The following is a 210,528-nucleotide window of genomic DNA, read 5'->3' as shown; positions in this document are numbered from 1 at the left end:
GAAATAATTATTATTATCTTTTTCTGAATGGAATTACTTTCATACAATGTAATACAATGGAAATACCATGGAAATGCAATAGAAATAGAGACAGAAGCACAAAACTTGCCAGACTGGCTCATAGAATCATAGAATGATCTACCTGTATCATAAATGAAACTAGAAGTGCAGCTTACTTCAAAGCTACCTAATGACCAGAAATCATTGCTATTGCTCAATGGTGTATGATTATCTTATTTTTTAAAGGAGTCAGTTACCTTGTGTAATATTGAAACAGGGGTAAAAATTAACAGCTGTTGAAATCACTGCTTTCAGGTTAGAATCTCAAAAACAGAGATTCAAGTTATGCTTTGGAGATTCAAGTTAAAATCTCAAAATCATAAATAATCTTACTAACTTTTTACTTTTTCTAACAAAATGGGGGAATTTTTTCAGTGTAAAAGAAGCATTTACCTGATGCTATTGACATTTAAACCACAGTTGAGTACATTTGGACATCTCAGTCTTTCTACTTGGGTACATTCTGGAAAATCCCTGGCTGATGACCCTCTGTCCATCTGTAATTGAAGGTTCACTCCCTATCACAGGGGAGCAGTGATGGAATCAGAACCTAGCTAATAACTAATGATGAAGGCCTCTCTGTATAAGGCAGCTGAGAGCTAAAGGATTTGATTCGTGATTAGTTAATATTAAAAAGGACACACTATTGGCTGAAAATTACTTTATTGTAAAGGGACTACTATTGAGAAAGTCATTTACAGTTGTGTAAATGTTGAAAATGTGGAAAGAGAAGCAGCACTGCAGGGATTTTGAAGAAGGCAGAGAGAAGAGAATGGGAATTAATGGCTGAAATAATGTGGCATAGCTTGTGAGAGAGGCTGGTAGGGATGGTGGGATGGTGGTAGGGAAAAGAGCTGAGCCTGCATTGGCAAATAGTCCGGAGTTCACTTGACAATTTACACTCACAGGACCTAAGTTTTCCTCTCTTATATATAATGTTTTGTCTCAATAAGGCAGAAAATTCATACTGTATTTCTTCTCTGAGATTCATTCTTGATCTTCACATGGTTTCATGTCTGATGGGTCCTTCTTCACAAGACTTGAAAAAAAGCCACGTTCTGTTGAAAACAAGTTCAGAACTTGGGTTATATTCCTGAAATGTGATAGCTGAAAACAACAGGTCTCATGGAACCTACTAGGTGAGCAATCAACCTCTGCATCCGAGCAAAACCACTAGGAGTATGCTATTTTAGTGAAAGCTAAGCTACCTCCAGCAGAAGCCATGCCAAATGTGAGATGTTTTCATCATGCATAGGCTGTGCTTCTCCTGCACTTGAAAATGAAAATAAAACTCACAAGGGCTATTCTATGCCAGGAATATTGATAAAAGAAATGCCAAACATTTCTCTTGTTAACAAACAAGAGAATATTTAATCTGTTTATTTATTCTAAACACCTGCATGCCCCTGAATCAGTTCAACCAGCAGCAATTCCTCACTGTAGCTCTTAGCCACTTCGTAACACACTTGGTTCAGAGTCAGGCCAGTGTGTTACCAATCAGCATAATGTGGGGATTATGCACATAATCATATGTCACCAGAACAGGAGTGAATTTGGCAGGTTCTCAAGGTGGCAGCAGTGTTCAGGCTCTTTACCCCTAGAGAAGCTGTTGATCCAAGGCTTCATGAAAACCCATAATACTTTACATATGGCCTTTTCTTTGGACTAGACCTAAAATACAGGTCCTAAAATATAGACCTCCAAATATAGCACCTTCTGAGAACAGAACAGGAATTAAAGACGGGCTCTGATGTATCCAAAAGTAGTCTTGCTGTGCATTCTCTCCTTCACTCAGGCCACTTCTTCCAAAATACCCAATAGCTCTAGTACAAGGCAGATGAATTAGCCAAACAGGGCTTGAGGATGAATTATGACACTGCCCCCCATACTGAAGTGCTTGTTATTCCACCAGCAGAAGTTGTTCTGTGACCAGCCTAGCTCATACCTTTGAAACAGGCAGGGAGAGTAAGGTTGCCATCCACACATGGGACTGGTACCGTATAGGCACAGGATTTTTCTTTATTCTTGCAGAAGAAGGATACAGTTTCACCATGCTGAACACCATCCTTAAGGTCATTCTGAACTCTTTTCTTCTCACCATTGTATAATACTACAGCTTTCTTCACTGGTATTTTACATGGTCCTGTAAAACAATCCGGATATAAGCAGCATGTAAGGATAATTAGAACTCTATTTTGAAAAGTGGGTGGATTAGATCCCATCAGAAATCTGTACAAGTGATATTTGGGAACAGAAAATTATGTGTTTCACACATCAACAGTACTTCTGCTGGTATTACAATTCTAAAGGAATTCAGACACTTAAATATAGTCAAAAGTTTCCACAGAAAATCCAGCCTGGGTAAAGTTTCTAATTATACTATGTATGAAAAGGAGAGGAAACACTCAGTAAAACAAAGGTTCATGGCTGGTTGTTGAAGTTAATTCAGATTCATCAAGTCATACAACATTCAATGTTAGCAGTGGTCTTAGATCGTCAGGGCCTTGAAATTACTATTTTGGTTTTCTTTTGAGGGCAGCTCTCGCACAAAGGAGTAGTAGCTCACTAACCATCAGTGTGGTGGTCTTTTAGTGGTCGTTATAGGTATGTGAGTTGTTTGATAGTGGTTTCTAACAGGTAGTATATGTTTACCTTTACAGGTTGGCTTTGTGGACCAGTTTCCAGTTTTTTCACACCGGGAATGCTTAGGTCCTTCCAGCACATAGTTGGGCTGGCAGGCGAAGCTGACACTTTCATTGTAGTGATATGTTCTACGAACAACAAACTCAAAGAATCCATTTTCTATTCCTGTTGGAGTGGGGCATGTGACAACTGGGGCACAAAAACAAAGCTTTATCAGTGTTGCGGTTCCAAAAGACACACTATACACTTCCAAAACTACATACAACTGTCATGGTGGTTCATTTCAGCCTCTTGCACAGGAAAACACAGCCAGAGGAAGATAGTTTAAACCCCATCATAGATAAATACTTATTTTAAATACACATCTATTGCAATCTGTGGTTGTATCCAAAAACTATGTATGTCCAAAAACTTCAGCTTCACTGAGCAATGAAGTTGTTAGGACTAAGGGTAAGGTTTTTTGTTTCTTACATTGATTCCACTTCATAGAATAAAACATTCCCCACACTCTGTAGCCAGGTTCCTGTTCCCCTGTGGACTACATTTAGCAGGTTTTGTTTATATAACCTTTATACCTGCAGCAAACATTTTGTCAATCCCACATTGCATGTAATCTCACTAGCAATCACCTTGCATGCACGAGTCTGACTTCCAGAATAATTCCATGTTTTCAATCACAATCGTGAAACAAATATCCTACAGTTTTATACATATGATTTGAGGGAATATTGTTAGGTCTTGATAAAAGTACATCGCTTACCTCTGCACTCTGGAATGCTGCTCCAGTTCCCATTGGCCATGCAGGTGGCTGTCTCATTCCCAATAAGTGCAAGGGGAGGGACACATTCAAAAGTAATTGTGTCCAGGAAATGAGAAACGTTTCCAGGTTTTGAGCGACGGTAAGAAAGGACTGAAAATTCAGGCAGCGAGGGAGGTGCACAAGTCACCGCTGGAAAAGCACATGGGAATAAAAGTTTAAGGGTCAAATTATTGCTAGAGTAACAGGAGCAACGTGCTTACAACCAAATTAACACACACTGCCCATTGTGGAAGCTCAAGTAGCTATGAACAAAGATCAGATTAAAATCTCAAAGAATGCAATTCATTATTTTTGCTATATTTTTTCAGGCAATATTTTGCAGTATATTGCTTTTTCAGTGAAGTCTTTATGCAGGACAGCTTATAGCAAAACCACTTGTAACAGTTGGAAAGTCGTGACAATATCCTCTTTTTATACGTTGGGAGAATGAATTTGAGTGGATAAGCATCTTACCTTTTGCTGTACATAGCATCCCTGATCCTGCCTTTTGTACAGACCTTTAAACCCTAGTTCTCTAAAACTAGAATCCGCGCATCTGAAACCAGACACACAGAGTTCTTGATTTTTCCTAATCATTTTTTGCATGGCCCTGTAGGAGGCCTCTAAATAAGAGTATATGTAATTCTAAGCAACATAAAGGAATCTTTCTATAATAATGATAGGTAAGTTCTTTAGTGTTTAAACACGTACGTTGGCACTGTGGAAGACTTCCACTCCACTTTCCATCTGCCATGCATTGGCTCATTCTTGTCCCGACAAGGTTGTAACTGAAAACAAGAAGACCTGATTATCAGAAAGCTTAATGACCACAGAGAGGAATCAAGTTGTTCTTTGCAAGAAACGTTGTTTTTTCTCATAAACAGACCTAAGAGTCAGTTCTGAAATCCTTCTCTAGTTCTAGCACTTACTGACCTCAGAGAAAGTTTAGATTCAAAAACGTTAGTGTTCGAGTATCCAGACAAAAGGCTTGATACAAGATGTTTTGCTGTTTCAACGATATATTCCATCTTGTATATTAATTTCTACAATGGATTAATACTGTGGATATACGTAAATAGTGAACATTGATCTGTGATTGCTAGTGTATGGTTTTGTATAGTTTCTTGGGAGGAATTCCTAGCTAATTATGGCAATTCAGACCAAGCTATGGCAAAGACCTAAGCATTCTTAAGAGCTAAAGTCACTGAGGTGCATTATTGAATTTTAATGCCAGATGGCCACATTTAATTTCCATATGCACTCTGAATGCATCTCTCCCATCCTCTGTACTTACATTAGTCGCACTCATTCTGAGTTTTAAATGTGCATTGTGAATCTACCATTTCAGTATCACACAGCAGAAAACCAGTGAATTACAATTAGCAAACTGAATCAAGTCCCATTGCTATATTTGGTGTCATACTTGAGTTTATTTATTCCTTACCTTGCTCATCTTTTGCAGGAGAAGGAGGCAGTTGAGGCTGTTGATACTGTTCAGTGAACTCTATGCTATGTCTCAGCCATGGCCTTCGCAGGTAAGCACTGTTTATTCATCCATTACCCAAGTAAAGTGCACTGTGTGCTACTATCAAATATTTCCCTGCATTTACCAGAACTGTTTTTCTTTAAATGCATCCCCATTTCTAAAGCTGACAAGTAGCCTTGAGTACAAGTGCAATTGCTCCAGGGGCTGAAGTAGGATTAACCTCATGTTTTCGTGTATTGAGCTCAGAAGGGCACAGAAATAAAACTCTCAGTCTCCAGAGCCTAACAGCGTAACAATTTAGATGGAGATTATCTTCTCTCTGCTGTAGGATTTCATCTTATGATGTAAGAGGATTTCAAAAGCAGGGAAAGCAGTCCAGAATAAATCTTTGCCTAAAAACCCTGCTATTTTAGTGTTTTCCATATCTGTAAGACATTGCTTTGGAGTAGCAAAGCTTCAGGGTATTACAGCCAAGACCAAACAGAGGAGTATCACCAGATATGCTCCATATCTGAAGTGGAGGTGGGGTTTTACGTGTGATTCTCCAAGTTCCCTGGTTTGCAGTACTGCAGCAGGTGATACTAGAATGTAATCCTGTGATTTAGGTTATTTATTCAACAGCATGAGGAAGGGAACTCTTACCCTGGTTCACATGAAAAATTCAAGGAACTCTGATAGTGGAGGTCTACAAAATCAATTTTTCCATTCGGCAAGGGTCCAATAGTTGGGCATCTCTTTGCTGTTAATTAAAGATGAAAAGAAGGATAATATTATTTCATGAGGTGTGAGGATAATGAAAACAAGGTGATTAAAAAGGGGTCCTGGTGTATTTCACATCTCTCCACTTCTGTGTACGACGTTTCTTAAGTCCAGTTGTTCCACATTTCTGTCCAATACAGCAGGCTCCAAGTGTTTGTGATTAAATAGTTTTTAGCATTTGAGGAAAATAAATTCTGTGCAATGAAATGATAAAAATGAGCAGTGAGGGATACTGTAAATGCAGGTGTTATCAACTGGTGTATGTCATTAGAGTATAAAAACTGCTGGGCTGAGTCAGACCAAGGTTCACCTTGTCCAGGTCCAGCCTTCATCATCAGGGAGCAGAGGCGTAAGGGACAGCGTGGGACATGCATGGGAAGAGCCTTCCCCTCTTACTTGTAGGGTTGATTTGGTTTTACTTACGTAGGCACAGCAGTGTGTTGAGAGGCCACTTGCCAGTCGGGAGGCAGGTGTACTTCCTCTGGCCATTGTTGGGGATGAACCCAGGCCTACAGGTATATTCTACTTCCTCACCCACTTCATACACGCTCTTATCTACATCAATGGTGGCAAATAGCACTTGTGGTGGTCTGGAACAGACTGGAGGAAAGGAAACACTTTACAAGAAATTGGCAGAAAATTGGAGTTGGTTTTGTTTCTCAACTGGAAGCACAGGTTTCTGTGCTATAATATGTTCTTGCACTGAGCTATACTGTCCTTCTGTAATCTATGGGTATATAATATTTCAACGTGGCTCATGGCTGCTGTAGGCATTTAGCCAGAAAGAAATGTGTTCTTCTTCTTCTCCTCAGTAGCTCTGTCAATGCCCCCAGTGAGATTTTGTGTCACCTTTTTTGTACTGAATTTGACTTTTGCTACATAATGGATTTCTGAAGGTATTCTGCAAAGTGAGTCTGTTATGATAAATTATAATGGGTAAAAGAAGGTGAGAGGGGCTTAGAGCAAACTAATACATTTCATTTCTCATCTAACTTAGTTTGCTGGGGTCAGCCTAAAATGAGATTTTTTGTCTTAATTAAATTTCTTTTTCTCTGGTTCCCCTGATTTTTCTGTTCTTGGGGCACTCGGTTACATGAGACAGTTCTGATTCCAAAACAGCTTTCACATGTTGACAGCATGAACAACTCATCACCCAGAGAGTGCGAATCAGAGGGGAGCCACAAGGGAGGAATGGAGGGTGCAGACTGTGCTTCTGCAGAGGACATGGAGGGATGTTCCTGCTGAGATTGTGGGAAGAGAACAGAGGGACACAAAGCTTGTGCTGTAGAAATGAATGGCAAAGAGAGGGAGAGAGAACATGAAACAGTGCCCAGAGCCTTTGGTGTGGGGGAAGAAGGAGAAAAGCAAGGCAGGAGCTGTGTGAGGCCAGCCCTGTAGTGAAGGGGAAAACAAGGTGAGTTGGGCATAGGAACAGGGCAAGGATTGACTCCTGGCACACACAGTGCCCCTCAGCCTGCAGGCAGTTTCCACAATTTGTGCCAATACTTCGTTTTCCTCCATTTTATTCTTTTGTATACAGCATCTCACATCATCATAGGAAGGGATGGAGGAAGGAATGGAAGGGAGGGGAAAAAACCTTAGAGGTTACAGCTTTCAGAGAAAATTCCTATTCAAACCCGTTGACCAGAATTGTCTAAAGTTAGCTTTTAAATCCAGTTGCTTTCTCCAGCTTCCATCATTACACTTGAGAATAGCATTGCCATTAGAAAGTGGAAGACTCTTACCTTTCACTGCAAGAGAGCAGTGGCTCAGAGCCACGGCGCACACAACCAGTGCCAGGGAGTACATTGCTGCCGGCCCACAAGCGTCCAAATGACCCTCGGGCCAGTGTTTCTTCCCTTAAAAATAAAGGCACCCACAAAAGGATGGTTACATATTAACTCTTTGTATTTATTCCCATCCTGGTAAACAGAAGATAAGAGGTTCTTTGTATTGCTTGTAATTAAGGATGAAACAACCATCACATGTTGCATTGGTACATAATGCAGGGATTCAAAAAGCCATCTCTGCTGAAAACGTCTCCTCTCCGGTTGTTTCTACAGAGCATCTCCTGTTTTCAAAACCTGATGGTTTTGAAAAAACCAGTGTTATCTTCCCAATATCTTTAGAGAATGAGGATATTTGGAATACGACATTGGATCAGATAGAACTGTTACCAAGAAACTCTTGTTTTATCATTTAAGCATGTATTTTTATGATTCCTGAGAGTTTTAACAAAACCTGTTTAAGGCAAAATGATAATTGTTGGAGTGACACTCGTATTGTCATATGCCTCACCATAACCGATGATACCAACTTCATGCCAGTTTACATTACATTAGATCTGGCCTGAAATTTCAGGCTTCAGGGGCATGTTTGAACAGACATCAACAATGAGCATGTTTCATCTAACAGATAGCTAAAACCAGCAGAGACAGTGCTCACAACACCAGCACTGCAGGAAAAGTGAAGTAAGGATTCTGGACGGTGCTTATGTGTGACAAGGGAGTCAGACTTCCATCATATTTTTGGGTATTAGGTCTGGCGCTGCAATTTGGGATCATGGAGTCAAAACGCCACAGGTACCAGCTGAGGTTCTGATCACTGCAGTTCTCCTAATGTAGCAGATTTTAACTGCAGGAGCATCTGAAGTGCAACCAAAATAACATTTGTGTAATCATTGTTCCACAGTTTGGTGTTTCTAATCTCAGTATCCTCCTCCCCTGCTGACTCACAGCCTGTGAGGGGGAGTGAGGGACATTTGAAGCTCTAACGAGCAGCTAGGTTATGTCAAACTCTTACTGCTGTGATCTGAAATAGTTTGTTTATTTTTGTTTTAGAAAGTTTCTCTCTTTCCACTTAAAATACACTTTTTAGGATCATTATTAAGCGGTCAGGAACACGCTATTCTTCACTGAAAGTAAATGCTGCAAGTGTCCTGCTCAGACCAAGTACAGGGTGCCAAAGGGCAGAGTACCACTGCTAAATCAGCAGAAAAGAGACCTGATTTCATTTTCTGTATCTACATCTAATTATTTTCCCATTTGTCCCAGCCTGCTTCTTCCTCTGCTCTTTCTCTGCAAGACTTCACACCTATCTTTTCCCTTCCCAACAGACTGCAGTTCTGTAATGAACTTTCTTGCCTCTGGTTTAAACCCTTCCTCAGACCCGCCTGCTACTTTGATTACATTCTTTTCTGTGTTTAAAATAGCCCAGGAATAAATAAATGGGCACAGTTTTATCCATTTCAACTTTGACCACACGAGCATTTCTCACTGTGCTCAGCAGATGGCAGAACGTACTCTACCATGTACCATACAGGTGTAAACGTGAACTGAAAAGTTTTCTACTTTAAGAAGAAGAGGAAAAAAAGGGTTAAATTGCATACACATGTATTTTTCCATAGCTTTTGTGTATGATAACTTCACTGCTGTTAAAATTGGAAGTAAAACTGAGTAATTGCATGTGGATTTGAAAGGAATTAATATTTAAGTATGCACTTCACATAACTGCATAACTGCCAATATTGTGATTCTTTCTACAAATATATTTCTCTGCAATGCAAACAGGAAAGTGTATATTACAAATAGCTGTGTCTTTTCCATTAACTCGAGAAGACATAATTATTATTGTATGTAATCACCCTGGCAAAGCATGAGCAAACCAACCCAGTTCTTTCTGTATTTGGTGATAATATGCAATTATATATATCATCTAATTTTCCATCAAATCCAACCCACTCCTTTAGCACATGTGCTATTTAGTATTATAGCTCCTATGAAACCAAATCATGAAGCAAATTTTGTTTCATTAGTGAACACATAAATACTATCATGAGAAATGGTAGCTACAAGCAGAGCACATAGTGTGAGAACACCCTGAGATGATGTCAGCTAGGGCGATACGCAGAGTATCAGTATCACAGCAGTCTAGTTGTTACCTGGGTTTGTGTTAGCATCATCTGAAAGGAGAATATGCAGGAGGGATGTGAATAAACTGGCTTTGCAGAAGTGGTTCTGCCCAGACAAAAATACAAAGGGCAGCATAGCAGAGATCAGGAGAGTGTGTTTGCAAGATAGCAATTAAATGATGAAGACCAGCATCAGTGGCCAATCAGCATGGTTTCACTGAGGAATAAGAGAGAGGAAGAGGATAAGGCAGCAAAGGCCTTATAAGTGATGTGGAAGTGTCATGTGGAGGAGAAGGAAAAGGGATGCTAAAAGAAAAGTTATGATGAAAACCAGTCTATGCAGCAGCAGCATTCATTGACACTGGGGTCAACTGAAGCTGTCATGGCAATAGGAAAAGACACTGAATAATCAGGACACAGAATAATAAGGTAGACAAAGACTTTCAGACAGGAATTGGTCTTTCCAGGAGATATGCAAAAAGTGTGCAAGAACTAGACAGCCTGAAGGTCAGTGCGAGGTAGCAGTTCCTCAGCTAATGAGCCAGACCTTATGTCCTTCCTCTAATCTGTTCCTCTGCTCCTCCAGTTGATGCTGTAATTTTCCTGATAGCATTGGGTATGTCACACCTCCCATCCTGCCACAGGCTTCCTGCAGCCTGTCCTTCCAAAAACAAGTGTCAGGGCTGCATTACTCCCCATTCTCAAGATTTTGTGGCTGTTTTCCAACCAGAAAATGCAGGACACAGGCAGTTTAAGGTGCAGGTGTTTCTCAAATCCACAGGAATGTATTAATGAGGGACACTGAGGGACAATATTGAAGTGAGGCCTGAATGCATTTCTCCCTTATGTGCCAGCACCTGCTTGCTGAGGCACTCTTTCTGACATGAAAGCTGGCCTTGGGACTGTACTTGGACCAACAATCATGTTTTTTTTACTGCAAAGATAAGATATTCAGATTCCTTTTGTTCCTTTTGTTTCACATGTCAGCTGCTGGGTTTTCATGTGTACACCCATTTCTCTTCAGGAGCATGAAGAGGTGATGGCCAGATGGCGAACGGACGTATCCGTGTTCCTCTGCAGGAGCAGGTGTTAAGTCATGGGTCCAATCATTACCCTTCATGTTGCCAAGATAGTTCTATTAATATTTGCTCAAAGTTCATTTATGCACTGCACAAACATTTTTATCACCTCTACTCAACACATCCAATATTGAAGTGAGTGCTCCATTGCACCAAAGAGATAACAGAAAGTAAGCAGGTAAACTGTGTCATTTTTAGCCTCCAATAAAAACAATTGCTTTGGGTTCTGGACAAGTTGAGACCATTCTGACTTGTTTTATACCACTTGCATTTCATGTTTAATGCATAGATAGTTTGCAGGTATATTATTATTAGCAAAATAATAATAGCCAACCAGAAGCTGAGATCCATTTGCAGTGTATTATTTTCCAATGAAGGTTTCTATTTCATGTGTTTGGAGATGTTGGAAGTAAACACACAGTAACAGGCAGTGACCTGAAAGAACCTTATGTCTTGGTGACATAAGTAAAGCTTATCTTCAGTTAGGAACATATTTTAGGGGCAAACTGCAGTGCTTGTTGGCACTGATGTTTCAGGATGTCTTATGTGAAGTTAGTGAAATAATTCCCATTTTAGTCCTAGACTTTAAATCACTTTTAAGCACCCACCAGTTTACAGGAAGCATAGTTTGAAAATACCCAATCCTGCATTAATCTGAGATATCAGAGGGCTGGCATTAGCAAACTCTCTGGGTGACAGCAGGCCTATATTCTCTCACAGAGAGAGGCAAGAAGGTGTTCTGGTTTCCACACACATTAAACTCACAGTGTACAAAACCAGAGAGCACTTGAAAGCTACTTCCCCCTCTCCGCCTTCTCATTTCCTGCACAGAAAATCCGGAGAATCTCTCTCGCAGTCCTACTGCGACCTAAATATTGTGAAACAGTCTGTTCCTCGGGTAAATTTATCAAAACCCTGCCTAAAAAACCCTCTGTTACATTTCTTCCTGGGGAATGTTAGAATATGAAGCCTTGGGGGCAAATTATTCTCTCTGAGAGTTTGAATCCACAGTGAACAGATCTGCAAGGGACAACTTTTGAGATGCTGACATAAAGACACAGACCTTCTCACCCTTCTTTGCCTTGTCCCACATTTTTGCCTCTTTCCTCAGCAGAGATGTAGAGATAACCAACTGCACTCAAGGAAGCAGCCAGCCAGCATAATGGCAAGGTCAGAAAAGACATGGTGCTCTCCAAGCTCAAGCCAAACTGTTCCTTTCCTCATCAAGCTTGAAACAAACTTTTCAGGATTATCTTCATTATTATTCTCCTGCTTTCTGTTAAACCAAATGCCACATGCTGTGAAAGCAGCATCTGGCCTTGGGGTTTTTAATTTCTATGTATGTATATGTATTGCCTCAGGTTGTCACCTTGTTTACAAGCTGGGGAGAGTTCAGAGCTGGTCAGGAGCTGATGCAGGCTCTCCAAGGAAAGCGTGTGCTGCAGGAATGCACTTTACACTTTCAGCACATCAGAGCTGTCATTGGCATTTTACCACTGTGTGATCCAGCCGAGCAATCCTTGCTAGCTGTCATCCTAGAATGACTCCATCCTTCAAAATAAAGGATTTCTCAGGGAAAATGAGAACACTCTTCACTTGCCTGTGCCTCCCTTGGCATGTGCCCATGATGCTGTCAGAAAGCCCAGCTACCACCAGATTTATTTGCTGCCTTCTTCGGTTTTCCCAAATGATGGATAAGAGGATTAACAATCAAGAAAGTGTTTGGTATATTCATCCACGTTAAAAACTTCATTGAAAAGTGTTTGTGTCTAAAATCAGCTTGGAATTGATGTATTTGGCTGTGTCAGAGGCATCCATTGGGATCATCTAACAAATCGACAGCGTCGATTTAGATAGGTCCTATGATCTCCATTAACCCGTGGATATCATCTGTTAAATTCTTTCTGGGCAGAAGTCCAGAGTGTTCCAGATGAATAAATTTACCTTCTTTGTGATTCAGCTCCTGTACAGTGTAATCAAGCAGTAGATACTGATCTCCCTTTACGGTCTAACCCAAACCCTTCCCAAGCCAGCGCAAGTACTGTCACTGGCTTCATGTGGGGCTTTCTTAAATGGGATTTTATCAATGTTTTTATACATGATTTGAATCCATTTACATGCAATTAGCAAAATTAGAGGATTGGGATTTTTTTCCCAAATCTTTATTACTCAACACAAATAGTTAATTCTAACTTTTCCTCATGTATTTTTAATCTGCTGTTCTTAGCAAGTGTACTCCAACCAGCGGGATCCCTCACTTCACTGTTGATTGACAAGTCTGAAAAAGCTAAAACTGTAGCCTCAGAACTAAAAATGTCACCAAATGTGGGATCCAGCAGAAAGGCCATTGACTTTTACAGGCTGATTTTTAGGAGTGTTCTTGAATAGTTAAACAGAAATGGATGAATTTAGGACTAATGCAATAGGGAAGATCGGTTTGTCTTGAGTGATCTTGCTAGAAAAGTCACACTGCTGCTGAAGCTCCTCATACTGAGGTGGCCTGTGGCTGATGCTCGTGACATAGCATTATTCTGCAGCTGGATCCTGTTAATAGACTCCTGCTGTACCACAGAATATGGTACTTTTATAGTGGGGACCATTAGAGAGGAGGAAGGTCTCAGTAAACTGATTTCCCTTTGTGACAGCCTCTAATCTCCAGCAATAAATCCAGGGCGAAGCCTTTCTAAGAGGAAGCAGATTTTGAAGGGGCCACTATCAATAACTGGAATCAGACTTTCAGAAGGGCTCAAATTCTATTTAGAGCACTAAATGAAGGCCATGCTTTTCAAAGTGCTCACTTTAGTAAACTACTTTTTTGGTGGATTGGGTTCTTTGGAAGATGCAACTTGTTCTTTCAGTTTCCAGAAGGCCACTCAGCTGCTTTGACCATCTCCAGGTGTGTGTGTACCTCTGAAAGTTCCAATTCTAGCATTGTGATGTGCATCATGATCCAGGCAGGGTTTTGTTGGAGTTCTGCATATGTAAAAGTAACAAAAATAAATATCACAGGTCCCTTTACTCATGGCACATGGAGGTTTTTCACTGCACAGGGAGACACAAAGATGCTGTCAGCATTTTGGCAACAGAATGAAATAGGATTGCGATCATTCAAGCATTGCCAGAACTGATATCGGTGACATTCTCATAAATGTAAGTTTTGAAAAGAGAAGCCCAGATGTTTTGGAAACACATCCCAAGTACTCTACAAAGTGCAAAATATTTATGATACAAGTTGAAAATGTGCAGAAAGCAAGCTGCCTGGCTCTTGTCTCACAGATGTGACAGTCAAGGAATCCCAGACTGGTTTCAGTCGGAAGGGGCCTTAAAGCTCATCCAGTTCCAACCCCTGCCACAGGCAGGGACCCCTTCCACTGGAGCAGCTGCTCCAAGCCCCTGTGTCCAACCTGGCCTTGAACACTGCCAGGGATGGGGCAGCCACAGCTTCTCTGGGCACCCTGTGCCAGCGCCTCAGCACCCTCACAAGGAAGAGGCATATATCTTATATCTAATTTAAATCTCTTTTGGTTTCAGACACAACACATCTGGAGCAAATCCCATTGGCACTTGCAGATGCCAAATGTTGCCCCAGGTTTCTTTCCTTAGCAGCATTGTAGGGGAGATGTCTCATTGTTAAAAATGTGTTTTCTGGAGCAAAAGCATTTTAAGCATCTGTAGCATTTTATTCACATATAAACAGCAGTTTGGGCTATTAAGGTCATCATGCCTTGTGAAACGGAATGGGAACATGAGACTTCTTAGTGCAATCTAAGGAGATGTTCCCTTGTTATGATATGTATTAGTCTGCTAATCTTTCCAGTCTTTAATCCACAATACTGGATTAAAGGACCAAAAATAGTCACTACTGTCATTAAAGGACAGATTCTTGGCATTTTTGGGAAATGAAAATTCCAGTGGGGAGTCGAATGACTTAAATGCTAAGAAACAGAATCCTTCCTCGTGTTACGTCTCTGTGGCAGAGAGGTTTTCCAAGCTTCATCTTTCAGCTAACTGCCACTTTGGGGTTTTGAAATGGAGTTTGTGAATTAATGTCAGCTTGGTTTGTGCGTCAGTGTTTTCTCAGTTCTAAAGCAAACAAACATTTTAAAGCTGTGTTTGTCCAGCCAAACTCTTGTCATTTCAGTTATTAGTGCTTCCATAAGTGTAAACACTTGTGTAGAGCACAGACAGACGTGGTGTAATTGGAAATCAGACCATTGAAACTGGTGCTCTGCTTTCTCTGCGTCAACATGTCATAATATAATGGTGGCACAGAAGGAGTGAATATCCTATATATTCCAGCTGATATGATTTTGTTTGCCTCTCTCATCTCTTCTCTAGAATAACTCAAATGCAACATGAAAGTTACTGTTTCTTGTATCTGTGGTAAATGGTATTCAGCTGTCAAAAGTAATTTCAAGTACAATATATATAATGCCTATTTACACTTCAGCTTCACACGACAAAATTCTGCTCAGCTTACTCTTGCAAAATTATCATCCCTTTCAATAGAAGATATGTGGGAATATGGTAAATAAAATATACCACTTTCTGTTCATACTGCAGTGGTGGGAAATTCCACTTTGATTTCAGTGCCAATGGGATGACATGGCCCATGACTAGCATAAGGAAACTGTATGTGTTGTCCTGCTCTGCCATCCAGGCATAGCAGATAGCTCCATAGATAGATAGCAGATAGATATGGAGCTATCTAGTGCTAGACATGCTGATATTCCAAATGGATGTTTTCCAGCAAACAAGCAGTAAAAAGTAATTTACTCTTTGTCAGTTTAGTGTCAGAGAAGCACACTGGAAAATCCATCAGGCTATCAGGAAAAGGCTTCAGAATGGCATAGTGACTCTGCTATCGCAAACGGGTTTTGGTGGACATATCGCCTATAGATGTGCGTATGCAGTTCCTTTTACCTGCAGAATTAAACCCTCCATGTTTAGCTTATGCTTTTAATGCAAAAAGACTGGGAAAATAGTGTTTGGAGGGGAACTTTTCATCAACTAGCAGTGATACATCACATATATGTGTTAATTCAAGAAAACAAGGAAGGCCACAGAAGTGGTGGTGCTGGTTCAGGCAGGGCCCGTCTAACCCATCTCGAGCTGTTTGTCTGTAAGGGACACAGGCACTGACCTAAGAAGAAGTGAGAAGAGGGCAAGCAGATGTGGTCCATCCTGCTAAGAATCTCCCACTTTCTGAGCATTGGTCTGTGCTCTGTGGTTAGTACCACCTAGTGTTGGTCTCTCTCAGGCCTCCTCACTGTGCTGAGCCAGTGGAACTGTCCTGCACCAGCACTGGTTTCCTGTGTTTGGTCCTCCTGGGATTCAATTGTCCCTGGCAAAACCCACCTACTTCGTTCCTTACAAATCTGTGTGCCATGTTTCTCTACACGAATAATAAAGGCTCCGTTGTTCAGTTGGTACAAGAGGGGTTTGTTCTTTCTTCTGCGTCCTTTGAGTGCTTTGTTTGTATTTCAAACTTTGAGTCTGCTTTTTTTGTCCATATACAGTGAAAGACCAAAAATTTGCCTACACAGACAATTGTTCTGATGCACTCAAAAGAATGTGAATTGCTTTTTGGGAGAGATGTTCGAAAGTTTCCAGAGTGATTGCTGGTGGGAAGGACAAAAGCAGCAAAACAACTAGGGTAGCAAATCCTCCAGCTGAGGCAGAGATGTTTATTTACACAATCTAGAATGAGAGAAAGCCTCATGAAACATCCCAAAGGACCTCCATCGCATTTCAGTGCAGAACAGTATTCAAGCTCTGATTCAGCTCTATAAGTAGGAGATATTTTACTGTGCTCCTAATACACCTGAAATATGAGACAAGAAAGCAATAGGTTGTCACTCACTATTCTGATGAGAACACTGATACTGAAAAGATGTATTTATATGCAATGTTCTGTATATCATCAGCCATTTCTTTCCAGTTCTATGGGTTGCTGCTGTGAGGATAATTCACAGGCAGCTCCAAGCTGTCTGCAGGAGGATTGGGGTTGGCACCACTTTCCAGGAAACTCGAGCTGGAAGAATGGCATCATTTACATGTTGCAAAGGGAGACGGGATTTCTCATTAGGGCGTCTCTATGATCTGCAATTTCATCCCTGGCAAATGATTAGTTATTATGAGATGATTAGTTATTATGGTATTAGTTATTAGTTATTATAAGATAACAGCTTTTCCAGCAGGTTTTCTCAGAAATACCTTTTTCTGTGATATTTCATTTCTCATAGGGCTTTTCTTCTGCACTTAGTCTTCTTTTTGACCATAGTTTAATACATACATTCAGGCTTTTACATTAGCACTAGTGTGTGTAAGCAAGCTGTCTGCGGGATAATATACTAATCAAATCTAACGACCCAGTATTTCCCAGCCTGCAATCTGGATAACTTTGAGGGGGAGAGGGCATAGAATCAGTGTGAATACAGAAACACAGGTAGACTTATGCAGACTGTAAGTGCACAGATGCAGAAGGACACAAAAAGATGCAGAAACCGGTGTTGATACACAGAGGCAAAATATTTCTACCTCCTTCTCACCACTGGGATAACAGACATGCAAATACTCACACAAGTGTATTTATTTATAATATATATATTATAATATATATATATATATTTAGGACATCCTACATTTTTCTGAGGGAAACCTTTAGGAAACATTATTGCCAAAGTGTCTGGGTAAAAACAATAAGCAGTGTGGTTCATAAACTGTGATAGGACCAGGAAAACCCATAGGAGCAGTGGACATTATCCCATAATTGCTGGTCAAAACAGGACAAACTTAGGAATGTGAGCTTCAATGCTGAACTCTATAGGTGATTTCAAACAAAGTACATGCTGCGTGAACAAAGACATCAGGAAAACCTGGCTTCTGCATTCTTACTCTGAAATCCATCTGTTAGTGGAAGCTGATAACTGCTTTTGACTCCATTAGGGCAAGTCATTATTGCACAGTAGTTCCTGGTAGAAATGCCTCATAACCTGACTGCATGGAAATTCCTTTGGAAAATGAAACTGAGTGAAGCCAATAGTTTTTAGGCAGTAGGTTTGCCATGATCACGTTATCCTTCCTAAAGGGGACTTGGAAAATAGCTATTTGCTCTTATAACTCTCTAGAAAAGGAAGCGGTTGTAATTCACTTTGAAATGTGAGGAGAAATGAGGTTGTGGACTTCCTTATAGGTCTCAAGCAGGAAATGACTCCTGTTTGTTGAGTATTTCTCACAAGCAGGAAATAATAAAAGAGGGCCACAACTGCCAAAGGACTTGATAAAGGTGTTCTCCTTGGCTTTGTCTTTGAGTTAATGCAATGCAGCACATGTGAATAGGGCCAGAACAATCCAGACACTTTTCCTTTAGGAAGGAGACACATTTTTATTGCTTTTTGATCCAAAAATGATTCAAGCAGTAACATGCTGATCCAGCAGATGAGTAAAAAGAGAAGGCATTTCACAGGCAGCAGAATGGCTGAGAAACTTCTTGCAGAATGAACACAGATGCTTTTGCACTTACAGACCTGGCATGGTATTGATGCAAATATAGAAATGGCTCGAGAAGTTATGCTTGTCACAGCAGTATTCAGATTCTTCAGAGAAAAAACCTCATTAGCTATCCAATGGGAATTTCTGTGGGGGAAGAGCTCTCTAGGAGATCATCCAAATATTCATACAGGAGTAAATTTCTCATCAGAAGACTCTGTAAATGGTAGTTTGGAGTCAGGAATACTGAAGCTGCTTGCAGGGAGACTGGGAACACAAACAACGATGATGCTGACTCCTTGTCCACATGGCCTGAATCAGAAACAAACTGCAAACACTACTGTAAGCTAAAGAACAAGTCATGGGCTGCTGGTGGGAATGTGTGTGCTCAGGAAGAGGTGGCAGACAGCTTTCCTCCAGTAATGTGCAGAGGAAGGATCAGCATCACCCACAGGACCTGAGTGCAGAGTAGGAAAAATGGGTGGCTAAGCAATTAAAAGCCTCCCAGCAAGAGGATGCTAATATTACAGTAGCATGTACCAGAAGGGCCTGGTGAATGGAACACAGTATCTCCTTGTAGTATCTTGATCATCGTGACAGTTCTTGACATTTGAATATAAGGATATAAGACAAGATTAATATATAGACACTTAACGAAAAGCATTGTGTAAGAGGTGTGCATTCAAAATACAGCAGTAAGAGGAGTTATATACTGTTGGGGATGATTGTGTGGTAGTGCTTTACATGCTCGTCAGAGCATTGATGCAGACATAACAGATTTTTTCTCTTGGCTGATGGGTATAATCACAATGCACAAATAATCATTAGGTTTGAGATAAAATGGTTGCTCTACAGAGGCAAAGCGATCCTAATGTGATTGTGTCATGTCACGACTGGTGTTGTCTGGCTCTTCCCCGGGGCCTAACAATTTACTGGTGCTGGAACTAAGCCTGGAACTGACAACTCCACCAGTTTCAGTGGGTGAATCTTGAGCAGGGTCACTCTCAGGAAAGAAATAGGAATCCAAGATGATTCAGCAGCTTTGTGAGATTTTAAGGAGCAACCAGATACACAGATTATCCCAAATATGATGTAATGCGAGTTGCGTGTGGTTCACAATCTCCAGTTTCAATAGCTGTTTGTAATACAGCACTAAAGGAATAGAGCTAAATACATTCCATATTTCTTGATAGAACACTTAATGAGAGAACAAAATGTTTCTTTAGTGCTCTTCATGCTTTGGCATAAGTTAATTAAGGCAAAAAAAATCCATTTCCTCAGAAGAGGAATAAGAGATTTGAAGCGTGTAGAATAGGTAGAAACCAAATCAGAAATGTTTCTATTTTGTTGAATTTCAGGTCAAATTTAAAAGCAGTTGCTTGTAAAATAATAGTCCATGAAGCACGAGCATATGGGAACAGTTTATAGGGCACCTGCTTTGATTCTATGGGTTAAGAATAAAGCTTAAAGGGGTTGACCCTCTCATCATTTGTCTGATGAAATGCCAATGGACATGTCTGTTCAGCCGGGCTGGCACCTCGGTTTTAAAAGCAAGAGTAAGATAACATGTAACAAGTTGTTTCTGTTCTGTGGTAAGTATCCATGTGCACTTCTCCCATCAGCAAAGAAAAAAAAGACTTAATTTGACTTAATTAGCTTTCATTCTTGTGAAATAAAACATACTCCATGTGCTTATACAGACAGGCTTGTGATATACAGGGGTAGAGAAGCTTTTAATGTGAATGTTTCCCATAGGTGAAAACTTGTAGCCATGGGAATAACACTTATTAAAACCATGATATAAATGTATGATTAGCCCTTGCTTTATTTAAGGCAAATATTGTGGTTTTCTGTTAATACAGTCATGTTTTATGTGGTGTTTTTCTGAACCTGTAGAGATTGCTGTATGAGGATGTAGGTGTGCTACAGGCAGATAATGTTTCTATCTCCAGGAACTTGTGACCATTTCATGTGTAATGTGAACAGACAAAGATGAATACTAGATCTCATGATCTTATAGAATACTTTATTACATTGTTGATGTGCTGCATAAAAACACAGTAAAGGCCTTTTGTGCTTGTGTTGGATGGGTGAATTGGTGAGAAAGTCTTGCTGTGTTTCCTACCCATTTAATTGAGGGTAAATTAAAGGTAAGAGGGGTGGGAGGGTGAGGCCCCTGTTTCCTGGACCACCTGGTGGTGGTGTGTGATGTGCGGCTGTTCCGAGCGGCCCCGTTCACCGCTTCCACGCGTGCTCTCGGGTTTGGAGGTGCAGGAAGTGGAGAGGTTTGAGGAGGAGCGCGCCTGGGCTGCCCCGCTCCGGTTGTGGTGCAGCAGCCGCCCCGACGGGCGGCGGCAGGCGGGGTGCTTGGGGCCCGGTGCAGCCGCTGCACGGAGGCGGTGCTGCAGCGGAGACGGGCACCGGGCTACGGCTGCCGAGGGCCGCGGGGTCGGTTTCCATGGCCGGAGCTCGGGAAGCTGTGTCCGTGCGGGGGGTGTGTGTGAAGGGAGGCGGCCGCTGCTTGCAAGCGAGTCGCGGAACGGAGCCGGGGCGGTGCGCGCAGCCCTGCGGAGCCCATGGAGCGGGGCGGGGGCTGCTGACGGCAAGCGGCAGGTGCTGACGGCCCCCCCGTCCTCTCCCCAGGCTCCGGGGGCGGGCCCGGAGCGGGGCTCGCTCACCCCGCGGGCGGAGCAGCGGGGCCGGGGCCGGGATCCTCCTCCCGTTCCGACGTCAGGCACGGGAGCCGGAGGCAGCGCCCAGCGCCGCCGCTTGCCAGAGCCTCGGCGGCCGCCGGACGGGGCGGACTGCTCGGGGCGGTGACTCCGGCTGCCGGCAGGAGCACGGGGGGGTGACGGTGGAGGAGGAGGAGAGGAGGGCGCTATGGCCGACGTGTACCCGGGCCCCGAGCCCGGCGCGGCTCCGGACGCGGCGCGGCGCTTCGCTCGCAAGGGAGCCCTGAGGCAGAAGAACGTGCACGAGGTGAAGGAGCACAAATTCATCGCTCGCTTCTTCAAGCAGCCCACGTTCTGCAGCCACTGCACCGACTTCATCTGGTGAGCGACCCCGGCCGAGCCTGCCCCTCCCCGCTCCTCCGCCCCGGCTCTGGGGGATCCCCGCTCCGGAGACAGCCGCTGTGTCCCGGTCCGGTGACCGCCGGTCCCTCCGCTCTCCCCCCAGCGAGGCACGGCCGCGTCGCCTCCATGCCCCCGGCTCTATCGCATCCTTAGAGGGGCCACCCCGGGTTCGGGGAGCCCCTGACCCCAGCGGGGGCGGCGCCGGTGCCGCAGGGATCAGCGGGGTGTGAGGACATCGCTCCCTAAGCAGCCCATGCGGGTACTGCTGTGCCTGTTGTGTCCCACCCTCCGGACCCGGGTTCTGTTCGGCTTCCTCCGCGGAGCCCCGTCCCGGTGCCCTCCTCCCGGTAGCGGAGGGAGCCCCGGCAGCGCTGCAGCTGCCGCGGTGGGGACCGAGGGTTTTCTGTTTCAGGCTGTGGGTGTTGCTGTGTGGCACAACTTCTGCAGCCCTGCCTTTAACTTTGTACCGGCTTTATTTCCTCCTGCTGCAGAGGGGAGGGCAGGGAGATCGGGAATGCACAGGGACACTGTTGCTACATTACATGTTTAGTAAAGGGAGGGGTTTTTGTTTTACAAGAGACGGGAGGAAGGGAGGAAAACTTCCTACCAACACCCTTATTACTAAGCTGTTAGGGAACAACTGCACCTCTCGGTTGGTGCCGTGCCCTCCTGGGCAGGACTGCGGCCCCGGAGCAGGCCGAGCCGCCCTCCTCGGCCGTGGGGCAGACGGAGCGGGCGTGTGCCCTTGTGTTTAGGTGGGTGTTGGTACATTCAGCGGGTGTGCAACACAAACAGCCCGGGCTTCCTCACCTTTACCCGAGCTGTGTCTCAGCCCTAGCCCTGCTCTGCCGCTGAAGCTCTCGCTGCAGGTTTCTGAGCTGAAAACGAGCTGTGATTTATGTCAGACCAAAGTTATGAAGGCTCTCGAGGGGTTTGCGCTCGGCTGGCTCTGTGCCTGTCGCAGGTGTCTTGCCCTTCTCACATGTGTTAATGTGTCTGAGCACAGACCTTTGCCTTCCTTATTGAGTGTCCCTGGGTTCGCATGCTGAAGGAAAGACTCTGATTACTCCAGAAGTGGTTGAAATCTGTTTGCAGAGTCAGGGAGGAGAATGAGATGGTAGGGAACAAGAAGAAACAGGATAACTTCTTGGTTTCTCTTTGTTATTTTTTCCTGTTTTAAAAAGAAAAACAAAGCACCAAAGTTTGGTAGTGTAAAAGTGAGAGACCTTTCAAAACTGCATCAAAGTTAATCTAAACCAGGATGAACAGAGCTGTGAACCAGCTGCAGGCTCATTGTCAGGCTGCGTTTGTGCACAGAAGTAACACAATCAAAAATGAAGTGAAATCATGAGGTGTCAGTATGGATTTGGAGGTGAGAGGGTGTCCTGTCACTGGTGGTCGGCAGAGTGGCTCTGCTCTTCTGTCCTGCCTTGCTGGTGAGCCTAAGAAAGCTCTCGGCATTCGTCAGATCAGCATCTGACAACTCAAACTTCTGTTGCGTTTCCGCATTTGGAAATGCGCAACTCCTGAATAAGCATCATCCACCATAAAAAGTGCTTCATCTATTTCCAGCATGACATGTGGCAATTAACATATGCTTTAAGGTATAAAGAATAGTAAATACAGCCTTTCAGTGAACTGTGCAAATAGAGTCTCTTTCTTAGATTACATTAGACTGGGTGAGATTTGCCAAAATAGTTCAGTTCCTCCTTATCTCCTTAAACACCTTTTCTCTTTGTTCCTGAAATGCTGATATTTTAAAGACCTTTTCCTTAAAATACACTGTAAGTGATCAGGGGGTGGACTGCAGCTGGTTCTCGTATGAATTCAGCTCAAAGCCTGAAGGATGGCTCAGCTTGCAGAGCAGATAATACAGGAATGTTCTTTATGAACAAGTCTGTTGAAAAGGATGAACATTTACCTAAAGTCTGTTTCATGTTCTTGGTCCTGCTGTCAGCTTCCCTGCAGTTACGTTTGCACACTTCCAGTGCGTGCTGCTTCACTTTTGTGAAGACAAGAGATAACAGCAGCAGAGCAGCACTATGGTACAGTCATGGGTGCTGCCAAGTAAACAAACTGAATCTACATTTCTTCTGGTTTTGTTCGATTAGGACTTTTCTAGGAAGGGTTTTTTACAAGGGTGTGCAGGGATAGAACAAGGGGGAATGGATTTAAGCTGAAAGAGAGTAGATTTACGTTAGATCTAAGGCAGAAGCTCTTCCCTGTGAGGGTGCTGAGGCGCTGGCACAGGGTGCCCAGAGAAGCTGTGGCTGCCCCATCCCTGGCAGTGCTCAAGGCCAGGCTGGACACAGGGGCTTGGAGCAGCTGCTCCAGTGGAAGGGGTCCCTGCCCGTGGCAGGGGTTGGAACTGGGTGATCTTCCATGTCCTTTCCAACCCAGATCATTCAATGATTAGGCCTACTTCTAGCACATGCAGACTTCTGTGTAGAAACTGATGGAGATGCTCAAACCTGTGTCATTTCAGCTTTTGCCTTAAGTAAATAAACAAGAAGTGAGAAAATCATTGAGATAATTTTTAAAGCAATTTCCACAGCTGATAATCAAACTTCATGCTGTTAGTTGCATAGAGCCTACTGACTGGCTCTTCCAGTCCATGCCTCTTGTTCATTTGCCTTGGAGTTTAAGCCATTCCAGCTCTCCAGATGAAAAGCATCCTACAAAGAAGGGAGAATGCAGAGAAATGTTGAATAGGGAGGTTACTCAAAATATTTATTCTTGTGGAAAGAGAATGCTGAATGGTTAAAGATAAATAAATACACCCAACAACAGTGCAACTTGCCAGAGGTATAGTACGTGTTGGAGCTCTGGATACCGCATACAAGGCTTGTGTGTCACTGTCTTCATTGGTATAATATCACATGCACGTTTGTATTTTGTTATGGAAATGATGCAAGGAAGATGGAACAATCAGTGTGAAACCACTGGCCTCTCCTCATTTATAGTGAAACAAGGGAAACCTTGCACACAACAAACAGCTGGTATCTCACTGAGGCATATAACACCGTTGGCGTGCAGTCCCCAAATCTGGCTGAAAAACTAAGTCTGCTGTGTTGTATGTGCCTTTCATAGAACTTGGAGTGTTTTACATTGCTGTTAAGTGTACATGTGGCATGAAACGAGTTGAAATATTATGCAGCAATCGCAGATGATTATAATTGTAGATCCAAAATAGCTTGTAAAATAATAATAATAAAAACCAGAGTTGCCAGCAGCTGAAATTGCAGAGCTGGTGACAGCTATTGTTCTGTGCTCCGAAATGGGTGGGCTGCTCTGTGTTTGAGGTTTTCAAATCTGTTGCTGTCTTAGCAAAATGTGAAGTAATTGAATATGAAGCTATTTTCATGTTGTTACAGATCATTGAGAAGAAACTGTGACTAAACATACTAAGACTTTTCTGTTTTCCTTGTTTTATACAGGGGATTTGGGAAGCAAGGATTTCAGTGCCAAGGTAAGCCACAAACTCGTTGCTGTCTACCACACATTGTCTTACCTTGTATTGAAGGTAGCCAAAACTAGCCTGGAAAAATCAGGCCAGCATCTCTGTTGTGTAAATGTGGAAGGAAGATGATTACTGAGTTAAACAACGATTGGTATTTATCAGGTCATTGTTCATACTGTAATAACGCAGAATAACGTGGGGTCTTTAAACCTCATCACAGTAAATGTCGTATAATCTGCATGTGGTGCAGATTCTGTCTCCTCCTGAAAATAATCTGTGCAATTGAGCTTTTGCAGAGACCATTTTTCACATCAGAAGCTCTTGTCTGTGTGGGCGTCTTGGAAAATGGATTCACTTTTTAGTCATATGGCTTCTTTTCATAACCCAGACTCCCTGTTTTTAATGCTCATACGCGGTCTGTTTAGGAGGACCTTTGCTTTGAGCTCCCACTTTAGGACAAGCAGCGTTTTTCTGCCTTATGTAATACTCAATTACCAAAACAAAAAGAAATCCACTTGTACAGAATCACCAGTTTAATAAATCCTGCTAACCCTGGGGAATTGAAAGCTGCTGTAGTGGAGGATAACGGTGTGCATGGAAGCCAGAGCGCAACGTGCTGCATTCTCACATACCCTCTATTCAGTATATTCTTACTGTTATTCAGCATTTAATCACCACACCCAACTACTGTTAGTTTCCTATGTTATGTGCTTACTAAAGGATGAGGCTTGTTGTTGTTCTCTTCCCCCACTTTCTTCACTCTCATTTCCCCTGCAGGTGTATCTTGTGCACTCATTAGCAAGCCTGTTGGTTGTTTAGTTCATTACATTCTTAATGGTTATTTGCTAATGCTTCAGAGCATATTTGACTATCCTGAATGTTGTTTTTACTTGGAGAAATGATGGATTCTGTGGTATTCTTGTGAAAATTGATGTTCTTTGGTTCTTCTTGCAATTAAACCACTGAGAAACTGAATGTAAAAGAATGTTGCCTTTTAAAGGTGTTGCAATAAATGTTTTACTTTCTGCAAGTAGAAACTTGCAGGCATACACATGTAGTGAAAACACTGCACACCCTATGAAGGTAAGCATGCAACTAGTTTTAGTCCTTGGTTGCTAATGAAACGACATTTCCTAAATCCCATTCAGGCTAGCTCAGTGGTTCTGACTTCAGGAATCATTTAAGTGTTTATTGCAGATTTCCATTGGTATAAAGAAACTAATTGGAGCTGCTTTTAAATTATACAGTATCTCTCTCAAGTCTTGTAGTTTGCACAATGTTGGCTTTCTACTGTCTTCCAGCCAGGCAGCTAGAGCCTCAGATTGGATGGGATCCAAATTGGGTATGGCAATTCATTTCCAGTGTTTTGGATTCTGTGGCCCATTGTTATTCTAGTTAGGCACAGATAGTTTTGTCTGGAAAGGACTAGCCTGTATGAAGGTAGCTGAAAATTGGAGTTCAGTCTCATTTTCTCTCCAAAAGCCACACATGAACATAACCGAGAGTAAAAGCAGTAGAGCAGCTTGATTTATTTCTAAGTGCTTCAGAAGTGACAACTTTCTAGGAATCTAAATGTGTTCAAGCCTGACTTTTGTCTGCATCAGGCCAAGATTCTGCTGTTCCTCTTTGATGGAGACTTGTTCTTGCCTGTTTTCTTACACAGACAAAAATCTCTTAAGCAATACTGGACTTTTAGGTAGTTTGTAGCGAGTTAGTGTTGGTGCACTGGTAAGTTGAAGTAGTGGGATTGTTGCCATTGTTCATTAGATCCGACTGTGATCAAAATCAGAGTTCATTCTCTAGGGACAGTTGATTTGAAAAATGAAACTTCTGTGTTAGAGTTAAGCAGCTGAATCACATTTCTTGCAGTTCAGCTTCTTGAAGCTTCCATCTAAAAGCCACCAGCTGAAGCTGGAAAGACAAATTAGTGATCAGAGTTAGTGAGAACAAGAAGAATTAAAGTGTGAAACGAGGAGGTAGGTTGCAAAACCTCTAGTTTCTGTAATTAAGTAACTATCTTTACAGAGAAGAATGACAACTGAAGATTTCAGTATGACCTGAAGGGAAGGGAAGACTATTACAGTGTCAGCTCTTACTATAGCTCTTGGTCTGTCAGAATTTCCATTATAAGAAGCTGTTTCAGCCCTGTTTTCAAGGTGTTGTGAAATCTCCTGCTAGTCAGAAACTTGATGCCAGGCAGGTTTCAGTGTGGGGTGGGTTTATTATATCCAAAGTTGTTTTAAATTCCTCTGGCCTTTGTTACCAATGGGAAGAGGAAGCGTCCATCACAGTAATGCATCAAACTCAAATGATGCTTCTGCTCTAAGAGACTGCAATTATTGCATGGATGTTTGTGTTAGTAATTCTTCAGTTAAACAGGAGTCCTGAGTGTTTCTGCACTATCCAACACTGCAGCCTGCACAGTATTCTCTGTATTTTTAAAGCTTCCTTTAAAAGTGTCACACAAAACACAGTTCTAGTTTTATTTTTAAGAGGTGCCCTCAAAAGGAAGGCATTGATTTATGTTTAAATGCTTGTAAAATTAAAGCTTAATGCTCTATTGTAATGATCTTCTTTTGACCATTAATACCTTTTCTCATTGGACTTGCTTTGAGCTTTGGAACATGTTTTCAGTCGCTTGTCATCATTTTTGTTTGCTGATTTTGATGCCTGTGTTTCTGCTGTAATGTTCAGCTTCACCATTGCATAAACCCATTTAAATGAGTTATTTCTTGCTGAAATAACTCATTTCAGTGAGGTCAGAAATCATCCCATTCATAATTGAATTTTGTTCTGTTTTGTCTATTTTGTTAAAAAAGCTCTGCCAAATTACCTCCCCTTATTTTTATGGGATCCCTATGAATTTGTGGAAGACAAATTCACTTTTGGTATGACTTTAAATGCCCTTGATGCAGCAGGGGTTCAGGGTGCAATTGCATTATGCCTGTGCAAATGCTTAGCAAGAGACAGTCCACATCCTAAGTAGTCTGTCACTCAATGCATGTATTGTAAAGTGGCTACCTACTGTATATACTACCAAATAATTACTCAGAATGGCAACTGAGCTTTCCAAGTGTGAGTTGTGATGCATTATTTGATGGAGAGGCTGTGGAATTCTGCTGCATTATCAGAAATGAGGTTTCCAGAGAGAGGACCTGGGGTTAAAATCTAGGAGAGGGAGAAGTCTGGGCCTGTCTGTAGTAATACATGAATTTGGATTAACTTTCTCCTAAGGGATATGTTTTTTACTGCCTCCTGTGTGTAGCTGTTGGATATTTGTGCTTTACTGTTGAGTTACGCTGACTTGAACCATTCTCAAACCCAGTGCTTTTGAAGCAGGAGTTCTGGTTTTGCTGTTTTCTGTTGACTCGCTTTGTAGTAGTGAAAACACGATGGTAAAATGAGTTAAGGGAGCTACAGCTTTGTCTTGTTGTCTTAGGTTGTCGGCTGGCTGCAGTGCTGAAAGCTTTGCTCTGATGCACACCTGAAATACTGCAACAGGAATGTGCACAATGGAATAACTTAAAACATTTCAGTCTGCCACAGTATGAAAGCTCCTCTTTTAAGAAAGCAGACTTTAAATGAAGGAAGGTTTTCAGCTCAATTTTGGCTTCATCAGTCTTTTGATAACATTTCTTAATACCCTTTCTCTGATTTGTGAGCAAAGCTTTTCTGGTGACCAGAGCACAACCAATAGTGGTTCACCAAGACATGAAGCATGTACGTTGAAGAATGTGTATTTACGTATGTTTAGGGGTTGTTTTAAGTTCACCACTGCAGGCTCAGTGAGTTCCTTGAGGTGGACATATTTTTAGGTACAGTAGCATAAACGTGATCAGCTCCAGGCCCTTAAGCTGGAGCATTTGTTCTCTCCCAAATGGTCAAAGTCTGTAGTTAACTGCAAGCTTTCCCTCTTTCCCATGGTTCCTGCAGGGTCTGCTGAAGTGGATAAAGGAGATACTTGGCTTCAAGATAAGAACTAGCTAGGGAAGTGTTTAATCTTTGTTTTCTACTTAACATCAATAAAGCCAAGAAATCAATTAAAGCAGATTATCATGTTAGTTAACCTGTGCAGCTGTTGCTCTTTCCACTTTTCCCCTGTCTCTCTTAATTTCTTTTCAGGCTATTTTTTGCTGTATGTTGAATTTTATCTGAGGTCAATGCTTTTTGGAATAGCTTGTGTCACTCCAGTGGCACTTCCTAACGCTGCTGGTTCTATGCTAGCTGGGAATCTCTAGTAACCCCTTCACTAAAACTGGAAATGGTTGGATTTCATTGTTTTATACCATCATTGCAGATATCATAACAATGGCACAATAAACCGGCACTCCATCACTTCATTTCCTCAGTGTTATCTTTTATCTGCTTGTTCTTAACCTGTGTTCTGCAGTGGAAAGACCAAAGAACCCAATGATGCTGCTGCCTTTTAAAATCACATATTTTCATTTAAAATGCTGTATTGAAGCTCTCTGTAGGGAGGTGGACAAAAAACTTGGTTTGTTTTGCTATATCTGTGATCTGAAGATTCGAACCAGTGACCCCTCTGAACACTTGTGGCCTGCTTGAGACGTGCAGCTTTTATTAACCCCCAGTTCTAACGTGTTTATAGAAGCAGCAGCACAATTAATTCTTTCTTGTGTATGGATCGAGGCTTAATTCTTGGTTTTCCATCCTGAGAGTTGCTTCCCCTACCGACAGCTTCTTGTTCATTTTCCTGCCTTCATCCTCCTTGTACTAAAAACTAATAAAGAAAAACGCATTACATTGCTGTGTTGCTTCTCATAAAAAGCTTTTCTGTCTCCCTTTGTTGGCAATGTTATTGCCAAAGGGTGGATAAGATAGAAAGTGAGATCCCCTCTTTGTGCCAGAGCTGCCTCTCTTGTATCCTTATAACTTTTGTGGCGAGATCGGATATTACAGACCACAGTTTGAACAATGTATGCATTTTTCTTTGTGCTTTTTATGTTACTTCTTAGTCGTGGGCTACAGTTTACATTAATGTTTCTAAAAGCCTGAGAAATTAATTCCTTGGAAGTCACCAAGCCTGTGACTCTTGATGCTTCCTATGTAACTGAACCATCAGCTTTTGAAATGGAAACTTTGCATGGATATACTTAAAGCAGCTGACTCATTAATAGATCATCTTGCATAGGAGTTGGAGGTATCTACTAGAAACAAACCAAACAACCCATCCAGGATCATATATTCTACCTGTACGCAGTTTCCATGGTTCCTCTAGCCAGCTTTGTCCTCTCCGTCAGCCTTTCGCCCTCAGCTTAATCTGTGGACTCTGTGTCTGTGGACTTCTCAAAGGAATGTGTAATGATCTGCAGATACTGTGACATGCAGATTAAACCCATGCAGATAAGATGCTTGTTGTGTGTTTGTCTTGTCAGCTTTTGTTTATTTGTCCCTCCCCTCCTTCAGCTGTCCCTTCCCTTTGCAGCATACCTCCCATGGTATGAGGAAATATGCTCCTGTTAACTGACTGATAACAAGTTGAGTTTCTGTTCCTATCCCTGCAGTTGAACTCGGAGATCTTGGAAAACTTACCAGGTTTGTACAGAGAACAGCACTGATACAGATGAAACTCCTGAGTCTTAATGAGTGCAAATTTAGTTCTTAGTTCAGACCAGGAAAGCCCTTTGGAATGTGTGTCCCGGTCACCCCTGCTTTCATAGTGCTTTGGTTTGCATTGCTGGGTGGTTGTGGAACATGCAGAGTGGATTCCTTTGGCTTGTAGCAGACAGAGCTGAGTTGGATCAGCACAGTGATCTTTGGTTCACGGATCACGCTGCAGCTCATCAAACAGAAAGCACCTGAAATGTGGGCTTATGTGGGTTCTTAACACTGTCTTTCTTTACACAACTGTTCTGTTGGAGCATTCCTTGATTGTCAATAATTGTCTTCTGTGCAGGGGAGGGGATATGTTGTTTCTGAGCATCATTGCATATAGAGAGGACAAAAGGACGTCCTTGTCAGAAGAGGGAAGGATGTTGGTGAGGATTTTCTGTTACTATGATGATGTGCATCACAAAAAAAATCTATCCATCAGACAGGGATGGGTCAGCACCCCTGGAGGTACTTAAGACTTATTAGATGTGGTGCTTAGGGACACGGTTTAGTGGTGGGCTCAGCAGTGCTGGGTTCAGTTGTGCTCAGTGATCTTAAAGGTCTTTTCCAACCTAAATGATTCTGTGATTCTAGATGCACAATACCCAGTTCACTCAACATAGAAGGTGACAGTACAATAGGGGAATATGCCATTGCGCTTCTGTTTCTCTAGAAGATTTGCTGGTTGATATTGTGCTTATCAAAGCTGGAATATAAATAAATCTTATCTTGCAGCAGAAGTTTGTTGGCTTTTTCTTGTATTCAGTTTCAAGGACAAAACCATCTTCACCCTTCCCACACTTAGAACATGTTAAGTTTTGTTTTGTTTACTGGAAGTCACTCAGGCATCCCAGCAGTGTGTTCCAGTTAAAAGAAACTGCCTGTTCCAGTGCCCTGGATGTAGTTCTGTGAAGCTTTTCAGCTTCTAATTAAACATGTGGGAGTGCCAGCACATTCCGAGTTGACAGATAAACCAATTTGAGTCCTGGGCAAGAGAAAGTTTGGCATATTCTTTATTTCCCCCTCTGTTTTGGTGTGATGCTGCTGATCCGCAGGCACATATGGTGTTAATTTTATACAAGATTTTAATGGATGCGATTTATGCCATGAGTGGAATTTAATGAAATGTTGGAGAGAAAGTTGCAGAAAGATAAAGGGCACAGATTTTCCTGCTGGGATGCACTGATAATTATTTCTTTCCTGCTTGTCTCTGTGGCTTGTTTCTCTTTACAGTGAAAGGTAAAAAAAATAAGTTGCTTAAATATTTTGGGTTCATTTCCTCAGTTTTTACATCTGCGGTAGAAAACATGAAAGTCGAAGAGCGAAGGAGTCTCTTGTGTATAATTAATAACAGGAATTACCCTTTAAGTGTTTTTAAGTTCTTGTAGATGCTGAACATTATAATTCGAACTGATTTCAGCAGTGCTCCTTGAAGGCTGGAGGTTGGGAGTGCTGGGGAGTTGGTTTTCCACTGTTTATTTTCCAGTTGCAGCTATATATGAGCACTGCCTTCCATAAACGTGTTCCTGAATAGTTACCTTGTAAGTCAGGCTACCAAACCCATGTGTATGTATCCTTCTGTGGGTTTCATCGTCACCCTGATCTCATGGTTATAATTTGACTTACATGAAGTTTTTGGGTTCCTTTCTCTGATTTATAGAAGTTGGACTGTAAGATGCTGCAGACACACAGGCCTTTTTTTCAGGTGACTTCCTGCAGGTTTTGAAAGGGCATTGCTGTCTTGAGGAATAAAAATCTTTCCATCAAAGGAGCTGTATTAGGAGGCTGGGATGTGTCCCTGGAAATGTAAGAGCTCGCTGGAATTATTATTGTTGTCTGTCTGCTCTTGCTTAGACAAGTTTTTATTTGAAATTTCCATTGGCTGATACAGAAACAACACTTTTTCAACTAAAAATACAATTTTGGGCATTATTACTCTCAATTTGTTAGTTTTTAAAAGGAAACTATGAAATTCTGATTAATGCTTGTCTTTATATGGTGGCCAATCAAGATTTAGAAGAATATTTGATTTTCATTTGCAGCCACATAGGTAGCTTTTGCCACTATGAGGAGTGTCTATGACTGGACAGTGGTCTATACAAATAGCTCAGATGACACATTCAAGGCTTTATTACCTTGTGTAATAATTGTCAAGTTGTTTTCTTTTTACTCTTTGCTAAGGAAATGGCCCATATTTGGAAACCACAATTGTAATTTTTAACTAGAATTGCAGCAATTGCCCCTTTTGTTTCTTTCGCTTCAATCAAAAGAATTGAATATAAAGCTAACAATATTGTGTACGTTCAAGCATTTGCATATAGATAAATGAAGCTTATAATTGTTAAAAAAGAAAAGATTAGTGACTCAAAAGTGGAGTAGGTTCTGTCCTTCTGTATTTTACCATTAAATGTAGGAAACATACATGTTACAAGGCACAGACTGAAGACAGATGCTCTCATTTTGAAGAGTGTTAAGGTTTATTCCCAATGTAACTCTCCTTTCAAAGCACAGGTATTTCACTCATTTAAAGTGAATAGCATTTCTAACTGGACCTCTGTGCTAGATGTGCTATTTTAATTCCTCAGTAAACAAAACATTACTCATGTATGAGGATGACTTGGAAGAATAGTTAATCTTCTTCTTTCAACTCCTATTCTGTTTTAATTTGTTGGTTTACTCACCAGGACATCAACCAGAATCTGCTTCAAAGTAGTTTTGTTCTCAAGTAATTGATCATTAAGAGAAAGGTGAATCTTTCTGCTCTGGCACAGAGTACTGAAATACGCCTTTCTTTATGGAACGCTGTTGTGTATGTGAGTGTTTTAGTGGGTTGATGTTAAAGGCTTCTTTGTTTCCCAGAGCACTGTTGTTAGTAATCACGATCTGCATTCTTATCAGTCCCCTCTGCAGAGAAGCTGAAACAAACTTTTGGGAAGTGCAGGATGATTCCCCTTGTAATTGCTTGTGTGATGTCTGCAGTGTCATTCTTTCTGCTTGTGCATCCTGCTGTGCATATTTCCATGGCATCCCCAGTTCTCTGGAGCAGACCCAGTGTCTGCTCTCCCAGTTCTTACCTGAACTAGGTTTCCATTGTCTATATACAAGCTTTGGTCCAGGCAGACTTTCTGTGTGTCTGGAGGTGACATCCTGCCAGATGTCACCAAGGTGCTGACAGGTTCTGGGCATCTCGAGCTTCTCCTGTTCCGATTTCCATAATATGAATAGATGGAGCCTGACAATTCCCTGAGCTTGGTTGGAAGTGTTAAAAACCAATCATGTTCCAATAAATATGGAAATAGACTAATGCAGCAGAAGTGATTTTTTAAGGGCATATATAATTTTTTCCCAAGTTTTTCCATAATGGCAGGTTAGCTGATGTGTGATGTGCCCTAAAATGAGTCAGAGTTTGGATTGCTCTTACCTTGTTTGCCGACTTTTACTTGAAATGAATTAAATTTGAAGGCATTCCAAATATGTCAGTTTTGTCTTTCTTCCTTGTCATAGGCTTTTATAAATTGCATCTGTTGGATGTGTTTGTGCAAAATGGAACTTCTCTTTAATACCAGTGGATGTGAACACAGCAGAAGGCAATAGGTGCCCTCCTGGGGGTGCGTGTTTTCCTGTTATTCTGTATGTGTATGGGTCAGTTGAGACAAATGTTGCAAGATTACAGAAAAAAGGGAGAAAAATGGATTTTTTGGGGTATTTTTCAAATATTGTGATGCTTGGGTATCGCTCAGAATTCCTTTTGCTGTTATTGAGGGATCCTCAGGTGTGAGCCTTTACAACTCTAAAGGCTCAATAAATCTAATTGTGCAGCTTGGTTAAGCTATTTCTTGCGGTGTCTCCATTGCATTGTACATCCATGACAAATACAACTGTTGCAACTTTCTGAAGATCCTGGGGAATAAAAGTGCATTTAGATAAATATGAAGGCTTAATAAAATCCCATTGTTATCCCAGTATATCAGTGGGCAGAAAGGTGGTGGTTTTTTCATGGTAATTTGCTTCTTTGTGTTGCTCTTTGCTTGTCAAAACCTGACCTATATGTCAAAACCCTACCCTATATGGGTACAAATAACCCAGGTTCTTCAGTGTTAGCTTCTGAGTTGCCTTTGCAGTAATATCCCTGATTTACCTCCTAAAAGGAGCATTGAAAACCCGCGTGGATGCCGAGGAGGGTTGTAAAGTGCAAGTGGTGGATATGTTTTATACATACTCACAGAAGCGGTATTGTTTCCTAATAGATCATTCAGTCATTATGCCAACTGCACAGCGTGCCATCGCATTAGGTGATTTTACGCTCTGGTGTGCTGTATGCTATTGCCAGTTGTTTCACTGAGGAGTACTTTCAAGTGTTCTGCTCTGCCTTAGATATGCAGGTGTGCCTGAGAGGCATCAGTTTCACAGCCTACAAGGTTTGCCTCTGCTGACATGTAAGTCAGCAAAGCTTATTTCTATGATTTCTGCAAAACTGAAGCCTGGTGTCAGCTTCCTGATGCTGTATAATGAGGAGCAGTTTAGTTGTCAGGTTGTTCAGTTAATTGAGCTTGAGCTTGGGGTTCTTCAAACACTTTGCAAAACCAGAGTCATGTTGTATCTTATTAAAGCTGGTACAAGGCCAGGTGTCACTTTCATTTTAGGCTATAAATACATCATATTGCAAGTGTTTTAGGCTTGTATTTTATTCATAATTTGGTATATGCTGCATCACCATTTCCTGGCAGCAAATGCTTTATGTAGCTTCTATGGGTCTGAATATTTGACAAGTATCCTGAAGGCAAGGTCCACGAGCTTCAGGACTACTGCTGAATGTCCATCAAACAGGAGATCCCTGGCAGCCTGCGACTGCTTTAGTATCTGGGACAGATATAATGGAGCAGAAATGCCTGACTTTGACTTTTTAATATGCCTTGTCCTTGTCCAGGTTTCTTTTTTTTTATAAATAGAAAATGTAATGAGAACACTGTAAAATACTTGATAATAGAGCGGTTTCTATAGTGGGAAGAGGGAGGACAAACCTTCGTCACCATTGCATCCCTTTCCTTGTTTCAGAGGGAGGACAAACCTTCGTCACCATTGCATCCCTTTCCTTGTTTCTGTAGGTCTTTGACTTTAGATTCATTTCCTGCCTTAAACTTCTCTCTGGGTCTGAGTTCTTGTGTGTATTTATGATGTGCTGCACCTCCAGCTCCAGTTTTTAAGTGGCATAATGGGCATATAAGCCCTCAAGGCTCTTTAGTGCTGGTGTCATCATTCTGAATCCTGGTACCCCATCATCCGCATTTTATTGTTCTGTTAATGTGACTGATAGTGACTGAGGTTTCATGTTAGAAGATACTGAGTGAACAAATTCATTGACGCAGGGGCACAGATTTATGGACATGTAATTGGAGTATTGATTATCTAAGTAAATATGTAGCTGAAGATTGAGGAGAATAAAAGACTCCATCATTTATCATTAATGTATTAGGCAGGTCTGATTGGGTTTGTGCAGGTATTTATAACAAGCTTTGTGCAAGAAGTATTGATAAATATGCTCAGTTATTATTAATGAGGCCCTAAATACTATTCTGTAATTTAAGTCTATACCCCAAAAAGGAGATTGATTGTAGAACTTCTGTAGAATTAAATTTTTAATAAATCTTGCTTTTTCTTGACTTTCATTCAACTCATGCAAATATTGACCTTTGAATTCTTACCACCGCCCGCGTTTCATTGAGCCTTGCTCTGAAGGAGGGGGATGGATGTGGTATCAACCTTAAGGTGTTGTGATAATTAAAAGGGCAGTGTCAGACATGGATCATCTGACATTTAACATGGCAAAACGAAAAAGGAAATGGGTGGTAAAATCAGTAGGGTTAATTTCAGAGCCATCAAATGTGACATGTAGAGAGGAGAAACTAGGCTGGCCAGCAGGTAGCACGACTGATGTATTTCCAGACCTTCTAAACCACGGCTGTGCAGCCAGGGGTCCTCTGTGAGAGCATGGGATTGCATTCATGTTGAGCCAATAAATGTTCTTAATATTTTAAAGCTTGGATCTTGCAAGCTGCTTTGTACGAATGGATCGGCATCGCGGGCAGTGCGTGTCTATCTGTTGTGTTGTTCTGTATGGAACAACTGTTGGGGTCTGACCTTAATCTGTAGTTAATAGTATAGACTTTAATACTTGGGTTTATTTGCAGTACAGAGATCCTCTGAATAACTGTAACCTCATATTATACAGAATTCTGCATTAATATTTAGTGAAGTGAGATGCCCTTGATACAGAAGGTTTAGTAATCTAGAGAGACACCAGGCATGCTGATACATGCACGTCCTATCCTATCACTTTCCAAATGGTTATTGCAGTGGAAATTATTTGCTTGAGCTTGATATTGAAACTTCAATAGTAGCATGATAATATCTCTTGAAATTTACATCAAACCACCCTGTCTTATAAACAGTTGATGTAATTTATGTTATATTCATTATGGCTGTAAAGGACAGAGCTGTAAACACCACCTGAAACATTCATTGCATGTAAATATATACCTCATCAGGAGAGAGTGGCCAACTTATGGACCATGCAAAAAAGATTTCACATTATATACACATCTCCCATAGCAGTAGTTAAGATGCAGTAGTGAGAAGATGCAACCCTTACTTCATAGGAAACTCGGAGAATATCTTCATCCCCTGTGCATGTGTAATACATAAGCACACTGGGTGAGATGAATTGGATGATTTTACCATGCTACACAGTGTTGATCCTTTGAGGAGAAGCTTCCAACTCTCTTCATTTCTTAACAAATAGAGTTCTGCCAGGCTTAGTGATACAGAGATGATTCTTTGCTTTCACCCCTGATATTAAAATACAGTTATCAATGGAGCAGAATGTGACACACTTAAAACTTATTCTCAGCAGATAAATCCTCAGTACCCAACTTCCCTGTTGTGCTGCTGTGTGTAAGGACAGCTCCGGTGATGGGTTTGCATACGAGTGATGTGGTAGGAGAAACTTGCTCCTTGAGCCAAGTTTTGTCTGCAGTTACTATGGAGCTTTAGGGTGACGGGGTCTTCCATCCTGGTTATTTTGCTATATACCATTGATTAAATTGACAGAAATTGGATGGGTGATGAGGAAGAGAATGGGCTTGCTTGAGAAAAGGATCAAGAGGTGTTTTCTGTTGTGCTCTCTATAATATTGATAAGAAAATGCTTAAGATTACCTCTCCCTTCCCCCCCCCCCCCCCTCATGTTACAGCATATTTGCAAAACCAGAACCCTTAATTCTATCCCTCATTGCATGGCCAAATTATTTATCCCTGGCTTGAGGCTTAAAACCAGAGTAATTTATTCTTCCGTGGTATCTCTCTCTGCAGTGAGAAATCCATCCTGACCTGATGGTGGGATGCAGGGTAACAGATGCAGTCTTTGGATCAACCAGCTACAGCTTTTGTATTAAGCAGTCATCAGGAAATATCACTAAATTACTGGAGTACAAAACGCATCTGTTGGAAATATCTTTGTGCCTTTTGTGAAATGGGATGGGAAAAACAGTGCTGGGCTGGGGAGTGGCCTTAGGAACAGCTGTGCTGAACAGCACAGCACGGACCATGTGAATGAGCCCTTTTGAGACGCGCGGGCTGACCCCATTGGGGTTGAGCTCGTGTGGCTTCTCTCCAGCTGTTCTGTTTCTCTGACTGTTGCATAAGTGACCCCTGTGGTTTGTTGGGGTTTTCTGTCCGTCTGAAGTCTGCCTGTGTGCAGGTTGGTGGGCAGTGGCCTAAATGTGGCTTCCTAACAGGTAAAGCTTGCAGGGTTTAGGTGCTTATAATCATAGAGTCACAGAGTGGCTTGTGTTGGAAGGGACCCTAAAGCTCGTCCAGTTCCAAACCCCTGCCATAGGCAGGGACACCTTCCACTAGCGCAGGTTGCTCCAAGCCCTGTCCAACCTGGCTTGGATAATAATTCCAGAGTTAGTTTCAACTCCACTGGTTATATTGCCTGCTTATTTGGGAAGAATGCTTTGTTTCTTCATTCAAAAGGAAAGCATTAAGACTTTGAATCAACCCTTTACCATTTGTCAGCCCTTAACTTTGATATTTTATTCATTTGTTTTAATGGCATAATCCATGTTGCCATGAGGATGCTTTTCAAGGCCACATGTCTGCTCTTAGAAACTGACGTCCTGCTGTGTTTGTAACAGCATGTCCTCATTCTGAAGTTGTCTACCACGTAGCCCTGATGGAAGTGCTCCCAGCCTTCTCCCTCCTCACTATTTCACATCCTCTCTGCACAAGTGCCACAAGCCCCTCTTTACCTGTTGTTGAAAGTGTAGTGCAATTACAGCACAGGACTTTGCAGAGCATTGATGTGGCGCTTGAAGTGGGAGCCCTGAAGGAAGATAATGAGTTCTGTATTAAGAAGGAGCACAGGATGAAATGTCAGTTGCTTTCAGTAATGAAACCCTCACAAATTTGAGACTGAAAATAGAAGAAAATCCTTTTGCTCGTGTGTACTTTGGACTTAGGGTTTAGGAGAGATAGAAACCGGTTATTATTTAACACACATAGTATGTGCATAATAGTTCTAAAATTAGTCAGTGCTGGTTTTAAATGTGAATTGCTTTCAAGTCAGTTTGGGTGTGGAAACCTCTCTTCGTATGTCATATTTGATAAGTTATCTTGCGTAACCAGTTTACACAGAGACTCTGGTGAACAATGTGAAATGTCAGAGCTTGAACAGTGTCCAGAATGATCTTTGAGCTGAAGGGAAACTCCAAGCTGTCTCTAGAGGAATGCACTGAACCAGTGTGGCTTTGAAAACTGTGTCTCCAGATTAGCTTTAGAAAGAGCCATTTGTGAAGGTGCTGTTTGGTTGTAGGGTTAAAAAGCCCTGGATGCTGTCTCCTGAGAAAATACTGAGATTTCTGGTAACACAACTTTTTACCTATAGATTCCTGATATGTTTATAAGGCAGAAATTCATCAGACCCAGATGTTCTAGTTTTGCTTATTAACCTCTCTATACATACCCTTAGGCTTTCCCTTCATACGAGGACTTGCAGATCATAACACACTTATGGTGCTCTGAACTAAAAAGGTCTCTGGTTTTTCTAAGTCTTGTCTTTAGACAGGAACACTGCATTTCTGTCAGTGATTTAAGGCTCTCCAAGACATTACTAATGTAATTGCATAGTCTCGTTTGTATGTTAGACTGATCTTGTCTCCACCTGTAAACCGGTGATACTTAGCAGTGCTTAGGTTACACAGGTTGTATCAGAACCAAGGACACGAGGTGAACCTGTAAGACAGGGCTTTTATGTGTGTGTTTTCACCACTGTGGTACAAAGTCTTGTGCAAAGATGTATTTATGTTGTACAAGAATCCTTGTCCTAGGGAGTTTGAATATTAAAGGTATGAGTCAGAACAGAGCAGTGCAGTTCAGAGCAGTGACACAGTGGTCTGTAGTGTTGCCTGATCAGAGCATCTCCAGTGTTCCCTCTTTATTCTGCAGAATAAGGTGGGGTTTTTTGGCTGGTGAGAAGCTGTGGGGTGGTTTAAGCAAAACGTTAGCGAGGAGGTTGTTGTCTAGAAGCAAATTCAGTTAATTTTGTCTTTCACTGAGGACTCACGTTTATAACTTGTTATACCTGAAGAGTGAGATGTGTTATCTTACCCTTCCATTTAGTTTTCTGCTGGGGATGTGTATTCTCTTCTAAACCTCTTGTCTTCTTTCTGTAGGATGCTACATGACTCTCAAGGGTTGTTTAAATAAGAACAAATGTATAATGGATAACTTTCTCAATGGCTGCTTGCTCCCGAGTAACCTGTTCCTAAGGTCATCCATTTAGCTGGCTTTAACTCAGTTCTGTGATGAGTTTAAACTGCAGCAGCCCTGTCCATGCCAGACCCGAGCTTGTCCCTGCTCCGGTATTGTCATTTTATCACTTGCTTGACAGGTGTAAATTCTGGTTTCATAGTTAACAGTTTTTATGTATTTAGATTGGGAAGGCAATTTGCTGCGTCTGGTTTAGTCCAGGAGATCCATATGGGTCCGAGATCTGTCCCATGTTATTATGTGTCTACTTATGTGTCTCCTTACGTGTCTACTACTGTGGCTTTGTTAAACCAGTTTCTGCAGCTGAAGGTTAGGTGCAAGGGCTGAAGAGGTGAACATACGTTAAGGTTAGAGAGTGATTTCTACTGTACTTCTGAAATTCAGGATCCTTCTAGACCATGACATTGATGTTGGGTCATGATTAACACAGTAAGATTTTACCCAGTCAGACTAAGGGAATCTTGTTATCATCACTGGGTTCTGGTTCTTGAGAAGGAATGTTTTAAACGCTTGTTGCAGATGGTGTTCTTTAAAGATAATAAGATTAAATGTGTGATGAGGGTGTCTTCAGCATAAACTGGGATGGTGGTGGGATAATGTCACCACCTTTGGGGAAGAGACGATGCAGTAAATCGATGTCTTAGCGATTTTGATTCTGGTGGAAACTCAGTACAGCTGCATCTTAAAAAGCCTGGAAAAAACTATTTATAGTAACTGATTTCTGCAGATAGCAACAAATTCAGCATGTTATCACCATCTTTGGGATGTTTCCTTATTTGAAGCTGGTGGAATAAAGCAGATGTATTAAAAATACAGCTATAAACCCTCTTGGTGCTGGAAGTGCACTCAGTGACCTCGCTGCTTTTATCCTGGAACACCTTTTATTTTTCAGCTCTGTCTTTGAGTACAATTTGAGTCTGTTTCTTTCTAGTTTAGCAGCTGGAGGGAGAGTGTGTAACTTATGTTGGAGATGGCAAATGTTTGCACACCAGTCTGATTCCCTTAGTATGACTGGATAAAATTCCACTGTGTTAATCGCAACCCAAAATCAGTGCCGTGGTCTAGAAGGAGGATTCTGTATTTCAGAAACAGAGTTGAAATCACACTCTAACCTTAGCACAGCAGGGCTGTGCTGGAGCCTGGAGCAGTGGGGTGGAAGGGTTCAATCTTGGCTTGCCCTAAGCTGCCTCTGGAGCTCAAATAGCTCCAGTTTCTGAGTAGAGCTTGTGTGAGCTCATTCTCTCCCAGCCGTGAAGGGATTTGTGCCTGGCGAGAGTTTACCTGCCCTGAATTTGTGCCATTGAGGTCGGTTTTCATGTGAAAATGTAGAAGGAAATGAGGAACAGGGAGTGGAAAAGAAAGAGCAGGAAGAGCCTTGCAGGAGGCAAATGCCTCCATCAGGAGAGCTGGGGACCTGGGGTGCACACACAGCTGGTGTACGCTTTGGTACAGGGCTCCTATGGTTTTAGAGCACTTTGAATGTCAAACTCAGAGAAGGAGCACTCTCAGAAACTAAAACTTCCATAGGAAGTTTTGCATGGATTTGAAAACAATCAGGTTTATATTTCACCACTTTTTCATTATTCAGGTTTTATTTGAAGTATTCCCTTCTAGTTCTTATTAAGCCTTTAGGAAGACCTTTTTTTTACTCTTGTTTTATTATTAGCAATAAGTGAAGTGCAGTTTGTGCTTTTAAGTCTCCTTAATGCTCTGTGATAGCACTTCCATCAAAAATGCAATTAGTAAGTGGCAGGATCTTACTGGTTTCTATTATCTTGCTTTGCCACTGGCATCCATTCTTGCAGAAATAAAAGTAGTTTGGAAATGTATTCTGAAACAAATTTCTTATTCTTTAAATGTTGTGTAGTCATTTAATATTATAATTAGAAATCAATTTATAATGAAATTCTGTGGCCTCAGTCCTTTTCTTTACTATCAGCTTCCTTTTATTACTCTCAACAAATCGCACTAAACTACAACAGTCCAGCTGGCCTGGGCTGAAAATAATCGGAACCCCTACCCTGTATATTGTGACATTGCAGTCTTTTATTTAGGGATATCTTATGAGGGAGAGTGACTTTTATGATGTGTGGTGTAGGAAGAATCTGGTACTCTTATGGCACATTTTAATGTATTGGAATGTGGTCTGAGTTTAACGTTTATGTTTATCAGAGTAAGGGATTCTACAAGTATCCTAGTGCTATATAACGGTGCTGCAGGTCCTAGGTGTAACTGAGATCCTGAATAGATTAATGTCATATAAAAGAACCCCCAAAGTTATGGATTCCTTCAAGCCCTACTGATGAAATGCTGTTCTATTATTTCCTGGTTTGCAGTGCAGAGCTGGGGCAGGGAGAAGCATCCATGTGTAAGCACTGTGTTTCCTACGGGGATTGCAGCTGGTACAGTCGCAGTTTGACCTTATGAGGTAGTGCAGGTATCAGTATCAGCATAGCTTTGGCATCACAGTGCTCAACACAAGCTGCAGAACCTGCCTGGGAAGCTGAGGAACTGCCCTGCATTCAGTCCTTGCTGGGTTGCTCTGGTTGAGCGTTGCTGGGGTCTGTCAGACCTGTATCAGAGAGCATCCATTCTTAGCACTGCTTTGAGCACCGCTGCCCCCAGCCCTCAGTTGCTTTGGTTTTATTCATTCAAGAATGGATAAAACCCTGGAAAATTGGCATTATACTTAAAATTTCTTTTTTCTTCCTTTTATTTAAATAAAATTATTAAAAGCTTTAAAAACTGACACTTTAGTTTCATGCTGTTTGTGGCTCATAAGGAGAATTTCTCACTTCTCCCTGTAAAGCACCTCTGCCAATGGAAGCATACTTCATGTTTGAAGTGGCGAGACTTGAAGCATCTTGCATAGCAAGATCTAGAGCAAACCACTCCACTTCCCCCAGACATTAATTGTTAGTCTTTAGAAATAATTAACTATGAAGTATTGATACTGTCAGCCTCATCTTGGTACCAGATAAGCTCTCCTTGGGACATGGAATGTTTGTTGCTGTGGAGATGGTTCTGAATGAGCATTAACAGTGTGTGTCATCTTGCACTTCCTCCTTGTTAAAGGTTTCAGTGGGTTGTTTTACAGGGTTATGTGTTCCATTTATGGAACTGGAAAAGGAATTAAAAAGGTGATTTAAAGCACATTGTTTCCCTCCTGTTAAGACTCTTGGAGGTGTTGGTTGTTGGAAATCATTCAGTATTTTACTGGACTATATGTTCTCTATGAGGTATTGTTTGAATGCTGCTGCTTGGGGTTTTTTCTCATGGAGATGTTTTCCTTTTGTTCCTTTTTGTCAGTTATCCTCTATGTAGGTTACTTTGATTGTTACAACATTCCTGAAGATTTCTTATCCTGAGCTTAATAGTGGTGGTAGCAGAAACCATGCACTGAAGCTCCCTTTGTCTTGAATGCTTGGGGAAACAGATTTTACTTACCAAGAGAATCATTTTAAGTAATGCAAGGAAATTCAGTGCTTGCACACTGCTGTGAATGAAGCAAACTGGGGTTTATTTCTGTCCTGGTATCACTGTGGAAAAGTTCTCAAGGTCTGTTCCTGCTGGGATTTATTTTCCTCTTCTCTTAGTCATTTACATAAGTTTAAGTGTGAGATAGTTAAACTCAGAACTAAGTATTGCCAAAGCCCACTTTGTCCTCAAAATGTGTCAGAAATTTGCTATGGAACAGTCATTTATACTGGATACCCGTCTATATTTAGGAAGAAGAGTCAGCAGTTGAAGTTTTCATTCTGTGCTCAAATTTAGGGGACAAACTCACCAGTTGTCTTTTAAAGTTAAACTGGTTGGCCCAAGAGCTGTCCTCTCTTGTCTTTTGTAACCTTTTGGAGCTTATTTATATTTCAGTTGTGTAATTATAGCATTTAAGGCTGAAATAATACGAATTTGAAATCATGATGTAGTCAAACTTGAGTCACATTACAAAAAAATCTGCATTTCTCCCCAAATATTGTAGGTTTTAATAGTTTGGAATTAAATCAATTTATTTCTTGATTCTTTGTTTTAAATAACACCAAAACCTTTTAAATGTGTCTAAGTGAAGATTTCCTTTGTATTTGATTTTGGTGGTTTGACCCTCTGGAACACTGATACATGTATCTGTAGAATGTTTGAATGTAGCTAGATTAATGTTTAGATATAAATGTATTTTTAATTGTAACTGTATCTTCTCTCCCTTTTCCATGCTTTTGCTGGATGGCCTGGAAGGGACACACTTCACACTTTAAATGCATGAGGGTTTTGAAACGAGTGATGCCAAAAATAGCGTTGTCTGCCCTGGATGCTGTGTGCTGGGGAGGTGAGGTGTTAACCCCAGACCCAGCCAGCTCTAACATGGTCCGTGTACTTTGATTTCAGCCTTCCCATTTCCCCACAAAATGAATTAGTCTTTTAACTCCTATGTAAAAAGAAAACTTCATTCTTGCTAAAAATAGCTGTGGTGCTCATCCCCTTGACTGCATTTTGTTGAGTATTAGGTATCTCTCCTGGCTGTTCTGGATGATGCTTATTTTTAGGGCCTCTATTAATATCTTTAATATATGATGTAAGAAGTCTTAAGGCAGTGTTAGATTGGGAAAGTTAATTATTGTCTGTAGTTTTCACTGTTAACTGTGAACAGAAATCAGTACCTGTGTTTGATACAGGAAGTTTTAACCAGGGGAAGCTGAAGTGTGGGAAACTGAAGTATTGACAGTGGGTTTGGTGTTTGAAAACATGAATTTAAATGAGGGGAAGGTGTTTGTGTGGATCACTTACATTGTGTGTCTGTTTTGCTGTATTTGGTAATTTATGTAGGAACCACATGGTCAAAGTAATAGTTACTTCCTTCAGCCAGCAAATGGCAATTAACTAAACACTGTAAATGGGGAGGTTTCCAACCAAATACCCTCTATAGTGCTCTCTGTATATGCAGCGTGAAAGTTCCTGTAACTATGGTTATTCTGAGCTCTGTGTCTCCTTGACAGTATTGCAAAACCTTAAGTCTTAGATGATGTGCTCTAGATTTTCACCAGATTCTGCAATGCTAAGAAAGGAAACAAAACCCCTTTGTTAATGATGAGCTTCTTGGCCTCTGGTTATTTTAAATGAAAGACCTGAAAGTTCTGGTCTCCAACAGCAATTTTAGAGTTACAAATTACTTTTGTGATGGAAACACCACTTTTATCCTGTACTGCTTGTTTACTGCTTCTGTTGTGGTTGGACTCTGCAACTGCTGGAATTGGTTGACAGATACTGAAGATGTTTCTTCATTGAGTACGTGAAGGCTGCTGCTGTACATGTAAAGGAGGCTGTTTCAGCACTGATAGGCTTTTAATTTCTATCATTCACATTTTGCTTTTCACCCACAGTGCTGCCAGTGACGTTTTCATCTCAGATGTATTTGTATCAGTTGTCACAGTGACTGTGTTAATCCCAGGACAGATAAGCATATATTTCTTGTTAGGATGAGGTTCAGGATGAGAATCGCTGGTCTCCTGACTGCTGGAAGACAGTTGTCCTGAAATGGCTTTCCAAAGACATTAACAGACCAGTAAACCAAGTGATTTTAATATGACCTTCTGAAAAGAATTGTGTCATGGTTGTTGGTAGGAGCAAGGAGCTGGGTTCAGTTACCCTTGGAGGTTCTGTTCAGTCCTCTGTTTCTAATTAAGTAGGATTTTGCTGTATTCAGCCAATATGTTTTTATTGAGCTGGTAAGTGCTGATGAGATAGGAAAAAAGAATTGAAATGAAAATCCTATTATTGTAATGTATAGAAGCTGCTGTATTAGTGAAAATAGAAAACTATGATGAGATGGAAGGTCAAGCATGAGTAAAAGGGCTCAGAAGTTTTTACCAGATTTCATGTATTTTTCCTCCTTGCAGGCTGTTGCTGTGTTAGAATCTGTTTTGGAGGGGTTTTTTATATGATGCATTTCAGTAATCTTCTTGTAATCCTATGATAAACTGCTTAGTTTGATGGAGAATGTTAGACATTGTTGGTAAAATGGTTGACCCCTTCAAAATCGGTCTCATTTTACAGCATGCTTTCAAAGGATATACCCTTCACAGCTCTGTGGCTATCCTTGCATTAACCTAATCAACCTCTCTTTGAGAAAGGGAGGATTAAATGCTTAAAATCAGGCCATTAGGAACCGTAGCAGACAATCTGCATGATTTTAGAATGTTCACTCTTTATGCAGGTTGTGTCTTGTTGCAAACCTGTCTTGTTCGTGTCATTTATCTTTCGATGCTGTCTTGCTGTGTAGACCTTTTCTGGAACAATTACATTGGGTTTTAAGAGAACGAAAGTCTTGTAGACAAGTAAAAGCTGCATATCCATCTCCTTACTGATTCCTTTCAGATCTTGTAAGCAATATAAATACCTTCCTTAATTTGTAGAAGGAAAAGGTTAGGCCTAAATGCGTGTCATGAGCTTGTAAAAGCCATGGACAGGTGGTGTTGAAAGTCTCTAGTCGAAGGTATTTTATATTCATTGGAGTACAGCATGCTCCTTAATTTGGCTTTGATGTTGTCTTGCTGAATTGTTTTCAGTCCTTTCTTATGCCAAACAGCAGTAAGATGGGTATGTCCTCTAGGTATAAAGAAGGGAGTGTTCTCCTAATCGTTCCTAAATGATGAACTGGGGGGGGGGGGGGGGGAAGAGAGTGATTGTCTGAAGAGTTTTTTTCCTGTTAACAAGACACAGATAGGATTTAAACAGTTTGCTAGAGCCTTTTCCCTGCAATCTTACTTCCTCTGTAACTTGTTTCAAGGAATATATATATATATTGTTTTAAAGAGGTCTGCATTTAGAAAGATGCCTTCGCTCCCATCCATTGGATACATTAGAGATGCAATAGCAAAACTCAGTGCTGGTGTTAAAATGCTCAGGTTATGCAGTATTTGAAATAGAATTACCCTGTATCTTCTCCCAGACTGACAGCTTGGTCTCGGGAAGTGGCAGCTGCACCTCTCCTGGTATGGACTGTTTTCCCTAGACTGAATTGTGTAGCTGGCTTCAGGCAAGCTATTGTATTTTACTTACCTGTGCTAAAGGTGTCTGAAAATAACACAGAACTTGGCAGTGATTTGTAGTGGAAATACCCTTGTGTTATGGTAAAGATGCTCAGGTTCTCTGTTGTGGGTGGGTTTGAGTGCTTAAGGTATTTTAAAGAAACTCAAGGTATATGAGGATTTAACCCTTGTTAGTGTTAAGCCATTGCTTTCAGTGGCTGAGGTAGTTTGATGCCAAAGCTGGCCTCATTTAAACCTGGTAAGTGAAGTCCTAGAGAATCTCAAACTTTACGTAACCTTGGTGTTTGATTCCATTTGTGGGAGTCCTGGGAATAGGCTTTCTGTAAGCTGCTTGCCTCTGTGTAATGGGTAGCCAAGATAAATCTTGTTCCTAGAGTGAGGCTGGTATTGATGATGGCACCAATGTATGAGCAGGGACTCAACTGAAAATCCATTTTAATTTCAGGCTCCATTAGTGATACAGAAAGAAATCATTATTTGTTAAACAGAAAATCAGAACTGATGCTTTTTGAACCATTTGTGTTTCCGAGCTCCACGTCAGGGTAACAGAATACAAACGTGTTGATCGATCTGCCTTTTTGTCTGTTATTTCCTTAGCTGCTTGAAAAATAGACTGGGGAAAAAACAAGTAGGCTGCCTTTACAATAAGGAACTGTGGAGAGTGCAGTGTGAGATGCGGAGGTCAGAGGTGTGGATTCAGTTCATTGTACAACCTATGCACGTAGCTGTGTAATCATAGTTGCATTTGGAGCCTAAAATATTTGCTAGTCGAGTCAGAAAAGTTTGGAGTGAGCAAAAGCAGTTCAAAGCTTTTAGTGTTCTGCAGTTATTTATTCATTAATAAAGTGGAATATTCTCTAATAGTTGAAGGTAACGTTGCCTATTTAAACCCAGTATTATATACAACCTTGGTGGAGAGTTCGCTTCTGCTGTTCGCCTTTCCTTAGGAACATTAGCATATCTTTGGGCTCAGCAGGTTTTTTTTATTGCTGCCATAACTTGTTTAATTGGAAAAGCACAGGACTGGCTTGTCAAGCTATTGAGATAAAATGGAAGCATTTTGTTTTCTGAAGGAATTGTTTCTTCAATGTTTGGATCCACAATACTTCAATCCAAACGCTTTTGGCTTAGCAAAAGTACTTAAAAAGGGAGCAGTTTTGCTGTCGTAAGAACATTTAAGTAAGGCAGGTAACCATTCAGGTGCATTGGAGCTGAAGTTTTCCATTCTATATCACCTTTTTCTCTTGAGAGAAATCTTCCAGGGGACACTGTCCTGTCTCTCTTTACATTCAGTTCTTGTTGACTTCCAGAACCTCTGGGTTTTGTTGCATTCAACTTGCACAGCTTTTTGTGAGTTGCCGAATTCCTGGTTCTGAACTCAGACCTGTAAGATGCTGAACATCGTGCCTGGGGTCTAGTAAATTGATTTAGTATGTACCTAACAGCAGGATTATGAAAAGTCCCAGTCTTGCTTGGAATTCCTCATATGTTGAGAATTGGGAGCATGTGGAAGTAATTACATGCAGTGTTCATTGACCTTTAGATGTTGCAGTGACTCCAAATAGTAGAAGTACCCAGGGATTAAACTACCTGTACCAATAAAGTTGTGGTGACATAGAGTGAGTCAGCCAAGTACTTATTCAGCCTCTCAAGTAGGTTTTACAGCTTAAACTGCATTACCCTCTTCAGCAGAAACAAATATGCTACTACTCGAGCATGCCAGTTTAAAGGTGAATTTGGTATTGCTGAGTGAGCTGCAGTCACTTCAGTATGTGCCAAGGTGTATTTTGCTCAGGTTCCTTTGTAGCAGGGTTCTCACAGTTGTGGTAGCATCTACACTCCTTACATGTATTAATTATCCCTGGTACAGTTTTTATAGCACAATTAGTTCTTTACTGTTAGGGTGCTGAGGCACTGGAATGGGTTGCCCAGGGAGGTTGTGAATGCTCCATCCCTGGTAGTGTTCAAGGCCAGGCTGGATGAAGCCTTGGGTGATATGGTTTAGTGTGAGATGTCCCTGGCCATGGCAGGGGGTTGGAACTGGATGATCTTGAGGTCCTTTCCAATCCTAACTATTTTATGATTCTATGATTAAGACCTTTCTTTGCAGACATAGGCACAGGAAAATGAACCAGGAGGATGCCCTCGCATGTACTTTTAATTGCAAGCAGGTTTTACATTTGCTTTAAAATGCTGTTGTTTCTAGCGTAGTTCTGTTGTCAGGAACATGGTGCTCTTCCCCTCCTGGCTCTATCAGCAGCTTTACTGCCTTACAGCTGTTTTTACAGTTTGTTATGCTTGAGTTACAACTGTGTATATATTTGCATCTGGTAATATCTCTTCAATGTAAATGTTGTGGTGAAGGTAATGGGAAGCAAGGACAAAAACAAACAAAGCAATTACATTGCTTGCAGCCTTTGCAAATGGCATCAGACCATGCCCTGCTGGGCTGGAATGCCAGTAATACATGAAGGAATGCGTAAAGGCACTTTTTGTATATGGAATTTGTAGCATATAGACATCTATGTGCAACAGGAATAAACCCTTTAGTTCACTGTTACCATACAGCTGATGTAGAAGCATTATTGCTTTATCCTATAGTTAACCTTTTGTCAGTGTTCACAAAAGAATTCACTTTTTGGGTTGATCCGGACTGATGGTGCTATGAGGGTATTTTTACCTTTATGCTTTGGCGGTTCTTGTGAGTGCTGAATGTGTGACTGTTTTATAGCAGCTTATGGGTTTATAGCAGCTTAAGCCTGTGGTTTATGGGTGACATGCTGCCCTACTTTCAACTAATGACAGAAATTAGAAAGTTAAAACTGAGGCCAACAATGAGGACAAAATACAGCGTTCTCCTGCTAGTTGGTAAATGTTGCTGCCCCAAAGCCAGGCAGGCTTCCAGGCCTTGCTGCATGGAGGTCTTAGTGCAGTTATCCTCTAAGATAATGTACCACAGCATTCCTGTGATCCCGCATTAAAACCAGCAGCAACAATAAGAACTCTTCCCTGTACCCTGTCACTAATTTTGTCTGGCATTTTGACACTAACATTGGCAACACTGATGCACACTGGTAATGTGTTTAATAGTGAGTACATAAGGGAGATGGTGAATGATCTAAGGTTGTTATTGTGCTATTACCATCTTCTCTAGTTAATAGATGAGCTTCTGCTGACAATGTTGCCTTTACTACTTGCTTCAGGTTAAGCTTTAATCTAAGTCTTCATGTTTGTGAATATCGCTCAACTGTAAAGTTACAGTGGGCGGTAATGAAAGTAGAACATGACATTTCTTTCCTTTCCCCAACTAATAATCTGACCTTTTGAATCACCCTTTAAAGCTGCAGAGTATTTTGAGACTGAACTGTTTCCCCTCACCCCCACCTCTCACTTTCCATGAAGCTGTGATACGGAATAGGAATGCAGAATAAACGGAGGTGGAAGGCATCTCCTGAAGTCATTTGGTCTGTTCAAAGCAGCACCAACCTCAAACTTAGATCACCTTTGAAGTCTTGCTGGTTTGGTCAAGGTTGTGTCTGGCTGGAGCTGGGATATTCACAAGGACAGAGTTTTCTCAGCCTCTCTGGGTAGCAGAGCATCACTGTTCCAGTGTTCAACCACTGTCATCATGAACATGGTTTTCCTATCATCCAGTTGGAATTTCTCTGGATGCAAGGTGTGCACACCTGAGCCTAGTTGACTTGCTTGGCTCACAGACCCTGGCCCGATCTCATCTACTGCTTCCCATTAAGTGAACCTGGGCTGATGGTGTGGGTTAGTGGTGATGCCACTTGCTGGGTTCTGGGGTGATGCAGTGCTTCTGTTCCATACCATGGATCAAGTTGATGTTTTTCAGTGTAATGCATTGCACGGGTCCTTGGGTGATATGCAAAAATACAGGGCCTGGTGTTGCGGAAATCGTTTGCATGAGGAGGTCTCCAGTGTGCATGATTAGAATCTTTATTGCTTCTACAGACCTGAGTATATGGTCAGGCAAATAACCAATATTACTTCCTCAATGTGTCTGGGGAACAGAAAACAACCAGTTGAGAACTATATATTAGTCCCAGTTGTGCTTTATCTACACTAACAGATTTAAAAGTTCATTTGGGTTCCTAATGTCCTGTTTTCTTTACCTTTAACATTTAGTACTTTTATTTTTCTCTACTTCTAATGCTTTTTTTCTTATTAAAGTATTATTTTATTTTCTCGCTCTGTTGCACTAAATGATGAGCTTCTTGTAGCTTTCTGTGACTTTGTAATTGCAGAAATCAGGAATGGTCTTGATAAACCAGAGTTGTATTTGCTTCTATACTCTTCTGGCTGCACCTTGTGTGTCCTACAAGCTGTGACTTTCCTTGTAGCTGAAATAGGGATGTGACTCGATATTCTGGGTTACGCGTCTCATGTGCTCCTCCCCACCACTGCCACCCCAGCTTGTGTTGCATTATGAATCTCAAGGCACATTCAGATTTGGTGGGGGTTGATGCTGGTTTGGTGGTTTCATTTTGCTGGGCTGTTGAGAACAACATGACATCTTTTGGTCACTTGTTTCTAATAGAAATTAAGAGTGGGGTGTTACTAGAAATGTATTTATTACATAAAAGAATTTTCTGGGAGAGTGTCAGCAAAGTTGGGAAATGTCAGGACTGGTATAAATGTGTCAAACTTCTGGTTTATCCTGAATCTCAGTATCTGGAAACTTTAATATAGCGTAAATCTGTGCTCTTTACATATGAAGTGTGGTGGTAGTGTTCCTTTTTGTGTTCACTGTCACTGTGTTCTGTGAAGTTGAACAAATATGCTGTCCCGGGTGGATGGAGCTGGGCTGGAGGCTGCTGCTTCATTATAAATCCTGTGTAAGCTCTGTAAGCCGCTTCTGCAGCGGCACCCGTATCCCTTGCCACTGCCTTTACATGCAGCATTTCTCATAGTGCTCTGTGGGAATACTCCCTCCTCACTGTTTACTCATGTGCTGAATATCAAAGTGCAGGAGTCCTTGCATGCAGCATCGTGATTTCTCTCTTACAATGCACGAGCTGCTGAAGACAAAGGAGCTGGCTGCTTGGAAGGCAGATGACTCATGGCTCGGTATTTGGGTTCAAAACACACTGTAGAGGCTCTTTCTTTGGCACATCCATTAAAAATACAGTATTAATACAATTAAAACTTTATTCAGGTTTTTTGTTTCTCTCAAATAATTTTTAGATGCAACTTGATCAGATTTTTTTGCTTGTGTTTTTCTTGGAAATGCATTGAGTTTTCAATAAATTCATTTGTTCTGCCTTATCTCCTGTCTCTCTCTAAATAGTTTCCTTGCTACAGCTCAGCTCTGACTTTCCCATTGCACAGTGTCAGTTGGGGTTTTTGATGTCATAGAATCATAGAATAGTTAGGGTTGAAAAGGACCTGAAGATCATGCAGTTCCAACCCCCCCACCATGTGCAGGGACACCTCACAGTAAAGCATTCCACGCAAGGCTTTGTTCAACCTGGCCTTGAAAATGTCCAAAAGTGTCCAAAATAATCAATACAGACTGCATTTGCAAAATCATTTCTTTAATGGAATTAGATGGACATTCCTCCCATCTCTTAAACACAAACTTGAAGCGGTACTGAAATGAGTAGAAGTTAGAAGTAGTGAAACCGTTGTTCATGTTTTCCAGGTAGGAGGTACTTCAATTTGTTTTGATGGTTAAAATCTATGATTCAAAGTTCATTTCTATTTATTAAATAAATCTAGTACAGAATCTTTCCTTAAAGGAAAGAAACTCTTTTTCTCCTGTTGTCCCCAGCTCTTTAAAGTTCACTTGGACAGGAATGCTTCCATGTTATGACTCTGAAGTGCCCAAATTACCCTTAGCTATTGAGCTGCCTTAAAATCAAGGCAGCATGAAATTTCCATCCTTCTTGTCTTCCATGGTATGCAATGCTTATATGTCGGTATCTGCAGCTAAAGTACTGGTGTTATTTTTAGTGCAGAGACATGGTCTTTCTCATTCACAGCTATTTTTCTTTCTTTTTCAATGTGTTATATGTGAGCAGCAATTGTTTTGCTTCCCTGGGCAGGAATAATTCCATTTAGTGTCCTGCAGGAGCATGTATAGTACAGTTCAGGAAATTTTGGCTTATTAATCCACTTACATATTAAATATTCATAAGGATGTAATTAGAGATCTTTATTAATTTATTACTATAAATATTTAATTGAATTTCATAATAATTAAACTAGCAATAATGTATTAGCTATCCTGTGATCAATCTGCCAACACTAAAGCTTGCTGCCCCTTGATCTCTTTTAGTCCATTCAAACTAAGCTTTGCAGGCTTAATTGGTAGTGAAGAAGTGGCTATCCCCTTGCTTAGCAGATGGCTTTGCATATGTACATGTCTCCTTCTGGTTCCACCCTTTCCATTTTAGTGCATATAAGCAACTGTAGATACAAGTTTTGGGGGTTGTGTTTAAGAATACATGGTACTGGGCTGCTGCTCTTTTCTGCACTGATAACCTGTGAGTCCACTATTGGATTAATACTTATCTTGGTTTCATTTTTGAATATATAAAGCAGAGAGAAAAGTCTTCAGAAGCAGAGTAGATCCGGTCGTGATTTACATTGCAGAAGTAACGATGACTGGAAATATGACTGCTGGAAATGTAGTTACAGTTAATATTGGAATTAGGCATACAAGGAGGATAATGTTCTTTGGCATCAAACATGTCAGTCAAATTTTGGCCAAGTAAATTGCTGCATGTTTGTCTGCACATTTTACTGTGTGTGACCAATGTGCATAAATGATAAAAAGGTTATTGTGCAGTACAAATACTTCTCAGCATTAAAAATAAGAATATTCTGAAACTATATCCTCTTGGTTCTTGTTATACTGAGCTAAAAGCCTTGGCAGAACTATTTCTAAGGTACTCACATCACTGATTTTCAGATACGGACATGCTAGCTGTTCACTTACAGCTCTCTTTAATGACAAACACTACTTGGAAATGGCTTAATTGGATTGTCTGCTTAATAGCATTAGGATTGTTGTGCTGGTTTAGCTGAGCTCTAATGGTCCTTTGCTGGTTAAGAGATCAGTAAAGCAGCAAAATGGAAACTTCAGGTTTTAGAGTCTTTGCTCCTCAGAATAGCTGCTCTTAAAAGGAAGGGGGGCTGTTGAAGAAATTACTATTACCTATATTGTTTGACTAAATGTAGTCAGAATGCCTTATTATTCCTTTCTGACTGGTTTAACAGCTCTGTGTGTTTCCATTTCTGGTCAGCCCCCTGGCTCAGCATAGAGGTTAGTGCCAGCACAGAAAAGAGCTTTAGGTTCTGTTTGCAGTCTTGGTCCTGCAGCTGTAAAAAGGGATCTCAGATATTTAGAGCCCCCCAGAAAATGGGCAAATTAACTTCTTTTTGCTCTTTGACACTTTTAACAAGTAAATTCTGGAATTACAAAGGTTGTGTAATTTGGTGTTCAAGTCCTCATGCCTTGGGAGAAGAATTGAAAGAACTAAAGAACTAGCTAAGTGTCATTGTGCTGTGAAGACCATGGTGTATGGGCTTTCTTCTTAATGAGGAAATAAGCTGTGAATGGTTGAGTTTGGGTTTAATTTGGGTTTATTTGATATTTCTTCTTGGCTTTCCAGAAGCTGTTACAGATTGAGATGTCTGGTTTCCTATTAGCTCAGAGAAGACTTCATTGTTATGTGCTTTAATATGCTTCGAGAAGACTACATGGGTTGGTAAAATACTCTTTTGTTAGAGGTATATAATACATATTTAACAATTTCAAGAAGCAGATGGCTAATGAGGTAGTTTGGTGATGCTGAGCTGATCATATGTTCTAGCTCTAAATACAAATCTAACAAAACTTCATTTGAATATTTCAAACAGCCTTACATAATGTTTTGTGGTTGGTATTGTTGGGATTGTCCATGTTAATGTGGAAAGACAAAATCAGTATTCTGCTCCCAACTGAATTGCTTTATCCAGGCGTTGACTGCAGTTCTGTTTCTTGAGGCAACACAAGCTAAATGGGGACTGTGGCTCTCATTTCAGCCTGTGCAATCTTCTCGAAACCACATCCAAAATGAAATTAGGTAAATACTAAACATATGTGGAAAACTTTATATTTTAATAACATTTCCATTTGCTGAAGTTTGGAGGAGTTGCATCATTAGAATGACTTAATTTTGTGTGGTGTTTTTCTAGGTGTATGTCAAGTTGTTTTCCCTGTTAAATACAGGAAAAGAAAATACCAAAGGAAAACGATGGAAAAAAAAAGTACTTACTTATAAAATTATTTAGGGAAGGGAGATGGAAAAAGTGTTTGAAATTCTGCTTTGAAAGTAGGATGAACATGGGACAGTTTACTATGGAAATTGAAGAGGCACAGTTGTTTCTCAACAGTGAGAGTGTTGGAGAGATGGAGTCATAGAAGAGAAGTGTGTAAATGGGAAGAAAACCCAGTTGGATAAATAGGGAAAAGGGGTTTTGAAAGTAATGAAGGGCAGCTTCCTAATTGCATCTGGGAATGGAGAAGACATTCACCTGCTCATAAACTTGCTGTTGTGAGAGTTCTGTTTCCAGAAACTCATCACGTATTGTACTAGATATGACTGTTTGGATTAAATACTATTGTATTTGTTAAACAAGTGAAACTGAGCACACTTCCCACACGGTATCATGTACCACATACCTAGTTCCATATGGAGGCCAGAACTGGGTAACGCTTTTCTCATCTCTGTAGTGTGCAGCAGTCAACACGTGTTTCCCCTCCCTTTCCCTTCCCCTTTTCCTGATCTTGCCCTTTTCTTTTTAGTCTCTTGATACACTAAATGGAAGCAGTGATTTGCTTTGTTTCCAGTCTGTGCAAAGGCAAACACCCCAAATACTTGGTGCTGTCTTTGTGTTCTTCACCTTCTGCAGAGGTTTTAAAGGCTTTTTATGAGATTAACTAAAACTTAAACTTCTAAAATGACCTCAGAGCAAACCCGAGTTCCTGTTCACTTGCAGCCCAGTTGCTTGACTGCTTCTCTACAGAAGATTTCCTAAGTTCAGCCTCAAAGGAACTGAGCACTGTTGGCAGGCAAATTAGTGCTGTGCTAACGTTTTGGTTTTATTTCAAGTAATCTATCTAGGCAGGGTCAGGAGTGCTATTTGCAATAACCTTTCAGCCTTGCTTTTTGGTGCCAGATGACTGAATGGGGCTGTTGCCATGATGCTCAGTGTAGCATGGCTCTTCTCAATGATGGAGGGGGAAGAAGAGAAGATATTTGCCTATCCCTTGTGATTGATTTCCTCTATCCTTCTCCAGCAAGCTGTCAGATTGAATGTTTGCCCCAGTTTTCTTTGTCATATGTAGAGATGGTGGGTTGATTGTTCAAAGCTGGCAGGAATCAATAGATATTCTGCCAGTGAGGAGGATTCAGATGCGATAGATGCCTTAGAATATTGGGGGAATTGGTGGGATTCAGGCAGTGAATTGCATTCATAGGGCTGTTGCCACTGAAGTACCTGAAGAATGTGTTTTCCCATATTTCACAGTATTGTTCTTGGTAACTTCGGAGCCTGTAGCTCTGTCAGCTTCAGTTCTAGTTGTCTAATTCATTGACTTTGATGTTTAGCTATCATCTAGGAATGATAGAAATAATTTCCCTTACCATTCAAAGAGACTCTTGTATCCTAATTTTATATGAAAGGAACACCAGTATTTTGGCACAAAAGAACAGACTGGAGTTAGAGGAATAACATGAGTCCATAGAGAACACACAGGATTGGCTCAGTACTCATTCCTGTTTGCTCCTGCTACCTTGGAAACAAAGAATGGCATGACAACAACAGCAGTTCAGGAAGAAAGGTTAAAACTCACAAACATTTGACATGTATTCTTGTGGGGAAACTACCTATTACTATTTCAGGATGGAGTTTCAAGTTCTAGCATTCGAGCATCTGGAGCTGTCTGAACCTCATTTTTGGTTGAAATCAAGATTGGTAACTGAGCAATATAAAAGTGACATTTGGATGTTCAAAGCTTTAGAAATGTTCAGTTTTTAAGAACCAAAAATGTCTGAGGTCTTCCTGCAGCTCAAAGTAATTTTTAGTGTGAGACATCCAAGTTCTCTTAGGAACTTTTGGTTAAAAGCATTCTACAAAGAGCATGTGATGTGGCTTGTGCTTCACCTCATAAATGGTTCTTAATCCTTTTGGTCCTTCTTCTGTGTCCTGATGAGTCCTCTAACAGAAGTTGAGGACAGCAGCACAGAGTGTACAGCCCTGCCCATGAGCAACAACGTGAATATTCTTCAAGTGGGATTCTTTCTTAGATTAGTGCTTTCATGTATTGCTCCCTATTTTGCTGTTCATGTTTCTATTCTACAACTCTGTCTTGATTTCCCTAATAACCCTGTTTAGCCTGAATAAGGATATCCAAGGCAAATGTCCAAACATGTCAAAAATAGTATGCTTGAGCTCACATTCAGAACAGTTTATCTGCAGAAGGGTAACAGCAACATAACAGCTTTCCTGACTAAAGTAAGTTTAGACATTTCTTTTTATAAGAAGCAAATGTACATAGGTGTAAGTTCTCATATTCATTAATGCCGTGGTTTGCTGTTCAGTGAGGTTGTTCGAGGGCTGTGCCAAAGAAAGAAAGAAAGAAGGTATTTATTTATTGAAGAAACACTTTGGTTTAGTTTGAAGGTCTCTTTATTTGGGCTGAGGCAGCAGTGAGGTGAACAAAGAGCGTATGCTTCCCTTTTCAGTTCATCTTCAAGAAGGGCTTTTCTTATTTGGTTAGACTTTTCAGCTCAGTCACCTAGCAACTTCTAAGGGCCTTTGAGTCAAACATTGATCTCTAAATGCAAAACCACTAAGAAAACAAGGGCCCACAGAGAGGCTAAACTGAAAGACTGTGAGACTTGACGTGTGCTGCTCTAACTCAGTAACAAGCCATTGGAATTATACGTTGGCTCTTAAATATACATTTCCAGTAGGGACCAACGATTTGAAGATTCATTTTTTAAAGCCATTTGCAAGTTCCTGTACTACAAACTGTAGTTTGGGAAACTTGCAGATGTTATAATACTATGGTTTTTTACATGTCCTGATTTTCCCCAGATTAAGCTAATCTGATCCCCAAATACATGTTTAACTTCTTAAGACCAAGCTAGAGGAGTTTGCAGCAAGAATTTAAATATTTGTCCCATGTTGCATACTTCAGAAACAGCTGCATTCGTTTGATTCCAATTTTAACTGCATCTTCAGGCTCACACAGGCTTTTCCGCAACTGTCAGAAAGAAATTGGCCTTCTTCGTGCCACACAGCACTGAAGTCCTATAATTCAACAGATAACGGAATGTATTAGAAGCTGGTTATGGCAGACATCAGCCTGCATTTAGTAAAATAAGTGAAGAGTAAAGAAAGGGCAAAGGATGTCAAAAGGTAAAGAGAAAATGTAGAGAACTATTATGGTGCATAGGCTCTATCCTGGAACTGTCACAAGCTGTGTTCTACCAATACTAGTTCATTTTAAAACCGAGACATGATCATCACTTGGGCATTATTGTCAGTAGTTATTTTTAAAAGCATAGTGAATGTGACTGTTCTGTCCATTTGTCCATATTTCAGTACATTTGAATGTTACTTCTCTAAAGTATTATAATATGCGTAATAGAAAAGGGCATTTGTTGTGGTCTTAGTATAAATTTGAAACTCTGAATTGCTAAAGAAAATGAGACAGAATTTCACTGAGTTCCTCCAGTTTGCATCAAGGCAATTCTCATGTAGGGATTTTCCAGTGCAAGAAGCTTTGGTTTGTCTTCTCTGGTTGTAGTTGTCTCAGCAAATTGGGATATTGCACTGAACTAATAATGAAAATGGCATCCCGCTGGAGTCTGTCTGCTCGACTCAGCAGACGCTTCTGTTGCTTCAAGTTCATTGCTTCAAATGCTTCTTTGTTGTTTTAAAATGAAACCTTCCTGCATGGTCTTCTGCACTGGAATAAATGTTAAGCTATATGGGGTTTTTTCCCCTACTGCCAATGCTACAGACCGTCACAACGTGGAGAGATGGCAGTGGTTTCATCCCCTGAGCTAACAAAATTCACTCAGGGTTTAGAAATACTTTATTAACTGCCTCTGCAAAGCTGTGACTGTGACCAGCAGTAAGAAAATGCTTTAAAACGTCCTTCAGTAGAACTTGTAATGATTGTTCCCTATGAATCACTGAAGCGTTTTATGTATTAGTGAAAGGGGAGAGCTCTCCAGTTATTTCAGCCTGTTCTCCCCACTGCTGGAGGACATCACACCATAAAAAATCCTGAAGTTATTTTCATCTCCTTTTAGGTCCTTTTCTTGTTGAACTATTGAAACTTAAACATTTCGTGTTTGTGATGCAGCTTCTTTAGAATGATGTTTAGAGCGAGTTTGTCACTGGGACAAATACAGAACCATGCTTGTGATCAATGTGCACTTAGCAATCTATAGTGGAAACTGGAGACCAGTTAAAAGGGGACAAAATTAATCATTCATTATAGCTTTATTTTACAAAAATACAGGGCTTTTTGTTTGTTTTTCATACATTTCTTCACAACACCTACCATTAGAATTGTTCCGTTAAAGTGCTTTAAAAGAAGTATTTTAGGATTTAGGTTGTTAGACCCAAACCAAGAATCCCTCAAACTCCTTTACTATCTAGCACCTAGAATCTGGCTGTAACAGTTGCTGCCTACAAACTTCTGCTGCCTGGCATTCAACTAAAGTGGATGAAAACTGCATCCAGAGAGCTCCATGGCAGGGCACAGCTGTTAGCAGAAGCCATTCTTGTATTGCGTGACAAGATTCAGACTGGCACGTTAAAATGATCCATACCAACTCCTTCAGAGACCACAAGGAAGTCATTTTGTGTTTCAGTTACAGCCTTTTAGCTCGTGTATATTTCCCCTGGAACATTCTTGAGACTAAATTATTAAGGCAGAAGATGAAGTTCGAGTTTATCCCTAACCCATTTCAGTATCCAGTTTAGGGAGCTGGCTGCTCTTCAGCAGATAAGCAAATTACCTGAACAATATAGAACTAATCTTAGATATAGAACTTGCTCTGGTATAATCCCTTTGGACACACTAATATGAAAGGAGTGTGATCAGGCACACCAAGAAAGGATTTGCTGCCTTAGCATTGAATACATTTTTTGAGCACATGGTAAGGGAAAAAACACAAACATGAAGAGCCAAAGGATTGCAGTCATCATATTTTTCCAGGAAATCACTTAAACTAGTGTGAAAGAGTGTTATTCATGATGGGAGTCGGGTGGAGGAAAATACACAATTATATATCCTGCAGTCAAATTCTTTTTTGGGGCTGTCAGAGGCCATGAATGAAACATTCATACTTTCAATGAGCATGTTGTCCCTGAAGACAGTCATGTTTTGAGCAGAATAAAAATAGGAGTTGAAGAATGGAAAAGGGTGTTAATGTATTAAGTAAAGGAAGAAAAAAAATCACTTTACAAAGCAGGCTTATTTCAAGTTTTATTATAACACAGCTTTGGGATATTGTTTTATTGCATCTTCTGTGTGCATGTATATGCTAGAATGGGCCCATAAAGTCCTAAAATGACATCGCTGGATCAAAGTTCCAAAGAATGTTTTGGCAGTGAAGGTATTCTGCTCCCACAAAGGAAGCACGGAGGGAGAGAACTTATCCCTGTGGATTCCTATGCCTTAAACTGAGGTGAGGTGTCTGTCCATCCTGGATGACACAGGGTACTTCTTCCCATTGTTGCCCAGACTTTGCAATGGTAAAGTCCTCATGCTTTGAGTTTGGAAACCTGGGAGACTATTTAAAAGCAGTTTCCAGTTACTATTCCTGTTGGGTATTACACAGAGAAAGGGTTGGGGTAAAAGAGGTTAACATCAGAAACTGATTGCTTTTGTACAAAAACCTGTTCTTCAAACTGGAAATTCCATAGAGGTAAAAGCATCCTGTAAGTAGCACCTGATCCACAGGGCAGACTATAGCTCTTTATTACGTTCTTGGTACAAATGGTACATTAATAGTTTAAATGATTAAAACAAAATTTCATTAGCAGGAAGTAATCAGTGAAATGCATCCTCACTTAAGTCTGCTAAATCTACTAATACTTTTTGGCTTTTAGTGCTCACTGACGCAGCAGAGTCAATTTGGTGCAGCCTCCAGTCCAAAAGCTTCTTAGGTTCTTCTAATCTTAAAATCATGAAATAATGCATCTACATAATGCGTGGCTTCATCTGAGGGACAGGTTCCTTGCTGCAAACAAAGACCTGTTACATGCATGTGGATTTGCACCTAGAGATTCCAGTTATTTACCAGTTAATCTAAAAATGGCATTGGGAATCTATGTAGTGGCTGCACTCGGGCATTTGCTGAGCTGTGCAGAGAGAAGGTATGTTAATTCTCCACTTGAGAAACGATAGCAGAAGTTACACCACAGCCTCTGGCTTTATTTTGTTCTCGCTCTGCATAGCAATGACAAGACATGGTGTGAGGGTACGGCCTGGTTTGTAAACCTGTAAGCTGTGAGCAGGTTGTAAAGTTGAATGCATCTGGAAATGGGTTTTTCCATAACATGAAAATGTGCTGATAAAAGCATACATGTAAATACAGCTTTTTGTCTTATTCAGTCTAACCTTGTCTATTGTAAAAGGTGGTAAGATCAGAGGTAACACCACTGCCTTGTCTACTAGCCAAAAGCCAAAAACTCTGAAGTCCTGAAAGCAGACATGTAAATGGACAGAGGTTTCCTGTGGATCATATTAAGTGTTCCACATAACTCAGTTTCAGAGAACATGGAGTATAACTGCTTTTCATTAAATTCGGTGATTTCAGTTAGAAAACTTAATGACAAAGGTTGCAGTCAGGAAAAGTTAGAGTATATTTTCCCCATCAGATAGAAGAGATGCAATTAAGGCATCATCTAGGTCAATGAATGAGTCTAGACACACTAATAGCCACCAGGGAATTAGCATCTATTCTTCCAGCTTGCATAATATGTCCAGAAATTGGTCCAAAAAGGGAAGGAATGAACTGAAAATTGTGGAAGTCAATGTGCTCTATTTATAGGGGACTGGTTTGACTGTCCTTACACAAGTGCTGCTTGGGCCTAAATGAGCTTTCTGATGCACTTTCTGTGTATGGAATGAGATAGTTGACATGAGCAAATGACTAGGCAGGAGGAGGGTAGCACTTAGACACCAGAATGATGATAAAACAGTTTTTAACCTGAAATCCCTAGGAAAGAAATCATCAGTAAGTGTCCTACTAATGGAAACCAGAAGGCACTAGGCAGTGCTTTAGTTCTCTTTTGGTCCCACTAGCACAGGGAATTCTCATTATATAAGGCAGTGTGCCTACCCAAACGAGGCGGATGCATCAGCTTCTGCAGGAGTTGGCTCTAAGCACGATGCACACACAGATTATCCAATTAATTTAAACCTTATTTTGCTTTAGCCAACATATAGGATGAGTTTAATCCATTCATATTTAAATGCCAACGTAAATTTTTAACACGTTGTCTTGAATCCTTTCATAGCCTATGGAGAGAAATGGACTCTGCTCAGACGTGATTAATCTCATCCTAAAGCATTTTTTAAGACTGGAATCCATTGTTTCTTATAGGGGACCTTTCCACATGATGCAGACAATTTACATCAGGGTGTGATAAAGCACTTCTTTTAAGAGAAAGAAATGCCTTCTTCACTCGATTGATTATAAAGCAGTGATCTCAAACAGATCTGATCCCTGTAAATGTCTGAACATGTGGATGAGATAAATCCCACTGTAGTTCATTTATAAATCAGTAATCATCGGGAAACCCAACACAACCCCCTGCTACTGTAACTGGATGAATCATCCTGTTTCAGTCAGGAAGGAGGATAACAGTTTTATTGACAACGAAAAGTCAGTTGGAAAGGAGAGAAACCAAGTCAAGTGTCACTGAGCAAAAGTGAAGACCTGGATTTCTGTCTTAACAACAGTGGCCCTTAGCTTAACAGGTAGCAGAGCTCTGCTGACTGTGGGATTGGAGGAAGCCAAGGGGGGCATTAACATGAATATATTAACATGAATGTAAGCACTAGGTGCAAGAAGCCATCACGTGTACATAAATGTGTTTTCCTCTTAAAGTGAAAGAGACTTTAGTGTAAATTCCTCTCTAACAGAATAAATGTGTAGAGCATTACTGGAAGTAGAATTTAAATGGACAAAGTATGCCTGAAAGGAGAGTCATTCACGGAAAAGGCTGAAAGCCTTTTGAGTATCCTGAGGTTTCAGTAATTCGTGTATGAAATCAAATAGCTACCCTGAAGTAGGAATAATTTTCCACATTAAAAAAGACATGGGGGTTCATTTCTTTCTTCTTTTACCATAGGCCATTTTTAAACCCATTTAACAAAGCCTCACATGTAACATCTTGAAATGAAGAGGCCAACGTAAAGCATGGCAGAGCCATTTCTGTTGTACAGAAGCTAAGATGTGCATCCCTGTAAATCAGAACAGCGTGTGCCAGCTGCTGTCACAACACCACCAGTATAATGGAAGTTTGTCAGGTTTTGGTTGCTTCTTACTCCAAATAAAATGAGCTGGTTGATGTAAAACACAGACTGTTAGAAAGTTACTTTGCAGCAGTCTATGTTTGTTTGGGTTAGTTTCAATTTACATTGAATGACTCAATACTGTTACATGTAAAGAGCTGGTATTTTGATCCACGTAGAGGGTTTTTTGGAAGGTGTAGGTCTAGCCCTTTTCATGAACAGCATTTTTGCTTTATCAACCATTCTAGTGAATTCACAGTGCCTTATTTGTCACTTCTCAGTAGAGCCCAGCCTCCTGTTTTGCTTGTCTATGGGGTTCAGTGATGCACTGTCTCTTCCCAGGGGAGCAAAACCATGGCAGGCAATGTCTTCCTTCAGCAGGCTGTTGGTCTGATCAATACTTTTCCATATTCCTCATGTTCAACATGTTTTATATTTATCAAATCTATTAATAACATCACTGAATGAACTTCATGATGCAGCTGTGTTTAACAGTATGGCTGAAAGGCAATCCAGTTTTCCTGTTAGGATTTGGGGAACGGTCTCTTACTATGGCAGCCGTCTGATTTAGGGACACCTCAGGTCCTTGCAGTGGTGGTTTTTCTGTTGTTGGCCATGTTCTCATCTGCATTGGAGTATCAATTGAGCATGTGCCTTGTCCTGTGGAAAGGCTTTCCTTACCCTGTTAAACATTCTGAATGCTGAAGTACTTGAAGTTGTTCTAAACATCTTGCCAGGAAAATAGCTTAGTTTTGTCTTATTCATGACAGCGCAAGTGGAATTACGAAAGAACTAAAAAAGGGCTGAATAACAGATTTAGCCAGAATTTCTTAGTAGTGTAGTATGTTCTTATTAGATTAAAGTATTAGGGAGAAAAAGGAATAAAAGCTCAGAGATTTGCATATTCCTTTAATGGGTTATTTTGAGCTTCCATTGAAGCAGATACACTTTTAGCAGATTGACTTAAATGCCAGTTGGGTAATAGAGCAAGAAGCAAAGCCCTAATCTTTTTCTTTCAAGCAGAGAGTAATTTCAATCTGAAATATGACTAATTAGCACAGTTGAACTTGTGAAACCCCTTGTGTTTGTTCATAGACGCACTGTGTTAATGTGTCCGTGAATGGATGTAAGATCCAAACTAAAAACCCCAACCTTTGTGTACATAGACACCATCTTCATTCTATCTCACAAATAAAAATGAATGGGATACCAGTGTAGAAGTAGTGTAACAGAAAAGTGTACAATTTTTGTGGCTTTCCCATAAAAGCTTAGAGCAGTTGCAGTTGTATTTTGTAAAACAAGATGTTTTATGGGAGTATGGAAGTTCTGTGATAAGAATGAGGTTCCATTATGCAGCAGGGAAATTAACTATGACTTCCTGATTATAGTAATACCTGGTATTACTATTTTCAGTAGTAATAGTGTTAGCTGTTGCTTAGCAGAAGTATGTCCAAGAAAACCTTAAAGCCCCCTTTCAGTTCTGCAGTTGCACTCTTGAGGCAGCACAGGGAAGGGAACAAATACAAAGGCACTGAAATACAGAACCCAGGGCTCTGTCCTCAGCAGCCTCCATGCACATTGTCAGCCCTGCACAGTTTTGAGATAATAGAACACATCTTTTTCTCTTCCCCTTTTTTTGTTCCTCATCCTCAGTTTGTTCCAAATCCTGAGTCACTTTCATAAAGCTGTTTATAACTCAGTGAGTTTCAGAACAAATACATCCATTGGCTTTCCAGCTGCAGAGATTCTCACCAGTCACATCTAATGTAACTGTAGCCTCTGTACTATTTTTCCTAGGATTTAACAATTAGTATTTTGAAGGACAATCTTTGGCTTTAGAGGTGTGTAATGTTAAAATAAAGGAGTTGTGGATGGCTGGGGATAGGGAGCACAACCCGAGAGAGGAGTTTTCCTGCCTGATCTCTGTTGTGAAGATGCTAAGCCTTTCTCAGTGATGACTGTGATGCCATTCCACAACCCAGGTACACTGCTCCAAGTTGAAAGCGGTCTGTTCCTGCCCTAGACATGCGGTTCATGCAGTTGCCTAATTGTCTGTGCATCAGCCCATCCAAGGGCTTTTCACTGCATCAACATATAAGCATCAGTAATGTGCCAAGGAGGGAATCCTTGACTGAATCCCTATGTGCCCACAAGCACTAGTAAAAAGAAGGGTCTGGTCCAGGTCAGGGATAGTCAGCTGGGGAGAGAGGCAGATAATAGAAGTGTTTCTTTAAGAGTGATGCTGGTTTAAGCTTATGTGAAGCAGATAGGAAACTACAGACTAATGTTCCTTTCTCTAGTGAAGTGTTTGACAGGTTGAGGTTGTTTAGCTTGTTTCCTTCCCATCAAGCACAGCCAGCCTGTGTCACAAGAGGATTCCTGCTGCACTGAAGCTGTAGTCTGTAGTTGTTGTAGGTTTGCCCTTCAATTTGGAGGGATGTTTTTAGCCAGCCTAGTGAAAAAACTCATTTCCCAAAGAAACAGTCTATGGCGTGACGCTAGCTGGGGTGTTCTGTGACCAACCCTGGCCATTTGCCTAAGACACAATTTAATCCCATTTTAACTGATGGTTGACCTATTTGTAGATTAATCATGACAGCTTTAAAGCAAAGTTCCTGCCACACTGAAAGTTCTTGTTACATCCAGGCACTAATGGAAGTTTGATTCCTTATGTAAGAGTTTGTTGATGTATGATACTATTCTGTACGTGGGATGCACTTTTTCAGCCTTTGGAGCCTGAAATTACTTCTACACGTATTACAACGCTTCAATGTACCTCATGTAGAACTCATCTCTTTGCATGCCAATTGAAATCCACCGGGATGTGTTATTTTGCGTTCACGTCTGTAATAGTTTAACATTGTTTACACAGAGAACATGCGGTTTTATAGAAATCACTTGCTTTCATACAGTTTTACTGCATTATATTACTCAACTCGCGAAGGATTTAAGCACGCTGCAGTGTGCAGCATTACAAGGCATATAATGATTGAAAATAAAGACTATTTTTGGCTGAAATAATGGAATATTCACAGTCAGAAGTATTAAACAGCATTTAAGGAGTGTGGGTGAGATGCAGTGAATGAGCTGCATTATATAAAAAGGGCATTATTCAGCCTATTGATTGTAAGGACTCAAATCCAAATCTTGCCAGGGAAAAAGTGGCTTTTTTCTTGCTTCAAACTAGCTATGGATTAACTTCTGTTACTAAACGGAGGCCTAAGGAGAAACATTGCGAAGTGCAGACATTGATCCATTAGAACTTGCAGGCAACATTGAATGTTTGAATTAGGTGACTTGGGAAGCAAGAGATGCATAAACATAGATTGTAGCACTGGGGAAACTACTTAAGTGAGGTGGCTTGCCACAAGCTTTCTAGATCAGGTACTCTGCTCAATAAACCTCGTGGTGTTATCACCAGTTCTCAGCTGTTACCGTTTCCATCATCATTGTATGGGCATCATAGCACACAAAGAAATCTTGTCCTGTTGAAGTCCTTTGGTTTTGGTATCTGTCTTATCTCTATATGGGCTTATGGAAACCACTCTGGCATGCCTTGCTCTGATTGTGTTTTGCATGGATGCATGGGCTTCCATTCTTATGCCAGTGTGGTCTGGAAATGGGGACCTGACTGTCAACCGACTGCCGTGCTGCCCAGTGAGTGCAGATCTCTGCTTCATCCATTATGTATCCAGTGACAACCTGCTCCCAGATGTCCCTTTGGGGCTGGATGCCACACCGAGTGTCTGGTTTTTGTTGGTTGGGGTTTCTACCTCTTCCCCCTACACCTCTGACTCCCTGGAGTGCTGGGAGTGTTACAGTTCTGCAGATTAATATCAAATTTATTTAATATATTAATAATATAAATTCTGTTCCTGGCCTATACTTAATTCTTCCTGGGGATAAAAAAAGTCTGTTTTAACTCATCCATATCACTGGTGGGGTGATCTCTGCTACGCCTCTAGCAGCAAATTGTCTTTTAGAATGGATAGATCCACCAGTACTTCTACTCGGTTTGGAATAACACAGCATCCCAGGTAGCCATAAGCACATTGCACACCCTTTGTAAAAGCCTGGTTTCTAGTGATGTTAAATGCTTATTATAAAAATGATGAATTGCTTTGTTGTGCTGTATATAGGAAGGGGGACAGTTAGGGAGGGAAAATAGTTATTATTTATGTCAGAAAAACTTTAAAGCTCAAAATAAAGTGGTTTCAATGGTTTCTTCTCAAGAACCATTCATAAAGGCTGTATTATTTTTTAACACACATGAAAAAGAGCATTCTTATTTTACCTATTAATCTGTGCTTTGAAAATCTGACAACTGAAAGCTCAAATCTTGCTGGTTGTTTTCCTTAACAAGTTATAGATTTGATGTGCAATTACAGAATGCTTTAATTCCAGTGGCCTTTATGGTCTCTTCTGAAGTGCTAACATGTCCTACAGTAAAGCCTTGAATAAAAACAGGCTGAAAAGACAGCAATGACAGAAATGAATTTGCTCCAGTTCTGGACTGCAGACCCTTTGTGCATGTTCCATGGCGAGCAGGAATGAGTTGCAATCTCTGAGGGTTTGCTGGGGGTTTGAGTCATGGGTTACTGAATTCCAGTCCCTTATTGCTGCTTGAAAATTCTCGGCCTGTTGTAAGCAATATTCTGGGATGGATCTTAGCTAACACATCACTGACAGCCCTGCCTCATTTTTTCACTTGAGCTAATGTATTGCTTTTAGTAAATATATGGGATAGGAAATAGTGTTTATCTTTCCACATCATGAGAATACGACTCATTCTGTCTGACAGAAAGTAAGAAATACTGCTTCTATTGCTGCTTCAGGGAGCCAGGAAAAACCACACAAATCTGTCATGACCGTACAGTGGAAAATGCTTGTATGGTACTTTCAGAGTCAAGGTTCTATATGACTTAATAACAAGTATAGCAGTTAATCTAAGAACTTAGAACTCAAACATAGGTTACATTTTGGGGAGCATTTTGAGATAAAGATTAAAGCCTAGGAATGTTGTCTATACTTGAAAAGTGACTTAAAATCTTTGGCAGTCACTTAGATAAACCAAAGAAATCTCAGTTCTTTGACTTAACTATGCACAATGGATTGCATTTTAACATTCATACAGGTTGTTATCCCGTCTGCTTTATCTAGTATAAATCCAGAATGAATCTAGGCTACTGTGGTGGTCTTGTAGTTGTTCTATTTTTGTGCTTCATGAACTTTCATGCTCTGTGCATTGAGCTAGCTCGGGGAATTGGTCCAGCTAAAACCCAGCCTTGCCAAAAAAAATTGACTGCATAAATGCTAAGACATAGAAACAAGTGGATGGGGCCAATGGTTTTGACAGCAATGTGCCATATGTCAAATTAAAGTGGTCACTTAACCATGACTTAGGAAATCATCACTATGTCAGCTCTGCATGCTGATGCGGTGCTTCCCTGAGAGTGAAAATGTTTGAGCTGGCAAAGCACTAGGAACCAAGATGGGTAAGCTAAGAAGGGCTGTATGTGAAAGCCTAGTGCTGAATTAATAGACTGATGGGGGTACAATTAGTTAAATCTCCCTGAATTCATGCTCAGAATGTACCTTTGAAAGTTGTAGTGACTGTATGGTGACACATTGCACTGCCTCTTGCCATGCTGTTTTCCTTGCTGCACATCTCCCGTCTCAACTGCTTCTTTGTTTGTTATTTTCCTCTTTAAATGTCTTACTGCAAATGTAAATAATTGGTTCATAATTAAATGACATGTTTCCATGGTTTCATATTTAGCTAGGTATATACTGCCTACTTCTGAGTGCGCAGGTATTTCCTCTAAATGCCACTTCTGCTATTTGGAATGAATTACTATAACTTGTGTTATTCACTCAGCCATGTAATTTTGATATCTGCCAAACCTTAGGAATTAATCTGCCTGTTATGAGTAAGCAATGTACCCTTCTAACATACTGCAGATAAAAACCCTCTTCTGCCCATTGGCTTCTCTGTGTATATGTTGCCTTACATGGGCAATAAATTTCTAACTCATTAGGGATGTAGTGCAGAGCTTTGGTATTTTGTTTGTTGTTTTTCTTCCTGAGCATTTGCAGTTACTTTGGGAAGAAACTGTGTTTGCAGTGATTGATGAGCTCAGGAAAGTGATACCCAAGTTTCTGGCAGATGTCCCTTTAATAAGATGTATGTAATCAGATACGAGTTGCAAAAAACATTGGGAATCATGATTGTGTGAAAGTTCATATCAAAGACTTCTCTCATCTTTTTAGTGACTTTTGTATAGGTAAGTAAAATGCAGAATTATGTGATTGTCCCTTTTGTATTGGCAACTGTGAAACAATTCTCCTACCAGGGTTGTACCCAAACAGGTATCATAGGAGGCATATTTCTTGCACTTTAGTACTTGGGATATGGCTCTGTTCATATTTCAAACAGCTTGTTCAGTGTCATCCCGGCCTCACTTCTTCCCATCATGAAGAAAACAAATACTGTCTTTTGGCAACAGTGGAATTAGTGCGTGGATTGAGTTTACTAGCAAATAAGGCTCATTAGTTTCATTAGTATGTGTAAGGTTTCTCAAACACAACAGAAAGCCTGGACTTAAATCCAAAATATACTAAAATACCTAATGTGCAGCTCTTGGCATTCAGATCTGGCATTTCACTTGTTGTAGTTATTGTGTCCATACAAATCGCACTGAAGGAAGGAAATGTTTTGGTTTACAGCCACCACTAGCTTGGTATCATTAAATTATGAAGTAAAGTGTGGAGCAAAACAAGATATTAGTACCAAAATATTCTAAACTATTTCTGTATCGGTAAACCTTGCATGTGTGTGAGCATGCCTTCTGTATTCCATCTATTTTCCATGCTTACTGTGGGGCATGGCGCAGGCTGTGTTAAATTGGCCATGGGGGTGATTTAATGTGAGATGAAAGATTAAGAAATCACATAAATCTCCCAGGCATTAGGCACCTCGTGACTGAACAATCAACAGCAGCTTCCAAGCCAGCCCTGGCTTGGTGGTTAAGAGGCAGAATGGGAAGAATGTGGCTTGGGATGGCGGCTGGGCTTGTAAAGCAAAGGCATTGTGATTGCTCTTAATGTTGGAGGAGGTTTACTCATTGAGGACAGACCTCATAGCAGCCTTCCAGTATCTGAAGGGGGTCTAGGGGGATGCTGGAGAGGGACTATTCATTAGGGACTGGAGTGATAGGACAAGGGGTAACGGGTTGAAACTTAAACAGCAGAGGTTTAGATTGGATATAAGGAAGAAATTCTTTACTGTTAGGGTGCTGAGGTACTGGAATGGGTTGCCCAGGGAGGTGGTGAATGCTCCATCCCTGGCAGTGTTCAAGACCACGTTGGATGAAGCCTTGGGTGATATGGTTTAGTGTGAGGTGTCGCTGTCGATGGCAGGGGGGTTGGAACTGGATGATCTTAAGGTCCTTTCCAACCCTAACTATCTATGATTCTATGATTCTATGACCTCGTTCTTTTTTCATGGTAGGTGTGATGCTAATGTCTTGTAGCATCGGTAGAGGCAGTCACCCTGATTTTCCAAAAGCTCTGTTTTCTGCTGGCTTCCAGGGTTCCAGCTGTATTAGAAAACAAAATCCAACAGCTGCATTCCCAAGATCGATTTAGTCTTGTATCCCGTTGTTTCCTGGTCTTAAATGTGTGCAGCCTGTGCTGCTCTGCAGTGCTGCCTCTCTCGGCCCTTTATTTTTGCAGTAGGTAATGCATCAAACTGGAGGCAGCAGCTTCGTTTCAGGCATCCCAGTTCTGCAATTAGGGTCACTGCGGAGTTAGCTGGAAAATCAAGAGCTAATGTTCAGTGTTCACAAGAACCATTCGTGGGCTTTCATATTGTGTCAGGTCTTTAATTGAAAGAGCTGTGCTGTTCCTTGCTGATATGCTTGTACACAGCTGCAAAGCAGGTTACAGCAGACACCCAGAGTGTCTTTGTTGCTGGCATACAACATGTTCAGATCAGCAGATTTTTAAACTAAAGAGAAATAACTAAAGCAGCAATGTGAAAGGCTGATTGTGGGTCATCCCTTTTGCTGTTACACGTTCTTGAAATAGCTGTTCCAGCACTGGTTTGACAGATGACTTCTGGGTTATTATTCATTTATAAAATGGGACACCTCAAAGCAGAGAGATTAATGGCTTGTGGAACTTTAGCAAGGACTTTACATGGAAATGGTGATTTCTGTCTTTTAAAAAGTGTGTAATTAACAAGTAGATGGTGTTGAATGCTTCATATGTCATTAAATACTTTGATACTTTGAAGCTCTTCCTCAGTTTTGCAAACATAGCGCCACAGTTCTAGGGGAAAAACCAGTACTATGAACCTTCTTTTCCCTGTAATGGAAGACAGAAATGGCAAATGAGGTATGTACCTGAATATAGTATTGAGACAAACCCGAATGTGTTGGTTATTTTACTAAATGTGGCCTGTTTGACAATGTGTGACATGTCACTGCAGGTACAGTTACAATTTTAGCCCATAGAACTACAGGGTCTGCCAAAGTTGTTGGGTAGATGCAAATATCCGTGTGTTCTCTGCCAGGCATACAGGCTGTATTTGCACGCTGTTGTAGTTGTGGCAAAGCCAGCTTACCGGCAGCATCCATCTGCTTTATGCTTAGTGTAAACGAGTTAATGACCTGAGTAGTTAAGACTGTCCAGACGATCTGTGTAATCCTTTCACACAAATAAGATGATGTTGCAGTTAACCATTACTTTCTCTTTGAAAAATACGTAGTAGAGATCTTACTTGTGTCCTCCCCCAGCCTATTTAGCCTGATTGAACTAGTCAGAATTGACAACCTGTGCAGCAAGGTCAGATGGATGAGGATGCGCAAACCAATTATTGAGTGCTAGACTTAGTGCTTAGAAGGAGGAATTGGCCCTAATTTATCAGTATTGATTTCATGTAGTCTCTGTACTTTGACTTCAGGGTAGGTGTTTGATGCTGCTTTGAGCAGGTAGTTTGAGTTTTGCAGAAACGGGAAGGGAAATAAAGATAACCCATGAAGCAAGCAGTGTCTTAACACTGTGCAGATTAGTGCCATGTAGGTGCTGTGTGACCTCATGCTGTTACAAAAGAGCTTTAAGCAGCTTAGTAACAGGTTAAGGTGATGGGGAGAGACAGTTTCTTATTAACTATGTTATCCTGGAGCAGGCTGCATCTCACTGTGCTGCAGGTTGTTTTAGTGAGAAGAGCTGTAAATGCCAAGTGGAAAGACAGCATATAGCAGTTGTAAGTGTTAGCCTGGGCACTCTCTTGAGATAGCACTCTCTTCTAGATGGGGTGAAACACTGGCACAAAAACTAGCTGATGTGTTATAAATTATATATGTTGAAAAAGTTAGAGAAATGGGATTCTAACAGAATTCCTTGTGGGTTCAGTATGCTCATAACAGTCAAAGGTAGTGCTCCTTCTGACTTGTGTTTGGTTTAGAATCTACAGCCTTGAAAGGGATTTCCATTGTTTCCTTGTGGATTGTAATCCTATTCAGAAAAGGAGAAAGACAAGTTTTACTAAACCCTGTTTCTTAATTGCTGCTCTTCTTGCTCTGGAAATATTTCCTGTTCCTGAGTTTAATCTGTTCCTAGTAAATTTATTTAAGCAGTAATGCTTATTTAAATAACAAATGTAGTTGGTATTTAAGTGCTTTGTCTATTTTGAAGTAGTACCCTATTTCCGTTTAATGTAATTGCTGTATTTAATCTTAGAATGAACTAATGCGTGCCATGTGCCAAATTCATTCATTGCTTGGTGTCGTGCAGAAGGCACAAGGCAAGCAGTAATATAGGCCCCTTGGGGAAATTCTGTGGCCTCACTGGAAATGCAAAGTATGTGAAACAGCAACAGAAAATTACGCAGTGCTCCAAGCTACTGTAGAGGCCCTTGAAGTTCTCCAGTTTACTGTGAGGGTAATGGCAGAGAGTGATTTTCATCCCTGTTATACTTACATTGCAACTCCTTAGTCCAGTTCAGAATCAATTCTTATTCAAAACCCAACGACAAATACTGAGTGTGCACAGAGTTATTTCCCTGTTGTGGCCAACCAGGCCGCTTCTACTGCTTCCTTGGGAAGAAACACCATTAGAAACAAATGATGTAGGCAAGAATATGTATAGCTGTTGCTGTTGGGAATTAATAATGTCATAACAGTGGAGCCACAGCTTTAAGGTTTGTTTAAATAGGAAGCTAATATGTTATTTTTACAGTAGTTAAAGTTTTATAAGTTCATCATTAAAATTGGGAGAATACTCTTGACTATTAACAAACAAGTCAACGATGACTTGGAAATAAAACCTCACTAATTTCTCTATAGCAAATAACTGGCAGTTCAGTTTGTCTCTTAGAAATGAATTCCCTTTGCCCTTTAGGTTTGCAGCTTAATTCGTTTTACTTGAATAAATAGAGAGTGTGGTGCAATATCCATGTCTGTTTGGTAGAGCTCATCAGACCTGCTGTTCCCCTCCCAGCAGTGGGAGTAGAATAATGATATGGGGATTTTAAGTATCTGTTGGACTTTCCTAATAACTCCAAATTAGAAAGTCTGTGACTTTTGACGTGATGGTTTTGCCACTGCACTTTGGAAGGTTTGTGGTAGTGGAGCTCTTCAGACGTATGCCTAAAGGATGTGGGGGGGGACGGGACTGGGGCTCCACAATGGCTTTTCTCCTTTATAGATCATCTAATAGAGAAGATTGCTTCTGTTATTTATGATTGTAATATTTCATTTCTCTCATCAGTCTCACGTCCTATCTGAAAGCTACAACTAACAGTGTTTTTCAACAAATAACTCTCACCCAACAATATATATCATGATAACCTTCGCACATCACAGTTGAGAAGACAGTTGGAAATTTACAGCCGTGCCCTGTAACTCTGACTGATGATAGTATATATATTATCAACATGTTTTTCTCAGTATTTTTGCATGCACAGAGAAGTGTTGGATAGAATGAATTGTCCTCCCATTACATATCATAAATCCCAGATACCATGTAGTGCATCTCCTGTTTGTTTGTTTTGAGAATGCACCAAGTGCTCTGTAGCACATTCTTCCTTGTTTTCATGTTACTCCTTCAGCATTCTCTGCTCTCTGCAGCACTGCTGGGAGGATGGAGGGCAAGGGATCAGCATGCTGGTGGAGAACTAGCAGCTACTCTGGTTTTGCAACACAAGGCCTGTTTTGTTCTTTCCCTTCCTCCCCATGCCCCCTCCCTTGGCGGCTGAGTGATCATTTGTCTCTAGCAAGCCCGGAGCTGGAAGGGATGGATGTCTGCAACCACATTCTATATACCACAGATGCAAATCACACTGTCAAAACATGAAAATACCTCAATAATTTTCGTTTTCATCATAACTGTCAGCCTCAAGATACCACTTGCTCTCAAGCTACTATGCATAATGTGCGCCAGCTCACTTACACCCTTGTTAAAATGTAAACCAACAAATTCCCTGGCAGTCTCTGCAAAGCAGAGTAATAACTTTCATTACAAGAAGGTGGTGAGCATAATGTGACTCCTTAACAGCTGCAGTAAGTGATGTGAAGCTATTAACATCTTTTCAAAACAAGTAACAAATGAGGGCTTATTTTTCATCTCTATCCTGGAAAAAAATGGCATGCTATTTTTAAGCAGATAACGTTTTATTTGCACTTCTATGGATTAAGAATTCTTTATGTGAGTTCTCTAGCTTCGTATTGCCTTGTGAAAGTGATAAAAGTTTAAGACTAATGCTGAAATACACTCTAATGGCTGAATTTCAAAATGAGAATTTGGGTGTTAAATTTGATGTATGGAAATGATGTAAGGAGGGATTCTAGTTCACCCTTACTCTTTTCCCTTTAGATTTATGGTTCCAGGAGGGGTGCTCATTTCATTGTTTGTTTTTGTGTCAATCTATTTGGGTATTCTCAAAAGGTGAGATAGGTCTGATGCTTTTGAATTGTTCCCTAAGGAAAGAAGTTCTTTGGAGAGAGCCAACCCATTACAAATAGAAGTAGGAAAACAAGGCAAAAGAATTGAGACTGCCCATGTCGGTGTGCACACAACAGTCAGCCTATTGACTGAACAGTCAGCCTATTGACTGAACAGAAAGGTTTTTAGAAGTTCAGTAGCCAGTACCAGTAACTGAAACCTTAATGACTTTTTTGAGGTGTAGCTACAAGTCCCAAAGGACATATGCTGTCTGGTCTATGTGGTTTGGCAGCTGAACTGGAGTTCCCATTGTAGTGTGATTAGCATTGTTTTCATGAAGCCTAAAGTTCATACCCATGGTCTGAGGCTGTAGCAAAGAGTGGCGCTGGTTTTCCTATGTACCTATCCTGACACTTAGAATATATCAGATTAAAAACAAGGTTGACATTTTCTCTAGCTAAATGCATTTTTTAACACACTGTGTGAGGCTGTCAGCTCAGAGGTGGGATGTGACTATGCTATTTCATAAATACTGCCCAAAATAGATGCCCAAAAATGCAGAGTTCTTCTAACACAGACTGTTGCTGAATAAAGGCAGAGCTGGAGTAGCCAGTCTAAGATCCTGATTTGAAAAGCAGGCATTGGTAAAGCAGCTCAGTCCTACAACCTCCCAGAAGTGTTTCCAAGATCTTTTCATATGTTGTCATTTGCAACTGTATGATCACTGCCTACAAAAGTAATGAGTTCACTTTTTTGTTTCCTGAAGGATGTAATGAGGATATTAGTTTTTTGCGTGTGATTTATTCGGGCTTTTGTCTTCAAGAGGGGAAGGTTTGGAACCAAAACTCCAATTTGGAAGTGAAACGTTTTTCAGCTACAAGTAGTATTAATAGTAATTGCCACTTAGTGATCTTCCAGTTGGTAGAAACAAACCATGGAAATGATAATTGTAGGATTCATTGGGGTTGAGATTGATGAACAAACTAGACAACCAAGTGGGCAGCCTACATTGCACCAGTGCTCTGGCTCATGTGAAGGCAACAGAGCTTATCTGGAATCAGTAGAGCAAAGCCCATTTTATTCCATTTGCCCAAAGATTTAACATATGCCGTGTCAGAAATAGAGCTGTTGGAAACAATTGCTGCTTGGGATGAGGATGAAAAATAGCTGGAGAAAGATATGAGGGTGATTAGACTTCTTTAAAGCCAGACGGCTGACTTAAGGATGTAAATGAGGCCAGTCTGGCGTTATGGAGGAGTCATCATTGTGTGCTGCAATGACATGAAGCTGCACTTGATAACATCTTTCTCAGCTCTCTTGATTAGGTGAAAGGAATTTGTATACATATTAAATGGGGGAAAAGAAGTGTTAAAGGTGCCTCAGGAGATGAGTTGTTTGGAAAAACAGAGATAATTTAATTTGGTTTCCACTGATGTTGAGGAAATTCAGTGTTTGCAAGTGTCATTCAAATGAAATCTATTTTATTCTTTAGAAGCATCCTTTGAAATAGTGTCTTTTTATGTATTGTAAATGCAAAATTTGAAGTCTTTAGGGAATGTGTTATATGTAAAGAAATAGTGAATTCCTTTTGAATCATTTCATTATCATCTCCTGACTCATTGCTTGCTGCTGTGTGTTTGTTTCAAGGTTTGCACAGTCTCAAATCTAAATTGTTCCATTTTGTTAAAATGTGGAGCAATTCTGGAGTAACTGAACTAAGCTTAATATCAAAAATAACCTGTAGTGAGGGTGAAAAGCAAAAATACCTCTTCTCAAAAGAAGCACACTCAAGAACAATCAACTTGTTCTTATGTGGTTTGGGGAGACATGCATGACCTGTGTTTTGTGACAGCCTGTAGCTTTGCTCACATGAGATGATAAAATCAAAAGAAGCTTTCCTTATCTGAGAAAGAAAAATTCCTTTCAGATCATGAATGTTAAATGGGAGTCATATTGTAATCAGATCATTTGCTTTACCCATTATCTCCTGCTGTTCTGTGATATGAGAACACTTTGTTCTCTACAAAAGTCTCCATACTTTGCTTTCTCACTGAAGCAATTAAGTAGTAAAGATATTGGATGTCTTAGACCTCTTCACCAAGGCATAGAGGTGAATGCATCCCATACCCAAGCACCGGTTTCATTCCTTATTTATGCCTCCTGCTCTTGCCTGCATGCACTTTGACAGTTCTTGTTACAGATACGGATTTAGATTCAGGAAACATGGCTTTATGGAATTGCTCATTCCACACTGTATTTTAACACTGAGGTCTCTCTTAAATATTCATTGTTGTGTAGAATCTTTTGATGTTTCTAATATCCATCTTTATTTATATTGTTTACTTGATGTCTGCCTTTCTTGTGTGTCTTTATTTAATATTAGGCTCTGCTTTCTTTCACTGACTTGCAGGTGAAATATTCAACTACAAGTTTTATTTCCACTGTTGTTATATTTGCTACAATAGGAAAAAAATTAATATATTTCATTCTAATTGTTGCTTTCCCTTTTCTTACTAGTTTGCTGCTTTGTGGTTCATAAGAGATGCCATGAGTTTGTTACCTTCTCTTGTCCTGGGGCTGACAAGGGACCTGATACTGATGTAAGTACAGTAACATTTAATATGTTGCTTTTACACGTAGTTTTATGTTGTTTATACCTAACTGTGAGAATTATTTGTAAGCACTATCAATAAGATCTTTATGATAAATATTCACTTCAGAACTTTTAAAACCATTTGGACTACAAATATCTATCAAAAAGAGCTTGTTGATACTTCTTGTATCCATGTTATCTCAAGGTACATCTTCAGAGTTGACTCTGGTCCTTATCATTTGTGCACAATGATCTCTAGCTTCAATGAGATGACAGTTTAATCATGATCCAAATGACTTACCTGAGACAGGTTTTTGAAGCAATTGCAGTGATGCTTGAGCTCGTATTCCCATCAGGATGCATTCATTCTATCTTGCTGTGTCAATGCTTCTACATACCCATAGCGTTTTGGTCAACAACCAGTTTTCACTTTGAGCACATCTGCTTACATGGGGAGACATATGTACTAGAATTGTGTGTCACCCTGCTGAAATAATAAACTAATCTTGTTTGTTCACATAAAAATAACATTCATTTGGGGTTTATAAAATCTGCTTTACAGTGAAGTAATTTAACATCTGCTTATGGGAACAATGCATTCCAAGAGTTCTTTGTCTGAATGGCTCTGTTTTGTTTCTTACAACATATTCATGCCCTAGATTGTAGGCTATTATCTCCTTTGACAAAATGCACCAGAAGACTTTTCTTGCTAGGTTTTAATGAGCTCCTCATGAATTGCTTTCATATGCCAGCCATAAGATCAATGAACAGTACATGGGCAGAAGCCAAAAGGGGGTTTGGAAAATTTGGGATGTTAAAAAGTTACCTTGTTTTTATATTTAAATGCAGTTGTTAGTGCTGATTGACACTGTTAGTGGTGACATGAGTGGGTCTTCTGGACCTGTTATGGATGGTTTGACTTTTGAAAGTGTTCTTGGTTATTTTTCATTTGAAAAGTGACTTTTTTAGGGTTTTTTTTTCCTAAAGTTCATAGATGAGAACAAACATTTATGAGTGGGACCATTGAGTTTTATCGAGTATCAATTCATGGCTATAGAATGAGTTGTGTGACAGGTTGTTAATAGTCCTTAATGTTGCTGACTGCATTTCGTGATTTATTCTGGGGGGCCTTGGGGATTAAATAAATCAGTTTAATGCCTTCTTTTGGTATTTGGGTTACCAAATAGTCATTTTCAATATTTACACAGAAACAGTATCTCAAAACCACTTTGAGGATTAAAAGCAAACAGAAAATAAATATGGTTTATTAAAATTTGCTACATTAGTGGGTCCTATTACACAAAGAGGATTTCAGAATGTTACACTTTAATTCACTGAAATGTTTGACTGTAATGTCTCCCCTTTTACAATTCAGTAACTTATCCCTATCTGAGTTCCTGAAGCTTTGTTCTGAAATGCAGTGTGTTAAAAAAGCTTATCATAATATTTAGCAGATTTTTAAATGTAAAAAAGTCCTTTTCTAAATGATTTCATGCAGGTGCACAATTAATTTGCATGCTCACATTCTCCAGTGCCTTTGCCTGATGTAACCTTTCCATTATTTTTAAGAGGAATACTGTCATGAATAAAATGAGAATTCCCAGAGTAATAATTATAAATTATATGTTATAATATTTATTACATGTTATAAAAATTCTAAATTAGCACACACTGCACATTTAGCATAAATGAGGCAATCCTTACAAATACACCTTCAGAACAGTTATCACTTGAATTTGTTGTATTTACTAAGGAGAATCCAAAGTCTGGCAGTCAGATAGATGCCCTACAATGGGTGATGGTCAAGGTTAGACTGCAGAACAATAGACAAAGCATTTCCCACTTGGAAGCCAAACTGCCTTTCACAGCCAAGGGAGATGTTTCCTGCAGGCAGCTCTTGCAGGTGAGTGTTCCCAGTCCTCCCTGCTGAGGTCGGAGGTATCTGGGACACGATGGCAAGGACTTATTTATAGATGCGTCTTGAGGAGCGATAGTCCAGCACTGACACTGCCTGCCCTGGGGCATGGCAGGTCTCTATGGGGGGGCTATTAGTCAGTTGGGAAGGGGAAAAAACCCTTCATGTTTAGACATTTCATTCTGGTTTCCATGAAAGCTAAACCTGCGATTGTGGCTAAAGGGCAAGGGCAAAGTACGTCCTTATAATGCTCCTTTGAACGAGAGAATTGAGCGACTTTAAATTGTGGACAGTGAGATTTGTATCACTGACTTTGAAAACTCTTGTTTTCTGGTTGCAGCAGCCTCCTGCAGAAAGGGGAGCTCTGTGGACAGCTTCAGTAGACTCTAAATATCTTTAACATCTGAAACAGAAGTGTTTTTTAACTTGTAGATATAGAAATACACAGGAATACACACTAGATATAAATACACTAGATATATAAATTCAGGAAACAAATCAAGTTTCGGGCTCTGCTAACCACAGACCTTTTCTTATTCTCTAGGCTTTCCTATATATCAAGTATTTAATAAACTGACTATTCAGTTGTATAGAAGTCCTGTGGTCTGTATCATGCTAAAAATAGTGATGTACATGTATTGTCTCCTCATGTAACATTTATATTTGCTGCAGTATTCTATTGCTGTAGAGAAGGGAATCTGTTCTTTTTATTCCTTCAAAATTAAATGCCTTCATAAAGGTGAGTGTAAAAGAGACAAAAACTTAAAATCACCTTGGTTTTGCTTTATTCAGATTAGCTGCAATGCGAGGTTGAAAGGTCTGTGTTTGTGCCAAAAGGAAAATAATAGTAGCAAATCAAGTGGTCGTCCTTGACTAGCACTGAAATGATGGTGTCTGGGGAACAATATCCTGTTTCAGATGAAATAAGGATTCACACAACCAGAAAACTTTATGTTTCCTTTATACATAGCAGGGTGTTATTTTGCTGCTATCTGATGTCTCTCTGTAGTTTGAGTAGAGATTTTTCATCTTCTCTTCATGGCCAACTCTTTTATGGTGATGCTATTGAGTACAATTTAACAGCTCCTGCTGCTATTTTATGTTACACAAAGCATCATCTCTAATTTAGCTGCTTGCTTTTGGGAGATTGCTTGGTGTTCATAAAAACTATTTTAAGTCATTGATTAAATGCTTTAAAACTTGAGGAAATCACTGTAAAAATCTGAGAGTAACCTCAGGAACTGACTGCTGCTTTGTTAAGATGTGTTTAATGGTAAGGAGTAACTCGTCAGGTTTCTTTCAGAAAGGATGCTTTAAAATTGAGAGTTGAATCTTTGCTCCCTTTGTTAATGGAATATAGTGACCAGAAAGTGTTTCAAACTGCATGTGATTTGTTAAATGTTGCCAATTCCATATCACATAGAATTAAAGAAAAAATCACTAGTGATTTAAAAAGTGAAATGAACCCAAATGAGAGGAAGTGACTGTACAGTCCAGGGAGGTTAAATCTGGCTTTGCTACTCAAAATTGCAGTGAGTTCTTAGTGCTTAAGCACCTAGAAGGGAATCAGTTGATAAGATACTGATGTATCTTATGTATACATCTTATAGAATCATTTAGGTTGGAAAGGAGCTTAAGATCAAGTTCAACTGTGAGCCACCAAGGGGGTGGAATATTATTGCTAATCTGAATTTTGGATAATAGGCAGTCTTGTCCTAGAAATATCTTCTTTTTAATTAAAACAAACCCCTTCTCACTTCCTCACAAAAGATACACAAAGGCAGGAAGATCTGGCAAGATGCAGTTTACTGCTTGCCAGATTAGCAATAAATGCTTGCTTGAATTCATACAGGCTCTATGGGCTCCCTGAAGAGATGCTTAAGCAGCTCTGATGCAATAAATGCATTAGTTTTTCATTGTCTACCCTAAACAAAGAAAATATAGAGCCCCCTCAATTTAAAAATGGAGATACCAACTCAATGTGTTTGTGTGTCTGTTTCCTAATTAAATCATTAATCACACTGGCTGTGTTTACAATGGGTATTATTACATGAGGACAGTGGATAATATTCTCAATATAAAACCATCACAATGCAAGCATACTTTTGTCAAAATATGCTATTCCTTCCTATATTACAGCTGCCCTTTCCCAAAAGCCTAGTCCTAGGTTCCCAAACTGTCGATGATGAAGTACTTTAAAACATGTATTTCAGAACAGCAAGGATATTTTTATTACCCAGCCTTTTGAATCTCTGCACAGTATCCAAAGTAGCTGATGGAGAAATAAAGGTTTCATGCTTATGGTTTTGACCTCAAAGCCCTAAAAATTAAATATGAGGGGAAAATAGCTTTTACAACTTTTATAATCTATTTAAATTGTTCTTAAATGGTGCTGTGCACAGCTGTAATGGCTCGGTAGGAAATGCAGGCAGTTGAGTATATTGACAATGAAATTTCACTTTGAACAGAATCAGTCCTGAGGTAAAGACTCTTTCTAATGGAAGAGAGAGAATTACAGAAGGAAATCTGCCACAAAGGGCTCTGTGTATACTGAGTAGATATTCTGCTCATATTCAGCTGGCATCTGAAGGAGGTTCATGTGTCTGCTAGGGAGGATGTGCCTCAGTTTCCCCCATCAATTGCTCTTAAACTGCAGCAGCATCTTATAGCCCTTGACATTCCTCTCCTGTTGCTGGATACTTCAGAATCCAAGTGCTGTTTTCCCCACCCATCTCAAACAATAAAATCCAGCCATATGTCACCCTCTCCACCTTATGTTCATCACCCGTTGGCAGGCACTGCCTGTGTCACAGCTTTGCTGCTCACCTGCCTGTGGGAGTTTTACCACCACTTGGTACCCAGGCACAGCTAATACACTGATCAACCGTTCAGTGCCCTCCAGAGACAGGTTTTAATTGCTCTTAGCTGGCTGTACAGAGGTGTTCATTGCACTGCTCACCTGAATGCCTTTATTTAAGTGGTTGGAAGCAGCTTCTGCTTGAAAGCTGTTCATGTACTGGAACTTATCATTTACCGAGATGTACCTTCTATTTCCTAAATTAAAGCTCAGGCTACTTTTGTGGCAAGGAAAATAGCTTTTGAGCTGGACTGAATGATCCTCAAGAAGCAGAATTAAATTGCAAAGGAACAGCTTCACAAACTTTTATCACTGCTTATAATTCCTACTCCTTCCCTCTGCCTAGGGCACAGTCCTGGAATTGACTCTCATAGTTTGTCCATCTGCAGAAGATGCATGGAATAATTTTACTGCAGTATTGCCAAGAGCTGTGTGAATCCTCTCTTATACACCCTCCACTTGTAGGAAATATGTGACGGGTGACTGCCTACACACAGCGTGTGACTCCAATGGCACATCTACCGGAGGTCTTCCATTGCAGCCCTTCTGTCTTTCAGCTCATGGAGCTTGGACCTGAGGCACACAGGGCATGTAATTTAACTGGTTTTTATTCTAGTCTGTGAGCTTTGAAAGTCCATAGCTTTTTATTTATAAAGAATATAGTTATTTTCCCAATCCAGAACAATGCAGAATAACTGTGTCATAAAAACCAGAATTTACAGTTTCATTTTCTATGCTTTTGCTGTGCAATATGCAGTATAGCACATATAGCCTTGTAAGAGTTAATAACTAAACAGAGGCAGTACTGCTGAGAGAGTTGGGAAATATATATAAATGATGGCTCTAAAAATAGCAGTGATTTTCACACGTTAGCACTGGAGAACAATTAGGCAGTGATATTATAAAAGGAGAACTCTCAGTAAAGTTATTCCCAATAGTAGAAAGAAATCTTGTTGATAGGATTGCATTTTAGTGGCTGTAACTACAACTGATGAAGCAATCTGCTGGTGATGGTTTCACAGTCAAAACTTTCTGTAGTTCCCCAAATGGAAGTTGACATTATTCCTTATTTTCCAATTGTTAGCTCTGCAGTTTGAGTTGAATTTGATTATTTCCTTGTCATCATATATTTGCTCTTTATAAATACAATGACAGATATTGGGGCTTAAGGGGGAAGAGTGCTTAAGACTTTCTTCTTGCATGAGATGTCACGTGTAAAATGCACCATGGAGATTTCTAGCAGGTACCATCCCCACAAGGGGGATGTGGGGGTTCTTTAGGAAAAAACCTAATTATGGCACACTGAGTTTATTAAAGCTCAAGGGAACATACACAGACCACTGAGGAAACCTTGCAGAATGCCAAGTGCTCTTAGCACGGGCTGTTTCTTGAGGTGGCAGCTCTTACACCAAAATTAGCTGAAATCTCAATTTGGAATAAAACGAGTGGGCTGCTTTTGAAAGCACTGTAGATCCCATATGCCACAAATAATTCTCATGTGTGTCACCAGAGAGCATACCCGTCTCTGTAAATTATTGGTAGCTGTTTCCTTGGGGTGCTGGCAGAACGGTGCTGATAGGGGCTGACTTCAAACTGCTACAGCCTCAGTTCCTTAATATAAAGCAACCAACTCCAGGAAACCACCCGTGGTGCTGGGGGGGAAAGAACAACTTGTGCTTTGCAGGAGAGAACAAGTTTCTTTTATCAAGGTGTTTTGACCCTGGAAAAGAGAGATGACAGAGGAAGAGCAGGGAGGGGAGGTTTGAAGCACATCGTGTCTGGCAGGAGAGCAGCCGTCATCCTTTTCCATTTGTGTTCCATTTATCTGGTCCTGGTAAAGCATCTGGGTAGCTTTAATTAAACAGGAGCAATTTGGGTTCATTCTTGGCCGTGGTTTTGTTAATGTCGTTTGTTTCCTCTTAATTTGTGCTGTTGTTGGGGTGATGCTGTTAAGAGATCCAAGTAGTTCATAGGCATTTCTTCAGCTTTTGGAAAAAGATTGGATTTATCATGAAATATCCAATGATCTCAGGGCACTCTTATTAGATGATAACAACCTGATGAAACTGGATGCACACAGATCTTAAACCAACTGCGTATTACCTGCCCTGAGAAAATAAATCATGATGCTTCTGTGGTGGTAACATCACAGCAGTCGGGATCCCTTTTGTAATTTGATTTCCACTGTTCCCTTGCAAATAAATAAGCCATAGCGTGGCCCATGGATTAATGAAACTTAATCCTTAAAGTGCCAGTGATCATAGGCTGAGCTCATAAACTAAAAGCAAAAGCATGTAATAAATTCTGTTAATGAGAACTTAATAGAGAGAAGAGTCACTGATTGATTTATTCTTTCTTCTTTCTGTCCCCCCGAGAAGGTACCTGCTGAACTAAGGTATGAAAGAAGCATCTCTGTGTTGGGGAAATCATTGTGATCTGTAACAAAGCTCCTTCAGGTCTGTTTCTATGGCAACAGGAGCATCAGACCAGCAAAGAATGGACCAGAAAGAAGATAAAACCCTCTATAAAAATAGTTATAAAATGCATAGAGCCCCAAACTTTGAGTTTTTTGAAATCTACTTATTATAGTAACTATTTAGGTTAGACCCTATTGCACTGGACAACTAGTAGAGTAATAGCAAATTGTTAACTTCACAGACATTAAATCTAAACTTACTAGAAGCAGTATAACTTATAAAGTGATTTTTATGTAAGCCCTCTTTAAAAAGCATCTTTTGAATTTGAGTCTTAATTCTCTTTAATGAACATTATCATGAGGTGGGAAATGATAGGTCTTTGGTGTGTAAACTGGGATTATCCCAAATTACAGTTTTCTTCCCGAGAAAGACAGTTTGAGCCCTATAATCCTGCATGCAACAGGAAGAAGACCTGGCTGTCTCTTCTTATAAATAGCTTTATGAAATCCTTCCTTAGTCAAAATCCACTTTTATTTCCCAAGGTCTGTATTAGTACCTACAGATTGACCTACTTACAAGTAAATGAGCCATGTTGTATTGAATCTGAAACCTAAAATCCTGTTCTTCAACACACATGAATAACATTCTTCTTTTTACAATATTAAAAAGCTTTTTATTTTATTTAATTAAATAAGAATTCTAATAACCAGAGCCGTTATGTAGTTGTTATCAAAGTTTATTCATTTTGTCATGTTGATCTTGTTCTATTTGTTCTATCTATTTGATTCTAAATCTTAATGGAGTCAGTACTCTGGATTACTAGTGGCAATTAGAATAATGGAATTAAACATTCTCTGTTGATAGCTCCCGAATGGTTCTGGGCTCTAAAGGGTACACGAATATGCTTTTGGAGAAGCAGAAGCAAAGAGACACGAGGATAGTGAAAAACCCAACAGTAGAATTGAAAGCAGTCCTGTAACTTTTATGGGAAATGTATAATCCCTCAGAGTCTTGTTTAACATCTGTTACTTGTATCTTCATGTGCCAAGAGTGTGATTGGACCATTCATGAGAAGAGAAAGAACTGTGCAATCAACAGACTTTGTTCCCTATTCCTGCAGAAAGGGGGTTTGCGATAAACAATATGAAAGACTTCAGTCAAACACAAATGGGGTTATATTTAACATGCTTGATTTAGAAACAGACTACACAGAGGTAGAATTAAGAGAAATAGAAATACACGTCCTTTTAAATCATCATTATTATTATTTGCTTGAAGCACATTGTATAATGAGAGGAGTAGAAAATGTTTTACCCTACCATCGTGGCCTCATCCTTTGCTCCTCTCTGAGGAGGTGCAGCTCTTTACTGATCTTGTAAGCTCAAATCAAATCAAAGTGTTTCCTAGTGCTTTATATTTGGTAACAATAAAGCCATTGGGTCAAATGAGGGGACTGCTGCTGCACCAGAGGATGCACCTGAACCTACTCCAGGCACCCTGGTGAGGAGATGCGGTGTATATCTGGGTTAAACCACTAACATAACAGTCCAGAAATGGCTATTATAATAAAAGTTTATTTCTTATTTTCAAGTAATTCTAAAATAAGTCATGAAAAAAGTGCCATTTTGGGGGCATTTCCCATTAGCTGTCACCACATTGCATTCTATTTTCTTTATCTGCTCCTGTTGCTGCAGTCCAGTCGCTCAGGTTCATTACTGCTTGTTTTGCCAATACTGTTGGGATAAACTCCAAGGATTTGGGTTATTAGTCACTGCAATAAAAGACCAATGCATCTTAATCGATACAGACTTCCAAAAATTAAACATTTCCTGAAGTTGTGGTTCAAAATGATCTTTTAAATATCAAAACGATAGTTAAAAATCAAGTTCCTCCTTAATAAGTAGAATGTTGTTTGTCATCTGAGAACACATTGTTGGAGATGTGTTTAACAGATTTTTAGGTTTTAATTTTAAGTAAGGCCTTTGGCAAAATGCGCCCTGCTTTAAAGAGGATATTAAATTCCTCATCCATGGGCACATGTCTGACATGTACACACAGATAGCATTTGTTCTACATGTTCATTACTGCCTATGTTCACCAGCAGAGTCAGCAGGAGCTGCAAGTAGGCACTTGATGCCTTGAAAATTAGACTAATAAATCATGACACCTAACCTGGGAGTGTGTGTGTTAAAATAGTCTGTTTAAAATAATCAGATAAAGGCTGTTTGCAGTGGTCTTTTGTAGGTGGTTGTGTGCCTGTTTGTGCATAAACATTATCACCATAGAAAGTATTGTGGTAGTTGCATGTTTAAAGAGCATCACAGTGATATCTGGATGGAAAGAAAACCCTCAGGACTGCAGGTAATACTGGCTCAGCATACTAGGTTTAAGAAACAGCTTAGTTTTCAAGGAAGAGCTCTACATAAACGGGAGCTTAAATGGATTGAATGGGCAAACAGTTGAGTTCTGTAAGATGTACTGAATGCAAAATGCCGCTTTGGAAAGTGTGATGGTGGAGACAAATTCAGGAAAAGGTCTCAGAACCAGTGGGTTTCTGGGCATTTCTAACATTAGTACAGAATCTGCATCCAAGTCAGTGGGAGTCTTTTCAATGCTTAATGAACTGTGCTTGATTTACAAACTTGGTATTTAAGCTGTTTTTCTAACACAAAAATAAAGACTGTGTGAGATTGCAACTATAATAAAAGCTAAAACGACACAAAATGTACTGCGTGGCCCCTGCTCCCTTCAGAGAGCTGAGGAAAATGTGGATTATGTAGAGGGGTTCAGTGCATCTACAAACTCTGAGGTAGAAATACCTTTGGCTTTAGTGGTGATGGAATAAACACACTCTGCTGCCATTATAATGATGTTGAACGATGCCTATAAAATCAGATAAAAATGTAGAATCTCTTCAGTAGGGAATGGAGTAAGGAATGATGCCAGATGTTTTATATGGTGTACTCCTGCAGTCCTCCTGTTGTAGGAGACTCAAATGTCAGGAAACCTTTCTCCTGCAGGTGGATGTCTCCGTCTCCCTGCACAGGGTCATGATGATGCAGCTTCTGCAGGGTTTGTGGAGGTAAATGCGCCCATAAGCACCATGTATTTTGCCTGAAATAGCATTTACAACGTCACCTCCATCTTTTTTTTGTAAGCCTTGCAGCTCTTGTATACATTTTATTCACTGTGATACAAAGAGGTGAGGTATAAATAAGGCCACGAGGAGGAAAACTTGGTTCCAAAATCTTGCTAGATTAATAATGTAAAAACAATAGACCAGGAAAAGTATTCTACTCCAATAGCCCCATCCTTGTGCAAAATCATCCAAGTACAGCCAGTCTGTTAATGCTACTTTGCCTTAAAAGATAACAACTTAAAAGTGAGGTCTGTCATTAAAGGGAGAAAACTAATAGGTAGTAATCAAAAAACAAAGAAAAAAATTGAATTAAGTCCTTGCTAATGATATTCCATAATTAGATCTGCTTAATGGATGGGTAGAATAATCTATTTAATTGTAACTATAGTTTATGGTAGAGCACTATGCCTTATTGTATTATGTCTCTATAATGAAAGAACTAGCATTAGTTTTGTAATAAATATGATTTTCTCAAAATGCTCTCTTTTCTTAATTTACTCGATATTTGTATATTGCCTTCTGTAGTTTTTCCTTATTATTTCTGATGGGATTTTCCATTTTCTTCCTGTTGATCCTTTGATGGAAAGGAATCCTGCACCAATGTCCTCAGTTATGCAGCAAGCTTTCTGGCCTTAAGTGTTTTCAAGTATACGCTGCTATTTAATGATTTATCCTTGACTGGCATGCCTTATGTGGAGATGTTCTTTATCTACAGCCTAATTAAATGAAATCATATACCATCTGTGTCTAGTTCAATTAAAATGAATTGGGCAGATTGACCTCCTTAATACTCTTCAAAGCACGTTATTAGTCTGTACAGTCCCTTTAAGACAACTTATTTCTTGAGACAACATTTGCTGCCTGCTTGAGAAGAGTTAGAAGAAGATGCCAGTCTGCTTTAGTACAATGAGATGAAAATGTGTCTCTTTCCACTTACAATAGAAACTTAAAGAGTAAACTCTTGGGAAGTTTGTCGTGGTTTTCCACTCAGATCCCATCCTCAGGTGTCATTATTGGAGCTGGAATTTTAGCATGGTTTGCACTAAGTTCATGATCATCTTCACTGCTGATGATGTTTTCTTGATGCTCAGAAGTTTGTCTGCAGAGCTCTTTGGGGAAGTGAGCATCTCTTGTACCAGGTGTGAAAGAACCAGTTGTCTATAGACAATATGCTGGGGTGCTCTTATTATGGATATAGTATTTTACTTAGCTAACAGGACCAGCTGCAGTGGTTCATGTATGATGACTTGGCGAATGTTCCATACTTACTGCTTACAATGAGGAGACATGAAAAATCTTTCAGCATTTGTGCATTTCCTATGTAACTTTTCTAATGATAATTAATAGCATTCAAATATTCCATTAAATCTGTTCTTCAGGTGGTATCTTAAGTTTCAGCCCTTTTCAAGAGCTTTTGGGGCATCTCTTCTTGAATACATGGCAAAAGATACAATCAGTAAAGAGTATGAACTTCTGATAGGTTTGTAAGTTAAGAGCTTACAAGTCATACAACAATGGCAGTCTCTATAGTAAGGTAAACTATGATTTTTTGGTTCTTCTATTATAAAAGGGATTTCTCTTGCCTGGTAGTGGTATCTTTCTTAAGTTCAGTGTTTGTTTGCTATCTTTAATTAATTAATCACATTTTTAACACAAAAATTGAGCCTTTTATTATGTTACCAAGCCCTGAGTCTCCTCTCATATTGGACAGCTGATCAGAAACTCATCTTTAATACAAAACCACTATTTTCCCCTTCTCTATGCATGCAGATGGTGTCTCATTTCTTGCTGGAAGTAGTCTCTGCAGAAGATGCTGCCAAAGTATCTTCATTAACTGGCTGGCAGAAGCATTGAGCAGTTGCCCACCTTTCCTTCAGATGATAAAATCATTTTGTCTTGCCATCCTTTATGATTTTCTTTGTGGCCTTTAGATTTCAATTGGAGCTGCCCTTGGAAGAGTGAGAACTGGTGAACACAGCAGCATGCCACAGGCCTTGTCAATGAGAATGAATTCTTAGGTTCTGCTCATTGCTGTTGTTCATAGCACATGCAGGAGAGTGAGATAAAAATGGAAAAGACAATGAAATATAGAACAAGTTCTTACTCTGCAGATTAATCTGTTGTAAATAACTGTCCAGCAGACTTGAAGCACTTTGTCTAAAGCAGTCCGCTCTTTAACAGCATGTTTGAAGCTAAAGTGCTTCGTAACTGTGCTTCTTTACTGTGTTGGGTTTTCCTTTGGGATATTTCACTGCCCTGACCTTGCATAAGCCTGCCGCATCCAGAATATCCTCTATGCATCCATCTTGAGATGCTGTGACTCTGCAATAGGATTCCACAATTTTCTTTAAAACTTATTTAATGACATTTTAAAAGAAATCATATTATTTTGCAGAAAAAGCAAAATGATTTTTTTTCTCCTCTGTTGTTCTGTATCACAAGCAAACTCATCTTGCTGCTGTTTGTGTCATTCAGGGAAGGCTGATGGAGTAGCTGTTAATACTTGGACTTGAAGGTCGAGATTTAGCCACAAAATGCATCATCCTGCACTAAAGAGGGAAATTTAATTTCATTGTCAATATGTAAGATGCAAATTTACTAAAGCTGGATGTTACTGGGAGTAAATTGAGTTTGAATTCATTAAGAACCTAGAAACAATCATCGAGTCAGTAATCAAACAGTAGCAAATGCAAAAGCAGGCTTGTAATATTAGCACAGATTCTGCTCAGTTTGCTACATGCTTCTTACTGCCACCAGATTCTTTCCCAGTTTTTAGGTTGATTTCATAAGGAAATTGTATATTGCTTGTCAGGACACTTCATCAATCCCACCACACTCTGTGGTCTTCATGACTTAACACACGTTCCATGGGTTAAGTCATCTGACAGCTTCTTCCTCCTGATGGTTGCCCCAGCAGTCGGGAATTCAGTTGTCTGATTTAGTGCTGAGGCATCTCTGATGCTCCTCACCGTGTGCCTGCTCTGCTGCAGCATAGCAAGGAGTGGGTGTCAGCCTGACACTGCGTTCTTACAGCACCTCTCACAAGCCTTCAGGCACTCCACAACCATCTCTGTGTCTCTGCAAGATAAGAGCCTCTTAACGCAGGGATCATTAGCTGCAGGGAAAATGAGTCCTGCCTGGATCATGGGGTGAACTGGACAGAATTCCCATTCTCCTGACCTCACATACGTCCTACACCCCCCATGTTGCGGAGGGTGCATGTCTGTAGGTCTCTGCCTTCCCAAAGCACTGTGAAAATACATGGTACATGCTTCTCAACTTCAGGTAATGTTCATGGGGATGGCATTTTTCCTTTTAGATGGGAGGGAATTGGAGATTGAGAGTTTTTAATCAAGAAACTGAATCCCTCCTTTAACAAGAGCTCCATTTAGGTTATTATAATGCCATATTTCAGGCATTTATTTTAAGGCCATGTGAGAAGATTGTATCTTCGAAAGATACTGAATATTTAAAACCACTGTTCTAAGATGTTCTGAATTCTCGAGGGACAGATTAATAACTTAAAGCTAAAATATTTCAAAATAAGAAAGTTAGATTCCAGCGAGGGGTTTTTGCCTACTTAAAATAACCCAGCTGTGAAACTGGAAGTATGTGGTACTAAGTGTTCTTTGTTCAGAGTTTAAAAATACTTCAAAACCCCAGAGATCGGGAAGCAGATGTCTGTGCTTCAGGATTCATGAGGCCCCAACAATGGGAATATCTCATTGTCAGCATACTGATTTCATGTTTGTGTGGCACCCATTTATTCTAGGAGAAGTTTCTTTTTCTCACTGGTTGAAGCACAGTTTTTAGAGATAGGGAGGTTGGTGGTGGGGGTGTTTTCTACCTTGTTCTTTGTGCTTGGCATAATCATTGCTTCGTTCTTAGATATATAACAGGCATCTCAACCTTTGTACGTTAAGGTTGTTTCCAAACATTAAAACCAGTGGAAATCATTGTAGATCTGCCCTGAATCACACAAGATCCATGGAACGTTCACTTGCAGGCTCAGTATGTGTTAGGCTCTGCTTTTGGCTCAGTGTGCACTAGAAATGGTAATTGCCTGATCTAAGGTTGATCTTTGCACACAGGAGCCTGATCCAAGCCCAGTGCGTTCCCTGGATGTGTTGCATATCCACCATCACACAGTATAAGGAGCTCAGGAAATGGCTCTTCCCAAACCACTCTTCACAGTGTTCCGTTAGTGTGACATCTCTGGTTTTTGTGCTTTAATTTTATTGCCTCTGATTTCTGTTCTTTATTCCTTTGCCACATATTTTCTCTAGCAGTTCGAATGTACCCAGTGACTCCATACAGATACCCCCTTTTTGAAGGAAGAGTTTTTAGTTGTATATTGCAGTTTTAACCTGCAGGGGATTGATTTATTTATTTATTACAAAATATCATCTATATTATAAATAATTACAGAACTATTACAGAATAATTTATTAATTACAAAATAAATTACCATTTTACAGGATTGACTTCTTATTCTAAGCTCTTAACTTCATGGTGCTGTGGGCATGATAACTGCACCGGTAATATCTGAATACAAACACATGTTTAATTAAGGAGAAGTGTAGAAAGCTTTAGGGTAAAGATTTAACATTTAACGTTTCTTTTTCATTAACACCAGCATAATTAATACTTTCCTGCAGTGTTTTTCATCCATGGCTTTTGTTATTGTTCATATTTTAGCATGCAGTTTGTGTAAAGAGAGTTATAATGGTATACATTACCCTCTGGAGAGGAGGTTTTTAAACATGCAATCTTAAGGGACATCCAGTATTAATATTTCAGGCATTACTTCAATCTGTGCATCCAACATTGCTTTATTTAACAGAGAAGGCTTTGATTTACAAAGTACCTGATTCACGGTGTCTTTGCTTAGACAGAAAGGAGAATGTTATCGTGTTGTTTTTAATAGTTACTTAGTACAGTTTTGGAGCAGGCTGAAAATAAACTATTATTTGAATTAAGACTTGAGTGAATCTCAAAGAAAAGCAAGTATTTGGGCATTAAGCAGTCTTCCTCATCTTCTGGTTCCAACCTCTTCCACATGTTGGATGATGGGGCTGATGGAGACCCCAGGGCAAAGCTGGTATCTCCTTCACTGAGGTCTAGTGGCTGGTGGGGTCACTGGTGGATGGGTACAGGTAGGGCACAGATGGGAGCTCCTGCTATAAACTGCAGGGTGGAAGTTGCAGCTTTATGCCAAGCACAGCTCAGATACCTTTGAATCCAAAGGGGACCTGAAGTTATGTCATTTTAACCTACTGTTTGTTTTGGGGAAAGAAGCTTTTTCTGGGAATCAGCACAACATATCCTAGAGGAGAAGGAGAGCACAAATATATGTCTCACTGAATACATGGTATATTGACTTTATGTGTTTGGCTCTGTGCTTCAGGGGGGTAATAATTTTACAGGAAGTGGGTTGCTTATTCTCTGTACTATGAAATCAGAGCTTTGCATGAGTTACTGGCTCAGTAGGTAACCTGCTTTCTAAATTCTTCCCTATTTCAGCTATCAAATAAATACTTTATATTGGGTCCTGATGTTGTTTAAAAACAAAAACCCAGTCCTGCAATGTTTCATGTTTTAGGAGACACAAGAACACATCTGTACTGATGGCACACAGTGGGTCTGAGACCTATTATTCATTGGCACACTAAAAAAGAAGTATAAATGTTCGGGCCAGCAAGAAGGTTGAGCTGCATCTAGAGCAGAAGTTAGACATGTGGTACGTATATTGACAGAGTAGCTGGCAGTAAAGGAAAAATGATGGGTAAATGGTGCGATAAAGTCACTCATGCAGTTTTAAATCCATACTTGATTAGCCTCTGTCACCATCCATAGGCCGGGAGTACAGATGAAGGTGAGACATCTGAAACACTGGCCAGAAGATGAAGTGCAGCAACGTAGCCAGGTCATATATAGTGGGAAAAAATAAGTGCAGAGCTGTTGGACTTCAAGTTCCTATCTCACAGTTGGGCATACTGCTTGAGTTTTACTGTTGGAGCACTTGGGAACTGCTGCTGTTGCAGTGATTTGTTGGGTGAGACTTCAGTTGTTCTGTTATATAAAATGCAGTATAATACAAAAAGTCATAATGAGAGAAAATCTAGTATCTGTATTTAGTCTATGAAATCAGTAGCTCAATAGGCTTAGTTGCACAGATCAATGTCCTACTCGATCAAACCTGTTGTGATTCTTTCTCTTCTCTTGCTCTTAGTTGTAGGTATTTAGTAGTGTGCTGATGGACAGGACTGCAATTGTATATTGTAAAATCTCTGGACAGTAGTTCAGTGCCTTTCAAATGAAATTATTTTGTAATTGATTAGGAAAAGAAAGTGGGGAACCAATTTTTTGCATTTGTTAAATTTATTTTGGGGGTTCTAAAACAGCAGTTACTTGAAAAACCCTAAAAACCCCTTCCTGGCACTGCTGGTAAAGCTTTTGCTCAGAGGATCAGATGTGGCATGTCAAAAACCAGGTTTATTGCAACCTCTGAAGCTGCCCAGATGACACTCTAAGAAAGGTTTGCACCATGTCTGGCATTAGCTAATGAGTTAACTGAATTGTGCGGAACTGAGGTGTGCTGCTTTCTGTAGGACAACAGATTTTGGAGCATCACGTGGTTGACAGGCTCAACATTTACTCAATCTCAAAAACCCCTATTTAGCAAAATATTATTACTCTGGTAATCAAAATCACTAAATACTTGCATATAACTTTACAAATAGATCATTTAATACAGCAATGAGAAGGGTCTGCTTGGTTTGGGTGCTGCTACATTGGAAGGAAGAACACGAATGCAGCATAGAGCTGTGTTTCTACTCCGGGCACTTAAATTTGTATTAAGCTGTGCTAAAAGCTTTCCTTTTAGCGCTGTGCCTCTCCTGCAGAGCAGCCTCATTTGTTGTGCCTGACATGAGCTATGGCAAAAACAAAAATAATACAACAAGACCTTGCTCTGTCATGCTTAAAGGAGCCGTGGGAGTTGAATGGAATGAGACTTGATAAATTAATGATGCTAAGTGCTGCAGGAAAATGGAGAAGTGATGAATGTAAGTAGAGAGGTGCCAATCTTTAATACTGGGATTGACGAGCCGGGCACACAGGTAATGGCAGAAACTCTGGGCAAGGATATAAGGCAGTGAATGAGTTTAAAGCTGTTGGGTGAATTTGGGAGTGACAGTAACAGTGGATAATAGACATTTTTTAAGAGCATTTTTACCTTAGGGAAGAGCATAGGATTTTGTAAATATTTAACACATTGATATTGCAGTTTTTTATCTTGTAACCATGTGTTTTATTTTACTTCAAATCTAATTTGATTTTATTTTTCTAACTGACACATTTCTGGGTTTTAGTTCATTTTTTTTTCTTAAATAATGCATTTTTATAGATTTCTGTGCTGGATTCAGTCAGTCATAATCAGCTCTGGGGGTTTTTGCAGAGGTTTTCACCTTGCTCATAGTAACCAGGAGCAAGTTGTTTCATGTTAAGTTGAAGCCTATTGCAGTGCTGCATGTTGATGGGGGGAGAGCGTTAAGGCATAGCTTTGTCATTGCCCATTGCAACACACTGTTACGAAGCAGTATAGCTGGGCATTGATCTCATAAAAGGGCAACTGTAAAGTGTTCTAACTAAAATATAAGTAGCATTAACACTCAGGCAGGGTCTTGACTTCACATTAACATCCAGAATATGGAGAAGAGGTTAAGATGTTGATTTTATCTGAGAAAGTGTAATACATTTTTGTGCTATGTGCTTTCTATTTGCACAGCTGCTCCATGAATTTGGTGGAAGTGCTGTAAATCAGATTAGGATTTTAGGAGCCATACAAGGCTTCTTTCTGTATCTTCCTATGTTCTGTCCCCTCCACTTGATGAAGTTTACAGATTTCCTGCAGATAAAGCAGTTAGTGTAAATCTGAATCGCTTTCTATCAAAATCAAAAGCCCAGTGAAGAGCAGAGTACCAAAGATGGTTTTTCCTGAGTATGAAATCCTCAGTGTAAAGTGTAGCAGAGGCATTTGTTTTTGTATTAAGCAACTTCATGCTAATTGCATGATATTGCCATCTAATAACATAGATTATGGACATTGTAAAAGCATTATCTGAAACCATTTGTTTTCTTTTAAATGTGAAAGTTCATCTGGAGGACATCAGTTATTGTCGTCTTGGCTTTGTTGCATCTCATGGTGAGGAGAGGTTTTCTGTGATTTCTTAAGGAGCCATAATGTAATTTCTGGCTGCTGATTTATAAATACATGGTTTGTGATTAAGTTGTTCCATGTTTTGCACTTGGTGTAGTCTATTATGGAAGGATTTTCCTTCCTAAATTTTATGTTTTGTTTTATCTTCAAGTAAAAAAACACTTTGAATTTCATTCATCTCCTTCTTGATGGGTGACAAATGCTTAAATCATTGCCAAGGTGGCCACAACTGAGGAAGGATGTGCATCTCACTGCCAGCATTCATTCTGGTGTGATTCTACAGGCCCATCACTTGACCAATGTCAGCAAAACTGGGTTTCCAAGATTTGTTTTTCCTTCCTTTCTTTGCTCCTCGTGTCAGTCCTCAGCATGTTTATCATATCAGATCTTTCAGCAGGATTAATATCGTGCAATTCCATTTGTTCCTGGGATTAATTTTAATGATTGCTTTTGTTGCAGCCTTACAAAGGCTTAGCTACCAGCCTGTGTTAGTAAAAGCCTATGTTAATATGTGTACTGGGATTACAGATGAAGAGTAGTTTCTTTTTCTTTAGGAACATTACATTACTTGCAGATGAGGAAAAATGCACTTATTCTGCTGCCATGCAAGCAGTTTTCATGGATGCCTGGTTCATAATCCCTGACTAAACATAGCACTGTAATACCTTTTGCAAATACATCTGAAGATCTCTCCAGTTGTTCCATTTCCCTCATAGCAGCCTCAGTCTGCAGAGCTCCTGGCTAAAGACCATGGCGAAGTGGTACATGATGCAGTGAGCAGACAAGGATCCAGCCTGACTTGCCTCATGTTGGCACATTAATTACAGTGTAATCATTGCAGGGAGTGCCAGTACGTGATTTTGACTGCATTTTGTAAGACCAGGATAGAGCCAAAATGGCACAAATTTTATTCCTTTGTTATGAAAAAACCTATTTATTTCTTTTTTGCTCTTTCTTTTTTGTCTGTTGCTCTCAGATACACGTTTTCTATATGAAATGGAACTAGTATTACTCAAGAGGTTGAACCTGCCTAGCAATATGTAGGATACCATTAATCTATACTGTCTGCGAGCTTTCATGCCAAAGGAAGGAGGAAAGAGGAATGTATGCAGAGGAGACCTGTAAATTCAAGAACTCTTACAATCAGTGCCATAGACTAGGCTTGTTTGGAAGTTTGGCCTTGGTTTGTTAGTTTATTTACCAGTTCCAAGGAGGACGGGCATTCTCATTGTCTATTACAGATATTGACTGCAATGCTTTCTATGGCTATGAAATCTTCATAGTTGGAGGCTTTACTAAGGAATGTTCTTGCCCACAAGTGATTTTGGAGAAATAAAAAGTAGGAGTCTAAACTCATCCTCCCTTCATTGGAAGTGCTCTGCCAGCAGAACACTTCTGTGTAGGCTTCCTTCCAAATGCAGAGCCTTCAGTGTAATCTGGGAAGCTCCTTTGCCATCAACAGCCTTGGGGAAAACACTCATTAAAGAAGGAGAAGGAAAAATGCTTGTTACTGAAACTTGTGTGCATGGAATGGTCTCAGGGTGCGCATTCTCTAAATACCTAGCAAGGAGATGGCGTTGCAATAGTACTGAATGGTTTGGTGAGGGCTTTCTGTGTTGTTTTCCTTGATTTGAACAATGCAGAGTTAATTGCCAGATATTAAATATTTATGGGTTTTATTATTATCCACTGTTAAATGTTGTAAGGACTTTTCCTGATGCTGCAAAGCCGCTGAGACTCATTCAGCCTTAGGACAAAGCGGAGGTGGCAGCCACAAGGAAATTCTCCTTTCAGGGCTTCAAGCGCTGGAGCTCACCCTTCTAATACAGTCCTTACTGCGTTCAGATTCTTTGATCAGCAAACCTCAAAAGGGTCAAATTCTCCCCAAGAGACAGAGAATTTGTGTCAGTTCTTATTTTTAACCTACACGTGCTCTCAGCTGTGGTCACAATGAAGCACCTTTCTCTCCAAGTAGTTCTCATTTTCAATCACACGAGTTCTCATTTCAAATCACAAATAGCACTGGCAAATGTTGGCGGATCAGGAGGCAGTGCTCAAAGCCTGGCATTCTTTCAGGGATTTATTGTGTGCCACTAACTTTTTCTTCGAGTTTCACTATTGTTTTCTGAATTTTTGATCAGCTAATAAATAACGACCATGGAAAAATGGGATGGATCAGACAGCTTGGCTGTGATCGCTGCCATTGTAAGGTCAGGATTGGAGCACAAAAGCTATTGTCAGAGCATATTGCACATTGAGTCTTAGCTGCCTATTTATAGTGTTTTTTCTTTTGCTTGGAGGAGTAGGATTGATGACTTTTCCAAAAGAGAAGATACTTCATTATAGAAAAGATACCAAATACCCTATAAATACTAATGAATCCAACGTCTCTATATTCCTTGGTCTGCAAAAATTGTGTTTTAATAACTTTATAGTTATTGTAGAAAGTTATTACTGTATAAAAGGGTTATATAGACATATGGAAAAACATCTGCTCAAGGCACAAATAGTGTTTCAGGGGTTATATGTAAATGTAAAAGACCATTCAATGACACTGTGAATTAGTATCTACTGTGATAAGATTCTGGCTGTGATTTCTTGACAGCAGCGTTTTTCACCTTGAGGTGTAGATTTTGAGATAAACATATTTAAGTCAAATCCTTCAGTTGTTAATAGAATTTATACCTACAGTCATCATGGAATTTTTGTCTCTGGAGAACAAAATCCTGCCCATGTTGTGCAATGCCAGCCTGGTTTATAGGTACGAGCTTCCATCCTTCTGGAAAGGCAGAGCTGAGATGGAGAACAAAAATGAAAGGGTATGTTTAAATTATACATATTTTGCCTTCCTGCCTGCCTTTCTTTTTCTGTGTGTGGTTAACCTCTGTATAAAATATCAAGCACAAAATGAATTATTCAGTGAGGAACTTTGAAGACAATTTGCTTGGGTGTTTCAGATTCGTGTCTGTCTCTAATAAGGTTGTCAGATGAGGAGCAGGAGGACACCCCGCAAGTTCTTGCACGAGGAAGCTGTTGAGTGATGAAAATCTGACTGAGTTTGAATCCAAACGTTCTCAGACCTTTCAAACCTCACCATTTCTGGTTTTGTGCACCAGCAGCACAGTTTTGTCATGGAATTCGTAGAATAGTTAGGGTTGGAAAAGGACCTTAAGATCATCTAGTTCCAACCCCCATTGTAGCAAAATAAGCAGATACCCGATTTTGTAATGGACAGCATAAAATATTAGTATATTTATTAGCATGGATGTGATTTTTTAAGACGTAGGTGTTAAGAAAAGGAACAAAATGTTGTTCTAAGCAAATTACAGAAATGCAAGTATACCGTTGGCCTGGCATTTAAGTGAGCTCTTGAGCTGTGCCATAAGGAACTGAATAAAGTGGTGAGAAATACACACTTCTTGCACTGTGGCTTTTGTCATGGCTGCAAGGCTTCTTTGCAACTCTGATTTTACTCCTGTATGTGTGTGCCTTTCCACAGCTGTTGAGCTTCATTGTGCCATCTTTCTTGGAGTGATATTCCATAGGTTTATAGATATACGTAGAATATTGCCCTGGATTGCAGTATTCTGTGTGTGAACTGGTTTTACGTTGGTGATTTTGGGGTCTGTGATGAGAGGGACACACAGATGTTAGCATTTCAGTTGAATCCCTTTTAAACTCTGTAGAGAATACAGAAAACTCTTCCAAAGGAGGACTGAGAACATACAAGAGGAATCTTTTACTGTGCCAGTATTTAACCTGAAGGTGAAGATAGAGATGTAGCTCTAGGGTGTGTAATAACCCGGGACAGACAAACTTCTCCTTGGATTTCTTTTTCACCATTCAGGAAACCCTCTCCTGCAGTGCTTGGTGTCAAACAAATCTGTACAGAAGTTAGTGGGGTTGGCCTTAGATTTTGAAGCATAGGTTGATGTATATGGATGTTACATTTTCCGTTTGGTAGTAGTACATCCAGACATACAAATGTCTTAGAAGTAGACTGAAGTATACAGATGCTGCAGTGGGAGGTGGGAAGGAGACAAGGTGCCATGTAAATAAGGGTAAGGGTTTGATGCCACCGTGCAAGGTGTGCATTCATAAATTAGTGGGTTCTTCTGGTAGCATTCACCATTTTAGAGGGGAAAGCAGAGTTCTGCAATGTGAGGAGGAGTGGGAAATGGAAACCAGTTATTATCCAGGGCCTTGCATATTGAAGAAGCTTAGAGGCAAGAATAGTAGCTTCCAAGCTGCAGTCATCACCTACGCTCACAGTGCCGCCGCTACTTTACTCTGAGACATTTGCAAATCAGCGTATCCTGTGCTCAGATCTATCACTTAATAGTTGCAAAGTTCTTCATTCAAACCATGTTAGCCAGAGCTAACTGTGGGCACAGTTGGCTTTACAGATAAAGTCTTGAGTTTGTTTTGGTTTTGCAGTTGTCAGCAGCCAAGAAGTTGGGGGTTATGAAGATGCTTCCTTAGTTCTTACCATGCTAACAGTGAACTTGACATATGGCTGCCATAGCTTCTGAAAGGGTGTTTGTCATTGCCATTTTTCTGTGTATTCTTAAATATGTATGTACCCCTCTCCTGCTTTTACAGCAAAGCCAGGGCATTTTAGGTGAGATTCATTTTCAGCCTTTATCTCATTTCATCTTCTCTCTTTAATGAGTGAAGCGATAGGGTAAGCTTCAGCTGAGGATAATGGGAAAGCACATTTAATTCTATCATCTTATTGTGCACAAATATATTAATGTAAAATAGTCATTGTGCAACCTGATGGCACACAGTGCAGTGACAATGACATTACCTAGTGGTGGTAAGTCCTGTCCTGCCTCACGTTCATGATGCACTACACTCAGCCACATTTCAGCTCCATTGGAAGGCACAGAAACTGCCATGTAACTTTAATATTAAACAATTCAGCGTATTGTACCTATCAGGAAGTAGCAAAAATCTCTTTATGCAACAGGAATTTGTTTAAATTACTTCCATTTGATCAATGTTAAGTTATATATTGTAAAATGTATTCTAGGTGTAAAGGATACTCTGCATTGAAAAGTGTCTGTCTTCCAGATCAATAAATGTCTAAATAATAAAACTAATAGGTGATACGGGGTTTTAAAGCTGTGCCTCTGTCTTTCTAGTACTCCTTTTGAATCCAGATCCCTGGATTCAGTCTTTATTGAAATGATTCATTCACTGTAACATTGAGTTGTATCTGAAACAGAATCTTGCTCCGTTTTTTCCTAGTCATGAATCAGTTTCCGACAGGATCTTTCCCATATGCACTTTCTGTAATTATACTGCAGTTTCTTCATTAAAAAACAATGAAGAAAAAAAATAGCCGGTAAACAGCGAGTCCCTTTGGAATTTAACTGTTCTTACAGTAATTAGGAAATGACAAATCCCTGTGAGTTCAGTCGTGCAGACCTTTCTCCATTTGCCGACTCAAATCGGTACTCTTCTATACAAGAAGAACATGAACAAAAGGCAGCAATCAGGGTCAGTTGATTCAATGACCACCTGTTCTGTTTAATTAAAACTAATAATTCAGTGGGAATTCCAGGAGGGGACTGAAAACTGCCTTGGAATCATTTCTGGTTGTGGTCAAGTTGTCCCCTTCAGTAGAAGCATAGAGAAGGAAACTGTTCATTGATAAGCATCAATATTAAATATGATTGTTTTCTGTCTGTGTACTTCCTTATTTCTCTTCAGAGTAATAAAGAATAAAAGTGGTCTTAGTACAAGTAATAGGAAAACAAATTATTGTTGTTCCTTTTGGCTGGGGTGTCGTTTATTATCATGAAAGACTTTTCTTTCACAGAACTTGAGAATCAGTCTGCATTTCAGAATGCAGTTCCAGCCCTGGAACCCAGAGATGAATTGGCTGTGTTTGGAACTTGCTGTTCTGCTGTTGCTTTCTGTTGTGCTTGCATGGGTCTGAAGCAGCACAGCAGGGTTTGCACAGCACTCTGTGGTGTCTGTGCAGGAGCTCAGGGCTCTCCTTACCACTGAAATCCATCACGAAAAGAGCCTGCCTCTTTTCTTCTCCATTGCATCCTTGTACAGTCTTAGAGACTAATTTACATACATTTTATTACCTGTATTTTTGCTTAGTCTTTGTTTCCTTATCTCACCACTTCTTTTGTTACTGTAGAATTGAATGCAACTCTGTGGCATTCTCTCAACTCTTCACAGCTACTAGTACGTTAAGATGTGCATGTGATTTCCCATCCTGCAGATGCTGATGGGATGAATGCTTTCTCTGAGTTGTCCTCAGACTATAGTCAGACTCCAAATCCTGCCTGGAGGGTGGGAATCCTGGAAAGAGTCAGTCTAATTTCTTACCAAGCGGGAAAGCCGGGTTGTGTCATTCCTCTGCTTAATTGCAAGGAAGGCACATTTAGCAGCTATATGGCAACATGTAGAAGGCTTTTGGAGTGCTTGGCAGGGAGATTTGGAGCTCAGCAGAGTCTTGGGATGGGGAGGAGTAACCCCATGAGTCGCTGCAGAATGCACCTCATCAGTGGCCCTGCTTTAAGCCAGGCATTGGGCTCGCTTGTCTCCAGAGGTCCTGCCAGCCTCAGCCCTTCTGAAAGTGTTTTTGGTTCCTCAGGCAGTAGAAGTTTTACCTTTTGTTGTACTTTACTGAAAGCAATAAACGTTCCCTACACTGGCAGCTGTGGGACAGGAAACATCAAACAAACTTTAAGCATTTGTACGTTTTGTAATAAAAAGTGATATGATCTTAGTCATTCCCAAGAGGCTCAGGTTCTCTTTGCTTTTCCTTTCCCATGTATGCAGCCTCATTCGGTCAGGGAATAATGAAGCTGGTGACCAGTTAAACAATGGCTTTTTTTGCTGTTTCTTACTTCTGGGCTCATAGAAGCCATATTTCAAGCCCTCAAAGTTATTTCCAGTAGAAACATCCAGTTCCTCGAGGTTCAAGCTGCTTTCTCAAATGAAGATGCACATTACCAACCAATTCTTGTTATCTCTGTAGGAAAATAAATAGCAAAGTAAAGAAAGTTGCTCAGACAGACATGGTATCTGAACGGGGTCTTAGATATTGGAGTTGCTATTTGGAAGGTGTTTAGAAAAGCGAAAGTCTGAAGTGGAGCCTCAAGATTTTGATAAATGAAATGGAAGTTTGCCTGAGGACAGCGTGGGTTGAATGTGGGGTTTGGCTTCATACAGAGAAAAACATGCAAGGTTCTTATCAGTGTTTTGTTAACTTGGTATTCACTTGGGGAAATCAAAGCTGTTTTAAGGAAAATACACGTGGTACAAATTTCAGTGCTTTCATTGTTCTGCTAGAGCACAATCCATACTTCAAAGGTATTTGGAAGGGGGCTAAGAAAGATGCAGGATTCAGTGTTTCCATCACAGTAGGAAATGTCTAAGTGTTGTTGTGTATTAATACGAGGCAAACAGACCTGCCATGGAGATAGGAAGTGGAAAACTGGATGTATTTGCATTTATTTACATAAGATTGTTCTTTGTTGTTGTAAGCCCTGGTGCAACCTTTGGACCTTCTGGGTCATTTGCTGCAGAACTCCTTGAAGTTATTTTTGTAATGGAAAATGGAGTTTTCTGTTTCTCCCAGCGTATTTTTACACTCTGCATTTTCTGCTTCTTAATGATCCCCAAAATAGCTCAGATATTAAAAAAACCCAAATGAACACCTTTCACCAACTATAGGCAGTTTAATAAGAAAAACAATCTTACATCCTGCCTAATGCCTTGTTAAGGTATGTGTGTTGTATTAATGACTGAAAACTGTCATTATTTCCCCTGCCTTTATCACCAGCACCAGCTCTGGCACTCACAGATCAGCTTTGCAATGTTGATTTAAATCCCTTCCAAAGACCCCACCAATTCTGGCTGTGTCATCCAGAAGATGATGAATTAAAGACAAGATCTGTACAGTTTCAGAGGATTTGGTCTTAGCTACATGGGTCTGGTGACAGTTATTGGTGCTATCAAGTTGCACACTATTGATGGGACTTTAACAAGTCATAATATGATGCTGCTTTGTGTATCAAATCTCCACTGATGCAACCTCACACAAAGTGGGGTTTTGGATATGTTATACTTCAAAGCAATGTGGTGATTTAATGCCTCCAAAATTATAGCCGGTTCAATGTTGCTATCAAGAGGAATATATTTATAACCAAAAGAGAGCTTTTAGAAGCAATTCAGCAGTATAACACTCATAAGCTGTTTTGTAGCGTGTTAAAGCACAGTTTGACGTGTGCTGATGGTTAACCATGCACTTTCAATTACTGAACACCCCCGTCTTTGAGCCAGAAAAATGATGGAATGATTCCTCACAGGGGGGTGCTTTGTGTTGCTGCTCAATAAAGGGAATGGATTCATTTTAGCTAAACAAAGAAAAAAAGCAGGGGTGGTGGCACTGCTGCTGCAGGGGAGCAAGATGGAGTTGGATGGCAGGACATGGAGTGACAAACGTGTGCATCTGGTGAGATGCCTCTGTGTTCTTCTGCTTCCCTCTGCTGGAGTGCTGCAGGATTCCTGCCCATCTCCTGGCCAGGCTCTGGAGCAAATCTGAACCTTTCAATAGGTGCAGAGGTGATGAACCGGGCCAGTCACTTCTGCAAACTCATTTATTTATGTTTTAAACCTTTCTGCTCCATTTTCAGTGTTCTTTCTATAGGTCCACATAGCACAAGTCTGTGCAGCACAGATCTGGTCTATGCGATGCTGTGGCCGCCTCTCTCTGTATGAGCATGTCCCAGCTTTGAGACTAATACTTTGATTTTCCCAGAGCTGATGGGGTTTAGAAGGCTATTTGCTATTCATCTTTATAGGGATGCTGCACCCATGCATGTCATTGCAGGCTTTGAAAACTCCTTTGTACTGCAGGCGAATTGCAGAGCACTGACTAGATTTCTGCCGATTTAAAGGTTTTCAAAGGCAAATAGTTAAATGTCTATGACACTGATTTACTCCTTTCCCATTTAATGGTATATTGCATTCAGTTGTACACACAAAAATGGGGAGTTGTCTTCATAACAGCAAAGAATTCACATTTTAGCATGAAAATAACATGCATTTTAGTAGAACATATCATTCATCCCTTAACAAGTGCTTCCCCACTGCTTTCCCATTGCCACTTCTCCCTTCATGATTTTGATGGATTTTGGAAACAGAAGTGGGTTTTCCCTTTAGAGTTTCACGATTAATCTATGCCAAGTTTAGTGCAAAGTTCAGTTCTCTTGCAAATAGCAGCCACTATTTGGCAGTTCATCTGTCATATCCTGGCTTGGCTCCCTGTGTTTACTATGAAATATGACTGCCAGCAATGCTGAGGGAACTATTGAAAGTTTACATTGATTAAAAGGGGATAGATGAAGAAAATTTACAGGAGCTTACCTCTAACTCAGGAGTTTACGTCTAGCTGGAAAATACTAATGTCAAAGTTATTTCCTCAATAATGTGTGTAAGTCACTTATTGCATATTTAACACTGGGAAGTATTAAAACTGCATTAGCAACTAATAACTTAATTGCTGCTAATAATACAAGTAATTAGTACTGGCAGTGGAGCAGTTATTAGTAATATAGTTATTAAAGTGTAACCTATAGGTTCAAGGGTGGTTCTGTGTGTGTGAATAGCCTGTGTTAATATAGTGAATGAGATGAAAAGGTTTTAACATCTCTGATGGATGTATAACAATCTTTCCCTGTGTGTTCTCAGACTTGCTTGCAAAATAACAATCGTTTTGCGTGCTTCAATTTACCAAAACTGAAAAAAATGCGGAAGATTGAAGCAGAAAATAGGATTGCTCCAACCTGATTTGTTTATTCACATGCCTGGTTTTGCTTCATTGCTTTAGAATAATGCTCTTCCTGGTGTTTTGTGCTTACATAGAGCTAAGTGCAGGAGTACATGGGCGCTTGCTCGCTGTTTTGGAGTGAGTGTGGTAGAGTTTTCCTTACATGTCACAACATTTTTAAGCCTCAGACACACCCCTGCTTAACTTCATTACCACGTGTACTCCATTGATTGAAATGGAATTATCTGGAAGTGCTTGATACAATTTCAGTATAATATACAGATTCCATGTATTTAGTAGGCACTCATTATAATAGTTTCCCATAGTTCTTTCCCCTCTATGTCATTACTTTATGCTTATAAATACCACTTATGTCAGACGTTAAACACAACTATAAAAATCTGTTTATTCAGTATCACTCTTAGAAGCTGGGGGTTTGTCCTTCTCAGCAACAGATGTACTCACCAAATAATGGTTAAGTGTCTGTATTTATAAGGCAACAAGTTCCCTTATGTCTTTTAAATAAAACAATTTAAGGCAGAATTGACTTTGAAAATGGGTTCTAATTTGTCTGGAAGCCATATAGTCCGAGGCAATCCATCAGATAATCCTTCAGCAAAGCAATGTTCCCATGACCTGCACCACAAGACCCATTAGCTATATCTTTAATAAATAACGAACCAGATGTTCTCCGGAGCATTGAATGTCATTCCATTTAGGTTAACAGTGTTTACAAAATAAATATGGTTGTTATTAGTTTGCATGTCATATCTCAAGCTGCATAACCAACAGAACGAGTGGAATAGTCTCAAATTGAATTCTTAATGTAAAGTCTACTTGCTCTCCTCGATGCTGTATGTCTAATTTCTGGCTATGCAGTGGAAACTGATGGGCATAGATTCGTCATAAAGCTTAGAATCATTACCAGAAAAAACTCACACAAAGAATACTTTCTGAAACAAGCAGAAAACCTTCACAAACCTAATATAGCAAAATAGTACATTCTGAAGGTAAGATTTTGCCTTCTTAGTCACATTTTTATGGTAATTACTGAGAGAAGTTCCTACATTTCTTGAGAAAGTTCTTATCCTAGAGAAATCTTTTCTGTGTGAAGAAAGAATTGGCAGATCTTCCATTTTGTGTGACAGTCCCAGTGCTTTGGATTGTTTGGAAAGCTTTTCTCAGCAGATGCAACTTGAAAAGTTAGCTCATTTTTTAAGGCAGTTTGATAATTCTGATATGAAAGGATATTAATATCAAATGTAAACAGAAGAAAACCATTTTGATGTCTCATTTTGAGGCTGTGGTTTTGTTCAAGATGTTTTAATGCAAGAAAGACCTGGTCTTTTATAATTTGCATGGCCTTTTGTGAAAAGAATGTGAGCAAGAATTGATTTTAGTCCCCAATGAATGTTTTCTAATGAAGAAAACTTGCTGCTCTTCCCAACTTCTGATCAAGATTGTGCAGTGAGAGATTGGACTAAAATAGAGTTGGGGCTGAAATCGGTCATAATGGATACCAAAGTACAGGTGATGTGCCCAGGAGGACAGAGCTGCCACACCATGTGTTTGTGCAGTGTGCATCTCCTAGTGCTGGGAACAGCCTGTGGGAATGTGGTGTATGTGGAGTTCTATGGCTGTGTATATGTGGAATGAGCCTGCCAGTGGGTGAAGATATTGAAGATGTGATTTCTTCCTTTTATATAAATGTTTTTAGCTTTCCAAAGGGGACCTCTATTGCTAGAGAAAAAACAGATGTGTTTGGACATGTACATGTAAGAGATTTGGGTGTATTCCCTTTCACTGGTCCTAAATTAGAAACCATTTCCAAGCTGCTGGTGGCCTTAAGATGTCCTCACTTTAAGTTGCTCTATTAAAAATCAGATGGGAATAGCAGTCTGTAAGATATTTACTACATGCCAAGTTAGAATTTGTTCACTTTCATTTACAATCATATAGATTATACATTGCAACATTTCAAATTGATCCCCTCTTCAGGGTCCTGATTTTACAGCCATTTCACTGTATTTCTGATTAGCCCCTTAGCAGTTACTTCCCTCCTCTCCCGGTACGATTGGTGGCATCATATCAGAATGGTGACAATGTCCAGTTGGGAAATGGGGGAGTTTTAGTGGAGATGAATGACAGGAACAAGCCTGTGCTCTCTGATATAGTTCTGACATAGTCTTTCTTACGACACCAAAGCAAATGAATCTATTTCTGTTTTTTTCCCTACAGGATCCCAGAAGCAAGCACAAATTTAAGATCCACACCTATGGAAGCCCGACCTTCTGTGACCATTGTGGGTCACTGCTTTATGGGCTTCTGCACCAAGGGATGAAATGTGACAGTAAGTGAAGACTTTCTGTGTTATCAAAAGGGTGCTTTAGAAAGTAAGTGGAAACACTGAGTAACAGCTTCTTAGCTCTTTTCTGTGGAAAATACCATTTGAAATGTCAGCTATTTATAGTAATGTTACATTTCAAGTGGGTATTTCAGTACTGTAATAATATATTGATGAAAATCACCTGTGTTACCGAGAACACGGTGTATTCAGTTTGATGGGGCTGAAGAGCCTTTGCTGTTCCAGTTTTGAGATAGCCTCTTTTTAGACTGGTCTGGGTGAATGTGCTGTTAAAGACTGAAGTTTGAGTTCACTTGGTAGCCAAGGTCCAATATTTTACTTGTATTTCATTCCTCTTGAAAGTCTCCTGCTAGGAAAATCAAATAATCAATTTAAACCTACCTCCCATTGTTGCTAATGCTGGCACAAGTGCTCTGTTGTCTCTGTCATATTCCCAGCAAATCTTTGTTCCATTTTCACTTGTTTCCCTTGCACTTCATTAATGATACCTTTAGTTTTCTAAGATAGATTATTTAATTCTCTGGTTCACTGTCTACAAAACCTAAGATGCAGACTAGCCATGTCCTTCAGTTGCAAATGTACAGCTGTAACCTGAAAGTCTTGCCAACAGTTAAGCACTGTAATCTTAACTTTCTCTGTGCTCAGTGTTTGCAATGTAGTTGTATTACTAGCTTCTCATGACCATCTGAACTGCTTTTATATCCACAGCCTGTGATATGAACGTTCATAAGCAATGTGTAATAAACGTCCCAAGCCTCTGTGGCATGGATCACACAGAGAAACGAGGAAGGATTTATCTGAAAGCTGAAGTCGATGGTGACAAACTGGAAGTAACAGGTACACAACTTACTTTGGCGTTTTGAGATATTTAAGTGTATAATACACAACGTGGGCTTATGCACCCTTGTCACACCTTTGTGTATTAAAGCCAGTGATGGAGTATTTCCCTTCACAAGTGTGAGGATTTCATTTGTCGTGTCCTTGAATCAAGAAGCTATGAACTGGTGTTCACAAAGATAAACAGACAAATGGAAGCTGTAGCAATAGCTTTAAAAACTTAGGAATATTCACTAGAAAATAACTGTGATGTTGGTTTTCATTAGAGAGCAGCCCAGTAGCTGCTGTAGCTGGTCAGGAAGTTAGCCATCATCTTCAGAAGTACTCTGGACTTTCATCAGCTGAGGAGTTGCTTCCTGCATTACAGAGTATTTTATAAACAAAAGCAACTTGGATTCAATCCCAAATATTACTGCCAGTAATGAAATGCAAAAGAAATCACCACATTCTGTAAGGTAAAGGTTACCCAGATGGGAAGGAGGGAGAGAGGGGAGGAAAGAGAGGGTGGCAGTTCGCTTATCCCAGGGTTGAGGAGTGAGCCTTGGTTGTGCACATCCCAGTGACCCATTCCAGCTCTGAAGTTCCAGAAGAAAGCTCTGGAAAATGTATTTTGTGAGATGAAGGATTGTTTTGTCCCCCTAAATAGACACGTGAAATGTTATTTAACTCCAGCAGGACTTCCTTGTTCTGTATCAGAAAACGGAGTTCTTTGCTCAGGGTCTGCATGAGAATTTGTATTTGCAGCATGTTATATTTGTTCTGTGTCTGCCTTTTGTTCAGCTGGGGTCAGCTTCTAATGAACGTCTGTGATACCTGAAATGTAAAGTTGGGAGTGAGCTTTCTTATTGATTTTGCCTTTCTGTTGGACACAAATAATGCAAACGATTTTCTTTGCCAGTCACATTGCAGTGTATTTACTCAAAGGGAGGCCACAGGGCAGGAATTAGGATGGACAGAAGTTAAATAAGGGAGGGAATAACAGCAAAATCTTCATTATTACTTTATTTTATAAGTGTAGAGGTAAGTCTGCAAAACAAATTAAATTCCAAAAGAAAAACCTTATTTTATTATGGCTCAAAATTTTAAGGAAATTTAAAATATGTGCTGTAGTAACTAGAACCAAAATAAGTGTGATCTCGTGTAATAAAAAAGGACATAAAAAGGACATGGAACTGTTAGAACAAGTCCAGAGGAGGCCATGAGGATGATCAGGGAACTGGAGCAGCTCCTGTATGAAGACAGGCTGAGAAAGTTGGGGTTCTTCAGCCTGGAGAAGAGAAGGCTGCATGGAGACCTCATAGCAGCCTTCCAGTATCTGAAGGGGGCCCACAGGGATGCTGGGGAGGGACTCTTCATTAGGGACTGTAGTGATAGGACAAGGGGTAATGGGTTCAAGCTGAAACGGGAAGTTTAGATTGGATATAAGGAAGGAATTCTTTACTGTTAGGGTGCTGAGGCACTGGAATGGGTTGTCCAAGGAAGTTGTGAATGCTCCATCCCTGGCAGTGTTCAAGGGTTGGACAGAGCCTTAGGTGCCATGGTTTAGTGTGAGGTGTCCCTGCCTATGGCAGGGGGTTGGAACTGGATGATCTTAAGGTGCTTTCCAACCCAAACTGTTCTATGATTCTATGATTCATGTAGGAAATGGACTAAAAGATGCTCATAAAACACAAATCATCAAAAGCTTTTACATCAGGAGAGTGTGGTTGGTTAGTGTGTGACCAAGTGTACGTGCACACTGACACCTCTGCAAAACTGGTACTGCAAGAGACTGAATGCAGTGTCCCCACTGAAACAAGAGCAGGGTACCACTCCTGCATTCCTTCTCTGGGGAAAGAGTCTCAACAGAGCCCATACCCATTGTAGCCAACAGAAAGGAAATCAGACCATCACACTGAAATCTCACAGCTCACAGAACCAGCACGCTCCTGGCACTGTATTCATCTGTAGCTCAGTTGTCTCTAAATCCAAACAGCTCCACGTTCTCCTGCCAGACCTTGTAAAATGTACAAGTATGATACATGTTAGTTAGGGTCAGAGCAGATCCCAAGTGATACCTGGTTGTAGCTTAACCTTCCTGATAGCTTCCTGTTGACGTAGGAGGGGTAAAGTTGTCCAAGGTACTGTCATTAACAGAAAGGTGGTTTCTCGAAGTAGCGAGGCATTTCATAGATGCTGATGCAGATTCTAAAAGTAATTGTGCCATGAGAGAGATACTAATTCGAAACTCATCCAAGGGACTAAATTTAGTGTTTGCATTATTTTAGGCTGCTTTGCAGCAAGGTTCTTAAATATGGCTTAAACTTCCTGCCATAATGCACATAATTTGACAAATAACACACTGTTATTTTCTGATGATTACGCAGGTTTATAATTGTCTTAGGGGCAAAAACGTTTGTCACAAGTGTGTGGTACCAAGGCACTAGAAAGCAATTCCACAAATAGGTATTCTTTCAGTTCACTGTTTCATTAGAGATCTTGTCTGAGATGTGAATGTGGTAAAATTGTTACAGGTATTTTGTAGGTTTCCTCCTGTAGCTCCTTTTGGTGCAGCCAGACTTGGCAAATGCTGCTACTTCTGTGCTTATAAATAAAACATTGCCATCCTATAGTGAAGTAGGTTTCTGGACAACAAGAAAAACCATTTACTAGAACCTTGTTGTGTATATAACCATTACAGTGCTCTTAAGTTCTTTTAGTTGAGGCTTTCCAGCATTTCCAGGCTTTCAGAAAATTCCTTTAAATAAGAATGAAGTTGCCCTGAAAGGCAGATCCTTTTCTCCAATAAAAAACATTAGATACAGACTAAACCCACACAGGGTGAAGTTTCGGATAACTTTTCTGCATGTTTAACAGCAAAGAAAATTAGTTGTCAGGTAGTTCATGGACATATTCCTGTGCAAAGCATTTGAACTCCTTTTCTCCTAGCATGGCACTGCTTCTGCCACATCTGTTGATAAAACCTTTGCTAGAATAGGCAGTTCCCCGAGCTGCCAAGCACAACACCACTGCATTTAGCTTTGGGAAAGGAGGTGAATTAAACACCCAGGAGGTTTATGAACAGCAGGAAAAATAATCAATGATTGGCTGTTTAGTTTGAGCCTTTGCCTGAATCTTTATCAAAGGAATTACTCTGTAGGTGTTGAAATCCTTCAGCTGAATTCCTTAATATCTCTGCTCTGCATCCTGTTTTGGTTGTTAATTAGCTCCTGCTGATTCCATCCTAGCCAGCCTTGATTGCATGCAAAACATTTGTGCTGCTAAATGGAGACCTGCCATTCTGGTTGGCATCTTGCAAATCACTTTGATGGGCAACTCGACTATCCCAGTCCCAGCCAGGGCACGCATCAATGATGCAGCTCCCTTAACACCGCCTGCAAGATGTGTTCCTTTAGGGGACACTGTTTAATCCATCATAATTTGGTTTTACTTCTGCATAATTGCTTTGAGGGGTTTGTGGCAGTTTTTGTTCCCAAAAAGGCCACAATACACACACACACACAGTAAAACTGAGTGGTTTACTGATAAAATATTGTAAATGGGAGTGGGTTTTTTCCTAGTGAATAGTAGGGGGAAATCAAAGCTGAGCACTGCTGAATGGAGCTGACCAGTGGTTCAGTCAGATTATCTGAAATACCCAAGTATTTTGGTAAGGTTTGAATTGAACAAATAGTGGGAGTGATGTGGTCCTATATGAAAACATAATGATTTCCAGTTTATGAGGGGAAATCTTCAGCCTAGGTGCTTGAAAGTAGACATTCAGTCTTTTCTGTGTGTTAGAGACTGCAATGCTCTTCATAAACAAGTAGGAATTTTGTATGGGCACAGTTTGCCAAACTTCATCATTCCAGGGCTACTCAGTATGCCTCATTCAGTGCTCATTTGTGTTGCAGTTCTTAAATAGCAGTGGTTTATTTTATAGCTACTAGCTTGAGAGTTACAGTGAATATTAATAATTCATTGCACTCGCAGGAAATCAACGTGGTAGTTCTCTTTATATAGGAACACTCCTAAATTGCTTTTTTCTCATATCACTGAATTCGTGACCCTTGCATGGGTTGGACTGAGTTGGGCATTTTGCTGTTAGGCAAAGTAGAGCAGTTTTGGCTATTTTTAATCTATGCTTTTGCACTGGATTTTCTTCCTCCTGATGTGCATTAGAAGTTTTGTCCCTCTTCCATTTACTTCTTGACCCATCGGATAATGCAGAGCTCTTCCCATGAGTCAGCATGTGGGTTTCTCTTTTTTTAGTGAGGGAATAACCCCATCTGGCACCTTATGGGGATCCTAAACTGGGACCTGTGAGCTGCTGGGAGTTGGATTTGGCAGGAGCTGACACTAAGGAACTGGCCTCCGGACACAGGCACTGGTTTAGAGGCAGGGTGTTAGTGACTCGCTGTCAGCTAATGCACCCTGCTGTTACATAAATGTTATTAAAATACATATATACACAGCCCAGGGTTTTCAGGGTTTTCAATGTGTGTTTTTCCTAGCTGGAAGAATACAGAAGAGCTGGGTTTATTCTTCACTGATGCTTCTGGTACTTAAAAGAAGAGGAAACCTGGCAGCGACCTCGGCAGAGGTTGGGAGCACCAAACAGGCTCTCCCACAATCATCTCCCTAGGAGCTCTGTGCTCCTCTCCATACCTTTCTCACATCATTTATGACTGTCTGGCTGCTGAGCCACCCTATGGCACTGCACGTTAATGTCTTGTCACACTGGTCACTGCAGGCAGCAGGGTGAAGAGCCTCTGCCCAGTCAAGCTTGAGGGGAATTTGGGCCCATTTCTATATTCTTGTAAGAATGGTTTCCTCAAAGGATCCCACACCACACGCACAGAGACATAATTCCACTTACGATTGTGTAGGTCAGTATTAGTCTGTCTTTGTTAGCTTTAATTTCATAATATCCACAACTTTAAAGGGAACATAGGTGAATATTCTTGCTGTTTGACCAGCTTTTAGTACTAAATACCTATAAAGTGGTCCCAAATAATGACTTGCATGAGGGAGGCGTTTTTAGCATCTCAAAAGTACAAATCTCATGGCTTGTCTCATCAATAGCTGATCTCTTTTCTGGCATTCCCAGAACCTGCAGGGTCACTGCATTCATTACAGAAAGAGCTCTGCCTTTTACAAATGCCAACCCCAGCAGCAGCTAAAATCTTCCTGTTTCATTCATTAAATTTAATTTACCATAAAGAAATAGGCAATGCATAGCATTTAAAAGCAAGATTAGCATTTCAGAAATGGCCATCTGCATGCATCTAACAAATTTAACTAAAATGCTACATACTTATGTAGGAGTAGACACAGATAAGAGTTAAAATTTAATAGTCCAAACCCCTTTTCAGATGATTAGATATATCTTGTGTTAAGGGTTATGTTTTATTAAGTACCTGTCCTACCCAGTAGTACATTTCTTTTTATGGTGGTAATGCTTGTAAAGGTAATCTTATCAAACACAGTTGCTCCTATGGGATTTCCAGTTGAAATCAAAGCCTGAGAGCCTTTTGCAGACAGTAAGTACTTATTAAGCATCATTAGAAGTGACCGTACATTATTTTGTTAGTAGGAGAGAACATGAATAAATACAGAGGAGTGAAGTATTCTGCAACATTGGTTCATGTGTGTAAATCACCTGTGAAGGGCAGGGGTTCCAGTCATCTACATTCGTTAGATGCTGGTCTCAGGAGGAGTATTAAAAGACATTTTAACTGCTAAGGGAGTAGTTATGGAGTAAAGTCTCATCTCTGAAAGGTCTCTTAGTGATGAAAACTGTATAGAAGTTGGACATTGAAAAGCAGGATCTGTTTTGGAGGCAGTTGTACAGGAGTCACAGCCAGCTCCAGCAGGCAAGCATTCAGTCTGAATAAAATCAGATGACCTTAATAAAACCTTAGAATAGATCTTCAGTGAAAGCTGAGCAGTTTTGGAGGCTGCTTTAGATCTTGCATTGAGAGAGTACAAGTACACAGATTGGGAGATATTATCTGTAATAGGTGAATCTTAAACTGTGTGTAAGGGGAGTGTGCTGATGTACTGGGGAGAAAGTTCCTTGGTTGGGAATACTGTTATCCCCCTAAGTAATCCGCATAGTGGGCACGTCACTGCAATCCATGTCAAATTACTTAAGGTAGTAATAAGAATTATGGCATGATTTCCTAATGCTGTATTGTGGGAAAGCAGGAACTCCAGGATGTACTGGAGCTAACAGCCATCGCTATTTCTTTCACTTTGCTGGATAGTTTGCCAGAGAGAGCATTTGAGACTGGAATCATCTTTTAAAAGCAGCTATTCATGTGTGATTGAGAGATTTCTGCTCATCTAAGTTGGCTGCAGGGAGTTAAAGATTGGCAAGAAATGGTTGCTGTGATTAGTAAACTGGTTTATTATCAACATTTGGGAATTCAGGAGAAAGGTAGCTGTGACTCACTCGAAAAGGAACTGAATAAACTCACGCTGTTGATAATTCAGCTTTGTTACAGGGACAATAGCATTTATTTATTCATTCCCATGACTAAATTTGTTTGCTGCTATCACAAGAAGTTATAAATCCATAACTGCATGGGGCTCGCAACTTGTAACCTATAAGATCTCATGAAAGAAGTTCTGAGCTCCTCAAAACGCTGCCTGAATTTCTTCTCTTTACATAAAATGTCAGTTGTTCTCTACCAGCCCACTCTGTCTTCCTTAGATATTTATTTAAAGTGTGAATGCCTAAGAACTAGCTCTGTATTTGCTTATGGCTGTAGACTATTCCTGGAAAAGTGGGCGTCCCAGTTTTAGGCATGGCTTCTGGATGGATACTGCTGGATATAAGTAGCACATATATAAGAACAGCCATAGGACAGTCATCAAGTATTCTACATTTTCTGCTGAATCACCATTATGGTCTTTCTTGTCTTCTTTAGCCAGGAGGAGGAAAATGGCACATTTTTTTCTCTATAAGTTGACAAATATTTCTGGTTTTCAGAAGGAAAACCTGGGAAATGCTGGATTTGTGAGAAACTTCAACATATACTTCTCTTTTATGTATTTTCATCTGAGTGCTTTCTCAGTCCCTCTTAAGAGTCTAATCTGAACAAAGTGTTGGGAAATGTATCTTGTACCAGCTACTTTGCTCAGTACAGAAGTCATGGATAGTTATAACTTATAGTTGTGACAGAAAACTGTCAAGTTTCACCCAAGTTACACTCCAAGTGATGCTGAACTGTGGCTCACTTCAGCCATCTGCAAATTAGAGTGACATCTCTATCACAGTGTTGAGTTTAATTAACTGGTAATTATAGAGCAGTATGAGATTGCTTGCCATCATTACAGCGATAGCAGAATCTAACCACAGTAAGTTGATGGACTTTCTTGGTGTTATTTTTCATTTCATTTTAAATGTCTTTATTCCTCATTTCACTTTTTCTGTTTCAACCACACACAAGAGGTGGTGCCTTTGGTGGGGAGGGGAAATCTCTTCTCAGTCCTCTTACAGAAACCTGACCTATCCTATTAAAAAGGGTGCTCTTAAAGAGGTGGGCTACATAGATGCTAATTCTTTATAAGCATTCTTTAGCACAAGTATCATCATGCTGTTTCCTCAAGAAAAGAAGTGCTAAGTCAGTTGAAGAAGGATGTCTAAGGGTACTAATTATGCAGACAAAAGTGCAAATGGGCCAGATAGGTTAAAACAAGGAGTGAGATGATGACTTCTTTGGCAGCCTGTATTTAGTGGATGTTGCTTCTTTCCTTCCCAGTTCATTTCTGAACTTCTTTTCTGGTATTTGGAGGGCTTTTTTCCTTTTATGTGTTTGCTGTGAAAAGAAGAAGTAGTCTTACACATGCTGCCACCTCCTCCTGCTGTCAGAGCTGGTTTCTAGGCATGGATCAAGGCTAATCAGGGCTGGCTTTCTCCAGTAGCAATACATAGCACAGCCTCAGGAAGGGCTCTGCATCCACCCAGTCAGCTCCTCAGGACTGCTCAGTTTCACACTGAGCATCTCCGGGTAAAATTGAACCATGAAGGCACCGTGTTGAGCAATTTTGTTCAAGGAATTTTAATGGATAACTTACGAGTGTGTATTCCTGGGAAGCTGGAGAACACGTAGAGCATTCTGCTCCTTACTTATGCCAAGCTACAGTATAGAAACAATAATAGAGAATAAAAATCAAAAGCTGGGTTTTGAAGCAATAGTTCATGTGCCAAACCTGGCAGTGCAGTCCCAAGTGCTATGTACAAGAAGACAAAAAAAACCCCAAAATAAAACCATGTAAGATGAGAGAGCGAGCAATTTGCATTGAAAGCTGTCACTTCATCCTTCACTCACTTCTGGTTCTTAGTCCCTTTGGGACTGTAAATATTCAACTGAAGCAAGTTATTTAATCTTGATGTTATTCCTCAAAAGCATTTGAAGATCTCTTTCAGTGTGCTTCATTTTAATACTGGATGAAGGTTTCTTATCCGTGGGTTGAGAACAGAAGAGGTTTTGCAGCTGACCTCTGCATGCAGAGACCCTCAGAAGGCAAACTCAGAGTGAAATGAGAGTGGAGGCAATTTCTTTGGACTGAAACCTATCATTTCCCCAATTGCAAAGCACTGTCAGCTTCATACAGGGATTGTGGAGAACTACAGATGAAACACTGCAAGAGAAATGCATGTTTCTGTTTTGTTCTTTTACATCACAGTGTATTTTTTCTGGTACAATTACTTGAGTAGCATAGTGAATAGAAATACATTTTATCTCAAGATTTTAGCCCATACACATTTTCTGGCCCATTTTAAAAGCACAGATCTAAGAAATGAAACTTAATCCTTATCAACTGTTGGTTCAAGTTAATGTGGTTCCTTTCCAGACAGGATCTCACTTCAATAATTAATCTACATCAGGGTGTCTGTTCTGCATGAGAATTATCTTGACAAATAAACTAGCGTGTTCCAAATAAGTAGCTTACATTCCTGTACTCTGCCTGCTTTCTACAGCCATGTGGATATAAGGTACCAGTTATATCTGGTATTTCTCTCTTCCAACTTGTTCCACCACATTTAATCCTCTCTCATGTAATGGAGCAGGTTGGACTGCTTGGAATTACTAGTTTTCTGTGGCAGTGGCTGTTGTTTTCCCCCAGTTTTTTCCCTCTACAGCTTGGAGCCAATGACACACCAGCTACGTAGTAGATTTGCACTAAATCGTTACTTAGCAGTTATGTAACTTGAAAGAACACAATCTTTACCAATACCGAAACACTCTTTCCATCATGTAAAAGGAGTCTGTCAGCCTACAGCTGCTTACATCAGTGTGTGAATACAAACCTGTCCTATGCTTTGCATGCCTTGTCCGCCTGTATCTGTTTCTGTTTCAGTAGCACACAGTTGTCTGTCCACCACAGCCCGGCCTTTATTTCTAAAGGGAGGACAAAAGACACTTTGAAAAGACATACTTCAGCTGCTTTACACGTCATTAGTGTGTCCTCCTCTTACTCTATAAATAATGAGGGAAAATGAGGCTCTATAAAATATCTATGTTGCTTGGATGCCATTCAGCCTCCATTCTGGGAAATAACAGGTTGAAATCCTGGGAAGGTCTGTAATTTACATTCATTATATGAAATGCTGTTTAAATCTGGGGAAGGGAAGGAGAGAGCCTTGAGCAAACCATAACTGTTGCTGAAGATCTGCTCTGATTGAGTTCGAAAATGACTCTAAGGCTCAACCTCTTGTAGGAAATGTTCTCCATCAAGAGCTATTAGGTAACCTCAGGGTTGATCTTTCCTAAATTTCCTTTCAGATCTCTTCAGTTAAGTAGGTATATTTAAAAAGCCCTCCTGAGGTTGACACTGTGAAAGCAGTGGCTGAGGACACAGTCAGTAGGAGTTCAGTGACTCCTAAATGCTGGTCTTCCTTCACACCCTAGGAACCATGTCATCCTCCAAGCTTCTTGTTGTTTTCCTTCCAGGGACAATTCTAATCTTAAACTATGACTCTCACAAAAGAATTCCTGAATGAAAGCTGTTTTCTGCCCCAAACAAGCCCTGGGGATTGCCACTGCCTGTGGGTTTTGAGATGCCCTCTTGTGAGCACTGAATTCCCCATCCCAACTCAACCACTACAGGTCCTCAGAGCACAACAGAGTGCAATGGGGTTTGCACAGCATGAGGAAAACTCACCTCTTCTGCTGAGGTTCAGCAGGAGCTGATGGCTCAATGCTGTTAACGCAGAATAAAACCTTATTGTAGTATCAATGTTATGTGGGTGTTATGCTGGTCCTCTACAAGAGGGGGATGGCAGTGCTGTCTTTGCTCATCCATTGCAATACTTCACTCCCCTTCAGTGAGCTGCTTAATGAACCTCACAAGTGCTGCAGGAGCTCCAGCCGAGCTGAAACCCCAAAGCTGCCAAGCCCCCAGAAAGAGCCATTTTGTAACCCATCATTCCTGCCTTGCTCCAGGGATGTGGCTTTGCAGGGAATGGTACTCCTTGCAGATTGCTGACTATTCTTGTCTCTCTTTGGGGATCAGTAGCAACAAGAGATATATTAACTCACTTCATGCCTTCTTTTGACATTGCAAAAATAGAAGCTACATTAGCATCTTCTGCGAAGCTGAATTTAAACTTGTCTTCTCTGCACTTTTACTTTGGTTGCTGTCATGATAAAATGCTTACAGTGATTCCATCTGACAATGAACAAACCAGGAATCTGAGGGACATTAGTGTTAAGATACCTCCCAAGAAAGGACTGTAGCAAATTAGCAGTCTTCTGAAATCTATTATGATCTGGTTATATCACCTTTATAGTTTTTGGCTGATAGTCCTGTATTTGTAATAACCTAAGACTGATGAGGAAATACAAGATCTGCACCTAAAATTTATAGTGATGGATTTGGGCATTCAGTCATCCCATTGCAGGAAAAGAGCTGCCTGAAAGATGCTTCTTGTTTGTGAATTGCTCCTCTCTCCTGTCAGTTGTCTCTACCGTTCTTACAAATAACGCTAAGTGCAGCCTTACTTTACAGCAAGTAGCTTCTTCCATGCCAAGTCTGACAAATGGGTTTCATGTCTTGCTTATTTGCTTTTCCAGCATGTTTCAGTAACTGGTTTGACATATAACTGCTTTCTTTATGTTGATTTGTAGTCCTGTACGAATCAGCTATGTTTTATGTTGACAGTGCGAGAAGCAAAAAACCTAATTCCCATGGATCCAAATGGACTTTCAGATCCTTATGTTAAACTGAAGCTCATCCCAGATCCTAAGAATGAAAGTAAACAAAAAACAAAAACCATCCGTTCTACTCTGAATCCAGACTGGAATGAATCCTTCACATTGTAAGTTTAATGCCTTTTAAAGAAGTACCTGTGTGTGGATTGATTCTTTTGTTTCAGTGTTGCACTGAAAACTCCTCTGTTTCTGCCCTTCTCAGTAAATTAAAACCTACAGACAAAGATCGACGGTTATCAGTAGAGGTCTGGGACTGGGATCGAACAACCAGAAATGATTTCATGGGATCCCTTTCATTTGGAGTGTCAGAGCTCATGAAAATGCCTGCCAGTGGATGGTAAGAGTTTCTGAAAAGAGAGGAGAGAATATAACACATTCCAGTGTTTTTCTTCAATATAATCGATCTGGTTTGGAGTTTTTCGCTGTATTTCAGGCTATGAATTCACTGAAAATGCAACTAAACCTAAGAAACATATTATTTATAACAAAGGAGGATAAGAAAAGGAATGCTTTTATTTGGTGGTGTTCATGAAGCTGCTGCTATACACTCAGTTCTGTGTACATGATCTTGTGCTAAGGCTTTTATTTTTATCATGACTATGATATATTCATTACAAAGTGTATCATGTTATATATAGCTCTGCAAATTCAAAGTACGTGGGAACTGATTTTATAAAGTACCATCTTATTTCCTAACAAGTAAACTAGGGATAGAACTCATCACATTGACTCAGAAGGTACCTTTTGTCAATTGTCTGTGGCTATAGAAGCACTGGAGACAAAGGTTCTTCAAGATGGATGTCTCCCATCATACCCCAGGATGGTGGAATTTCCTTGTCCATTGAACTGCCTGGACAGGTAGTTTTGGTTTGAAGTTCTAACATTAGGTTAAATATCTTCTGTTTCTGAGTTTGCTTTAGATCTTTCAGAGCAGTCCTTCACATATCTGTGACATTGATACAAACCACACAATCCAATTAAATCCCATGTTAAATCTAGCAGCACTTAAACTGTGTAGTCACTGTTGCTTTCTCAAATGTTCCATAGGTACAAGCTGCTGAATCAAGAAGAAGGTGAATATTATAATGTTCCAATTCCAGATGCTGATGAAGATGGAAACGCAGAGCTCCGTCAGAAGTTTGAGGTGAGGATTAAACACAGATGGGTACAACTATGTGTTACATACACTTTTCACTGTATTACCAAAAACCCCATGTATTACAAGACACATTTTAGAGTACTGCTGTTTCTGTTGCCTATGGCAGCACTATATGCCTTTGGGTTTCTTGGAGATAGGACCACATGGTGTAATTCAGTAGTTGTACCATCATTTCTGACAGTTCACCTTCTCTCCCCTGACACTTGTAAGTTGGTATTTGAAAACCATTTTTGTCAAGAATGTAATAATTTCAATGTCTTTTAATTCTTGCTGCACAACCTGCCAGCCCTTCTCACTCTGATCTCCATTAGTCGACAAATTAAACTATCAGAAACAACGGTATTTTAATCCTTGTTTCACACTAAATGCTTGTTCTTCTAAAGAAAATATTTACAGTGTTAATTACTGATTATTCGCAGCCTCCAAACCTTTGTAGGTGTGAGATTCTGACAGCTTTTATGTGGGTATGGAATTTTGAAGGGTTGGAAGTATTGCTGGCTATGTACAGAAAAGAAACACTGGAGAAAAGAGGTACTTCCTGCAGTCTTTCTGCCTCCTGTGGTGCACATTGGAGTGGTTGGTAGTCACAAGCGTGGTCTCCCTGTGCCATGCAAAGGAATTGCTTCTTAAAGAACAGACTTAGCCAGCAACTCTGCCTCTTCTGGCAGTGATAGCCAATATCACAGCAAAACACTTGCTGGCCATTAAAGCCAACAACAGGAAAGGTAGGGCCTGGGAAGCGACATGTGTTGCTAATGTCTGTATTGGATTCAGCTCATCTGACTTGACTGCTCTTCCCAGCTGCATACACAGCATTGAATTTGAACCCTTCCAATCTTCACTATTGTTTCCTTTTTTCTGGTTGAACATTTACAACTCTGGTATAACTGTTTATCCAGAAAGTAATTAATGTACCTATTGTGCATAAACAAACACGCCTGTACCTTTCAACCTGAAATGGCAATTTCTTATGTTCACCATCAGGCAGAACTCTACATTGTTATTATAAAAGATGGGTTAACCCAAGAGAGTGAGGAAAAACGGCACATGTTCAACTTTCAAGAAAGAAAGAGAAAAGGTGCATCAATTTCTTCTGAACACATTTGGATCAGCTACCATATTTTTGCCTGCAGCATGAACTATGATTTTGGTTACACATTTGAGAAGTATTTGAATCTCCATTCCATTTTCTTTTGTTTACAACTGTGATCTGACCAGTGTGATTTTATTTTGCTGCACTAGGTCATTTTCTAGTCAAGATCATATTTACTTTTTATCCTTCCAAAAAAGAATAGCTTCAAAAGTAATTCTTTTCACCCCTTCCTTGTCTCTGTGAAATAAGCAGAGTCTGGAATTGGGTGGATATGTGTATGTTGGTGATATAAGTATAGAAATCTGTTTTTTCTCAGGACAGAGGCAGCACAAAGACAAATCCCTAGAATTGTCTATTTGAAAATGTCAGCTATTATATGCAGTATATTTGCATATTGAATTTGCAATCTCTTAGGTTGTTTTCTTAAGCCTACTGTAAATACAATGGTTGCAGAATAAACAGTCAGGGTTTATCCTTGTCTTGCAATGAAGTGAAGTGGAAATCATGAGAGGTTGTATGGTGTAAAGCTACCGGACTGGGTCCCGGAAATGGCAGCTTCACATGGGGTCAGCTCTGCCCCAGAAATAATGAGTCTGTCTCAAAGTCTAATTAGTTCAGCTTCAGCACTGTGTATTTGAAGCTTTCCCTCTCCTGCAGGTAGCCTGGTTGGTGCTATTTTAATGGTCTGAATTAATCAAGGAAAGGGAATAGGTTTTCCATGAGCACAGTGTCTCCAGCAGGATCATTTAGAATTGCATAATGAGCAGTTCTTAGTGATGATTTATGGGAATACTGGTAGCCAAACAAAATACGTGATTAGACCTAGACTGAGGCTGGTATAAAGCAGTGTTACATGGTAAAAGGGTTTAGGTTCAGCTGCATACTCTCAGCATTCACCACTGTAAGAAGGAAGAGGGGGAAGCAGCACTTCCAAGTAATATTCATATTTAGTTTCGAGGGGGATTACTGTTATAGCTTGTAAAAATAATCGTCACAGATGTCTCAATGCTGGTATTTAACTTATTAGCTATTCTGGTATGGCACATAAGTGGTGCTCACTGATCATCTCTTACATTATTTTTCTTATCATATATATCTTGGCTTAAATAGTCATTTTATTTTAGGTACCCTGTACTAAGGAACAAGTAGATAGTGCAGAGAAACCTATTTGTGATCTAATCACAGAATTGTTTAGGTTGGTAAAGTCCTTTAAGAGTCCAGCCGCTAACCCAGCACTGCCAAGTCCATCACTAAGCCATGGTGGTGGCTTTCAGCACTACATCTACACATCTTTTAAATCCCCCCGGGGATGACACAACCACTGCCCCAGGCAGGCTGAAATCTCTGAAACCAGTTTCTGGTCTTAAAATAGATAAATCTGAGGCATTCTGAAAACTGACTTTGCCCTTTTGATTCAAGTTTAGAAACTTACTTAGTAGCTCTCCAAGAGCACTTAGGAGCTACCTTTCATTTAAATCAAATTTAAAGTATCTGCCCATGCCTACAGTTCAACAGACGTCTTTATGATTTGTCCTCAAGCTCTCACTGATTTCAGACTGTTGCATCCCTCTCGATCCACTTTAACAACCCAGACTTATTTAAATGTGCTTTTTAGTCGCACAATTCTCATTGATACGCTGCTTTACTGACCGGACCTTGTGGCACAGGTGCTTTAAGTCATTCATTCTGTGTAAATTTACCATCAAATAACTATACAGGATTATAAATAAGAAATAAATAAGAGATTGAAACATTCTCTTCATTACATTTGTAATTGAACAGTAGAAACTATTGGTGATGAGAAGTTTTCTCATGGCTCATTCTGACAGTTCCAAACCAGATGAAGAATTAACACCTGACTTGCACCCAGTAGTTAAGAGATCCTAGCCAACAAATGGGACCGAATTTGGAAAAGGAAGAGGAGGATTAAGTAGGATGGTGCTTTCATTAGTGGAATCACACAGAGACCTCACTAAGTAGATTTTTATATACTCTGTTATGTATTACCATACGAAGTTGTCTGCTGTATAGAAATGAAGTTACATTACGTGTAGGTGCAGTGCAATGTTTTCTCTACAACAAATTGTAATGAATCTATTTTCTGGATCTTGCCCTACAAATCAATTATCTGCTCATTTAGCAGCACGATCAAATCTGTCTTCGGTGATTTATAGATGATACATCATTATTAATAGTTAGAGATAAAAATAGGCTCCTGTAGGAAGTGGAGGCAGGATAAAATCTGTCACTGTTTTTCGGTTGGTTTCAACCTTTGGGTGTGAATTTTCTCTCCGGAATGGCATTATTTGTGGCCATCTCAAAGCGAAACTCTGCTCTCCACAGGCAGATTCAGAATAATTGTAGCTGCTCCATAATTGTCCATGCTGAGGTTGCCATGGGAACTCCCAACATTCCCAGGTGGCTCCGTGGACTCAAACCAGCAAGTCTTTTAACCACAATATCTACTATTTGTTATATACTTCTTATAGTATTTTGCTAGTCAAAAAAGCAGAATATTGACATAATGCAACCTTATTGTAGTTTTCATACCTGGCTCTGATTTGAGCAGTAATTTTTGCCATTTAGAGCATTATTCTGTTCTTTTATTTGGGGAAATGTGCAAACTTCTGTTGTAAAAAGGGGTGTTTTAGTTTGCCAAGCCCCGTTTCCTGTAATTTGCTGCTTAGCAAAGCACTTCTTGGTACTTAAATAGCACCTTAGAATAATAATAGAATAGCGCTGGTTTAAAAGTAGGCTGGTTAATTATTCTGTCTGTCCCTTTCTTTCCACATCACCATCATGGGAAATGCTATTAAAAATAAAGCAGCTGTTGTGGTCCATAGCAATGAGTTTTTTACTTAGAGAAAGAGCAGAGTAGCTGTAATTCTTACAGATGGATACGTTTACCAAGTACAAGGTATATTAAGTGATGGGAGCAATCTGAATCGCCTCAGTCAGCTTTAGTATTTAAAGTGACCCAAGCACGTTGTTATGAGGGAATAGGTTAGTGCTCATATAATCTTAAGGCATTCCATGGGGAAGATATGTAATGGTTCTCCTGGTACATACTCTAAAGATGTCAGGCATTTTCCTTTGCTCTGATTATTTCCTTTACTGTATCTCTCTGTGTGGGTTGCAGTAGAACAAAGTTGTTCCCTTAATTTCTGTGGGAATGCTTAGACTGCTATCCCCACTGTGGGGATCCATATGGGACCATTGTGGTGGACCTCAGGATGTGCTTCTTGGGGACATCCATCCACACCTACCGCTGCGACTGCTAGCTTAGTTAGGATTCCAGCTGAGACATCAAGTGCACATGGCTTTTCCTGGCAATTAGTTTTGTACCATTCCATTTAATTAAATGAATAACAATGAAATCCCTCCACAATACAGTGACATTGTTCTGATAAGTATGTTTTCTGCAAAACAATTACCAGTGGGTGTTTGTAAAATCAGGTACCATTTCCATCTATTAGTTGCCATTGTGGGCCAGATCTGTGAACCTGTATCTAGTAGGAAGGCCAAGCAGGGTACCCAAGGAAAGTGGCCATACTGGTTGTACACTGTATTTCCAGTCTCCCCTTTCTGGGATTGATTCAGCTGTTGGATAAACCATCCAGGAGCAGCTCTTATTATTAGGCAGAAGCTGTTCCCTGTGAGGGTGCTGAGGCGCTGGCACAGGGTGCCCAGAGAAGCTGTGGCTGCCCCATCCCTGGCAGTGCTCAAGGCCAGGTTGGACACAGGGGCTTGGAGCAGCTGCTCCAGTGGAAGGGGTCCCTGCCCATGGCAGGGGTTGGAGCTGGATGAGCTTTAAGGGACTCTTTCAGTAGCTTCTGAAGAACCCAGTGAGTTTCCTGATTAACTATGATATTTTCACTCAGTCCTGTAGAGGAGCTTGTGAGTTTGTTATTGTCTGAGTTAAGTTCTTCAGATCTATGTCTAAAGTCTTAGCAAGGGCTGTGAAAGACATTTCCTTTAAGTCTTTGAAAGCTGGTGATGTTTTTGTCCCTATCTAACCAATAGCATTCCCATTGGGAAGCAATCACTGTAACTTCAGGCAATTCAGCAAAGGTGGCATGGAAAAGAGAATTAACATTGCTGACACTTCAGATTGTAAGCAGAAGGATTAAATTTACTTTTCAGGAAACAGACACTAAGCTGCACTGAAATCATGACCAGCCAAAATATCACTGGCACATCAATACATGCTCATTATGTATATATAGAGAGAAAGAGAGCTGCTTTTTTTGGCCGTGGCACTCATTCCTATTTTTAAATTGCGCATATTTAATCATTAGAGAATACTTTGCAGCAGTATAGAGATGCTGTTAGATGACTCCATCTGTTCTATGCTATAGTTTGGCACGGGGATTTCCCATATGCACTTATCTGGAGGTTTCCCATTGACTCATCATATCTGTAACGAGAGAACTTGAAATTTCCTAACCAGATGACATACATCTCTGGTCTCAGTTTGTATCAGCTTGTGATTTCTGTAAGGCTTTTCTCAGCCTGTATGTTGTGATTTAAGGTGAAGAATGTAGAAAATGATATTGACAGCAGGGATTTCTTTATCCCGTATGTACAGGTTAAATGTGTGTCTCAAAACAAGGCCAGAAATAACCAAACCTAACTTTTGTGCTGTCACCCCTCTGCAGTGCTCATTAGTTGTGAAGAGCCCAGACTGCACCCATCTGTACATATATATAGCTTTATGCATTGCAGTGGTTTAACACACTGCGGGATGTTCCATGCATGAAGCGTATGTATGTACATGACTGGGGCTCACACTGAGAGCAGCTGCGTGCGGACCACTGTGCTGCATCATGCTCTGTACTGGCAGGGTATTAACACCATGGTTTCTTTTCTGTGACTTTCTTGTGTAGCAGACGTGTCCATTTCCGTATTCTCACTGCTTTGATTTTGCTTACTTCTGCTACTAATTGTTGCTGTTCTGCTTTGCAAGCCCTTTACTAACCAAGCAGTGTTTCTCCCTTTCCTGTCTCTTCCAGGACTGTCATGTAAATATCCACTTCTTCAAGGTAGTTTTCTCCTTGGTGTTCTCTCACACCTCCCTCTCCACACAATCCTCTTTACCAGTGTTTGAAGTTTATGAAATCCACTTTCATTCTCACCTTATTTTAAGGATGCACTTGTTATTTGCCCAGTTTAAGCTCTTCCAATGGATAAAAAAATGCAATCTGCATCTTCTCTGATTTGTCATAAAGTACTCCCTGGATCCAAATTTTCCTTACTCAAACCTCAGCAGATGCCTTTCCTCCTGGAGGAATTGGTTAAATGAATGCCACCTTCTCATGGAAAATGGAAAATGGTAAATGGTGCATCTTTAATTTGAAAGACGCTCATGGAACTTTAGCTTCCACAGATCAGATAATGCTCATGTTCACTGTATATTTAAATAGATAAATTTACATAATATAGCATGCATGTTTTATGATATAATGTACTACTAATATAGTACATATATTGCTATATCTTGGTTGGAGTATATTATATCATAAGATATTACCCATATGCACAATTGCTCTGATACCTGAAATACCAATTCACCTGTTTACTTCCCATTTTACTTCTTTCACTACCCACCACATCACCAAATCAGTGCCGTAAAAGACCCACATCAGCATCAAGAACATACATGTGTGAACTTTTTGTTGCATGTATCTCTAACAAATTCTCTTTCTTTATTAAGGCAAAAAGGTTACTAACAGTGATCATGCTTTCAGTTTGCATACATTGGTTAATGACAATTTAAATGTAATCTGAAGTTCTGTGGTGTAAACTGTTTCAAGAATCTGATAACAATTGAACCTGTTATCATCTTCAAATAGTGCTTTTGCAGTTCAAGTTGACCTGAAACAGTTGGCATCTTAAAGCTCAAAGCTTAAAATACTTAATTTAAAAGACACATTTTATTATTGAAGAGTTTTTGATACCATTAATGCATGATTTTACCAAATGCTTTAATGCTGAACCAGAAAAACAAAGAGTATTTGTCATTACCAAGTATTTCCTAATGCAGTAATCATTTGCCATGCAATCAGTAACTTACTTTCTCTTAACCTTGATTCTTTATCTGGTATCTTTGTCTCAGAAAAGCCTGTACAGAAGAGGACTGCCCTCCCTCAATGCTTTACACCTCTTCTTACTTGAAAGTAAAATCACATGGTGGTTTCATTGATGAAACTTGTTTAACGTAGGGAAGTTACAAGTTTCTCTGTGTAAATGTATTTTAAACCAGAGGAAATCTACCTTGAAATAACACCTCTGGGATAAATGTGAAGTTACGTCTAACATGGTGTTAATCGCTTTGTTGTAAAAGACAGACCTTGAAGTGCACTGATGTAACTGACAGGATCCTTGGTCAATTTGTGTTGTCACCAAGGATGTGCTGCTAAGAGCTGAACAGTTTCCTACAGCTGTTTCCTAGGCAAAAGTCTTGTTTAGTCCTTGTAAATCATAAATGTGAACACAAAGAAAGTTGTTCCAATGGGAAGAGGAGACTTCCATGGGATAAAATACTTCTTTATTGTCTGTCTTTTCTCTCTACGTTATTACAAATCCCTGTTCTGCTTGCTGCTGGCAGTGACTTAGCATCACTAACCTGAGCTCAGAAGCGTCACTGCATTCTGCAGGCTAATCACCACTGATGTTAGCATGTCTATGGAAATAATGTTGTAAGTAATCAGTTTATATGGAATGTCTGGGGAGGTTGTGTTCCCAAGATTGGAATTGAAAGGAAGCAGGAGGAGCTGATGAGGGAGGAAGGCTGTGTTCCTGAGGATAATGTAACACTGTGGAGCTAGAAGCCAGTAAAATGTACAAACATGATTTTATAATATCACAGCAAATTTGAGAATGCTGTGAACGAGGTCCAAGAGCAGCAACGCTTGTTTATGGAATTACCAGACACTGGGAAGCATCACGCATTCCTGCTGCTTTTGTTCCACCAGCAAAGTGTATATTTAATCAGATTATTTTCTTAGCATCATGCAGATAACGCCTTCATCTTTGTGTGTGTGCTTGTGTGTGCTAAATAGTTTCATTGGATACAGAATCCCAAGGTTTTAAAGTGGGTCCTGGTCTGTAGCGTCTTGTGCCTGTGGTGTTCAGTGGCAGAGATTTGCACTAAGTTCAACCTAAAGTCATTAATGATTAATTTATATCAGAATTTTATTCTTTTTAGCTATATAGAAATAAGTTTTATGCTTAAAAGCAAATTCTACACTCCAGGTTTTGGTATTACTGAAACTTCAGACAGTAATGAGCATAATTAAAGAATGAGGGAGCATATATAAAAGCAATTCTCTTTTTGTCACTGAGGGATTTGCTGTTCTAGCATCTTATTTGTTGTCTGGGCTTTTATTACTGCTACTGCAGGATATTTCTGCAAGAATTCTTGAATATTATTCCTAGGCAGCCTCTTTAATTACATTTCATCTCGTTAGACACTGCTCTGTTGCAGGGGATGGCGTGTTTGGCAATGAAAACAGAAAACAAAGGAGACTCAGGTGGCCACAGGATTATTAAACAGATTAAACATGTTGACAGTGCCAAATGGGAACCTGGAAGCTCTTCCCTCTCTGTGTTTCACTGCTCACAGCCAGGTATCCGCAGTATCCTCCCAAAATCCTATTCTTAAGGTAGATAAATCCCTTTTCATATTACTCTTTGTCATAGTCATTTGACTTAGTCATTGTCATTGTCTACATTTTCTAGGGGATGTAGTTAACTTAGTCTTGAGCCTGGCAGATTTGGGCATCGCTTGGAAATCATCTATTCAAGTACCTCATACAGTTCTAACTTCTATACAGCAATGTAAATAACATTTAACAAAAAGATGAATAAGGAATGAGGTTATAACCCCCCAGAATAAGCAGCTCTGAATGGTGCATTAAACTGTTGTCCTTTAGGAGTGTCTTACTGCCTTTATCATAAGTAAACTCCCATTGAACGTGACGTTGAGCTCGAGAAAGTAATTTCTGCTTGGAGCAAGAAACCACACGGGGTCAGTAAAGAACATGGAATAGCTCCCAAAGCAAGCGGCTGGCAAGCAAAAGTCGGGAAAGAAATGAAATCATGCAAAGTGATTGGAGGTGTATATTTAGAAAGATACAAACCCGTTAAATTAAACTGCTGTTTGGGTAAAATGCAGCATTCTCATACTTTACTCACGATTTTTAACTGGAACTGATGATTTTTCCCCTAATCAAAAAACTTAGTAATGTGCTGCTGTACAGACAAGCAGCAGGTGCCTCTGCTCACCTTTACAGTGCTCAGTTCATCTCTACCTTTGGGTGCCTCAGGAATTCTATGATTCCCTGTCTTTCTGCCTCCATCATGCTCATCTTTATATGCTGCCTGCAAGTAATGGACCTCAGTGGAAATCTGTGAGTCACTGAGTAGAACAAGCTCATCAGTTTTGTGAGCCTGCAGGGTATTAATAGAGGCATGGGATCCAAGTACCCAGCTCCTGCTAGGATGAGGAAACATAATTCTGTTTTACTAATTGCCCAGGACTCTGTTTGACACACCACTTCTGTTATCTATAACCCAAATTAATTCATGAGCACGCTGATACCATCGTTCCTATGTGATGAGCAAAGCAGTTTAGCTCAAGAGTGGGCTCCAGGAGTGGGTTTCCTGTGTTCTTCTGTGGAAAGGCATTTCTAATCCTTCTGTATATGTCACAATTATCTTTTTTCAGGCAAATCCTTTAAATTAATTTACTGTTATTAACCAAAAGGGTAAATATGGCACAACTTTAAGGGGAGGAGAAGAGGAAATGAGGGGAAAAGTAAATGAAAGACATAAAATAGTCCATATTTAACTCCCAGTTAGAGTGTTATCACCCTCCCCATTTATGTTTTTATGAAACATCCTGTTTGCCTCCATGGCTTTTTGCTAGTAATGAGAATGATGAGAACTCTTCTCCTAGCTACTTTTGCAAAAACTACTGTAGCTTTTGAAGTAAAAAAAAGGCATTTCCATTTTTATATATTGCATTATGTCACAGTTAACCATAGTGATATGGCTGTCATGAAAATAAATGATAAATGAGTGCATATAAACAGCATTCTGCTTCTTTGCCTATATTCAGTGTTCTTGCTGCAAGGAAGCCTTGCTAGGATGTAGTTTCACCAAGGCTGAAAAATGATCTGTATAAGCCTTGTGAATCCTCAGTAATGCCTGTGGTCCAGCTCATCACTCCAGCACTGGTGTGTCTTGTTATATTGCGATGTTTTGCGTAAGCATCCCAGCCTGCTCCAGTCTAATCCAAGTATGCATCTTTCTATACAGATAAATACGTGCGTGTATACATTGAGTACAATATGTTCCTGTAATTTAGTTCATTAGTTAATTTGTTCTTGAAAGGAACAAGTAAGAATCAGTGAGAGTGCACAGTGGGATGGGACTAAGCCACATGTTGCTGTCTTCGTTATGAGCATTTGTTAAGCCAAGGAAAGAAGCAGAAAAGCCTGAGACTGCATCTTTTGCTCTGTTTCATGGGAAATTTAATGCAAAAGCTTCTCCCCAGGTTGCTCAGCACATGTTTTGCAGGGAAACGGCTAAGGTGGCCAAGGAAGTTCATTCCCCCTGTTGACTTGTAACAGCAATGACATCCACTCAGGCTGGAGCAAGGTGTAGTGCTGCTGTCCCCAGCCTCGTTCAAGCTGATGGGCTGCTAAATCATCCAGAGCTTAGGCTCTAACTTTCTCTTTTCTGTTGTTTCCATGGCTACAAAACTCTCTACTAATGAGTTAAAAGCTTGCAGTAGGTTATGGTATTAAGCTTAAAACTCAGTCTGGTGAAGTATTAGGTCTTGCTGGGACTTAGAAATGGGCTTTCTCATTTCAAATTCTCAGCATCCTGATAATTAAGTTGTATAAACTAGGAAATTGATAGTCCTTCATAGCATCTATAATTACATGGAATTGGAAATGCAATAATCTAAGCAACAAGCTGCCACTATGATGGAGAACATTTGGTGAATGGGAGGTTTTTTCCTCCAGATTTGACTTGCAATTTATTGCATTTATTTACTTTATTAAAGGCTTGCTGATAGCTCAATATGTTGATCAAAATCCCCAGTGAGCTTGCATGACTGGAAACCTGAATAGGGCTTTTCATCCCGCCTGGAGACTTGGGTAGATTATTTCTCCTTTCTACATCCTTGGTATGAGTTTTGCCAGTTCTGTCAGTGACAATATCTACAGTTCATCTGAGATCTGAGCTGCTCTGATGATTCTGATGTAGAGTCCAGGTAGTGACAGACATAACCAAGCACTGATGTCATACTTGCAGCCAAAGCCTCCTGGACTGTAGTAGTGAAACCGAAATGTCGCTGTTCAGACTGTTCTTTCCTTCCTTCTCACCACCCATTTTGCCATTTCTTCAGGTGGTGCACAGTGTTACCTGCAGCTTTGTTACAGTTTTGGGTTAATATAAGAATTAGGAATAGAAACATTGGGAGCAATGTGGGCTACTGTGAGATGGGTTGTTCCATCAGCCGGTGACGTCCGAAGAGTGTCTTGGAGTCTATTAAAGAACTGGTGAGAACTTGTTGCAGTGTGAGAAGCTGTGGTTTTGTCAGTTTTGCAGAGGAATTGGTTGAATTGTAGCAAGAGGACACAGATCTTGGGACCCCAGACAAAACCTGCTCTGTTAGGCCTTAGACTGCTGACCCTCACACTATCAGAACTGTGATTTTCTGCAATGGAGACTGAAGCCAGTGCTGCTGTGTTGTTGCATCCTTCATTTGCTATTTACAGCTGCATGGCAGAGCACCCAGTGCTAGGTGGAGTCTACTGTAGAGAAGGGGAGGGGATGCTGATGTACGATGCAGAGCAGAGCTATGAGTCCCCGGGAGGCTCAGCTGCCGGGAGCAAAGCTTTCCATTTCTTTCCCCAGTAGATGTCAGTGGAGTGAATGGGTAATGATAAAATGTGGCTGTTTCCATGTAGAAGCTGTGTGTGCTGTATGTGTATGTACCTCCACACACAGGATGGGAAGTCAGCAGCGTTGTTAAATGTTTTCTCTTTGTCACTTCGTCCTCTGGAGGATTTGTTACCAGAGATCTCCCCGTTGGGCATCTTGGGCTTGCAAAGAGCGAGTTGCCTTGACAACCGAGAAGTGCATCCTCTGGTGAACCACGGATTCCCTGCCTTTTGTTGGCTGCAATGTTTTTCCATGGGAAATGATGAGGGTTTCTCCCTTCTGGAGCCGTGTTTGGAGGGTGCTGGGGTGTGACAGCAGGTCTGGGCTGTTCTAGAACCCAGTGTTGGTTTTCCATGTGGGAACAAATCCAGTGTTAGTGAGCTGGCTGCAGGAGATAAGCAATAATGAAGGGAGGCGATACGGGTTGTTAAAGCATTAACACTATGATATGTAGCTCATTGCCCTAAAGAGACTGAAAGTAAGAATGTGGATTGTGTAGACTGGTTTTTAAATTCATCACTAATTTTATTTATTTATTGGCTAATGGGGAAAAATGACCAATTCAGTCTTTTTGCTCTGGAATCTGAAGTTTCTGAACCAGAGGGCAGAGGAGCCAAAGTGCAGGTTTATTGTTTTGCCCCATTACGTTGTCTTCACAGTAAAAAATCAGAAAGAAGGTTTTGAAGAGACTCAGTGAGAATTTGCAGTTGAAAATTGAATGCAATAGTAAATTACTATTCCCAAAATAACTTCTTTTGCTTCTTTGCACCACACTTCTCATGAGGTATTGGAGAAAACGTTTTTCTCCTTCTCATATCTAGAAATATTGCTACACTTGAATTAAATGTGCAGTAAAAAAACAGTTTTACTGCACAACCTGAAGTGTCATTTCCAACAAGCACAAACCAAATGAGAGACTGTGCAGTGTAACACGCTGTACCTTCCTAATGCTCCATGGAGAGGGGAACTTGGGCTATTCAATAGGTAAAGTTTGTCTCACCTGTGGTTTCAGGGTAAACGAACTGGCCGAGATAAGGTGCGTCCAAACCAGAGGAAGTAAGATGATGTGCATGTCTTGTTTTCTTCTTAGATTAACTCTGCTGCTACCATGCAAACTAATTTATCTTTAACAGAGAGTGTTCCTGGTTGGTTTGCTGCAAGCTGGCTTCAGTGTAATAATGTTGTGGGTTTATCAAATACCTTAAACCAAGCAGTTGGAAACTGAAAATGAATCCAGGGCCTGGAATGCCATCTTCAACATCAGCAAGTTTTGGTATCCATAAAAAGTAAAGGTGGATTCAAGTAGGATTCTGCTATTTTCAACTTCAGTCATGGTACAAGAGGCAAAATATCATTGGTCTTTTCCAGTAAGCTTTTATGAATCATTTGTGTTACATCCCTTCTGTAGCTGCAGAGCTGGTTTTGCTCCAGGAATCTGGAAGAGTGTGTTGGTTGCATGGCATTTTCTCTCTGCGTTATCCAAGGCATATCAGATACAAACTCATGGTACAGCTCACTGAGAGCATGTTAAAGCATTCCCTGTTCTTGACCTTATAAGAATACACATGTACTGCAGCTGGCTGTGGATCCACAGAAACTGGAATACCCCCTGGGTCTCCTTATCCCTCTGTGATTGATCATGTTGGTGAATCAGCATTCCCAGGAGCTCTGGAAACCACTTCTGTCCACTATCTGTCCTGGTTTTAATGCTGAAGTTAGCTTTAACAGAGCATAAGCCTCAAATAGATTCTTTTGCTTTCTAATAAACAGTAAAGGTCTTCATCATGGGCAGTCGTGGATGCAGAGGTGACAGTAAACGTAATGGTGTGTGCTTTTACATGTAATTTATGTGAATTAAAATGCATCAGTAATGTAATGTTTTGTCTATTATATGTATTTTCCTTGTGCTCCTCTCTCTGCCTGTATTTTAACCGTAGTTTTGAAGTACCTGAAATACATACCTTTGTTTTTATGTGAAAAGACAATGTCCATGTTCAGAGATATTACTGAGGTATTCAAAAACCTGAGGGAAATACAGCTCAGCAAGTTATTTCCCAGGCAGGCCATAGGGAGAGATTAACATTTCTCTGTATGAAGAAGGTTTGCAAGTCAACACCCTGTGTATAACATGTATAAGGCACAGCATTCATTCCCTTGGTAGGTTTTCTGTAAAGAAAATGTTGTAGTTTTGCTGGTTTTAATGTAAAGCAATGTTAATACTTGGAAGACATTTTCCTGATCCTTTAGTCCTAAGCAGCTGAGTTTCTGGCATACTTTTGTCATGCCCCCTGTTCTGCATTAAGTTCTGTAATGATGGGCAAGGTTAAAGGCTTTCCTTATATCCATCCATGTCAGTTATTACTGATGAGTTGTGACATCTCTGCTGAGTATAGAAACTTCCATGAGGCTCATAAGAGATGTTTTGGTTTAGGGTTGTGCTTCAGGGTGAACTCAATAACATGGAATATACACAGCAGCTAATTCTCAGAGACAGGTAATAAGTAATAGATCTTTCAGGGTTTATTTCTGCCCCCTCACAAACTTGGTGGCACAGGTAGCATCTGTAATGGCTTCCCTATGTTTATCTAACTTTATTTACATGCCCATAGCTTAATTTTGCTCCAGTATCTCTGTAAATGCTTTTAAATAGTACTAAGAAGATGACAAAGTGATATGCCTGAAGCTAAGTCATAATTGCAACATGTTGCTGTAATATTTTGGGAAGCTCTTAATGCATCAACTATGAAATGCTTTGATTTGGATTGTTATTGTATCGTGGATTGTATTGTATCCTCCTGTTACATGCTTGCCAGTGTTGAAATTCCCACTATACTTTCACTAGGACCTTAAGCCAGAAAGCAGTTACAGGAATTCAAATCTAAATGTGAAACCTTTCCTCAGCACACTCATGAGCAGTGTCCTGGCTGAAGGGAAATGAGGACCTTTGATAAGGGTCTGATAATTTAATGATTTAATAATAATGTTGTTCTGAATTGCACATTTTTGACCAAGCTGTCAACAGCCTACCCAGTGGGTTTAAAGTATAAGGAATAAAGCTGGTGTTTTCCATTCAGTGCCTGATTTGGAGCTCAGTTCTTCAGTGAAAAGGCAGATACTGAAATTACTTCTTGTATCTGAGGAGCAGGATCTTTTTTCTGAGATCCCATATGTGAGAGCATCACAAAGGCATAGCTGGAAAAGCTCTTTCTTTGAACTATGTCTTCATCTTGTACAAATAAAGGATATTGGGATTTTTCTTCCTTTTTTGTGCTGTTTTCATGCAAGCAGTAATAATGGTGATGGAAGAAATTCCACATTTTAAGCTGTATTGCAATTTAAAAAAGATCACAATTGCCAAATATTCATATCCCAGGTATCAGACTTTCTGCATTTATAAAGTTGAAGGAAAAATCATCCCATTTGAGTATGCTTTTCAAGTGACACATTATTCTATCAGAGGATTACTGCTGCACTTACAGTAGCAAAGTACTGGAGTCCATGGACCGAGTCTCCCTTTTCAATCTTACTGGTTTTAAACTTGTCTGTGCAGGGGAAGGTTTGTATCTTCCAGTTTCCAGCAAGGCTGTCAAAGGTCTACACCAGGCCAGGCTTCTAAGATTATGTATTGCATGACTTGGAATAAACTTGTATTTCTGTGAATTTCTTTGTAAAACAGTGATAATACACAAATACTGTACTTCTGCAGTGAGAAAAGTAGTTCTCCTTAAACGTGGAGCATATATCAATAGCACAAAGTAAATTGACCATGTTAAAAGTGGATACCAGACACACTAGATAGATGGGGGAAAACGCTTCTATCCCAAAGGCTTTGCTTCTGCTGGTATATGGGATTGTTTTGAGAACAGAAAAAGGATATGATGTTGTAGCCTGCATTGGCTTTTGGTGAGTCTTACTTTTCCTCTTCTATTAACTTTGAGATTTGAAATGCAATTTACTTGAACAATTATATGGTGTCTCATATGAAATACTGAGACTGTTGCAACCTTCCTCAAACCAGACTCTGTTGCTGAGGCAGAGCCTTTGTATGTAATATTTCCCTTCCTCCCTTTTCCAGATCAACACTTGATTGAAAATCAAAGTTGATTGTGTTGCTGGTTTGAAAGTGGCCATGTTCATCTGCATTAATTCTCATGTGTGGTTTTTTTATCTAATGTAGGTAATTTTTCGTGATGCATGCCAAAGATTTCCTAACTCTTGCTATGCAGTGACGTGAAGAATTACATTTGAAAAGAGAATGTATTGAAGAGTCTGTGTCCTAAAATACCCTCTGTAGAGTGCAGCATGACGTTTTTGAAAAGCATTTTTTGTATTTCCAAACAAAAACACCAGATAAGGCTGCATTTGGCATGAAAATGAGTGATTTCCTTTTTCCTTTGGCTTTGGTTTTTGCTTTGGTTTTGCTCTTCTAACCAGATATCTGCCTTTATCTGGTTATACATGAATACAGTTTCCCACTTCATTCAGTGATGTCAAAAGTATCGTTGGAATGAGTCTTTGAAGTTGTGTCTGTGTAGCTTTTGTTATGCAGCCTCTCTCCCGGGAATGCCACCTCAGATACGGTGATCTTCAGTTCTAACCTTCACCTGGGGATCCGTTCTGCCAAGGAAACTGGCTGCTCTTCTCACTTCCCTGTTTCTGTGTGTGTATGTGTGTGTATGTTCTTCAGAAAGCCAAACTTGGGCCAGCTGGTAACAAAGTCATTACTCCAACAGAAGACAGGATCTCAAGTGTGCCATCCAACAATCTGGACAGGGTGAAGCTGACAGACTTCAACTTCCTCATGGTTCTTGGAAAAGGGAGCTTCGGGAAGGTAGGAATGAATTCCCCATAACTCTTCCAGTCACATTCTTCTCCTTTTTTTCCTTCTGTCCTTGAGGAAGGATGAATTTATGGATGTGTAAGAAGCAAAATCCAGAGCCAAAAGGATGTGCATTTTTGGGGGAGGATTTTTTAGCATGGAAAAGGGTGATTCCTTAATGACTAGCAGGCTTCAGTTATGATTGGCAGTATAAAAATAAAAGAACTCAGACTGTTGGGCAGGATGTAAGAAACATCCTTTTAGATCCTCACTTCTTGGCAGTTTCAATGAAATCAAGTCTACTTTTCTGGCTTTACCACATAGATCACTGGCACTTCTGGAAGTCATCAACATTGGTAAGGCTGAATGGTGGGGGAAAAGCAGGAATGGCATATATGTATTTGAAATCTGGTAGTTCAAAGAAAGGGCTGAGGTTTTTTCCTCTCTATTTGAACAAGCACTGATGTGATAAAGTGCCCTTTACTGAAGTCTATAGGGACTTAACATTTGATCAGCCCTTTGGCAATGTGCCTGCGATTAACCAAAGGGGTTTGGCACAGGCTTTGTCTGAAATGACTGGCACAGCTCATTGCAGTGGGTGAATAAGGATGGTGTTTTTGGAGTTTTGATCAAGTTAGTCTATACCATTACAAGGAAAAGCTGGATTGCTGTCTGTACAAACCTTCAGGCATGTAAGTCACCTTCCTTCCTTGGCAGGTAAGGAAGATTTTCACCCTTTTGCCTCTCTTTGTGCAGGTGATGCTGGCAGACAGGAAGGGGACAGAGGAACTCTATGCAATCAAGATACTGAAAAAGGATGTGGTGATTCAGGATGATGATGTTGAATGTACAATGGTTGAAAAGCGAGTCCTGGCATTGCAAGACAAACCACCGTTCCTGACACAGCTTCACTCTTGTTTCCAGACAGTTGTACGTGAGCTCTGTCCTGCTTGCAACCCTGATGTTTTCCATCCTATGTGACCATGGGGTTAATCAGTTCAGTAACATTTATCATCATCCAACCTATATATCAGAGATTCTGTACATAGAATTTGGGGAAGGAAGAGGTACTGCATGTAGTTATACTTTGTGTGTTAAATACAAAGCCTAGTTTTCATTACTTCTCTTCATACAGTAATTCAAGCAGACCAGCGTGACAATTCATGAGTTAATAATGTGTGCTTTGCTAAGTCAGAGCCTTAAGCCCAGATTCCCAAAGGTTCCTAAATGCTTCTAAGGATCTGAGGATATAACTTGAAAAGTCTCAGTGGTTGTTATTGTATCACGAGGTGATAGTCATGAATCAGTATTGATGGATATAATTTAGTTTTCAAGCACACCAGCACAGAGGGAAGACATTGGGGTTTTTTTCCTTCCTTCTTTATGAATATTTGAAGTGGACATTGCCCCACCACACTGTAAAACATCTCCCAGGGACAGACTGGAGGATGGATGGCAGGGTCCAGTGGCACCATGCCAGGCTGTTGGATGATATGGGAAGCTATGTGGTACAGAGTTGGCATTTGGTGTGCTTTTGATGAATGGGTACACACCCCACCACTAGTGAACTGGCTCCAAATGTTCCAGACTGCATGGAAGTCTTTATTCACAAGAAACCAAGGCTCTTCTTATCTCACCTGTAGCCATCTTATGATGGTTATTATAGTGGCATTGAACTGGTGCCTCAGGGCTGTGTTGTCACTTGATGGGGTGATAGAAGGACACATGTTGGTTTTCCACTTGAATATTCCTTATCTTTTACCTCTTACATTGTTGATGGCTTTTAATCTAAGAACAAATGAACAAGCAACAGAGAGTTAGTTAGGATTAGTAACATTGTAATGTTCCACAAGCAAGCCACGTCATCCCGTCACCATTTCACAGCATAAATGTCTGTGTTGTTAGAGGCATCTTCAAACTCTCTTTAATGTCTACAAATCTCTGAGCAGGAAATGGCCAGAATGCAGCAGATTTGCAGACATAATTAATCACAATAAAACATGAATGTGGGAACTATTGCACTTGGTAATTTGTGCTTGCTTGCTTTCTTCTGGTTTTGCTGCCTCTACTTACAATATGAAGATACTTATAAGAAATCCTAGTCAGAAATAAACTTACATATATCTCCCTCTAGTTCTATATATAACTTTATTAGTAGCAAAAAAGCTACTATTATTTTCATCAGTAAATGAAAAAATCAGTTTCCTATATTTCTATTGAGCAACTCTGTTTTAAATGTAAAATCTTAAAAGTACAAATGTCTGGTGTTTTCTGGCAAAGGGAAATGGAGGAAAAAAAGTGGGGTTTTAGTATTGACAGTATCATTTTTTGTCTTACCATGTGCAAGAGCAGTGGAGCTGCATGAGACCTAGATAAATCATCAATACCTTTGCCTAATTTACTTCATGTTTTCCAAAGTGTTGGGTAGTTTGCACTTGGTGTTATGAAATATTCTGGAGGCTTCATATTAGCTGTAAAAATGAGAAATTGTGTGTGAAGGAAAGGACATAAACTGTGGTCGTAGGGAAATTGATGATTCTGGTTAGTGCTTGTAGATGCAGGCTCCTATTCTGCAATAGCACAATTCATCCAAAAATCTGACTTTTATACATCAGGTCTAGCCAATGAAACACTTTGCTCGTGGCTTGTCTGTTGGACCCATCTTAGGAAATCATAGTCTTGAAATGTATGTTAATAATCTGAAATCCTAGTTACTGGATGATGGGAGATTTTCAGTCAATGAAGGAAAGAGATTGAACTAAAGCATCTTACTAATGATCTCTTTCCCATCAGAATACTGGATCCAGACTTCCCTACAAATACTTCAGGATAGTGATTCTGTCCAAAATAGCTGAAGGGAAATGGGAGGAAGCCAACAATCTGTCTTCCATAAGTGGGAGGAAGACTGTTAATGTATCTCATCTGCTGCCAGGATCATGGTATAACTGCAGAGGGTAATGTTAGGTGGTCAGAATCACCCACTCTAAATCACACATGTTTGTAAACACTGTAATCTTACAAAGTCACTTGGAAGAGCTCAGTTTTAGTCCTCTGAAAGCTGGTGAATAGACCTACTGCTTGAAGTCTTACTGTCTGAAGGTCACTGTGGGAAAATACGACTGAAGTGCACTCAAATCTGTTATGGTTGTGTTTGATTTGAGATACCTGCATATGGCCTTTGAAAGTCCTCACTGCAAGAAACATCTCCCTCCACAATACTTTACTGCCATCTTCCTCTAGCTGAAATATGGGCCTGCAAGAGATTACTATAGAGTCCCTTCTAAAGGGTCCAGATACTTTTGTAAACCCTACACAACTTTTCTTCTTGCCTCTTTTTAATCATAAAAGAAGTATATTTGAATACCTCCCATCTTTGAAAGGAAAACTTACTAGGATGGATTAGAAATGGCCTCAAAGCAAGAATTTTCAACCATCCTTAATTTTTTTTATATATATATTGATTTTTAGAGAGATTTTTCATGCAGAACTGCATGTGAGTAGTTAATGGGAACCATTGTAGACTAGTATTGTGTAAAAGTACATCACTGAAATTGGCAAATCAAGGCAGATCTCATCAGTCCATATACTCCTGCTGGTTTTACAAGACATTCCACTTCCATTTCCTGACCTATCAATTTTGCCAGAATGTACAACCAGTCCTAGTAATTGTATAAAGTGTTATAATGACATATTAGTGACTTTTTTTGCTGATTCATACTTATCTGATATTTTCTGTAATGTATTTATGTGCATCTTTAATACTTTATCCTAGGACCGTCTGTATTTTGTTATGGAGTATGTGAATGGTGGTGATCTCATGTATCACATTCAGCAAGTAGGAAAATTTAAGGAGCCACAAGCAGTGTGAGTGTTCATGTTTATGTATTTAAATCCTGTCATCATCTTAATTCTGCACTCTAAGAGGATTAGGTTTCTTCTGCCTCCCAGGTTCAGTATGAAGTCAAGGCTGGCCTTTTTGAATTGGGTTTTTTAGGCCCAAAAGCTGAAATTTGGGTTAAAAATTGCACACATAGAGCAAGGTTAGCTGTGCCTTTCTATTGCAAAATAGAGCACGAGCAAAGGCATGCGATGCCTGCTTTAAAAGTGACAAGAATTTAAACAAGGCATCAGGAAATTAAAGATGTTACTTGTTATGCTGGTGCTGTTTTTAAAGGCGAATATAAAGTGATTAGAACATTTCAGACTGAATTAATATTACAGGGAAAGGCGATACAAATAGACTCAGGACTGCAATATAAATCATGGTTTATACAAGATAAATGCAATGTATAGGTTGTGAGAATATCTGTGATGTTATTATTGAAGGGGTTTTGTGAGGAGCTAATAAATGATTAGAAGTTGTTTACATGATCCCTTTTAGGTAATTGTACATCTGGCATGTCAGCGAGCAACTGATAATGATCTGTAGCATATCCAATGTGAATACATCCATCAGTACCATTTTAGTCATGCTTCTATCATCTCATCATCATTTGTTAGTGTTCCATAAATCATTTACCAACGAAACTTTAAAATCAAGTGTGACCAACTGTTTCAAGAATTAAGCTGAAATAATTTCTCATTTTGATTTAAGTAATCAGTGCTTCTTTAAATGAGAGGCCTTCTAAATATAAGTATCTGAGATGGAGAACAAGATTTCACAACTTGCTGAATAAAAACTAGAAGGTGTCAGATCCTCCTTGACTCCCAACTAATGTAACTTGCCAACACCCGTTGAAAACTATGGTACTTTATGACAGCTTATGCCTGTGGAGCATCTTCCAGCACACGCATTCACAAACACCTCTGATCAAGTGTTTGAGCTGAGCTTCCCTTTCCCTTATGCTAGCCTAAAAATTAATCTCATCTTTAAATAATCCTCTTGCATATAATTTGCACAGTTCCACAGCAACTGGCTTCAAACATCCATCAATGTTACATATCTTTTAACTGCATTCAGCAATTATAGTTGATATGGTAATCATTTTAATTAGCTTTATGTAATTAATCTATTAACAGCCTGTATAAAGGAATACCATTTCTGCAGCTTATTTCAGGGCATGTAAATTGCAATGTAAATTGAGCAGGGTCCTGCATTCAGTCTTGATATGTGATTAAAGATAATGACCTTTGCAGGCAGAGTTAGATCAAAGCAGTAAAATGCTCTGCTCCTCCACCATTTTCTTGAGGTCTGGGGAGATATTTTCACACTTTTTTCTAAATGCTACATTATTTTATCATCAAATACTCAAAATGTTTCTGTTAAAGTCAAATTGAGGTATCTTTTATGTCATATGCAATATGTATTTTTATACTTTATATGTATACCCCATGCATATTATATACTGTATATGCTGTTATACCATCATTCTTTACCATGATGCATTTCCAGACTATTTTGCCTGAAGGAAATCATGAGGCAATAAGAAATCTGTTGGGTTTTTTTCATACAGATTCTATGCAGCTGAGATCTCAATCGGGTTATTCTTTCTCCATAACAGAGGGATTATTTATAGGTGAGTATAATCTGACATAAATCATTTCCGAGCTGAATTCCTGAATGGAAAGGATCAGTTTCTTTAACATTTCTGTGCGTTTTTAAAGCCTTTTTTTATAAGAGGGAATCACTGCAGTGTTCTTTTTGTTGTGTTACTGCTTGACCTGAGCTTCCAACATCTGTGCTCTGCCCAATGCAAATGAAAACTGATGAAAAACGTTATGTAGTGCATTCCTCTGTGATGTTGAACAGTTTCACACCCTCGGAAGTCTCAGTGTGAGTGTGCTCGTGGTCATACACAGCCATCTCTTCATTGATTCTCCATTTTCAGGGCTTATGGTCATTCTTACGTGTCTGCAGTGCAGTGCCCCAACCCTCCAGGCTGCTGTGCATGTGCAGTCCTGTTCCCTCCACCCCTCAGAAGATCCACACGTGTTCCTCACCTAGACTCAGAAGTAGATAAGTTGGCCCGAGTTGATCCTAAACATTAACATTAAATTACTGTGATTCTTCATAGAGATCTGAAATTAGATAATGTGATGTTGGATTCAGAAGGACACATTAAAATTGCTGATTTTGGAATGTGCAAAGAACATATGTTAGATGGAGTAACAACCAGGACCTTCTGTGGCACTCCAGACTACATTGCACCCGAGGTAAATATGTACCATTTCAAGAGCCTTTTAGTTTCTCAGATGAAAATTGGCCCTACACGAGTTTCACACCACCAAGCTCGGATTGCTGTCACTCTGGATACTCTGTGGATGGTACCATTTATACTTCTGCAGGTATATCAAATAACTCTGTGAATTAATGCAGTACTATCAATAAGACTTCACTGTTCTAATTGACTGAAAACCTGACTTTTTATTAGATAAGAGCTTCAGATTTTGTTGCTGAGGTTGTTGATGAGGTCAGCACACATTTTATTGGGAGCAAACACAGCCTCTTTAATGTATTTTTCCCTACAGCTGCCAAAATCCCTCATTTAAGAGGTTGTTTGGCATTTTCCGGACATCACAAACTATTAGTGGATTTCTGGGAGGGCTCTCATGAGGTCTTGAAGCCTTTGACCTCCCTGCAAAACTACTTTGTCTTTTCCAGGCCATGTCTTACAAATGGTACACAGGTATCGTGAGCTATTGCTCTTGGTCTAAGGAAAGCTCCAGTCATTGAAAGCCTGAACAAAGCTAAGAGATAAATCAGGGCTTGAATGGAGTTGACATGAGAAATCCATAATTTGCCTTGAGTTTTGTGTGACTTGGTTATCCTTGTGCTGCATTCAAGCCACTGAAAAGCACATTCAAACATGAACATAACTGAAATGGGTCCAAAGTGAAAATTTGATGGTGAGAAGCACAGTTCTTGTTTCAAGCGCTGTGATCAATATGAGCTTAGGGTTAAGATTCTGAGTCTGGATATGATTTGTGTTTTAATAGTTTAGGTATAAAACATTAAAAACAAGCACATGTGGTGATTTGGAGATGATTCAAATATATGAATATTAAAATCTGGTGTTTGGCCATACTGGCTTTCAAGAGTCTTGATTCATCTGGCTGCAAATTCAGTGCAAGAGGCTGGATCCTTATCCAAGATACTCAGTTTTCCACTGAGTGCTGGGCAAGAGGCAGCTCTGGCTGGAACATTTCTGGCTGTAATTGAATGTTTGTTGGAATGTGGGAGATTTATACACAGACGAGTAAATTAGTATCTAAGGTAAATTTTGTCATTTCTGTGAAACTGGGATGAAAAATAGTTTGTTTTTTCCCACTTGCTTATTTACGTTTTTCAGAGTGAAATATTATGTATTCTGAAACCTCGTTTTTCCCAAATTGCTGTTGCTTGCATAAGGATATCAGAACAACCAAAGCAGTATTTCATTTCCTCCTGTCAAAACATAAATGAAGCCAGAATTACAGATTAAAAAGTGTCCTTTCTGTAGCAATAGTCTTGTGCCAGATAATACCAAAGAACGTGTTGTCAGTGCCAAAATGCTCAATACGGGTCAGCGTTGGAATGATTTATTTCACTTTATTGGGAAATACCATATAAAGAAATAAGCCTTTGACCAAAACATTCACTAACTGGGAGGAAATCAGTCTTTCTATTACATTGCAAACAGATAGAGTTATTTGTCTTTAGTTGGCTGATTTTCTTTCATTTCTGAACACATTATTGTGGCTGACAAATTGCTAAGTAGGTCTGTGGTAAAAGTAAAGTTCATGTGTTGCTTGCAGGAGCATTTCAGCATGTTTCCATGGGCTGAAATTTATAATAGGTTATAATGAGGAGGCATTTGCCCTTCCCTGCTGAGTGGAGATAAATGAGCTAAATCTAAATGAACCATTGAAGGTATCTAAAGTAGACTTGTCCTGTGAGTGTGTTGCACTCAGATGTAGAGAATTAGCTCTTTTCATTAGTACCTGGGAAATAACGTGACAGCGGTGGGGTCTGGAGGAGCTCATGCTGCCTCTATATGAGCTATCCACAGACACAGTTCAGAGATAACATGGCTGGAAGGACCATACAGGGAGATCTCAGTTGGCTTTGTGTGTACAGTCTCCAGACAGAAAAGCAGAGGAATGTGATGCTGCATTCAGCAAAGTGGACTTGCACACTTTGGAGTACTGTAAAATAATACTTCCCTTTTTAATGATTGGGAAGGTTTGCATTTGTTGTTACTTAGGTGTGTAGCAAACTGGAATTAATACTCGTTATGTTGTGCAATTCGAGAGATGTGCAGAGGTTAAACTGCACAGGAATCCCAGGTCTGAGCACTTCTGTCAGGCAGAAAGTGGTTATCTCTTTATTGATGTGCTGAACTGAAATATTTATGGTTGGACTGATAAAACAGCTGTGAAATCAATTAAGTCTTTGTGTTTCCTTGACCAGTCAAGAGAGACAGAAGGAGATGGATGTCAAAAGGATTAGCTGGAAGGGATTCTGCCAGCACAGCCCGCTGCCTGTGGTGTGGCACTGAACCATCAGCATCTCTGCAGCAGCTGGGCCACTGATTCTGACTTTACAAAGAAATTAAAAGCTCAGTTTCCCTTCTCCTCCATCTAATAGCCTCAAAATCTTAAGTTCTAACTTGCATTTGCCAGGATGCTGGGAGGCTGATAGGTATTACAAAGGTTTGGAGAGCTTACCTTTGACTGTTTCTTGTGCTAGTAATATTTATTCTCTTAATAACTGAGTTTTAACTTCTCCAGTAGACATTAGGTATGTTCACACAAGACATTCTCTTGCCTCTGGGATATAATCTTTTCATCCCAACTGGCTACCAGCTGCAAGCTGCAATGATCTAGACATTCCTCCAAATTGCTGATATTAATCTCTGTGTCCTGCTCTTAACTGTGCCTTCCTTGGAGGAAAAACAGAAAATACAAAGGAAAAAAGCAATCCACATTCCTCTGCCAGTTTGGCTTGATGAAAGCAATTCCTCCTGAGCTCTCAAATCCACAGCCCCTGGAAAGGCAGAGCTCTTTAATAGGCAGGTAAAATGGGACATGTGACATGGAAAAGGAGACAAAAAAGGCAGTAATTTGAATTAATGATGGAGAAGCAGGGGAAGGGAAGCATCCTGTCAACTTTCCACTCCTCCCTGGCCAATAAAGGCAGAGCTCATATCTGGAAGAGGTTACAGGTCTTCATTCCTAGACAACTGAGCTCTCTCACCGCTCTGGGTCTGCTCTGCAGACTGTGCTGAGACAAGAGGTCACGTTAATGTAGCCCTGTTTGTTCTAACAGGTATCAAGGTTGTTCCATGAAGGTAGGATTATTTTGGCAGCTGCTGCAAAGCCAGGGATGGCTCCGAGTGCAGCAGCTGGGAGGTAATATGTGATGATTTCTGGATGAGGAGGAGGGAACTACTGCAAATACGACATTTAGAATTTGCTGACTTTGTACCAGTGCATGTTTGACTGTGTATTGAAAACTCATCTACTTCCTCCCACGTGTAACTCCTTCCTTGAAGTGAGCATTCCTTCCTCTCATTTACATCTTCCAATTAACGCTTTGAATAGCTCCCAATATTATGAATAAGCAGCAGTTCCCATGCACGACATGCAGGTTGGTGAATGAACGTGGCAGATGGTTTTTGTGTGTTTCACTTGTGTCATATCCTTGCCAGGACAAAGCTGGTGATTCAGACTGGGTGTATTTGATTAGGATTAAAGGAAAAAGACTTCCTGTGTACAGCAGCAGACATGGACAGTACCACCTTTTCCTACTGCAGTAGGTTCAGTGGCAAAACTGTCTTCATTGCATTTGCAGTGGCACCTTTCCAGCCTTGATGTCCGTATTTATTTCTCAATCCCACTCTTTCATCATGCAGCTGGTTCAGGCAAGGGAAGTGTGTGCCAGCTCAGAGGGGGCCCTGGTCTGTTTGTCAGATGCTTCAGCTGATGTTGACATGTGGCATCAAATAGGACACAAATTTTAGTGACTCTGACCATATGTTAGGTTAAATGTAGGAGCTTTTTCATGTTGGTTCTGTCTCTCTCAATGATTCTGCTTGATATTCTCCCACACAGGCAGATTTAATTAGGGCAGATTACATTTGCTGATGACAAAGCTATTCAGAGACCAGCCTCATCTTGACTCACCTCTTGCTGGATAAACAAACACTGAGTCTGTGCTTTGTCACATCTTCAATGTTAGGACATTGCGTTGCCATATATAAAAGCTTTCCTCTCCTCAACAATCCCATCAAACTCTTTCACAGTGAAGAGGAACAGACTGCTCCTGGACAGACCCCACTGCCAGGTTGGGAACTGTGGTGATGTAGCAGCGTTTTCTTTCTCACTGCTGTGGGTCCATCTCTTTTCTCATTTGCTAATTGAAATAAACTGTTCCTATCAAAACCACTTTCCTGAAGTGCACTTATTGTACAGAATGTTCTGCCTTGATAAATTAATGACCTTCTGAAACATATCCCTTTTCTTTGATAAAATGCTCATTTCCATAGAGCATGGAGAGATTCTCGGAGAAGGGCTGAGGATAAAATGGTTTTTATCATTTTCTGTCTATAAAGACCAGCCTTTTTTCTGGATAATATTTTGAAAGTCTTTGGTCTTTCAAGAAGCACCACTGATTCCAGCTGGCCTCTGGGAACTTAACTGTTGATAGGAATGGAAGGGAGAGTAACCAAGTATGTGAACAACAATAATATGAAATGAATGTCCCAAATATATATTTTAAAGCCCATATTACTGCTAAAAGACAAGTAATAAAGATTGCCTTTATGTAGGACCTTCCACCTGGGAATCTTGTTATTACCTCTGGTTGTGTAATATATTTCAAAGTAGGATTGATTTTGAAATGCTTTGCTTTGAAACATAGCAGTAATTTTTAATTCATGTGCTGCTGTTATCCCCAGGAAGAACATATATTCTCCCAGAGACTGTAATTTTATTTAGTAGCCAGGCAGTCCTGCCTTATTGAGCTGGTGACTCACTGTTTTCCTGAGAAACTATGGAACTTGCCAGTTTAACTTATCTTGCAGACAACTAAAAAGTCTAGGATATGTGATGTGTGTCTTAGCAATTTGCTTCATAAAGGATAAAAAAGCATGTAAACAGGGAAATAAATACAAGTCCATCTGCAGTCATGACTGCCTCAGTTCTCTGCTTATTCCAGTGGAACGGTGGTGTTGGGGTTGGAGGCTTTGTTACTGCCTTGTCCATTGTGGATGGACAGTGGTCAGGACATCCTGCATCTCTTTGTGATTCACAGTATCCCTTCGCAGTGGTTTAGAGAGAGAGCTGAGAGAAACTCCTCTCTAGCATGCGCAGTGCATCTCTTAAATAAATTAACATTTACCTCTGAAGAAGCCTCAATGAAAGAAAATTACACGAGGGGACCTGCATGCTCTTGGCACTCACAGCATTTCAGTGTGTCAGAACTTGGTTTGTGCTTCAATTTGAGGCAGATGTAAACCCAGAGGATGCAAAGTACTTGATAGTTCCATTAGGCTGAACAGCAGAAACCCCTTTCTTTTTGGTGTTTCTGGTATTTAGCTTTGTACTGAGTATTTTAATCATAAGGAAAATGTAACGGAGCTTTTCAGGATTTTGCTCTTTTCTTTAATTTGGATCCCTTTTATAGCAGAACAAAAATATGAATATTGAAAAGAAAGGCTTAATTATTGATAGCCTGTAAGTTAAGTGGCTCTCCTGATTTCAAGCTGTGACACAAATGGATGGGTAATACTTTTGCCTTGTCTCCTGCACCATGCTGCTGTACTTCCTCCTTTGCCTTCAAGTGCACATCCCAGGGTCTCCCAAGAGCCACATTTCCCAGGCTATCAGAGTACCAAAAGATGTGGGTGGATTTGCAGAACAGTCCAACTCTGACTGAAACCAGTGATTACCTGGAGTGAGGATGTCAAGATTGGTGTTCTGGGCTTTTAGGAGGAAATATGTTTGTCTCTGCATGTCTCTATCTGATATGTCACTGGGTGTTGGTTAACATAGGGGGTTTTCTTTGGTTTGTTTTTGTAATTATACAGATTATTGCTTACCAGCCCTATGGGAAGTCTGTGGATTGGTGGGCATATGGAGTGCTGCTCTATGAGATGTTGGCTGGCCAGGTAAGAGTTATCCTCCCATGCTCACTGTGACTTCTTGCTGCTGCTCTCTTTCAAGGCTCCCTAAAAGCCTAGATCATTAGAGGACAAGACTGGGGCATTTCGTACATTATCTCCTTCTGCTCTTGACTGACTGAACTGAGAATGTATTTATGCTTTAAACATTTTACATTGCACCCACATAAGCACTGCCTTTGAATATGGCTTCTTTGTACGGTAATAATGTTGTAAATAGCCATCTTCAAAACTGAATGGGAGACACTTGAGCAGAATAATGCGTGTCCAATTGAAGAAATGCCATTTAGTAGTTTGAAAGCACGGGGAAACATGAGAGTATGTACATGCTCTGCATTGCAGTGAAGTCACCATAATACAGTTTTGTATTGTATGTAATAGCGGTAAAGCAGGGGTCTCGCTACTTGAAATGTGCTCAACTACAGACCCCTTATTCTGCACAGTTAATGAGATGCTGCTCTCTGAGTCATTCAAGTAGAAAAGCCACACTGTACAGCAGTATATGGCAGATAACTACCAACTTTAAGGAATTCTATTAGTCTTGAGTTGGAAAACATTTCTGCAGTTGGCTTTCAATGGGTGTTAGCTAGAGGCATGCATTTCCTAAGCTTAAAACATACATTTTTAACATGTGCCTCTAATAGTTTCTCTGCTAAATTCCAGTTGGCATTTTTAAAGCTTCTGAAGTGTAGCAATTGAGGTTGTTAACATTTACTGTCTGCACTGCAAATATTAGGCATCCGCATGCTTTGCAGAAAATGAGATCTCCCATTAGCTGAATCTTGCTCCTGGTCTCTCCCCCGTGGGCACTTTCTTCACCACCTATCTTTAAACATAAAGTGCAGCCCTTTCGTGTGATTAGTTTCCCTTTCACAGAAGCAGAACCTACAGCCATGTTTTATGAAACAAACTGGAACATAACTGGAATTAAGTGGGGAATGGATCAAAAGTTAGTCTCCCAAGTTCACCCGTTTTAAGTATTTTGACTATTGAGTGCACAGTAGCTTTAAAAACTGATAAAAGATGAACACAAAGACAATCCTGTGCATATTTCATTAACCTGGCTGCCATGTGGGGGCAGAAATGAACTTTTCTCCTCAATTTCTATCTGAGCCTGATAAACACTTCTGGGTCAGAAGATAGCCAAGCTGCAGATGACGGGGAGTTTGGTGTGTATTCCTGGTAAGGACCAGTGCTATGTACTGATCTCTTTGGGCGTCAGTGATCGACAGAGTTCATGCTATTCTATAAAAAGTACAGGACTATTAAAAAAAGGAAATAACTTGCCTGTGATTTATTTTCAACAGCCTCCATTTGATGGAGAAGATGAAGATGAGCTTTTCCAGTCCATAATGGAGCATAATGTTTCCTATCCAAAGTCACTGTCCAAAGAAGCCGTCTCCATCTGCAAGGGGGTGAGATAGATGTTTTTTTATCTTTAAGTTCTTTTTTGGCAATCCTTGTGAATAACTAAATTTGTCTGGCTTTGATAAGGCACTGCTGAGTTTTAAGTGCAGCTTCTGTCAGGCAAGTACTAAGCTAAATTGTCATGAAGCACCAATCGCTTGGTGTCACTGGTGAGTATTGAGCTCTTCCTGTGTTGCAGCTTTTTTATGGTAAGAGCAAATGTCAGGATCAGTAGCTGCCAACCCCAAAATCCAAATCCAAAGCAGAGTTTATAAACCAAATCCATAGTGTGGAATATCTCCACCCACCTCACCTCTCAACCCTCTGCAGCACAACCCCTATTTTGCAGGTGAGGTTTCCAAGCTTGGATGGATACCAAATAGCCCAGGGAGTCTTCAGCCCAATGTGCCCAGTGACAGCAGCAGAGTTAAAGAGTTAGTAAGGATAGTTTTTTAAATGTAGGTAAAGATGAGCTTATGTGAAAGTCTTTAGTGTAAATGCAAGAAAACCATGGCGAAATCCTGACCCAGTGGTAACCTCTGTGGCCTAAAACTGATCTTAAATTCTTAGGTAATTTAATTTGCTTTCAGGTTTTGGTTGTTTTTTTTTTACTTCAGGGGATGAGCTCAGGGAAAAGAAGAATTCATTTGATTTTCCTTTGCCTCCATGTGATTCCCTGTAGTACTGTCAGTGTGTGGCTTTTTCAAACCACCCTCTATAAAGCATTCTCTGATGTCTTATTTACACTGATATTTTATCACTGCCCTTTGTGCCAGTTAATCTGGTGTTTACTTTCTTCCTTTCCTTTGCAACCATTTATGAAGCATTGTAATGAGCTGGATATTAATCCCTAAGGAAAAATCATCAAGGAATAGAAAAGCTATTTAGAAAAACAAAGGAAAAGGAAAGACCATTTTACTTGTGGAATCCATCCCAGTGTAGATGTGCTGGCCAACAAAAACTAAACATGATGTGTTTGTAAAGTACATGCATATTGATGCTTTCCCATGAAAATCATATATTCAGACAGCATAGTTTGAACTTGATCTCATTACCTTGCTGTCAGCTCTCCTGCTTGCTGCTGTCCTGCTAGGGAGGTCAGAAAGCCAAAACTGAATTGCCTCCTAGGTTTAAGGTCAAGTCTCTGTGATATTAATATGTTCATCATCTGTATTAAACTAACAAATGAATCCCAAATTTCAGTAAGCATTATGCCTGATCTAGCAAGTCAATATGAGAAAGCTTCTGAACCTTGTAGCCAGCAGTAGCTCAGCAATCTTAGGACCGTGCACCATTGAGCAAGGCAAATGTGCTTGCTGTGCTCTTGGAGCTGAATCATCTGCTTGACATCTCTTCCCACTGATTCATTTTGTTGGGTTTGGTGAATGCAGTAACTTTGGGAAGAAATAAAACTCCTGGAACCACTTTTCACATTTTCTTCTGTCACCCACTGTTAAGGGGTTTAGAACAGGTAACAGAAATGGGAAGCTTGCAGAAGGATGTGATTCCCAGTCCGGTGCACAGCTGAATTCCCAAAGTCTGCTTAGAGTTACTTTTATTTTAGGTTCAAAATTGGACTCTGATCAACTCAACATTTGGAGGGAGGCTAAAGCAGAAGAGCTGAGGTTTTAAAAAGATATGTTGAGGTATCACTCCCAGCAATGTATCAATCATATAGAATTTCTAGAGGAGCTTCGAACAGTCCCCACACTACTGAAACTGAGAAGTGAAGGCTGCCTTGCTCAATTCCTCATGTTCATATCAGTTGAAAAGCTTTTGAGCAGCTTGTTAATGAAGGGAGCACGTTATTGTTTCCATGCATGCAAAACTGGTGGCTTTTTGTTTGGTTTTCTTTCCCCATGTCTGCTTATCTGTGCAACCGAGTATAGTATTGACCAAGATGTCATTAAGGATGCAAGGGAGGAAACGCAGATTAGATATTGTCAGCTGGGTGCCAAGAAACTGTAGGCTCTGTAATGAGATGTCTTGAACAAGCCCAGAAAAATGAAGCAGGGGGAGTTGTACTTTGTACAGCTTTAGTATATTGGCATTTATTGAGTTTAATTGATTGTTGAGGTAGGGCAGGAGCTGTTCTGGAGATTTATAAGACTGAACTGGAAGACCAAAGGGGAAATTCAGGAGTGAGTTGTGAACAAACCAGATGGCAATGTGCCCCAGGCACTGCCTGCCTATTACACCTCCAGCAGCAACCTCTGCTCAAGAGCAGGCTTTCATTTTCCTGCTGATGTGCTGTCTGCAGGGATCAAACAAGAAAAGTAATCTTCAAAATATGAGTATTTGCTTTTTAAAACGATTTAATCAGCAACTTGGATCTTCAGGAGATGAGCAAGAGCACTGCAGTCTGGGAAAAGCACATCTCACTTTCATTCCTGCATTGACTTCCATCACTTGGTGTTTTCTCCCTAATAGCTAATGACTAAACACCCGGCAAAACGCCTTGGCTGTGGCCTTGAAGGTGAAAGAGACATCAGGGAACATGCTTTCTTCAGAAGAATCGACTGGGAAAAACTGGAAAACAGGGAGATTCAGCCGCCTTTCAAACCTAAAGTGGTGAGTGAGATGCCAAGTACTTCCCTCACTAATAGTGTCTGCAGTCATGCCTTCCCGCGGGGTGAGATTAATGTTGGCTTGATGGTGCTGCAAATCTGGGACACTGCTAAAATAAGGCAATTTGATCATGGCAGACCAGTCTGAAAATCTGCTCATGTTCTGGCACTCGCTGGTATAACCCTGTGTACTGCGAGAAAGTGTCTCTGTGGTTTGAGTCTGGACATGCTATATGAGAAGTTAAAACAGGGGAAATGGGCATATTCACATCAGCCGCTGTAATAAGGCAGCTCCTGACTGTCTCCTCTGAATAACACATGAAGTTAGTGATTAAAGGTATGTGAGTTACTGGGACACACAGCACATGGGGTTTGGATTCCCCATCCTAGAGTGACATCTGCTGAGTTTGCAAGAATAATCCCTGGTTTATTATTGATGTTTATTACATGGTTTGCACACATGTATCTGCAGGAGTATTTTAGAAATCCAAACAAGTGAAAGATGTTCTTAGAATGAGAGCTGTTTGCATAATGGGATTTGAAGATCTGTATTCGTTGATACAGGATTTCTTTCAGTGGGCACCATGTGCCGTATGGACAGGCAAAGAAAAGCATTGCCCACTAGAGTACAAGCATCCAGGAACAGCTGTAAACTGGTTTGCACTAACATTGGCTCTTTCTTCTCCAACACTTTCTTTGTTTCATCTGAGATGTGTAGCTGGCTGTAGCACTGTAGGTGGAGGATCCTTGCTCTGTACATTTACCAACACAGACACACTGGTGTGCTATCACAAGAACACATTCACCTACAGATGATTTTTTCACATCACCAGGACAGCTGCATGCTGAGAAGTGTTTTGTGCCAGAGAAATCACCTTTTTCATACACTGTGCATCTTGCACGCAGGGAGGGGTGTACATAGGTAAAGAACACGTGTGGTGCTGCCAGGCCTGCCCAGCCAGGCCCCAGGGCTCGCTGTTGAAGGGGAGCTGCACCTCTTGAAAGCACATTTTATGGAACATTTTCATTGCATGCTTCTTGAGTCAAAGATAATCATAAAGGAAATGTACCTTCACATCTCTAAGTTTCATTAGCTCAGGAGCTGAGTCCATAGAGCCTCCTTCACATTAAAAGTAACACCAGCGTGCAGGTCCTAAAATCTTGAAGTATGGTCTGCTTACATCACAGCACGTTTTGTGGCAGATCCTGGCTCCTGTTTAGAGCAGCTGTGCTCTATCTCCCTAGTTATCGTGACCTGATTTGTTTATACAGGCTCTATTAAATATACCAAGGCATATTCACACAGAACCTAACTTTCCCAGATGAAAAGAACTTGAAATGCAGGTCTGATCTTTACATACCCTGTGTATAACTTTCTTACTGTGGTTTCTGATTCTGTTTGCATTAGAATCACAGAATCATTCATTAACTTGGCACTGCCAAGTCCACCACTAAACCATGTCCCTCAGTGCCATATCTGCATGTCTTTTAAATACCTCCAGGGATGGATATTGATTCTAGAAAGCAAAAAATCACACAACCCTTAATCTGTTTGAAGATATGGATGTATTTATAGGGTTTGTTTGTAGGTGCATCTTCTCTAGGAATCACATTGCTGCAGGAATGGTTCTCACTCACAGAGCAGCAGATTTTGGGTCAGCAATTGGTCAGTTTAAATAATGTGTTCCCTTCCAGACTGACATTTCACAGGCTATAGACATAGACTGATTATTTGGCAGGGACATTTTACTTGTATTTGTAAGTTTAGGAGTTCTAGGAGGCCCTATACTCAGTTTTGCTTTAATACTGCATTAACACAGTGCTGATCTTTGATGTGAAGACAGATACTTATATGAAGATGCAAAATTATTAATATTGATAAATTATGTTGAAAATATTATTTTTATAATATAATTGGTAAATTATTATATTTGCACACACAAAAAAATACCCAAATTTCACGAGTTATTTCTTAGACTCTACTAATGTAAGCAATAGTGAGAAACCTAATGGAGTCAGGGATTTTACCTTCCATTTGCTGAAAAAAAGAAGAGGAAGAAAGAAAAATAAAGGACAAAAAAGCATTATTCTGTAGAAGAGTGATGTGTATCTTTAGAACATCTTTTTAGCATAAAGTCTTCCCTGTATAAATAGCACTTCTTTGCTGCTCTCAGTTGACTGTACTGCCACTAAATAAATTTGACTGTTAACTTCGGGATACATCAACTTTCATTCCACTGATGCAGAGATTTCCTCTTGTCAAAGTTGAGCTCTGTCCATTCTTGCTCTCCAGAGATTCTGTACCAAAACACATTGGCTTCAGTGGGCACCAGGGTATTCGGTGAGGGAGAATCCTGGGTGAAAAGCAGACTACTTTTAGCCTTTAACCTCTTGAAGTGTCCCTCTGCTTGTGTCCTTCCAAGACTGAACAAGTGTCCTTGTGTGAGCACTGCCGTCCATACCTGAGCATGCATTTTTCATCTGAAATACAAACCAGCTTATGCCTCAGGCAGCAAAAGTTCTTTGCAGCTCAGATCAGATGGCATGTGCCAGTCCAGGATGTGCCAGGTGCTTTGCAAGAAGACTGGCAACTGTGCTATTTTCAAGACAGCCAAACATCTCACCCTTGAATTCCCTTAATGGGCCCCTCTTCAGTTGGTTTCTCCTATAAATATGCAGACTTACTATGTTGCATTAGTTCAGAAAAATCAATGTTTAATATTGGTCTATTTATGAACTGTATTCTACCCTTTCCAAGTTATCCTTTAAAGCTGAAGATAATAGTGTGATGTTATGTCCTCTAAATCCACATGTAGGTGTACTGTAGGGATGGATAGAGAGGAAAGGGTCAGGGACAACAGGAAGAAACGTTCAGTGCTTTATCACACAACCACATTTTGCTTGAATATCTGTCACAGTAGATAGATTCGAGATGAGCAGATTTACCAGTTTCTTTTTGACCTCTCCACAATATCCAGTGCTTAGTTTTCCCCAAACATGCTTTTTTTTTTTACACCCAAGCTAATTTTGTTCTGGTCCCATCTTCATCCTTTTAAACTTGCTTCTAATGATACTGCCCTGCCTGTCAAGTGTCCTTTGCATTACACAAAACCATCCTTTTCTGCAAACCTGGTTTCTTTTGTTTCCCATTCTGAATGGGTTGTGTTCATGCATAGCTATATATAACCACCTTCTTGGCTAGCCTTCATGAGATGATGTGTCTCTTCTCTTAGACAAGAAAAGGAGGAAACCTGTGACAGCACATTTTGGGATGAGGATCCCAGGATGAGCTCCCTGCCCCGGCTCCCTCCTGTAGTCCCCAGGACTGAAGCTCTGCTGTTGTTTATGAATTTACCAGCTCATATGGTGTACAATGAAGGACCAGAGCATATGAATGAATTACATTTAGCTTTCTGCAGATTGTGAAGGAAACAGAGAGGAAAATTTCATTCTGCATCATAAAGGTTTTAAGAAGAATTAAAAGACTTCACAGATAATTGATGATACATGTCCATAAAAATACTTTCTTTCTCCTTTTATATCCCAGTAATTCTGACTATTTAACCCTCTTTACTTTGCCAACTCATTCTATTAGATGGGAACTTCTCAGACTCTGTTTTTCATCAGAATTTGTTAAAACTTCTCTGTTTGCCTGGGATTTTTTTGTTCAGATAGCTGAAAAGAAGATTTTGTCTTAACTACATAGGAGAAACAAGGGAAAGGTTTACCTGTGTCCTGAAAAACTGCCAATACATTGCTTATGCTTTTTCAGCCCTTTTCCTGTTTCTGTTTCCTTGCAGTGTGGCAAAGGTGCCGAAAACTTCGACAAGTTCTTCACCCGAGGACAGCCGGTGTTAACGCCTCCGGATCAGCTGGTCATTGCTAACATAGACCAAACAGATTTTGAAGGGTTCTCTTACGTCAACCCCCAGTTCATACACCCCCTTTTACAAAATGTAGCATGAAACAGCACAATGGGAACAAATCCCGCAGCAGGGAACGGTCTTTAACCCTACAATGTTTAGGCTTTTGCCTTGTTTGATTCCATTTGGGCCTGGAAATTGTAGGGTTAGAAAGTGTAAGATGGGGGGGGAAAGGCCACTAATTCAGGATTTTGGCTTTGCAACAGCGGTGTTGTCTTAACGGGAGATAAATCAGTGTACAGTGCCCACTTACCCTACTAGAAGGTGCCGCTGACTTGGCGAAACTTACCCAGTTTTTGGTACGTTTGGTCTTTTTGTAACTTCCCGCTGTCCTTTTGCTCCCTTTTCCACTCTGCTGTGTTAGAATTCATCGAACATGTGGTCTGAAAGAATCAAACCACCTCGAGTATTGAGTCCTTCTGTACAGATGCTGGGAGACAAACACACTGATTCCGGAGGGACCGCTCCTCCCAGTGACTTCAGGGAGTTGGGCTGCACAAGAGGCTGGAATGGAGGCATCACTGAGAGGGAGAGGCATTGAAAGCAGTTGTTATGAAAACAGGACAAAAACAAGTTGGGGGAGGGTGGGAAGGGGGGATAAAATCAAATTAGACCTTTGTGGCTATGATCCTATAAGCAACTCCAAGTTTAAATGCACTGCAGCGGAGGCCAGGTCTCTAGGATCTTTGCTAAGTAGCATGTGACAAACTCAAGGGTGAATTTTTGTCTTTAATAATAATAATAATAGTAATAATTTTAATAATATTTCTGTGAATTTTAATCTCCATGAGATTATTCTGTGATCCAGGGTGCCATTGTTTGTTCAGTTAATTTAATTTACTCCTCAAGTTTACTGCTAACCGGTTCTAATACCAGTATTTTACTATGAGATTTGTTAACCTGGAATGTAAAAGAAAACTTGTTTATTTACTTCTTTACTTGTGTTTATTTATAGTCTGCAGTATAGGGCAGTAAATGGAAGTGTTCCATATCCTAAATTCACAACACATACAGCCCCAAGTGACTTCCTGATTTCTTCAGAATAACTCCTGTAAATCAAGTGAGATATAAAAATAATCAGTTTTAATTCAGGAAACTTTGGGCTGTTGAATAATAAAGCCTGAAAAAAGAAGCACCTAAAACTTGTTTTATTGAGAGAATGGAATTTAATACATTTTACATACGCTTCATGCAATGAATTTTGCATGTTTAGTAATAACTCTTAATAATAAGGGTTAATAATAAGCAGATCTATAATATTGACATAATCGCATCCAGCATAAAGAGTATTATAAAGGTTTTATAAAACAAACTGTGCTTTATTTGTGAACCTTCTTGTTCTGAATGACATCATTTAGATTTAGCTAAATGTTTTCTTGCTGTTGGTTTGATTTTTACTTTAGGTTTTGGATATTCTTAATGGCTTAGGGAATAATCTCGTTTTTTAAAAGTAGAAATACTTTTAATCTATAATGGCTACCTGCAGGTTTTATACAAGGTTCAATTAGGCTTTCATTTTACGTCTGCTTATCACTTAGAGGGAAGGAAATTGACTTTATTTGCAATGATGAGCACTGTAATTAATGCAATCTTCTCCTCTCCTATCACTTAGATGAAAAGTTTTGATAGATCTTCTTACAACTCACCAGAAGATATTAATTCAAATATCAGTGAATACTTTTTGTGCATATTTTGGTTTCATTAGAGCATGTAAAATAGTAGTCAGTGCATTTTCCTTCTTTTTTTCTCCTTTCTGCCTTGTTCCTGTTAGCAGCCATAGGCACTTTTTGTCTGTCAGATGTGCATGACGATGCCGGAAGCATGATGTCTCTGTTGCTGCATGCAGACTGATTACAGTTTTTCCAGCATGTAAACATATTCAAAAAGTAAGATATTTGCCATAAAAGACTTAAATTTATACTAGAACATGTAACTGGGGGGGGGGGGGAGGGGAGGGGAATCTACTTTCTAATCATCTTTTATGACAATAAAACATGGAACCTGTGCCAAAGATTCTGTTAGAGCGATCCAGTCCTGCAAATTGGTACCCAAGTGGATGGGTTTGACTAACGGGGGTGGCCCCTGGTGGAGTGGGACAGTTTGTGTGTGAAACACAACTGGATTTGAATGGTCACTGATGTGTTTCTGCCCCTGGGGCATGCTTGGAAGCTGTGTTCTTGGTGCTTAGGACACATGATTCACAACACTCCAGGAGTCTCACTTCTGCCTGGTCATAGTCCTTTTCAGCCCTGACTTGAACCAAAGAGCATCTCCCTGGGTAAGAGTGAACAGCAGGCTTTAATGAGTGAACCAAACCATTCCAAGGCATGGGAAAACACACGGCTAATGAGGGGCATTGACCAACTGACAAGAACTTGGGTTGTTGCCTAAATAAACAGAACTTAACCATTCTTAAAACATTTTAGGAGTCAAATTCTTAAACCATTCTGTGTCAAATAAGTTATCAGCCGGGTCTGGGAGTTCATTTTCCTCTTTGTGTATTATATATGGTACTCACCATAAAGCATGTGGACTAATGCTGCATTCATGACTATTGATGTTTTTCTGAATATTCTTAGTCTGCCATAGCTTAGAAGATACAGAAGCATCACACTGTAGAAGATAATAGATGCAACAGATGCTGAGGCTCAGGTGTGAATAAAGAAGGGTCTCTCAAGTAAGTCAGTCTGCCAAGAGGCAACATCATGTGTCTTTTAAGAATGTAAAGTGAAAAAGACTCTTAAGAACAAGGAAAAGACTGGCAGAAATAGCAGCACACAGGTTTGGGAAGGAGGAAAAGCCTTGCAGGGGCAGAACTGAACTATGCCAGAAGCAAGCAGGATATCGCATGGGTAGACATTCCCAAACAGTTCTGGTTTTCCTGGTGAAATCTGCAGTGTACAGGGAAGCCCCATTGAGGGCAGATGTTTCTGGCACAGCTGTGATGGTCGGTGCTGGTCACACCAGAACATGGCATTAAAGAGGTGGTCCAGCATCTGAACAGAGCTGCTCAGTTTTTGGCTGCTTCTCAAAACCAGTTTCTTGGGCATTTGTTCCCCAGTTTTCCTGATGTAGAAGCAGAAATTCTTCTTTGTTATTGTTACTTCAAGTCCCTGAGCTGGTTACAGCTCATGTCACCTTCTGTAGGTTTCTGTAATGCTTATGAAAGGTACTGTGAACTCAGGGCTCCTGCAGGAGCAAGACACGGTTGTATGAAGCAGGGATTGAGTATTCGTGCTCGTCCTCACTGCTCTGCCTAATGCCCTCACACGTGAATGCTCATGCTTGGAATCTTATAATGAGAACTCCAGGTGGCTTTCTTACCATCCAGGAATTTATAATGGCAAGTAGAACTGAAGTATCCAGCCAGCCTTTTCATGTCTTTTTCAATGCAGATCTTATTTATATACTGTTTTTCATGAGATTTGGATTTCTAGAGAACAGGCGTCAACAGGAGAGGCATTAGAACTGCTTTTCTTTCACTTGTGCTCATAGCAACCCTAATTTGAAAACACACAAGTCAAATTGAGAATTACAATACACTCAAGCTGGGGTGGAAGTTTTGGGAGCTGTGTTTCCATCCCACATGCACTTGAATGCCAAGGGGCTCTTGGAGCAGCCCCATTCCTGTTGGGGGGAAGCACAGGTCTGCAATGTAAACTTCCAAGCTGTGTTTTCAGGGATTAAATAGAATTTAACTGTCTCCCAGGTGGATTTCTTCATTATTCAAACATCTGGGTGTTCTTATCCACCTCTGAGTCAGCTGAGCAGGGTGGTGGGTTTCCAGCACAGCCACTTTACCACCAAGCCAGTCTCGGTGCTCTTAGCAAGGATTGCACATTGATGAGGAGAAGAGAGCACATTCCCATAATAAAATACTCCCCCTTAATCCAGTTTAGAGAAATGCAATTTAGCTTTCTGATCTTTGTTCTTGCCAGAAATACAATTGGGTTTCCTTTTACACATTGAAGAAAGTTCTTATGGAAATCAGCTGTTTAGAAAGAAAGAAACTCATGTTATGCTGTTGGCCTTTAAAATCCTGTCTTTTGGGGGGAATTTGATTGAATAATGCTGTAAGATTAGTAAGGTAAAGAGAGAGGAACTTGCCTTCTAGATGGGAGGGTGACATGCTCAGGGGCCGGGATGGAGTGCTACAACTTCAGAGCCTCTTTTCTCAGCCAGTGCATCCAGATGCAATCCCAGTTAGATGCCACAGGAGACACATGCAATTAGCAGAGGGGGAAGACCCTCCATATTAAGCAAAACACATCACTGGAAATAATAATAACCCAATAATAAAGCTTTGATATGAGTAGAAACATATTTACAGTGTTGATTTTATGGTGAGCTTTTGGGCCTGCCATGTAACTTCTGGGAGCATCTAATGTGATTTTCAGTTCTTTTGGTCAGTACCATGAATTACTGTACATAGGTTTTGTCCTTTTGCAAACATGAGTGTCAGCTCTAGGCGATGCTACCTCTGTGCACTAAATTGCCAAGTAGAAAAGCAGGCAAGCTAAAGCACCTTTTTACTCAGCTCCACTCTCTTAAATGGGAGCTGAAATAGTTCAGTTAAAGAATTAGAGAGCTCACTCCCTAAGTATATGTGATTTCCTACCAGCCAGTAACTGTGCCAGTAATGACTAGTAATTAAATAGCCTTATAATGAATAATCATCATGCACTACAGCCCTCTGTTCCTAAGAAAACTAAGAGGGCAAGTTATTAACCTCTCTGCCTCAGTTACCTCATCTGTAAAATGGGGATAATAATACTTACATATCTCACAGGGAGGTGTGAGGATTTCTTAGGTAATGTTTCTAATACACTTTAAACCTGAAAAGAGTTGTGTAAGTATTATTATCATATTTAATATTAAATCAGCTTATTCCCATGGTATTGCTGGATGTGCCATGATATTTCTACTTTTTATAGGACTTTAGTAATTCAGCTGAAAACCTTTGAAGAGAAATAAATCCAATCTGATACCTTTCTTAACAGAACCTGGAGTCCAGCTTTTGTTAACCGGAGTCAGGGTGTGATGGGAGGTGATGCTTGCTGATGGTATGGGTCAGCAGTATTCACCTCTTCCAGTTACTGAGATTGCTTTTGCAAATTGGCAAATTCCATGTAGATGGAAGTCTTAGAAGAACTGATTGTTGGAGGGTGAGATTCCCTATGGGTGAATAAAGACAGCACAGCAGTTTTCTGGTAATGTTTGTACTGACTCCTATTGAAGAAGAAGTGATGTTCTTCATGCAGCTGGGCCATCCATGAGAGGTTGGTTGCGCTGATATATTAATGAGTCCGTGTGTCATGTATCTTCATGCTTTGCTTTTCCTTGTGTGTGACACCGTAATTCAAATTTAAAAGAAAACTGCCCTAAAAGCAATGTTTTTTCTTCCATTAATGTCAATTGACCAGAAAAAAATATAAAATCAGGAGTCTATTAATAATTTTGAACAGTGATGTGCAGTAAGAGTAGCAACAGCACTGATAAGCAGCCCCAGGCTGCTTCTGTTGAAGCTCATTTCTGACTACGGGATACATTGGGAAGTCTACAACTGATATTACATTTGTTTTATAATTGTAACTTGGTGACAGAAATATATTAATAGAAAGGAAAATGATGTTTCTGATCTTTATAAACCTTTTCCTAAGGTTGAAGGCCAGGTTGGACAGGGCTTGGAGCAGCTGCTCCAGTGGAAGGTGTCCCTGTCCATGGCAGGGGTTGGAACTGGATGAGCTTTAAGGTCCCTTCCAACACAAACCATTCCATGATCCTTTGATGATGTGAAATCTATTATATTTATTTCTTTCCCTTCTGTTTGAACCAATAACTGCCAATGGCTCCATCCTCCAAGAGGTTTGTGTCTCCTGTCTTGGCCTTCCAGGGCACCCTGTAGAGGAATCACTACATGCTCGCTGCATACTCAGTGCATTGAGTACACAATGCTCAGTACACTGGGGCTTATAAACCCCAGTTCAGTAAAACTCTTAAGGAAGTGTTTGTGCTTGATGTTACTCAGCAGAGCACAGACATTTGGGCTTCACATCCCATAGAATTCAGTAGAGTTTGCACACTGGGGTGACTTGCTGACTTAAAGCAGAAAGAAACCAATCTTGCAGTAATAATACCAATTAAATCTGTGACAGTTCCCCACAAAGCCTTTCATTTATCCTCTCCTGTGCTATTAAGATGAATGTAAGGAAAATAATTTCAATGAAATGAAGCTCTTTGCTAAAAACGTGCATTTCCCACACGTTTTCACACACATACAATACAGAGCACACCTGAAACCTCTAAACTGATTGTATGTTACTGTAATACTACCTTTCTAAACAAGGAGTAATCCCACCTTGGACTCATTCATGGGTTTTAGTGCTATTTTCAGACCCAGATTTTGTGCTTATAAAAAGGAGAGCTTTATTTCTTACCATTTATCCGCAAGATTCCACCAGAACATTGGGAGAGGCCATTCATTTCTCAAAAAGTAATTAAAGAATCACTGTCATTGGAAGTGCAGTGGGCAAGACCGATGTATAAATCACAGCATCGGGTTTTCTCTCTGCTATATCTTCAATCCTCATTTGCATGAAATGCTTTTGTTAAATATTAATTGTAGTTTCAAAGCAAGTTGTGTATGAATAAAAATACTGGTCATTACTTTGGTGAGAGTTTGGGCTGGCTTTATGAGATGCCATTGTGAAATGGAACCCACAGAGCCCAGAGGATGCACAGATTACGATAGGATCAGCTGCAGAAGTTGGCCAGACCCAGACCTGGATTCTCCATCCATACACAGAGTTTTAACCTGGGTTCTTTGTTAATTCCTGTTAATGAGAGGAAAAAGAGGCTTAACTTGGGGTTACATGTGTCTGTGAGAGGATTTCTGCATGCTGAAAGGTGAGCAGTGGCTCTTTGGACCAGCAGCTAACCTGCTCGCTGGGCTCTATTAGAACCATTGAGCTGCTTTGGGTGCTTATGCCACAGGGAAACACAGTCCTAGGATGAAGTGAGATCTGAGGCTGGAGGGTCCAATTCAATGCTAGATGTGAGATGTGACGGAGGAGGGATGTGTCCTCCTTCTTAGCACTTAGACTCTGAGGAACCTCAAGCTTCTCTTTATCACATCCCTGTGTGTGTGAGCCCCAGGTGGTTCCTTCCACCCTCTGCCGCTTCCTGGGGCATTAGTTTTAATGTGATCAACGATGCCCAGGGGTCCACTTTTGCCATGAAATGCTTGTTTTAACACTCCTGGAGGAAGGGATCATGATCTCCCAGCCCCACCAGCTGTACTCACCCCCGGTGCTAGCACTTGCCTCATTCAGGCTGACAATGTACAAATATTATGACAACTTGATAAACGACTTCTTTTTCTGCCTGATCTCAACTGTATTGAATCCCATGCTAATGCATTAATTGGGTTAGCTTAATTTGCAGAAAAGCCTGGCTGAGTTTGCCCAAAGGAATGGTTGAAATTCATTTCCCTTTTCACAGACAGTGTTTCCAGGCTGCTGCATCCTGCTCAGCCTTCATCTGATGTGCTCAGCTACTCCTGAAGCCATAAACACGTCTCCTCTCAGGCCTTGAGAGTTGTGTGCAGAGCAGGAGTTAAAGGAGATGTCATTGCCTGAGTCGCTGCCTCCAGGGCAAGAGGAAAGGGTTCCTTGGCACTCAGCACTGCTCGACCTGCATCTCCCTTGGCTGTCCAGACAGGAGCTAGGTGGGATTTCATTGCTAGTTGTGCCCTTCAGGGTGGACTTGGGAATCTCTCCACCCAACCACATCCCACACGAGAGCCTCCATCAGATGTGACCCAGCTCTGGGTAAATCACAGCAGTTACTCGTGGTTGCCTTTCACAGCCCTGGATTCTCTTTAGAGATTTGGGTGTTTGACTTACAAATATCAGGACAACTTTACAGAGCTGGTTCATGAGCCACAAATACAACCATCTCCTCTGAGAGCTGCTAGGGCAGCTAAACTGATGACTGCATTAATTACCACAAGGTAATTACAATCTCACCTGCTTTGGCAAAGGCAACTCTCGCTGCTGGGCTGAGAAAACCCTGAGTAAGCCCTGAGGAGCTGTGTTAAAGCAAAGACAAATCAATGAGGGGCCCAAACCAGGAAAACTCTTGCCACTTGTGGGTATCTTGTCCTCAAAGGGATGTGTTTCCAAACTGCATCTGTCAAATGTCACCTTCCCAAAGTGATGCTAAACCCAAAGAAGTGGGAATTGGACCAGGGGAACTGTCAGTGGCAAGTCTGGACCCATGGAGTTACCTGCAAGGGTTTCTTTTCTGCTTTCTTTTCCTGCTTTCCCCAAAGGAGGAGCATGAAATGAGTCAGTGCTGTCGCCTTCTCAGGGGACTTGTCGCATCTGCTGCCAGGGTGACAGTGTCAGACACCAGCTGCCACTTCCAGTGCTCATTACTGGTCCCTGAGTCAGCACCCAGCAGCCTACTCAGGAGATGTCATTGCACGATGTAATGAAGAAGAGGAAAACGTTCCAGAAGCAATTCAAAGCACAATACCTGGGTGAGAAAACAAACCAACCCCACACCAGCAGTTTGCTTAGAGGTGTTTTAGATCTTATTCTCACCCAACCAGGCTGGCAGAACTCACCCATCTCTTTCCTCTGTGCTGGGAATGAGTTTCCTGTTCCTTGGAGGGCTCAAACCCTCCCCATAGCACAAGGGCTCAGCTGGGAGCAAGAGTTCAGCTGCTCCCATAAGGTAACAGCAGCCTGGCTGTTTGCTGGTGATGGGGTTTTAATGTCACACGAAGATGTTGCCCCTGTGCCTGGATAGTGCAGCAGATGCAATGAAGGGCCTGGCACTGCCCCTCAGGAGCAGGAGAGGCACATGCTGTAGTTACCAGGGAGTATTTGGGTTAGTGCAAGTTTCCTGTTTCAACTGGTTTTGAAGGGAGCAGGTTTCAGAAGGATGTGTCCACATTCTGATGCTCCCTGCGTTAGCTGAAGGAAAACTAATTCACCTCTGACACCCTGTGATGAGGCCAAGCCAGAGCTGCTCAGAGCAGTTTGCAATGCTCAGAGGAGTTTGCAGTACACAGAGGTGCTTGGAAAGCTCCTTGTTTCTACCAGGATCAGTGGCTTTATCCTCATTCCCATTAGCTTTCCCCACCCCAGCCATGTGGCTCTTGCGAGCTCCAGGGTTGTGTATTAGGAACACCCAGGGAGTGGGGATGCTGAGGGGATTGGGACACCCCATTGTCTGTAGCAGGATTTCAGCTGCTGGGTTTGCCCAGCAAAGTCTGTTTTCAGGGATGAGCCTTTGATCCATCACCCCTTACCCTGCTCCTCTATTCAGAGGGCTTGATAAAACTGCCCATAACAGAGAGACTTCCTAATCTAATCCTTGTGAAACACTCCTCAGCAATCCATATAAAACTTCATTAAAGCTTCAACACTTTCAGTGACACCTCCAGAAACACTCTTCTTTTGACAGGATTCTTTTACTTCTCCTACAAGTGTAACCATGTCTCAGACACTGCTTAGGTGTGATTTTGGGACAAATCCATCAAAAATAGTTATACAAGGAACCAGCAATGAGTGTAAGTGCCAGAAGGAGGGGAAGAGCATAAGCCAGGGATGAGAGCATCCCAAAACTGTCTGGATCAGTTCCTGGTCCTTTTGGGATAAGTCATTTAGCATTCTTGTGCCTGATTGACCATAACATTATTAAGAGATTGCTAATGAATTTCAGTGCTCTATAAATCACATGGGAAACTATTACTATTAATACAAGTGTTATGAGGCTTTAATAATTAATGCCATCTAAACTGCTTCCCAGAGATTACCATTTCAATCTGATTGCTGTAGCCAGAGCCATCCCTTGTTCTGTAAGCAGCCTGTTTTCCAGCTGATGGGGAGCCCAGATGGGGCCCAGTCCCAGAGACTACCCACAAAAGGAGTTGTATTACTGGTCCATCTACTCCTTCAACAGGGGGTTACCAAAACACCAGCAGTGAGAGCAGACTTACTGCCACATCTCTTCTAGCTTGTCCCATTGAAGAGCCCTGCTCTCTTGCAGGATGAAGTGATGGGATGTGGGCACTTCGTGCCTCTTCAAAGCTGCCTGCTGACCCAGGGGCTGAGGATGCTACTGGCCAAGGTAAAACTCACCTGGAGGAGTTAATGCTAAGCTTTGATTAGCTCCATTCAGACCCATATGATTACAGGAGGTATTACATCTTGGATCAGGTGTATAGCTTGGCTCACACGTGCGCTGTTGTTCCCCATGAGGCAGAGCCTCTCGGGGATGCTGGCTGAGGAAGGCTCTGTGCTGCTCACACAGCATGTGGGTGCGGAGATAAAAATAAGGCTGCACCTCTCCTTGTGCTTCCTCCCAAGCAGCAGCTCCAGGAGTAGGGATGTGCAGGGGAAACCGCAAACGGAGCTTCAGCTCCAGCAGCCCACAGGGGTTAATTCCTTTCCCTTAGTCATGGTGCCAGTGGGGTATGAACACCAATCCCTGGTGTTCTTTGGTGCCAGGAGTTTTCCTTCTTTTCCTCCTTTCACTGATTGAAAGCTAAGAAAATAATGATGCTGCTGAGATAAGAAGCAGGCGTTGGATGAGGGTGTGCTCACTGCTGCCATGTAACCAGACCTGGTTAGAGCTGCCCATCCCAATGCTGCATCCCACCTGCAGAGCAGCCATGGGTGCTGCTGCTGTGGACCCCAAACCCAGGCTGCTGGTGCCTCTGTGTGATCTCTGTCCTACAAAACCCCTCTCATGGAAAACCTCAGAAGTCTCCAACAAGTGGTTCCCAACCTTGGGAAGCTGTGGGGGATGGCAGCAGGGTGGCAACAGGGTCCCCCAAGCACCGTGCCAAGGCTGCTGTGCATCTCTGCAGTGCTCCAGTGCCTGCCCAAGCCTCCCTCCAGCCCAGCTGCCCACGAAAGGACAGAAATAGCAAGCACCAAGGCAGCTGGCATGGAGCAGCCGTCACCTCCCACACAAGCCACAGCAGCTTCAGCATCACATCACCACATCACTGCCTCTACCTGCTCACCTCCTTCCCTGTCCGAACACTGCAATCTCTCCCTGGTGCAGGTTTTCCTTTCCTGTGTCCAAGATGCTCCTTTACAGCCTGGTGTACAGGTGAAGTTGGTTGGTAGCTGTTGTCTGATGCCAGACCAGAGCCACACGTGGGCTTGAGGGGTGGCTGCCTGTGGGCACTTCATCCCAGTCAGTTTGCTGGGCAGATTTGGTGTCTGAATAGCTCAGTGTAAATTGGAGGCAGTGGGATGGGAGGCAAACATAAGGGGTTCTGTAAGTTTCTAGCCCAGGATGACAGGACCAGACCTTCTGTTGTGTAATGTGCTGAGAGCCTTCTCTGTGAAGGGAAAAGGGCAGGGAAAAGCTCCCTGCAGATGCCACCTGCAGGAATTAAACACTTGTGGCTGGAAGGAGATGGGCTCTCAACACCCTGCAGCACTGCTGACAGCCAGGGAGAGCTGCTGTAAAGGATTGCATCTGCTCTGGGCCATTAATGAAGCTCTAATCCCTCCTCACTGCAAAGATTAAGTCTTGGGTGTATCATAAAGCTGCTCAATCAGGCATCTCTAGAACTTCATGCAACCATGGACATGGTGTTCAAGGCAGCTCCACCAGCACAAGGATCAAGCTCAGCCCTGCTGGCACAGGTGAGATGCAAGGTCCCACCCAGCTTCACTGGCCCCACATGTAGGTGTGCTGAGGGATCCTCCCTCTTGGGGAGGAGAAAGCAAGGCAGGAAATAGTGAAAAGTGGGGTGGTTGAAGTGATGCTGCTTTGGAGATGCAGCACAAGATGGTATCACATCAATCAAAAAGCTGTTGCAGGATGGGGCAAAGCTGATCCCCAAGTTTTGGAGGATGCTGAGAAGATGCTAAGTGTTAATTGTCCTGCCTGGAACAGCCACATCAAGCTCCTGGCCAGGAGAAGGGGTTTCTGTTTCACATTCACCATCTTTGGCTGTTAGGAGGAGGTAGGTGTTATGGGGAAGGGATTATGGATAGCTGCTAATGAGGTAGGAAAACTCAGCTGTGTTCCTGCAGTTTTGGGAGGCATCACTGGTACCCTCCTGCATCCCAGCCCTGCCGTGCTGGTGGGAGACTCTTGGTGTTAGTGCTGGCATCATGCATGTGCTTTGCCATGGCAGGAGTTGCTGTGTGAAACAAACAGCAATGGAAAATCCATCCGAGTGTTTTAGCCCAAGCACGTTTGCACACAAGCAAAGAGGGGGGAGACTGCTGCCCAAAATGTGTATTTCTAATTGATTATATGCATGGCTGCTGGGGGCCTCTCACACTGTAATGGTTAATTATGTCACTGGCTGTACTATGCATGCTGGATTCAAATAACCCTGCACAGGGCCCAAGCAGCTAATAGAGCAGATTGCCTGGCTGGAGGAAGTGAAGCTCTGCTTTGTTTTGCTGGGGGTTTTTACCAATATAGAACAAAGAAAAGTGATGGAGCAGCCAATTACTGTATTAAATAATGTACCCTGACAGGGCATGATGAACGTCCAGGTCTAGCCTGCCTCTTGTAGCTTGACTTTATTGGTAATTCCCTGCTGATTAGCTCCATCCCAGGGCCTCCTCCCTGGGGCTGCGTGGGGCTGGGGTACCAGAGGGCATCACCTCTTTGCCCTCCATTTTCCAGTGCAGAATCCATTCTGCTCTGTCCATATTGTCCATCCCCTGATGGATTTACTGCCTTCTGTTCTTCCTCGAATGCGAATGACAGGTACCAAATACCTTTGGGGATTGTTTTGAGAGCTCCAGCTGCAAGGAAGGATATGCTGAAAGCTGCATCTTTGCAAGGCCAGTCAGTTCCTCCTTAGGGGGCCGAGAGATGAGCCTGGGAAAACATGCTGAATTCGCTGTAACTTAAGTATTGCTGTAATTTGGGGTAAAAGAACATATGTGGAGGTGCATTCCCTCAAATCAAATAACCACTATGCCCTGGCTGCCAGCTGGGGCCCTACTGGGAGGCAGGTTTTCACCAGCCTGCATCTCACTGGGGGTTCCACTGTGTTCTCACTGGGGGAATCAAATCTTGCACATCTGCATCATTTTCTATTATCTCTCTCAAACAAGGCAGAGCTCAACAAGCCAAAGCACTGACTTCAAACAAGTCATCCAGCCAACACCTCCTCTGCATCTCATATCTCACTTTACTTTGCATTATCCATCTAGGACAGTCATGTTTTGCTAACTGCAGACGCCTCCAGCAGAGCTGCAGCACGTTTCAGCCAGACCACTGAGGATTGGTGCCCCAAGTGCCTATTAGACACTGAATTTATCAGACTTGTAATTAACAGATTGCTTTCATTGCTTTCCTGCTGGAGGATGTCAGAGGTGCCTTCCCTTCAAGCTGCCCCACTGCTGTTACTGCCCAGCTCCCCACTGCAGGAGCCATCCTGGCACATGCAAAGCCCTTGCACAGAATAAGCTCTTACTGCAGAAATCACTGCACAGATCTGAGGTTCTGGCACTGCAATGGTGCTGTGAGCTGCCCTTGGCCCTGCTGCTGAGACTGGCAGCTCACGTAGCAGTTGTTACCCGCATGGTGTGTGACCCTTTCCTTGTCCTTCCTGCTGTACCCAGTGAAGTGTCCCATTGCTGGACGCACTGATAGAGCTGTCTGCTTATTCTTGGCTCTGTGGCTAATATTCTGTGTGTTTTGGCTGAATCACTTGTTCTGAACGTGGCTTCCAGAGCCACAGCATCTGTCCCTGTGTCCCTCTCCTTTAGCCCTGGCTGTGTCCCTGCTCTGGTCCCAGCCCTGCCAAGCTGGCTTTCTCCAGCACACTGGCTTGCTGCCCTCAGCCCTCCCCGTGTCTGCTCTGTCCTTAGCTGTGGATGTGTTTAACCCAGTGGCCAGAGCCAGTTTTCCTTTCCCCAGCTCCCACATGTGCTGTGTCCCAGGTGCATCACCCACTCAGCGCTGCCACCCCAGAGGGCACCATGGTTTTCCAGGTTAGTGGGTGCAGAGGGGGTGCTTAGAAGGGAGCATGTACAGAGGGGCAGTGCTGGCTCCTACCCCTGCCCTGTGGTGAGCTGGAGCCACCAGCTACAGCTGAGGGACTGGGGACGGATGAAGGAAAGGAGGGGACCAGAGGAAAAGAGCACAGAACAGAGGGAAAGTGGGGGAATAAGGTGAAAAGGGTGGAAGGGGAAAGGAGGGATAAAGGGAAGCGAGAGGGAGGTGGGAGGGGTGGATGGAGGAAAAGGGAGGGGGGAAAGGGGAGGGAAGAAGGGGAGGACGGAGAAAGGGAAGGAGGGATGGAGGGAGGGATGGGGGCTTGGAGGGAGGGGCTGTCCCCGCCGGCGCCATGTGATGCCCTCCCCTCCCTTCCCCTCCCCTCCGCGGAGCATCCCCGAGGCCGACGGCCGCGTCCCGGCTCCGGAGCAGCGCCCGCGGGGCCGGTGGGTGCGGGGGACCGGGGGGGGGGGAGGCGGAGACGGGTGCCGCTGCTCGTGTCGGGGGGGGGGGGGGGGGGGGCACTGTCTGGGAAGCGGCTTCGGAAACGGGGGGGTCCCGAATTGGATGTGAAACCCTGGAAGTTTAAACCGGGGGGGGGGGGGGGGGGGGGTCTGGGAAGTGCCGCCGGGCGCGGAGGGGCACGGGCTGAGGGATCAATGGATCCATTTATACACGTTCCGTATCCCCCCCCCCCCCCCAGCCGGAGCCGGCCCTGCCCTCGGTAGCGCCCGGGGGGAGCGGGCACCGCCCCGGGCAGCAGCTGCCGCTCGGGCTCCGATGCGCGGAGCCGGTCCCAGCGCCCAGCGCAAGGCAGGACCCGGGTACCGTGGCCGTGGGGAAGCGGGTTCGGTCCCTGCCCGGCTGCTCCGGCCCCGCTCCATCAGCACCGCCTGGGAGCTGGGGTTTACCGGAGCCCCGGGTCCTCCCGGCGGACCTCAGAGCAGCCGGAGCCGGTGGATTCCGGGGTTTATACCCAGGGGTTTTCCTGCTCCAGGCTGCTCGGACACAGAAGCCATCGCCTGGCAGCTGTGAGCATCCCCATCCTCACCAGTGACTTTGGTACGTTGAGCCTCGGAAAGGAAGTGTGTTCTCATAGAGACTGATTTGGGTTGGAAAAGACCTTAAAGCTCATCCAGTTCCAACCCTCTGCCCGATACCTTCCTCTAGAGCAGGTTGCTCTAAGCCTCCCATCCAACACAGGGGATGTAAAATCTGCTGGAAGTCAGGGGCTACCAGTGCTTTTCACTGTTGCAAACCCCATAGAGAGGGGAGCATGAATCCAAGTGAGGCCATCTGAGAAAAAACTGACCTAGTTGTTAGGTGAAGTAAAGTAGAGAAGAAAATAACCCAAACCAGCTGGTTCATGTGTTACCATACGACCAGGCGAACAGGGACGTGGAGCCTGTCTGCACTTCCCTACACACTATTCATATCCCATGAAAGGTGGTGAAACGGGAAATGTGGTACCTCACCAGCAGGGCTGTGAGCAGGGAGGGCTTCTGACACATCCTTCGGCTGTTGATTTACTGCTTGGCATGTTGTAAAACTTCATCAGCCCCTGACAGGTGATGTTTTCTGCAGCTCTTAGGTTGGGTCTCCCAAGCAGAGCAGCAGAAGGCTCCTTGGTGGTGAACAGAGAGGACTCTGACCTGCAGCATTGCCACCTCCATCGTGTCCTTTGCACCCCTGAACCCACACAGGGGAGACGGCAACAAAGAGGAGGCCCCACTGGAGCTGGTAGGTGCCCCGCATGGTGCAGGTGAGCCTTTGGGAAGGGCAGCAAGGGCATTGCACTCACTGAAAACAGCAGGAACACTGAAAAGGAGCATTCCCACTGAGTCCTGTGCAGTAGCAGCGGGACTGGAGGTGTGACCTGGGCAGGAGGAGCATTCCCACGTTCCCATCACTGCTGCACTTTGGTTTCCAGAGTGTATTTGGGCTCCCTCCTGTCAGAGGCTCATCTGCTGCTGGATTTCAGGGACACCCTTTCCATCTGTCACACCACGACCCATGTTAAAACCCAAAGGGCTCTCTGCAGCCCATCCCATTGCCATCATGCCTTCCCCTCAGCAGCCCTACAGCTGCCCCACGTGGCATCCAGGGGACAGAAATGCTTCTGTGTGTTTATTGCTCCCATCCCTTGCTGGATTGCTGTAGCTGTTGAATATATTCATTGAGCTGAATGAATCCCCACCTGGCAGCATCCATACCGCAGCATTTGCAGCTTCAGCTTCATTTATGGAGACGGAAGAGAATATAAAACTCTAAAGGGAAATAACGCACAAGCCTGTGGAGGCTTCAGCAGTATCTGTGAGCTGTGAGCTACGTGAGGGGACAGCACTGGGAGGTTCCTGTAAGTCAGATGGGAAGATTTAAAGCTCTGGGTTTAGGATGGCATTTTGAAAACAGGTGGGTGATAGAGACTAGGTCCAAAGTTATCTGGGAGCCTTAATCTGATTGAAGTTAAAGGGAGTTTGAGCTTCAGGTGTGTTCTAGAGAGAAGATTGGGAGTCAAAGTCACACCAGTTTATTCTTTTTAGCCACAAACTTCTGACATTCATAGTAAAATATTTCCTAGGAGAATGGAATTTGTCACAGGAAGACACAGATGCATCCTCAGGCTCAGAACATGGGCTGTTACAGCTGAGTGGAGCTTATGCCTGGCCCTTTGGAAGATGGGAGTTGCTGTTTTTCCTTTATTATGAGGGAGGTATCACTGCTCATCAGTGGGAACCCTCATTAGGGCACTGCTGAGGGATGCACCGAGGGGGCTGGTTGAGCAGCACAGCAGAAGGCATCCACTGACCCAAGAGAACTTGTGGATAATCCATTTTCCCCCTCGGTGCCCATCCAGTGCTGGGAGCACAGGCTCAGGTCTCTCCCTCAAAGCCCTACAAATGGGCAGCCCCATGGCCCTGGCTTCTCACGAGACATTAAACACTTGGTTACAATAGATGTCCCTTTTCTCTGCACAGCTCTGGCTGAGGATAGCTCTGCTTGCTCAGAGAGGTGTGTTTGGTAGAGGTGGCCCAAGTGTGGGATTGCAGAGGGGTCCTGGAATGGGCATCTGTGTCCTCCAGTGTTCTCCATCCTGCTGGACAGTGGGGATGGTGGAGCTGTGAGCAGCAGGGTATGGAGAAACCTCAGTATTTGCAGCAGTCAGAAAGTCGGGTGTAGACAGGAGGAGTGATGCTGTAAGCATTCGGTTATTAAAAACCCAGCAACAGAGGTTGATACTGTAATGCCAAGCCCAGGTGAGACATTCAACCACTGCTTGGATGTGTGCAGATAGGAAGATTTCCAGTCCTTCCTCTGTCAGGACTCTGGGTGCCATGTCCCAAGCAAAAGGTGAGCTGTTTGTATGTAAGGATTACTGAGATGCAGTATATCACAGAAGAAAAGAGGTGAACTATTTGCGAAGTACTCACCTGAGGTGATGCTCAAGTCAGACACTGGAGCAGGTGAGAGGGGCCAATGGGGATCCTGCAGCAGGTGCTGGCACAAGGCAGATGGGGAAATCCTGGAGCATCCTTCATTGGAAGGATGGACCATGAACATCCTTGTTTGTCTCATAGCTGGAAGCCTGTTACCCAAGAGCCCTTCCCAGGACTGTGGCAGGGTCTGGATGAAGCTGTGTGGGACTGGCCACTGCTCTGCCTTCATCTCCTGCCCCTATGCCTCTTACCTGAGTGAGGATGGATGTCATTGCTTTCTACAGGAACAGAAAGCTTTGCCTGCGACATTCCCAAAACACCTGATCCAAGCTGGGGCTCTGCTTCCTTTTGTCACCATCCTCAGCTTCCCTCGTGTCTCTTGGGAGGATGCTCAGAGCTGCACTGACTTGTATTCAACACAAAATGGTCCTCCCCTGGATGATGCTGGGAGACCCTGGAAGATGCAGGTGGCCAGAGACAACACAGCAAACCCAAGCTAGGAAACTGGGTGATGTGGGAAGTTGTGTTAAATCTTCCTGATGCTTGAATTGCTGGTTGGGAAGCAGCACATCCCTCCTGAAACACGGAAAAGGTGACTACAGGCAAACTGGGACAAAGCTGCCCTGTTCTGTACAATGTACAGGTAAAGATGTATGAAGATGAAAGCAACATCAGCATCATGTGTGTCAGCTGGTTTACAGTTCTTACTGCAAAGTATCTTCTAGACCACATGGAGAAGAAAATATCAGGTCATTATATAGGTGGCAGGAGAGGTACCGGGGGGATGCTGCACATGCAAGCACATGGTGATACCAAGCTACTGTATGGATAGGAGAGGGGTGTTGAAGACCAGGTACACCAGCCAGGCCAAGTTTCACCTGGTAATAGGTGCTGGCCTGGGGGAAGGATGGAAACTGAGTGAGACCCAGTCTATTCCCTGCCTGCTCCTGCAGCCTTCCCCAGGATGGGGCTGTGCTCCTCTGACCTGGTCATGCTGCCTCTGCCTGGCTCAGGCTGCTCCATGTCCTGCATGGCTTTTCCTGCCCTGTCTGCTGAGACCTTTACTGCTAAAGCCTGGAATTAGCAATGAGCCTTGCTAAAATCTGGGTGATGATAGAAAGTTTGGTACCTCCAGTGTGTGAAAATGCTTATTATAAACTTCAATATTGCTGACTACTGAACTAAGCAAGTTACACAAAGCAAAGACCTTTCCTACATGGTCTGCGACTGCTCCACATCAGACCTGGGGAGCTTTTGTATGATGACCTCTGCTATCTGAGGAGCTGTGTCCCAAACTACCCAAGCAAAGCTGGATGGAGCTGCCACTGTGTTTGGTACCAGGGCTTAATGACAGCCATGAATGGCACTTAGGTTGTTAAGATGTTTGCCTGCCGTGTGGGCGATACAGCCCTTCTCCACTTTATTTATGCCACTGTTTTGGTACTCAGAGGCTGGTTTCTGAGCACGTCTCCTGTCTAACAAGGCATCTGCTTCATGCTAGCAATCATGTTTAATCACACCAAAGGGACAGAGGTCTCGGCAGCCACGTGCAACCTCCCCAACGCGCTGCTCTGCAGCCTTCATTGCTCAGAGATGCCAGAGGCGCTCAGGGGATTTCTTGCTTTCCCTCATTCATCACACTGAAAGTGCTCATAAAAGCCCTCCAGCTGCCAGCACTGGTGAGAAGAGCTGCAGCAGGCAGGGATGAGCCGTGGTGGGCTGCCCTGCCTCCATGGCACGGGTACCTGCGGCTCGCTTCTCCCCACTGCTGACACGGGGGAGGTGGAAGGGTTTTAATTAGCTCTTGATGCTATTTTTTGGCTCCCAGCATGCTTAATTTAGCTCAGGCTGTCATACACTGATGGGTAAGGGGAAATAAGGAAACGGGGGTGGTGGCCACGCTCTGTGGAGCAGCAGCAGCTCCCGGAACCTGGGCTGGGAATGGGGCTTTTCTTAGACCTTCTGTAGCAGTAGGAGTTTATAGCCCAGAGAAATCTCATGCGCTGGCATTCAAAACACACAGCTCCTGCAGGGCTTGCACTGCATTTGTGGGTTGTGTTCATACCCACTCCGTCTTCAAACAGCATCAATGCCTTAAGGAAAAGGTGCCTGACATCTTCAGTCATGCTGTGACCTGCCTTGCTGCTGGAAGGATATACAGAAAAGCTTTTGTGCAAGGAAGAAGTTAATGCTCCTCTTTATAATATACAAGACCACTGCAGGACTTCCTGGCATCTTAAATGTTGAAGTGAACAAGAACCAACTGTTAAGGATTTAATATTCCACTAGACCAGCCCAGCCTTGGTCCTGGTGGGAAGCAGATGCCTGCAGCTGAGGGTTACATTGCCTTCAGTCCTCCCTATTGCTGGGTTTGCTCAGGTTTCCTCTGTGCCAGCCAAGTTGAGCAGAGGGAAGCACTGCACCGGAGCCAGAAGAGGGTCACTGGATCGTTGGGTTACTGGAGTTTATATATTTAGGATATAAAATACAACTTGTAATGTACATCATGCAGGGATTAATGGCAAGTACTGTTCTCTGCAGCACACAGCAGTGAGATTCCTGCAGCTTTTATAGCCAAGTCCCCAGCTGTTTTGCTTTGCAGCTCCAGATATTCCCCTTTTATTCTGCTTTTCCAGCTCTTTGTAGGGTGTTGAAATCAGCAGTTTGAGTCATGTCCCTGGCTGCGAGCACTCTGACACACTGCAAGTAGGGGAATATTGTACGTTAGCTTTGATATGCAGAAGGTGAGAGGGTGTTGGGAAGGGCTCTGCAGAGGAAAGGGCTCAGCTATTGTTACTGGTGTAAACCTTGAATGTACATGTATATATAGTTCAGACCTAGGGAACTGGACTTGGGTGCGTGGGCAAGCTGCAAGCTCAGGGCTTTAGCTGCCATTTCCCTCTTGAGCAATACACTTTGGGTAATGCTTTCCTACAAACCCACAGGGTAGGAGCTGCTGGCACTTGGATGCAGAGACCTGGCTGCTGTACCCCTGTCCTCACAGTGTGCATCCCTCGTGTGAGTCAACTGGAGAAGGAGAACCAAGGCTGTGCCCTCTCCTATGGTCCAGGAGCTCTCCCCTGCCCACTGCTAAAGCCACACTGCTCCTAGCTGCTCCCAGAGCCATCCTGCAGCCAAAGCATCCACCAAGGACCCTCCGGAACCTGAGCTCCCCATCCTCACAACCAGCATCGCAGGTTGTCTGCTTGCCAAAGCGTTGCTTCAGTTGGGGTTAAGCAAGGTAAGAGCCTTCAACACCAAGGAGAAAGGAGACGCGCGTGGGATGCGCTGCATAAAAGGTTTGGGAAGGGATATTTGTGGATGCAGAAAGCCCATGTGAATGAGCACTGGCTGTACACACACGGGCTGTGCCAGCAGCGTGAGCCGGGACCAGGGGGCTGCTCAGTTGATTTGCTGAATGTTACTGGCATCATTCAAAGCCATTAGTGTGAGCGAGCTGGAGCAGAGCCATCGCCTCGGCACGGGCACAGCAGAGATGGCCTATTTGGGAAAGTGTCTGGTTCCAGGGCTGGAGTGGGCAAAACCTCCATTGCTGCTCCTTTGACCTTGGGAATATCATTTGCTATTGAACTGAGCTGAAGATGGGCTCAGTTAACCAGTAACAACCTCCTTTCAAACCAGACCTAAGCTAAAAGGGCAGGTTTTGAGCAGTCCACAGCAAAAAGGCTGGTGTGTGGTTAAAACAGAGGGAAGAGCAGCTGAGGGTCAGCCTTGAGGGCTTGCTCAGCAGGCAGTGGGGTCAGCAGTAAAACATGGCACTTTCTGTACAACATTTCCTTCACTCTTGCACTTGATTTTTGATCAAGCATTAAAAGATAACTTGGACAAGAAATGAAGTATGGGAAGTGCTAGGGAAAAGGGGAATTTCTCGGATTATGGAAGTCAGTTATAAGAGAAAAATGCCAAGTAATCCCACTCATGAAATGAGTGGTGAGCATTAGAGCTGGTAGTGGTCACACACAGTTACTTCCTATTGTTTTTCAGGTGTTCCTTGTGTCTGATGACAAGCAAAAACTTAATAGGTTTATCATTGCTGTGGCTCAATCTAAGTGTAAATAACTTATAACCAGCCTTCTGGGGGTTGTTTTAAACCCTCTCTGGAGAGCCTGTGAGCCCTGTGTGCTCGATGGAGTCAATGCTGCTGTTTCTACCCGGCTGTAATGGAAGTGCAAGGGAAAGCTTTCAAGTCCAGTATTGATCCTTTTGAAGTTTATGGCTCGCAGTCTCAGTTACTAGTGCCATTCAAACCCCCATGAGATGGACTGTTTCGTTTCTTAATATCAGGCTAACCCTCCTCCACATCAAAAAGATTTATTTCTGTACTCAGTTTTACCAATACATGATTTCTCTCCCAGAAATCGAGCTGTTTTTATATGACACTAATGCAGCTCTATAAAGCTGCCTTGTATATTTCTGTCTTCCTATGTGCCACGTGAGATGGCTTGTGCCAGCAGCCCAGGGCAGTGCTCTTGGGAACCCTATGGACCAGCATCCCATATCCCCTTCAACCATTTCCCTTTAAGTGGGCCAGCACAGGAGATACTGCTTTTCCCTGCAGCCATCCCTGCTCTCCTTCAGCTGGTGTATGGAAGCAGAGCAGTCTTGTCCTCTCCTACCTGCAGTACACCTTTTCCAAGCCTCAGAAGGGACTGTTGCTTCCCATGCAGTAATTCCAGAACCCTTTCCCAAACACCAAGTACCCCAGGTCAGGTTTGTGGAGCTGGGTTTCCAGATGGAGCAGCAGGCACTGCACACACCATCTCTTTGTCTTCCTCCTCTCTGCTGAGATGCATACACTTGGCTGTGGCCAAAGTCACCCCACTAAGTGCTCCTCACATTGATAAAACCCTCTCTGTAAACTGACAGCATCAGTTCAAGTCAACAGGATGCAGGCTGGTTTAGGACCAAAGTATTTGCACCCTTTGGATGCTCCGTAAGCTCAGTGGGAACCACTACATCTTTTCACAACCACCTTTCTATTCCACTGGATGTAATAATGGCCAAATTAGGCTGTTCTGGATGTGGCCATGAGGGAGCCAGGGTGATGTTGTGCTGTCTGAAGGGGGGTGACAGTGGCCTCAGCCAGCCCCCAGCATGGTCCTGTCTGCCTGAGCCCTACCAGCTCAGGGAAGTTTAGTTCTGAAGGAGCCACTCTCCTTGACCTATTTATTTATGCCCAGGGCTGTGGCCTGCGTTGTGTCCTGAGGAAGAGATCATGCTGCTTGAAGGCCCTTTATTTTTAGCCAGCCCAGTTTCCTTGTTGCAGCTTAGTGGGAGCTGCTCCTTTCAGCTCAGCTCCATCACAGCTCTCGCTCACTTGCATTTGCCTGCTCTTACCCATCGATATAAACTCAGTGGGTTTCCTACCCCCTCTTCCACCAGGCTTTATTCCCTCTCCTTTATCTTCTGCTCCGTTTCTCACATTGCCCCAGCTCCATGGCTTAACCTCTGATCTCTCTCTGCCCTTGGCAAGGATCAGGCCTTCACAAACACAGGTTGTCAGGCTCGTCCTGGATACCAGCGCCCCTCCACAACCAACACCATCCCTCCTGTCTGCTCCAGTCACCTTGGCAGGGCTTCCCCTCTTCACAAATGTCAGGAACTTGAAATGATGCTGTAGACACATGAAAATCAATCACTGTCTCTTTGGTCTGTCTTGGCCCTGCTCTTTCCCTTTACCCAGGGCAGGTTTCCTGCTGAATGCAGAGTAGTGATTTATTGATACACCCCACCCTGTCCAGACCACTGATATATGTATTTTTCTCAGCTCATCCACATAGCCCAGAGTGGTGGCTTGTGCTTGGTCTTATGTCATAGAGCAGTGGGCTCAGAAATCTGGACCAGGATAATGTTTCCTTTCTGTGGCTGTGGAGCAATAGGTAAAGACTTCAACTCACTCCTCATCTGGGTGAATTGCATTAGGAACACCACCAATTTAGTTTCATTTTCTGCAGGGGTCAGTCCTGCATGGGCTGTGTGCAGTTTCCATCACAAGCTGTGGCTCCAGGACAAGAAGAAATTCATTACAAGGACTGCAGATTACATTGCAGATTGCCTGTATCATTCCCTGGGCTACTACCAGAAGGTACAGTGTGATTGAAGGAGCAGGAGCTGTTATAAGGTCCTACTTCTTGGAAATCATTGGGGCTATATTCACTTAATTTAAAACCCAGCTACTGTTGGAAGCCGACCAGCATCACCTTTTCAGCTGTAGCAAGCAGAACACAGCTGGTAAAGGTGACTGGGGACTAAATCCTTGCTGAAAATCAAGCCAGCTCTTGCTGGTGTCCTTGAAAACTATTTCTCTTGAGAGCCCTGCTAATTCTCCAAGCACTGGACATGGGGAAGGTTTGATCGAAGCGGCTGCTCTGCACCATCCCTGCCTCCTGTTCCCCACCAGATCAGCTCCGGTTTATGTGCCAGCAAGGCAGTAATAGGGATCAGTCTCTAATGCATTCCTGATTACATGGAAATTGAAGTGTGAGAGAGAAAAGAAATGAGGCAATTGAGAGGCATGCCTCTGACTCTCAACCCCTCTCCCTGCTGCTGGCATCACCCCAATAGCCAATATAAGTGATGGTAAATGGGTATATTTTCCAGTGTCTGGTGTTAATGGGTAACAAATCATAGGCAATACTTAGCTATTTCCCTCCAAATGGCTTTATCTAGACCTCCATATACCCCCTACTTTTTTGGCTCCTTATTAAAGAGGAATGTGCAAGGAGGATGGTTGTTGATGCTACATGAGCCAAGAATAGATTCCAACTCCTTTTACCATTTTGGCACCAAACTGCCAAGAAGGATGAGACTCTCTGTAGTAACCACTGTTCATTTTGAGGCAGCAACTAGAAAATACAGCTCTGAGTTAGGGAGAAGAAGGGGTGAGCCAGATGATCTGTGTTTTGCCTGCTTGTATTGCTGGATCAAATGGGATCTGTAAAGAGATGGAAATGGCATATTCCCATCTAGTGAAGGAGCAGAGCGGTGTTCTAATGTCTATAGCTCTGTGCTAGTCTCTCCCGTTGACAAGGTTGTCCTCAGGCAACCAAGATGCAAGGCTACCTTTACAGGATGTGCTTCTCTCCCCCATAGCTTCCAGTTCCTTCTTCAGCTGCTGCCTCCTAATTCCTCAGGGAAGACAAACCTGAACATCTCCTCTATACATCTCACTCCTCACATCCCTAGCAGGGAGATGTTCCTCCTGGGAACACATCCTGCTTTTCTTGAGCTGAGGGAAGCATTAAATAGGAACATTGAAAATGAGGCTTGTTAGCAAAGCCAAAGGTGGAAGCTTGCAGTACTGAGCTGAAGCATTTGCTTGGGCTGCCTGTAAGCGACAGCTCCCCTCTTCCTGTAGGTCGGTACCTTCTGGGAAATGGCTCAATGTGAACGTAGTAAAAGCCAAATCCTTGATTTCATGTGGAAGAGAATTATCAGAGCTGCTGCAGTGCTCAAGGGTGCAAGTACATCTGCTTCCAACCAAGATGTACTTGTCTGCTTTGGACTCGGGATAGGATGTGATAATAAAAGTCTCTCTCCCCCTTTTTCTCTTTACACAAGGATTTGCAACTCTTCCAGCAGCATTAGCTGCTTTTCTCTCTTATTGCTGCCTGGATCAGCAAGCTGGAGGTGCAGATGGGCTTTGGGCATTGCATCTGTTCAGTAAATGCACTTATTTGGAGTCCATGGAAGCTACAAGTTCCCTTCATATCAGTCTTGTTATGAAACTTGCTGCAGGATCTGCCCAGGACCAGGCTGTCAGGAGCTTGGTGCTGTGCACTGTGCTATAGATGTGCTGGGGATGGGCACTGCAAGAGCACAGAGCTCCCAAGAGAGCAGCCATTCAACAGCAAGAAATAACTACCAGCCTTGTCTGCTCGTATTAATCATAAGTGAACTATGGCAGAACACTGTCTTTGGAGGCTTCTGAGCGTAAAAGTGCAAGCTCTGGGGACTTCTGGCATCACTGAAAGTCATGGGAAGCAAGTAAGGATTAATAAGTTTATATCAGAGGTGCAAGAAAAAAGCCCTCCTCTGGTCTGCTCGCCTGCCCTGATGTGTCAGAACAGCAAGCTGTGATCTCCCAGCCCTGGAAGCAGCCACATCTGATTTCATCACTAAACCCAACCACCTTTGCTGTGATAACAGCAACGAGGTTCTCTTCCGAAGAGCCTGTTCACCATGTGCTGCTACAGCCGGCACCGGCTGTGAGTACAGGCGTGGTGGAGTTATTCCTGTGTGGGTTCAAAACTGACACCTAGGCAGATACAGGACATACCTTCCCTGGCTCTATTGCTTATCCATCGCTATTCTGGGGATAGGTGTTTTAAATGAGATATGTGTTTAGGAGGATGCTGCCCTTCTTCCCAGGCAGTGGGATGCAGCTGTGCTGCACAGCTCCCTCCCATCTGTTGTCCCTTGAAACTTCAAGCAGCACAAACAAAGCTGGTGCAGTTTCAAAGGGAGCCCAAGGAAGATGCATCCTGCTGCTGCTCTCTTAAATTGGGTAGGTTTTGTCATCTAGCTAGATTATTTTTAATTTTTTCCCATATCATTTGCACTACTGAATAACAGCAAAATGTGCCTTGGAAAATACACATTACACTGCACTTGTCAGTGATTCATACTGCTTTTATAGCAGTAGTCAATAGTGCTAGCTGCCTCATTCCCACTCCCTAGAAGACCATCATTCGCATGTATATTCCCCTTCTTGCTCTTATTTCTCTAATCATTAATTTCTGTGGCTTTTTTCCCCCTATATGAATTGCACTTTTTCCCTGCTGCACCAAGAACTCCTGTTTCTGGTGATGTTTTGTCAGCCTGCAGGACACTTGAGAGCTGCGAAACTCCACACAGGAGCAAAAATAGAAGGAAATAAAATAAGATTCCATCCATAAGCGACATGGGGATGAGGGAAGTTTTTGCCTCCTTTAATGCTTGCCCAGGGCCTGATGCAGTTCCCTGGCCCCATTTCCCTGCCTGCCCCTGAAACACAAGCTGAGTTTGGACCAATTCAGTCTGTGCATTCAGCCAACACCAGCACTGATCTGCAAGCACAGTGAAAAGCAAAAGAAGGCAAGATTGCATCATGCTGCTCTGATGTGTCTGGTGATGTCATTCAGCATGTATAGACAGCATAGTTTTGATGCCCCAGTGGGTAAATCTGCACTGGAAGAGGTAAAATGGCAATGCTGGTGGTGGCTGGAGCTGCACTAGAGGTGGTTGTGGTCCAGCAGCTGAAAGCAACTTTGTTGACCCATTAATGGGTCCATGAGTCCCAACAGGCTCCTGTGCCGAGAGGATACAGCTCATGCTGCCGCCCGTCATGGATAAGGCTCTGAGGATGGCAGTTTGGCTACATCCTTGGGGAGACAAGCACCAGGTTTGGCCGGAGCAGCAGGAATTCACCCACAGCAAATACAATAGGAGCCTATGAGCTGCTCCTGGACAGCCATTCTGACACTGCTCCCTCCCAGTGCTGGCACCCAGCATTCAGCACATTCAAAAGCCCTGGGCCAGCACGGGGCAGCAGTCAGGTGGGATTTAGTTCAAACCCTCCATCTGTCAGGGCTCACTGTGATTGTTTTAATGGCTTCTTTCAGCTCAACCTACATAAGAACAGAGGGCAAAGACTGGACACATCCATCCCCAAAGAAGGCTGCAGAAGGCTCCGTGCCGACGGCTGCATCCCCGCTCCCGGCAGCCGCTGCCTCGACCCCTTATGCTGTTGGGGATGAGTGCCTGCAGCAGGAAGGCACTGACCCTGCTCAGCAGTGTGTTTGCTGTCTGCGGCCTCGGCCTCCTGGGCATCTCCGTCAGCACCGACTACTGGCTCTACCTGGAGGAGGGCATCGTCCAGCCCCAAAACCAGACGGCCGAGATCAAACTGTCCCTGCACTCGGGGCTCTGGAGGGTCTGCTTCCTGGCAGGTATGGTCTCCTTCCAAAAGCATCCCTCAGTAAGGTGATGTCTGGTGTGTGTCAGGGTCATACTGTGGGAAAGGGATGGGGACAAACAGCACTTCTAGAGGCATCTTTGTTTCCAAGCTCAGGCACAGCCTGATGTCATTGCCCTGTGCCCAGCTTTGATAGTCAGATGGATAAGTGTGCCTTTGCAAACAGGCTTTGGGTGAGTTTGCTGCTGCCGTGCCAGACCCTGCTGCCATCCCTGTTCATGCCACAGTGCCTCACGCAGCAGCTCAAAACTTTCCTCTTTTTCCCTGTAAGATTTAGATTCAGGTCAGCTCGACCGTTCCCTTCATCCATGCCAAGTTGGATGAAGGGACTTGGCTGCAGGAGCTGAATAAAACCCAAGGGGATGGGAATCTCAAAGTGACCAACCTGAAATGTCCTGAAGTTTCAAGAGCTGCTTTGGAAAAGTTGGGGGAGTGAAAAGCTCTGATAACACCCCTGGGGTGACCTTAAACCCTCTGCCTTGACATGTCTTTGTGAACAAGGGGGGTCCTTCTGCACAAGAGAGATGGTAGTTAACAGATGGCTGTAGTTATGGTGTGTGTTGCTGCAGGTGAAGAGCATGGCCGGTGCTTCACTATTGAATACATCATGCCCATGAACATCCAGCTGACGTCTGAGTCCACAGTCAATGTCCTGAGTAAGTGGTCCAGAGGGGTCTTATCTTTTGTATCCTGCAGAGGGTCACTAGGGATGCCCTGAGGAAATCCTCCTTGTGTCCTTGCTGTAGAAGCTCCTACTTCCTTAGCAGTGCTACCATGCAAGGATGCAACGTTTTTTACTACATGCATCACCCAATATGCTCCTAAGCTTTTGGGAACATTGTTATCTAATGGGAGGATGCTCACAGAGGCTCTAAGCTGTACAATTTCCTGTCACTGGCTATTCAGCACTGATGTTTATGGAAGTGTTTGGCTCTGTAAGTCTCCTCTATAATTTTCAGCTGTACTTATTCTGTAGCAGTCAATTTCACACATTACACAGTTGGATGAATTACGGATGGGGTGTCACGGCTCTCACCACGAGTTCTGTGGTCATTTCTTATTTAGTAGATAAGTGTTCAGCAAACAGTTTTACAGCAAAGCTAGAGAAGAACGCAGGTTCTGATGGCTTTTTCCTATGTAACACTTCACACAAACCCTCACAAATGCCAACATTAGCAGCCATTCCCACAGCATCTCTTTACTCATCAGCAAAGAGGGGAAGCCCTGCCAGGGGCCAGGGAGCAGCACAGAGGCACTCACATTAACCAGGAGCAAGGAAGGATGGAGGAGGTCAGGGAGCAGGAGGGCTGGAGCCACCTCACAACCAAGCCTGTTCCTCACAATGTGGGGAGGATTGATCCAGTCTCCCTTTGCTCTGCTCCTCTCCCCCCAGAGATGATCCGCTCTGCCACCCCCTTCCCTCTGGTCAGCCTCTTCTTCATGTTCATCGGCTTCATCCTGAGCAACATTGGCCACATTCGGCCTCACAGGACCATCCTCGCCTTCGTCTCGGGGATATTCTTCATCCTCTCAGGTGAGTTTGTCTGTCCAGGTTTAAGCCTGAAAGCCATTGAGCATGGAGCACGTTTGCTTTCACAGGTGCTAGTGCTCTCCTAACATACTGGGGTGGCTCCTCATTGGAGTCATCACCCACAGGGGCTTCTGGCTCAGCCCCGCAGCCTGGTTGGACTTTGCAGGGTGGGCAATCACTTGGTTTAAAACTCATTTTTAGCAGTGGTGAGTGGGAAAAGCACTGAGCACCCCTGCAGAAGGAGGTGCTGGGGGAGATGAGCCTCTCATAGCACATCATTCTCACATCAGGAGAGCTCTGAAACTTCTCCATGAGTTTCACTCTTTCCCTCACAAGTCAGGTCTTAAAGGAAGGTGCTTCTTCAACAGCTTCATCCCTGAAGCATTTCCCACTGTTCTTCTTGGTTTCTCCCCAGGTCTGTCCTTGGTGGTGGGGCTGGTCCTCTACATATCCAGCATTAACGACGAGATGCTGAACAGGACCAAGGACTCTGACACGTTCTTCAATTACAAATATGGGTGGTCATTTGCCTTCTCTGCGATCTCATTCCTTCTCACAGAGGTATGTAGCAGCCCTCATATCCCTGTAACAAGCATATCCTGCTCTTATGACGGGGGGGCATTGGGGCTGTTAGCAAAAAGAGGACGCAGACAGGGTTTAAGGATAGGATGTGCAGGCAGAAGGGTAATATATAGTTTTATTATATATATCTCTATAATATTATTATTATATATATTATTATATATAAAATACTATATAGGTAGGAGGCATACAGCAGGGTCAGACTCCAAGCCTGGAGCACTGACGGGGTGTTTGATCACCATTTGATGCCAAGTATGAAATGCAGAGGAAGAGGAGTTGTGGTTGTGTGGATCTGAGGCACAGGGCAGTGAAGTGACTGTTTTTAGGAGCCCTTGTGCACTGTCAGCAGTGCAAAAAACGAACAGCTTGTATTCTTGTCCTGTTGTGGTGGTGGTGCAGCCGTGAGCATCAGGCCCTGTCTGTCTGTCCCTGCAGAGCGCTGGGGTGATGTCCGTTTACCTCTTCATGAAGCGATACATGGCCGAGGACATCTACAGACCTCACCCCAGCTTCTACCGTCCCCGTCTGAGCAACTGCTCCGACTACTCGGGGCAGTTCTTGCACCCAGATGCATGGGCACGGGGTCGGAGCCCTTCGGATATCTCCAGCGAGGCCTCCCTGCAGATGAACAGTAGCTACCCTGCTCTGCTCAAGTGTCCTGACTATGACCAGATGTCCTCGTCCCCGTGCTGAGCCCCACCAGCCCTGCGCCCGCTCCCACCCCAGCACCGATGGTCGCTGGCTCCGTTTGTCATTGGTTTTTTAGGCCACTCTTTCAGAGCAATTCTCTATTTATAGGAGTGTAAATATAACCAGGGAGATTGGTTATATAACCAACCATGAAACCCGGAGAATTGGGATATTTTCCTTTGGTTTTGTGTCGCTTTTTTTTGGTTTTAATTCTTCGCTGCATAACTAAAATCTTTCCAAAGTCCTTTTCCTTCAGCTCATCCTGCTGAGCAAACAGCAGCTCTGCCTGCGGGATAAATCCAGGGCTGGACTCAAGCAGAAAAAGGAAATAGAGTAGAACGAAAGGAGGGGGATAAGTGTATTTTTTGGTTTAGGTAAGCTACAGAAATTGGTGCATTTGACCATATCTTCTAGTCTAGATTCAGTGGCCTAAGTGCTAGCAGACATCAAAGATTGCTGTAAATCTCCAAGAAACAGCATCATTAGAAAAACACCAATATTGCATTGATTCAGTCTTCATTGATTCTATCTCTCATTGACAGATACCACTTTTAATCAGGCTGTAATGGGAAACAGCCATCCTTCTCAGCTATACCTCAGCAGGCTTGGACACAAGCAGGCTGTTGTTTCTTTATGGCCACTTGCAAGCTGTTGCTTAAATATCCCATGTTAGACTGGAGGCACTACAGTCCTGGGGTGTTCAGGCTACTGGGGTGGCTCAGGCACCCACATATCTTCCACTATCCCATAGGATGGAAGAGCAACTGGGAGAATTTCAGTGCAGCATCAAGGGAAGAACTACCTAAAACCTTCCCACAGGAAACATTAGCAGAGGATTTAGGAGAAATTACAGCCAGAAGTGAGTTATTTCAATGAAAGAGATCCCAAACCAGTGTAAAGCGATGTAGCTGAAATTAATGACACTAGTAGTGCAAAGTAGTTGGCTTATATTTCATTTTGGCAAGAAAACTGTATTTTAGCCACTTTTTCTGTCTGTGTATAACTGTATTTTGAGGTTTTAAGTTGTAAATTTCATACGATGCCTTGGCATTTTGGTCTTAGACAGCTGGCAGAGTGAGAGCATCCCTGATTGAAAATGAAGGGCAGGGAAGGAAAAGGCTGGGCTCCCTTGTGTGTTCCTGTGCAAGCCATGAGCTTGTCACCTGCAGGAGAAAGAGCTTTGTCCAACTTTATTTCCATTCTTGTTATTTTAAGCATTTCTGAAGAAGAAAATCCTCCTTTGGGGATTCTTGGTACATCTGAGCTTGTTTCGTCTTACCGTAATTAAAACAAATAGAATATACACACTTCTAACCTCATTTGTAGCATACTGTGTAATGAGCACTGCACATCTTTGTTAATATTTAATGTTTCATATTTAATATTTATAAGCTACTCCAAAGGAGGGTCCAAGCCCTGGCACAGCACCACTGTTTGCATCGACTCTGACACCCATCCCATGGGATCTGACTGCAGGCATATATCCAGCCAACTCTTTAACAGGATTATTTCCTCTCCAGTTGCTTCAGATAAACAAGTAATGCATATGTAGTGTCACTGACTCCTAATCTGCTAAGTTTAAAAAACAGGGCATCCTTTTGTAGACCCAGTTGTGTTTACCCTTAGTCTTCCTATTACATTCAAGCATCTGTGTTCTCATTTTAAAACCCAGCTTGTAAGTGCTTACAAATGAGACAGGTTCACTGCTGGGAAGGTTCAAGCAGTAAAGTACAGCCCAGGCACATCATCCAGCAACAAACCTTGTTGATCCTCATCTATTTGCCCCAGCCAGATTAATCACAAGTTTTCCACTGGGATCTCTATGTTTGGTATGAATTAGGCTCCAAGAAAGCCCTGAAGTTCACAAGCGATGATGCTGCATTTCCCAGAGCCCAATATAGTTTTATGGGCTTGATGTTAGTGGTTTCTGGTGGCTCAGGAACAATTGCCTTTGCATTCTTCATAAGTACAGCACTGCCAAAACAAATCTGTCAAAATAAACATTTGCTGTTCATTCAGTAAATGCTGGTTTGGGGCAGGAAAATGTGGTGCTTGATCAAGCACAGGCAACAGCAGTGTTGCTGTCCCTCTAACAGTGCCTGGCATGGCAGCAGCTCTCAGCGTGGATGGTTGGGCCTCTAATTGCAAGTATCACACCTTCATTGAGTGTGGAGGAACTTCTCCAGAGCCTCTGAGGAGTGGACACATGGATGTGGTGTAAGTGAGGTAGTGGGGTGAGCTGCAGAGCCCAGCCACTCTGTGAGGTCCTTCTTCCCTGAGCATCCCTCCGAGGCTGATGCTCTCCACAGTAATAAATGCTCAGTAAATAAATATAGTGCCCCCTCAGGACACCTACTCCTTATTTAAACACCTCTTGTAGTCATCTGCTGTGGTTTCACACAGGTTGTGACACATCCTTCTCCCCTTGAATAACCTCCCTGTTGCCTCCTTTGGCCTGTCTCCCACCCCTCTTTCAGTGCTGGCCTCCTGCTATGTTCATTCTGAGCCTGTTGCTTGGATTGCAATAAGTAAAAAGTAGAGTTTGAGGATAAAGTAGCAATTAAATTAGGGTCCTTACATTCACCCAATGGGCCGAGTCAAGCTGCTCGTGGACCCATGGGAAGGTAATTGCTCATCTGACACTTCCCAAAAAGCTGTTTGTGCTTAAAAGCAAGATCCTCTTGTTTTGCATGAATGACTGATTGGTGCCAGGCTCTTTGTGCATGTGGCTGTGCCTGCTTGAACCACAGTGTTAGAGCAAATTACTGGGATTAAGGGTTAAATAAAAGCCTGGTGCTGCCTGAGCCATGCACAGTTCACTGCTCAGGACTGCAGCAGGATGAAGCTTTTCCTGTCCCTGCCATCATCCTCCCACCCAGGGCAAACATTCATCCTGCAGCCAGGGTGCCATATGGATCCCACAGCACCAAAAGAGATGGATGGTAACTGAAGAAGCTGCACACGGGAGGTGAGTGAGCCACCAGCCCACACTGGTTGGGAAGATGGTGTTCTTCTTGGGAATCACTTGGGAGCCAGCTTCCCCCCGTGTGTGGTTGGGGCTTTTTAAATCAAATTCTCCTTCTGTAAGCCCAGGGAAGCATTCTGTGGTCTGTAAGTCCCAGGATATGAAAGCTCCTCTCTTCCAGCATCTCCCTCCTATTCCCGGGATGTGCTTTCCTTATTGCACCTTACACCTTGTCATTCCCATGGCCACGGGTGTGATGGGACTCTGGTGGGAATAGGCTCCATTTGCTCATTAGTTAGGATTGTCCTGAAACCCTTAATTGAATCATGAGGTATGGATGCATTAGATTCATTAGAGACCAATCATGAGCAGTAATTAAGTAGCTAGGAATAATAAGGCTGTACTAGGTCATGCTCTCTCTCAGTTGCTGCTGGAGCTGCTTGTGGCTCCAGAGTCCTTTCTTGCACTGGGGAAAAAGTATCACTTTCTATATATAAATCATATATATATATGCATATATATATATCATATATATATGTTATTCCCTGCAGGGATGCAGAGCAAGAGCATTGATGACCTGTTTTGGCTGCTGCTGTGGTGAGTTGAGGTTTGGGCAGATGTTCTGGTGCAGCCTGGTTCTGCTCTTGCCTAGCAGGATGACATGGAGCACAGGAGGGCAGGAGGTGAGCCCATCCCTACAGCTGGGAATGAACCATATGAAGCTTACTGCTGCTTCTCATGGACACAGGACTGAGGACCTGTGCCCTTTCATCAGCTTTGAGCAGGCAAGACTCAGAGGTGTTTTGTAAGGATGGGTTTCAGCCACATATCACTGTGGTAGTGTAAAGAACTGACTCAGGAACAGTGTGTGCAGGCTGGGGATTTCTAGCACACAGTGCTCTGCTTGCAAGCCCTTGCGCTGCATTATTAATACTATTTGTCAGGGTTGTGTATTCATTTTCCCAATGTGAGTGAGCCCCATGGGCTATTCAAGGTGTGCTAGAGAAATTAAACAACCTTATTCCTGTCTGCTGGTAGCTTGTTAGCTGTGCAGAACTGGCATGCCCATGGTGGGGATGCTGTGTGAGAAGGCAAAATATTCACCTAAGTAAACACTCTTCCACTAATGAGAAGTAGCTGAGAGATATTTATTCTCTTCTTGTTCTTTCCTTATGAGATTTATTTATTTACTTCCCATTCTTTTTCCCCACCATAGAAGGCTGATATTCAAACCTAAGTAGAAAAACATGCATTTCCCCTCCTCACTTTTCTTACCCTATTTTAGGACCTTTTTTTAGGGGTCCCCTTCACCCTGCTACAACTTCCCTTGCTGCACGGGCCAGGTTGCTTTGCCAGCTCTTTCTCCCTAAGAACCACATTATGTCTTTAAATGTTCTCTGCAGATAGGCTGTACCATGGCTGTCCTGCACACATTAAAGCTGTGGCTCCTTGCATGGGGATCAGGGTGTCCACAGCACCCCAGTGTGTGCCACCACATGTGCCCTGCCATGGTGAGGCTCCTCTGCTGACCTGTCCTCCGTGCACTGCAGGGTTTCTGTCTGTCATTGCTATGTAGATATCAAATTGCTGTTCCCATGGATACAGAAGATTACAGAAAGGGAAGAGCTGCCTCTTTCCTTTATCTTCATGTAAGGTTTTATATACCTTAGGTATTGGTTTCTGGTAGTTATAATGAGTAGGTGATGGCTGCAGTGATTACCCTGTGTATCTTTAATTGCAAACCAGACTCCCAGATGTAACACTTGAAATGAAAGAGGTGGCTCTGGATAGTGTGGGACTATCCATCACCAGGCCCTTCACATGGCTGCAAAATGTGGGGTCAGCAGAATATGTGCCCAGGTCATCACATTGATTTTGGTTATGGGCATTGCGGTGCTGAGTACACTGATACCTTGTGCCCTCATATATCTGTGGGTGAGGCATGAAGGGCTTCTAGCCAGTCAGTCACACTGGCTTGTGTCACAAATGATTTTAGTGGAAACAGAGATGGATGAAGAGGAGATGACGCTGTCAGCATTGTGCTGTAGCCTGGTGCCCATTACTGCAGCAGCTGTGGCAAGTGTGTAGCATCACTGTGCCAACATCCCTTTCATTTTCACATCTCTTCATCTGAGTCTGATCAATTCAGTCTTCAACCAAACTTTGTAGGGGAAAGATTCTTTATTATTATTATTATTATTATTATTGTAATTTACAACCCAGAAAAGCAGTATTTCAACCACAAGTTTAGTCCCACTCCTGTGTTTGCAGACTCCCATAGCAAGGGCTGTGTTTGAGGAACACGTTGGCTCTGCCTGGATGTTTTCAAGCCCTGAGCAGTCTGTGCTGTGGTTTTCTTCAGGCTCTGTCTGGCATTTTTAACCAAACCATCTCAGAAATCCCCAGGCCCCACCTCTCTCCCCATTCCCAGTGATGCAGCTCAGTTTGCTCACAGGGCTGTGAGAGCCAGCACATTTGGGTTCTATTTAAACTGCTCATTTTGGAACAAGGTCCCTGTCACCACAAGTCCCAGCTACCACCCAGCACCTGTAAATGTGCACATAGACAAATCAGACCTGAGGTTCAGCTCTCCGCTTCTAACCAACAAACTGTGTAGGCAGCTGTTGAAATCTCTTAGACTTCAGCAGGATCCAAAACAGAGCCAATATAAGGGGAAGTAAAGCTCTGCTGAACCAGACTTGTCTTTGTGGGGATGTTTAAAAGCACCTGGTAGTGGGTTTCTGTGATAGAAGAGCTGGAGGGCACAAAAGAGAAGATGGCAAAGAGACATAAGCATACATTTCTTATTTTCCTATAATGATAACACCTTTAATGAGGTGCATGTCCATGAAAATCTAACCCCGAGGTTCTCACATCTGCCTGGCATCTTGACGCACACCAGCTTCCCACTGCAGCTTCAGGGGGAAAGCTGCTGAGAACACTGAAAGGTGATATTGAATTAATAACAGCTAATTTGAGTGTACCAAAAAGTCACTCAGCTGCTCTGGAGGTGATTTCACCTCCGTGGGGATGTTTCTGAAGCCAGGGGACACTGTCAGTGTCATGCATATGACAAGGAGCAGCGGTATCTGAAGCCTCAGCTTGCTGTCATGTCAGCGCAGGTCAGGCCCTGCTCATTTCTCTATATTTAATAAGTCAATCTATGGTATTTAGATTTAGCATAACTGAGTGCTGTGTGGGCCTTAATGCTGGTTTAATCTGTCTCCAGCTCAGCTCATCAAAGGCTGCTGAAGCGAGGGGATAAGTGAGGCATCCCTGGCAATTACCAAGGCTGCGCAGTGCCCAGTCAACATCTTGCATGGTAATAATACATCTCTGAAAGCTGCATTGCTTCAGACTAGACAAGTTCAAGTATCTGAGTAAAAGCTCTTATTCACCCTTGAAAACCAAACTGTGGTTTATTTTAGCAGGAATTACAGGATCTGTTTCTTGAGAGAGCATCCCCATCTCCTGCTGCGCTTAACGGACTTTGGAATGATCCGTGTTTGTCCAGGACAATAGGATTATATATTATTTAGTATTATTATTCATAATTTAGATAAACAGAGGTCTCTCTAGTGCAGAACATGTACATGTAAAACCCCCATCAAATTATTTATTTCCATATAAATTATGAACTGCCAAAACTGTTCTACCAATCTGAAGGTTAGAGGCTTCACCATGGAAATGTAGCAGCTCCCATCACTTCAATCAGAATGTGACTATTTACAGAGAAAAGCATTGTGGATTTCCTATTGATCTACTTCAGCAACTCTGTCCAACTTAGAACAGCTGAAATAAATGGAATCAAAAGACAAACCTGCTATTGGTTTATCATCCCATGCAAAGTAGGTCATATCCCCAGCTGAGCTGTGTTTTATTCATGTAAATTCATTTCTACAATTAAAAATGCAACAGAAACCATGTTCACGTCGACAGAGCTGAGTCTGGTGAAACTGGGTTAGGGCTGATGCCTGGCTGTGGACAGCCAGGTCCATTGCTCCTCTGCCATGGGCCCAGAGCCCCATGCTGCTGGCCTGAGAGCAGGAAAGCAGAGTGAAGCAAGAGAGGAGTGAAAGAAAATGCTTAGAGCTCTCCAGATTGAGCTCCATATAGGAATAATTATGGCTGCTATTTTAAGAGGTTATTTAATAACCTTAAACCAATTGCAGCCTGAGATTATAACGCTGCCACCTCCACACTCCTGGGGGCTTTTTCTTTCCTACCCCCTGCCATCAGCTCTGGTGTTCCTGCATTTCCCCAAGCCTAATCTACCAATTATCCCTCTCCAAAGGCTCTTGAGCAAGGTGGGAATCACTTGCACCAGGGGAGGTGTTGAAGTACAATGGCAAAGCCATTAGCTGCTCTCCTGGTGTGTACCTAAAGCCTGTGCGAATGTGTTAATCAGCAATATTCAGGCTTTCATCTGGTCCAGACTGGTTTTTGGGGGGGCAAATCAGAGCAGCTTCTGATGGGGCTGAGAGGTACCACCCTGCACAGTGACCCACTGCTTGTGTGGGACTGCAACCTGTGGCTCTCTCAGTTTGGCTGTCTCAGTTTCCCTATTTATAAAGAGAAACTGTATTGTTGATTGGCACAGTGGTACTTTGGGAACTTTGGAGGAAATGAGTTGCCTTTGGTATGCATACAGATCATTAATAATGTGGTTTTCTGGAGGTTTAATGTTTGGTTCACACTGCATGGTGATGAGCACTGAGCTCTTCGCAGGGTGCTCCCTCCCCACTGCGGGGCTGTGTGTTACCACTGCAACAGAGACTGGAGCTCCTTATAGAAACTGCTGCTAAGAGGGATGCCTTAGGGACCAGCAGCACCAAAAAATGAAGAGCTTGAAACAGGCAGAAGGAAAAAAAGAAAAATTGGGTCTTCTACTGCATTTTCCTGTTTTTCTGGTGCTTCATTTGCAATAAAAGGGGGAAAAATAGGATTAGGTCCAGCTGGCCTTTGTTTAAGAAGGAGGGTTGGAGGGTGATGCTTAAGCTCCTGAAGAGGGGTGTGCGAGGAGGGTTTCACAGCACCAAACCCAGCCCAAACTGCACCAAATGTGGGATCTGACCAGCATCTCCTCTATAGGAAACAGTGGGTCATTAATTGGTGGGAAGAAACTCTATTTCCTCTCTTTAACCAGGTCTGTCCTTGTTCCAGGTGATGCCATTCAGCTGGGACGTTCAGTTGGTTATTTCTCATTGTGTTAGGGGTAGAATTCTCCTTTCCATGCACAGCATCCCTTCCAAGGGACACCTGTCTTCCTGTGCTGGAGCTGCACAGGAAACAAGAGGTTAGGAAGATTAAAATGCAATTTAAAGTACTGTGGAAATAGATCTGGCAGCCTGTCCTATTTGCTTGAGGGTCTTTGGGGTTTGTTTGGTTGCGTTCTCCAGATGTCAGGAAAGATGCTTGGAAATAAAACAGGTTTCATTTAGCTCAGAGTAACAATTAAGACTTGGAATGGTCAGGGCCTGTTTAGGTAAATTAATTAAAAGATTGGCACATAAATGATGTGTATCTTTGTCTTTCACTGTCCTAGTCAGGCTGAGAGACCTTCAGACTGGGATGCTCGAAGGTGAAGCCATTAATCCAACTCATGTTTCCATCAGCCAACCCTATAACTGGCCTGTATGACCTTCTGGCTGGTCTCTAACCTGTGATATTGTGGGCCTGTCGCTGAGGAAGTTTTCCCATCACCAGCTCTTCCAGCCTATTTCATTTAAAGCCATTTCATTCTGCATCTCCAAGTTCTTCCCCTCTTGAAGGAGCAGGTACCTCTCTCTGTCTGCTCATAGCACTCATATGTGTTGACAGGCATCCTCACCTCTCACCCTAGGGGCAATGGCTTTCCATCAGCGGGGTAGCCCATGGGAAGGGTGGAAGGTAAGAAACCCTTAGGAAATATGGTTCTTATTTCATACCCCCGAAGTAACAGTTTTTGCAATTCATAATGAAATTGATGCAAAGCACCACCTATTTAAAACACCAGAGACCATGGGTCACAACACAGAACACACTGGACACAAGAGGGCTCTTCACATGGGGGTCTTCACAGAAGGCCTGGAGGAGGCTGGAACAGGACAGGATCCAACCAAACCTTGCAACTGTTAAAGAGAAGCTCCTGGTCTCAGCTTTGGCACCGCAGCAGTGCTGGCATTAAGGCTCTTGGGCTGCTCACCATGTCCTGGGCACACAGTGAGGCTCAGCAACAGGCTTGGGAAGATCAGTGGCTTGTGCGGCATCCCAGCTGCAGTGCTCATTGCATCAAATATTCATGATCCAAATGGAGCAGAGAGCTCCCCAGCCCACAGACTGCCTCAGCAGCAGGTCACACTCCTGACAGTCAGCATCACATCTAGGCCAGCTCAAGGGCTCATCTGGAGGGACGTGAGGGATCTTCAATAACAAGGCTGAGGGAAGCCGCATGGATTGAAATATTAAAGACAGGATGGTTCCCCAGTAACTACAGCAAGGAGATCAGTCCCACAGTGGTGGTTCTGTGTGTGCCCACATCCGCAGCTGCAGCTCAGCTGCTCCAAATGGTGATGGGTAGTGCTCACTGAGTCATCTCTAGTGGGGTTATCATGGTGCTGTGTGACAGCACCTAGCATCGCTGAGCAGCCACTGGGGCCTCCCTCTCCTAACATCACAAAGGATTTCTTTCTCCAGACAGGTTTTGTGCAATAGCTACACTTAAAACTGGGATAAAACCTCTGGTTTCAGGGCACACAGTCTCCTGCCTGCCCCTGCACAACGCATCTCACTGCCTGTGGGCTTGCCAGCAGCTGGGCGCAGTGGACAAAGCAGGGTTTCAGCATGATCCCTGTGCTCCCTGCCCAGTTTATGCTGGTTTTCAGCACCATCGTGGCACCTGGATGCCAAGTGCCCAACTCAGAGCTGGGACAAGAGGGGAAAAGCTCATCACCAGGCAGCAGCCTGAGTGAGACTGGCACCGGTGTGAATAACATTTCCAGCTCCAGTGCCTGCATTTGGTCCAGGCAGGGACTGAGAATAACAAAATGCATTAAATAACAGCCACAGGAGAATCTCCACCCATTTCTCCTTCGTGACAAATACAACAGGTTGTAAAGTTCATTGTTAATCCCAGAGACTGAAACGCTGAAAATCAGAGGATCTAAACTGTGGGCTTCTGAACACTGTCATCTGTTTGTTGGGTTTGGGAGCGGGATGGCTTTGGTTTGGTTTGGGTTTTTGTTGGGTGAGTTATTTTGGGGAGAAGGGGAGTGGTTTGGGGGTTTTGAGTTAAAACTCTTGCAGAACGAGGGTGTGGAGCAGTTTCCATCCGGAATTGCTCATCCTTGGGATGCTGAAGTGCTTTTACAGACTCTCCCTTCCCTAGGAGAAAGGGGCTCCCCGGGGTCCGGCCCCGCCGCTGGCTGCGCACGCCCTCTCCTGCTCCTCTGGTGGAACAGCAGCCTGGGAAGGCTGGCAGTGAATCCCAGGAATTGCCTTTTCCATCGCCAGCGATGCTGTGAAGGCTCCTCAGTGACACCGAGCCCGGTGTTGGTTCCTGTGAACTGAGGCTATTGAGAAAGCAGCTGAAACTCCTCCTGGAGAGGATAGATGCTCCTCTAGAAGGCATCCAGAGGACAGAGGTGATGCTGTCCTCTAGGAACTGTGCTGCTTCTGCACAAAGTGTTTTCCAAAGGGTAAGAGCAGAGAGCTCAGAGTCCTCGTTCTGATGGTTCCCATAATAAATAGGATATAGTTCCCATAAACTATTAGGACTTTGCCAGAGCAAAAATATTTTTAATATAAAGGAAAATCATCAAAGGCCAGAATAGGCTCAGCTAAAATAATACATATGGAAAATACTGTTTGAGAGCAGAAAGGAATTAACATAGCTGAGAATGCAAAGCCCAAGCAAAGGTTGGATCGCTGGTGGTGCCAGTATGATCCTCATATGTAGGACATCAAGGCCAGGTTGGACGGGGCTTGGAGCAAGCTGCTCTAGTGGAAGGTGTCCCTGCCCATGGCAGGGGTTGGAACTGGATGAGCTTTAAGGTCCCTTCCAACCTCTGAACAGACAAAGCCAAACAAGAGTATGGAAAAAGGAAGCAGAAAGTGGAGATTAAAGGAGCCGTTTAAACCAGCACAGAGGAGCAGGAGGGAAGGGACAGCACCAGTGCTGTGCTGGAGGTGCCAGAGAAGAGGAATCAAAACCTTCTGGAAAGCAGCAGCAAAAACATGCAAATAACCAGGTAAAAACTTTCCTGCAAGCTTGATGACCCATTGCATGTGTGGTCTCACCAAATCCCCTTCTGTCCCACACACCATGGAGGGAATCTTGGGGCTGAGTAATGGATTTTGTATTGTGTTTTCCACCCCTCAGTGGCTCTGAGGACCGGGTCTGGCAGCAAACCCAGTCTGACACACTGATGTTAGGCTCCAGTTGCCAGATGCTGTCACATGCGATTCCTGAAGTCTTCAGTGTACCTGCACTGTCTGCTCTGAAGAAATGCTGCCTTTGTGATAGTCAAGAAGTCATCACACTCCTGTGTTTGCTTAGACATTGAGGATACTCAGTGTTTGCACTGTTGGATATGGGAAAGCAGAATGGGAGCAAATGCCCCAAAGGTGAAAGAGCTTGCCACGAGGAATATCCTGCCCTTCTCTAGGTCCATAGCTCCAGGACAAGCACTTAATCACCTAGTAATGGAGCAATTTTTAATCTGGCAAAAGAGATGTGTCAATAAACACCTCTTTGGTGTGATTTCTGACAGCTGAGATTTGATTTGCTTGGCCTCTGCAGCTACCTCGGGGATACAGCTACACATCACACATGGATTTTTGCTGATAAGAATTGAATGCCTCGGTGTGGACAGAATTGACCCCTCAGTAAATACTGCCCTAGTAAAAGCTGCCTTGCATCAGCCAGGCTGCACCACTGGGCAGCTAAAGGTGAGATGCTCCTGCTTAAACACAGCCTGGGACAGGGAGAATGAAGGGACATGACCTGATTCAGTTACCTGACAAAGGCTGGAGGAGGGAAGGTGGGACAGAAAATGTCCATCATGTTCAAGGGCAGATGAGTGCATCCTCCCACATCTACCAGCAGCTCACTGAGAGGAGAGCACGCAAACTATCCCTTAGAAGCTGAGGATGCGTGAGACCAATAATCCCTTTGGGGTTTTCCTGTTATTATTTTGAAGAGAAAACAAATGAAAATGGTTTTTGTTATTAAAAGAGCCTATCTCGGGAAGCTGAAGACCTCTTCAATATCTGCTTGCATTATTCAAGGGAATGAATCAGTAAATGCACTTTGAGATGCAGTCATAGGTATCAGGATGAATCAATCTCCAGGAAAGAGAAGCATCAGTTGAGGCTCTTATTTGTAACCCATCTTCAGAGCATCTCTGAGGTGTATAGGCTCCTGGTGCAGGATAGCACCCAGTTCCCTTAATATTAATAACCCCTGTGCAGCACACAGATCTTGGGCTATGGGGAAAGCTGCTCTTTTCTGTACAGAGACTATCGTCCATGGAGGAAAGACATAACACTCACTCTGTAATGGTGCTAAAGGAAGATAAACCAAACACCAAGTCTCAGCAATAAGATACATTAGCATGACAGATGGCTTGCAGAGAAAGGAAAACTATCTCGGGTTTTAAGCTTTGTGCTGACTGTGCCTCAGAAAGGAACTATTCCAGTTAGCAGTTGTACAGAGTAATTGAGAAGCATAGAGAGTGTCAACCCAATTTGCTGTCATTGTTGGGCTGTAATTGTTCTTGATTCTTCTCATTTATCCCTTCAGTCACAAGCCTGGGGACAGAGAAAATGACCCTTTGGGTTTTGCCTACATGGAGCCGTGTGGAGCAGCTCTCCAGACTGCAGTTCATGTCCCCATGGCAAACGTAACACAGCTTTCCCGTGTACCTGAGGTTATTCCTGCCTGCTTAAGCAAGTCCATCATGAAGCAAACATTGTGATTCATCAATATGGCTAAAGGCAACTGAGTTTCTAGCCATGCAGCCCCGTCCAGCTGTCGTTTTGCATTGCCATAATGCAAACCTAGCCTGGGCTTTCTCCGGAAGGAAATTCCTATCACCATCAAAGGTACCTGGGGGAAATGCCCCTCGTGCCAGAAGCCACCACACTGGCACCCATCATTTATCTGTCTCCTTCTGTTTGTAAATTAGCCTTGAAGTGCAAATGCTTTTTCTGCTTTCATATCCATATACTGGGCTGCACCCCAGGCTCCTGTGCTGGGAGTGCGGGAGCCAGAAATGAGCCCCTAACTGCACAAACTCCCTCATTCCCTACCTATCGGGCCTGCCCAAAGGAAAATAGGAACATATTCTTCCATGGAAGTTATATCCTTTCAGGAACAGAAGGTGGCAGACGAGGTTGCTCTGACTGCCTGGCACAAGTAGCTGGGCTATTATCCAGAAGTTTAAAGGCATTTAATTTCTCGGTGTAGGCATGGCAGTGGTGCGTCCACCCTGAGCCCTGCAGTGAGGGATGAGCTCTTGGGTTTATGGGTGCTTGGCACAGGATCTGTTATGGCACTGCTGGGAAAACTGCACTTTACCCATAGATGTGCTTGCTAAGCTTGGAAACAGCCCTTTGTTAAACACTGTGAATTTCTATTGTAATATATATATATATATATATATATAGTCTGTTTGTTAGCTTTTAGTGTTCAAGCTACAGGCATAGCAAAGAACTGGGAAAGCAGGACATAAACCCCCCTTTCAATTTAATATATTTTTCTGTGATTGTTGTTTTTTGTAAGATGCTCATATAACCAGCACCTAATACACATGTGAGAGCAGAGTGATGGAACTAATCCTGATGCAGTCCATGCAAGAGGCAGCATTCCAATGCAAGCAGAAGGAAACTACTTTTGGGGGTCTTAGGGGGGTTTGCAATGCATGTGTGCAGGACAGCAATTTTTCCCAATGCAGAAGAAGACACCACTTCCCTATGGAGAGCCTTGTCCCCATAGGTTGCAGCAGGTTCTGCCCAGGGCACCTGCAGCAGTGGGTCTCATTAGTGATGAAAAGGCAAAGCAAAGGCAGCACAGGCTGGTGCCTCAGCCTGCTGCATCCTCCCAGCTCTGAGCTTATCCCTGCTGTGGGCTATCCTCACCTCTTCTGATCCCCCTGAGCTGCTGAGTTCACTTGCAGGTTCTAGTGGGGTTTGGCCCCTTTAATGTGTGCTGGGGAGGTGGGAGATGATGGGGCTATAAAAGGTCTGCAGTGATCAGTGATGCACTTGTGAAGGGTTTCTGCTCTGGTCAGGTATTGCTGCAGCAGCCCAGCCTTGCTGGCTGGAGGAGCTCAGGTAAGAGTTCTCTTTGCTTACCCATTATTGCTGTGTTTCAACTGAGTTATCCCAGTCTGAACCTGGTTTTCTTAGGTAGGCATCAGTAGAGGCCTCTTGCTGTGCCCAATGGTGCAGTAGAACCTGCTGGGGCTGCAGGTTGAACCTTCATAGAGCAGCTTCCTGCCTAGAAAATAGGGAGTTAAGCAAGGTACCAAACCCTGTGTCCTGTGGTCTCCGCTGCTGCAAGGTCCAGGTATGTTTGGGTAGCTGAGGACCTCATTGTATTGGACTGTGTATTGGGCCCAATGGAAGGAGGAGGGTTTGGTGATGTGAAGGGCTTTATGTGAAATGAAAACTTCTGTTAGCTTTGAGTGTTGTTTTTAATGTTGCTGTCTTCAAAAAATAAAAGCTCTTCTGATACATATATATGTGATGGTGGAAATGGGAGGTGTGGGGGAAAATCAAAGGTGTTACCCCCCAAGCAGGGTCAGGGTGAGGGAGATGGTCCAGTGAAAATAATAATGGTCCTGCTGAGGAATACCTTGATTAAAAATACTAATGAGTTCCTCCAGCCTTCAATTAGAGAGTACTGTAATCAGGTGGTAAACTCCAGAGGGGATAAACCATGCTGCTAATTCCTCTATCCGTCTTCCACTGCAGCAAAGCTTATGTTAAAGAGGAGGTTTTCAGTTTTCACCTAATCATTAGGCTATAGTTTGATGTTTCACATCACCCATTAATAGTAGCTTTAATGAGAAGAGATGGTAAAAAGTGGATGTCCCAAGAAACTAATTCCTTGGCTTCAGCACAGTCTCCTCAGACTTTGCATTGTGGAGGTAAGTAACAAGTGCTCCCTGCCCATGTTAGACCAGTTACTGGTAGTTCAGACCTTGCAGATGGCAGATAACTTTCCTGCCCTAAATCTTTGGCAAACTGGTGGGCCATGCTCCATCTAGAGATGAACAGCATGGCTAATATCCAATTTATAGGGAACACCTTTAGCTGGGAATTGTTTTCAACTGAGGTGCGTGGGTACCAGCAGAATGAGCTGTATTGCATTAATGTTCTCTTAAAGATTCAAAAATGTTATGCAACAAAAAATTGGCAATTCACACCATTTCTTTAATAGACTTCCTAATGTATACTTTAAAATACAATAAAACAGCCTGGCTTGCAGAGTTTTCTTCTCGAGCTGTCTAAGCTTGCCATCAGGAGCAGCTTCAAAGCCAGTTTTCTTTTCATACGCTTGTCTGGTGTGTCTAACTGAGCATGATTACTTTTTCCTAAATGAATAGATAATTTTGCTTTATAAATAAGTAGAACACCAGGATTTTTCATCTTTGATGCTACTGGGTTGAACCTCAGGATGGTTTCGTGTAGTGTGTGTTCATTATTGAAGGAAATTTGTTTTGTGGGGTTGTTTTTTTCCTTCTACCTGAATTTTTTCCCAAGCAATATATTTTTGCCATAATACATTCAAACACACCTCAGATACTAATGAGGCAAGTAATGGCCCATTTCCATTGAAGTTTGCCGTAATATCCGAGTAATCCTTCACAGATCTCTGTTTTAATAGCGATGATGATGGAAATGTGGCATTTTCTCTCCAGTCAAGTATTCTAGTTGGGTTTCAGTGTGTGACAGTCATTAGCTATGCAGTGGCTGAACTCATTACAACAACTGCCAGGAAAAGGGCTCTTGCTTGGTGTGTGAGTTCTTGATGCAAAGCTGCTTTTCAGGCCACGTGTTGCTTTTGTCACGTTTCCAAGGCCCTTGTTGAAAGGTTAGCTGCTAGAAAAGCCAGGCTAGTGGAATGCTTTTAAGGCCATAATGAATGACTTCTACTCCAAAGCTTGAAGCTTTGCCACCCCAACTTGGGCAGATCTCTGAGCTTTTCCCAGGAATAGAAGGGAGATGGAAGATGATGCTTTGACTTGATGTGCCAAAGGAGTGCTGGCTGGGATGTGTTGACCTGCCAATCTCACCATGCACTGCATGTCCAGCTGCTGCCAGTTTGACCTTATTAGTAGAAGGTCCCTGAGATGATGTTGCCTTTGGAGAAGTTGTCTGAAGGGTCAAGATGGAAAATGTGGAGCATGAAAGTTGTCCATGGAGCTCAGCATCACTGGTAGGATGGCTCCTGCCTGCAGTGGGCAGCTCAGAAACAAGGGTGATCTGCTAAAAGGAGGATGAATGCACTAATGAAAGCTGAATCTCTTGGTTTTACAAGTGGCTGTGCAGGACCTTTGCTAATGTCATTGCTCTCCTGGAGTCTTAAACCTTTCAAAGCTGCCATCTAGGAAACAGACACCTTTTGAAACAGCCATACCAGAGGAGAAAGTAAGTTTTGAAGAGGTGAAGAGGCTCAGCAGCTTCAGAGTGAAGATGTGAGAGCTCTGCATCACCTATAAACCCATTTTCCTCAGATCACTGGCTCTTTTCAGGACTGCCAGGCTGTTTTGTGCTCAAGCTTTATTCAGACCTTGCAATGAGAGATCCACGTGTCTGGGTGTAGCTGTGAACTTGGAGCAAAAGCTGTTTGTGCCAGGCTGGCAATGGACACACAAACCTATTTCTGCAGCCCTGCCCAGGGTTTGGTCTGGCAAGGGTTATAGTGAGTGGGGTCCAGGCAGTGCTGGCTTATCTATTGGCACAACTGAACGAGAAGTAAATGAGATTGACTGGAGGCTGCAAGTAAAGACACTGACAACCTGAGCTGTTTGGGCAGCTTGAATTATGTATCAGGCCAATCATTCTGCATTTTGTGTGTTTTGCGAAGGCAGTGAGCCCACTGGGATCAAGGTGTATGGCTCTGCTCTGTGTAACACCCAGTCCCTTCCCCTGCTCTCGGCAGGGATGGAAAGCCAACAGGAAGAAAAGCAAGATGTGGGTATTCCTGCTCCATCAAGGAAATGGGTTCTGATAGTAGACAGCGACCTCAGGGAGGCAGGAATATGACCAAATCCTGGAAGCACAAATCACTATAACAAGTGCTTATATGTGAGCCTCACTGGGTAGAGACGGGAATCTTTACTAATTCCCAGTTCTGCTGCTGATTTGCATTGAAAGTGTGAGCCTCAAGAAGTTACCTGGAGAGGTATGATTATGGGAGAAGCCCCAGAGCTGAGGGGTCTGCACCAAGACTTAGAAACCTCATACTCTTACAACAGAGATCAGCAGCAATCCTTTCTTCTTCCCAGGGCCACCAGGCTCTGGGTCAAGGGAGCTGCCATGTTTCTTGCTTCTTTCTTGTTTTCCATTAGTTACTGTTGGCTGACTGTTATGGAAATCATCATGGTCCTGTTAGTAGTGTGGATGTGTGGTACATGCATCCCTGGGCTTGTGGAATTACCATAGGAATGAGCGGACAAGTCACTAGCATGTTTGAGCTGGTAGTCCTGCTCCAGAAACTGTTGTTGCTTCTTAAGCTGTCATATAAGAGATGGTCTGAATGTACTTATGCCAGAGATACAAACAATCCACCCCCTTTCTCAGTATGCCCTACACATGGACCTGGTTAAGTGATGTTTCTGTATCTCCTTATACAAAACTTGCTTTGCCTTCCTGCTGGCGGGCATGGGTCTTATTCTGGTCTCGTTTACACTGCTGTCAACTGGAAGTAACCCCTCTGAAGCCAGAATTTAAAATGAAGCTCCTTGCCACGTTTACATATCCTACTTCTTACAGCATAATTTGTCCTAGTTTAAGTACCAAATGCTTTGTAGGAATTTCATTATAGAGCACAAGTTTTGTCGAGTGCATTCTGCTCGTTTTGCTGGAGGTTGCTAAGCATAGTCTATTCCTTCTGAATCCTTTGTACTGATCAGTGTATTTGCCCATGCTACAAGAAGAAATCAGAAATACAGCATGGAAGAGAGTACAGCTTTGTCTCATGTTCCTGTGGAAAAAAGACAGGAGAAAGCCTTTCTGTACCTGGAAAACTATCTCCAGTGGCATTTTGGGATGCAGATATAGACAACCTGAGGGTAATTTGGAGGATCTCAAACTTCTTGCCCAATGGCACAGCAGTCAGGGCTGATAATTGATTTCAACCCATCTGTGAGATAAACACCTGCTGTGCAATATGGCTCTGGTAGGATTATTTCTCCCTGCATAGCTGGAGCAAAATCTCTGCTGTTGACCATAAGATTGGGTACCTATTTGCTAAAACCTGAACTGCATCCCAGTGCATTGTTACTATGCTACAACTGGTTCTGCTGCAGTATGGTTTAAATACCTTGCCTTGACACTTAGGCTTTTTTGTGGATTTTAATGGGCTTCTTTCCTTCAAAGCAAATTTAATTCTGTTACTAAATAATGCATTTGGCCTCCAACCTGGCTTGTGCTAATTACTCACACGCTGAACGGGTTTTAAATCTTGTTTGGAAATGCTATAGAGTTTATTGTCTTATTAAAAGCACCTAATGTGAGCTTTCCTTTTTCTTTAAGACTGCAATTGGTCTCTAGTGAAACTGAACAGATAATGCAATAATTTTTCACTAAACTAATTATCAGAGCGGAAGATGCTAATGTGTGTTGCCAACTGTGTCTCATGTCTCCTCAGTTAACATGCTGCATGGTCACGGCTGTTCAGCAAGACTTTACATCTTTGGAAGCAGAAAAGAGGCTGAATTAAGCTTACCCATTGCTCACTCCCTTTTGCAGTCATGTTAACGTGTTCAAGCCGTGCTACCTCTGCCTGCACTTAGTGTTAATCAAATCGGGTTTCTCCCATAGAGGACTAGCAGTGAATTAACTTATCTGATTTCTATGGTTATAGGATTTATGGGTCTCCTACTTGCAAAGATGCCAAGCACCCATTGTTTAACCATTGTTTTTCTTCAGCTGTGCTGGAAATCGAGGTACCCAAAGTCAATGACTGCTTTTGAAAACATTCATGAAATGTTTCTTCAAGCACTGAAATGGGTCTCTGTGCACAAATACATGTGATCCTGACCAAATGCTTGTGCTGGGGCTGACATGTTACCAAGAATGACTTCTCATTTTCAACTTATTGCAGTGTGCAACAAGGGTGGGCTTTGAAGAGCAACAAACCAAGAGTCTGCAGAAACCCTGCCTCTGGATGTGCAAACCTGCAGAAGCCCTGAGTGCTGAGGGACATGTCCTGTTGTGGAAAGAAGAAAGAAATGAAGAGTGAAAGAAGAGAAGTGAGGTTTTGCCTTGAGCAAACCCAGTTTGTGCTTCTCCAGCTTCGGAGCAGGCTACATTTGAAAGCAGAATTGCAGCGTTGGTAAGGACTGGGATTTGCCTGTCTGATTGCTGTTACTCCCCCAGACAAACAAACAAAACAATTATCTTTGAATGTTACCCAGGCTAATGTGTAGAACTGGCACTGGGGAGTGAAGAGAGGAGAGGACACCAGGCTGAAAGCATTAATCTGTAATGGGGTTTGTATATTTGTCAACAAGGCAATGGGCTTGAAGAGCTGAACAAAAAGGAAGCAAGCTGCAGAAAAACAAATGCATACCAAGCCTTGTCACTGATATTTGTTTAACAGCCTGTCACAAGCAGAAAATGTGGATCAAAGGTAGGAAAGGCAACGAAGGAGTGGTTTCAGTTCAAGGCATCCATTCTGCATTGCATCAGGGTTCACTTCTGGATCAGGGTGCATTCTGCCACATTGTGTTACATCAAGCGAGTTGTGAAATGATGGAGCCTAATGCAGAGTGAGTGTTGGGAATGGGAAGTAAAACAACAACCCGTTGGTTTTGTATTCAATAATCGCTGTGGGTTTGGGGGTTATCCAGGAACAGAGATGCTGTTTTAAGTGAGGCGGAGAGCTAAGATTGCCAGGCTGTGCTTTATAAGAGAGCACTGCAAATTGCTTGTGGGATTTGATGTTGTCCTATCCTGCCTCCAGAACAAATTGCACTGGTGGGGGGTTTGGGTTTTCCTTTTGTTAATGGCTGGGAAAAACCTTTTCAAAAGAACCCACCACACTAAGGTAAAAAAAAGAAGTAATTGTCTTTTTTCTTCTTTCTGCATTCTCTTTCTCAGATCATTTTACTGGCCTTCCACTTAGTCACAGGTATTGATCCTGCCCCCTCAGCATGAACATGCAGGGTAAGGCTCCTTGAGTTTTTGGTGATGGAGGTTGTAGTGTATCACTTCTCTGCTAGGATGCTACTGGAGAGATGCACATTCCCCTTTTGGCCACCTGAGCAGAGGTGACTGCTGGCTCCGGAGGACCTGCAGAGTAACTGCCCTCAGTTTCCTGCCAAGCAGCCCAAATAGGAAGCTTACCTGGGAAAGAGATGGAGAAGATGGTGGTATGAACAAGTGAGGGTGCAGAAAGACAGAATGCCAGTTGAAAAAAGAAGCATTGTTTAACTATCAAAGAACAAAATGAACTGGAAATTCAACTCATAATTTTTCATGTCTTTGCATCAGAAAACAATTTGGGGAGGGAATTTAATTAAATTATTGGAGTTTCTTCACAAGTTTTACTGGCAAAAGCTGCTCTTCCCAGCCAACCCCAGTGCTAAGACAAATCATCAGTTAGAGGAATTGCAATAAATACTGGAAACAACTGATTTATGGTATTTTTCTTCTGTCAAACAAAACCACTTTCTGTACTGAGCAGTGTTCCTTAAACTTAGCTCATATCCCCCCCTTGAAGATGACTGTGCAGGTCTATCTGTCAGCAGCAAGCTGGCTTGGTGACTTTCCACTGCCATTTGCAGCGCTGATGGGAGCACCGGCCACCTTAGCTGCTGAGGCTACGGCAATTAATCACGTCCTCCAGCTGCAGAACATGCACCTCCTGGCCATGCTCATGTGCAGATGTCACCTCCAGGATTAATTGGTATTGATGAACTTGCTTAGCAACCACAAGCCAATTGGCACTGATCCCTGGGGATGCGCAGCTTCCCCATCCTCAGCCAAGAAGGCTGACCTTGTGGCA

General features: G+C 41.9%; 3 protein-coding genes across 3 annotated transcripts; 2 read left to right on the top strand and 1 right to left on the bottom strand.

Moving 5' to 3' along the window:
• Window positions 1-706: 706 nt before the first annotated feature.
• On the bottom strand, window positions 707-7,562 carry APOH (apolipoprotein H). Its single transcript, XM_034067685.1, has 8 exons — window positions 7,493-7,562; window positions 6,171-6,347; window positions 5,631-5,727; window positions 4,214-4,290; window positions 3,464-3,652; window positions 2,713-2,892; window positions 2,006-2,203; window positions 707-1,118 (listed from the first exon to the last, which is right to left on the bottom strand). The coding sequence occupies exons 1-8, from the start codon at window positions 7,554-7,556 to the stop codon at window positions 1,048-1,050; spliced, it is 1,053 nt and encodes a 350-aa protein (XP_033923576.1). The 5' UTR covers window positions 7,557-7,562; the 3' UTR covers window positions 707-1,047.
• A 13,545-nt stretch (window positions 7,563-21,107) lies between these two features.
• On the top strand, window positions 21,108-159,703 carry PRKCA (protein kinase C alpha). The gene is made up of 17 exons (XM_005146132.3): window positions 21,108-21,280; window positions 24,739-24,770; window positions 78,269-78,351; window positions 108,934-109,045; window positions 109,769-109,897; window positions 121,052-121,208; window positions 121,304-121,438; window positions 122,149-122,245; window positions 139,000-139,143; window positions 139,888-140,061; window positions 142,904-142,995; window positions 144,585-144,647; window positions 145,146-145,284; window positions 151,140-151,220; window positions 152,540-152,647; window positions 155,070-155,210; window positions 159,007-159,703. Exons 1-17 carry the CDS (start codon window positions 21,108-21,110, stop codon window positions 159,169-159,171), a joined length of 2,025 nt encoding a protein of 674 aa, XP_005146189.2. The 3' UTR covers window positions 159,172-159,703.
• A 19,990-nt stretch (window positions 159,704-179,693) lies between these two features.
• Window positions 179,694-189,346, top strand: CACNG5 (calcium voltage-gated channel auxiliary subunit gamma 5). Its single transcript, XM_034067790.1, has 6 exons — window positions 179,694-179,805; window positions 186,188-186,514; window positions 187,110-187,196; window positions 187,934-188,074; window positions 188,487-188,632; window positions 189,089-189,346. The coding sequence occupies exons 2-6, from the start codon at window positions 186,307-186,309 to the stop codon at window positions 189,344-189,346; spliced, it is 840 nt and encodes a 279-aa protein (XP_033923681.1). The 5' UTR covers window positions 179,694-179,805; window positions 186,188-186,306.
• Window positions 189,347-210,528: the final 21,182 nt, after the last annotated feature.

This window comes from Melopsittacus undulatus, chromosome 11 (genome assembly GCF_012275295.1).
Source record: "Melopsittacus undulatus isolate bMelUnd1 chromosome 11, bMelUnd1.mat.Z, whole genome shotgun sequence".
In the NCBI taxonomy this organism is placed as follows: Eukaryota; Metazoa; Chordata; class Aves; order Psittaciformes; family Psittaculidae; genus Melopsittacus; species Melopsittacus undulatus.
This window is presented reverse-complemented; position numbering and strand designations above follow the sequence as displayed.

Bases quoted from the DNA above. Each gene is read 5' to 3' on its own strand.
- APOH (XM_034067685.1), bottom strand. From the start codon at position 7,556: ATGTACTCCCTGGCACTGGTTGTGTGCGCCGTGGCTCTGAGCCACTGC. The intron at 4,291-5,630 runs GTAAGAGTTCCC...TCTTGTTTTCAG, and splicing joins AATTTTTCATGTGAACCAGG to TTACAACCTTGTCGGGACAA. The intron at 3,653-4,213 runs GTACGTGTTTAA...GTGCTTTTCCAG, and splicing joins AAGTCTTCCACAGTGCCAAC to CGGTGACTTGTGCACCTCCC.
- PRKCA (XM_005146132.3), top strand. From the start codon at position 21,108: ATGGCCGACGTGTACCCGGGCCCCGAGCCCGGCGCGGCTCCGGACGCG. The intron at 109,898-121,051 runs GTACACAACTTA...TTATGTTGACAG, and splicing joins TGACAAACTGGAAGTAACAG to TGCGAGAAGCAAAAAACCTA. The intron at 151,221-152,539 runs GTAAGAGTTATC...TATTTTCAACAG, and splicing joins ATGAGATGTTGGCTGGCCAG to CCTCCATTTGATGGAGAAGA.
- CACNG5 (XM_034067790.1), top strand. From the start codon at position 186,307: ATGCTGTTGGGGATGAGTGCCTGCAGCAGGAAGGCACTGACCCTGCTC. The intron at 186,515-187,109 runs GTATGGTCTCCT...GTGTTGCTGCAG, and splicing joins GAGGGTCTGCTTCCTGGCAG to GTGAAGAGCATGGCCGGTGC. The intron at 187,197-187,933 runs GTAAGTGGTCCA...CTCTCCCCCCAG, and splicing joins GTCCACAGTCAATGTCCTGA to AGATGATCCGCTCTGCCACC.